This window comes from Dermacentor andersoni, chromosome 4, assembly GCF_023375885.2.
Source record: "Dermacentor andersoni chromosome 4, qqDerAnde1_hic_scaffold, whole genome shotgun sequence".
NCBI lineage: Eukaryota > Metazoa > Arthropoda > Arachnida > Ixodida > Ixodidae > Dermacentor > Dermacentor andersoni.
Window position 1 is genome coordinate 63,207,241 of NC_092817.1, and position 288,358 is coordinate 63,495,598.

General features: G+C 45.0%; 2 protein-coding genes across 3 annotated transcripts; both read left to right on the forward strand.

Moving 5' to 3' along the window:
• Positions 1–31,532: 31,532 nt before the first annotated feature.
• LOC126536210 (probable G-protein coupled receptor No18) lies at positions 31,533–170,354 on the forward strand. 2 transcript variants are annotated; one of them, XM_055073861.1, is made up of 5 exons: positions 31,533–32,023; positions 58,660–58,738; positions 105,346–105,482; positions 162,592–163,409; positions 164,137–170,354. In XM_055073861.1, exons 4-5 carry the CDS (start codon positions 162,771–162,773, stop codon positions 164,755–164,757), a joined length of 1,260 nt encoding a protein of 419 aa, XP_054929836.1. In that variant the 5' UTR covers positions 31,533–32,023; positions 58,660–58,738; positions 105,346–105,482; positions 162,592–162,770; the 3' UTR covers positions 164,758–170,354. The 2 variants fall into 2 exon arrangements, with proteins under 2 accessions (XP_054929836.1, XP_050039052.1); XM_050183095.2 differs by lacking the exon at positions 58,660–58,738.
• Positions 170,355–279,614: 109,260 nt separating this feature from the next.
• Positions 279,615–285,423, forward strand: LOC140217231 (uncharacterized). Its single transcript, XM_072287613.1, has 3 exons — positions 279,615–279,676; positions 284,798–285,034; positions 285,129–285,423. The coding sequence occupies exons 1-3, from the start codon at positions 279,615–279,617 to the stop codon at positions 285,421–285,423; spliced, it is 594 nt and encodes a 197-aa protein (XP_072143714.1).
• Positions 285,424–288,358: the final 2,935 nt, after the last annotated feature.

Below are 288,358 nucleotides of genomic sequence, written 5' to 3' on the forward strand. Positions count from 1 at the left end.
TTGGAACGCAGCCCTCGAAATCTAATAAAGTTCGGCTTGCGGAAAGGAAAGAGATATTGCTTCTGGTTAGCAGCACCATGCGTGTCTTAAGTGTGCCTCCTCGTGCCCTTGCGTTTTCTTGCTAAAATAAAGTTTGCCTTGACTACTACTAATATAGAAAACATCAAAGTTGAAGAAACCTTCCTTCGGATCAAAGGATGGCAATGGGGACCAGTGGTATTCCGGAGTAGTCACTTTACCGCAAGAGCTAGCCAGGAGGCTAGTAGATCGCAGCGCGATGTAGCCAAATTAATATAAAGCTCGAGGGGCAGGGAAAATGAATGTGGCAAATAAGTTCTTTCGAATGTCTGCAGTGTCCTTTGTAGTTTCATGCTACCTTAAGGCACATGGCAGTTAGTTCTTTTCCTAATATAGTACTGTGCATTTGCACATAAATCGCTCGTCTTCTGCTACTGAAACCGGCATTCGCTCTCCTTCGAAGCAAGAGATGGCCAACTTCATGACGGCAATGAAACAAAAAAAAGGATTTCGAAGTTGGTATGGTTAACAATATTGATTTAGAGACTTACGTTCTAGCCAAGTTTGCATTTCAGTGAAGTTTTATTACCTTAAAGGCCCCTCTCTGGGGGGGGGCATTACGCAAGTTTCTTTCAAAAAAACCATAGACCATCACGGATAAAAGCAGCTATGCCTCGCGCAGGCAACATTTGACGTGCGAGCAACAAAGCACGAGAGTATGAAACGCTCAGCCGGGGGCAATAGATGGAAAGCAAAAGAAGAGGTGCTGTTTCTGGGCAGGAGATACGGTGCCTGCAGTATCCCTCAATAATCTAGTTTTCCACTATTCTGGTCGGTGCACAACGCTCTGACGTTGTTTGAATAATTGTGCATCAGAACTGGAATATTCCACATAACATCCCTTCGCAGTATATGTAGGCTTTGTGTATTAACGCACATGCCTTAACCGTATATACTGTTTTGCCAAGTGGCGCGATTCTCTTGGCGTTCTTGATAACCCAGACATGCAGACGACGAGAACGGCAGCTTCGTTTTCTTCTCGAGAGAGTTGGAAATTATTACACACGAACAAAACTCCCTTAAACAGTGTGGCCATCGCAGGCAACGTAGCCCATATGCTTTTGAAGAGGCGTGTACTTTATGCACACTACTGCTGAAACTGGCGCTCATCGCGGCGAAATTTTTTCACGCACAATATGATCTCAAAGAAATACACTCACTATAACTTTCGCCTCCTACATTTTGTTTAGTGCTTCGCACTTTGAATGATAACATTAAGAACATGACAATAAGCCCGTGCACTAATTATACACACCTTGCGTTTCTTTATTAATTTACAAAAGCTCTTTATGAACGCATGCTTTTCTAGCATTCCTCCAAAACATTTTAGCGAATGCTTTTAGCCAACCACTTCAAGCGGGCACAGTAGATGCTCTAAATATGGTTTGCTGAGTAGGTGTGCGTAGCGAATAATTATGACGAACTTACTAACAACGTGACGAATCCTCACCCTGAATCATCACGCTTGCTCAGCACCTAGCACGACGTGTCTCGAGTGTGGGAAGAGGGCCTCCATGTGCAGGCATACATATGCGCGTTTCTTTAATAAAAAATGAATAGTTGCTCAGGAGGCTATAAATACGCCTCGTGGGTGTAGCCACACGTGCTTCCATAGTTAGTCTTTCTTTAATCACTCCTTCTCCTAGGTGAACCAAGTAATGCAATAAAATCCAGCGTTCATGAAAATAGTGCTACGGGAAGGAAGAAGCGTGCGGCTATTCACAGATAGCTTTTAATGGCGGAGCCAACCAACGTAGAGCCACGAAATAAACTCGACTCTTCTTCGTCGTCTCCAAGGCGTCCTCTTCTTCTCACATTACAGATTGTGACAATAGAATGAAGAACCATTTCAAGAAAATGCATCATTGGAAATTTCCTTTGTTATGAAAGGAGCATCCACTGAACGTGCTTGTTTTGGGATGTATCGGTGGTAACGAAGTCGGCTTATTTTCACGTGAAGAAATAAGGGTTGCCCGGAATATGTAGCTAGTTCCAACAGCCATGCATTGAAGATTCACACGAAGCGAAGCCGGGCCGCGTTTACGAAATAATGGAATGATTGCATCAGGTGGTTCAGAATGATCATGTGTCGTGCCGATCACCATGGTATATGGTGATCTCTCTGCAGTAGTGAAGCCTTGTGGATTATTGGGTTTAGATTAAAAGAGGCTGCGTGCGTATCACTCGGTGAGCAGTTGCATGGATTAATCGTGTCAGAATTACAGGGTCATGCTAGGCGTGCGATGGCACGTCGCCTTTTTGGGAGAGTCACGACATTAAAAAAAGCTCTTTGGTGATCTCACATGAGGCCGAGTTTGGCACAGATGACGAATGCTGCCTTGTGACTGCGTGAGACTTCGGCAGCCCAATTGAAATGTTTGCTGCTGGTGGATAATTTATACTCTAAATAGTCTGATCGTCTAATCATTAATATTCTACCGTAATTCTTTGTTTTTGAAGATTTGCGCCAGTGGAAGGCCTTACTGGTGACATATTCATTCAACTGTGCAACCGTTTCTTGATCTGACCATCATTCAGCGGTTGTGATAAAGCCAAGAAGGTGGAAGCAGTGGCTCACGGGTCCAACATCAAATGCTGTGGCGTACTTGGCAACGTCGAAGGCTTATGATGATGCTGAACTGTGTAGGTAGCGGAAGGCAGCGCTTACTGTGCACGGCGCGGCGTGGAGGACTCGCTCGATAATGTGACGGTGATAGGCGCCCGCCAGGTGTTCATCCTGACGATTCATGTGAGGCGAACATGATGGCCCGAACATGGCTTTGCTTCTTCTTTTCCCTCTACTTTCACACACACACACACACACACACACATACACACATATATATATATATATATATATATATATATATATATATATATATTTATATATATATACATGAGATCGGTCCCCCCCCCCCCCCCCACCGCTCGAAAGTGTTGAAATTAAATATTGCTTCTGTTTACTTTGTAGCACCGCTCAAGTTCTTTACTTTTGATAGGTAGCCTAAAGAGCGCCTCTCTACCTAATATATATACATATATATATATATATATATAGTGAGCACTTCATTCACCGAGAAGCATTTCTGTCCTACAGAGTAGACACACACACATTCACACTTTTGTGTGAATGGTTTTGTTTATAACTGGTTTTGTCTATCCACAGTCTATATCATTATTCTTCCGCAGCATGTATCATAACAGACTTCTTATGTTAGAGGCCTAAAGTGTTTCCATCAAATGGAGGTACCAGTATGCTTTACGTCATACGGCAACATCTGTACGAGGTCGAATGCAGTAGGCGGTAGCGGTAGTGATCCTCAAAGTGACAGATTTTTGACAGATCTGTCAAAGTGACAGATCTCGACGGTCGCCATTTTTCGTGTCTGTGCGTGAACAAAAATTATCATCATAAGCAATGGCTCATATCCTCCCCCTCCCCCCTTAGCAAGCAAAAATGCAATGGCTCGTCCCCCTCGTATTGCAGAGGCTACAGCACTCAGAAAAGGGAAGCGAAAGGCGCAAACATTCATTGTAATCACGCATAAAACGTACAGAACAGCGTTAGTTTCAATAAAAGCAAGCTCAAGACAAGCTTAAGACAAGCATCTACCATCATCTGCACTCGGTCATACCACAAGCGCTCTGCAAAGTCAAGGGAACTGTTGCATACATTCATTAATATTACCCATACAACACACAGAACAGCACACGTGTCAGTAAAGAACAAGCTCAAATCAAGCATCCGAACCATCAATAAAGCGTTGCATGCCCCCCTCAGCAGTTGAAGTACTGGTTCTGCAGCAGCTTCGCTGAACATCCACTTTCTGAGGGCCGAGATGGCGAGTCAATATTTCTCTCAGAGTCTTCATTACTGTGCTCTGTAGTAGAAGGCAATAACGGTGGTTCTCGGTAAAACGGCAGGCTGCATGCGCCTTCCCTAAAACGTCCTGCAATAACCTAAGCCACGAAGCATTACCTTCGCTGAGCAATATTTTTTTAACCAGAGCGTCATGAACATTACCTACCATTTCGTGCCACTATTCTTCACTGACACCTAAATATTTTTCCACGTTTTACAGTGAAAGGATTCATTTACAGGCGTGGTAGAGGGGAGCGTGTGACATTACCATTTGCTTTGGAAGGCACTCTAATCTTGTTCGCTCATCACTGTGCAGTCCCTAAGGCACGCTGTTCGCCCGGCTCTAATGAGTGCGGTCGTCTAGTGGAGCAGCGACTGGCCTGAGGTGGTGATCCCTGAGCATGAGATGGCAGTAGGAGAGTGAAGAGCGAAGGGGAAGACACGTCGGGCAAGTGAGCTCCCGAGTGCCCTGATAATGCAAGCACCGCTCCATATTAGTCCGCTGCCGTCAGCGACCCATTGTATGACACTGCTCATTGTCCCGAAAATTCTATAACATTCACGAAAAATGGAGGGATATAGCGTCAGAAAGGTTTTCGGTTTATACGGTTATTTAAAAGTTTAGCTTTCTAACATTAGCATTGTCTTCGTTTGCTTTGCATGCATTTAAAAAATGACAGATAGACGAAAGCTAGATTTCATTTACGCAGGTGGTTTTCTTAAAGGGAGATTTCTGAGCATGAAGGAACTCATGGGACTACTGATGAGGCTCCGTATAGTAGGAACAAATGGTTTAGTCGCTAAAGCTCTGCCATTGTTTCTCTTACATTTCTGCCACTACTACTGCATCAAATAAAGACATGGTCTACTCATGCGCCAGCATGGTTATTTATGGCGGGTCGTACACGTTCTTCGAAGTACACTTCATGCTTCGAGACAATTGACAGCAAACACTTTCGGTGGTCGTTCCCAAGTTATCATGGTACAAGGTAGCTTCGCATTGAGAAAACGTTTTTTCACAGCCTGCCGAATAAAGGTCTTCCACGTGCCTGCCTACAACACCTTTTTATGTAGCCCACAGCAATATAGCCCACTGGTGAGCTCAATGTTTTCTTCTTGCATTCCTTTGAGAGAGTCGTTTGTTGGAACCCACCGTGGTTGCTCAGTGGATGGTGTTCGGCTGCTGAGCACGAGGTCGCGGGATCGAATCCCGGCCACGGCGGCCGCATTTCGATGGGAGCGAAATGCGAAAACACCCGTGTACTTAGATTTAGGTGCACGTTAAAGAACCCCAGTTGGTCAAAATTTCCGGAGTCCTTCACTACGGCATGCCTTATAATCAGAAAGTGGTTTTGGCAAGTAAAACCCCATAATTTGATTTCTTTAGTGGTTTGTCGGATGTGTGGTAAATGCCCCAGTGAATATGCAAGAGGCGCTCTGTCGTGGGAAATGCCGGCCTAGATGGACAGGCTAAATCCGTCTTTAGCTACAACTTGCCACCAGCACAGATTTCTGTGGCAAACAGTTGACTCAGCGCGTGCCATTCAACTATTGCAGCCCTGAATTATGCGTCGCTTCTTCCTTTTCCAGATCTATTATAGAGTAGCCAGAGCAGTCTCCTCTGCTTCCGAAGCCTGATAGTCTGGTTAGCACGCGGGTCGCGTGACACGCAAGACGCTCGCATGCCGGCCGCATACGACACGCTCGCCTACATTTGCGACAGCACATCCACCAGCGACTAGCAACGGCTTGTCGGTGCACATGACTGCAATGATTTCGATAAATTTTACTCCCTCAATGGGTGTGCCATATAGCATATATACCGGATGGCTGAAGGTGACTCCAATGAATAAAAAACAAACAAACTATGGAGCGCTTTACAAGAACCGCGCTCATAATGTTTTTATGGGTGTTGCGCATGCTAGCCATATTTTTTTCTTCTTGCGCAAATACCTAAATTGTGCAGTTTAGCGCCAAGAAACTGCCCAGTGAGTTATTAGGGACTATTACCAACTAGTGCTCAGTATAACTTGCGCCTAAATGTGACGTGCACCTAAGTGTAACAGGCACCTTATTTCGTGTACGCCCCTGACTAACCTGGGTAATCTGGAACTGAAATCCAAAAACACGAGTGCTCTTTCATTCCGTGACCATCGTAATATGGCTGCCACCGCCGATCCTCAAACCCAGATCTTGTACTCAGCAGCTAAGTGCCACAGCATATACCCTGAGGCAGATCCACAATAAAAGCACAGAAAAGAAAAAAAAATGCCGCGGAACTAGCGAAGCCGGAGCACAAGCAGTTATTGAAGGATTTTTACCTAAATTTTAATTTGCTTACCTAATGGACAAGGCGTCGATAAACATGCTGTGGAGGGCGTATAGAAATAACTAATAGCGGTGTTTAAAGAAACCCAAGTTCTTCCTGGCCCTTTTTTCCATGAAATCATAACGCGTAGGGATTACAAATAAAGCCAGGGATTGCAATGCTCTCAAACGAAAGCCTTGTCAAATACAGGCGCGCTTGTCGCCCAAGGATCCAATGACTGCACTTTTCGCCCAACGTGTTAGCTACTTTCAGCCCTCAGCTTCGGTCCTTATCAAACGTGGAGGATTGTATTTCAGCGTAAAATGTACGGTGGACTTCATGACGAGGTTTAGGTTTTAATCCCTTGGCGCGCCGCTCAAGAGCTACGCTAAACATCGCTAACGCTTTCAATTCTTCGACGTTGGGCGAAGCTGTGATATGAAAAGTTTACGGTGTTTGTTCTTTTTGTCGAAAAAAAAGAGCACCACACCACGTGGGCATCCTTATGTTCCAATGGACCAATAACACTGTTATTGGTCCATTTCTCGACATTATCCATAATTTTTGCATTAACGCCTTACGAATAGTTAAATAAATAAAAGTAAGCAAATTAAGCTTTATTAAGTAATTGCTGCTCCAGAATAAAAATATATATATATACGCAATCATTACTATCATAAACGACGCAAATAAACGTACAGTGATCTTCCTCCGTGCTTTACATTATTTTTTCATCTCTTGGCGAAATTTAGTTGAGGCATGTCTACAGATCTGCGTGATAGCCCACAAAACTGTTTGGTGCCGACGCGACAAAGACTGTCTGACTTTTAGGCACACAATCTCGCTCACGAGCCAAGTTGTCCCAGTGGGCAGGCGCCGATACCAAGAGCAAACATAATCTGCAATTGTCATTAGATAGGCTTCTCTGCTCTTTAATTTACATTGGTAAGGTCACTCTGGCAAGCTGAAGACACTTGATGATTTATTCAACTTTACTGCGTTTCTTTTCTTTGATAATTCTTTTTACCCTCTCCTTCCCGCAAAGTACGATGATCCGAAACAAAGCTTTTGCTTCGTACTATTGAGTCATACACCTTTCCTAACAGAACGTACTCATTGCGATGACTTGAGGTTCTAATATGTTAACTATCGTGCCTATGAAATCTAGGTGTTTTCTAGACGGCCGTAATTTCCTTGTGGTATTTTCATCAAGTTACATTCGTTCATATAACTCATATGAGGGCTCATTTCCTTTATTAGAGTTCTTTAACCGATACCACTGTTACTTATGCGCATGGGTAAGCAACAGGGGCGCCTGTAGCTTGTGACACTTCGGCACACAATATTTCACTGGATCAGAAACTACGTATTCATTTGAACGTCCATAAGAATTCAAACATTTAGTAAGCGTAGTCGTTGTAGTGATGGGTGAGGGTTAAGTTTTGTCTTGACAATTAAGCAATCATATATGTAGAAAGATTAAAAAGTCCGCTGATATCAATCACACGTTGGAATCTACGTGAAATGAAGCTGATGTGATTCACAACTAATGGTGATGCGTGCAATTTTGTTTACTTTCATGCTACGCAACGTGTAATCACATGGAATATTTATGTTTACTACCACAAAGCTCACCACTTTACCATTATGCTATATTAAATTTATGCGCTATGGCGAAATACAATGGCAGGCTATGGCGAAATACAAGCTCCAGATCAAGTGGATTCACATTGTAAGAGGTGTACACAATGATGGGGGACCAAAGATGTATGATGCTTGTCGAGAGAATAATGATGGTGTCAAGTGCACGCACAGCGAAGTACGACACTTATCAAGCAGCATTTAGGGATGCTGTAGCTCATGTGTCAAAGCGTAACCTACTCATTTTGGAAGATAAGTCATGAATCGGCACACTCCCAAGCACACCCCCAGTGGCACATACCGAATGGCTCAATCAAAGCAAGTAAAGATAATTAAAATACCTATGATACATAATTCACCACTTTTAACAGATTGGTGTGCTTTAAAGACATGTGTGAGCCGACAATGTATGTTGAGGTTCTATGTAGAAATCATAGTTGAACACGCGAATTTCGGAGGATTGGCCAAGAACGGCAACGCGCACAGTGGCAAAGTGTTGCTAAATAAAATAACATAAAATAATATAAATGAATGAATCCGGTAAATATACACTACTCCATTAAGAGATAGGTGCGATTTAAAGACGCTTGTGAGCCGACATTAAACGTTCAGGTTTTATGTAGAAAGTTATTTTTTGTTACACAGAACAAAGGGGTGCATTCTTGGTGAGCATATAGAGGTTATATAAGCTAGTTCGCTGGGACTTTCATTCGAGGCACTTATAACCTCTACATCCACAAATTTACCCGCCAGGTCAGCGACTGACCTAACAGCACCCAGCATGCTGGCAACCATGCGAGACACTGAAAAATAGGGACAGAAAGCTTTGCTTTAGTACTTTCATCGCAAAACAGCCACAGGGCCCACTCCCACGATCCTAGTCCCGCACAGAGCTATTTATGTGCTTTACTATGAATTAAACTATTTCAACACGAGAAGAGACCACTAATGCTTGTCTCAGGTTATGCATTCACCCTGAATTACACATTAAACGTTTCCAACTTTATGTGAAATCTTTAGAATGTCTGCTCACTGTTAGTGTTCCTTCCATTCTGACTATGATAAAAGCTCCTGATTATCTCCGCTCTCTCTCTCTCTCTCTGTATATATATATGGTCCCTGGTCCTATTGTTTATTTTATCTACCATATTGGGACAGCGGATTCTCCAGTTGCCAAACTTGCATTTAATGAACAACAACAGTAGAAGCTACACATTTGCAAACATACGCGTCCTTACCGCAAGATACTCCAGCGCCACCTGCGACTGTTAGCTGAACACGTTCGGGCCTTTAACACGAGTAGCATTTGAGCCAATTGTGTGCGTCGCTGCAGCAGTTCCGTCATGCGCTAGTCTCCTCGACGCATCAAGACAAGAGACGGAGCGCTTCCTATAGAGCGGTTCATCCAGACGGGAAACGACATACGCCGCCATCCCGAGGGGGAAACAGACTCGCGCGCTTGTTGCGTCTTCTACGAAGGCGTCTTCTTCCCGCATGCACATTTCCGCCGCTTGGGGGAGTTCCTTCCCGAAGCTTCACTGACAAGCCGCAGGCGCTGACGCTCGGCCGCTCAGCAACGCAGGAAATGGCCCGATGACATTCTCTCTACGCGAGCCGACGTGCCGCGTCACCGGATGCTATGCGGGCAGAAGTGCCACGCTTGTCGGTTTGGCATGCTTTTCTTTGTGCGTCCGTGATAGCGACCAGGAACGACGGGTGGACGCTTTTTCCCTCGAGCATTGCTTTCCGACAGTGGGTCTATACAGATGGTCAAGGCAGGCAGGCAAGCGCAAGAACAGTCGTTTCGTTTTTGTTGTCTTTCCATGAAGACGATCAAAATATGCCTCAACGGCACTCAGTTTGGTAATGCCGCCATTTCATGCTAGTGATTCGGCACTTTGTCATTCGGCATGTACATACATCAAACACGCTGGGTTGAACACTCTGGCGTGTCTCGATGGTAGATGAAAGGCATGCTTATGACATGGCTACAAGCTAGACTGGCTTAGGTAAGATACGTCAGTTTTCTTGGAACCTCTTCGTTCAAGCAGCTACAAGAAACCGGATAACATAAACTACAAATCTGTCGCTTTTCCGGACTTGTGATGTAATCTAAAACATTAAGAAATCTGACACATCACTACAATAAAAAGAAATTGACAACCTAAGGCAACGTTAATACTGCGAAACATGAAAGAGGTGCCAAACTTCTTACGATTCTGTTTCCTAGATGAGAACTATGTAAGTGCAACACGCGGTGCATTGAGTAGAAAAGGGAAGGAGAAAGAACTGGTTGATCGATTCTCTAAAAGCGAAGTTCTCGTTTTTACTGGAGCCCCGGGTTCCACATCTTTCTTTGCTGTTTCACCGAGAGAGACACAGCTTACCGTGCTTTTATACCCCAGAACTGACCCACAGTGTAGTGCTAGTGGGTTCGCCCATGTACTGCGTAACACAACATTACATCCAGATATAAAATGTCTACATGGAATGTCGTACCATGAGAATCTCTGAAACACACAAGTCTGTTATTGCAAGCGTACCTGATATGAAACGGCTTCCTTGATTTTCTTAAATTTTCCGGTCTGGCCTACTTCTTACCATATTATCGGGCATCTAGGTGTGTGTCACCGGACACTTCGGCTTCTATAGCACAGAATTTTGACCAATAGGGTAGTGTCAGGGAGCACACATATGATATGCATAATAAAGCAATAAGTCACGAAGAAAGCGTGCTGATATGTTGGAACCTAACTTTAGAGCCCACCACACCTCTTAATAAAACAGCGCATGATACTTTGTAGCTTCATTTATTTTTTTATATATTTTTCTTGGGGGGGGGGAGGCAAGGGGGCATAGCAGGGCTGATTCTGATTCTTGGATTATTGGACACTGGTGTTACATTGTTTGTGCCCCTGTGTATGTGCTCATTCTTGGCCACTCATCAAGGATGTGCCTGTGTCATGAGACAGAAGGCGTAGAGACAGAGGCAAAAGGTAGGGAAGTAAACTAGAATCAAAATCGGGCGGTTACATGTGGCACACAGGATGATACTAAACAGAATTGTACGTTTGCATGAAATCGTTTAAGAACATAGGTTAGTTGAGGAGAACTTTAAAGGGTGCAACTAAAGAATGCAAGCTAACAGCCTCTAAATCACTGGTCAGGCCTCTTCTTCAATATTCGCCAGCTGTCTGGTCACCTCATCTCGTAGATGACAAAGATAAACTTGAGTCTGTCCTGCGGAAAGCTATCAGATTCATTTTAACCGTTACGACCGGAACTTTTACCCTTCAGAGCATTACCGCGTCTTATCACTGGATTTCTTAGAATATCGACGAACGTGCGATCGGCTTATTATTTTACATAATATTGGGCATAAATCCGTTTGTACAGCTGCCCCTATTTCTTTCACTGGTCGTTCCACACCTGTGACCCTCCATCCAATCATTTGAACATTGTGCCAGTCCGGTCTTTTCTTGATTGTCACAAATATTTTTTTTTCGTGCACAGTTGACACTTGGAAGAAACTTGATAGTTCTTTGCGACAACTTCCCCATGCACAGTCTGTAAAGCAAGTGCCAAATTCTGTGTTTTGATGTTTCCTTTTTCTTTATGTATCCACTCCTGCAATGTCTCTAACGCGAGACAGCAGTATCTGTAAATAAAAAAAATAACTTTGATCACCTAAAGTTCTCTAACTTGCACCTAATGCACGGTGCATGGGTGGTTTTTCCTTTCTCTCTCTCGAAATGCACCCGTGAGTTGATCCCGCACCCTCGGGCTGAGCAGCGCAATGTCAAAGCCACTACGCCTCCACGGCGGGTGGCAGCTAAGGTTTACATAGGCTAATCTGTCCGATGTATCAGTGGCAACTTCATGGAAATCAGGGTTCCCTCTCCACGGCCAATGAGGCCCACTTGCCCACTCTGTGTAGGTGGTGCCGGTGCACCCGAATGCGTGCAGATAGGCACGTGATCGGTAGGCGGAAAACTCAATTTAGGAACACATATTTCGCATGTTTTTTCGTGTTATTGAAGAGGGCAACACATGCGTCATTTAAACAGCAACACATTTAAAACAGCGCCAAAAAAAAAAAGAAACACGGACAAGGGACGACACAGAACGAGCGCTCGTCCTGTGTCCTCCCTTGCCCGTGTCTTTTTGGCGCTGTTTTAGACATTTTCCTAATTGTTTCACGTAGGCATGTGTCATGCAGTGGTCAAATTAATAATAATGTCGTCCATTGACTTTTGCCTTGTTTTTTACGGTGCATGTTTTCGCATGTGCCTGGAGTCTTCCTCAATACTATACTTAACAACTTTTGCGTGATGCAATCTGGGTGCGAGCTCCCGCTTCGTCCAGCTGTGTTGTTAATTTTAAACTTCTTTAACGAATTAAGCTTGCACCAACTCGAACCGCTCTATTACGACGCGAATTCAAATGCCTATATAGTCCGATGTGTGGTGTGAAGATGTTTGCCGGAGCAAAGGGCCGGCTCAACCAGCGTAACTACTTTACCTTATATAGTGTTTTAATACTCTAACTTTTTAAGAAATTCCGCCGGAAAGCGCATTTCTCAGTCTACGTAGCGGAATTGCCCATAATCTACAAGTACGCTTACATTGACGCAATCTTTTTCAAGTGCGTTGTGACGAGGCAGTTGGTTAAATATAAGACTTAAAATATTTCTATAGTGCTCAATATTATTTATTTTTTATCCATTACGCATACAGTACGAATAGAGCCTATAATACTTTACAGCCGTTACCCGAAGAGTAAACTGTTATACAGTCGCACAGACGCTCGCTTGAACGAGTACGCTATCCACGACAGAAATTTTGAACACGAATTTGCAACCGACAATTGATATTTTAAGACGATGTTTCTAAAGGAGAAGCTCTGAGCAGAGCCATAAATTTATGACATCGCAATTCCGGCAGATCACATAAAAGTATATTTGGTTCCCTTCAGATGGCTCGGTTGTTCTTAAAACTGCTTCCGCCGTATCAATAACAATACTTGAGCTTATTGTTGCCTTATGCTTCGATGCGGTCAATCACCGCGGTTAGCCAACTGGCTACGACGTTGCGCTGCATAGCTCGAAGTCGTGCATTTGATCCCGGCTACGGCGGCCACATTTCGATGGGGGACAAATGTCAATACTCTCGTTCACTTACGTGTAATTGCGTGCGGCCCAAGCGGCCTAAATTATTCAGGAGTCCCTCGCTGCGGCGTGTCTGAAAACCACATCGCTGTTTAGGCATGTGAATCCCAGAATTCAATTTTTCGGTGCAGTCAACATTGAGAAAGTACAAGCGGCAGTGAGCATCTTCCCATGCCTCAGCGTTCTCGGGAGTCAGAGAAATGATACCGGAAGCGTTCAAGCAATACTTGTCGTGTCCTAAGTGTATTGTATTAACTTGTTGCTAAAAACTACGATGAAGAAGCTCAGTGCAAGCTACTTAAAAAGATATAAACGTGGGAATGCGTTACATGCATATGCTCCTTGTCCGTCAAAATACACGCTATAATAAGGCATCAAAAGAGAGAGCGTGAAGGGTGATGGCACTCTGAAACTAACATGTTTGTGCAGCACTCGTGACATGATAGCTGGCGTATGAGGGCTCCGGCGTCACCACTATCTTACGTCACTTACTTATCAGCCAATCACCGTTTTGAAACCTTCCTCTCTCTCGTCGTGCGGAAATTCCTAATTAGCTGAAGTGTGCCAGTAATCGAGTCATCAGCTCGCGTATTTATTTCGAAACAGTTATATAGACAAGCGTAAAAGCATGTTTCGACGGCGGGCTTGTAATAAGGTGACACGATTTTTTCTGCTTAAAAATAGCCTAATCTCACGCTTCGTTTTACACATTGTTTTCACTTCCCGGCCGACATCCCTGCTTTTCCAATCAATAAACTTCTTCTTCGTACACAATGTTTCCTAATATCACCAGATTTGTGCCACAGCATCGTCTTTACGTACGCACAAAAGAAATCGATTGCTCGAGCGATTTCAGACAAGACTGGGATTTCAGGAAACGCAGAAAAACGAACCTTTTTAAACCTAAAGTAGCTTCCCTTTCGAAGTTCGTTTCGAGCTCTTTCCCTCCCAATCTGCCACTCCATGCCGATCGTGTTGCGATGCTCACCCTGATGCTTCATTTGTTTCGGCGCTCCTGACCCACCATTCGTGTCTTTTGTGTACCGGGTGCATTTTCCCCTTAAAAGTAAATAAAAAACTGCTTCTATGATGCCATCAGGAGTTCAATTTTTTACGTGTCGTTACAATGGCGGACGCTCTATCCAGATTTTCTGTTTTGTTGTTACTTTTGAAGCAATCGAGCTTCAGTCGCAGCTCATAAATCTTTTCTGCGCGTCAATAAAACACGACTCCTCGCATTGCCAGAAAAAAAAAAAATGGAAACCCAGCATAACAAGGAAGTGAGCGTAAAAAGGGGTCACTTGAAGCAAAAATAACCGGGGTAAGGAGCCCTTTCCTATACCTCCGTATTTCTTGTCGACAATTCGCTAGCACGGCGGAAGGAACTGCACTATTTCTTAGGTATAGTTGATGTTCTGAAATTGCATGCTACATAAAAAAGAAGATTCCTTCGGTGCTCCTTGAGGTCGCGTGCAACATGAGCTGGCCGTTTGACAAATGGATAGCGTTCAAAACATTTCGATGTGAGCCGTAGGCGCGTGAAACGAACTTTTCACATATTCCCCGACTTATGGTGTCAGTTTCGCATTCGGAATATAGTAATAACTTTCTTAATTGTTTTCTTTCTCGGTTAGAGCGCAGTACGTAAAACTACACATCAGTGCGAGTTTTCAGGATGCTTGAGGATATTTACTGCCTTAGATGTAAAGGGATCAAATGGTGATTTTGTATTTATTATCTCAGAAAAGTCATCACTTAATTGTATTGTCAGTGTCGGGCGTGTAAAAATGAGTTTTTCACAGAAACAAATTGTGCTTTCGAAGAAACTCGCTGCAGAAATGAGACATTTGTGGGTGTATTTTAGGGGCACCGAAAGGTAGCATTACTTTCCTCTAATTGTTGCGCTCGACACTTGGAGGGTGGCCTAAATGACTTCCGTTTCATAAATACAAGGTGTACCTCAAAAAAAATGAGAAAAGGAGCTTATTAGAAATAAATACTACACTTAGAGAAGAAACTACACATTCTCATGTAACGGATCAATTCGCTCAATGGAAACGAAATCACTTCTATTGTTCCTAATCCGTGGGAATGAATTCTGAGAAGTGCTATCACATTTTCTCACAGTATTCTAAAGCTCGATATTGCTTTATTATATGATGTAATTATGTGGACACTTCGGGCGAATTCGCACCTCCAGCGTCGGCGTCACCTTGATCTTTAGCATAAAGCCCAACTGCGATAACATCGCAGCCGTGCACTGTATGCTTTAGTGCGAGCGAAAGCTTGCGAGGGACGTTGCGCGCCGTCTTCTCACTTGCGCAACGGAGGGCAGCGAGGAGATGTTCGCGTGATATAGGAATGCAAGGGAAGGGGGAGTGAGGGTGCAGGTTAGTGCACATCTCTTGAACTCCAGCAGCGGCGGCTGAGCGTGGCCACTCGAGTCCTATCCTGGAGGCAATTTGCGCTGGGTTCAAAGGCTGACCCATCTGCGATAGCTCATGCCTTCGTGTACGCTGCGTTTTCGCGAGCCTAGAAGCAGCGCGGAGGGGAATTCGTTCACCGCTGCTGATTCTGTGCTTTCATTGGCATGGACATGCTTTTTTTTTGCGAGATTCGGTGGGCTCGTGAAACAAGTGCGTAAAAGAATGGCGTGATCCAAGAATTTATCGCTGTTTTTTGGCGTCTCCGCGGGCACCACTTTGTTTATGAAGGCTTAGACAGGCAGCGCCGAAGCAGAAAATCCTCACCGACACTTTGCCGCGGATTTCAGATTAGAGTGAAACCGTCATTATCGATTGATGGTCGACGCACTAATGTTCTTTTGCGACATGATAAATATGTGAGCTGGGAACGTGTAGTACCAATTGGAGGAAAGTAACACACATTACTAGTTCCAGAAAATGGCATTGCTGTTCCGACACTCCAAATGCCGCTGCACTCATGAGGTATTAGTGTGATTGTACGTAACGTTCTTTCGGACAGGCATTATTTATTCTTTCTTCTTTTTTACACCACAAAAAGTCGCAATGACACCTGCTCAAAACTGCCTGCTACATATACCAAAATGATCACTTCTTCTTGAGGCATACGCTGAAACCCTTTCAGAAGCCCTTGGTAATTTCAATCTGTGCTTCTCAGTAAAGCCGTCACTTAAGAATCAACTCGAAACTTCATGAGAAAAAATCAGAGCGATAACGAACAACCACATTTACCTGTTTAAACAGATAGCCGTACTTTAAACACCAATATTTTTTTAGCTTCGGGATGCTTGTTTCCTTTACGCAAACAACTCGACTGTTTCGCATACATGTCGTACTAGCTTCTCTCATTCAATAACCGCTCCTCGACGCGCCAGTTTAGCGTTTTCTGCGCTAGAACGTTCCGTGCTGTTTTTTATCCTCCCAGTTGCTTCAGAAGTACAAATTCCAGGTCACTGAAGATGAAAGCCACCAGGCGCTGGTTTGTTTGCAATGTTCGGTGCAGAAAATGCTCTGAATACCTACAGTAAAAATTCATTTAAAGCCATGACAAGGAGAATGCTTCGAGTTTATCATGTGTTGAAATGGAATTCGTGAAGTGTCTAGAAAGATTGTTTGATGAAACGATGCCTTGTTGCCGTGGTAAAATGAAGCCCAAGATTGTACGCAAGCAGCAGACGAACAGACACACAGACACGCTGCAACCAAAGTTGCGTTTGCATGTGTCTAAATGCCGGACGCTTGTGTGCAATTACCACGCGCGTTCTCGCATCGCATCGTGAAGAATGTTTGTAATGACGAAACCATAATGACCACCAAAGATCAACAACAGTCTACAGCATCAAGAGGTGTCACTAGGCCGACATTGTACATGTCCCTATTGTTTTCTTTATAACCTTTGAAAAAAATCACTAGCGTAAGGCGTTGCCTCACCTAACGTTTAACTTCAGAGAAGCCATGTGACAGCTACGAAGAAGGGTTCACGGTAGGCTTATGCATGTGACAACAATAAAATAAACACACATCTCTTACATTGTGTTGTCTTGGGTACTATAGTATCTTCTTCCTCAGTTTTCATGAACATATCTCACTGGGCACATGTTTTCTATTGTTTAAATGGTGGGCCGTAACCTACGTCCACTACTAAGGCATGCCACACAGCACATGTCACCAAGTCTGCTTATCTCATTAGAGATATTTTCTCAGTTTATTATGGATTCTACGAATCTTAAGAAAATAATTATGCCACATCTATCTATGCTCGATATCTATGCCAGATATCTATACATTATGAGCGGTTGATAATGCAACTGAAGCAAGAATATTTACAAGTGATCATTTGGCCTTTTGCAGAACTCATTTCGCTTAAAAAAAGCAATTTGCTGCTGGCATCAAAGTTCCGTAGCATGAAAAAAGTCTATAAATGGCTTTTTTTCTTTTAGCATTGTTTAACGCGCCCACTTCTGACGTTTTTACTATCTAGGTGCCGTAATACGATCTTGCTGTTAATTCATCTGCCCTTCGTAGAACTTCAAGAAAATTTTAATGGTCATTTACATAAACTTTACTCTTGAAGATTTCCCAGTATTCTTCCATTTATCTATTTCCTTCTTTATCGCCAAAAACCTGTAAATAATTTCAGTGACAGAAATCACTGGACAACGTGTACGATGCGAAGAGTAGAATGTGCCATCTTCCCCATGGCGATGCCCCAATGTCACTTCCACTATTTATTCGAACACAGACGATGATCCTGATGACCCGCCTTCCTCGGTTTCTGCTCAGTCTCCAACATCCTCCGCGGCCCCATAATGGTGATTATCAGTGAAGCACACTAACTCCTACACAAGAATTCTACGTAGACATTTCGTTCCTCTCTGCGTTCGTGCAAGTTCCAAGCGCTGGGATTGTCAGGGATTTCCTGTACTGCTGTTTTTCCATCGACGCGTAGAACGCTTGTTCCACGACAGTGTATTAAACAGGTCGTTTTTGATGGACCCTTGTAAAGGTGTGTGGTTTGATGCCAGTTTTGCACACCATGAAACGATGTAGGAAACGTCCTTCTGCAGGCTTTATTGGGAACAAATGCAAAAACATGTAAGCCTAGCGAGCAACGCCGTCCGAGCCTACCAGCGGAGCACGCATGCGTACCCTTTCCTTCTTCGTCTGCTTCCGTGCGCTGCACGGAGATTTCCAACAGACCTTATTGCATAAAATCATTGTTATTCAGCGTCGTAGCAGAGGACTGTATACACTTTATTAAATAAATATACGAAGCATTCAAAAATTGCCCTCTTATACCCCTGTCACACGGGAAGATTTAGTGAGATTCGAATCGAATGGCATTCGATGCATCGAACACCATTCGGTCTTTTGCGGTGCTACAGAGTAAATAGCATTCGCAAATGATAGCAATGACGACCTGGAACAAAATTTGTGAAATTCAAAGAAATTTTGTGCCCATTAAACGCGTTTAAGAGCTTTTGCGAGTACCTTTAGAGTGGACGAAAACATTTTGACGCCAATTATTCACAACTAAAAGCACTTCCATCAACACATTCAATATGGCCGACTGCCGCAACAGACCCCTGATGCAAAGAATAATAGCGCTTAAGCACAGCCGGTGGTGAAAATATCATCGCGGCAAAAATAATTATTCCTTTTTATAAGTCTAAAGAAATATCTTTTGACTTTGCAGATGCACGCATTATTTTGTCGCGTTGCATTTCGCTGTTGTCTATCTGAGGTCAAGAGTACACATTCGGTTCGAAATTGAATGCGAATGAGTTCCCCTAACTCATTCGATGGGAAATGTCATTCCATTCGAATGATATTAAATTTTACCGTGTAAATCCCGATTAGTGGGATTATATGCGAATGCCATTCGATCCGAATACATCAAATCTTCCCGTGTGACAGAATATTACTTTACCTATAAACACTGTCACTGCCCACTCCAAGGTCATTAATAGGACATTTTCGAAAGGAATATGAGAATGTAAACCGCTCTAATTTAGTGAATAAACTACTGGAGAAAGCTAGTGTCCCTTCGTCTAAGCTGTATCTTTTCTTCTTTAGTTTGTGCTAATGGAGAGAGAGGAAACATGTATATGTTGTCTCGAATGACGAAAGATGTTGCCGTTTGTTCTATTTCTTTTCTCTGCTTGATTACAGTGGTTTTTATTACTATTACGGCCATTGTTTGCAGTATCCGACAATGAACGCTCGAGGTGAACTTCGGTGACTCACCAAACAACCGATCGCTTCCGTGTAATAAAGCCTGTTGCAGCTGACTTGTCTTATGGAAGTATGTTAGGGAGGATTCAGCTCACTGAGCTATCCATTGCCGAACTTATTATTTGCCGAAGCTCTCTAACGACCAAGAAACAAGCTCAGGCTAGATTCTCTCTAATTGCAGGGCTCCTCAATTAATTAAAATTAATAAAATTCTGGGGTATTAAGTTCCAAAACCACGATCTGATTATAAGGCACGTTGTAGTGAGGGACTCGGGACAAAATTTTACCACCTGGAGTTCGTTAGCGTGCACCTTAGTCTAAGTACAAGGGTATTTTCACATTTCGCCCGCATATAAATGCGGCCGCTGTGGCCGGTATTCGATCCCGCGACCACGTGCTCAGCAACGCAGCACCGTAGCCGCTAAGCAACCGCGGGTGGTGGGGCTCTTCAATGAGTGCGCGAATAATGACACGGTGCAGAACGGCCGGTACGCAACGGAAGCATGAGCGAATCGAGGAGAGGAAATGAGCTTTACCGCCTGTCGGCAAAACGTGCAGACCAGTTAGGTTGAGCTTCGGTGTAAATTCACATTTTTCGTACTCGGCCGCTGATGACAGCCGTTGGCATTGTTCGATGCCCGTGTCTGACACCGCGCGACGGAAAAGGAAAGGGGACTGCAAAATCCTGACATCCTAGTACAATAAGAGGGGGGGAAAAAAGATAGCCTTTGTCTATGGAGCAGTCCTAAAAGAGAGCTATAGTGTAAAAGTGCAACGTAAAACAAAGCAAAGGCGAAGCTGAATCTTTTGCGCCCCCACCTCTGTTCACGGTGAACGTCAATGGGTGAACATAAGACAAAGAGTATCTACTCAAAGCGCCGACCCTTAATGATATCTTCCAGTACTTTTGATCGTTTCTTCGCAGTCACTCTTTTCACAACTAATGGCGGGTAGTAGTGGTTATCCGTGGCCTTTGTGGTCGCCCGTTATACAGACAGAACGCATGTCGCCCTAAGGGATAGTCAGGTTTTGCCACTACTGGTTCAATTTTGTCAATAATGTTTGATGCAGGGTTCTTGGTGTTTGCTTAGCAACGACAAAACCATGTTTTCTTGTTCTTTTTCTTCTGGTCTGGGAGGTAAGTGCTTACTGAATTAAAGAATTCACAAGACATACCTATACGAAGAAGCTTTGAAAGCGAAGAAATAAAAATAATATTCGTATTTAATGTGTTATATGAATTGATGAATTCGATGCTTCAGGTCAACTTTTATTGCACTTTATATACCGACACGGTATTGGTCTCGCGATGAAGGTAAAGTTTAAACTCTATTATATAAGGTAAATGTCTCAATTGATAAGTTCGAAATATAGTGCTTTACCTTTAGCCCGTCTACACTGCGTGCAAATACATGATCAGTTGTGACGTACAATTGAGAAGTTAGCAAATATTTTTAGAGCCGCCGTGTACTATACAAAACACAATTTGTAACGCATAGGTAGGGTCCCCTTTCGTTTGCTGGTTTTATATTACTTCAAATGTGGGGGTGCAAATAGAGCGATCTGTTTGAAGAGGAGGAGCGGAGAGCAATCAAGGATATTGTTGTCTGAAAGAAAAACCGGGGAGGTATAGCGTATTTTATTTTCTGGCAGCCGAAAGCTTGGAAATTTTCTTATAATTTGTAAAAGCGATTAAGGTAAGTAATAGTCAGCCTTCGGACAAAAACGACTTCCTTGAACAAGTGAAATAACTCAGAAGAACATGTAAGGGCAAAGAGAGCTGCTAGCAAATCATGGGACGCACTCATCTGTACAAATGCTCGTTGTCAGGCATTATTATTACAGTTAAAGGAAACCAAATTAACAAAAACAACAAAGACAGATAAGTTCTGCTTTCTTTGTTCTCTGCACTCATTTAACACAGAAAGAAAGGTAATAATTCTGGGGCGGACGGGCATGCTTTGCAGGAGGTGCAATGTTTTTGATATCTTACAGGCCCTCGTTGGTGGATATTATGATATTGTCACGTGGTGGTGACGTTGAATAACACAGCAGCAATACTGTGAACGACAAAACTAACTTTTATTGGGCGAACCTGTGCCCACAAAACAGGCTACACTTATAGCACAACGATAGCGGCGAACACGCTCGGCGATCGTCGAAAATCTGATCAGCGGGTCAAGCGCGTCGGCTTTTATACAGCAGTCGTCGAATGTTCCAGACTAATCGTTCGGACCCGCGTGCCTTCCACAAAGTTCTACACCATTCGCGTCACACGATGAAATCAGATAAAACAACGTTCGGCGACAACAGACAGCCGGGTAGAAGCATCGATAACTTTCCAGAAACTTCGGATACATGCAGGCGCGTCCCGCGCTGTGCGATAACATTTGTTAGGCGGCGAAACGTGGTCGCCCGATAAAGATAAGTACACGTGTCAATACCCCCCTCTTAAAGAGCATCGACCCGATGCTGCATACAAACGAAAGTAATAAAAAAAACACCCGTAGCAAAGAAAACAACAAAATAAGGAAGTTCGTCAGCGTCCGTAAAAGGGTTTCAGACGCACCACGTGGACCACTTCAGATCGTGCGCGGCGCCGCTGTGAATGCGAAATTCCGTCTGGCACGACCTCATAGTCCAGTGCGCCAATACGTCGAATGACCTTGTAGGGTCCGAAATTGCGGCGCAATAGTTTCTCACTCAGTCCCCGTCGGCGTATCGGTGTCCAAACCCAAACACGGTCGCCGGGCTGGTACTCGACGAAGCGTCGTCGGAGGTTGTAGTGTCGGCTGTCGGTCCTCTGTTGGTTCTTGATCCGTAGGCGGGCGAGCTGTCGGGCTTCTTCGGCGCGCCGGAGATAGCTAGCGACGTCAACATTCTCTTCGTCAGTGACGTGGGGCAGCATGGCGTCGAGCGTCGTCGTCGGGTTCCTGCCGTAAACCAGCTTAAACGGCGTGATCTGTGTTGGTTCTTGCACCGCCGTGTTGTAAGTGAAGGTTACATACGGCAGGACCGCGTCCCACGTCTTGTGCTCGACGTCGACGTACATTGCTAGCATGTCGGCGAGGGTCTTGTTCAGGCGCTCCGTGAGACCATTCGTCTGCGGATGGTAGGCAGTTGTCCTCCTGTGGCTTGTCAGGCTGTACTGCAGAATGGCTTGGGTGAGCTCTGCTGTAAAAGCCGTTCCCCTGTCGGTGATGAGGACTTCTGGGGCACCATGTCGCAGCAGGATGTTCTCGACGAAAAATTTCGCCACTTCAGCTGCGCTGCCTTTTGGTAGAGCTTTAGTTTCAGCAAAGCGGGTGAGATAGCCCGTCGCCACGACGATCCACTTATTCCCGGATGTTGACATCGGAAACGGCCCCAACAAATCCATCCCAATCTGCTGGAATGGTCGGCGAGGAGGTTCAATCGGCTGTAGTAATCCTGCTGGCCTTGTCGGTGGTGTCTTGCGTCGTTGACAGTCTCGGCATGTCTTGACGTAACGGGCGACGTCAGCGGTCAGACGCGGCCAGTAATACCTTTCCTGTATTCTCGACAGCGTCCGGGAGAATCCGAGGTGCCCAGCGGTTGGATCGTCGTGTAGGGCGTGCAGTATTTCTGGACGCAGCGCTGACGGTACAACAAGAAGGTAGCTGGCGTGGACTGGTGAGAAGTTCTTCGTCACGAGCAGGTTGTTTTGTAGCGTGAACGAACACAACCCGCGCTTAAATGCCCTAGGGACAACGTCGGTGTTCCCTTCCAAATACTCGACGAGGTCTTTTAGCTCCGGGTCAGCTCGTTGCTGTTTAGTGAAGTCTTCCGCGCTTATTATCCCAAGGATGGCGTCGTCGTCCTCGTCGTCTTGCGGCGGGGGATCGATGGGGGCGCGTGATAAGCAGTTGGCGTCGGAGTGTTTTCTTCCGGATTTGTATATTACCGTGACGTCATATTCTTGTAGTCTGAGGCTCCACCGGGCCAGCCGTCCTGAAGGGTCCTTTAAGTTAGCTAGCCAACACAACGCGCGGTGGTCGCTGACGACTTCGAATGGCCTGCCATAGAGGTAAGGGCGAAATTTAGCTGTAGCCCAAATGATGGCGAGGCATTCCTTTTCAGTCGTAGAATAATTGCTTTCCGCTTTTGACAGCGACCGGCTAGCATACGATATCACCCGTTCAAGTCCTTCTTTCCTCTGGACTAGGACGGCACCGAGGCCTAGGCTACTGGCGTCAGTGTGGATTTCTGTATCGGCGTCGTCGTCGAAGTGTGCAAGCACCGGCGGCGACTGCATGCGTCGTTTGAGTTCTTGAAATGCCTTGGCCTGCGGCGTTTCCCACTTGAACTCGACATCACATTTGGTCAGATGTGTTAGCGGCTCCGCGATGCGTGAAAAGTCCTTGACAAAGCGCCTATAGTAGGCGCACATGCCAAGGAATCTGCGCACTGCCTTCTTGTCGGTTGGCTGCGGGAACTTTGCGATGGCAGCTGTCTTCTGTGGGTCGGGGCGTACTCCTGATTTGCTGATGACGTGGCCTAGGAACAAAAGCTCATCGTAAGCGAAGCGGCACTTTTCCGGCTTCAGAGTGAGCCCTGATGACTTGATGGCTTCTAACACTGTCGTAAGCCGCCTAAGGTGATCGTCGAAATTTCCAGCGAAGACAACGACGTCATCCAAGTAAACAAGGCACGTCTGCCACTTCAGTCCGGCTAACACCGTGTCCTTGACGCGCTGAAACGTTGCAGGCGCCGAGCACAGTCCGAATGGCATGACCTTGAACTCGTAGAGGCCGTCTGGCGTGATGAAGGCAGCCTTTCGCGATCTCTCTCGTCGACTTCTATTTGCCAGTAGCCAGACTTGAGGTCCATCGACGAGAAGTATTTAGCGTTGCAGAGCCGATCCAATGCGTCGTCTATCCGTGGAAGGGGGTACACATCCTTCTTCGGGATCTTGTTCAGTCGATGATAATCGACGCAGAAGCGTAGGGTTCCGTCCTTTCTCTTCACCAGGACTACAGGAGAGGCCCACGGGCTTTTCGACGGCTGGATGATGTCGTCACGCAGCATTTCGTCGACTTGTTGCCTAATAGCTTCACGTTCTCGCGTCGAAACTCGGTAAGGGCTCTGGCGGAGTGGTCGAGCGCACTCTTCGGTTATTATGCGATGCTTTGCAATTGGTGTTTGTCGAATCCTCGATGACGTCGAAAAGCAGTCTTTGTATCGTCGGAGAAGACTTCTGATCTGTTGCTGCTTACTCATAGGAAGACTTGGATTTACGTCGAAGTCTGGTTCGGGGACTATGCTCATCGGGGTAGATGCGGCTGAATCCGAGAGGGCAAAGGCATTGCTGGTTTCCACAATCTCCTCGATGTATGCGATTGTCGTGCCCTTGTTGATGTGCTTGAACTCTTGGCTGAAGTTGGTTAGCATAACTTCCACTTGCCCTCCGTGGAGTCAAGCGATCCCTCTTGCGACGCAAATTTGACGGTCGAGCAGTAGATGTTGGTCGCCCTCGATGACGCCTTCTACGTCAGCGGGTGTTTCATGCCGACGGAAATAATAGTGCTGGAGCGCGGCGGGATGCTCACTTGATCTTCGAGCACACTCAAGGCGTGGTGACTACGACAGCTCTCCGACGGTATCGCTTGATCTTGCGAAAGCGTTATGGATTTAGACTTCAGGTCGATGACTGCGCCATGTTGATTCAGGAAGTCTATGCCGAGAATGACGTCTCGTGAACACTGTTGGAGGATAACGAGGGTGGCAGGATAAGTCCTGTCGTGAATGGTTATTATTGCCGTGCAGATTCCAGTCGGCGTGATGAGGTGTCCTCCAGCGGTTCGAATTTGAGGGCCTTCCCATGCAGTTTTAACTTTCTTCAACTGGGCGGCGAAGTGTCCACTCATTACGGAGTAATCGGCCCCTGTGTCCACTAATGCGGTAACTGCGTGGCCGTCGAGAAGCACGTCAAGGTCGGTGGCTCTTTGTCTGGCGTTGCAGTTAGGTCTCGGCGTCTGATCACGGCTGCGTCGTGTTGAACTGAAGCTGGAACGTCGCGTCGTCAGGTCGTCTTTCGTCGCCGTATTGTTTGCTTCCAGACTTGGTTGGGACGGCGGCGTGTCGTTATGTCGTCGAGTTAGTTTCTTCGGCGTCTTCGTCGGCGGCGAAGGATCTTCGTCAGTTCGACGAACAGCAACCGCACCTCCTTCGGTTGCTGCTTTTAGTTTTCCGGATATGGGCTCGCCGACCGGCCCCGGGCTGGGCCAGTGAATGGTCGGCGCTGCGGCGACAGGTAGCGGCCTGGTGATGGCGAACGCGACGGTCGTCAAGAGCTCCACTGAGTAGCCGCGAGGTAGTCAGCGATATCGCGAGGGCGTTCACCTTGCTGCGGGCGCGGAGCGTTGACGGCGAAACCTCGCAGTCCCATCTCCCGGTATGGACATCGTCGGTAGACGTGACCCGCTTCTCCGCAGTGGTAGCACAACGGGCGGTGGTCAGGAGCGCGCCATACGTCGGTCTTCCTCGGGTAGCTGCGCTGGGCGACGGGTGGCCGTGCTGGTGACGGGGGTGGTCGACGGAATTGCGGCGTTACAGGGCCCTGGCGCGGTCGCGGAGGAGGAGCTTGACGGCGTGCGACGGCAGCGTAGGTCATTGCTTCTGGCTGGGGTTGCGGTAATTGAGGTTGCACCTCCGGAACTCCAGGCGACCGCTGAACCTCATCTTTGACGATGTCAGCGATCGAGGCCACTTGAAGCTGCGACGACGGGAAGATCTTCTGAAGCTCCTCTCGTACGACTGCCCTGATAGCCTCGCGCAGGTCGTCGGAGGCCAGCGATTGAACGCCGGCATAGTTTGTAGAGTTGGTGCGGCGGTCGAATTGCCGGTTTCGCATCTCGAGTGTCTTCTCGATGCTAGTGGCCTCGCGAAGAAACTCGTCGACGGTCTTCGGTGGGCTTCGTACCATACCGGTGAAAAGTTCCTCCTTTACACCACGCATCAGTAGCCGGACTTTCTTTTCCTCGGACATTTCCGGGTTGGCGTGGCGGAATAGGCGGCTCATTTCTTCCGTAAAGATGACAACGTTCTCGTTTGGTAGCTGCACTCGGGCGTCCAGCATAGCTTCAGCCCTTTCCTTGCGCACGACGCTTGTAAAGGTGCGCAGGAAGCCGCTACGGAACAGGTCCCACGTTGTCAAGGTCGATTCCCTGTTCTCAAACCAAGTCCTGGCGGCGTCTTCTAAGGCGAAGTAGACATGCCGCAGCTTGTCGTCGGAGTCCCAGTTGTTGAACGTCGCGATGCGGTCGTAGGTCTCCAGCCATGATTCCGGGTCTTCAGTCGCTGCTCCATGAAAGGTTGGTGGGTCCCGAAGTTGTTGTAAAATAATGGGGGACGCTGGGGCAGCCATTGGGGTTGTCTTGACCACGATCTTCTTTGTCGTCTCAGGTAGAAGTCCATGCTCTGCGGGCAGTCCTTGCAGTCTGCGGCTAGCACGCTGGTCTTGGGCGATGTTGGTTCTGTCCTCGGGCTTCGGGCTTGGATCACGGCTTTGCGGGGGCGTTCGGTACATGAACGCACAAGCACCTCCACCAGATGTCACGTGGTGGTGACGTTGAATAACACAGCAGCAATACTGTGAACGACAAAACTAACTTTTATTGGGCGAACCTGTGCCCACAAAACAGGCTACACTTATAGCACAAAGATAGCGGCGAACACGCTCGGCGATCGTCGAAAATCTGATCAGCGGGTCAAGCGCGTCGGCTTTTATACAGCAGTCGTCGAATGTTCCAGACTAATCGTTCGGACCCGCGTGCCTTCCACAAAGTTCTACACCATTCGCGTCACACGATGAAATCAGATAAAACAAGGTTCGGCGACAACAGACAGCCGGGTAGAAGCATCGATAACTTTCCAGAAACTTCGGATACATGCAGGCGCATCCCGCGCTGTGCGATTACATTTGTTAGGCGGCAAAACGGGGTCGCCCGATAAAGATAAGTACACGTGTCAATATGTATTGGGAGAAGTTGTGCCCGTTCTAGGGGAAAGGGGGTGGAGTGCGGATAACCGGTTGGGCTATTTGTCCTTGGCTGTTGTCATCGTGTCTTACTGGTTGCAAGTACCCGCCCTTACAACAACATTTTTACCAACACGACAAACCAGCCCCCCTTCTTCGAACGTAATGTAGTTGGGTAAACATTCTCGCAGCGTCACAGCTTCCGGTTACAGTACAGAGCAACGACTGCATTGCGCTTCTTGGCGTATTACCGCTGTGTACACGTATGCGACGTGCACAAAAAGTGATACGATGCCTCAGTGTCGTACTCGTGTAAACATGCTACGAAAAAGAGCAATACGACTTCTTTCACTCAAAGATGGCAGGCACTTCATGTAAAGGATCTTTACATATTCCCGTGTTCGCTTATTTGTTAAGCAAAAATGAGGCACATTGTATATTCAAATAATAACGGTGTGATATAGGCTGACATCTTGCTCACATAAAGTGGGCAGCGTTCATTAGTTTTCAGATACCTGCCTTTATTTTTTTCTTTAGGAAAGGGCCGAACTTGGGGGAGAAATTGAGTTTTAACAGACATGCATAAATGCCGCTCGGGCTGCGAAAATCGCGAATTATGGAGTTATATCCGACAATGAAGAACTCTACGCATAAAATAGCGCCGCTACGTAAGTGTTTCTTCTCCACACTAACCTCACAGCTTTTTCTCGGGCTTTCCCATGTCTTGTCTGAGCTGTGTGAGAGACACCCCACCACGTCTACTTGGCGAGATACCGACGCCAAAGCCGGAGAAGGAAGCAAACGTCCTAAGTCCACGTGCATCTCCTGAGCGACTGTAGTGTAATAGCATTATCAGGGTCGGTCCGCTCAAGCCTACGATTGCACTGTTTCCAGGAACGGCCCATGTTAAACCCCATTAAAATTCTCCCGTGGACAAGCGCGTTCACTGGCGTTGGTATTGGCAGAGGAAGTCGGCCCCACTCTATCCGAGATCGACCAAGTTATGATGGGACATCTTCGGGATCTGTCCAGCTTACTATTACACTGCATCTGAGATCGGTCCGGTTGGTTGGTCCAGTGGAAAAATTCACTTTATGAAATGCGCACGCCTACTCGACAAAAGGTCCCCGATGCCACCCAAAACACTGGTAGCCGGTTAGATTACGACATTAGGACATTTTCTGGCAATTATCCGACAGTGAGGTTCACAACAGCATCCGACGACCACGAATTTAATGGCACTGCGGCTCACGTGATGCGCACTCAGGACTGAACCCTTCGTGAGGATAAATACTTTACTGTGTTATCAAACTCTGCAAAGGAAACCGGTCCTTATACTAGACGGTGTCCGCGACTGGTGTCATCTTAGCTTAGAAAATGTATGTACGATCGAAATTGTTGTCACACTGGCTTTTCTTAGAACACAATGTTGTTCGCTGTGAATCTGCTTAGAAAGACAGCCACTAGGAAGGCTACGCAGGTCATTAGTTTCAAAATCTACGAGAGCCCTTGGCATCGCAGTTTGTGAAGCCAACAGTCTTGGGCAACCATTTCAGTAAAGATTGGTGCATACGTAAAACATTTGCCAGCAGGTCGAGTAAAAACCGGGCTGCGCGTAACGATTCGAATGAGTTGACACGAGGAGGGTGACAACAAAGCGAGCTAGGGCTTAGCTGGGTTATATTAAGCGCCCTCCAGCCGACGACAGGAGCTATCCGTTTTAAGGGCTCCTTACCAACAGACAAAAATCCAAACAAGGCGAAGCGTTCGTTCTTAGATGGAGACTTAAAGCGATCAACAATGGTCCAACAAGAGAGGCCTGAGTTTGGAGAAAACATTTCGACATGGGACTTGTCGCCTGACGAAGGTAAATCTCCGTGTCCAAACGATGGCGTGAGGTTGACAGTTCTTCGTTCTGTCACTGTTGATTGCACAGCAGAAAAAGCTGAGTTTGTTTCTTTGTTGTTGTTGTTAGTGAGTGGAATGACTGCAAGTCAGGGCTTTATGATATAGGTAAATAACTGCCAAAGCTAAGTCGCTGCCACATTAGATATTAGACGAATATCTTCTAACGAGAAGCGTCATGTCATATCACATTTTAAGGCTTGCAATAAAAGAACTACGACGAAACAGATCACAGTGCAGGAGAAAATGGCTCAGTATTAACGGGAATCAAACTCATAGCTTCTTCGAAATGAGCGCACGTCGCTCCTTCTTGAGCCTCGGAAACGGCGGTCGCTGACATCCTTATTTTGTATGCTCTTCCAACCTCCAATCTTCATTTTGCCCCACGCCTTTACGAACTTCAAGGATTGTGTGTACATGCAGTATTTCTCTGTACTCTACAACTTACCCGCCGTGGTGGCTCAGTGGCTATGGCGTGGAGCTGCTAGGCGCCAGGTCGCGGAATCAGACCGCGACAGCGGCGGCCGCATTTCGATGAAGGCCGAATGGAAAAACGCCTGCTTACCGCACAGTGGGGGCACGTTACAGATTCCCAGGTGGTTAAAAATAATATGGAGTTGACCACTACAGCATCCCTCATAAACTTGTCGTAGTTTTGGCATGTAAAACAGCAGAATTTAATTAATTTAATGAAAACTAAATTATTTCAAGTCGCTATATTTCAGCCTGCGTGCTTGCGTGCGTGCATGGGTGCGTGCGTGCGTGCGTGTGTGTGTGCGTGCGTGCGTGCGTGCGTGCGTGTGCGTGTGTGCGCGCGAGCCTTGGCGTGTGCGTGTGTGTGTGTGTGTGTGTGTGTGTGTGTGCGTGTGCGTGCGTGCGTGCGTGCGTGTGTGTGTGTGTGTGTGTGTGTGTGTGTGTGTGTGTGTTTGTGTGTTTGTGTGTGTGTGTGTGTTGAGTGCTATTTTACACGCTCAATACTGGACCAACACCTGAGCTTCAAATTATATTGAAATATTCTACAAGAGGCGGAAACCATTTAGTTCTTAATTTTGGGTACAAAACAGGTAACTGACAGTCTCAAAATGTGCTACTGCTGAGACCAATGACCTCATAACAACTGAATAGCACTCTGCTTATCAGAGCTTAAAATGTGTTTCAAATTATCTGATTGTGGAGGTTAAACTGTCTAATACAGACACACTCCCTCCTTTTAAACGTAAAACCGCATCGATGCCAGTATAATAATGCCACTTGGTCTGAAAAAAAAATTTTGCCACATTAATAAAAAAAAAATCGTCCCTCATTCCAGATACTCGATTCTGTGCTCTAACTTTCTGATTGTATATACTGCAGTTGGAAGTCGGTATGCATGGCATGTATATGTATTACGGCAATGCACCGTTGTCTCAAAATCTTGGTTCAGCTCTTCTTCCTTGTAATAAACTTTATAATTTCATAATGCTCACTTTTTAAGCATCCTCCCCTTTAAATTGGTCGGTTAGTAACGTGCACAGACTTCAGACGAGAATAGTTCTGCTTAAGTTCTATTTTTAGCAAATAATGTTCACTGCACCAGACGTAGCCAAGAACCAGCTTTTCTAAGGATTGCTGGGCAATTATTATTACTTTTCAATATGAATGCGTATACGAATGGATCTAGAGGAAATTAGGGAGAAAGCAATTTTGCAAGTGCCTCCCCAGAGGGCACTACAGCTCCCTACTCTTTAGGAAGGAGGAGTTACAAACAGGAATCGAAGAAAGTAAGAAGTGAAATAAAGAAGAAAGAACGCGAACACATCGCGTATGCAAATGAAAGCGCCTCGCAGAGATTCTAACATGTACTCTGGAGGAGTGCAACGAACGCTGAATAGTTTGACAAAGTGTATTTCAAAATAATAATAAAAAGAAAGAAACACTTGCGTTGCTTATTGCACTCAGTCATTTCCCCTCGGAGACCTCCTGAAAAAGTTCCATTAAAGGACATAAAGTAGGTAGTCATATCTTTCAAATGTTTTTTGAAGAAAACCAAAAATTTCATTTAAAAATAAATCAAGCGTGCTGTTGCGAATCCTCGACGCAATGCGGGCGGTTCTTGAGGAGTTAACAGCGGACACTTTTCGAGCCTTCGTTCCGCCGAGTTAGCGAGCCCCTCGCGAATAGGGAGCGAACGTCTGACTGCCGTCGCCGCACCCGTGCGACCGTGCGCGCATGGTCACGTGAACGGAACGATCAGCACGCGTCACATCCGGCGCCCGCGCCGTGCGCGCTAGCCCGCGGATCCTGGCCGGAACAAAAGGAAATGGGGGGGGGGGGGGAAGGTGGCGACAAAAAGGGCGGAACGCTTTCGCGCTCCCCATGCTCCCTACGCGGCCACGGTTCGGGAACACTCGGAGCCGCGCTGGCGCGCCGGCTGGATCGGTCGGAGCGGAGCGCCTCTCCAGCGCTGCCGCGAAGTTTCGCTCCCTCGAAGCACGCCTCAAGAAACCGCGAGGAAATGCCCGCAACTTTCTGTCGAATCGAAAGTGCGCGTGCTGCTGCTCGTCCTGGAGACTGTTGTCGGCGTTTCGCGCTCAGATCATTGCGCGCTAAACGCGGTTTTTCCGGAAGCGTAAAGTGCGTTGTAGGCTGAAACCTTGCGGGTTTGATGAACAGTCGGAAAGGACAGGAGGATACGACTGACGCCGCAACAGGTCTCCAAGACCAACTCTCTGCGCGCAGCTCGCTGCGTTCGCTTTTTCTCGTGAATTTTTTTTTTTGTTGCGCTGCTGCAAGTCGTCCTCTTGAGGACACTCGGGCTGCCGCATTTTTGGAAACTTGGATTTTGCGGGAACCTTCCATCAATCGAAAGGTGAGTGAAGAGTTCCGATGCAAAGTGGAATTATGTATTTAAACAGCAATGGCCATGAAAACAGCTACATTGTTCTATTAATGTAAGACTATCCTTGAAAAACATAAACCATTCCATACTTCAAAGAAACATAGAGCGCATAAAACCAGTACTATGTGGGATTATTTCCTGACACAAACTTACTTGTCGATGCTTAGCTTTTGAAGGTTTGCTCTTGGTCTAAAGGACGGTAACGCTATCATGCTCTCGAAGTTCTGTTCCGCAAGTAGCGCTTTCATGTATTTGTTTATGGGCCCTGCACCGTTCAGCGTTGGTTCCGGGCTTCATAATATTAAAATATGGTATTCTACGTGCCAAAACCACGACCACATTATGAGGCACGCCGTAGTGGGGAGACTCCGGAATAATTTTAATCAGCTGGGATTCTTTAACGTGCCACTAAATCTATGTACACGGGTGTTTTCACATTTCGCCCCCATCGATATGCGGCCACCGCGGCCGGGATTTCATCCCGCGACCTCGTGCATAGCAACCCAACAGGATAGCCATTAAGCAACCACGGCGGGTGCGGGTTTCTTGTGTGAGTGAATAAGGAATAAAGCTAACATAATTATATTGCTTCAAGCTTTCTTAGCGCAGAATCGAACCGCAGAAGTGCGTTAAAATAAACTCTAAAAACATATTGCTAGGTTGGTGCACAGTATAACACAAAATTATGAGAGGTTGCATACAACTTTCAATAATAGAGCAGCAAAGGTTAGGTGGCGACTACATCTATAAACACAGCTTTGTCTAGCAGTAAATTTACTAAATGTAGAAATTTTTCCTGTGTTTTATTACTCTCGTGGTCTCAACTGGTTCTTGATTTAATAAATTGGCAATCGACATGTGCTATAAGCACGAAAAAGCCTCACGCGATGTACTTTTTGGTAATCGCTGCGGCATCCAGCAGAATTTGTATGCCAGGATCAAAAGTTATTGTTACTACCAGAATTTGACCAAATAATGAATTGATTTGATGAGTATATTTTCCAAAAATATTATCCTTAATATTTTGTTCTTTACTCTTTCATGTGAATTCTTTTCTAAGAACATTATACATGTGTACTCAACTGGCAGAGAAACATCCAAGTTGAACATATGTATTGTTTTACTCCAAACGTCCCCCCTGCAACCAAATTAAGAAACGGATCTTAAGCCACTGAGGTAACGCTATTGCGATTGTGCCTACAGTCTCAAATGCCAACTTAAACAATTGAGCAGCTTATGATACGATACTCTTCGGATAATCTGACACCTATAAAGCTACAATGCGCCCGCAGAGCCGTTAGTTGTCGCCACTAGCCACATTTCGGCCCCTGTAATTGGACATAAAAACCTTTCTGTTTTACGATGTGAAGAGAAAGCTGCATATTCGCACCATCTTTCGTTCGCGGACTCGAATACAGGTCAAACCCTCAACAGTTCTGGTTGGGCAAACACTAAATTGATCCGAAATAGTTAAGTTCCAGTGGCTTAAATGAGGCATATTAGGGACGGGTGATAGCGGATTAGATATTTAGCCACTCCATTAAAACGAAACAAATTTATTAAGAAAATGAAACACCACGTACAGAGCTTTGGAGCTGCATCGAAGTAGCTAAGTTATTTAAACTGCCTCTATTACAACGTGTAAACTGCAATAACGTGAAAATATTTTTCGGGCTAAATTTTTATTTTTTGATGTTTTGTGTTGCTAGTACTGTTGGGATACAGCTGGTGCATTTTACAACTATCTCTAATAATACATGTTTCGATCGCCTGCCTGAGCGTTTTAATGCCTGAGCTCTACAAGAATGTCAATGCCCCTTTAGTTGAACATTTAAAAACTTGTTAACCTGGTGATTCAATAATTCTTTATTTCATTTTTTTTGGCAAAGGCTCCTGCCACCGACACAATAACAGTCAAGGTCGAAATGGCCGGCCGAATCAGGCCACAGGCTCTTGATTTGGTCAAAAAGATAGCGAATGTGCATTCATGCCGAACACTGCCTCCCATGACTTCCGTGAACCCCTGCTACTCACTGATACCACGACAAACACTCTGATGTGTCACTCTATGCATTTTATGAGAAACTACAGCACGGTTTCTCAAGGGCATTACACTAGGTCTTTGTTTCAGACCATCATGTGGGAATCGCAGTGGTTGTCTTGTTTTGTCCAGGTAGAGCAGGAAGTATGGTGGAGGTTCGAATGGCCACACATTAAAGCATCCTCGTCGGGTAAGCGGAGGCGAAAATAACGGAGCATGAACACAGTAAATTTGTTTGCACCTTTAAAGGTGCTGGTTTGCTCACGTGGCTGTAATATAATGTACGATATATGTGTCGGGTCTCCTGTTATTGTTTGCGGGATTTTGCCAGAAAAAGTCCCCGCCTCCCACCAGAAAAGAGAACAATAACAAAAACCTCATTCGTTCGCATCACAGATCTTGAAATTAGTCTGTAAGTGTAAGGGAGTTTGTCATGAGATGAACGGAGCACGCTTAAGAGAGGAAAACGTTTACGGTGAAGGCGCACTTTGAGCGCCTGTGATGACAGATTTTCTAAATAAAGGCTCACGCTGTTGGTCTAGCGAAATAAGAGTGGTTGAATGTGCGCTGAGCCAGCGCTGCTTTGCAAGGGAAAGAGTACGCTGGGGTGTTTAAAAGAAATCTTCTTTCTGTCCTAGGATAAAGCCATCCGTTAAGGACTCAGTGAATCTAACTTAGGCATGCAATCGATGAATTCTAAGCGAAGAAAAAACTATTCCAAACTGCTAAGAATTGCTGAGGTGTTCACATCCTAGTACTAAAGTAGGTGAGGTGACGAAACACTTAGTGTGGACAAAGCAGCAAACAAATAGAAAGGAGGAGTGTAACAAAAAGATGCGGCTTGAGAAGCATACATGAGCATTCTACGTGGCACAACAATCCTGCATCAATCTTATAATCGATTTGCGTCCTCTGAAGCAAGGTGTCAGCTCGGCTTTTATTCGGCCTCAAGGACATGAGTGACGAGTAAACAGGACCTCCCCTCACTTGTGATAGTGCATACTAAAGACGCCACCTGCATGGGTGGCGAAACGTCTATACCCTTTTGATGTTAATTTGTTATGTTAAGTCGGAGTAAACCACTTTTCAACCGAAGAAACGATTAATTTCAACCGGAAGAGTATCGGAACATAATCTTACTGTTTTTTTTTCTCCAGAAGTAAAAGCTAAACTCATGTATTCGTACGCTCACGGCTGCACTGACAAACTGCATGATCCCCCCTTCGTGGATGAGAGAATCTTACGGCATTATAGTCAAGGCTGAGTTCCACGTATACTTACACACTTTGCTCCGGTACTTAAAGGCTTGTGAAGTATACAACAGACTTCGGAAGTTTAAGTGTGTTGCATGGTGTTAGTGTGCTTACCCCCTTTTTTAAATCTATTTTCCGAGCCTAGTAACTTTATTCCCTTTACGTCTTTCCCATGCATAGGGTAGACGCTCAGTAAACACACTGACTAAGCTAACGGTATAATTTCTTCTATTTCTTTCTCCTCCTCCTCATGTTCATCATACCTTTCTGCGCTTAATCTGAAGAACGAAAACATCTCTCACTCTCTCTTTCTTCCTTTCTGAACCCAGCCAGTTACTATCTTCTCTTCTGCGACAAAAATAAATGCAGTCGTTATGCTCACACTAAATTGTTCAATGGAAGATTGTTAGCTTTCTTTAGCTAGGAACCGGGAAAGCTTCAACATGTCGTTCCGTAGCGTAGCCACTGAGTATGCCAGATCGCGAAGCGTGTTTACAGCCTCGCGTGATCGGCCGCCGCACTTTCTGCAAGTTTTTTCGCGACGCCATTGTAATGAACACCACCGCGCGTGCTTGCAAGAGAGCGAAACGGAAGCCGTGGTTGGGTGCTATGAAGAGGAAAGTTCACAGACCAAAGTAGCAATGACTATCGAGGGAACCCAAATGGCCAACGAATGTGGACCCTGCCATAAAAGGCAGTCGTTAAGCGCGGTACCTGCGTAGGGGAGCATGCCGAGAGCATTGTAATTGTTCTGCTACTATATTTGTGTCGAACAGGCACAGGCTTGGCACGGGAAATGCTGGTGATGGTGCACTTGACTGCAAATATATATGTATATGTATATATATCACAAGCGCAAAGCTTTTACCGTATGTCGAAGTTCTGTGCAGGCTTTTACTGTTCGCTGCGACTGTTTGTCCAATGGTGTGCGGTGTTACTGTTACTAGGGTGGTAGAGCAAAGCAAACGAAAACCGGCGGAGATGTCCTGAACAAACTATATCTAGCGGCATTTGCACTAGATCCTTAAATTGCACACGTATCCCGATGAAGCTGGAGCATGTGTTTATCCAGAGAGCGGGGAATTAACTTCTTTTTGCTTCTCTTTTGAGGGCGTAGGACGACGAGCAGGTATTCATTTTATTCCGATATTGGACGCGCATTCAACCAGTCGGCCATTGCAAAGCCTCGGAATGCAAGTATGTATTACCAACGGCAAGCTTGCATCATTTCATTCGCGTGTATTTCAACGCAGTACCTCTTTCAGCGAGATTTCTGCCCGTTTTCTCATCGCAGTTTTCATCACATTCTCAGACGTGCACAAAAAGCATAAGAGATGCCGCTATAATGATTTCAGTGCCTACTCATTGTTAATGTATGCTTTATTGCACGCTGCATCTCTGTTTGGGCTTTCAGGTTAGGCCGAACATGACCCGAGAAAGAAATATGTTGTAAACAGCTTACGGCGCTGCTTACGTTTGAACTTATTAACATAGGGAACCTGATCAAAGAGCCCTTAGAGCAGCAGTCACTTCTAAAATTACATTTTCGCAGAGTAAAGGGTACGTTATAAAATGTATATAATACGAGTATATAGGGGAAACGAATAAACCCAGCGACTGAATTTTGCTTTTCCCAAAGGAAAGGTTGACAAAAAGAATTTTCAGGGACAAAACGTTTTGACGAGTCGTGGAGAGAAGTTTATAATCCATCAGCCTAACTGAACTTATTAGCTTTTGGAATACTGGTTCATTTAGTGCGCCGTACCTTTCAGATCGAGGTATGCTATGTTACAGTGAAACTACAATACATATTCGTTACGATTCCCTCTCCGAGTATATAAATGGAGCGTCAGTCGCTAAGTAAGAAGTACCACGTCGAATGCCTATGTCTCATACTGAGTTGACCATCTAGTAACCTGCCTACTGGAAAGAACCATTAACCTCACCTGCTGCTAAGGCCGACGAAGCTGTGGCATTCGAATTACCACGTAACGCTTACGCAATAGTTTATTGTTGTTAGAGAGATATCGCAGCTTAACCATGTCACCTAGTACAGATTACCAATATAGTCGCGGTGGAATGCAGCTACAGACAGGTTTGTAGTGCCGATCGAGGGCGGTAATTGCTTTGTCTCAGACTTTTAGTGTCACCGATGTGCGCTACCACATGTCGATCGATTCGCAGAAGCATCCTGGTAGTTCATGCTAGATGCTAGAAATAACCTTGCTAGATGCAGAACTTGTACTAACAAACCGGAGCTGTTACGTGACTTGGTGGAGGCCTTTGCGTTTTCTGGGCCCACCATTGTGGAGCCATCTATAGCGTGCAATCGGGGAGTAACGGCTGTGGCCATTTACATTTCGTTATACAGTATTGCGTCATTTCGCGCCTCTTTTCTTTCTTTTCTTTCAATGGGAATGCGAATTTCACAATAAACGCTTCAAACAAGGGGACATGAACTAATACACTCACTAAGTATAGGTTGACATTGAAGGAAAATTTTGCCTAAATATACAGTTCTAAGGCATTGCTGTCATTTTAGCGGTGTCGTCGCTACAGTTATTGACTTTTTCGTCTGTTTAGCGACAAAAGTTTCTAATTAGCCACCGGCAACTTTTCTTAGCCATGTTACAGTACAACTGGCGGCATGTTAGCGTCTTCGAAGTCGCGAAAGTTGCTTCGAAAATGGCCTTCTACAACGCAGTTTATTGCTCATAAGCTACAGGTGCGGGCCCAAAATTGGCTATGCGGCGCATGGGCTATAGGATCACCTCGAAAGAATGGGTACCTTCACATCGGTGGATATCACACGATCACACGGTGGCCCTTCACAGTCTCTACTGTGCACCCGCAAAATGTGCCTTTAAAATACATTCTTTACGACACAAAATCAAATGGGTTTTAGTGCTCCCGTTTCTGCACTTTCACTAAATCTTTTCGATTGGTGGACATTTGCAACAACTGCAGTAAAAAATTTACAAATACCTCTTGCACTAAGTTTTGCGGTGAGATTTATAATGCTGCACGCAAATAATAAGACCGATCAAACGTATACGAGCGTAGATAGTGGGGCGCGCCTGGACTTCTTCACACATATTGCTTTTGGGCAAACCAATACTTCGTGGAGCTTTCAGTTAGAACGTAGGCCGGAAGCGTACAATCTGACCCAAATAAATGTCAGGTAATCGTCATCGCCGTGTTACATGCTACCATGCGTGCGTCGCCGTATTCGGGTCACGTTTTACGAGCGCTGGTACCCACAAAACAGACAGGGGTCTTGAAAACTATGTCTGAGCGTTCACTGTCAGTTCCTCTGGGACCGGCGTATGCTAGCAGTCTGCACGCAACTGCTTAGCAGCAACGCCCTAGAGCGCATGCGCACAACGCTCATGACAACAGCAGATCGTCGAAAACTTCGCTCGCTCTGCAATAAAGCCGATTGAGCGGATCCCGTGAGGTATGCGCCCACTTGTCTTCTTGGTCTTTTGCCAACCAAGTCAGCCTTAATATCGTTCCGCTCGCCTCTCGGGAAGACGCCATTATCAAAATATGAAACCTACGTAGTTTCCTGTAGTATACCTCAGGGCATGGTACTTGAGCGGAGTGGAGCGTAAGGGACGCTCTGCTAAAACGGTCTAATGTGGACGATACGATTTTGTGGGCCAAGAGGATCCGATTACTCTTGTTCTAGCTACTTTTGTAACTTCATGTTATCAAAGATAACGCCGAATTTCAGCTGTAATCGCCCATTCTTATGTAAGTACATTAACAGAGTGAAAACCAACTACAAATAGCTGGTAAATTTTCTGATTATTCTTAACCGACACAGACCCTAGGCAAACTTGAGACGTTTCGGTAAATGATTTACGCCAGGTTAGCTGATATTCCAAAATGTATGCGCAAGCACGAAAGTTGAGCGGTTATTTACCCAATTCCGGTCTTACTTTAGCGATAGGCTTAAAAAACTGTATGGCAACACTGACGGAGGCACATGTGACACACGTGACACACAAAAATCCCCAGACGAAAAGACTCCACAACCCCTCGCAAAAGCTACGTAGAACTTGCTGTCGCAAGTAGAATTTCCACAGAAATAATCAAACATTGTTGCCAAATTTCAACGATAATCTTTTACAGTGCCGTTGCGTAATCTAGTGTATTTTTGATGATATTCGCCATTCTTCGATGCGTAGCGGCAACGCGACACGTCTGCTCTGCGGCGTTTGCGCCGTTCGACCTCCTCACGGGTGAGACCACACCTGGTGCCACATCTGAACCGTTTGATAAAGCTAAACCGGTGCGCTTGTCGTCCTAAATAGATTGGATGTCTCACGAAGCAGGACTCGTGGAGCATGGCGCATACAAGACGCTGCTATCGATGGAAGTGTCCATTAACTCCGCGACGCATTGTGCTGCGTGCGCACCACGTTTTAATTGTGAGTATACAGCCTCACCGACCATATGCGACTTTCGAGCAAATTACAAAATAAGAAGTGGTGTTCTCGCATCAGAGTGCCGAAATGTCTTCGGAAGGTAGCGCAAAGCCGTAAAAGAGATTGTTTAGCCAATGCCTATAGTCCAGCTGAAGTTGCGCCAATCACAACAGAAGAACGTGCCGAGGTTCCAAAGGGCGACACGCTATATAAAGGGACACTAAAGGAAAAAACTAAGTCAACCTAAAGTGATAGATTAGTTCTCGAGAACCTCTAAGGCGTCAGTATTATAGCGAACAGAGCGTTAATAATCGAGAGATCGTGGCAAATGTAGGACATGATTAGAGACACCCCCTGGCCATTCAAGCACTTGCCGATGACGAAAGCACTCCTCAGTTAAATTTTGTCATTAGTACTCAACCACTCGTTGCAAAAAAGCATCCTCGTATTGGATTATAAGATGAAATAAAATGGTACTTGTCCAGTTCCATTTCATGTTTAGAAAAAAGAACTCATTGAAATTACCGTTGACAACGACGCGGGTGGTCGAAAGGTTTCGTTTTCAAGCGGCTCTGCGCGGCCCACGCTTTGGCGTTTCAGTACTTTCTTGATCGCGTAGTGCCGCGCTGGTTTTGCTGGCTCGCGAAACTCGCACAAACTGCAAGTAGCAGAGAATTCAGCTTCCATGTGATGTCGCGGGATGCCCGAACGGTCTAGGCCACTTGACCAAAAAGCAGCTGCAGCGGCGACTGCACCGCTTTGTCTTGGTTCGGTGCCACCGTCTGTAGGGCGCCGTCATACTCACCGACGGCAGCAAAGGGCGGTGATGGTGTATGCAACGTCACAACTCCCCTGGTTGAGTGGCGGGAGATTTCAATTTTGAAAAATGCATTCGGACCCTTCAGATACTATTTTTTCGTAAAGTAAGTCTATTCTTTGCACGAAACAATCGTTGCGAGGTTTCTGGAATGGTATTGGAACTGTGCACGTCTACTTACTATTTTGCTTTTAGTGCCCCTTTAATTCATATTATTACGTCACGCTCATGAGAACTATCTCGCAATCTTACGCCCAGTAAGAGTAACTATGACAACTCATGGTGGGAAAGGTTAATCGATGACAACAATAAAATGTATTCGGCTTGTGGAGCCAGCGGACTGCTACTCTTCATAAGCCTTTAATTAGGGAGCGTTTATAACAAGGAATGTTGACTAGTTTTGTCGTAGGTACAAGTTTTGTCAGAGGCAACTAGTGATACGTTTTTTAGTGTCCACTAGAAATGCAGCTTGCTAAGCTGCGCCCTTCTTAGGAGTGCGAATATCTAGCAAACCAGACACTCCTCCCACTTGGTCAAGATTCATGCACATATTTTACTAATTTTGTGAATAAAAGGGTAGCTCAAGAGTTCTAGTTTTACTGAGTAATTAAGCGTGAGCGTTTGGGCTCCTACTAGACCAACTGGCTGGTGTTTCTTTGATGAACAATAGCTACTTTCCACTCGAGTTCGCTAACCTTTTCCTATCTGTATGCTGCTATTCTCTCATACGCCATTTTCTTTATTCTCCTCTTCTTTGTTCAATCTTTATCAGGAATTGACATTACACTTTGAGAAGACAATTAGCGTTGCTTAGATTTCTTAGATCCGACATACTTTAAGCTCCGAACCTTCACATAAGAACGCGCCTATCAAGATTTCTGAAGAATGGTTAACCTTATAGTATCACTAATTTTTTCAAAGGTTCCATTCACTGTGTACTTCAAAGTCAACTAATCCTTATCCCCTGAAGGGCTGAAGACGAGCAGCGGTTGGGATGCTGCTGGTCTAATGTTGAAGTCTAAGACCTAACCTACACACGGAAGCAAGAGAAAAATATTGTAAGCCGGAGAGTTCGCATCAATAGAGGCTAAGAGAAAGAGCCTTGGAGATATCAGAACCGCTATATGAAGGGCTTGATAATACTTCAGATGAGGTATGGTATGGTACGGTATGACATGGTAAACCTTTATTGAAGTGCTTGAGATGAAATAAAGAGGAGAATACAGGAGGATGAGAAGACCCACTCAAGAAACCAATATAAAGCATTGGCATAAATAAGCAAATCAAGCCCACATAGCTAACAAAAAGTTAAAGAACGTCTATAGGACCTCACTGGCCTAGGTATACCGGAAGGACGATCAATGTGTTACCGAGGAGGATTTTCACTGCAAGAACATCGCTTACATTTTATTTATTCATGTGGCGTCAATGCAAAATGCACTACGAGCTTACGGAAAGCTTCTCCCTTAAAAAAACAATATGACAGGTCAAGCAATGTATTTTTTGGCTGAACATTTTTCTTTCGTATACCAAAGCTAATGCTGTTGTTTTTACAATTTCACATACACACGGTGGGTCATTAGTATAGCTAAATCAGTTAAGCTTAGAAAACAAAGACTAAATTGAAGCCAGAAATCTTGACGTGCGCGTTATTCCACACGCTGATTGAATTACTGTTTCTAATAGTGGAGCTTATAAATGAAGCAACTGATCCACGGGAAATAAACAGGTTCTATGATGACTGCAATTAAACACTCAATCTACTAAATGAGACCTAAGCAATGTGAGCACAACTAAAGAAAAAAAAAACGAAGGCAGCGTTCAGCTAAGTTGTTCAATTAGGTTGCAACGTTTTCCGTGGGACACGACTGTTTATCCAAGGCTGATGTTGGCTCTTGCGACAGCGCTAATGAATCTACGACAGGATGAAACAAATAAAAACACAGAATATATGTTACACTCTACGCGCTGCGTAAATTCCAATCCAGCTCGTACTTATCAAGGTGCTAAGAAGACTTTAGGCTGCCAACGTCGAAAACGATTTCTTGTGCTATCGAGTGTACTTTGAATGGGAGAAGAACAAGGGAAGTAAAGGTCTGATTGCCTCCAGCATTGCAAGGAGCGGGCGTTGACGCTGCATTCTTTGCTTGCGTGGAATTGCACCATTAGTGAATTCCGAACCCCTGTTGTCGATTCTGTGCGAGCTAGTCTGCGAGAGCGCCCCACCTTTTCTAGGCTCTTGTATGCCGGCACGAGAAAAGGCCTGCGTAGAACACCGCAGAAAAGGATGGCTTTCGGGAAAAAAACAGTACGAGTGCTAATGGCTGCATCCGGCCGTCCTTTCTCTTATTGTTTGCGTGGCCGCTATGTTTTCCCGCCAGCAGTTTAGCCTCAGGTTGCGAAACCTAGCACTGCGGGGTGTAACGACCTTGCGGCGCGGATGTTGGCTTCGTACTGCCCCGGTGAAATGTGCGACATCACCTCAACTTAGCAGTTCGCGCAGACGGGGACCGTCACATAGAGAAGTGCACGTATAAAACCAGATGAACAAGGACCAGGAGTTGAGAGCGCCTTTATTGTTTATGCACTTTGCACAGCACCGGTAATGCCGATTTATAGAAGCAGTAAGCGCTTCAGTGCTCCAGTACTGATGATAACTGTGGTGGTAAGCATTCATAAATCCTGCGGACGGAAACCGCGTGATGCTTTGTGGTACAAAGATTTGTAGCAAAATGAGCACAGAGCCACTTTTGCACAGGATGTGCAAAAATGAATGAAAATGACTAGACAGTGCAGGGGGCTGTTATTCGCATAAGCTGATGGACAGTTTTCAAGTGTATCAAGTTGAGGCGTATGCGTTAAATTATGTCCTCAGCTTCGTTGAGCATTATGAATTACATTTCGAAAGATCTATGCCAGCAAAATGCTAAGTGCTATTGTGGCCATAATTTTAGCAGTTAAGCATATTTCTCTTTATTTACTTTCCCATTTCATACTGTGTGTTAGAGAGTGCATTACACTCAAAGCATCCACCAACAGGCTCAGCTTTGCGAGGTGTTAAGGTCTAAAGTACGCAACACCAGGATTGCATGCAACCCAGATCACTAAAATTTGTCACTCATGATTCTTCATGCCTGCAGTGAACTCTCATGAAAAAGTCGTACGCCCATGACAGTGAATGTCATCTTGTACCTGGCTGTAATGCTGTCGTTAGAATGCTGATTCTGAGACACTTCTTGAAAGTACTTTCTGAAAACTATTTACCAAAGGTAAACTCCAGGAAAAAATGAGCGTTCTGGAATTTCTAGCAACAATAAAGCCAATTTCTGTAAAAGTGATTGCCGGCGTTTCCCACCCGCATATTTCCTGCAATTAAGAACAATGTTACCTACGTATTTCAAGCAGCGAAGTTCAAGTAATGACAGCCTTGCAGTCATGACTTCCTCCAGCGAATGGCAGCAATAATGAAAAAAAGACGCACATTCAACGAATATGTTGAAACTCACATGAAACCAATATTTCGTCATGTAATTAATTGAATGCTTTAAAAGCGTTCTTATTCTGCTGCGTGTACTTTTATATTCTGTACACGCAGAGATCTCCACCACGTGACCCACGTGACCGACGAGATCGACGATTGCACTTGTCGCTATGATCGGGCCATTCTGTATTACACAATCTGCGCAAATGGCTCTCGTTGTAAATGCGTTGTCTCCAGGATGAGCCTATTTTACTTGGCGAAAACCCGACCATGCATAAACGCCGAATCATGGGGAAGAATGCATAGAATGATTCGTCGTGGGATAGTAATGTAGCACGAGCAAGGCGAGGTCACCGAATATAACATGAACACAAAGTAAAGGCGCTAGCTTTCACAAACAATCTTTGTTTCCAAGTGATTGCGCACTTACACCTATACTGCGCCGCACGTCATGCAACACGCGAAATTTGTAGCGCAGCGTAAAGAAAATATTGAGCACTATACGTATACATGTGCCATGCCTGTGTGTTCGTGTTACCTTCCGTGTCCTCATCTTGCTTGTGCATAATTTGTTGTTCAAAGTACGCGTGATGCGGACGTTGTTGGTTTGGATCCCCACCGGCGGCATGTTTTCTTATCGTCCACTTTCATTTCTATTTTCTTCATTATTTTATAAATTTTAATTTCAGGCACTGTTAAACACATTAGGCGCAAGGACCATGGAGCATGAGCTTTGTTCACTTCAGCTACTTCTGAGTGTTGGCGACTCGGCCATCGAAGAAGACGACGTAGGGTCGCACATCTTTACCTTTTTCGGAAGGAGTCGGCGGTCATACAGATGTATTTTCGGTGGAATGACGCATCTGCCGCTCCTTGTCTGGCAGTGCGTCGAATCGGCGCGTGCACATGGTGACGGAACTATCGCGGCACCAGCGGTGTAGGTTACGACGAGTCACTCTCGGCCGTATGAGCTTCCTCGTCGCCTGGCTAGTTAGGAGGAGTTTCCTCTTCACCCTCTTCTTCAAGACCTTCAGGGGTGTTGGCCAGTGGGACAAGATGGGTCCGGTTGCGTCTTACAGAAGTACCGTCCTTTTCAATACAATATGACCTAGGTTCTGCTGCCGCCGCTGAATGGTGCCTCGGTTGCCTAAGTTGACGATCCCGACTACCGCATGGTCCCGTAAGTCTGCTATGGGGCGTGTGCCGTGGCGACCATCACTGTGCGTATTTTGTTTCTAACGGTACGCTTCTTCAAATACCTGCTATACTTGTCGTAGTTAGGGAGCCGGAGAAGTGTCACAGCAGCTACTGGAAGCGATAGCGACTCGGACGTCGAAGAAGAGGACGTAGGTCGCACAGCCACAGCTGATAACGCCAACAATTTCCTTGGCTTCATTGCTTGTTGGCTTTATATGGTTAGGACTAACAAAAATTGAGCAGCTCAGTATCCCTTCTCCTATTGGTATGCTACACTAGTGTTACAAGATGACACACCAACAAGCCCACATCGCGACACTAGAGAGCTATACAGCAAATAAGTTACGCGCCTGAAGACATGCACGGGCTGGAGTTAGTATATTCAGGTACTGCTTGCGGTTATATTACGAAATTTTGTAGAAAACCAAGCCAGACAGTGCTACATCTGTAGGGGCGCTAGCGCTACATACTTGCTGATTCGTTTTATTGGTAATGTCATTCGTGTAAGCTATTAGGTAAGACAGCAGGAGCATCCAGCATCAGCAACCACGATCAGCGAAGCCTCGAAAGGTTCGAAATAAAAGCTTCACATTTAAAATTGAAGGTTTTGCTGCTTTGTGCACATCTAGCCTTTTTTTTGTTCTGCTAAATTGGCACGTGTCATAATGTCGTAAGAAGAATACATATAAGCAAGAAAACCTTTTTTATGCAGGTACTGCAATAGTCACTTATGAAATGTATTGTCCATAAGTCATCGCTCATGCAGGTCAGGTTGCCCAGTTCTTAACTTCGAATTTCTATGCACTCGCTTTCGGCAAAGAAATACAACATTATTATTGTACTTTTGTTTGCATGTGACGAAACATTATCACGTCTGAAATGCATTACAGGAAACTCAACCATATCAATAGTGAAAAAGTGGGTGTTAACTATTCGTAAGGCAAGAAACCTAAATTTAAGGGATATTCCAATCAATAGCTCGGAAATGCTTGACATTGAAGTGTAATATTATTCTATGCGAATCAACACAACCATGGATAGGTCCCTATTAAAATGTTGATGCCATGACTTAAGAGCTCAGCGCCCCTTCCCCTAGCACTTTACAAAAATTATTCCTTAGTATACAGGGTGTTTCAGCGAACAATTTCAGAAATCTTTAAAAGTTGCCTGTGGCAGATATCACAATTCTAGTTCATGAGCTGGTCTGCTCGAAGCGCCAGACAATACTTGCACCAAAAATGGAGATGCAAAATCAACTAATTAATAAAAAAACGCTAATTAAGTTTATAACTAAATACATTATGGCCCATATAGCAATTTACAAATTCTAGCCCTCGAGTTCGCAAGGTGGATCCACTTGGAACGAATTTTCAATATGACACCAGTTTCGAGATATAAATTCCCGAACTTTGCGGAGAAATGCATTGGCGTTGCAATTAATTTGTTAACAAGACGTCGTTTTATGCACTGAAGCACACAAGTAACTGGAACGCGAATGCATTTCTCCGCAAAGTTCGGGAATTTATATCACGAAACTGGTGTCGCCCTGAGAATTCGTTCCAAGTGGATCCGTCTTGCGAAGTCCACTGCTAGAATTTGTAAATTGCAATATAGGTCCTACGATAATTACTTAAAAAGTTAATGAGTTAATTCTTGTCAATTAGGCAATCTTGCATTAACATTTTTTTGTGCAAGTAGTGTCCGCCGCTTCGAGTAGACCGGCTCGTAAACTAGAATTGAGCTATCTTCCACAGGCAACCTTTAAAAAATGTTGAAAGTGTTCACTGAAACACTCTGTATTTGACATATTGCACCACTGATTTGCAGGCAGTAAAGTTGAATAAACTAGGTGAGCTCTATGCACATTCATATTTCACCCATCTACATTTGAAGATCGCCAGCTCTGAACGTCTTCCAGTGAGAGGCCGATGCAGTTTCCTTTTTCTCACCTTCGTCGAGGAAGACGTTAATGCAATGCAGTGAACTTGTTGCGCGTTCCTCTACTTTACTATTCTGATACTTCCGTTTCTACGCGCCGATGCTTAAAAGCCCTCATGCTCTCAGAATGCACGAAGGTCGGGGTCGTATAGTAGTGCTCTTTGGCCGCGATCGATGCCGGCTCACGAAAAAATTGATTTGCCTTCGACCTCTCTTTGCTCTCGTGTGTGGGGTCACACAAGTGTCCTCAGTGGAAGCTTACCGCGGCCCCTATTATCTGCCCTGTCCCAAAAGGGCGTCCCCACTACAAGTATTTGGTTTCCTCAGGCTTTCGTGGCAGCGCATGTTAGCTCTTTGAGCCTGACCACATGGCTCTTTTGGGGCGCTATCCGCTCGACTGTCAGCATTGTCGTTTTGTTTGAATTTTTTTATACCATCAATGCATCCTGTCTAGCCTCGTAGACTGCAGTATAGGGCAGAGAACTGAGAAACGAATTCGTGAAATACGACTCGATCTTTCGCACTTGAATCACTCGGGAAGAAACTTGATGCAGAGCCTAGCAGAACTTCCTATATTTTTGTCCACCGTGGTGCACAGCCTGCAGTCTCTGTGCAAGGAAAATAAAAAAAAAGAAGAGAAAAGTACTCTGGAATTGAAGCCCGCGGGCGAGATCGCGAAAGACTTACTACGAGAACGAAATTGAAGTTGGGCAAGATTTCACACGTGCACTGAATTGTCACATCAGGCATGTACGCAAGTCCACTACTGCTAAAGAAAAAAAAAAGAAAGAAAATCGTACATTTCATCTGCCTACTAAAAAAGGTTACAGGGTCAGGGCTATACTTGAGTATGCGCGAGAAATGTATGCGGCATTCATGGCGCTCGGTTATGATAGGTTGCAAAACTACAAGTGTGGTATTGCTCACGATCCATCTTCAATGACAGCTCGGTAGGCGTTGCACTGCGCTCCCAAAACGAAACTGCTTGCAAACTGTAGGGTTGAACTTCGCCTAGACGGGCAGAACGAAGGACGTGTGGACACTGAGGATACTTTCGTCTTTTTGCTGCTAACTATGCTGCGTACGCAATTCTCCTGCACCTTGGTGCCCGTCTATGCAACACTAAAACGATTGGGGTGTATGCGCTTCCATTGAAGGGTAGAACATGCTCATGTATGAACAAATTTAAATGGCGAGACGTGAGCACGAAGTGCCCTGAAATTTCTGGTGACTGTTGGATTATGTAATGTTTGGTCTGTAATATATGAATGAATGTTAGGTGAGCTGCAAATGTGCCTGTACGTTTTCTATTAAGAAAATGGCAACATTCCTGACAGAAATATCGCCCTATCAGCAAGAAAAATACCTGCATGGTGTCATTGCAATCATAAACGGAGTGAATCATAACTTCGAGTGTACGTAATAGCCAAGCTTTATGTCATTGAAGCGAATTAGCACAGTACTATCATCTAGGGAAGAAGAGGAGTGGTATAATCACTGACATTATCAATGAGGAGGAAGTGGAGTCCGCGCTTCAAGCGGACAAGCCTTGCATGAGCTGCGAGCGATTGCTCCCCTTGAGCGCCACTCATAAAATGCGCAAGTAACTTAAGCCGTTCGCTACACATCCGGTACATACGGACACCTGGTAACAAAAGAACAGTTTAATGGTCAGGGAGGTTTTGAACACGGGCGTAACAGGCTGCGCGCTATTCATTTCAACATCGCCCTGCTATCCACCCACACGGCTCACCGTTCACGCTCTAGCTATATATTACGAGGAATTTGAGGATGCGCTGAAGCACTTCTCTCCTAAATATACAGTGTCGGGAACAAATTGCCCCATGAGTTCTTGTGCGGAGCCGTTTTTGCACTTCAGCTGATCTATTAAACCTTTACGTTATGTATCAAATCCGGGCACTCGCTTAGCTTTGCACTGATACTTTGGGGATGAGGTAAAGGCGGGCGGCTGCCGTTCTGTGATACCCCTTACTCACACGTTAATGGTCCGGTGAAGACACAGTGAATTGACGTTGCCTTAAGGCGGCTTTCACCCACTATTTCTGTTTCCTGAATGGCCTATGTTGGTCTGATCTGCAACGCTGTGCCGCAAGTCTGTCAGTTACATCAATGTCTGCTACGCCAACATGTGAGGGTAACTATTAAAACGCAATGGGAAAATTGATGCTGAGTAGTTTTTTAACTGCGTGTAACGTGTTTTAAATGCCTTCGTCAAAGGTCAACGACGTTGTAATAATGGCAGCGCAGCGCTGCTACCTTCAAAGGAAAGACACAGGTTGCAGCTGGCAAGACTTCCCTTTCCGGAAAGCTGCTTCAAATAAGACGCTTTCACGCACAGTAGACGACACTATTCTCTTTCCATTAAGTTTCACAATGCCATTTTATTTGTCAATAGATTTGTAAGGGAACAACTGGAGATAACTGTCCTACATTACGCCACGGTGTTCGGATACCACAGATTTTCCTTCCGCCACAGATGTAAGGCTCTTGGTCAGAGTATGAGGAACACTTAGCTCACATTCCACATTTTCATGCCACCAGGGTAGATTTGACAAGTCTGCTAAGGAAAATACGAACCAAGTGCGTGAAATGTATCGAGTACCACAAAAGTGCAACATTCTGTCCTGCTCCGCAGTGTCCGGTTCAATCTAACCCTGCATGAATCTCATTGAGTCGACACAGCTGCAAGCGCAATCTTTGAGAAGCAAGGAGTGAACGGAAAAGGACTGAGGCCTTTGTTGACAGCTGTATGGGATATACCAAGAGCTATCTCAAATCCTTTCCGATGCACCGACTCCAGACGAACGTACTGAATCTTGAACAACTATACTAAAGGCAACTGGAAAAGTTCGCTGTCTCATGGCAGTGCAAAGTACAAAATTAGGGCTAATATCGAAGCAGTGCGATTTCCCCAGCGTTTACTAGGCAGATTTTGCACCGCAATAGGACGCGGTTTGAAGTGAAGAAGCAACTGTGTATACACAGCACGCCGCAAGGACATCCCGGACTAAAGTACGACGCCAAGATATTATACGTAATAGGCTTGATGAATTTTTAGGGTGCATGACGTCACGACATCGCAGAGAGACGACTTTTCTTTCGAAGAACGTGGTCAAGCCACACCCATTGCGACATCATCGAACAGTCAATCGCCAGGAATTCGAAACTGCATGGAGACACATTTTCATATCAGCAACACGAAGCAAGAAAAAGCCACAACACTCAGTTCTGAAGGAACGAAGCCAACATTCTCACTGCCAAGACAAAATCACAATACAGCTACTAGCACCAATGCACGTACGATCCAAGGCAAAGGCGATTCGGAGACACATACATCTGGAGATCAAGCGACTCGCAAGCTTTCTTCTTCGTACTATACTTCATCGAGCCGCAGCTGCTGCAGAAGCGTCGCACGCGCAAAGCAGCATCGCGCACTGTAGAATTACCGTAGCGTCCATTCTTAACATCGCCGCAGTCTCAAAAGGGTATGCTTAAAAGTGTAACATGCTGCTCTCGCCTCCAGACAAGTTTCACAAAGAGGAGCAGTGTACCAGCTACCCATTGATCCGCACGTCAGTTTTTTCAAGCAATCAAAGGTAAATTGCGATCGATACGCTAACTTAACTGTCACAATAACATCACAAAAATCAACATCAGCAACCTCAAGAAAAACTTCAACCACCACGACGACAACTTGGAGACAGACGACGAGAAAGAGCATCGCCGGATGCACAGATGCGAAAACAAGAAAGATGTCAACGTCCAAGCAAGCTGCACCCAAGGCGAACTCAATGAATGCGACGTTTTCCTAGAAAGGAACGTCGCCGAGTACGGCTTTGGCAGCTACTAAGGCTTTACCTACACGGAAGACCTCAACGGCGACGCTACGCCATACGACGCAAATGACATGGACCATTTGCAAGCAAGCTCCTCCAAAGGACTCACCGGCAACATGCAGCGAATATCTGCCACTTTCGACAAGAGGACCGAGGCCAACACCTCATGGCAAATCACAGTCATGGAACAAGTATAGACCACACCATGTACGATTGGGTCCATAAAGATGTCAATAATAAGTCTATCGGTCGGTGGTACATAGTGTCCCAGCCTTATTCATTTGCGACAAGTTAACACTAGCTGCATTCATGTGAGGCGCGCTGATAAGTCGCTCGGAATGCTGCAGCCAGCATCGACCACCAGAGCTGTGCTGTACGTCTTCGGACATTTGCGCTTTTCTATGAAGTTGATGAGGTTACTAAACTATCTTGAGGCAATTAACTAACTACGCATTTCTCCTTTTCATTGATGAACCTCTCCTTGTCCCTTCGTGTGTGTGTGTATATATATGTACATCATCATTGCTAAGAAGCCAACTAACAAAGACACCAAGGACAACACAGTGGACATTACTTTTACTTACTAATCGAATTAAAAAAATGATAAATTAAGAAAAATGAAAGTGGGTGAAAAAAACAACTTACCGCAGGTGGGGAACGATCCCACGTCTTCGCATTACGCGTGCGATGCTCTACCAATTCAGCTACCGCGGAGCCGTTCTCCCATCCCCTCCCTTGGGATTTTTTGTTTTACTACTAAAACTAACAGCTTGGGAGGGTTAGCCAGCGCCACCCCTCACAAACCTTGGCGGCATATGTGGAACATCCTTTCTGCTGCAAACGTCACGAGTACATGATCTTTTTGGGTGAAGGCAACTGGTGAATAAACCCACTCGTGCTACCTGAAGGCATCAATGTTGCCGGATTTGAGACCCTCATTATGTAATGAACGTTACATAATGAACTCCCGATACAGTTTTCGGTTGCTCAATACGCGCTAAATAAGTGTTTTTACGAGCGTGAAAGGATCCCGCGAATACACGCAAAGTACTTCGAGCAGCCAGTCGCGCGGCAATTTTGCGTGCATTTTTCGGGCTTCTTTCAAGCTCGGAAAAAGACTTTAATGCAGCACGTATTGAAGGTGAAGAAGCGCTGTAACGGGAATTTTTCTTGTTGCTCTACAATTTTCTCGTTGACACTTTTCCTCCAGCTATAATATTTGAAATGTTGTTTAGTTAATCATGACTAATTCTCTAATTAGGCACAATAACATGACAAGAACTTTATTTGAGTCCTGAGGGACTGAGATCTTAGGGAGCCGAAGCCGAAGACTGCCAAAGATCAAGTCGGTGGCTCCACCCACGATGGGACCAGGAGATGAAGTCCCGCCGCAATGTCATGGGCCCTCTAGACAGGCCGGAGTTGAATGTGGAGATTGCTGCTCTTCAGAGATTCCTGCCATTGTTCTTTCGTGATGGGTGGAGAGGCGTTAGGGGCTGGCACAGCCAGAGCATGTGTTCATAAGAGCATGAGTCATGGCGACATTTTTGGCACGACTGTGAGTGGTCAGGATCTATCCTGGTAAGGGACCGAGGAGTGTGATACGAACGGGTTTGCAGAAGTCTGAGTGTGTTAGCCTGAGGTTTGTTCAATTTGGGGGGAGGGGGTGGAAATGTGCTCCTGTCTAGTTGATAATAGGAAGCGATTTCGTGGAAAGTACATAATGGATTTTTGTGGATGTTGACTTCGTTCCAAGCCTGGCTACCCACGACAGCGCGGTGCGTGAAATCGTGCGCTCACCAGTGGGCCTGCTCGTTAGGATTACATCCAAGCCGGTTAACTGAGCCATCTATATGGGCTGGGAACCACGAGATGTGGCATCCTCCTTCGCTGCTCTCCCTAGTCCTTTGAAGTGCTTTAATCAAAATACCGTTCGCCTGTTCAGACGCGAGGGCGGACGAGAAGGATCTAGTCGCCATGCGCGAGTCCGAGAAGACGGAACTTTTGAGTTGTGAAAAGCCAGAGCGATCACCGCTTCCTCCGCCACATGGGCAAACTTCGCATAAACAGAGGCTGCATTGACCAGGTTGCCCCCCGCGTCTACCACCGAGACAGCGAACTTATCCCCACTGTCATATCTGGCAGCATCAACAAAGAGGGCATGTAGTTCCTGCTGATTGATCTTTTTAAGGATGGACATTGCTCCCGCGAATCTTCTACCCTCATTATGCACTGGGTGGATGTTTCTTGGGACGGGGTCGACCAAGATGCGAGCTCTGGTTTCCCGGGTCAAGCTAACTTTGATCGCCGGTTTATCTCTGGGTTGGATTCCCGCTTCTTCTAAGATCTTTATCCCTGGCTTAGTGGATGAAAATCTCAGTATTTTAGCCGTTGTGTGAGCTTCTATTAACTCATCGATGGTTTTATGGAGTCCTAGCTCCAGCAGCTTCTCAGTGCTTGTGGACAGCGGAAGGCCGAGTACGCGTTTGAGGCCGGTTCTGATTATGGAGTTGAGCTTGACCTGTTCCGCTTGACCCCAATTAAGGTACGGCGGGATGTAGATAACATGACTTAGGAAGAATGCCTGATAAACTCTGAGCAAATTCTCCTCTTTTAGATCTCCTCTTCGATTTGAGACGCGGGTTAGAAGACTTAGGACATTACTAGCCTGTCCAGTGAGCCTGTGGAGGGCCGTCGACTTACAGCCCTCGGCATCAATGAGGAGACCTAGAGTCTTGACCGAGACCATCATCGGTATGGGATGCCCATTTTAAACTCGAATTTCTATCGTCATAGTTTCCAGAGGCGCAAGGTTTCTGACCCCTTGTCTGGTCTGGCGGTATAACAGTAGCTCTGATTTAGCGCGGGAGAGTTCAAGGCCCGCGCTTGAAAGGAAGTCTTCGGTAGCCTCCAACGCGCTTTGTAACGATTGTTCGAGCATGGCTAGCGATCCGCCCGGTGCACAGATCGTGACCGGGCGGATCCGCATAAATGGCGTGACCCACGTTCGGGATTGCAGCGAGGAGAGTGGAGACTTTGTGCATGACTATATTCAATAAGAGTGGGGAGAGGACCGAGCCCTGTGGGGTGCCGCAGGTGACTAGTTCGTAGGGTCCTCCCGTGACCGTGCCCAGTCGGAATGAAAGAAATAATGTGTGTCCAAGCGACGGCAAACAACATTGCCTTTGTTCTGTCCAGCTACGAGGCAACTGCAGTTAGCGGGGACACCATATATATATATATATATATATATATATATATATATATATGTGTTGCCTCTTTCACAAAGAGAGCCGGAGCACGCAACAACGCACAGTGTATATATATACACACATATATATATATATATGTATATATATATATATATATATATATATATATATATATATATATATATATATATATATATATATACTGTACGTGGTTGCCTGCTCCGGCTCTCTTTGGGGGAGAGGCAAGAAGTACCAGTTTACAGAGGAACTGTATTTGGAAGGAAGGGGAGACGAAGAATACAGTATTGTTCGTCAAATTTGCTGGATTCAAAATAAAGTTGCTTCCATCCATCCATTGTTCGTGCGATCATGTTAGCCTACGCCCGTAACCTCCTTCTCCCGTCGCATACATACCAGTTGGTAGATGAAGGCGCAAAGAAGAGAGTCAAAGGAGTTGTGGTCGGGAGTTGGCACAATTCTAATGCTCTTATAGATCGCGACGAGCAAGTATAGGTGAACACCGCGTGATCTGATAAAATATTTGTCTATCATCCATCACAAGAATATTAAGCTTTCTTTTCTGAAGACACTTTACTAACGCCAGCTATAGCGGTTGCAAAATGAAGGCGCTTAAACTTTACGCATGCATAAGGGTAAGAAAAACTTGAGGTGTACCTGTATAAACATTTCTGAGAACAGCGTCAGCCTATGTGAAATGTGCCGTTAAAATGTTGCAATGGATGCGCACAACTACTGGTAAGCTTGAACCAGGTGCAAAAAAAAAGTACTGTTTTAAACAATTTATGTAGAAGTACCGATATGATTGCTTGCATTTAGGGCGCGTTGCTGCGCAACAGGTAGCGCTTTGGCAATATAGTAAATTAGAACACGAAAGAAAAGCCGCGTCCGAGCTTTAAGATTACCGAAAAAGAAACGGAGAACGCGACTAACTGCGCGGAATTACCACCTATTTCATTTAGTGAAATTAGGCATGTTGCAATGTCTGTAGACGCGTAATTGTAGCAACACTGTGTTAGCGAACGAGGTAAAAGATGAGGTGTGTATAGGTCACTTATTTTATTATTTTAATTGTATTTGCCATCCTAATTCACCCAATATGGATAAAGCTGTTGGAATAGAAATTGGAATCGTAATTACAAAAGTTATCAATTGATTAAAAAAGTTGGCTCTCAAGCGTGAGCTAGTGGTTGTAATGCATTCATTAAGTGGATCTCACAGTATGCATCAGTGTAGAGAGCCACATCTTCTGAAGGAATCATAGGAAAACAAAAAAAGGAAAAGCAGTTCACAGGAAAAAACAAAACATCACGGAGAATAGCACTTCGTGTAAAAATGCATAAATGGACAACACATCTCACACAGTTAAAGTACAACAAAACGAGCAACACCAAAACACAAACCCCATCGCAGAATATTGGAAAGTAACACCGCGATAAATCATCGACAGTTTTCGATTACTCATACATTCATTATATTTATGCCATGTAGCTTCAGGCCACAGAAAGAAAACTTATTTGCTGTTTCGAAGCTTGTACGCCTGCAGGAAGACTGCTATACAAGATGCAGCAGATAGGCAGGGTCGAGGTGTTCGGGTGTGGCCACGGAGAAGCTTTGCAAATTTAATCAGGCGCAGCGAGGTGACAGCTTCGATTAGCGCGTAAGTACCGATGCGGACATGCACGTGCGCGCAACGGAAACTCCCGACGACGAGGCCGCTGGGATGATTAAATGCCAGCGAATGAATAGGCGATAATGACACAGACGCTACAGAAAGTCTATCACCCAAACCATACGCGGTTATATGCGTGCTGTCTCTACTGTACGAAAGAACCAATTAGGGCTTCCATTATGGCTATATATAGATGGAATAGCATTGAAACTGAACTGCGTTACATAGTTTGAAGAGACGGGACTATACGAAAAAACGAACCCTGATTGAATGCGAGCGTTATTTGTTCACGTTTCTTCTCCCACAGCACTGTCTCCAAAAACTGTGCTGCGCTGTTTCGCACCAACGAGTCAAGCCGCACATTGAATTCCAATGCATCGCAAATGGGGTTCGCGTGGCTTCAACATTGGGAGTAAACTGAAAATGCGCGTGTTTACAAATTAGACTAAAAGATGTTGAGTGCAGGGAAACACGAGGACAAAAAAAGGGCACATTGGGCGCACAGGCACTACTAACCACAATGATCTTTTGAGTCCTTCACCATGCCGAACAAAACTACCTTCAGCGAATAACGTCACAGTGCACGTGAATCACTTTACAAGAAAAATAAAATAAAAATACAAAGCACTCAGAAGAACTCAGATAACTGAAACTATCATAGTGTGGGTGGAAAATTCAATTCTTTGTCAGTCAAGGTTAGGGAAGCTTTACTGATGCATACGTCACATAGGGAGCAATCTTTTATCGCGTCTGGACCCCATATCGCATGCGTCCTTGCAAAGCTCATGGCCGCTATCAGTAGAGAATAGAGCTTTAGATTATAGGGGCCAAGCGTTCATGAACACCAACCGCTAGGCGTCAAAAAAAACAAAAAAAAACACACACACACACAACGTGAGCACAGTAGAGCGCAAAGGGCTGACAATGGAGTCTGCGTCCGCCAAAGCTTGAGTGTGGCCTGGCTGTGCAGAAAGATGTCTAACGACAAGTGCCAGGGTTACTACGACGCAAGCCGATCATGATATACCATTTGTAGCATGGCGTCACATTTACTAACGTCGATGTGTTCCTTTTTGGTAAGGCCGACAGTTTCCCCCAGCACATCAGGAGGCGAGTGATTTGTGTGGTGTTTAATAGACAGGAAACTCTTCAACTTGCAGAACAACAAGTTCTAGGCAAGCGCTCCACTCAGGTTGCTATACCAGCGCTGTTCATGTTCCTGAGGTCCACGATCTTCCATCATAAATCTTCACAACGCTGCCTGTTCTTCTAGATTATGCACGCGGTTTGCTTTGTTTCTATCGTCTCTTTGCATTTCGGTTCCTTTACCACCACCTATTGGGCAGGGTAGCCAAACAGATTTACTTTTCATCGCCCTGCCTTTATATACTTCCTATACCTCCCTATGAGTGTGAACGGGACATTGCTTTCTTACTGACACGTAGGCAGACATGCTGACTGTCGTTATGGGGTTGTACTCCGTGATGATATGCCCACCACGTTGTAGCAAGATGCAAATTCAGAAACTTCCGAGTATTTTGAGCTCTCGCCTCAATAGAGTTGACCCTTTGTGAAACCTGAAAATATCATTGGCTAGGGGCGCGTTTTCCGAAAACCTAGTCAATCTTTATTGGAATTGAAGACGTCGTTGTCCTTCTCATGCAAGTCTGAAAAAACAAATAAGCGGCTATTGTGTTCGTTTAATCTTTTTAACTTCAACATGACATTCTTATGGCCGTGTTAAACCGGCCAGACCAGGGACCATTTCCCATGACTGATTCTTGGATGACCCCATGTGTCGGAGGCTTACAAAGTATTATGGGCGTAACTTCAATTCATAATATCGATTGCAGCGACTGTGACCACCGATTACATACATAGGCATGAGGGGTAAACCCATGTGCTTGCATTGCTAATGATTTGCTCCTTCTTCTTTTCCTTTTAATCCCTCAGCCCCTTGCCCCGCGTATGGCAGCAAATCGGACGCCAGTCTGCTTGACTTCCCTCAACGTCCCTTCTTTCTCTTTCTCCCTTATCTCTTTCTTTCTGTGTTTGTTCCTTATTAGCAAATACCAAAATCGGCATAGTCACCACTGGCTCTTGAAGTCACTATTTTTGTTATGTTATCTCATCATAATTGGTTGTGAAATATTAATCAAGCTTTTCGTCCTTCCAGTGCGCACATTGGCTGTAGTTCAATCATCCAGAAATGCTCCGATATGTTAGTTTAATGGGCGCGGGCACGTTTCATAGTTGCGGCAGACAGAAACTTAGTACTGAAACAGTACATGCTGCTACCGAAAAACATTACCACGATCTAATCAGCGCCAAAAGCCACGCTGGATGTTATTGACTAAAATGTTTTGTCAAGGTATCTTCTTGGCAGGACTTGCAAGATTGATCGAAAAGCAAGTCGAGGTGAACAAAAAAGTGATGATGGATTAGTACGTTGAAGCCAGAGTATAGTTTTCGTGAAATTGGAATCAGTAGGAATGCCGTTGGCATATTTCAATACAGATGTCGACTTCTTCAGCGCTGAGATACACAATTAGATTCGGTATGTGATTCTGTTTTGCTATTTTCTTGGTTGTGTGACAGTAGAGATAGCCAGACATAATTTATTTCCTTGCGCATTAAAAAAAGTCATATGACTTATCTACCTGGCACTTTCATTTTAACTTTCACAGGTGGGAAAGAAGACAATAAGAGCCCAGGGCCTTCCACTTTCCTTGAAACATTGACTTGTCAAGGATTCAAGTTTTTGGGGTAAGCACATGTGATTGTCTTGATCATCGTATCATGACCGCGACGAAAGTTCGCATCATTAACATTCACAGTGACTGGTAGCACACAAAAATGTAATCTCTTGGGCACACTGAAACAGCAGAAGTGCAAACACTTACCTAATGTAAAAATTGAGAAATGTAAATTAGTGAAGTTTTTGTTTTCCTCATAAAAATATGGAGCATTAGCAGCTCATTATCAACAATCAAAAACAGCGCGTTCGCAAACAGTGAACTCAATCTGCACTTGGCGTTTTAAGTCGTCTAGGGAATACGCAAGGACGGTGAAAACGTGCTACTAATTTTTTACAGAAGTTTGAAATCTACTCGCTCACTTAAGAAATGCAGTGAGAGTCCGACCATAAAAAATAATTTCGCAAGTAAGAAGTCTGCCGTGATGTCGTTGACACGGCTGGTTTTCTGGAATAAAACTAATTCTTTGCCAAAATGTGGACCTAAAGTAATATTACTCGTTTTTACGAGCACAAGATTGAGCTCCGCCTAAAGCAGCGACAATAATAACATACACATGTATGAAATATTTAACTTTTTTCTATGCTCAATTGGCGCAGTGAGTTGCAGACTAGAATACCGCAGCGGATAGCACGCAATAAAAAAAAAGAAACGATTGATTTGACTTTTGGGAGCTAGGACAGTCCACTGAAACAATCATCATGAGCAGTTCTAATGTTTATAATTGTCTTTATGAACAACTGCAGGTTGTAGCCAAATGCCATGTGTGCTCTTAAAAACGGAGAAAGGATTTATGTCTAATTCACACGTAAGTGTCGGTGTGTTTAGAAACAACCAGGGTGAATTAGGTGGTACTCAAAGCCTAATTAAGTGCGGATATCCTTGGAATTCCTCCTATTCAAACGTAGCAACATTGTCTTTACTTGTCATTAGCACTAAGTTTGTGATTACTAAAGCTAGTTTACGCCATGCAGTTCTTTAACACATGTTTAGGAGTAACGTAAAAGAACGAAAACAACTACCAGATAGTTTCTTAATGACCTTATTGGCTGTAATATGCATGTTTATATTTAGAACCCTGTTTTATTACCAGCTTTTTATCACCCCCCCGCCCGCGTATATAAAAAGATAATTTAGAAGTACTACGGTTCATCTCATTTAGGAAGTGTTCTTATCATCCAAGTCCTCCTGAGACCGATGTTGCGAAAAGCGACGTGTGCACGTTTCCTGCAGTACGAAAGAACCACCAGCCGGGAATTAAATTGTGTCACGTGAACTTGAAAAAGTAATGCATTGCGGGTGTTTCCAAATCTCGAACTGCTGAAACCGCTGAACTGTTGAAAAAAAAAAAGTTCGTTCGTAAACAATCAGTCTCCAGAATGGAAAATGACTTTGGCTGCTCACGAAAACTCCGTAGAGCAAGCCATAAAATAAGAAAGATGAATGGAAGGCCTGTTAGGAGTCGTAAAATATTTAGTAAACTTGGAGGAGCAACAAAATATCCGAGTAAGATCATAGATTTGGTTGTAAAAAGTTAATGCCGCAAAAGACTCCAAGAATGATGACGATAATTGTACGGGGGCAAAAGAAGTACAAAGGGTGAAAACATTAAGTAAAGTCTATTGTGTCACTTTTCTTCTCATTTTCGAACGCGGCTTGCGGGTCTCAGACAGTTCACCCTATCGCTAGTGCGCGGTCGAGGAGCTGCACTCGCTATTTCAGCACCCACTGCTCAGTATTTAAAGAAAACGCTGGGCGTGTTCGCAAGAAACGGGGACGGGGGTGAAAGAGTAAGTGGGTAGGGCAGAGCACCTTCATACTTCTGCCTGAATATGCGTTGCTATGTGATGCACCGGGTAAGGGTCGGTGCATCAGACTTATTTTTACGTATACATGCTTTTCTTGCGTTGACGACATCTACGCGCATTTAGCTCGTAGGCACTTGTCTTCGTGGGGCTTCGAAAATATTTCTCAGCTTTTCCACTCTTCTTGATTCGCTTTTCTCTTATCTGCGTGGCTTTCATGATATCAAAAGCGGTTAGTGCACTTACAACGTTTCTTGGCAATTTGCTTTCCATGATGGGCGCCCTTAGCAACGCCAGTTATTTAACTTGCGGGTATGTACCCCCCGAATGCTTATCAAAACATTTTACGAGTGGTGAACATCCGCGACCTGAAAGGCTCACTGTACTGTAATTACGCTGCTGTTCGTTTGCTCTTGGATATAAATATTCCCAACTCAAGCTTGCCTTCTCCCATTCAGGCAATCGTTAGTTCGGTTATGGTAAATTTTAGTTTGGACACATTTTACTACTTCATTCAGCAACATTGGAAGCATGCACAGCACCACAGCACAGATTCAGGAGTTTTGTAGCTTCCAAAAATGCTCAAGTGTGCAGTTTTACGTGCCGAACGCACAATATTACTGTGAGGCACGTCATACTGGAGGATTCAGGATGAATTTTGATCAGATTGAGTTCTTTACCATACACCCAATGCTCAATGCATAAGCGTTTGCTTCCTTCAGCCCTCATCGGAACGCAGAGCCGCGGCCAGGATCGAGCCTTCTTCCTCAACAGCAGAACCCCATAGTTACTGGGCCACGACAGCAGGTCATGGAAAACGTGAACACTAGCCTGTAGTCTAGAAGAGAGAGAGCAAATGATAAAGCAAAGGTAGGGAGGTTAACCAGGACTGAGCCCGGTTGGCTACCCTACACTGGGGAAAGGGAAAAGGGGACGGAAAGATTAAAAGAAGAGAAAGTCTACCGGGGATATCGTTCGGTCACTCAGTCCGGATCACAGACGCTGACTCAATCCAGTAGCTTTCAAATATCGCAGCAGCGCTTTTGTGGCCTTTTGTAGCTGCGATATGCGAGGCCATGGTCCCAACATCTTGTTCAAGGTGAACAGTGTTCTATCTAGCTGATTGAGACCTGTGCAGAGGTCATGCCTTTCGTTTTCAAAAGATGGGCAGTAGCACAGTAGATGTGCTATAGTTTCCTCGACACCGCAGGCATCGCAGTCGGCGCTATCAGCCATTCCAAGCATATACGTTTTTGAAGTCTAGAAAACGTTTCATATACACTGGAACATGGTCGGCTCTTTCACCAGTAGCACGCAATAGTACGCCTAGTGACGTAATAAAACTGCCATAACTATCAATATACAACTACAAACTAATCGGTCGGTCGGTCGGTCGGTCGGTCGGTCGGTCGGTCGGTCGGCCGCTTTTTGGGCTTGCTGTGTGGCCCAGAGTTGGTGCCGCGAAAAACGGCTTTCTTTCCTATATTCCACATCTGAATTTCTACTGAACGTTGTTCTTGCGTAGGAAGGAACCTTGCAACATATAGCGCTTTACCATTTTGTATGATTGCGACAATTATCACGGCGTACAATAGGCTAACGACAATACATATGTCGCTGCTGTCTTCAAAACCTAGCTGCTTGTTTCTCAAGACTCAAAGGTATTGCGCAATAATTTGATGTTCACTTGGCTTTAAATTGCTCAAAGAAACAAAAGATTTATAGCTGAAAAAAAGGCGAGCCGAATCAAATCAAATACAGGGTTTGATTTGATTTCAGCACAGTAGTGGTCTCATACTCGCTTAACTGTATAAGTTCAGAATAGCTAACCCGACATAAATTTTCTGTATCGACAATATTTGCATTCTAGGTCATTTATCAAGGTGAATCTTCCTAAGGGATTTCCACATTTTTCAAGTTTTAAAGATTGGAAACAAAGAAAACATTGCACTACTGTTATTTCCATTTATAGCATTAAACTTATAAAACAAGAGATGTGACAATAAAGAAAATGCCACATACCGGCAAGTATATTAGTAATCAGGTGCTGAGAGTAACTGAAAGTGCTTCCACACCTCGGTGAAAAAAAGTCTTTCTCAGTTTCCGGATAAGGAAGATGAGGCCTATAGTACATAAATCTCTTGTAACAAACACTGTGGTCGTTCATGCAGATTTGTGTCCCAGGTTTCCTTAAAATGTTCCGAGTGGAATCTGGTGAACCTGAGCCATTTGCAAGGAAAACATTAGACCGTTTTAGTCACTCGTTTACTTGGGAGCTTTCACAGCTATGACTAAGAATCATTAGGCACTCTTTTCCGTAGCATTAGGGCCACCGCAGGAACCTCCCCATCTAAGCAACGCCCATGAACGCCGCCCAGAGGTGCGGAGTAACGGTAACGTCTCGGGTGCCCGAAAATAGGCTGTGAAGTAAACACGCAGCGTAGCAGTAAACATGCGGAAGCACCACGCAAACAAACAAACATGGCTCGCGCGACCACGAAAACACTGTCCCAAAGCTCCGAGGCAAACCGTAGGGGCAACGTAAAGCGTACAAGGCTGAAGAAAAAATAGCATTAGGAAAACAGCTTGGCTGATGGTTTTTCCGGGGAGGCCTATTTGGGATCTGTTAATTATTGAGGCGTGCCTGCTTGATAATAATATGAGATGTACCTCCCCACCTACATATCTTTTCATATCGCTTGCGTTAAACGATAAACACAGCAAGGAAATGTTGGAGTCGGTGTTATGCGACAGAGAAATCGAGAACCTTTTCTAACGTCGTTCTTTTTTTCTAGAGATCCATTTATCAGCCCGAAACATTATTATCAAAGGACAATTTCGATGATGTGACTTGAAAGAAATAGAACAAGGTAATGATACCTGCAGCTTTGACGTTCATAGCCGTCGAGGTGACTTTCGAGCTTCATGGTTTAGTACCACTTGTTTATTCCAATGTCGCTGCTTCAATTTATGAAGACGGCATAAAAGTAAAGGCCCTGATTTCCTCAGAGCAACTGCGTCACCTTTTGTATATTTATACGTGTTCAGCTTGCTTGTGTGGCATGAGAGGTATGGCCAAATGCTAAGAAAAGAGTAGATACAAGCAGAATAAACCATTACAGATTGCGGCGATGAATCATTATTCTTGCCTACTTTGGCTGTTCTGGTTTACACACGCGCATGCAGTGTTGCCCTTGTGGATCTCCAAAGGCGCTTTCTAATTTGGAAATAAATACGACTCATTGTTAACACAAACCCTTTCCTCAGAGGGACATTTCGATCTGATAGCTCTTGTTTGAGCAGCGAGACGCGAAGGGTAACTGCCTGGCTATGTGAGGCACTGCAAGGGAGGTCTCCATATTAACGTCGACTAACTGAACTTTTCCCGACTCGAGTTATTATCAATGGGCGCAGTGTTATCATGAACATTTTCAAGTCTCGCAGAGATGCTAAGAATGTTTGCTGAACGTAGGGCACAACACGAACAACCCGTTAACTAGAATGGGGCTGCTAAAGGAAAATTTTCAAATACCAGAAAAAAAAAGAGCGCGTAGCAGTGATATCGCTTTTTTTTTTTCTCATGAGCAGGACGCGCATTGGGCTAAGTGCAGTGGCCTGTGCAGTATATCTCCAATAATCTTCACATACAGCTGCTGCACTTAGCAGGATTGTGCTGAGCGAGAATCCAGTGCGGCATGTGTTTGAGTGCCTTCGGGCTTCGCAAGTTATGTGTGTCTTCAGCGTTGACACACCGGGGGCTGTATTCATCCTGTGCTGGAGTATGCTCAGCCAAAGACGAGTTCCCATTAAGAGAGTGGCGTGCTCGATCATGGCAGAGCGGAGCAGAAAAGTTGATGGTACATGCCCAAGGCCAGATACTAAATTGACTATATTTATCTACCTAACGTACGGAGAGCCCCAAGCAAACTTATCTGGAGAGTAAGAATGGTGTGCTGCCGCGGCAGTGTGCTACATTTAACGGACATCGTTGGGTATAGGAAATTTCCTCGAGAGCAGGCGCTGCCTGCTTGGCAGACTAACACTACTACTAGTATGCACTGTCTTCGGCACGCATGCACCTCTGTAGCGAGCGATACCTAATGCAGACTTCAGGTGTGCCTTGACATGTGTGTGTATATATATATATATATATATATATATATATATATATATATATATATATATATATATATATAAACGAGAACAAAGGGGGTTAACCGAGGGGCCCGACTTTTTTTAATAGTCATATCATAAGAAGCCAACAACCACTGACACCAAGGAGAACATAGGGGAAATTACTTGTGCTTAATATATGAAATAAGGAAACGATAAATTTTTATGGAAGTTAAAGTGGATGAAAAAACAACTTGCCGCAGGTGGGAACCGAACCCACAACCTTCGCATTTCGCGTGCGATGCTCTACTTTAATTTCTACTTTAATGTTCTACTTTAACTTTAATTTCCATAAAAATTTAGCGTTTCTTTATTTCATTTATTAAGCACAAGTAATTTCCCCTATGTTGTCGTTGGTGTCAGTGTTTGTTGGCTTCTTATAATATGACTATATATATATATATATATATATATATATATATATATATATATATAGGGGGTTAGTCGAGGTGCTCCGATTAACCGTTAGAGCATCGCACGCGTGATGCGAAGACGTGGGATAATTCCCTACTTGGAGCCAGTTGTTTCTTTTTTCATCCATGTTCGTTGCCATTAATTTATCCTTCTTCCATTTAATTAGTGGATCAAGTAATTTCCGCTATGCTGTCCATGGTGTCTTTGTCGGCTTATTATTTATATATATATATATATATATATATATATATATATATATATATATATATATATATATATATATATATGTGTGTGTGTGTGTGTAACTTGTGTCACTCATGTGTAATTACTGGCACTCATTAAGAAAGCCTGGCTGTCTGTGCAAAATAGGCGACGAACCATGGGGCAAACAAGGCTAAATAACAACAGCCGCTTCAACACTGTTCTACAGCAATGTTTTGTGCGTAGGGGCGATTCCGCTCTCAACCCGAGAGCACTGCACCTGAGAGTCACATAAAACAATTAAGTCGACCGCGGTCGAACACGTGATGTCGCTGGAGCTTTCTTGGGGCCAAATGAGCTTTTAGGTTCTTCTGCCGAAACGTTGACTTTGGCGACATTCCTTGTCGGACCATAATTCGTCACTTCAAACCCTAATTTTCAAATATTAACATCCAAATTTACCAGATATTGAAGAAATACGCAAATGAAGTTATGTGTTTACATTTTAGAGCACAGCTCATTGGCACCCCATCCCGCGTTTCGCTTCGCTATCGGCCTCGCCGTAACCAAGGTCATTATCCCCGCGCTGCGTGCGCTCTTGCTGAAATCTCTCGTGCGCTGCGCAAGTCTTGCTCTCCCCTTGTCCTCCAAAGCTCGATAACGTGTTCCCACCTATCCTCTCGCCCCTCCCTCTGCGCATTGCCGTTGCGGTGACTCTCGCCGCTACCGTCCACACCGCCCTCGCCGTCCCTTCTCCCGCTGTCGCGGCACTGCCGCGGTGCCGGCGGCGGGCGCTCCGTGCCGCCTCGCGCATGATCCACGGCTCTCCGCTCCTCCGTCTATGCGTCGCGAGGCTGTACGGCTCTCATGCGTGTCTCTCGCTTCCCCGTTTGCGGGGCGCGTTCCTCAGTTGCATTTGTCGCCACTGGCAGTGCTTGCGCCTGGCTGTCCTTCTCCCGCCTTCGCTCTTGCCACATACTTCCCCTTACCTGGCGTAATGCCGTTGCGGTGACTCGAAAGACAGTCATAGCGTTTCGTCCCCTTACTTCGACTTCCCACCCCAACCTTGTGCGGCTACACTGAGGCATCTCTGTGACTGAATGAGTGTGTGACCTCTAATCAATACCCCTGTTCTCCCCCAGTTTCCCCATTCCACCTTAGAAGAAACATTATATAATTGCTAATCCCCCCCCCCCCCCCTCTGCGCGGCGGTGACCCTCTATAATGGCGCGCTGTTGCGATGGCGCGTCGCCGGAGCACTGGCACGATGGCGGCGGATCGCGGTGTGTGCTGCCCAATCGGAAACGCAGAACCGCCTCCATACGGAACTGCGTGTTCTGTATGCGATTGCCTGTTGTTGAAGGAAGGCAGCAGCTGCGCTCAAAGATCGCATTACCAAGGAGTGTAATCGTCGGCCAGTTTTTTTTGGCATGCAGTTTACCATATCTTGAACAATTCCAAACGCGGTGGAGTGCATTCTCGTGTTGTCGCAGCATACAATCTCAGGCTTGCAGCATGAATATATTTTTCTCAAGAATGAAGTGTTCGACAAATATAAACATTAAACTACCTGTCTGCTGAAGGTAAACGTAAGCTTGTTTACGCATTCTATATAATGTGACTTCTAGCGAGATTCTTCGAAGCATTGTATTGTTATGGCCATGGCGCCAACAATACAGTTGGCCGAAAGTACGTAGGCAAACATAGGACTTCTACGAATTCGTGAAGACTTCATCTGAATAAAGAATAACCGGGCGCAAATGACCAGGTGCCATAACGCCGGCTCAGAAAAGCTTTCGCGCAGGCTAATTTCTTAGAAGGGGGTTCGATCAGTCGGGATAACCCGATACATTTCATCCGTGGTGGTCCATGAATGGACACAAAAAATGCTGTGAGTTTGGCTCCAGATTTTTCTTGAGTTGTTTTTAATTCCATTCGATAACCCGTAGTTGATGCACAACCTAGTAATCTGGCTCAAATTTAGTCACAGTTTCGCAGACAATGTCGTCCTGCTGAGTGGCAGTATAGAATTGAGGAACCTTATGTAAAAGTAAGAAGGGTGCGGCGCAGCTAGTCGCGTGACACTTTTCGGTGCTTTGAGGTACTCCTTTCAGGCTTAGAAAAACAAACCTTTATCTAGCACGTATATAGGAACATAAAGATGGATCGTGAGAGTTTCAGGATGGTCTATAATGTGCTCATTTACACTTTTGCTCTGAGTGTAATATTTATTAATTTGACAAATAATAGTAAGTAATATCGTGATTAGATGAAATACAAGGAAAATTCTGAGTTTCTCCAAGCGACGGCAAACGACATTGTCTCGGTTCAGTCCAACTAATTCGCCCGTGCATGTTTTAAATTTTGGCGCACGTCGTGTGGGACACATGGTACGACCCTTTAATTTTTCTTTCACCGTGGTTGGGAGCGCCATATATAATGTTAATGTTCTATTTATGCAACCCTGCTCCTTAATGAGAGCATTGTTATCTATGTGTAAGCTACTGCGTGTCCTGGGCACGAAAAAGCAGGATTAGGAGAAACAATGATAATTAGTGGCAGAAGGAATGGTCACCAAAACGTTAATGCTTAACCTTAACACAAATAATTTGGGAGGGCAACTTGGTTGGATATATTGTTATCTGCGGAACAATTCTATAAAAAATGATTCCTCCTGCTGTTATGCTTAATCAGGCCCTTTAAATGTCTTCCTCGAACTGCACGTCACCGATAAATCACTCCAAGAGCTTTTCTAATCGACCCTACCTTTAGCGATATCGTATCTCGCTTTCACCTGCGTGGCTCATTTCTGCCTGTGCGCATTAATCAAGCGCCCTCATTAGGGCAGCTCCAAACTGCGGAGCTCGTGAGTTTCCTGGTTAACGCCCGTCTGTAAAATCGGCAAATTATGGCGTGCAGAACGTTCGTACTGTTGCGATGGATCGCCTCCGCATGCCGAACAGCTAAGTCATATCTAGCGCTTGAATTCCTCTGTTAAGAGCAACGCCTTGTGTATAACCTGTGCGCGCAATACCGATGAATCTTAGCTCATTCACTCATGCTGTCTGAATCGTCGCGAGAGCTGGGAAACTAGTGAACGCACTGACTTTGAAACATTAGGCAAGGCTTCTTCACGCTCGCACAACAAGAACTTTTCAGCGCTTAACACTCATTCACATTCGTAGTAGTGTGGAATTAGGTTCACCAGTATACACTGCATATAATGGGTACAACATTCAAATGAATGAAATGAGAGGAGCCACTGCGTGCATCAAAAGTCACGTACATGCCGAATGACAGCATTTGTAAGGCTTCAAGCTTGTTATAAATGTAGTAGCATTATAGCGGCACTTTATCCGCTTTGTAGGTGTCACGTTCCTGTGACGTACAAGAACGGGCTGACGTTTAAGGTGCTTAGACCAAGAGAGCGCCTCAAGGAGCTAGCTGTCACGAGGGAAGAATGCGAGAAACTGGTTTTTGTTGCACGCGCCGGTCGTTTCAGACTTACATGATCTTGGATTGTAGCGCGAAGTGACACGGACACAGCCAGGAGCAGACCAGGACGAGCGCTAACTCTCAACTAAATTTGTATTAAAACGAAGAACATATATGTATAGGTGATTGCAAAAACCGCAGCATAAGAACGTGACAAGGTAAAAAAAAAAAAAAACATGTGTTAGACATATCATGAGGTATGTAAGTCAAAAAAGGAAACAACACAAGAAAACTACTTCAGATTAATACACATATTGTGAAGATACTAAAATTCGCATTCTAACAGAGACAAAGATGCATGGCTAACGCGAGTGTCTCCTGACCTTTTGATGTGGAATGCCCCGATTATTTTCCGTGTGTGTTCAAGAGTTAGCACTCGTCCTGTCTGCTCCTGTCTGTGTCCCTGTCACTTCGCGCTACAATCCAAGATCTTGTTACCATACCAACTCGCCCAACTTTCTATCCTTTTGTTTCAGAGTTACATGAACACGAGATAAGCATGCGTGCTCTCGTGGCTTAGTGCTTATAGCATTCGAGTAGGATGCTTAAAAACGGAGGTTCAATCCCGCCATGATTCATGCATGTCTTCATAGCACTATAGCCGGATTTCACCCAATTTAGAAATATCAAGCAGAAAACAAAAAGTGTGTTGAGCCGACGCTAGCGAGTGACAGTGTGCGCGAAATGGCAAGCTTGTAAGAGATACGAGGTATGGAAACGACACTTTGATAAGTGACAGAGTGCAAGGTCGCCGGAGGCGCACGGGCGCACAGACGTCACGACATCACCATTATCACATTCTAAACATCCTATCGCACATTTAGAAAGTTAGCGGTGTTAGCTTTTGGCCGAGTCTTTAACAGAATCAAAACAACATGAGTGGACTTCGTTACTTCACCAAGGTGACGGATACTAATTACCACTTCGAAACATGAAAGGCATGTTCGCGTTATAAGAATAAAATAAGAAGGGAAGATAAGCAGCGGGATGTGGGGAGGGGCACGGTCCGTTTAGTTTAAAAATTTGAGTGACTTATGGTGGCGGTGAAAAATGATCGAGGCGGCGCGGAATTACAAGCCGTTTGTCGCGGTCAAGATACATGGTGTTGCCGCTGTGGGGGGCAAGCGTGAGCAGATACGAAATATGGAAGCACACCGAGAAGACAGCGCCTAAGTTGTGGTGCCGGTCTTTGTTTAACAGCACTGGCGGATAATTTGCCTCAAAATGGCGTGGCCAGAGAGAAACTAATATAAGATGGGTGATTCTCAGAAGGGGCCTTAATTAAAGTCGTGCATCTTGACCATATTATGGTGGTATATATCCCGTCTGAAAATGCTAGCCAAAGATAAAGAAGGGAAAATTACACTAATTCTTTTCCTTACGCTGTTGCCCTAATAGGAGGGACATTCTGAGCTAATTTCTCATTTACGCTTGAGGCAGTCGACGGCTGCATTTCAACGTGAATACCGCGCCTTTAAAGAAGCTTTATTACCCTGGTCTCCAGATCGTCACTCTTATGAAATTCTAGCACCACAGTTGAAGGTTTGTCAAGCACTGGCAGACAGAGCTATATGAGCGACCTTACAGCCACCCATTGCTACTGAAATAGTTTTAAAGGCGCAGAAAAATACATCTCTGTCATGTATTGCTTTGATTCATAGGAAATGCTTCCTTCCTATAGTTGTGACTCGAGAATGATGCTCCTCTTTCCCGAAATAAAAATAAATCTTTAGCAGTGACTATCTGTGATCTATAAATGTGTTGTTTAATTATAAGGGTGTACAAAAAAAAGCCGCAGTTTCGCTCGAAAGGCAGTGTATTGACAGCGGCAGCAAAGTATCACACATGAACACGAAGTAAGACTCGTAATTTCAGCAGCCACATAAATTGCAGTAAGCGTTTTCTTATTAATTAAATTAACAAGCATTGTGTCCCGCTCGCAGAGGCAGAGATGAAAAGATCTCCCACGATGACCACGAGCACTCGCTATCAGAACACTGGCGTGATAAAGAGTGCAGAGCGGAGCGAAGGCTTCTATGGCCTGTACCTTCAATTCCTTTCGAAAGCTTGACAATGCGCGACCTCTAGTACTTGGCGCGCGCGCCAACTCAATGGCAATTCAGCCACCAGCCATCTCGGCTCGGCCATACTTTGAACATGCCGAACATTACCTACAAGATAGGGCGCGGGCAGCGCACGGCCAGGCTAGAATACTAGACGCGCGCTCATCTGACGTCCCCCCCCCCCCCCCCCCCGTCCCACACTTTGCACTCACTTTTTCAAGTGGCCTACAATACTGGGCGTGGATCAATTCACCGAAGCTCGCCTCCACACCAAACAGAGTGCGGGGAGCAATAAGATGTTATCGAATTTGGACTGTATATGGAACCTCAGGGCGACGACAGCGAAAATGCGCCTGGAGTGTCCATATAACATCTATCACAATAAAATGAAGATAGACAGCACAAAACATTCTATTGCAGTTTCAACTAATTCTGCCAAATATACAAGTAACATCATAATAATCTTTAGCAAGTGAACAGAGGAGGAAGTTCTCTCATGCGGACTTAAACCACAAAAATTCATGCAAGCTCGTGAATAGCGGCGGGAAATTGTACGTCCAGACTTGGATAAATAAAACACGTTAATTCATGGATGCGGGCTCGTGTGCATTTTCGGCACACCACCTTTTTCAAGAATGACCTATGACCCACGGAAATTGATTGTGGCAGTGGGAGCCTATAGAGCCTACAATTGAAGTGTAATTTGACAGCTGTAGTTAAACCTAACCTTCGAGCTCCTCCATTACGTGCCTAAGCAGGGTAGCGTGCAAGGTCGCATTTTATTAACTGATTACAACGTGGCTTCCACCACTACCGCCTGAAGAGGGTCTCTGGTGTGCCCCAGAGTTAGGTTATTAGCATTATTGGGGGTAGGTTACGGTATATGGCATATTTTTAAAATAAATTAATGACTCATATTTTTACTTTCATAACGCCCTCTTATATGCATGGCTGCACTATAGCGGCAATGAAAAAATTTAATGACTCGGATATCTTACTTGCGTAGATCCATTAGCTTCAACAGAATTGCATATCTATCAAAATCACACTGGGGTAACTTCCACTCAAGCATTAAACCCGAACAATAACCTAAAAACGTACATAAATTATCGTTAATGTCGGTTAATGTACATTTACTTTTTTGAACTAAATGCGGAAGTGCTGAAGAAAGGTTTTTCGAGATATTATATTGAATTCACCAAGGCACAAGACGGCCCACGTGCATCAACAACGTTCTGATAATCTTTTCACATCTTCTTAAGAAATCTATGATTCTGGTTTAAAAGACTGAGATAAGTTGCTTTGAATTTTGCGCCATCAGGCCTGCATTTAACATCATCATTTAAATCAAAACATGTGACTAATCACAGAACGGATGGTTAATAAATAGTAAATCCTAACCTCCCCCCCCCCCTCCTCCAATGAAGGACTTTCGATAAAACATCACTGTCAACAATACCTTTGGTAGGCAGAAGCGCAAGCGAGCTGTAACAGGTATATGTCTTGCTGGTATCAGATTGTTTACTGCAAAGTGGGCCTGGGCTTCCCAACAAAGAAGGGCTTCAGTACGCCACGACTGCCAGCGCCTGTGGAACAAATCTCCCTCAGGCGCATGCGCAGGCCGGGTTTACGGCCCTATAGAGGTAACGTGGGGAATCGCATTATAATGTATGCAGGCGCATATGATATTTAGATATTGTGTTGTGTCATACCTGCGTGTAGAGAATAAAAATTGCGCAGGTCCCTGTAAAGCACTGATGCGTCGAAATGATGTGAAGCCGGCAGTGACGCATGCTGTATTTTCAACCTGCGCACTGAAGTTGGTTGAAGAAAAAGTTAACTTTAAATGCTCAGGAGTCATAACTAGGCAGAAACGGACAAACGCGACCACTGAAATTCCATCAAAGGTTTATTGCTGTTTCGTGCAAATGGTGTTTTGCAGAAGTTGCAAAATTTAGACCTCAAGGCCATTGTGGATGGACTTTTCCAAGGCTAATGCGGCAATAATCAAAAGAATGGCTGGGAAATCAAGCCCAAGTGCACTCACGTCAAATGTGCAGAGCATTGGTGTGTTCGATTACGCTTATCTCTACAAAGTATATGTTGGCGAAGCCAGAAAGTTTCGCAGCCGAAGGCTGACGAGCACGTCATTATTGCTTGAAATGATTCGTCACCTGACTTTTCTTCGCAGAGACAGCGGCTGCTTACCCGAACTAGAGAGGGAGGGAGAGAGAGACATAATAAAATGAAAAAGTTCGGGTGCTCAACCGGCAATGAAAATCCGGCTTGCTACCCAAAGCTGAGTAGCGGGGGAGGGGTATGTAAAGATATAAAGTAGTAGAAAGAAAGAGAGGGACACGGAGCACAGACACACGATCACTGCCGGTCACTATCACCACAGTCTGTCACAGCACAGGATCATATGCAGCACAACAAACACCAATTCCACCCGTTGTGTAGGTCTATTGTACTTAAATACTGTAACAGTGCATTCATCGCCCTCCGCTGCAGTGACCTATGAGGTGTGCATTCCAAAATAATTTGCTGTGATAATGGACTTTAAATGAAAGCTCGCTAACGCGATTGCGAGTGATGGTCTCAGTACAGTGCAGTGGGGACAGTCACGCAGGACGTGTTGAAGAGTCTCATCGGAACCACCGTCTTCACACGCGGCAATGTCGCCCATCTGTTGCGAAAAGCAAAATACTTCGTAAAAGCCCCTCCCAATCATATACGACAAAGCAGCGTAGCCTCGGGTTGGCAGAGTCCAGTTGGGATGAAAGCCGAGTGAAGAGCAGAAGTTGTAAGGCCGATTGCTTTGAAAACTTGGGTGTTCCACATGAAGAACGCGATAGATCGCGTTCGATCGCGATAGATCGCGTTTTAGTGACCACGCTTAGCGCCGTGCGCGCTTCCCATTGTTAATTTCGCGATACCAGGCCACTGTGGCCCAATTTTTCCAGCCGTCCTGTTGACTCGACCACTGCGCAGCAGGCGCGTTGCACTGTAAGACCATCGCTGGCTAGACGAAAATCCTCGAGCTGAATTCACGAGCGCGTATGAAAGGTTCCTTTAGTAAGAGGAGGAAGAAAAAAGAACATCGCCTGAAGCTACTGAAAGACGTGAGTGACATCATTTCGCCCAGGACTGATGTTAGTCTGGGGTTGCCAATAAGCATCTCCAGCCAGTCATAAGAGGACTATTGCTGACGTCTGCTGTCGTTTTTTTTTTTTTTCATTGTCATCTCGTCTTCCCATGGTCTGCGGCCTGTCTGCTTGCTGTTCACGCTTGCAAAACAAACAGATAGTGGCCTCTCTAAGGGCGTTTTTAATGCTGCGCAGTTTAATACCGCAAACGAAGCGTCTCCAATGACGCGTGTGTGCGTGCGTGTGCGTGTGTGTGAGTGTGTGGAGGCATGCGATAATCGCTCTGTTCGTGAGGTGCATTTTATCTCCCAACATCACTCCTGTTCGAGCAGACCACATGCTTTTCATATCCATGGGTAGTACGTGGTTTTATTCGCCCGTTCTTTTCTTCGTGATCGTACTGACGTACCATTTCATATCATAGACAGGATTGCTATCTGTCGCACTCATACGTGCGCTCACACCGCAGGTCACAGGATGAGCAAAACCGTGGGCACAGACACTACGCCACGCCGATTTAGTGTTCAACTGAAACTATCATGAACAATATCATAGAAGGCTGAGGTAAACAGCATGGAAGGCGACAGCGAATTGTACAACTACAACAACGCTTGATAATCACAAACGTTTAGGTATTCTTTTTCATCTTGCATGGAGAATCAAAGCCTCAAAAGCGCCGGGAGAAATAATCATCCACAACCCTTTGAGCGAGCGAAAGCTCCAACTAGAAAAAAAATCATGAGCCATTCAAATCTGTGAAGGTGGATGACCAGCAAAGCTGTTGAAAGCAACCACTACAGCTGCTGAGGGTGGTACGCAATATATATGTCTTTAGAGTAATGGTAGTAGTGGTATGTTAACGCAATAACAGGAATGACAGCAATCATTATTTTGACAGCACGCCGCCGCCCATAGCTGTGCTTCGACAACGTTGAAATCAGTTGCTAGGCTTGTTATTTTAAATTCGAAAAACTTGGGACCTCACACGCCACGTCGAAAGCTAGCGTCACCGCAGCAGCTTGCGCAATAGTGATCTTTACCGGGAAACACTTGCGAGGAACGCTACTTGTTTTGCATTGGTATCACGAGGGGATTATCACCAATTATGTGGCTCGGATGCTTTTTTGAGCTTGTTCGTTATTTAAACGTATGTTGTTCTGTATGTTGCATGCTTGGTTCCAAAGATTTATGCACTGTTTCCTGCGCTTTGCTGAGCTCTTGTAGCCTCTGCCTTACGGTGGTATAGACATTGCATTGTTGGCTTGCTTAAGGAGGTAGGGCCATTAATGAGGACAGTTTTCGACATACTGTTCTGGATTTTGTATGCGTGATTCCAAGGAATCTGAGCACTGTTCATTACACTTTGCTGAGTGCTCGTAGCCTCTGCCTTACGGGCGTATGAGCCATTATATTTTTTGCTTGCTTACCAGGGCATCAGCCATTGATGACGATTGTTTTTGTTGATGGCGAACAAGAATACATGGAACCCAAGCCATATACAATTACGCTATAATAGAAAACCATGGAAGTGCCCAAAACACATCAATGACATACTTTATGGTTGTCAGAGACGGACACTACTCTTCTACTTGCTACCACCGATTAGAGTGTCATGATGATTATGAAAAGTCAGGATATTGTGCCCATAAAAAAGCATAGCCTATCAGACAACAAGCAGAAGTTCGCAGCACAGCAATAATGTTACTGCCTTCCACTGCAGTGTACGTACAATACGATTATACACTAAAACTGCTCAATGCACTTTGAGATGACAAATAAGAGGGTACCACAGTACATAAGTACGAAATGTTGGGCGTTGGGTAATCCATGAAGAATGACGCAAACGAACAGGGACAAGATAGACAACATGGACAAGCGCAGACTACGAACAGTGGTTTATTATGCTCAAAATACAATGACAGGAAAGCAAGGGGGATTCATGAAGCATTCTTTATTCATAAGTCCCGTGACATATGCGTGGCGAGGCCATCAGTGAGTCTGCACAAACTAGAAATTGATTATTTAACCACAAATCTTTAAGGTGCCCTACGTGTATATGCCAGGTGTTAAGATGTGGTTCGCTGAGCAGGTTTAAAATTATGTGAGTCAGAGACGCCTCCGAGAGCAGCAAGGAACGAACGGCAACAATCACCACACCCAAACACATATTAAAACATCCAAAGACAAGTACACAGGCACAGGGCACGGCGGCAAGCAAGATCAGCGACCCTACACAGCATTCATCGCGACTATCTCCGCGCACTCACAGTTTGAGGGTGCGTCGCTCGGCGAACGATAAGACTAGAGGTGGCAGGCGGGCTCTCGCAGACAGGTTGGTTAGCTAGTTGACGGGAGCGGAAGACGTGTCGATGAGAGGTCCCCTCGTGCTTTGACGCTCGGCCGGGTCCCTCCGACCGCGGTTGGCGTGCCGAACATTGACGTCTGGTACAAGCCAACGCGTCTTCCTGGCTCCTCTTCTCAGCTCCGTCTCCCTGCCGACGGGGTCTCTTCGCCTTCTCTAGGCTGCCTGAGCCACGCGTTTCTTGTCGATTCGTCGGCGTTTTGCTTCTTTATTTTTCTTCACTGCACGTGCGACACCGGTCATTACGCGCTTCCAAGCTCGAGCGTGTGCACAACCACGTGTAAGGTTGACTCCCGCGGGTACGCCGTGACACTAGGTGCAGTTTATGGCACCGACTCGGCATATGCGTTACCTATTTCATCGCACCAGGGTATATACTTGGCATGTTGTTCATTATAAACCATTGTTGCCAGCCTGCGCTTGTCCCTGTTTTCTATCTTGTCCCTGTTCGTTTGCGCCGTTATTCTTTGAGTAAAGATATACGCACGCGCTTTCCTATGCTGTCAGTTGTGGCCTCTGGTCGATCGGCCACAACAGCACGTCCCATGTTTACCCGCGTAGGCTCGAGTGGCGCAGATAGACATAATTATGTTCGTAAGTCTGCTACCCCATGTGGTAGAAATTTCTTCTAATGTCAGAAGTTCGACAACGGCTGTTTAGGATTTGTAAATCGACTTACGCTTACTAGTGGTGGAGCTACTGAAGTTCGCACCTGTGCTGCCATTACATAAACGCCTTTCTACGACAACAGCGCTCGTCTTTGCACCGGTGGGCATCGCAAGCCCTCAAATCTTACGAACTGGTTTAGCTTTGTGAATATGCTATTTTCGTGAGGTATATTTTACACCAAAATATTTTCGTAGAATCGCTTCGCGATTTCCGCTCCATGTGATGACAGCTCAGATATACTTATTTCTGGTACGGTGAGGTGCGCTGCAGGTCGAACCAAGCACCCTTAAAGAAATAACATATCGATGATTTCTGGGGGCGAAGCATCATGATAGGCTAGCGTAATAATTAGATATTGCATCACAAAATTATGTTTCCGTTGGATCACCCGAACTGCAAAGGACCAAGCAGTTGTGCAGCCAATGAAGCAAACGATGAAGAACATTTTTTAGAACCCATAAATTAGCAGGCTGATGGGTACGTTAATCAGTTGCCCTTCGATGTTTTTTTATGTACATACGTATGAAGAAGCATTCTTATGACTCTGATTATCATAAATTTAAGGGTGGTGTATGGCCTGGTTGCGTAGTTTGACTTTTCGCAGTCTTGTGTTAACTCATGTGGCCTTAAGATGTTATCCTATAGATGACGCATCCGATTCCCACCCTTCCCCCAACCCATACCCCTCATTTCACTCGCGCGGACATTGTATTCAACCATGAACATAAACACTTCTCGTAAAGCAAAAAAAAAAAAATAGGAAACCTTTAGTCACTGCTTGGCGCTCGCATTTGTCTGCTTTTGTGTTTGCTCGTCTCTCCACACCAGAGGTGCACTGCCTTAGCAACAATAATGTTAGCTGTCCTAGAGCTTGGCAAGAGAAACCTACTCCAGTGCTTTACGTTTCAAGTTCGTTGACATTGAGCGGCCAAATTCTCAATGAGTAGTGGCGCTAAAATTATCCTGCAACTGACGCTGCACACTTTATTTCACATTTATTTTTCACAGCCGTCTAATAAGCAGTCTCACATGCCGTTATTTCTTTGCCCTTTTCTCTTTTTCAAAGCTGGATCCACTTTGCTGCAATTCCGGCACTGATGATTACTACCTGCTGCAGTAGTAGCGTATGCACAACTTTGGGGATGTTGCCTGTTTTGATAAAGTTATAACTTGAACTCTTTCTTTGTGGTGCTTCAAGGATGCGTTTCTCTTTCTTCCATAGCTTTGGCTTCCTCGTAATTGCAACTTCTGCCATGAATTGCGGCTGGTGGTCGTAGCATAGACGGTGGAGCAAATAAGCGGGGGAAAAGAAGGGAGCCTACGCGATGCGCACAAGGGCATAAGCATAGTTAGAAACACATTTTCCCCCTTTGTTCTCACTGTCGCTGTGGAAATTGTTTACCCATAGTTTTATCTTTCTTTACTTCTGACTCTATGCGGTCAAGTAGTCCAGATTAAGTACTGCTAGAACTGCCCATGGCGCTACTGATGCTTACAATGTGCAGGTCATGTGTCGAAACATGAAGAAATCTAGGGAGTTCCATAGAAATCGGCAAATTCTTCATAGACCTAGAAATTAAGGCTATATTTGAAGCACTCGTTTGCCGTACGCTAGGCAGAATTCTCACAGGATCTCGTTTAGACCAAGATCACCGACGTGTTGCACATATTGAATAAATAAACACGTAACATCGCCTTGAAGAACCACGCTGACAAATCAGGCCTTTCGGGCAACTGAGACCCAGTGCTTCGTTGACAGCAAAACTTGCTCCTTCATTAGCTATCCGAAGTTGCTCCCTCGTTAGGCGCCCTGCGCAAGCACCAAAGTAAGTGTTTCAAGAAAGCCACATAGACTGGATGGTGTGAAGTCAGATGGAGATCAAGGCGCGGATGCTAAAAGAGAGTACAAGTATGGTATTTTTGTAGGCATTAGAAGAAAGAAGAAAACGTGCCGTAATGAACTCAGTCTACGCCGGGTTTATGTGAATGAGAGGAAATGCAATGCAAATAAAAGCTCTAGGCAGAAGCCCTTCTAACGCCCGTTCTCTGAGCTCTTCACATGGTAATATATAGAAAAAGACACCGTAAGGTAGGCACGCCTTCGTCCATCTCGCGACCCCCATTTTGTATCCCTGCAAGTAATGTTAGAGCTGATTAGTGAATAATACACTGTCTTAAAATATAACCCAATATTTAGTAGCCATGACGGTTACACGAAAGTTATGTAATGAAATGGCGTCCTCTCTAAGAAAAAAGCGTAGTAATTCATTGAAAACACAATTAATTGCGCTGCTATTTACGAAGTGTGTAGCTGTTGGGAGCTCGGTTTAGCGGTGGCAAGTAATGCACGTAATGCCGAGTGGCAGTGGTGGCGTTCCTAACGGGGAGCCACCTCACATCCCAAGAAAGAGCAGGGCAATGACCCCCATGTGGAGGCCAGGTGAGGTGGCTGAATTTCACAGAAGCGGGGGACGAATCGCAGGTACAGACGGTCGCCACAAGCGCTCCCCCCCTAGAATGCCGGAGGCTTAGGTGTGAATGGTGGAAGCAATGACGCGTTAATGTTCGAGAAATGGGGGTTTCAGCGGTCGCACGGCACTGTCTCTTCTTTGCTGCGTACGTCAATCTTCTAGGTTTTCTCTGAACCCAAACCCACACGAAAGGGGCCTTCATAGAAAAGAGTCAATGGTTGCTTGACAGAGTCGCGCCGCAGAAAGACGTGTGTGGTGGTTTCCATTGTCGGAAAACTGAACACAGGCTGCCCGCGCGCGATATCTGGGGGTGCAGGCCGAAGCTGGTCGATCCAGAAATGTAGCTTCTCTAAGTGCTGCGCCGCGTCTATTGCGGTGCCTTGCTGGGAGCCGGAAAACTGGCTTGGAACGCGGATTGCTGATCCATAGAGCACCTCGGCAGCGTTGACTTCGAGGTCATCCTTGAATGTGGTTCGCAGACCCAGTAGTACTAGGGGTAGCCTTTCCACCCAGTGCTGTCTGTCGAGCGTGGCAGTCAATGACGCCTTCAGTTGTCGGTGCAGACGCTCGACAATGCTGTTGCTCTGTAGGTGGAAAGCCGTGGAATTATGCAGGCACGTGGCCGAGCAGTCTCGGCAGGGTAAAGGGAGCTTTGGAATTGTCGGCCTCGGAGAGTAGTTATTCGCAAAGGGTAACCGAACCGCGATACCCGCGTAGCAACAAATGCTTCCGCTACTGTTTCGACCGTGATGTCTTGTAGAGGCGTCACCTCAGACCACCTTGAGTACCGGTCGACACACGTGAGGAGGTACCTGAGACCTTGGCAGGGCGGAAGATGGCCCACCAAATCTAAACGTACGTGATCGAAACGGCTCTCTGGTGGTCGAAGCGGCTGCACCGCTTAACGCGTGTGCTGGGTCACTTTAAGGGCTTGACAGGCTTCGCAGCTCTTGCCCAGCTTCGAACATATTTGTTGACCCCTGGCCAGACGAAGTGGTCTGTGATAAGCGTCGGTGTCGCTCTGATGCCGGGATGGCTTAGCCCGTGCAGTGAATCGAATATTGGCCACCGAAACTGATCACGCACGAACGGGTGATGAGCTGCCTGCGATGTGTTGCACGTGACCAATGTTGTTGTGTAAGAAGTGGCACCTCCACAAGCTGAAGTGATGAGCCTTTTTCCCGCAATTGGCGCAGCTGGGGGTCGTTTTGCTGTGCGGAAGCTAGAGCTTGGCACAGTGCCGATCGGCGACAGTACATCAGCTGCCTGATTTTTGGTCCGAAAGGTTTGGCGGATGTCCATAGAAAATTCGGAGATAAAGGAAAGCTGCCGAAGCTCACGTTCTGAGTACGAGGAGCTGTTCTTCTTGACGACGAATGTTAACTGCTTGTGGTCGGTCAAAATGTAAAAGCTACAGCCTTCAAAAAAAAAAAAAAACAGAAATGCTTAACAGCCCAATGGGTGGCCAACATTTCCCTCCCGAAGGCGCTGTAGCGAGCTTCTGTGGGTTTCAGGAGTTTTGAGAAGAAAGCCAGCGAACCTCCAGTCTATGCCATCGTGCTGCTATAGTAACGCACCTACTGCCGTGGTCCAAGCGTCTGCCATAAGGCGAATTGAGGCGTCGGGCAACGGATGAATCAGCAACACTGCAATAGCCAACCATGTTTTGGCTTCCTGGAAGCAGTGTTCGTGCTCAAAGGACCACGGAGGGTAGGCGGGTTTTTGGGTCACGACGCAGCAGGTCCGTAAGCAGCTGAAGAACTCGCGCACAGGATGATGCGAAGCGCATGCGAAAATTTATGAGCCCCAGAAACTCGGGCAACTTTCTGAATGAGGTTGGAGAAGGGAAGTCCTAGATTGCCCGCACACGTGATTCTAGTGGCTTGATGCATTGGGGTGAAATGCGATGGCCGTGAAAATGCAGGGCTTCAACTTCAAAAATGCATTTCTGGGACTTTAGGACTAGGCCGTGTTCATCCAGTCGCTCAGAAAGAAGGCGAAGGTGCTCTTCGTGCTCTTCGTCTGTGCGACTTGCAACGAGAATGTCGTCAACGTACACGAAAATGAACGCGAACCGCGCGTAACCTCGTCCATGAACTTTTGAAATGTTTGCGCTGCATTCTTCAAACCGTAAGGCATATGGACAAATTCAAACAAGCCAAACGGAGTAGAGATTGATGTCTTCGGAATGTCACTGGGTTCGACAGAAATTTGGGGGAATGCGCTCATCAAATCGATCTTGCGGTATATGTTGGTTCCTGCGAGCCTCCCTGGTCGCGCAGCAACAGGTGGGCCGGTGGTGGTAATATGATACGTGCCCTTGCATTTCATGGGCTCGTTCCGGGCTTTCGTAAGTTGTGGATACTCAGCAAGAATCTTGTCGTTCGTTGAGACTGGCCGAAACGTACGGATGCCAGATGAGGTGAAGTTGAACTGCAGGCCAAGTACAGCGAGAGATGTGACGTTATCTTTTAGGCGCCGATCGCGAACACTCACATCTTGGTTGAAATGGTGAGGAAGTCCGCTCCCAGTATGGCAAAGCTAACCTGATGTCGGCGATCACAAACACCCGTCTGTGCAAGCGCTGGAGTCCGATGTCTATCGTTATTGACAGGAGCCCATACGACGCGGTGGCCGTGTAGTTCCCCGCGTAAAATGTGGCTGTGGACTTCCCACGTTGGCGATCTGCGGCAGTGGCGTGAACGATAGACACCTTGGCTCCGGTGTCGACGAGGAGGCGGGTGCCGGTGATGCGGTCGAATACGAAGAATAGGCGGCTTGCGCTACGGCCGATCTCGCATGCCGGCGTTAGTGGCTCGCCGGTGCACTTGCCGTGCACGAACAGGGCTGGGTGCAGTGGCTTGCTTGTTCGCGAAAGCGACGGTGGTACCAGCACAACTGGCGCGGCGAGTCTCTAGGTACGCTGCGAGACTGTGAAGGCGAATGGTTGCGCCGAAGTTGGTCGCCAATGTTGCCACCCATCGTGAGCTTCTCCAGTGCACTGGTAAGCCGGTAGACTGTTTCCTTCAGGCGCGAGAGTTGGTCTCCTCGCTTTGAGACTCTCGCAGCGGTGATAGATAGCTGTGACACAGGCGAGCAGTAGCATATGCGGTCAGCGACTGCAGCTAGCCTATAGAGACACGTCTCGTCGGAACCCGCGAGCACCATGCGTGCAGAGTGTGGGAGGCGCTGCAAGAACAGCTCGCGCAAAATTAGAAGCTGGATCTCGTTTGCGGAGTGGCAACCCAGCAGCTGATGTAACCGGTGCAGGAGTTGTGACGGTTGGTGGTCGTCGAGTTCCTAGAGAGGAGCTGTTGAAGCCTAATCTGTTGCGATGGCTTGAGGCGCTGCAGGACCATGCGTTTTAGGTCGTCGTATGCTGTGGCCGAAGGCGTACCCGCTAGCAAGTCGTCTATGGCGTCTGCGATGTCGGAGGGTAGCGCGACGACGACGTGCAGGTACCTAGCTGTCTGCGAAGTGATGCGCCAGCGTTGAAAACGGGCTTCTATTTGTATTAACCAAACTCGAGGATTCTTTTCCGAAAATCTGGGAAGCTGAAGCTCTGCGGTGATGACAGGACACGTAATCATGGCGTCTTCTCTGTCAGCACGAGTAGGAGCAGCGTCGCCCATGGCAGTGTTCGAAAAAAAACGTAAATGTTTTGGGGCACCACTTGTTGAGAGGCCGGTTTAGCGGAGACAAGTAATATACGTTTTACCAGGTTGAAAAAGTAAAACAAACAGTTAAACAGTTTGCGGTGTGGCAGTGGTGGCGCCCATGTCAAGCAGCAACCTCAGGCACCATGAAAGAGCAGGAGCAATGACCCCGACGTGAAGGCCAGGCGAGGTAACTGAATTTCACAGAATCGGGGGTCAAATCACAATGACAGACGGTCGCTACACAGCCTTAGAAAACTAAGAAAGAGAAATAGGTCTAATTATAAAACAACTGAAGGGACCCTGAGCTAACACACATTTAGCCGCTCCCTCTGGCACCGTAGCCGCAGTCCTGACAATGAACAGAAAAATGACTGTCTGAGTATTTCTCAACTATCTGATTGTGATCTCGCACATCAAAATAAGTATTGATGTGCCGAGACAGGTGTTGCTCAGACATGTCCTTTGCTTTCTCTCTTTTAAATGCCATATTGTCTGCGCATTTCCGTCGAATCTTGTGCCACACACTACAGTCACTACAGGAGTGCTTGTTAAACTGGCAGACGGGAATGATATTATCCTACATTAATGTAACTTGAAATAAACATATAAAAAAGTTATGGGTTTTACGTGCCAAAACCACTTTCTGATTATGATGCACGCCGTAGTAGAGGACTCCGGAAATTTTGACCACCTGGGGTTCTCTAACGTGCACCTAAATCTAGGTACACGGGCGTTTTCGCATTTCGCCCCCATTGAAATGCGGCCGCCGTGTCCCGGATTCCTCTGGGGTTTGTCCTTAGATTCAATTTGACGCACTTCCTACAAAATGTTGTTGCAATTCTTAAGACAATGTTACTGGCGAAGCTGTATCCGTAAAGATAATGCTGCGTTTAGGATGAGTGTTCGCTGAACTCGCTCCTGGTTAAACTTGCACAATTCTTCGCCGAAATTACTGGGCTTTAAGAGAAAATGTAAAACTACTCCTCTGACAAAGACTATCACACACAGAAAAAGTAGGCGCTTCAGTGGATTTCTTTGAGGAGGCCTAATAAATGAGCTTTGGTGTTTGGGAATGACCGATGTCTGAGTCCTCGAGATCTCTTCACTTAACCTTAACTATATTACGACTCGCCTTTGCCGTAAGTGCCTTACACGAACATTTCCGCACTTTGATCTTCTCAGTGGAAGTTCGGCAAAGAGAGGTCTCTTCCATTTCACGGGTAGCCTTTGCTATTCTTCCTTTTCCTGCGCTAGGTCAAAACATGTGTTTAGTTCTTACTACTTTTCCTCGATGAAGTTGAAAATCTTGATCCCAAAGTGGCGAGCGTACAAATAGTGGCCAACCTGCAGAGAGAGAGAGAGAGAGAGAGAGAGTCAACTTTTCTTATTGCCAACAATCACGAGGGCGGACGCAGCCTCCCTCCGCTTAGCAGACGGCCGAGATCCCCTAGGTCTCAGCGGATGCTTCGGCTAGCTGACGGCCAGACCTGGTCTCGCTGGTCTGAGTTTACCAACAGGGTCTGCCACTGCTGCCGGTTTTGGGTTCTGCGGCCCTTGAAAGGTGCCGCCTTCGATCATGCCCATAGAATATGCGGCAGATCCGCCCTTCCCGTACATAATTTACATCAATCATTATATTGCCCTGGATAGAATCTGCTGCAGGCCACCGAGTTAGAACACATGTTTGTTTGCAGGAGGTGCCAGGCTACCGCTTGTTTCTTGGTTAGCTGTGGATGAGGCGGTGGGTACCGGGCCCGGGCCCTTCCCAGCCGATAGTAATTGGTGATTACCTTGGAGCTGATTATGTGGTTTCCTCTCGTTCTCGGCTGGGTTGGCTCACTTCCTCGGCGAGTAAGTCCTCGAGCTACGTTGTGAGCCACCTCGTTGCCGGGGAGAGAGGAGTGCGCGGGCACCCAAATAATTTGGATCGTCCCGCGATGATGGTCGCTGTTATTATTTAGAATTTTGAGCCCGTCTGGCCAGATGCGTCCTTTTACGAGATAATGAACTGCGAGTTTTGAGTCGCGTATGATAATTCTAGCTTTGGTAGAGGCCACCGCTAATGCTATTGCTGATTCCACCGCTATTTCGGTGTTGCCCGTTGTTGACAGTCGGTGTTGCCTGTTGTTCGGTGTTGACAGTTGGCGTCGACCGCTGCGACGGTCATCCCTTTGTGTTCTCTATATTCCCCGCGGTGTCTACGTAGGCCACGCCCTCTGCATCATGGTATTAGCGCTCAGTGTGGCGCACCCTTGCATCTTGTAGCTCCTTGTGGTGCTTCGGGTGCATGTTCTTTAGCAGTGCAGTCATTTTAAATTCCTCCTCGCCCTTAATGGAAGGCTGAGTTTCATACCGTGTTGCGTTTTGTAGTGAATGTTTAGTTTTCGAAGAATGTGTCGCTCCGTTGGGCTCTGTGTGAGTCTTTTATATCGGGTGGTCGTATGCGCTGCGATTAGTTCATCAAGCGTGTTATGTAGCTCCAATTCTAAGAGTTTCTCGTTGGGTGTTGTGAATGGGATGCCAATTGCCTGGTTGAACGCTCGTCCGATGATGCATTACACCTTGTTTTTTTTTCTGCCACGCCAAAGGTTGTGTACGGTGCCACATAGACGACGCGGCTCATGACGAAGAGAGAGAGAGAGAGAATGAAGAGGAAAGGCGGGGAGGTTAACCAGATATGAGTCTCCGGTTTGCTACCCTACACTGGGGATGGGGGATAGGGGTTGGAAAGATGATAGAGAGGAAAACGAAAAAAAATAACAAAAAAGAAATAAAAAAAGAAGGAACGCGCACGCATGGAGGCACACACACAAAAGGCATTCCAGTTAAAGTCGTTCACACAGGCCGGTAGATCGCAAGAAGCGCAAAAGCGCTTGGACGGCCTTCTTCTGTGAAGGTAGGTCATTTCGATGTTGTAGAATTCTTTTTTCGGATAGCGGTTGGTCGTCCATTTGGTCAAGTTCGTGGCTAAGGCATGCCCTCTGTGGACTGTACTGCGGGCAGGCGCACAAAATATGGCCAATTGATTCTTCATGGCCGCAGTGGTCACAGGTTGGTGTGTTGGTCATCCCTATGCGGAAGGCATAGGCTTTAGTAAAGGCAACGCCCAACCAAAGTCGATATAAAAGCGTGGCGTCTCTACGGCGAAGCTGTGATAGCGCTCGAAGACTTAATGTTGGATCAAGTGAGTACAGTCGCGTATTTCTTAAATGTGGCTCATTCCATTGCGACGCGGTGCACTGCCGAGCAAGTAGGCGGAGCTTCCGTGCCGCGTCGGTTCTAGAAACAGGAATTGGGACGTGACGCTCCTCAGTATGGGCTGAGCGGGCAGCGTGATCCGCCCGTTCATTGCCGATAATCCCACAGTGATTTGGAAGCCACTGGAAGGTTATTTCATGGCCTGCATCGCTTATATGGTGTAACGTCTCGGTAATATGGAATATTAGCTGTTCGTGCGGTCCGCGTCGTAAAGGTGACAGTAGAGACTGCAGTGCCGCCTTCGAATCGCAGAATATTGTCCATTTGTGTGGCGGTTCATCACCAATGTGATGAAGGGCAGAAAAGCGCTGCAAGCTCTGCTGCCGTCGATGTTGTCGCGTGGGTCGTCTTAAATTTCATTGTTGTAGCTTTCGCTGGTATGACGATTGCCGCCGCGGAGCTGGTTGGAAGGACAGATCCATCAGTGTAAATATGCGTAGAGTCACGGTAGTTCTCGTACAAAATAGTAGCGTGAGCTGTCTAAGGGCTGGTGATGACAGATCAGCTTTTTTCGAAATACCAGGTATTGCGAGGTTGATTTTTGGCTGAGCGAGGCACCATGGAGGGATCGAAGGTCTCGCAGCCTGAGTGAAACAAGCTGGCAATGATTCATCATATGCAGTTATCGTTTGGCTGAAAGATGTGTGTGGCCTGTCCGCTGGTAGATAGGCTAAATGGTGACGAGGAGTCCTGGCTAGATGCCTTATATGGGTCCTGAGTACTTCAATTTCAATGTGGGTCTTGACAAGGTGGTCTCTAGCGATTGCTATCGTAGCCACTGTTGAAGCACTCTGAGGCAGGCCTAGACAGATCCGGAGCACTTGACCCTGAAGACTTTGTATTGTGCGTAGATTCCTTTTGCCTGTGTTGTTTATTGCTGGCAAGTTGTATCGCAGAAATCCTAGAAAAAGCACCCTGTACAGTTGTAACATGGCACTAGGCGACATTCCTCAGGTCTTGCCAGCGAAAAACTTGAACAGGTGGCAGATGCCTGTCAACCTTTCACGTATGCCTTTCACGTATGATATGTGTGGGCTCCATGACAAGTCCCTGTCGATGATGACACCTAGAAACTTGTACGATCGGACCCGTCATATTATTTGGCCATTAATCTTTACACTGTAGTTTGCCATGGGTTTGCGCGTAAATGGCACTAGTGCGCATTTCTCGGAGGAAACTTCCAGGCCTCGATTACGGAGGTAGATAGCAGTTTGTGTGGCGGCTCTCTGAATTCTCGCTCGCAACTGTAGGCGTGTTACTGCAGATGTCCATATGCAGATGTCATCCGCGTACATTGATAGCCTGACTGTGGTTGGCACGTGCTCAAGGAGAGCAATTAGTGTTAGATTAAATAACACGGGGCTAAGTACACCGCCCTGGGGGACGCCGCGGTAGCTATAATGTAGAGAAGTATGGCCTTCCTCGGTGCTTACAAAGAAGGATCGCATAGATAGCTCCGTATCCATTGAAACATCCGACCATCCACTCCTACCTCTGCGAGAGCAGAGAGGATGGCTTCATGCGTAACGTTGTCGTACGCCCCTTTAACGTCGAGGAATAACGATGCGCAGAGACGCTTACGGCATTTCTCATGTTGAATGTAGGTCACCAGGTCGACGACGTTATCGATCGATGATCGACCGCGTCGGAAGCCCGCCATGGCATCTGGGTAGGTGTTGTGGTACTCCAAGTACCACTCCAGGCGTCCTAGGACCATCCTCTCCATCACTTTGCCCACACAGCTCGCAAAGCGATCGGGCGATATGATGAGAGCTCCAACGGCGACTTGCCAGGCTTCAGCAGTGGAACAAGGCGACTTGTCTTCCAGGTTGTTGGTAGCGTGCCATTTCTCCAAGATTCATTGTACACCTTAAGAAGAACTCCTCTCGCTCGCTCCCCCAGGTGACACAGAGCTCGGTAGGAAATTCCGTCAGGTCCTGGCGCTGATGTGCGGCTACACAAAGCTAATGCTGCCTTAAGTTCGTGGATCGAGAGTGGTAGATCCAACCGGTGATCACGTGGTGGTGGACAGCTGCTCGAAGGCGATGGAATGTTGGTAGCTGTGAGTTGGCCGGATAATCTGGCGCAGAAATCCTCTGCCACGTCAATCTCCGATCTCTTTTGAGAGAGGGCAAGCCCCTTGAATGGGAATCGCTGTACGGGAAGTGTCCGCAGTCCGCGCACCGTTCTCCATAGTTGCGATAAAGGCTTGCGTGGATCTAGCGACTCACAGAAGGCAGCCCAACGTTGCGATTCGAGCTTGTCTAACCGGCGCTGTATCTTCTTTTGCGTGCGCCTGGCGGTCCGTACTAAACTGCACTAAACGAATTAGGCCAGCCTCCTTCATGCCGTAGTGCCTGTTGGCCAACCATTTGATTAGTTTGAGTGTTTGGTGTGTGATGTTTTCTAGCGCATTGATGCTATCGCTGCTTCTGCTTTCCGCATGAAACCGCAGTCTTAAGATTTTGATTTAATCTACGATAGGTATCGGGCCCCCGTACGCTTTGATGTCCATGTTCGGTGTTTCCCCGTATTGTTTCCTGGTTGTAGGGTACACCAGCAGGAGTTCAGATTTTTGCGAGGAGACACTGAGCTCCCTCTCTGCCGCGAAGCGTGTGACGGCCTCCGTGGCCTATTGGAGGAATTCCACGATTTTGCCTTTACTGCCGCCTGTCACCAACACAGTTATATCATCGGCGTACAGGCTGTGGTTGAGGCCGCGGATCTTCCTAAGGATTTTCAGCGGACCAATCATGGCTACGTTGAAGAGAAAGGGCGACAATATCGAATTCTCCGGCGTTCGCCTACTATCCAGTTCTATGCCGTCCAACTTGATTTCTTCTATCGGGATCTGAGCTGTGTCGTTCGAGAGAAAGTCCCGGACGCAGTTGTAGGCCTTGCGATCTACCCCCAGGTCCCAGAGGTTCCCTAGGACCGCCTTGTGTGTAATATTATCGAAGGCTTTTGTGACGTCCAGTCCTAAGATGTCGTTTAATCTCGCTTCTCTGCCCCGCGCATCGAGGATTTGATGTTTGATTTGGAGTAGGACGTCCTGCGTGGACATCTTAGGCCTCAACTCAATCATTGTGAGTGGATACAGGCCTCTTTCCTCCACGTAGTTGCTTAATCTATTGAGAACGACGTGATCCCCCCACGCACGAGGTCAGAGAGACAGGCTTGAGGTTCTCAATCAATTATTTCTTGCCGGGTTTGGGGATCATCTCCACGTGTACAGTTTTCTACTGCCTCGGTAATGTGCCCCGCTCCCAACACTCGTTCATGTACTTTGTGATGGCGGCGATAGATTCGTCGCTTACGTTTGGAGAATTTTATTCGTAATTCCATCCGGGCCCGACGCCGACTTTGTGCGCAGCCCGACTATTTCGGTCCTCACCTCGGCCTCTGTTATTTCCTCGTCCAACGTGGGGTTTTCCCTGCCCATGTATGCGTAGGGAAACAAACTTGAGCTGAGAAACATGCCTGCAAGTCTCCAACAACATATTGGATGTTTTTTTAGGAACAGAGTTAAAATGTATATTTACTACTGCTACTAATGACATAAATGAAGTAGAGTTGATGTGTTATGCACTTAAGCCACGCAAAGAGCATAGAAGTATTTTTCGCCCGAAAGGCCCATGCAGTTTTAACGTTGGCTATTCCACCCTTGTCGTCTCTTCCGCTTTAATGTATCTAAAGTAGTATTCAGACGAAGACTCCAAAGTAGCATTCAAGCGCGGACTCCCAATCATATGCAAAAATATCAAACCTACAACCGCACTTCTTTAATAAATTTAGATGTGGACGGCTAAGCTCTTCCGTATCTGTTCATTGTTATTGCCTCTATATTCGATTGGTGCGCATATGGCTTCATTTTCCTAATGAATGATTTGACTCAGAACAAACGAATACTACGTACATCGCCTTCCCGCAGATTTACTTATATTTACAGCTGCCTTCCATGCACCACCGATTCAAATGCAAAGCGGCTGTCGGTTTTGTGCACTAGCAAGCACAAAGCTCTCACATGTTATTACGAAAACAAAATGTCTTAAAATTTGTTTGAAAGAAAGCAGCATAATAATGAAGGACATGAGATGAGTTGCAGTCCGTAAGATAGTTCCGTATATTGACTTTTGTCAGCATGGTAGTCTTTTATAGGCACACAATAAAAGCGTCACACAATGACTCTATGACAACAATGTTGAATTGATGACTATGAAACAACTATGACGCCATCGCGGCCACAGTATGACACATGTGAATTGGACTGCATTTGCCTTTCGCAACACTCAAGCGAACCATTTCTTCTGGCTCTGCCACTGGCCTGCTTCTTCACGTGCGTGTTGAAACAACGATTGAGCTTTATTATGGTGTCCACCCGCTTCAAGCTATGATGCTTTTAAGCGGTGTCCATCTTGGTGTTAGTATTAATGGGCCAGTCTCGATTAAGCCCTGGGATTCAAATGCTTTATTTAGCGCATCAATATTCAAATTCTTGTGCCGGCTACCTTATCACGTAAGCATATACAAACATCCCAAAGAGAAAAAATAGCGGGCTAGCAGTTGTCTCCTAAAAGGTACACGAGGCGGAGCAAATCGAAATTTTTAAATCAAAACAATATGAGCCTCTGAAAATTTAGCTATCTTAAATAATGTAGCTTAGCTGTCATTGCAGCAATGTTACGTTTTTCGCACGTGGAAACTGATGCACCTCAAATCAAATGAAGCCTGGACAATTTGGTCGTAATTTTACAAATATTCTGGGATTTCACATGTGAAATATATGATATGACTACCAGTCACGCCGTAGAGGGGGACTCCAGAACAATTTGGCCACCTTAGTTACTTCAACGTGCACCCCCGTCTAAGTACACAAATGTTCTTGCATTACACCCCCAACATAACGTGGCCGCCGCAGCCGGTGTCGAAGCCGCGACCTGGAGCTTCGTAGCGCAACGCCATAATCACTAAGCTACCGCGACGGGACGGTCATAGTTTGTTCTGCATTTCGCTACAATAATGGAATCATCGAGGAAGGCGAGTGACGAAAGATTCACCCAGCAATCAGTTTTTGCGTTTATCCGTGTTACTTGCTTCTTTTGTTGGTTTCCAGTACATATATATGCAAGAACCCTAACAAAAACAATAGCGTGTGGCATATCGTCAGAAACCGAGAGCAGTGATATCGTACCGCTAACAATATCGACGACCGCCGCGATGTAACACGAAACACCATGAATTCATTTTAAAATTGAGACTAAAGCTGCTCGCAGACTGCGCCGACTCTTTGCGCCCAGTTTCGGCGGCGACGCTGTGTCGAATAAGGCTTTCAAAGCCGGTGTCCAACAAAGCGTTACTGAATCCCTTTTGCGCAATTTTTATAACAGAATGAATTGCTAGCACACAATTCCAGTGTCGCTGCGGAAAAAAGAGGAGCCGCGGATTTGCTCTTACTTTTTCGAAGCTGAAAAGCAAGAAATCTTCAAATGCCAGGCTTTATTCAGAGCAGCGGTCATAGTAAAGAAGTATTACTTCGCTGTCTGCGGGAATAATCCCACAACTCTGGATGTAATGCACTGTGATCTACGGATCTTTCTCCGCGCGCGGGGACATAATGAGGTCGGCTTATGTGGCTGTCTTCAAGTTAAAGTGATTGATTGTTTTGTTGATGTTCTTAAGGCGCATCATATCTAAATAAATATAGATAATATTTTGCAAAAGTACAGTCGTTGACGTATATTCGAGTAATGATTGAAGCTCTACTGAAAACTTCAATCTATTGCAATTCTGCACGTTTCCGTGGTGCAGATATGACAAAACATATTTCGCTCACGAGATGTAGAAAAAGGAAAAATCATTCTCTCTGTTGAGCGTTACTTTTATCTAGACATAATTTTGTGGTGAAAGAAGCTTCAGCACTTAAAAGATTGTGTTCTGTCGCAAGCTTTTGATTTCTTTCTGCGCTTCTAATGACTGAAAAAATATTCACTCTGGATGTGTCTATTGCCTGTTTCTCTAGCGCGCTCTCTTTATACCCACCAGTGTTCTTTCTGCGCTCTGTCAATCCGAAAGTTTTTCGCAGGGGAACATACAATCATTAAAGGCAGATCTTGCCTAAGTGCAGCAAAGCGAATTGAATTATCTCAATGCAGCAATGTCAACTGGCAGCTGGCCGCATTAAGAACTGAACTATCGCGCAAATCCTTCGCGTCGCAGTTCTGGCAATGAGCATGCATGCATGATGCATGCTCGCATCATGCATGCTACATGATGCGAGGTGATACGTGATACATGATGCGAGCATGCATCATGCATGCTCGCATCATGTATCACTTATCATGTATCGTCATGTATCACGCATCATGTATCATCATGTATCACGCATCATGTATCATCATGTATCACGCACCATGTATCACCATGTATCGCGCATCATGTATCACGTATAATGTATCATCATGTATCACGCATCATGTATCATCATGTATCACGCATCAGGTGTGCGTGTGTACGTATTGCGGAGGCAACGGCAGGCAGTGCGCACACAATTCATGGCTGATACACGAATCCCCAGCCATTGTTTGCAGCCTGGCTTTCAGGACAGCGTGGTGTTATACAATATTTTACTTGCGAAAAAGTGTAAAGAGTTTGCAGGATGCTTAAGAGGAAGCTTTAGCTCTGGCCCAACTCCGATGCGGCCTATTCGAATACATGTAAAACGCAAGAACGTTTTTCTAAAATAATGCCTGGACCGATTTTAATCAAATTTGTTGCACTTCAGAGAGAAAGTTAGATTCTAGTGACTGTTGGAAGCAGAATTTCGATTTAGGTCCTGGATTTTGTTAAAAGAATTTTCAAAAATTCTGACGTTCGAAAATATAGAAGAACGAAGTTTACAAATTCATAACTCTGCATCAAAAACAGATATCGCAGTTCTGTAAACGGCATCCATTAAATCATTGCAAGCGGACAAATTTGATTTGTCATTTTACATCTTACGTGAATTTTTTACGTTGTTTACAAAGGTTCTGCAAAAGCTGTATTTATATATTACCAAATTTTTTGAGATTCATGTACAGTATATCAATTTTGTCCGCTTTAGATGTACTATAATATGCAATTCACAGAATTGTATTATCGTGTTTAGTTCTTGAGTTACAGAGTTGTAAACTTGATACTTCCTTTTTTTGAATTGTTAATAAAAAATTAGAGACATAACTCAAAAATTGGAAACCAACAGTCACTAGATTTTAAGTTTTTCTTTTAAAAGCAACAAACCTCGTCAAATTTGGTGCAGTGGTTGCCGAGAAAAAGGAATTCTCCTTTTACATGTATTTAGATAGGAGCACCCGAGCTAAAGCTTCCTCTTAAGCTTCGCCTTTAGGAGTGGAACGCGATAGCCTTCAGAGATCCCTGACTGTTTCTTACGCCTCCCGGCAACTGAAGCTTATGTACCCGTACTGTTTACTGGGAAATGCTGGCGGCGAACGCTGTCCACGAATGCAAGCTTTCGGGTAGAAGCGCAGCCTCTTGCGTGGGCCGATCCCAGAGATAGGGCACAGTCACGCCAAAAAAGAAAAATACATAATTTTCAGTCTGGCGTTATTGTTCCGCACTTTTAATAGTTAGGTGTTAGTCTAAAACATAAAATGTATGCATTGTGAGTGTTTTGTTTCATGACATTTGTTTGCGGGCGGTCGTTCTCAAAGTTCCGAGCAGTGACTTGCTTGGAACCGCGTTCACCACATTGCAAAGTGTTGCTCAGGCGCTCACTTCACACACGTTTTCTTTGTTCGAGGAGCGTAATGTGATCACGCACACACACACGCACACGCACATGCATGCTCTTCTTAGCTCACTTATTCCGTTTCAACCTCTGCCAACCGTGACCGGCTTTCCACACTTCACACACTTTCTTTTTTCACGTGACACTCCCATGTTAAAGGTGGATCGCAACAAGCCCATTAGCGCCTGCACGGCCCTCTGATGCGATATTAAGTCCTGTCGATGCTGGATAAATCTTTCTTCCGAAAGCAGCGAGCTGGACAACTTTCTGGGTACTGGCACAAAACATGACGTATTGTTTTCTCGTCACAGCAGTGGCCATAGGCTGCAGGGTCGGCCATTCTTATGCAAAACGCGTAGAGGTTAGTAAACGCAACGACCAATTACAGCATGTACAGAAAGGTCAGGTCTCTTTGGGGGAGTCTTCTTGGAAGTGCTAGCCTTAAGATACATGGAATATAATTGGGCATGCATGAAGTGTGATTCATTTCATTCAGATGTTGTTCCTGCAGTGTGTCCGATAATTGACATGTGGTGGTTTTCTGCACGAGATAAACGGCTAGCTTGATCGGCACATTCATTGCCGATAATAATCCAGTGACTGATTTAGTGTCCCAGCCAAGTCAGGTGGTGCATGGCACCTGTAATTTCACACCCCAGCTGTTCAGGCGGAGCACCTCCCAAGACTGACAGTAAACGCTGCGTTGCAGCATTCGAGTTATACAACATTCACTATGTGTGCGTTGGTTCGTCTATAACAAAGTACAGTGCGACGCAAAGCGCTGCGAGTTCTGCTACCGTGGATGTTGTCAAGTGAGAAGTCCTCAACGTCATGGTGGTGACTTTTCCTGGAATGATGACAGCTGTTTCGGCAGTACGGAGCCACCTGTGTCGACGTGGGAATAGTCTCGGCACTTATCGCATATAAGGTCAGCTGTTTAAGAGCGGGCGATAACAGAGCTTTTTTTCCAGACGCCAGGTATTGTCACGTCTATTTCGGACTGAATAAGGCATCAAGAAGCAGTCGGGGTCTCGCGGATGGTATAAAGCAGGATGATAATGACTCACGATAAGTGCATACCGTTCGGTAGAACAAGGTATCTGGTCTGTCCACAGGAAGAGCAGCTAGATGGTAGCGATGACTCCGGGAAAGGGACCTTATCTGCGCCCTTAGTAATTCAAATGCAATTAACGGAACAGCAAATGTCTATTGTAGCTGTCAGGCACCGAGGACACTGGTGGATTCTGCGCGGTATCAACCGCATAATGCTGTCTATACAATACACTGCGGAGAATTACGGCGACCGACTTGATGTCATGAAGCGTATTGTATACATTTCTAAACCTTTCAATGACCTCCTACTTACAACTCCCATCTCCCCATCATTAAAGCAATTGGAAACAGTTCATAGAACTTAGAACGATTCCTGATGCGCTATAAAATGCAACCTTGCCTACCTCCAGCATATAACATTCACGCTTATCGAGTGTGGAATAGGGCTGTTACTTTATGCAGACACGTATTACCGAACTTCCTGAGCCAGAATTCGTGCCTCACAAACAAAATTTAACGTCGCATGTTTTACGAGTGAGGATATTCTAACTGTGTGCTGTGAGATACTATTTTATTGTCTCAGTTACTTTTTTTATTCTACATGTCTTGATAGGCGTCAGCGACAACGAAAACAAATTCGCGGATGGTTCTAGTTTCTTAGAGGGCAAACGCAACCCTCACAAAAGTAAAGAAACCAATAAAGCATGGAAAACTTTGCCAAGGTAGGCAAATTATGAGCATCAGCACGTCGCAAAAGTTGTTAACTAAAGGTACCAGCGAAAGACAGTATACACCAAATTTTACTATGCACAAATCAGTAGCGTTTTGTGTTTTACCATATAATGTTGTAAACATACTAATTCCATTTCCTTGTGGCGTCTTCTACATCCTTAGCATTATCTATGACATTATGCGCATGGGTCCCCCCAGTACAGCGTCGTTGCTGATATCCATACGAGTGAGGGTGGTGATGTTGCTACAGGCGGGATTAGCCTGGAAGATCTGGCTGGCAAATGCTCCCCCTTAGCGTCTCTTTCCACTCTCTATATGTCCCCATGAGTCAGTCAGTCCTATCTCGCACAGAAATTTTAGAAGAATGCGTGACAATAGTTTACACGCTGTCCGCGTTCCATGCGGGAAGACCAACTGTTCTACAGGATGCGCCATAATCGCTATAACAAAGTTTCTGTCTAATCTTTTGGTTTAGAATAAAAAAATCGTCGGAAATCTTTTGTACAGCATTTACCTGTCTTATAAGAATGCAGCACAAGATATTTTATTCAATTTATCCCCTCTTGGTCTTGATCACAGGCTTTAAATGTTTTGGGCACGCTTCAATCGCGGCCGGCAAGGTGTCCCTAGGGAAATATTGATCGATGCTCGCTCCCGCGGTTCTTTCAGGGCCTACATGCTGGTGTGCTAATGGGCGCAGGCGTCAATTTTATGAATAGCTCACAGCCAGAAGTTGAGCCGGATTGGGGGAGGGGAGTGCGCCGGCCACCCTTCAGCTGGAATGAAGTCGGGCGGGGGAACGAGACATCACTGCTGTGGTGCTAATTTGCTCTTCGATTGTTGTGCTATGGCGCCACTCTGCTGAAAACTCCAAGACCGCTCACCAGAATTGGCCTGGGACCAGGGCCGCAAAAAATGCTTTAAGATTGCCTACTTTAAAATTGTCTGTGTAAGGGTCGATTTTGGCACCTTTATTCACAAGAACAAGAGGAACACACTCACTGGCGGTTACTTCAGCTCACACCAAGGTAGATGTCGCAAGGGAGTTTCAAGAAACTGTCCAACTGACTGCATCAGCAAGCTCTTATTTTGAAAGGACACGATAATTTCATATGTTGGGATCGGCCTCCGCGGTAAAACATTTTTTCACTAGTGAAGACGTTTGCCGAGTGTTCTACCTTCGTGGTCCATGCCAGCATCAGCTGGGATTTCTCCATCTTGTCTTTGTCTGCACCTCCGTCAGTCCATGTATTCTCGCAACTAGTAGAGGAACATCTTGAGGTCCCCCTCCACGGCGCTTCTCACAATCGTCGCCGGCACATTCGTCTCCAACGCTAGCCTTCTGAGGCTTGTATGTGGCTGGTATTGTACGAGGTCTGTTAGAAAAGAATCCGACCTTATTTTTTTTTGCGGACAACTGATGGATATGAAGCAAACGCGCTTGAATCAGCCGACCTTGAACCTTCGTGCGCATGCGCGAATTCTTTCCCGCCTGCCGATAGCGTCAGTCGCTGGGACGCAGCGTTTGAGTGAGGTAGTGCGCAGTGCTATCGCCGGTTTTTATTGCAAGGAAAGTGGCGGAGCGACTGGATCAGTGCTACTGCATCAAATTTTGCCAGAAACTGGGCGACAGCCAAGTGGAAACCATTCGGAAGATTCAGACGGCTTTCGGTGACGATACTATGAGCAGAACACATATTAAGGAGTGGTACAACCGGTTTAAAGACGGCCGCACATCGGTGGAGAGCGAGCCACGCTCCCGTAGGCCATCAACATGCCCAACTGACCAGGTCATTGCCGAAGTGAACTGTGTGGTGACGCGGGACCGTCGTTTGACTAACCGAGAAATTGCGGAATAGGTGGGCATCAGCACTTTTTCTGCACATTCCATTATGACCGAAGATTTGGCCATAATGAGAGTTGCGGCGAAATTCGTGTCGAAGCTGCTCACGGTGGCGCAGAAGCAACTTCGTGTTGAAGTCTGACAGGACATGCTGGATTCCACAAACAGTGACCCCGACTTCATGAACACCATAATTACTGGTGGCGAGTCCTGGGTGTACGGGTACAACCAGTAAACCAAACCTCAGTCGTCACAGTGGAAGCATTCCACGTCACTAAGACCATAGAAGGCCCGCCAAGTGCGCAGGAACGTCAAAGTGATGCTGACTGCTTTCTTTGAATCCCGCGGTGTGGTACACCACGCGTACACACCACAGGGTCAAACAGTCACCAAAGAGTACTACAGGGATGTACTCCGTGGCCTACGTGATGCTGTGCGGCGCAAGAGACCGGAGTTGTGGTCTACAGGAAGTTGGCGCATCCATCACGACAATGCTCCTGCAGATTCCTCGCACTTGATTCAGACTTTCTTGGCGAAAAACCAGACTCGTGTAGTTCAACAGGCTCCTTACTCTCCTGAAATGGCCCCCTGCGACTTCTGGCTGTTTCGCAAAATCAAGAGGCCATTGAAAGGAGCGCGATTTCGGACGAGAGAAGACATCATGGCTGCAACGACAGCTGAGCTAAACTGTATTCCGAATGAGGCCTTCTCGGAATGCTTCCAACAATTGCAGCACCACTGGGAGAAGTGTGTGGAGTCCCAAGGAGACTATTTTGAGGGTTATAAGGTTTCCAATTTTCCAGTTACGCCAGTTCTTTTTTCTTCGACCACAGGTAGGATACTTTTCTAACAGACCTCGTATCCTCTTCCTCGCAATTTTCTCAAGGTGAGAAGTGGCCACAGAAGCAAGATGACCGCTACGCGTTCAGTGCTTATGCGGGGCACATGTGAGAGCCAAGTGAAAAATATTGCACTGTGAATTTTTGGAACTGCGGTGGCATCAGAAGGAGAGTGCCTGCCTTTACTCAGAGACAAGATTGTGGGTCGATGTGATGTAGGGCATGGCATTTTCCGATGCTCGTGGACGTTGTTGGCGATCCTAGTATCCCGGGGTTGCAGTTCAAGTGGTTGACGCCTTCTTCTGAGCCCCACTATTTGGGGTGCGAGCATTGGTAGAAACGTTAACCCTACCACCACCATGTCTACAGAGATGGATCCGTCAAGGTCGATTGATTGATGCATCAGTGTTTATTGGAATCCGTATCTCGGTACTGCATGGTCCGGCTGTTTGGACGACGTAGCCTTTTCGACTACTGTAGAGATTGTCCATATTACTGCTGCTCCAACTGAGGAACGGATCCTCACAGAAAGCCACCATACTGTTACACGCGAAGTCAGCAATTCAGCAGCTTTGCTGTGGCGTGCCTCCAAACAAGTTCTGTCGTCCGTCGCTGGCTTCACTTGCGGAATTCGTCAGACAAGTTACAACTAAGCGATTCCATACAGCATCTCACAATATTTCACGTGCCAATATTTCACGATGTAATTGTGAGGAGCTTCGCAATAATTTTCACCACCCGGGGTTATTTAACGTTCACACAATGCGTGGTATACGAGCGCTTTTGCATTCCGCCCTTATCGGAATGCAGCTGCTGCGGCAGGGATCGAACCCGCGACTCCGAGCTCAGCAGCGCAACGCCATAACCACTGGGCCACCACGGCAGGTCATAATACATCGCGGTTCTGTTGCAATGAAAAAAGAATCGCTGGAAACATTAAGGACGCGTTCTTACTAACTGGCATGTAGCATGGACGGAAAGCATTGTGGCTCTAGCGAAACTCTGTTAGGATAACAGGAGAGTTGTTAAGATACTATCATGCATGGTAGCTGATGATCAGAAAAAGCCGCCGGCTGCTTAACGCCCTACGCACGCTCCTGATTATAGATCTACACACACGGCCCCTATTACAGCGTGCGGAACACTTATATTAATTTTTAGAGCGAATAGAAGATTTGAGAGGTATAAAAGCTAGAAAACGTACTCAGGTTCAGCCTAGTACATGCCGCATAGAATGCAGAATGAAACCCGAGCAATAAAGTCAAGAACTTGTCGCTTCGAAAATCGCGCTCGCAGGCACTCAGAGATTGGTCAGTGCGTCGAGATGAAAAACCAACGGCACCGGTGAGTGAGGGAGTTGGCGTGGTGGCTTCCCGTCTAATTATCATACAGATGAGGCTGGCACTTTATAGACGTGCTGAAACTCCACGCTCCTGTGCCCGTGGTCTGTCCGTGACGGGCATCGAATAGCCCCGCTTGCAAGCCCTCTGCCCACTAAAAAAAGAAAAATATACAGAAAAAAACTTCGCTTTTTCATTTCCCCGCAAACGAGACGCTCGTCCTCCACTCTCACTCACGGTATATTCGTGTGTTTTCTTATTAATGCATCCTCCTTTCGTTTCGCCGTAAAATTTTACACAGAGACAAGAAAAATTACAGACAGAAATGGAAACAAAGCTGCGCAGGATCGAGCACTCCTGTATCCTCTCAGACATATGTTCTTAGAACATAACGCGAGTTCTACAGAAGGGTGTATCCCTGTTAAAATTGGCAGCAGGGCGAGACTAATCTAGACGGAAAAAGGGCGAGCGCTTAGTACTTGTAAAGCGTGATTGCCGGACAGCAAGATTGTGTTTGTCATACACTCGGACTTGACCTTCGACAAATTGAAGGCTCAGCCTGACAGTGAAACCCCAAGCCTAAGCTGGTGTTATCGTAACCAGCGTTATTTATGAAGCGTCAGGAAGGAAGCCCTTAATATTTGCAGAGGTATTGGGGGCGAGCTCCAACATTGGAAAAGCTGGCGCCACTGTCGGCGGGACGTGGCATGAGGGATCACGCGGACACAGCGGCTGCGTCGGCGGCTTCGCAAGCGCCGAAGCGAGCTGAAAACAAAAGTTTAATGTTAGGCCTGTGCTGTGGTTCTGATTAAGTGGTGAGGCCTTCCTGCCTTGGGTGTCTGCTTGACAACATTTGAAAGCACTATAAAAGGTAGCGGCTGCCTTTGGAGGCGTGCAGCATGGTAGGCTACTGCTTGGTGCCTCAGTGCCGGACGTACGCAACGCAGCCCGGTGTCAGCCTTATTCACACGTAGCAGCAGGACAAGAAGCTGCGTGAACCTTGGCTCGTGAAACTTAGAACCGGCAAACATCCATCGGCTACAACACGGGTGTGCAGGAAGCACAGACGCGAGGAAGATTGCTGCTACGGTGCCAGGACGGCGACGTTCGGTGAGTAGCAAAAAAAGTGCACTGAGACGCTCGCCCGCTGCCGCTGCCCGGGTAATGTCATGACGGTTTGGGCTATTGAGCTTGTTAATGCTGGATATTGGTAAGTTCACTGGAATGGAAAGGGAGCGGTAAGAAGCACATTAAATAAAGGCATGACATATGGTCATGTTTATCTTATGAATTAGTGTACTGCATTACGAAAAAGGAGCTGCTCGAAATCGCACACTTAAAAGACCAATAAACATACAGTGCGACGCTACTTGATAAATAATATTGAAACGTCCAAGAATTTAAAGAAGATTGAATCGTCTCGACGGCACATCACAGTCGCCGTAGGCGTCCAAGGGCGCTATAACGCAAAACTATTCTAAACTTTTCTATTCCAATTCTGCAATCAGCCCTCCACGATTGGCCAAAAACTTTTTTCGACCACCCCCACTTCACCTGTCTGTCACGCGACGTCACGAAAACCGCGATACCTCCCCATCTGATATGATGCGTACACACTGATTATGCATGATTTGACAGAAAAAAAGAAAAACAGTTATTTCTGATTCGACCCCTTTTCGCCATAAGCCCTCGGCTATTGGTAAAAAGTTTTCGGGCTGCACCCACTTCACCTGTCTGTCACGCGACCTCACAAAACCGCAAGAACTCACCGCGTCAAAGTGACGTGTACGCGATAAAGATGCATTATTATGCCGAACAAAACTGAATTTTCTTCGGAATAGCCGCAGGCTGCCCCGATCCGAAAGGAATAGAAGATGGCTGCCGCCGATTGCTCAGACGCTGGCTACTCGCACCTGCCGGAGAACATGGGCGTATTTGCGGATAATAAAACTTTTTGCGTGGCCGTGTAACGTTTTTGACCACTTTCGGCACGTTTACCCCCTCATTCTGCCAACTCTTCTTTGATGAGGGTCCGTTTTAGCGCCATTCTTGAGCTTCCGTTGCATGCCGCCGCGATTTTCGACCAGCCACCGCAAGCTAAGTAAGGGAAAGCCGACCAATCGTAGACGCCGGCACCACCCTCTTCGTCCGGTTATCGACTTTCAGTGCAGTGGCTCGGCCCCATCGAATCCCTCTCCACTTGAGCGTTCTCCTCGCCTCTTGTCAGCCAATTAGATACGACATGCCGCTCAGTGTAGGCAATGTTATTCGTTTTTCAAGCAAACAAAAGTTACCTCCTATGAACGAGAAGAGCGTTTGACTGGTCTGTTCAGACAACCCTGCGGGTGACCGCCTGGTGCTTGCGTTGGCGGTTACGCAAATTTGACGTCAGGAGATTGGAATAGAAATATATTGGAATAGTTTTACGTTATAGGGCCCCAAGTCTCCCTAGCGAAATTATTTTTGAACAGTTCTGATAGCGTCCACGGAACAATGGTTGCTTGTGTACTGTCAAATACTCATATCCATCGGTCTAAATTAAGCTCACCGCACGATGCGAAAACGCGCAAAGCAATACATTGTGCGCGGACATACATGCAGTCTCGCAGTCGGTCGCTCAGAACCCGGGCGATCACTGCATTGAGGCTTCATTCTGTTATGCTTCATTTGGTTATGCAGACAGCCCACTAGAATAACATATTTCCCATAGTTTGCACTCAGCATTTGCCTACCTTTCACGAAAGAAGCCGATTCGGGAGACTGCATCGCGGCGACCGCGCGCAGTGGCGTTCACTGTACCTATGCGGTAAAAAGGTAGCGTCTGTAAACTATTCTGTGGTTTCTGTTTGCCGAAGATTATTATCTTGACGGTAGAACACTTGCGTTGTTTCGAGAATACTTACAGAAATGTCGAGGAGGGCACCCTCTTGGTGTTCTTATTGAGCGCCGACGGCCAAACCTATGAGGAGCGCGCCGCGTGATCCCTCATACTACGCAATGGAGGCGCTTCCGACAGATGGCGACTCCATAAGTCCTCGCCCCCAATAGCTATGCAGGCTTTTGTCTTGAAACAAACTTGTTATCATGCAGCAGCATGCAGAATATTTACCCTGTATATGTGCGATATCAGTTTCGACAAATACGAATGAGTATACTGCAGGATGTTTATAATCGTGTTGTATTTGTGTGTGTGTGCGTGTGTGTGTGTGTGATTAAGTTAGAAAATTTCCCGGTGCAACTTGAAATCAGCTAGCGCATGACATTTATTTGGAGATCGCTGGGACAGGCGTTCACTCTGCAGTGGAAATTTGAACTGATGAAGGGGCTATCAGCACAGAACGCTCGTTTTGGGTCAAGCACGCACTCCTCATCCCGCCCGCGTTGTGAATACGAGTGCTTGCGAATACGCAAGTGAATACGCTTTGGGCGTAAGTGGCACCATGTGTTCTTATTTACTAAGTGAACGTGTACTGAATTATTACTGCCTACAAAACAAATTATCCAGTCTCACTTCTTGTCGTATTCTAAAACTTTGATATAGCTTTCAATGCTCAGTTTTTCTGGGACACTTCTACTTTTTTTCCCAGTTATTGCTGATATATATTCCACGATTTCAATATAATTGAAATCTTTTAGCATAATACTGTGCTGTGAGTAGAAAACGCTCCAGAGACTAGCTTGCTGGCGTGGAAGTATTTGAATGGAACAGTGCTTTCTATGAGAGCGAATATTCTCGTGCGCGTTTGAGCCTTAATAGATTCTGCCCTGACTGGCGGCATCAACGTGCAGGTCCTCTAGAAACGAGAGCAGCGGACCGTGATAACCTTGGCACGTTAGTTGGCCATCGTAGACAACACCTGCGGGGTAAAGAAACTGTCAACGAGCTAAGCTGTCATCCGTAGCGAATTTCCGCCTCACTGCGACCTGTCATTAGGTTCGCGGTCAGTACGAGCAAGCCAGAAATGTTCATCAATGGTGGTACAAGAGTGCACAACCTACGCTTTAATATATACTAAAAATATACGTTTTACAATGTTTTTATATATTTTAGGTTACACAGATTATTTCACTTACGCTTCAAGATGCGCGTTAATAATACTCGCTGTGGCGCATTGCCTGTCATTGCAATATTTTTCTATTCATCTATTGGGCGAAGCGCCTCAGATCAACATTTAGTTTTTGTTTACTGTTTGTTTTATGCGTCCTTGTCGGTAGCGTTTATTTGAAGAATTATGGCGTGATGTGGCTCAAAGCCAGAATTTAATGGTATAGAAAATGACCCCTAGCTTCTTTTTAAAGTCAGCCCAGAGCTTGGCATAGTAGTGTGCTAGTTTGTTTTGCTTTGTGGCCTTATCCCGATATACCCGCCTCTTCCACGCTTCGAATCCATCTCAATGAGCCTAGATGCAGAAGGGGACAGCCCAAGGTAGTCGATAGTCCATACTTCAGGAAATGAAAAAGGAAATGTCCTTAAGGTGACTCGATGATGCCTCAGAATGTTTTTCAGTTCAAACAGACAGACCATTATTGACGTAAGTCTGGCATTTAAACTGTGTTCCGATTCGCTTAAGCTTTATTTTCTTTGAAGATGCACTTTGAGGAAATGTGGTATGACCAAAGCTTTGGTTGCGACAGATTACCGCCATGAATGAGCTCTTCCAAGTAACTGCGTGCTGCTGCGAAGCAAATAGTGATAAATTTTGTGGGTTCTGAGAGAAACGTGCAGTTGCTGTCAGTGGTAGCTTAAGCGTAATGAGTGAAAAGGCAATGAATGGCGGCACGCAAACAAGAAACTGCACGTAGAGGAGGTGAAAGTGGTAAAGATCGATAAGAAGGAAGGAGAGTCGTCAATGTTTATTTATGATCACGAATGTTCAGTTAGGTATATTCACAAGCATTCGTATAGTTCAGATGCCTTCCAAAAGCCCGCTAGCGCTTCGGTGGTCTTCTGCATCGGAGTTCTTTCATGCCACTGTCAATTCTTAGACTGTAAGCGATACGCTCTGCGTACCGACATGGTCCCAGTCGTTTAGACGAAGGACCACTCGCTGAACTAAATGTCCTTGGATTAAGGTCAAGAATCTAGAGAAGACAAGCGCAGAATACTAATCCCACCATTTTGCTCACCTGACGAGTGTCTGGTAGGAGTGTATGGCAATGTGGCCTCGTCCAATTTCACGCAGCCGTTTCGTCCGGCGTTTTGTGGATGTTTCGCTTTCCTCTTCAGGCTTATCTCAAAGCACGTTTCTCTTTCATGGCTTCGTTTAAATTTCGTTTTCGTTTGGTTCTTTCTCTCTCTATTTTGCAGCATACGTTATCAGGGAGGCCCCTAAAGCGCTCACAGCAACCACAGCCATCGCCACAAACTACGATGGAAGATTCTGCGCAACGAGACGGGAAGCCTGGCCTGACTACACAGCTTTGGCTCCTGTACCAATCAGAGAAGTGCGTGAAGTCGAAGCGAGGTCACGGTAGGCCTAAGACATACCCATCCCCAGGATTGCCTCCCGCTGAGGAAATATTCCGCGTCATTTGAGGGCACATAGCGCTCACTCGCAAACACTTCTAATGATTCTAGAAAAAGGCCACCACAGGCCCTAAAGGAGATTGCTCACAGTGGCACACAGCATTGAAGGCTGGGACTCTATATATGCGCATCGCCCGAAGGAGTTTTCGAGAAGTTTGGATGGCCTTTTTATTCAGTGAAGTCATTTACACAAGTAAGGCTTCCTGTCTGTATGAATACCGCGTCTTCGGCGGTTGTTTTTGCACCAGTGGTGGTGGAGTGGGGAGGAGGGGGGGGTCCAATGTTCTAGCGAGCAACCGTATTGGTCGCTGATATTAGGGCAGAAGACGAACAGAAATTGGTTTCTCAAATATTCACCAGCAGGTCTTATGGACAAGTAACCTAGTGGCCTGCATTCTACAATTAGAAGGCGCCAGAAAACGAGATGTTTGCGCTAATTCATCACGCAGGTAAATTATCTCAATTTAATTGACGCACTCGACGTCGTTCAGAACTTTGTGCAATGCACAATTATTTCCACTGGCAAAAGCGGTTTGTGGAAGAAATCACACAGGATGGAAACTGACGAGCGTCGTTCCAGTTTTTCAGATGTATTTCTTATAAATATACATTACCGCTAGAAATAATGATTCTGGGGCGTTACTCGGTCAAACCAACTCGCACTGTTTTTCAGCCACCTTAAAAGCAGCCCCTAAATGTTTAAATACCAATGAAAAACATAACAGAGGTATAATGCCGTCTGTGGAAGAGGGGCAAGGTGTATTAACGGAAAATATAGGATAATTTTTTTAATGTCTTGCCCAGTTCTTGTGTATAATCGAGCTTTCTAAACCTGCCCATTTCCTGTTCAAAGCGCTGGCTTTATTTCTGCCAGGTTACCGCGATAACCTCGATGCCTGCAGATTTTTCCAATTACGAGGCGGCGCGCAATCGGCCCTCTTCACTGCGCTCACCACTCGTACCGGTAATGACTGCAACGGACCATCGCATATGGCTTTTATGGCTTCTCATTACCAATACTGAGGAACTCGTATTATAAAAAATCGACATACTTGATTCGTTTTCTTTTTCTAGCTTTTATACTCTAATTACCTCACGTGTAATTGCTTATTGTTTTTCCACGTCTTCTCCCATCAGGAAACCGTACTTCGAACATATTATCTCATCATCGGCACAGGAAAAAGAAGGACAATTAGCGCACACGAGAATAATGTAATTGCTGAGCAATTATGTTTATCCTGCGGGCAGGGCATACTAGAAAGACGGAAAATTAATTAGCATGCTACATGGGAGCCTAAATTTCCTGCCCTGTGCAAGTTATAACGCAGTTCTTTAAACAAAACTTTGTGCTCTGCATGCATTTGTCTTGGCTTTATAAAGGACATACAACAAGAAAGATATCCCTTATATAAATTGAATTGCAAGGTGGTCAAGATGTTAGTAGCATTTCGCGTTAACTATATAAAACTTGACTGGTTAGCCACAGTAGATGCCACGCATGGTATGTAATGCTGCTACTGGATTTGTTATTGTGTGTTTTTTGTCCGCAATTGTCCTCTCTTTTTTGTATTTTCCTCTTTGGGTCATGTCTAAGATATATCTCAATTTAGCAGCGCTTTAAACATCACTGCAGCTGGCTTCACGGGCCTTCAGTTCCTTGAGAAGTAAATGTTTCGTCTTCCCCGTAAATGCATGTTTCGCAACGTGGGACAGTTCTCGGGAGTACTTGAGAGTGTGTCGCAAATCTGCCTGCGAAAAACTTAAAGGCACACCGTCACCTTGTGCCAAAATATGGCGCATAGGAAGCAGGGAGTCTTGCAAGGGCTTAGAAATGTCAACAAGCTTGTGAATTACGAAATCCAAGAAAAAACTGCGCAAAAAAAGGGACAAGCTTGTGAAGTTCTCCTTCTCGCTTTCTAGCGTACATCACTGGCAGTAGCAACCACAAAGAAATTGTCAGAACACTAAAAAAACAAAGAAGTGCAATTGTTTTCAAGTGTTGCAATACCAAATAGACCGCTAAATTAAAAAAAAGAAATCTGAGGTTTTGCATACCAAAAGCGCGATATGTTTATGAGAAACACCGTAGTCGGGGACTTCGGATTCATTTTGACTGCACCTGGGGTTCGTAAGCGCGCACCTAAATCTTAGCACGCGAGGGTCTTTGCTTGGCGACACCATCGAAAGGCGGCCACCGCGGCGGATATCGCGCATGCGCACCTCGAACTCAGTAGAACGGGGGCGCGGTATCTCAGCAGCATAGCCGCTAAGCGACCCCGGCGTGTCAGATGGCTAAATACGTAGCGAAGGCTGATGCATCGGCAAAATACAGCACTCTTCGGACGGTAAAAAGAAAAAGAACAACAACGCTGCTCTTTCTGTGCCTTTGTTAGTTTTGCCTGAATGTCGACGCACATTTGTCGCTTCGGTGCATTGGTCATTTTCTGGCCCGTTGCTCGGACGTGGCGTGATTTATTACTCCGTGAGTGTAGCTGACTCGACCGGCAGGCCGATCTGTTTGTACGCCGTCCGAGGACTAAATACACAACACAGGCATGCCGGTCGTTTTAGTCTGCCTAGTGAACAAATGCCGCGTCCATCTCAAAATAGATTTCCGAGTGAATTCGTTGGTAAAATTCACATGTCAAAACGGTTTTTCCGCTGGGTCTGATGTATTAGTGTACCGTTTAAAAGATTATCAATGCTCGTAATGATGCTTCAATGCACGCTTGTGTCTAAGACGATGTGGGCATATAGAGGCGGGACAATGCTCAAGGGTAGAGAGCAGGGAAAAAAAAGCTTGTACTCCACATTAATAATTGGTAACATTGCAATTGATAAGAGAGTGAAAACTATGATGCTTATTGTGCGCCAGTGCATAGCTCATATTTCCCTAAGCCTGATTTCGTTGCTTATGGAACGTTCCGCGTGTATCGTGTTTTCCTGCGCCGTACAAGGAGTAACCTTCAAGGGGAACATATATTTTGCTGACGATCTGTTGTCTGGAAAAAGAAGGTAAGCAAATAATAATAAAATATTTTTCATACCACATATCCATCGAATATGCTCAGTTTGTTTTCTTTGGAAAAGTAAGAATTAATAAAACGCTATGATGTTAGAAATTTAAAGCACAATTGATTTAAGCAGACGATGAGCAAAACTAGAGCGAGATAAAAGCGGGAGCTAACGTTTCGACAAGTGGACTTGTGCTTTACAAGGCGACATATGCTTTCCTTGGCAGAGTACATATAGGCAGGGTTCTTCTAAAGGGGAGAATGGGGAAGGCGGTTGAGCGAGGCAACGATCGAGGGTGTGTTTGCGGCGAGTGTCTACAATTGAGAAGAAAGCTGTGCTGCGTTAAAGGAATGTGAGGTAGCATCGTATGTCAGGCGGTTGACCTGTCGATGCAGATCCATTTTTCGTGGAAGGGCCCTGGACGACGAGCGGGGTTGAGAGGAGAGGTGTGTGTGGGGGGTGGGGGGGGAATTATCGGCTCTGTTGGAGATCAGTGTACTATCGTCTCTCTGTAAGAGAGAATAAAAGAATCGGCAGGAAATGGTGCTCATAGAAACAATATAATAAAATGGAATAAATATGTAAATAGAACAAAAGAAAGGGAGGAAAAAAAGAACAAAACACTAAGCAACCCAACGAAAAATTACTAAGTGCTTATGCCTGTAGCTTAAAATTTTGCAAAGCGAATAGGCTCTAAAGCTCCCTTTGCTACGTTTATGCCTATTGGTTGGAATGTCGTGAACTTATGAATGAGGTATGATTCTCTGTATTTTCTGTCTCGTGCAGAATGGAAATTTGACTGTAGGATGTAGAGTTTAAGTTCATCAAAGTTATGACCTGGTTGGTTGAAATGCTCGGCGACGGCTTCGGGAAGCTTTTTAGCTGTGTCCACCCGATGTCCGTGTAGCTTGCTATTCATTGATTGCCCAGTTTCACTGATATAGTGGTTCTTACAAAAGGAACACTCAAGCATATAAATCACATCGGAACTAGTGCAAGAAAGGCTAGTTCTCACTTCGTGTGTATAACTATTTTCGGTGCTTTTAATTTTAATGTCATTTTCAAAGTGCCTGCAGTGCCACCTGGGGTGACAGCATGGTTTTATTATGGGAGAACCTGCAAAGCGAAGAAGTGCGTGCCACTTGGTCTGCAACATCAATGATAAACTAACGCACTACACACGACAGCGAGCTGGAATAAACCACGCGAACGCTGTCATGCGCCTAAAATCTAACTTGCAAAATTTAGTTTGCTAACCAACAACAACAATAACAACAACTGTTTCTCAGTGCAATTTTAGTTTCAATCAGCGCACGTTTTACTCCAAGATGGTGGTTAGGCGGGCTTGTTTGTACGACAACATAGTATTGGAAAGAGCGTGGGAAACGCACAAAAAGAAATGTTGCGCACGTGTCGTGTGTGCCTTAACCTTAGCCTCGTTGTCGCCCGGTTTGCAATTGTACGTTTGATATCGCACTGTAGACAACACTACGTTAATCGATGTCGCTCGCTTACTTTCGTAAATATGCATAAAATTATGAAATATCGGGCACCACTCTCAACTTCAGTATGCACATGAGCTACACAAACCGCCACAGTTGTTCACATAGTATAATGGCATCAGCAAAAGCACATTTATTACTTACGGTGCCTACTCAAAAAAAAGTCTCGATGACGAAAACAAAATGTGAGGTGGCCAGTATTTTGTCAGCAAAGACAGCGGCCAGGAGAAGGTTTTGCGGGACGCTAAATTAAGAGAGAAAAGAAACAAACACTCTACCAGTGCTGTGTGACGACAAGAATTGAGGCGAATGGATGTACTTTGTTGACACGAATAGGGACGAAGCTAGTCGCTAGTCCCACGCTTGTCGGCATTTTCCTAGTGTGGGGCGTGATTCGTTGGCACACAGCCACGTCATGCTTGCTCGCAGTTTGAACCGGTCATACATCCATTAGTGTGAATCTAGATTTACAGAGAGCTGCGTTCTGGAGCGATGCCTTTCCTGATTCCATTACTTTTTACATTTCGTCAGTGGTGAGAGTGACTCTTCGCTTGCGTTGTGCATGAGGTTACCCGGTCGTGAACGACTAAGCTGTATTCACACGACGGACCAAATTCCGCGAACGAGCATGACGGAGCTCGGCCGCAGCGCATTGCACTGTCAGCAGCTTATCTGCTTCGTCCTTGAGGGTGGTGCATGTGATTCGGCTGCACTGAGCCAGGTAAACACTCATCCGTGGAATTTAGTTTCGTTGCGTGAATCCAGCTTAAAACCTTCCAGTGTCAGGTTCTTTTTTGAGCTGATGCACCCGCAGCATCAGGTTTTTGTTCTACGATATTACTTATTGCGTGAACACAGTGGTTTATATATGGTTGTGCAGGAATAAAATAGAAATTGACACGGATCATGGCAAATGCTTTCATGGTGTTGTGCCCACATTCCTATCTGACAAATGGAATGTCACAAAAAACATGAGGGGACAGAAACGCGAAAATGTACCGGTACGTCAGTGACGCCGGAAGCATTAAGGCAGGATTGAAACACTTGCCACGACACGCGGCTTCAACTGCTAGACGTTCGTTCTCCGACCATGGCTGCGTCATGCCTCTGATATACATGGGCTACTAAGCCGCTTCTATAAATCCTCCATTATACGCGCGTAAAAACACTGTAAGTAACGTCTGCGCTATACATTACTAACAACTTTTTGTGACAGTGAAACGAAAGTTACAAAAAAGCTACGTCCCGAAAGAACGGAGCTTCTGCACTGGCGTAACTGCGCCAAGTAGTCCGACATTGTATGACAGCGCTGTTTGTTGCTTGCATGGAGGAAAGGAACAAAATAAGAGAGGCCCCCACATCACGTCTATGAAGGTGGAAGTGCAGCCATCTCAGTATGTCGTCTGCCTTTGCGTCTCCAATCAGTTCACCGGAGATAACGGGTGGAAGCTTTGCATTTGCATTGCGACGAGCCGCCGGAAGTGCGCGTTGCCGACACACGTCAGAGCAGAACCTACGAAACTTTTGTAACAGTTTCAGTGGAGCATAAGAACCTCCGGGTTTTTCCGCGGCATGTCTAAGAGGACTTAAAATGCTCCCGCCGTGATGACGTGTTGCTGGTTGACACTGACAGACCCAATATACAACTTTACAGCTCACATACCACAATATAAACACAGTTCGTCTCGCAAACTAAACGTTAATCGACATTGAGCCGCGCTCAAAAATATTATCAAAAAAGCAGCGCGAGCTTCACGGGCGTGGTTGCTATGGTTTCCGCCACACGCTCTCCAACTCATCCGGGTTGGCCGAGGACACTCTTTAAACGTCCTTAGGCGTCTCCTCCCCTATCCTTCCTCCGTGGTTCCTTGGAACAGATACTGAATGAGCGCCGCTTCCACCTTCGATACTCTCGCATTTGCCTGAACGCGGAAACGAAGAGCAGTGGAAATAAGTCAAATTTATTGTCTCTGTTGTATATTCTCGTAATTCGCACTTCTAAATATGACGTTTATGTTTCCTTTTCCGCAGTTTAGGCTAACTAGAATGACAATGAGAGATGGTTTTCATAAGTACTCTTAGTTGTGCGTGCCTTGACTGCATGGCTTTCTCTTAACCTCCAATGAAAGTCGTTCGCGAGTACAGTGTGTTTCGCGTCTCGGTTTGTATTACAATGTCTGCGCTTTCTTCTTTCCCTCTCTTTTTTCATCCTCAACCATTCCACCTACAGTAACATGCTGGGCATGTTGCTGGGGTTTATCAGTCGTTCTTTCTGAACAAGGCGTCATGCAAAAAAGATGGCGATGCAACATGCATCCTTCCGTGCTCACTTTTACTTTTGGACATCGGACGTGCATGTGATGTTCAGGTTATAAAAGTTCTTTTTTTGTCATTAAGTAATAAATTTGACCTAAACTGGTGACTAAGAAACTAAATTCACCCCGATCCAGTAGTCGTCGGCACGCCTAGTATTACGCGAAATATTGGTAAGGCAACCTTATTGCATCAATTTCAGCACTTCATGGTGCAGTTTTATTCATGTAGCTGAACTAGGCACACTTCGCATGACGACGAAATGTGTTACGACACGCCTTTCCTTATGGAAGTTTCTTGTTCGGTTTATAATCGCACAAGGTCTGGATATTTACCGTAAAACATCCTCATATGCAGCTTTGATCAATTAAATATGTCATTCTACAAAAACAACTAGGCAATGTGGCTTTACTTGAGAGGCTAGCCCGTGACGATAATAGCGTCTGTCAGGCGCCGTTCGGCTAACATGATTCTGTTCAGGTGCTATACTTATCAATAAACATACAACGACACGATACAACCTACAAACGTACAATACAATCTTACAAGCAAACACGTAAGGTTGCATCGTTCCGAGACCGTAGGAGTCACCAAAACGCTAGGCATTATCATGTTGTCCGCATGCTTAAGGTATATAGCATAAAAAAAGAAGGCTCTTGGCACTACTTCACTCTGAAAGAGCACTTAAGTATATACCTGCAGAAAGTATATTTCATCCGCCTGCATAGCAACGACCCAGGTTCGCTGCTCGTTACCGCCATGTCAGATTGAAGGAAGTTCCCCGCCGGCCCTATCGCTCTAGGCAGGAACAAAACAAATCATTTGGAGAGCGAAGCAGTGCAAATGGTTTCTTCGATGTGTCACCACGTTCCCCTGAGAGCGGCGGTCGATGCGTTTCTTTTTCTTTGCTCATATTCAAGCGGAAAGAAATCATTTAGGAGAAAAGAGGTTCGGTCCTGATGGGTCGCCATTGCTCCTTTCTTATACGTAGTTTATATATCTTCCTCTTGAACAGAGTGGAATGTTTGCCATGCAGGCAAAATAAGGTAGACGCTTCAGTTGGCATTGTCAGTGAACTCGAGAGTTCTCGATTTGCGCAATTTTAGAGAGCACGGAAAACGACGTACTACGCATGCAAGCGCCCGACAACTGAGAGGCTCACGCATTGCATTCTATGGTATAGACTCTGTTATTCGTATTTTTTTTTCGTACCACATAAATAAAGTTCCTTTTCTGTGATCAGCAAGCATTCACCGGGGTGTACAGCTAGTTGCGTTATAGCACCAGTGTAACTTTTTCTCGCGTAAACAGTCTTAGGCTCGATATCGACTGCACCATAGCAGAATTAGCCGATAGAATAGAATTTCATACAACAATTGCTAGAGGGAACTCTGACGCTAGTGTCTACAGGAGCTGCATGTGCGGTGGTTACCCCTGCATGCAAATGGGGATTAGTAGACGCATTTGCCTAACTTCGTCCTTTTGGCTGCAAGCGGCTTCGCGACTTTGTAAACTTACTATCTTAACCAAATCACTACGTTATAAATATTTAAATAATCAGCATTAGAATTGATCGACGGCAGGATTCGAAAACAGGACGTATAGAAGACAAGTCCTATACTGAAACCATTACACCACGGAGGTATGCATCGACAAGCGGCATAGCACACCCGTATGCATTTCTCGCGGGCAAGCGATCGCGTTGAGATGCTTGATGCAATTCGATTTGGCCACCTCGAGAGGCTGAACCGCTGCAATTAGTAGCGATTATGCGTCTTCATGAAGCCTTCTGCATTTATAAATGTATACCTTGCTTTGAAATTTAGGACAATGAAGGCCTATAAAGCGTAATAAACAAATCCATAAGAACGTCTCAAGCGACGAGCCTGAAGATGAGACAAATTCATGTACTAACCATCATTCACGTTCGCAGTACCAAACGATCGCAGCACCAAAGTTCCCTCTGGTAATTATTGCAGGAAACTCTATGGCCAATAGCGTACAGGAGTATGACTGAACACTACGGAGGAGGCGAAAAGCATTTCTTCGACCAAATCCTTACAAAAAAACACATACTGAATGGCATAGGCTATATGCATGAAAAAGCTTTTGTTACCTTTATCAGAAATTTTATTAGAAATTATGATAACATTTAAAACAATAATGTTTTAGAAGTTCTCGGAGTGCTTGTATATGCTCTGCTAATATAGAAGACAAATGTCTTAGTGGAGGAAATTTTTCCCTAAGGTTTGTCAGACAAGAGCTTCACATTCATGCTTGCATTTAAAAGTTATATTACATAAGTGAATTACGTTTGGGATGGCACAAAACACAGCAACCCGTTATATTTGTCTGACTAAGTTCCGCATGCGGGAACATTGTTGCAACAAAAGCCTATATTATTTACAATTTTAGACAATGGATTTCTTGTGCAACATGTGGTAATCTACTAGCAGTGTTGTGATGCCGGAAATAATTTTGTCACTTAAATGAATCGCTAGCTTTCCTGGTTTACCTATAGTAATTCACCAGAGCATGCGTGATTTGCTGCAAAACATGCGCAGATGTTTGAGTGTATTAATCTTTTTTCACATTGTGGACTACGTGCGGCCGTACATTTTTAGGTTAATTATGTATATTTTATAATTCTAAACATTTCTTTATATTTTTACATTGATATACTTTCTAATATATTTATATTTTCTAAAATGGAAAAGGCACGTCTGTAAAACTTCATTTCCCTGCCTGTGCTATGCATATAAAGCTTTGACCATTATGTGCAGAACTGTCACATTTTGTCTGCGAGCAGAGAATACAATTTTTGTGCAGTGTTACCGCTTGTTCTGCCTGGATTCCATTAAAACCATAATAAGATCCTCTGAATTTCGCTTAATATTTGGTAAGCGGTTGTTTCTGCTAATTATACTAGACCCAAGGATTAAATGAAAAATTATTTATGCAGGCTCTCATTGTTTTCTCTTCAGCCGCCAGTGTTGCAGACTGCCAGGGATGCCGCAACTTACTAGAAAAGGAGGAACCACAATGCCGTACATGCTATACTTGCCTGTAGGTTAGCGTACGTCTCCTCCACTAACCCGGCTGTTGCTGCGCGTCACTGTCCGCGCGGCTAAGAGCGTACATCACCGCCATATCTTGGAGGTAGTCTCCGGCCGGTGCAAATACTGATCGAGCTGAGATCGCTTGGTGGCTGCACGTGCGTTGTCTTCCCACGTGCCATGTGCTAGAAATCGCGTGATCGCAAGTTTAAGAGACGCGTTGAAGCGAGGGGCTGCAGCAGCATTCACTCCCGCCTGTTCACGCTCTTTGTCACGCCAGCGTTGTGACAGCGAGTGTTCACGATCATCGAATGAAATGTGTTCTTGTTTCATTGTGCACTGGCGACATCATGCTTGTTAATGTTAAGGAAGCAAAGGCTTACTAGAATACCGCCTATAAATCTTAGTCTAGTTCTTTTTTATCGCTATCTATGCATCGTCTTTCAGGCGACATTGAGACTCTTTTGAAGATATCTACAAGAGCAACGCTCAGTTCTCTCTCCAGAAAAAGAAAATAGATTCGCTGCTTCTCGTGTCTGGTCACCTGCTTTCGCTTGGACAACAGGCCGAATTTGCCGCCTCTCCGCAGACAAACTGAGTAATGATCAAAGCAAGTTATAGTTGTGGACAGTTGCTACGTTATTCTAAATCACTGTGCGCCCAGAAGAATGCCGAGGCAGCAGCGTGAAGGTCTACACGTGTCAGCTTTGTCATGGCTGACGTGATAAGGGAGCTCTACGCGGTAAGACCATGCCGGGCCAAGGACAGGGTGTCTGGCATAACGGCGCGGCTGGGCAGCGGCATCGAAGGAGCGTCCGTATATTGAGCACCCTGGAATAATGGAATGTGCCGAGGCTGGGAAGTGGTGGTTAGCCGCGGTGTGTGGAAGGCCGAGACAGCTATTGGATTTTTGTTATTTTTGTTTTGACGCTGCGTGCCTTCGAAGATCATTGTTCTCCGCGAAACGCCATATGTCCTGAGAATATCCGGCTTGGTACAGATTACTAGCATTTTCTATCCATTCAGTGCGCACTGTGATGACTGGGACAATATGAACCATGCAACCGATGACGTGTGTGTTAGTTACTGTTTCTTCGCTACTGAGTAAAAGCCAAATATGTGTAAAGCCGACTTCGGAAAGCGTTTCGTTAAGAGATTGTCCATTCGGCTTCGCTAATGACAAGTTCCGCGTCAAAAATGGCTAGAATTTTCTCTTACAAAAAATTTTTGTCGTAAGGGATTTTTTGTATACGGGTACAGATATACCACGACACCTGTACGATTGCGAAATTTGAGAAGTTACTGTGCTTCGACCTGTGCTTTTGAATAAAGCTATGTCAAAAACGTATGCATTCTCTACGTCAAACGTCCGCGCAGAACGTGCGGGCACTCCATCGTTGCTATATTAGATGGCAGAATATTTCTGCTTTCCGTTGCAACTATTTATACATAACCAATATGCTTATTAACATTTGACGGAAATCCGGTACTAACATTTCACAAGCAGTCACACCCTACACAGACACACCTAATATATTCTCATGAAAGGTTTTCGTGTGCACTTTCGGGGCTACAATTGAAGTTGACCCGTCAATGTATATAGATAACAGTGCTGGGCTGCTAAGCAATAGGTCTAAGGACTGAATCTCGGGCACGGCGCCCGCATTTGAATGGCGGCGGAATACGAGAACACAAGCGTGCTTAGATCTAGATACACGTTAAAGAACCACAGGCGATCTAAATTTCTGGAGTCCCCCGCTATGGCGTGCCTCACCATCAGATCGTGGTTCTGGCCCTGAAAACTCAAAAATTTAACTTTTTTACAATAGATGATAAATCGCCCTACAGGATTTAGGGCAACTAGTAGGTATAACCGATCATATACGCTTTAAGCAGGCGCACTCCACTGATAATTTCGCGCTTTAAGTGTACATACTACTAGTCTGCTTATGAGTGTATGACGATGCGCTTTCGGGTGGGCAGTCCTCGCGCTATCCAGTGATTGTTGTGTTCGCTCTCTGTATGCGACAGCGCATATTTAAGTCCCGTGACCGGCCACATTGAGACAAACGACGCGTACATTAGCTGACAACCCGCGGATAAAACACCCGGTGTATCGATGGCATGCAGTGATTGACGTTCTTTTTTCCACAATGCATTCGGTGCTCTTCCTTTACCGAACAAAGTGGCGCTGCACGTGTGCCCCATGACTGAAAGACGTAGAAGAGTTCAAACAGTTCTTTTTTTGAGTGCACGATTCATGGCCGATCCCCCAGAGGGGTTGCGCCATTGCACTAAGGAACAAGAACAAGAGCGAGATGAAGCGCGTATGGCTGACTGACGCGAATGCCCTTGTCCGCGCAATATGTCAAGCTGAGGATGACTAAAAAACAACAAAAGGAAACATATAAAAAGGCTGAACTATTATTTGCTTTCAGTCTTGGCGTTCACAATGGCTGGAGTGTACGATATACTGACAAAAGTGGACTGCGTTGCCTCTTCTCTAGCAATACTTGCGTTGTCGCCAGCATCTATATCAGTAAAGCGAAAGCTCTTTTCAGAGGATGTATATTTCTTGCTGCTCGCAGAAAGCAACAGGGAATAGCAAAATAGCACGCAGATGCCCTTGCTACGCCGTGCCGTCGCCTAGAACGACGGCGGAATCGGGTCTTTCGGAAGTAGGGCCGCAAGCTGTCACACCCTGAAACGACAGCCGCCGGCGAGCATTGGATGCGTGACGCTTGCGCCCGCAATATCAGACTTTCGTCGAGTTTTCGAGCCAAGAGCTCTCTTAGCGGGCTCTCTCGAACGCGCACATTTAGAAGCAACCACCGAGTCCACTGAGGCGTGAGATTTCTCAGACGATGCTTGAAATGTGCACGCTATCCAGCGGCGGAAATATTGAAGTTTATGTCGAGCGAGAAGTTCGCCCTTTTGCGTAGAGACTTCCTATGGTCCAACAAACTTTGCGCGCATAAATTTATGGAACGCGCCTAATTTTAGCGCATTAAAGTGTATACAGCGAGAGACGTCCTTTCAATATGTAGTTTGTCAATACCGTGGGCTACTAGCACGTCAAGTTTCACACATCTTTCTTGACGAGCCAAATACGATGACAACTTAAATAAAATATTAAAATTATATTCAGCGAATTTATGCGAGAGTACTACGTTGTTACTAGGCAGTACACCGTAGTAGTGGACTATTGGCTAATTTTTACGACCAGGGGTTTCTTACTGTGCCCCTAAACCCAAGTGTGTCAAAGGTTTTTTATTCTTTTTTTCACACCCCCCCCCCCCCCCACCCTTCCATTCACAAGGACGCGCGCCGAGACCTTCGTGCCTTGCTTGTGAACACTACAGCAAAGAGCATTAAAAAAAATTCAGATGTAGATACATGGGAAGATTCCGAAATACCCAATTCATTACTCAAGCAACAATAAAAAGGAAAAAGAATGAAAAAACATAAAGCACGATACACACACGAACACAGCGCACGAAGATTGCCCCACTGTCAAATGTCTGAGCACTTGCTGTTAGAATGTCGAACATTCAACAGTGGTCACGATGTGCTTCTGAGCAAGTACCAACACCTTAATCGTGCTCGAACTAAGCCTAATGATATCGTGTTTACAAATGGACGTGTTTCAACACTGTATTAGGTCCACGAAGCTGTGCTGGTATTTCTGTCAGCCACGGAACGGGACTTTCGTCTGTAATGCTCGTACTGTTTCGGTGACTGTGGCATGTTCTTCCTCTTTCTTCGTTTTTCGTTCTTTTTCTTCTTTTGTTTTTCTTCTCTTTCTCTCTTTATTTTCACTCCTCCCCAAATGCGGGGGCGTCGTGTCCCTTTAAGAAGACAATTGCTAATCCACCTTTCTATTAAATATGGTGTTTTTTATATGTTTGTATGAATGTTATTAATAACATTGAAATGCGGCCGCCATCGCCTGGTATTAAACACGCGACGTCGAGCTCAGTAGTGGAACATGATAGCTACTGCGCTACCGATGCAAACACATAAGCATTTTCATTTTTTAAGATATGGCAAGAATTAACGAGCGACAAGGTTGAAAACGATGTATTCAAGCTTCGTAAGCTCTTCGTGCTAAAGCGATGGCACCATACAACAAAAGCAATTATATTATAAATTAGGTTGTGAGGTTTCACGCCCCGAAACTGCCCAGTTGGCTTTTAAGAGTCGCTGTAGCCAGTGGCTTCGTGGTGCCCATTCCATTTGTCTCCTCCTAGATTATGAGCTTTGGCCAGAATTCCCTAATGTCCTCGCCGACGAAGCCGCCTGGCCTCCCCATCTGGATGCCCGACCAGTTCCAATCCCCTTAATAAGAACTGACGCTGCAAGAACGCTTCATATTGTGGCTAAAGCTATGACACACAAACAGTGGTCTTCTGCCAACCTCCCGAAGTGTCATCTTCATAGTTTGGATCCATGCTTAAAGCTACAAGTGCCACCAAAATTTCCTGCTCTGGGGGGACAGTATTGCGCCGCCCCTCGCTCGGGGTGACATTTACGAAGCCCTACTCGTTCTTCATTGGAATGCGGGATACGCCCATGTGTGACTCTTGCGGAACCACAGAAACGATTGAACAAATCCTGTGTATCTGTCCCCAATATGACGTCGAGCGCGAAGTTCTCCGGACAGCACTGAACCAGCTGGACTCCAAACCATTTTCTGTAATGAAGATCCTTGGACCCTGGCCGTACGCGTCTATGGCACAGAAAGCCACGAAAGCGCTCTTGTAATACTTCAAGTCGACAGGTCTTGGGAACCACGTGCAGACTCGGTGCGAGCCTTTAACTCTGCGCGAAACTGTGCTCTCTCTCACTCGTCTCTCTCCCTTCATCCCCATACCCTCTTCTCCCAGTGCAGGGTAGCAAACCAGACGTGCGTCTGGTTAATCTCCCGGCCTTTCCTGTCTACTATTTCTCTCTCTCCCTAAAGTACACGGCGGAGACCAACCTAGGGCTGGGGCCATAATTTAAATAATCACATTTACACAACCACCTCCAGGGTTTCTTTATTGTACGCCCAAGGCACGGCACGCGACAGATCTCGCACTCCGCCACCATCGGAAAGGGGCCACTGCGGCTCAGAATCGAAATCACAACCTCGGGTTCTGCAACGTGGCGCCACAGGCACTGGGTCACCGCAGTTAGCACGCAAAAAATCAAGAGAAAAAAAGAGAGTTGAATATAGGAAAGCGGGGATGCTAACCAGTCAAGGGTCTGGTTGGCTACCCTACTCTGGGGGAAGGGAGAAGGGGAAGAGAGAGAAGGGAGAGAGAAGGTGTAGACACGTGTACGGACAGTACTTGAGTTAAAGCCACTCTCGCAAACCACACGTTCTGAGAAAGCACAAAAGTGCCTTCACTGCCTTCTGAGCCGATGATCGGTGGGGACGGTGTTCTAATACTATCGGTTCACTTAGAGGACGATCATCGAATTTCCTCAATGCGTTGGACAAAGATTGTCTTTGTGCTTGAAGTTGAGGACAATGGCACAATAAGTGGTCAATGTTTTCCTCGCATCCGCAAACATCACATGTAGGACTATCAGCCATTTCAATTAGTGCTGAATAGGCATTCGTGAAGGCAACTCCAAGCCACAACCGACACAGAAGAGACGCTTTGCGTCGGTGCATACCGGCCGGAGGTCTGTGTTGAAGTGACAGGTTTAGTCTGTGCAGTCTTGTGCGCCCTGTATGTGCGGTATTCCACTCTGCTAAGGGGATCTTGCGAGCTAGATTGCGAAGTTGTCTAGCTGCGCCGGTCCTTGAGAGACGAATGAGGACGCAGCGGTCTTCTTGGTTTGATGACCGAGCTGCCTTATCTGCCTCATCATTTCCTATGATACCGCAATGACCTCGTGTGCACTGAAAAGATATATCATGAACTTTTTCTCCTAAGTGATGGAGAAGTTCCACGACTTCGCACGTGAGCTGATCGTGAGTTCCATGTCGGAGAAACGGCTGCACACATTGCAAGGCCGGCTTTGAATTGCAGAAGACTGCCCATTTTCTAGCACTTTCAGCACTTATCACATGAAGCGCGTCGCGGAGAGCCGCGAGCTCTGCAGCTGTAGACGTAGTGATACGGGAAGCCTTGAACCGTTGGGTTATTCTCATTGTTGGTATAACTACAGCGCCATCGGTACTGGTTGATGTATTTGATCCATGAGTATAGATGTGCGTGCAGTCGCTGTATTTCTCGTACAAAAGAAGTAAAGTTAGTTGCTTGAGTGCTGATGACGACAAGTCTGACTTTTTCTGAAGTCCTGGGATTGTAAGGTTTACTTGAGTATGGCGCACGCACCATGGAGGAATGGAAGGTCTTGCCGCAGGTGTGTAACCTGACCTGAGAGAAGCACGGTGCGCGAAGACAGTCGCACTGAATGTCGTGTGGAGCCAGTCTACTGGGAGACTTGCGAGGTGGTGGGTACGGGTCCGGGCGAAATGTCTTATGTGCACACGCATTGTTTCAATGCTAATGTGCGTTCTAAGAGCGGAATCTTGAGCGACTGTAATAACTTCAGTGGTTGACGCACTCCCCGGTAGGCAGCGGCATACATTGAGGGCTTGGCCTTGGATGCTCTGGATTATATTCATGTTAGTTCTGCAGGGGTAGGCTGCAGAACTAACATGACCCAGTAGGCTGTACCGCAGGAATCCAATAAAGAGGACCCTGTGCAGTGGCAGCATATATTGTATTGGCACTCCCCAGGTCTTTCCTGCTAGGAACTTAAACATATGGCAAATTCCTGTCAGGCGTTTTTCTCACATATTTCACATGAGGGGTCCAGGAGAAATTTCTGTCAATCACCACCCCCAAAAATCTATGACTCGTGCTGTACGAGATCAATTGCCCTTCGTCGGATATCACGTATGAAGACATTGATTTCCTGGTAAATGTCCCCACTGCACACTTTTCATATGATATATGAAGTCCTTGTTCTCGAAGGTAGGGTGCTGTTAAAGTGGCTGCCTTCTGAAGCCGCTCGCGAAGCTGCAGTCGCGTCACAACCGACGTCCAAATGCAAATGTCGTCGGCATAGATGGAGAGCCTAACGGCGCATGGCAGGATGTCGACGAGTCCAATGAGTGTTAGACGGAGGCACCCTGAGGCACCCCACGGTTGCTGTAATGCTGAGAGGTCGAGCCATCCTCGGTAAGTATGAAAAAGGATAGTTACTTATCCAGAAATAGACCTTGCCGCCAAGTCCTACTGCCTCTAACGCGTTGAAAATCGCTTCGTGCGTTACGCTATCGTACGCTCCTTTAACATCCAGAAACAGGGCAGCAGATAGTCTTTTGCAGGACTTCTGGTGCTCGACGTACGTCACCAAGTCGATAACGTTGTCAATGGAAGAACGGCCACGCCTGAAACCGGCCACTGCATCTGGATATACCAGGTAATGTTCGAGGTACCATTCTATCCGTGCTAGAATCATCCTTTCCATTAGTTTTCCGATTCAACTGGCAAGCCGAATTGGTCGGTTTGATGCAATGTCTACAGGCGACTTGCCAGGCTTGAGCAGTGGAATTAGGCAACTGTTCTTCCATTCCTGGGGAACCGTACCTGTCTGCCAGGAGTTGTTGAACAAGAGCAGGAGCACTTTCCGAGCCTCTTCGCCAAGATTACATAGGGCACGGTATGGCTATACCGTCGGGTCCTGGTGAAAATGAATGCTTGCACAAGGCCAGTGCAGCTTCGAGTTCGTCCATGGCGAAAGGACTGTCCATGCGGAGGTCGCGTGCAATCGGTGAGTGGTAGAGCGTCGATGTTCCAGCGGAACTAGTTTCGCCAGCAATCCTCCTGCAGAAAGCTTCAGCGACGTCAATCTCGCTGTATTGTTGGTGAAGGGCCAAAGACTTAAAAGGGTGCCACTGCTGGGCGGTTCCACGGAGACAACGAACAGTTCTGCATGCGTGAGACAAAGGTTTTCGTGGATCCAAAGACTCGCAGAATGACTTCCATCTTTGCGATGCAAGTTTGACCATGACACGCTGAATTTTCTTTTAAGTTTTTCTGGCCAACCTCAAGTCATGTACAGACTTCGTGCGCCTGCATGTTCGCTCTACTCGACGACGAATTGCACGGAGCTTCTCTATCTCAATGTCGTATTCGGTGCGTGTATAGATTCTCGGAAGCGAATGTGTGGCAGCCTCTAGGGCACCCTTCATGATGTCCTTTAAGCTAGAGGACAAGTAACCACTACAGCTGTCTGCGACAATTGATTTGAACATTGGCCAGTCGATGCATTGTGTGACGCCGGCTAAGTTGAAGCCCGTCAGCCCTTCAGTCCTAAGGTAAATGGGTCGATGGTCACTTCCCCCCGTTTCAATATCCGAAAACCACCTGACCTTTCCAGTGAAGGAGCGTGAAACAAAGGTGAGGTCCAGGCAGCTACAGCAGGCAGTTCCACGCAGAAAGGTGGGGCTTCCATCGTTTAACAAGCACAGTTTTTATTTGGAGGCAAATAAGACTAATCTTCTGCGTCTCGAGTTTACCTTAGAACTTCCCCAGTTATGGTGGTGGCATTAAAATCTCCAGTCGTCACCAAAGGCTGCGGAGTCGCTGTCGTGATTCACCGTAACCACTCGCAGTCAAGCCGACTTGAGGGTGATATGTAGGCTCCAACTACTGTGAAAGTGAGCTTGCCTTCCTTCACTGTCAGACATACGAACTGGTTTTCTTGGTCAGGTGGCACTGGGTGATGGGCATACGTAAGATCACGTCGTATAAATACGATGATCTTGCTGCAGTCTCCGTGGGTGGCGGACATGAAACACTCATACCTGGACAGTCCCATGTTATCTGATAGCGGCTCGCAGATTACGATGATTGGGAACTTATTAGTGAACACAAACTGTCGAAAGTCCAACATGCGTGACCTAAGTCCTCTGGCGTTCCACTGAAATATCGATGCGTTCCGGGCTTCGTCACGAAACGACGGCTTCTGGAGAGCCATGATTTCAACCAAGAGCTGCAAGTACTGGACTGAAAGTGTCCAGCACCTGTAGCGCGCTTTGTGCAGACGAAGATTTCATGTTGGTAAGCATAACATGAATGGCATTCATGAGCGACCACAGAATGTTGATGACCTGAAGATCATCAGCCAGCGTCGCTTCAACAGTTGCCGAAGCAGTCGAAGTTGTTGTGTTTTAGGCAACTTAGCAGGGAGCTGTGCCCTCGGTAGCGCAGGCCATTCTTCAGGACGGGCGAGCCTCTCCGCTTTGTTTGCTTTCCTTGCATCTGTCTTGGTGGCACTATGCGTTGACTCGGCAATCCTTCTGACGGAAGATGGCGTGTTCCTATCTGCAGTTGCGGAATGTCGTGAATGTTTTCGGTGTCGATGCCGCCGTCGCCCAACAGCGGCAGGAGCCTCTCGATGCATTTGTCCCGCACCATTCGTTTTAGGATCGCGAATTCCTTCCGCACCCAAGGGCAATCCTTTGATGAGGCCTTGTGGGGACCACTGCAGTTAGGGCACTTTAGAACATCTGTGTTGCAGGCGTATCCTGAATGGGACTCAGAGCACCGCGGGCACACGACGTTGTTCACGCAGACACCCTTTACGTGGCCAGTCTTGCAACACTTGAAACACTGGAGGGGGCTTCGGTACGAATGGTCGTACTGGATGGCGGACATGTCCTACTTTGACGTGGGAAAGAAGGCTGTCTGCTTCAAACAAAATCCCTGCCTTTCCTTCTCTACTTTTTCCTTCCTTTACTTCACACAGCGTGTTTCCCAGTCTGAAAATCCTCGTAAGTGCCTTCTGTCGTCGGCTTGATCAGTATTGGCAAGTCGTCATTCGGGATGGCAACGTCGACCTCATAAATGACGCCCGCAAAACCATCGCCGCCTGTATCGATCATTGATTGCACCTTTACGTCGTCGATCTCAGTTATATGACGTAGGTCTTGTAGGGCGTTGAGATGTAAGACTTCAACTGCCAAGACATTTTTCCGCGAGTTTATTCGCACGTCTTTAATTTATTTGGTGCGATTCTCTAGAGTAACGAAGAGAGGAGTTGCCTTTCGAGGAGCCACAAATTGGTCGCCGGGTCCACGGGCATAAAGAGCATAGTGTGCGGCCAGCGCAGCGGTGCACTCTTCACGGTAGAAGCACTTGGCGACCAAGATGCCTGCAATAGTCTCCTTTTCGCTGGTCTACTCATCACGACCTGGAAGTCATTGTCGGACGAGTCGTAGCTGTCCGAACATAACTCAGTGGCCTCGCTGTCTGCGTCGCTTGACGCAATTCAAAAGCTATAAGAGCTTATCAGCGACGTTGACGAAAACATCACGAATGCACAGTAAAGTCTTCATATGTTTAGCGCTGGCCTGTTGCACGTTGATGTAACCTTGAAAGTATGCGTTACAAATATTTCTTCTGAGCGATTAAATTTTTCAATACCGCATGAACACCTTACAGCGCGATTATGGCCATAAGAAATGAAAGTGCCATGTTAAGAGTTAAACGTTTTTACCATCATGCTCATATACACACAACCGCAACGGTAGATGCACTGGTATCATGCATTACTGATCCCGGAGATACTTCAGAAATCACCTCTTTGAGTAGACGTCGTTACTGCGAGTATGTATGCGTTGCCTCTTCAGCTCTTCGGAGTGCATACGTCCAAATCACGATAGAATTTTCCCGTGAAATGTTGACAGAGACACTGCTCAGTGATAACACGCAACACGGTCCTGGTGATATATAAATAAGTAAAGAAAAAAAGTATGCAAACCCTTTGATCTATCACATGTAGACTAACAGAGGGCGATAAGCGCTACTTAAATTAGAGCTCACATGCGCATTCCATTCAGTAGAGAAGTGCTGTTACAGAAATTGGCTTCACCTTTGTACTCTAGGTTGTGTGCGTTCAGTTCGCGAAGTCTTCACGCGTTGCCACCCAAACGCCTTTGGAAAAGGAAGTGCCTTAAATAAGTCAATCTTTCTGTCATATTTGAAACATAAATAAAGAGGACTTTTTTGTTGTTTCAATAAAGCTTAGATTTTCTTCGTATATTCACTTACTCGTTATCTTAGCGACGTGATTTCTTGTAACATAATATAAGGAAATTTGTTACATGCTCTTTGTTCTGGCTTTCAGTTCTTACTTACAAAGGCAAATTAAATTCTGAAATGGCTGCATAAAATACGTGCTAGTGTATATCAATATCGTAACTCGCTTATTTCTCAGGTTTATCCTACTATCCAGAGTTAAATACTAATCACCTGTGCCATAAAGGTTAATAACCTTTCATATATTCTCTGACAAATTTTGCAACGCTTCTTTGGTACATGACTAAATTTCTGCATCAAAAAGGCGGTAGTTGCAATATTGTCATCAGAAATTGTAACTTTATTCTTTTTGCACGGTATGAGGCTAGAGTACATGTATACGAAGCATCTTTCTTTCGTAGGACGCATAAATACCACCCAATTTTTGTAGGCTTGTCTTTCCCCACTTATATACCACCTAAATAAAAAAAAGGTGTAAATAGGTGAAACACACCGTACACTGCTTCTCTAACTTCTGCGGACACGAAAAGGAGACGCACAAAGAAAGAGCGCATAGTGCAGAGGAACTCCCCAGGGCGTCGTGTATTGGGCACCGTATCGGCAGATGACGGTCCCGGCGGTGCCATCAATCATTCTGTGGCAGCGCGTAAACAAACTGTGGCGAACCAGCTGATATATATTTCTGTGCTTCGCGAGGTAAGAACGTGTTTTGTGCTTCCTATTGTCGTCGAAGAGTGAAGCGCTTGCTTCCGCACATAAAACATCACGACGAAGAGGTGTGTCTCCGGAAGTTGGCAGGATGTACAGTTTCCGCATGGGTCTAGCAAAGTAATATACGTGCGGCGCCTACGGCGTCACACTAAACATTCGAGCTTTATTAGTTGTTTTAACGGTTCGCTACTTAGGGGAACCGGTCTGAGTATCCTGGCACTGGCATGCACTGACTGACCTTGCGGGTGAGCTGAGCGCGCAGGTTGATCCAAGCTGTTGTTGCTGGCAATTTCGCAATGGCTCGGCAGCCATAGAAATATTTAAAAAAAGTTAAGCTCTTGGCAAGAGAGGCTTTCAAATGCCGTAGCAAATGCTTCTAGCTATAAAGCATCAGATGTTTACTAAACAGAACAATCAGCAGAAATGTTGCTCGCAATATTCACACATCGGAATATTGCCTAATTGCATGCCTAAGCATGCCTAATATCATATTGACGGGAAGTAAGCTGACCACTATGAGTCCCGATCGCCAGAAATCAGCTGCCCGCTACAGGCACCGATCGCGAGAGAGAATACGACAAAGGGCGCAGTTGCGCCCCAGGGTATTTGGGTGTCGGCCATCATTAAAAGAAGGCTGTTCTGTTTCGGCGAGCTCGTCGTAGTTATCTTCGTGACAGTATACTACAGCCATGAAGCAAGGCAAGCTGCAGAGTTGGCAAGGCAGCTTTGTAAGCGCAAAACAAAAAAAATCTGATTAGGCGCTTGTTCAAGCACGTAATCGGTAGCAGCTTCATGAGGCTCAAATTATGTTGCTGCTGATATCGATCATAACAGCTTACCAAGGTTAGATTGAAGCTACTTAACTAGGCTCAACTCTTGCTGTTAATGGAAAAGCGAGCAGTGCATAATATCACATATTGAATGGCGTGCACTGCCAAGCATTCGGGCTCAGGAAGTTTTCGGCTTGACTTCATCGTTACCACCGGATCACAAAACAGTGCCTACTTTAGGCCTGTAAGAAAGAGCACGGAGCTTTTCGGTGGTGCAGGAGAGAGGGAGAGAGAATAAACATTTTTATTGGGTGAATGCAGCTTTGGAGAGGCGTCCTCATTCCAGAATGCCTTGAGCTCACGCCGCGTCCTGGGCCATCGCAGGTGGTGCAGTAATCATGTTCACAGGAGCGGGCTCAGCACACGCCCTTCAAACCAGCTCCATCAGGCCGACAAGTTTGTTAGACCGGACATTGTTCATAATGTACGCACGATAGGGTTGAATACTTAAGCTGGCAAGCTGTATATATAGCCAAGGGAGAGTTAAGGTGTCGTGAGGGGTTACGACTTGTTGCTTACACTTTCTCTAAGGTTCGAACACTTCCGACCGTGTAAAAGACTGACGAGAACACCTTTAAAATTTCAATAATACTTCAAATGAGAAATGAAAGCGTAAAGCTATAATAAAGCTCTGGTTGTGGATATATAGTGTTACACGGAGAGAAACAAGCTTACTTTGCAACGTTTTTTCTCATTTGGTAAAGTGCAAGAAATAAGAAATAAACAAAACAGGGCGACAGAGTCTTGTACGGTGTATGCATATGTTTTGTTACAGCTTTCTTCAATGCCGCTGCCTATGTATTAGGGAGATGTGGGGTTTCCTCGTAAGAGGCTCTCGAGCCCAGGCACTCAACATGTGAGAGTGAAGCTCTTATGCAAATATGAATACGGTTGAAGCGTGGGAGGTTTGGACCAGCGTACTTTCGTTCAGGTAGTCTTGCCATAACTGATCTGTAAGAGAGGGCTCGTTCCGCCTTTTTTCTGTTCTTACATATTGGATGAGTAAACGTAGCGCACTTTGCAAAGGCGTAGACCTGTGCAGTATACAAGTAGCAAGCTATGAGAGTGTTTGAACGAAAGCGCAGCCGTGGTTTTTACATTCCTTTTTTAAACCCAAGCACAGAGGCGGAGTTGTAAAACAGTCCTTCATTTTAAAACGTTGCGCTTCTCTTATCGCAGGAATAAAATTTTTGCCATCACGCAAGCTCTCGTCGCTGCTACAAAAACCATACTCAGTGTCATGCTCAGGAAGCCTCCGCGATAACTCTTCCGCGAATCTACGTAGTATTTTTCTTCTTTCCCATCATCCATTATGAATCCCTTTCTGCGCGTGCCACTGCTAAAATGGACTGCATAACTATAGGTGGGCCTATTTACGTTCTACTTATGCGGCATAGAGACGTGTTTTTTTTTTTTTGTTGTTGTTGTGATTGTGATTGAAATTTATTCAAAATTGTCTTTACAATGCATATACAAGACCAGCCCGCACAGGCAAATAGTGCTTGTATGCGGGACACAGCAGCCTGAGAAGTTGTGTAACAGGAGACGGAAACTTTGCACCTTGTAGCCCGTATTGTACTAGTACCGCTGTTCATTAGAGAAAAAGAAAATTGCTGTGATGTAGGCTGTGCGACGCGGGAGAGTGGGTGACATGCCCGATTGAGATGTGGCCTATTCCTGAATATTCGTCTTTCGTACCTCAACACCGTTCAGAACAGCGTGGTTGTAGGGAGTACATTACGTTGGCCGCAAAACCCCTTAAGCGCAAAATCCAGTGAGTGTGGAACTACTAGGCAGTTTATGCGACACGATCGGTTCTGCGCTGGTGGACCCTATGCCTTTGTAGAAGCCCAGCCGTTCTACCCCTGCATACTAAATAACGTGCTTTGACTAATGAACATTTGTACCACGCTATCGTTAACCGTAAGCTATATAGTGACTCGGCGCGGTGATAAACTGCCATTGAAGTCAGGTGTCTACGCAAATGTAAGTTACCTTTATTTCTCAAATGTAGTTCCTGAGAAGCCAGTAAGGAAAGTGTTTCAAGCTTCCGTGGGTTGAGGCTGATAAAACAAACCCTATTGTAGATGAGTATGTCCAATTGTTTTCTCAGTCGGCAACGAAGAGGTTTTCAAAGCTACTGTGGTGTGAAAGTCATAGCTATAGATTGCATTGCACCGCAAGGGCAAGAAGCACATCCTGGTGTACTTGATATTTCCTTGATATTTGTAATAGTATAACAAACGGTAAGGCGTGCGGGCCCAAGCTGTATTTTTTTTCGCTCTCTTATACATTATGCACCGCAAAAAGTCGTCAATAACAGGGCAAACACGGCTGTCATCGCGTACAAAGAGCCCTCAAATAAATTTCAGCCTCGCTTTGTCTACACTGCCTGATCTTACCGCGATGAGTGATGTTGCTTACATGGTGTGAAAGCTTCTTCTTACGGTAATCCCTTCACTGTTCGCTTACTAAATTTCGCATTCGCCACGGCTTTTTCTTTAGCTTAAGTCTCTGTATGCAGTCCTTATGCGTTTTCCTTTTTTTTTCAAAATTTGCTGATTTGGTTGCACACATGCAACAAACTCCCACTCTAACAGTATTTTACTGCTCTAGGGCCTCGTAGGATGATTTCCACGAAGAGACTGCAGAAAAAGTTTGACCCAAGCCGATAGTAACTGTTGCAGCTGCCTCTGTGGTAGGGAGCCAAAATGTACGTAATGCAGTCTTTACAGCAGTTTATCAGCTTTAGAAAAAAAGCCTCGGCAATCTACCCATTTAATCTCAGCTTATAGAAAAGCGCTTATAAGCTGACAACGGACACGTTTCGCACTAGCTTTATTCAGTTTTTTGGCTTCAGAAAGGCTGGCTCTATAATTTGGTTTTTAAACATCCAACTCTGTCCGACTGTGCTGTCTCTGTAAAATTTCTTGTGTTTACCTTTCCTTACTTTTGCTAGCCGCCACGCTCTTAAAGTCATTGGAAGATGGTAAAATGTCTTCATTTTTTTCTATGAAACGAAAAAGTTATGTTTTGAACTAATGTTCGGCTTAAAACTCAGTTTGCCTGCGCTTATCGCAATATCTGAATTCAAATGCACTGTTCCATTTCTGTAGTTTCTTAATGGCTTCTATTTCATCCTGAAATAGCTCTTGTGGACTCAAGGATAAAAAATAAGGGTAGAGCCGCACTGCGCATATCGACCCGAGGCAAGTTGTAGAACCAAGCGCTGTCACTTGTCACCTTCTTGAAAAAATCCCACATCTGCATTTCATTCGACCGCCTTTCAGAGCAAACGCGTCTAAACAGACCTCCTCGTTTCTAAGCAGAGCCAACGCTGCTTACATTTCGACCCTTTCTTTAAATAATGAGAGAGATGATTAAACATAGGATAGGATAGGATAGGATAGGAATAACTTTAATAAAGTGCCGGCAAAGACGATTTAACGAGTCGTGACGCTGGCCAAGCGTCGACCCGGGGTTATACCCTACTCTGCACTAGCCCAGTTGGGCCCGTTTGCAGTGGGTCATGAGGCTTGTGCTTTTCGAGCGCACCCCGGGCCTGCCGGACGGCCCATAGTTGTGAGTCCTTGTCTGCAGACTGCAGTGCACTTTGAAGTTTTGGCGGGTAAGTCCTGGAGGTAGCTGCCGTCGGGAACCTGGCACAGTCCCACATGATGTGCCATTGGTCCGCCGGACCCGCTGCACAAACACCGCACAGCCCACTCGGATAGAGCTCTGGGTGAAGCACGTGCAGCATTGCGGGGGCGAGAAGTGACGCGGTCTGTATTTTTCTTAGGATTACGCCCTCCTCCCGACCGAGTGCCGAGTGGGGAGGCGGTGGGGGAGATTAAACATATGTTTCATTCTTTCTTTGGAGAGGACAATGAGATCAAACAGCATCGGCTGTTTGGGACCAAAGGCAAATAAAGAAACGTTTAGGAACAGCAAAATGTGAAATCGGAGCAGTGCGACAGATCAGTAGTTCGGCCAAGAACTGCAAAAACGCTAGTGCATTTAGATTTAGGTGCACGGTAAAGAGCACCAGCTTGTCGAAGTTAATCCAGCGCTCTCCACTACGCCCGTAATCCCAGTACGGTTTCGGAATGTTGTAATTCAGATTTTTTGTTAATATACGGTTCTAATATACGGTTATGGTAGAGTATGTTGCCTAACTGATACTACGTGTCCCGCGGCCATAAATGGGTGTTCTTTCTTTCTTTTTCTTTTTTGAACATCCAGAGCCACATCTCCCACGCCCCAATTCCAGACATCAGCCAGTCCACTGAATGTCTGTCGAAAGCCGTATTTAGGAAGGAATATTTTGCTTCCGAACTATTCATTTCATACTTTCGGTCACACAGCCTCTACATGTCCATGATAACAGTGGTACAGCGGTGGGAGAAGCAGTGACGAAGGCCACAAAGTATTGAAAAGGAATTTGAAATACGCAGATCAAAGGCGATATTGGAACGTAAGTGGCGCGAAGCGTGTTCGAGTCAGTGAGATAGCAGCAGTACCGGACGACGTGCACACAGTCCCGTCCGTGGCAGCTGTTGGCTGTTCAGTACAACAAAGCTGAAGGCGATGTATGATGCTTCTTGAGGGCATAATATTGACGAGAGGTGTGTGCAGACAGAAATACATCGCATTTCTAAATTCAGTTACGGCATTTTTGTACCGCTTTTGCCACCACCAAATAAATCTTTACTATCAAAATGTTTAGAAAGTCTCCCCTTCACGACGCCTCGCCACCTTCTTCACTAATGCTTCCATCTCAAACCCCTCTCTTGTGCATTGTTTCCCGTGGCTCCGCCTGGTGGCACAAATTACACCGAAATTCAACAAAAGGAACGCCAACTAGAAGAGACAGAAAGAGTGAGGCAACGGGAGGACGGCAGAGGGGGAATACGGTGACCTGAATTAGCGCATGGGTCAATACGATTTCCCATTGAATGAAATGGAACAGAGAAATACGGATAGATACGCGCAGGAAGATTTAAATATTTCCACGGTGGGCACAACTTCCTCGCAGACACACTTTATTGCGCCCCGACGTCTGGCGGAGTTTGATTTGCTTACTATGTGTCGCGGCCCTTATTGAATTCGAAGCCGCCAAGTGAAGAACATACACAAAGTGAAGCGTTGGTCAACCACCTAGGAGGCTACGACAGTTTGCGCTGGAATTTCTAATAGAATACCTAGGCCCCTCGCGCTTTGCCGCATTAGAGCGTTAGCTTCTGATTTGCCATGGCGCATCTGGTTTTATTTCTACGGAGACGCTACAGAGACCTACTACGGAAGCTTACACATGCACATGTCGTGAGTGTGGAAGCTGACAGATAAACGCAAGACTTTTAATTTCTAAAGAAGAGGTGCTACACTTTTACCTATAAACTCTGGGTTACCATTCACGTTTTCAGAAACAGAGGTCGATGATAGCGACAACTGGATATGGTTCGGTTACATGCGTTCGCCTTATGGCTAAAAAAAGAAGCATCTTGACAGCAGTGAGAGTGTATCCTTAAACAAAAGTCAGTCAAGTCACTTTATTTCACCACCAAGAAAGAAAACAATTTACAAAGTTTTTGCTGGGTGCACGTGAGGAAAAAGCGACCTGAAGGCTTGACCAAGGCTTGCACCCGTTTACATTGTAATAGCGCCACGAAGAACATATCAAGTGCAGCAGATACATTCTTAATAAAACAATCATACACCATAAAACATAATAAAACAATCATAGCGCACCATTTCAGTGTGCTACGGAATTTAGGGTTTGTGGGAGTAAGTGTCGCATCATTTGATGGCCATGATTAGAGTGGATAGAGGGGTCTTCCAAGTCTCATTGGTATACGTGTGTTTATGTACACGTGTACGCAGCTGATGCCTTTACACTCTAAAAAAAGTTTCCACCCTTTGGGGTGTATATCTGCCACACAACAATAATCGTCATCTGCCTTGATGCGTTTCCTTTCTTGAAAACGCCGTGCCCTCTACTTTCCTGTCGGGAATGCTATGGCATGCTGATAACGCGCATGCCGTTCGTTATTGGAAAGTACCGGGCTAGCAGCGTTAAAGAAAGGAAACGCATCAATTGATGACGATTATCGTTGTGTGGCGTATATACACCCTAAAGGGTGCAAACGTTTTTTAGAGTGTAGTTTCCCAAAAAGGAATGATCATTTTTCAAGCAAATGCAGTAACGTTTCAATTAGAATAAATTATGCATGTCAGAAACTGTCTGCAAATTTAGGACATCAAAATTGTTTTTAGCATGGGAGTCACGTGGTACATCTGCAATTATTCGCACAGCTTTCTTTTGTAACCTGTATATTTTCGATAGGTTAGAAATTGTAGTGGCCCCCCACAAGATCGCACTACCACAAGAAGGCAGTATGTTAGTGTCCAAAAGAAACAGGAATTATACAACATGAGCTTGGCATGTAGCGGCAAGAGAAAGTGCAGGTGCGATAAAATGCCACCGGTGTGAGTTAGCTTCGAGTTAATATGTTCTACCTGTTCATTACGAAGCATGTTAACTCTAAAACGAGCATGCAGGCTTGTTACTGCAGGTATAAAATCAATGAAATATAAACAAAAAGTGAGGCCTACGTCCAACATATGTCCCACAACTAATTTTAGAGCGCACCTCTTAGCGCCTGTTCCTGCGGCGAGCGCCAACGTCGACGTCGGCGGCGTCGGCGGCGTAGCCGAGTGACCGAGCACAGCGAAAAGGGCAAACGCGGAGCGGGAGATGAAAGCGAGCCGCGAACGGTGGAGGCCAATGAGAGCGGCCCCTTCAGTGACGTGCACGCGGGAAAGTGGTTCATGCGGACCCACCCGACGGGTCGATGCGTAAACTCGTATCTGGTCTCAGTCGGATCGCTCGTTTCGTACTATCGTCTGCTTGCGTCAGCTCTCGCTCGAGCTTGTTTGGTTAGCTTCATTTTTTTCTTTTTCGCCCCTGTTTCGATTGTCATGGTTTGCGATTGTTTTATCATCTGATTATGCACGCGACGCGAATTATGTAGCACTTTCTGGAAGCCACGCGGCACCAGCGATTGCATAAACAATAAAATTAGTAGTTTGATCAATATTTGAAAGCTTAAAAAGGAGTGGTCCAAGGATACCACCTCGAAGCCCGCCACCTGTCATTCGTTCGAAGGTAGACCTGCAGTATCAACTCTTTGTTGGTCATTTGAAAGGTATGCGTGTATAACATGAACAAATATTCCGCGGAATCCGTAACGTTCCATTTTCCTTTAGTAGCGTAATGTGGTTAATTGTATCAAACCCCTTGGAGTCTTCGACAAATATTCTGAGAGAATACAGTTCGCTTTCGACAGCACCAAGTATAACTTAGTTTTGAAGGTAAAGAGCGCTTTCTGTTGAACGTTATTACCCAAAACGTAATTTACAAGGTGACATAATATTGTCATTGCTAATAAATGATGTTATTCGTCAATGTATTCATTTTTCAATCACATGAGAGAAAACAGGCACAATTAATATTGACTTACAATCGGGAATGCTATCTTTATCTTTTCCGCCAGTTTTAAAAATAATGGCAACTTTAGCCACTTGTAGACAGTGATGAATTGTGCCTGTTTTTTAAGAGTAAGTTAATGTATTCTAGTCAGGCGCTATTATACCAATGACATATTTAGCTGGACGTACTTGTAAACCGTCCGCGTCACTACAATGACTAGTTTTGAGCGGCATAAACTCTTCAACAATTTCGTATGTCGTTACTGGAAACTAATATGCGGTCTCATCAATTCGTGATCCCATAAAGTTCATTCAAATTGAGCCGTGTGCACTCTTCCCAACAGAGACCATGATAAAGCGGCAGATATATCCCTATAGGTCGTCGTTCACAGTTTAAATTGCCAGGTGATTCCTGGCTGTCTTACCGTTCATTACTGCTACCTTACCAAATTATTCTTGGCGAAATTTGACACTCTCCGGATGACGCGCCTATACTCCTTGCCGCAGTACCGCTTTTGGACAACGGTCATCACACAGCCCAGCGATGTGGGCAGACAAGTCACAACCAAGTAAATAAGAGTTCGTAATCGCGACATTGCATATTGCATCCTATTTGTCCACCCAAGCTAAGAAGATAGTAGGTGCAAGACGCGCCAACCGTAAAGTTGCATTAAATTACTGCCTCTTTTTGGGGTTGAATTGCCCAACCGACCCCTTCAAACACAGATCCACACACCCACACAAGTACACACAAACACAAACACACAACATAAATAAAGGTTACACGAGAACCAACAAACGAACAAACAATCAAACGATAACCGCGTATCTTTTGAACGAACATATTTCGTGCTTTTGCTTTTTTTTTTCGTAACATTCGGAATCCTTTGTGCGAATCATATTTCTTCGCAGAGAGGTTCTCGAATCCGGCTCGTGTATATGTCTTACAAAGAGACGCGCGATCTTTCGCAAAACGCTGTGAGCACGGTAAGGAGATGCGGAACACATGGAGACGGAAGCAAGCGAAGAACCAAGCGAACCTATGGCACAAAATTATTTTGCTCCTTTTTCTAGGGACGCTGCACACTCATTGCTCTTCTGTATGTGGCCTCATGCCTGCGTAAGCTTTCCAGCAAACATGAGATTTTTCCGCATGCTTCCACCAAGTTTTGTTAAGGAAATGTGTGTGCCCTAGACTCGTCTTTCCGGATTTGTAATGCAGAGTCAACAAGGTGAAGGAAAACCCTATCACGATGTCAGTCTTAGAAAAGTAAAAACGAACGAAAGCAATATAAACAGAGACATATCGGATCCAGCGACACATCTTGCGAGAAATACTTATACTAAACAGCGCGTCGAGGATATAGCTCCTATAGCAAACAGGGCTGTCGCTCTTGTCGAGTATTGATTTTTGGCATGTAGAGCTGGTTTATCTTTCTGTATATTGTGACACTTTCAAATTCGTGAATGTGCTTTTATCGTTGTTTTACGCGCTGGATGGTACATTTATTTACGACCACAGTTTCGCACTTGTTTGTGGGCCCGGTACAGCTACTTTATATCTGCAGCAATGATCCCGCTTCACGAGCCTCAAAGATGTTCGTTCTGACGTGAATACGAAGTGAGTGTGCGAACCGCTGCGGTGTGTCGTCTTCGATCGCACTTCTCTAGAGCGCGATAACGGTGCACAGGCCAGTGCGTTTGCATAGCGTGTTGGAGGTCCCTACTTCTGGAAAACTTGCTTGTCAGTGCTCGGAAACTGGCCGTCAAGCTACCAATATTTCAAACGTCTTCCTTTGCAACGAAGACTATAGCGGCAGTGAATAATATGAGGCAGGCAACCTCTTGTCTGCTTGTCGACAGGTGTGGCTTGCTTGGTAAATAGGAGCGTATTTATCTCTGAAATTATCCGTGAAAGCCAATTTTATAGAGCAAAACATGCGTACGAGAAGCTATAGAGCCAATTAGCAGGCATGCTCAGAGTAAGTTGTCTTTAAACGTTGACCAGTAGGCATACCGTATTGAATTCTCAGGGGACAGCTGCCATGCCATATAGGGAAGTGTGGCCGGGTTTCTAGATACAGTAACCAGCGCCACCAGGCACATCTGTAACACAGTGAGCTAGCAGGGATCAAAGGCTAAATTTCATTCTTGCGACGTTTTTCCAGTGAGACCGTTTATGGCTTATTTGTGAAACGGAAGGGTGTTTTAAGTCATCATTTTTTGTTAGTGGTATAGAAAGTGAAACAGTGCCACTTATTTCCCTCCTCACTTAATAGCATAACTTGCATCTTTATCAAATACACGACTTGCAATAACTATATATTTCGTACTGTACGATGGCTTGAAATTATGAAGTCCGCGATAAGCTAGCACTACGCGAGCCTGATTCACTATTTGAGTTGATTTGGCATGAGTTAGTGCTTGTGATGTGCGCATCACAAAGCCTGCTTTATGCTATGACCATCTGACAACTCTCAAGATACACCTCCATTGCTCGTTGGCGACACCGAAAGCAGTCAAACTTGATTTCATCCGCGGGCCTCTTGATAAGAGCTAATTAGGGCTAGCTGCTGAGTTTAGTTACTAAGGCTTGGGAATTCAGTGTAACCCCTGCAGAAAAGGAAGGAGAAATAAATACGGCAGAGTTAACTAAAACTGAAGTTAGGAGTACACTGTAAAAGTGAGTTGTCACTTTAACGGATATAATATTTCTATTTTTGACTAGGCATTGTCGTCATTCTGAGAAGACGTTTTTATAACCATTAGAAAGCAGGGAATTAAGGATAGACCTACATATACCACATAAAAAAAGATGCTCGTGGTTATAACGCAATTCCATTGGCTGCCACATGCAATACGTCGTAGTTTACCCCGGATAAAATGACAGGCTGCCGGTATTTTCACTGTCACATGCTTGGGAATAGAGAGGCCAGGAGATCTTCCATTATTTACGGTAATGTTCTTTACAAGCTAATTTATTTCACATACGGTGGCAGCGAGAAAGATGGCTGAGATGCTGACCAAAAGCATCGTTTTAACTAGCTTCACCTAGAAGTGCAGCGATGCTGTTGAGGCATTTGGTAACTATGAGTTAGACTACGATTACAAGTTTGAAGAGTCGCCTAACTTCAGTCACAAAATAACTGGCAGATTTGATGATTTCCAACAGTAGCAATTACGAAAAAGAAAATAACTCTGCCAAGCGGTAGACGGCGCCGGTTACGACCACTTCACAGCCCACTCGAAGAACTTACTTCAGAATGTACTGAGATCTGCTGAGAAGTTATAAGTGTTGCTATATTGACAATTTTTTTGTGATTCCAGACCGCACTCCTGCCACCGAGAAAAGTCCCAGTCCCAGTAGTTATTCCAACCTATAGCCATTTTGTTCCAGCATGTAAGAGAAGGATATGACACTTTATTATGGATGGCACTCCGGCCTAATTGAGACGCGCGTGAAATTTCTGTGATACGTATCACTAATTCCACTCTGTGCGCGAGCCACGCATTCTTGTCCCTTCATAATAAACAGTTCAACTACATAGATCATCTTTGTTAGACGCATGGTTTGCTTGCTTCTTTTGGTTCTCCAGGTACACTAAAGAACAACGCTAAATTACTTTAGAGTAATAAGTTTTCCTTCATAAACTGCCGTTTTGGCAACTTGGGGAAAATATGTTGATTACTATTGCATAAATGAAGGTGAGCATTACATTTTGTTCGGAATGTCGTGCCAATATCCTGGCGTTAGTACGTAAGTTCCAAGTCGCAGATTTTAAATCACTTTTTGTTTTTTTGGCCCATGCAGTGCACTAAAAGTTATTCGTAATTGCTAAGTTCAGTCTTCGAATCCCTCAGAGTGCAGTGCTGTCAATTTTTGGGGATAAAGAAAAAAGAACCAAGCTAGGCCCGACAAAGCGGTGTCAATATCCAAGAAGTCCCGTCGAAATGATGCGAGAGCTTCCAGACTGGATCTCCATTTGTCTTTCGCTTTCAATAAACATTGTTTTTGGGCGCTAGGTGGGAAGGGACCGACACACACTGAAACACCTTAACTGCAAAGTAACTTCTTCTTTGGCGAGTAGGAGCTTCACTGTTAGACTTTATTTTTCTACAACAACAATTCATAAAAGGAAAAAAAATCCTGTATGATGAGGGAATGAATGAATGTACAGCTTTTATTGGCGCAAGGGCCAGATATGGCCAAAGAGCCAGATATGGCCAATGAGGAAGTGGAGTGAAAGACAGCGCCTGTCTTTCTGTCTGTTTGAAGCAAAGTCGGAGCAAAACAGATAAGCCACGACGGTCACACCATCTGTCTTGTGTTGCGCGCGCGAAGCACAATAGAGATGGTCTGTGTTTTGCTTCATTAAATCAGTTATTAGTTGGCATTTGTGTCTGTGTGTGTGTCCTTCTCTTTGTATGTCGCATCTATAGTGCCAAGAAACAATGTATAGTTAAGCCTACCAAGTTGCGCAAGAAGAGGTTCACTTTCGCTTTAACATTTGTTGTCGCTTAGTAAGCCTTTACGTTATTCTTTTTCCCTTTCCATTTACTCTCTCCGCTTCCTCCTTGCTCCACTGCTGACCGTGGTTCACCTGTAAGCAGGCTGCGCCAGACAGTTACTGCGGTCAGCAGCAATTTTGATTCCATTCTTTTTCCTTTATTTATCTAATAATTTAAAACACAACCAATTACTACTAGTACTACCAAACCTACCCTCACACAAGGAATAGATTTTTTTTTCTTTTTTTACAGAAGGGTAAGAGATTAAACACCTTGAACAAGTTTCTTAATAATTTCGTCACGCACACGTCACATACATACGCGTTGTATCAGTATGCTTTTGTTGCTGTTCTTGCTGTTGTGAGCCGCGAAACCTGTCTATAGTGACCGCCTCATTGTCTCCCCTCTCTTCATGTTTACTCATCGCAGCGCTTTAGTTTCCCAACACCAACTATTCGAATGGAGTGCCAACTACTACTATTATATAAAATGCCGACTACCTGAACTAACAATCATACCGATAACTTGATAAGCTTTGCTAATGCGGTTTCCATAGGCAGACAATTTTAATTTTTCAAAGGTGGGGGGGGGGGCTTGTGGCCAACTACCTTTCCAAACTGCACCCATGTATATATATATATATGTATTTCGAACTCGATTTCACGATGTGGTGACCACGCTCGAATTATTTCGTTACATCGGGAAGTTCGTAAAATCGAGAGAGGCGTTCTATGGTCCTTCGAAATATAAGCTTATAACGTATATAACGACACACAAAAGTTACCACGGCATTGTATTTGCCTCTAACCGACGCCTGCGCGTATGAAAATACTTCAAGCTCTTTTTTTTTTTCGGATATGTTCCCAGACGAAGTGGCACGAATGATCCATGGCGTCCTTTCCTTTCAAGATCGTTCAAAGAGTCCTGGCCAGCACGCCACGTTCGGCGGCCCCGTCGCATTCTTTGCGTCCACTTGTGACAACGTGAATTATGTCCGCCTTTTCTTCGACGTTGAGAACTTCCTTTTTCTTCTTGGGAGGCTCCATGTCCGGGCGTTGCAGGCCAGGTAGACGGTCACGTGAAGCTATGACAGGCTGCCAATATGCAAAAAAGCGGAGAACGACTGTAAATGCGAAGTCAACAATCCATTCCCAGCGGAGGACCTTTCTGGGACCGTCCCGGTCTTATCTGCCGGTAGGCATTCACCAAAAACGCCGCACTGTATGTAAGCCAGTCATCCTGATTACTACATGATAAAGAATTCAATTGTATTAATCGATGTTCACATGTGCCTTAGAGGCATGCTGTTTTTTTTTTGTACCACGTCCTGACATGCGCGAAGCATTCATTTTCGAAAATTTTCCATACGTGTATTAAGCATCAGTTGTGAGTGAGGGCGTGTGGTGTGTGTGTATTCTTCTACGTCATTTGTGTTTTTAGCACTCTAAGTTTTTATTTTAACACTCCAAGTGCTGTCGACCAAAATTTGGAGTGCCAGAGCACATCGCGACGCACTGGCAGGTGTTTTCTATAGCCAGAAATTCAAAGCATAAGGAAACCTGGACGGGCTTCAATGTATATATTACCAAAGGTTAAACATTACGGCGAGCTACCCGCCGAAGTCTAGCTATAAGGCATGGCGAAATCGGCTCGGTGAAAGCTCGTTCAACAACGTCCGCTGTCTGCCGCTTCGGCTTCTCTGGATGGTTAGCTGGCTGTCGCCGCCCTTGCGCGGTTTGCTCGCCAGATACGGAAAGCCGGCGTGAAGGGGAGCCGGAGGAATTTCTCAAGACCTTGTCAGCGTACGGAGCCCTAACCCCGGCTGTAATGTCGCAAGGCTGTAGACAGGGATCAAGCGTAAATTGAAGGGTGAAAAAAAATGCCAGAAAATTTTTTTTTTTTTTTTAGAAGTCCTTGTGAACGTCCTTTCGGCAATCGAGAAAGGAGACGGCAAAGTTGTCGTTGACTCGATTAAAATTGCTGCGGAACGTCTTCGAACCTTTGTTCGTCGCTATATCCGCGAGCTATTTTCGGAGCCTATCTTTATGACATATATTTTTTTACTGTTCAACTTTCGGGCCCCTGATTTAACGTATTCTCTGTGAAATGCTTTTGTCCTTCACTTTTTTTAGCCTTCTACCTATAAAATTTCTACATGTATGTTTGCAGCTTCGATTACTTAACCCAAGTTTGTATTTCTAGGTGCCCTCTTGACAGGTTTACGTTGAAACTGGTCTCTTTCTTAACACTATGCACTTGAAGTTAAAGCTACTGCTTGGAAACTCGCGTTCGTTTTCTGCCGCCGATCGTCCGTATTTAACCGACCTTATCTTTGTGATGTACATATAAAGGCTTACTATACTCCCGTCAGTGTGGCGCAAGCTAGGCCAACTGTCAGCCTATCAGTAGTGAAAGCCGGCTGCGTGTTACAGTGAAGGGCGGAGAAAAACACATCCATTATGCGTCACTGATCCTTGTATAAAGCTTCCATGCACATCGGCGTCGCTTGCAAGGCGATACGAAGCTGGCAGTAAAGGAACCCTTCTCTTGACTGTCTTTTCGGATTGGCTGATGCGGCCCGGATATATTTCGCTACACTGCAGTGAGTTGGGAAAACAAGGTGTAGAGTTGGAAATTCCAGGTCTGCTGAATAACGCACGTGTGAAACTAAGGGGCGCGTAAGCCAGCATTTTGCGACAGAGTCGGAGATAAATGAGAATAAATGGAAGACGGGGTGGCGGAGTTATTGAGCCAAGTGTGCCACTCTGCACTGGTAGGAGAGAGAAAGAGGAGGAAAAGATTAAGAGAAGGAGTGAAAGATCGTGCGCGTGTTCGTGGACGTCACTGCTACCGGCACAATGTGCATCCAGTGTTCTATTTTACGAAGATTGTTCTATGAATGAAGCCAAACATAAAGGGTTACACATTGAACAACAAAAAATAATATAGTTTTTCATTTGTTTCAATTTCTTTCCGTTTTTTTATTCCATGTCCCTTCGGACACTGAGTTTGCTAGTTTGCTGCGAATTTTTTTGAAGAGCAAAACGCAGCGGGCTCGTGGAATTTGCTGTTGTAGTTCTGTTAGCTTTGTCACGCCTCTACTAGTGGAAAAGGTTCTAGCTGAAAAACTAAAATTGCTGTGCTACCTCACGATTACTGCATGAAAACTGGACTGAAGGGAAATCGAGGTACTTCTATATGTGCGTTCGCGCTAACGTTAACCAACCTACTCAAAGGAAAAAAACACATTAAAAAATCCTCGTGCAAGATACGATTATAATGCCAACCGTGTTCTGTCGTCAGATGTCTGATGGCTGAACACAGTAGGCTTAAAATTGTATCTTTCTGCGTTCTTTATAACTTTTTTTTTAAATGCTTGACTAACGTTCGCTGGGACAACTTATATCTTTATGATGAGGTTATGAAGGAAACGTCGACAAAATATTTAAGACACTCGTAATGATAACTGCAGTAAATTGAAGATACGTACCTTTCTGAGAATCTCTGACGTCCTGGGTCACATACAATAATGTTGCAGCCGTGTGAGCTATCATCATCATCTTTAGGTGGTTTAAGCTCCGTGCAAAAGGCTGGCGGCGGGTTCTATCCAGGCTGCGGCGGCCGCATGTCGATTGCGGCGGAATTCAAGAATGCGCGTGTGCGTTAATTTAGGTACACACGCGCGAACCCCAGATTGACATTATTCCGGAGTCCTCCAATATGGCGCCCCTCGAGATCATATCGTGGTTTTGGCACGATAAACCCGAAAATTTATTTGATAATTATAGGCCTTATAGGACTTTTACCGTCGACGCCGGCACCGCCGTGAGGTTCCGTATAAAGTCCTAGGGCGATGAAATCGTTGCCGCTGGACCGTATGATATATGTGCTAGTGAAAGCGTGCGAGGGTGAGCTGACGGTCGCGGCTCAATCTCGCGCACGAAGGAAGGAGGAGAGGAAGCGCACCGTCTGCCGTACTCGTGACTGTATCTCGAAAGTCATCTGCGAAGAGCACACAGTTCAGCATGCGCTGTATTTTCGCAGTTTAGTTCGCGTTGATGCGAGAGGCAGCGCGAAAGTCAATTCGCTCGCTGCTGCTGCCACGCTTCCTCACTCCAGGGCTTTGAGAGCGACTTTCTGCGATCATCGAGTGAGATGTGTTCATGTTTGCTTGTGCGCACGGGACACAATGGTTGCTAATTCAGTTCGTATGCTATGTTTAAAAGTTTATACGACCAATAAACCTACTATCCTTTCTTCGCATAGCTGTCCACTAATTTGCTATCGAAATCGCTGCTTCACCTTTCGGGCGAAACTGCGACTTCTTTGTTTTGCTGCGTCAACCGAAGCGACCATATTGCCGCAGATTTCCTGATACTAGTTATTCATTCTCCGTCTTCATCGAATGTATTTCTGGTTCTATCGATCGGCTGCCATTCTGTAACTTTGTAGACCGCCAGTATTCTGGACTAATTGCTATAGCTGCACAGCTCTAATTTCATTTTCTCACTAAGTTAGACTATGAGCTATTCGCATGTGATCACTGATAAATACTAATGTCTTGCAACATCCTACCGTTGCACCGATCACCTTTAATGAGAAGTTTTTTTTTTTCGCAGGCATATTTCTCGACGGTCGTATAGCTTGTCAAAAGGCGTTTCTGCCCTTCATTCCTGAGCCGAGTTAAGCAAGACGAATTCCCTTATGAGCCACACAGCAATGTTTAGTTGTACGCAAAAACCTAGCGCATGAGCACACGCATGGAGACGTCGCAAGAGAAAGGCTCTCTCCTTTTGCCAAGAACTCCTCAAGCGCAAAACTTCGCTGTACAGTTTCTATAGCAACGCTTTCCTTTTTAGTTTTGTCTTTGGATTTCGGCAGAGTTTCGGAATGCGCATTGCATCATTATAAACATTATACCAGCATAAAGTTGCGAAGCTTGAGGTGCATAAACATCAGCACTGATGTGGTTACAGGTTCCAAAGCACAAAAGAAAGCAAAGTTTCACGCAATGACGCAAGTTATTCTGCATAATTTTTATTCCGTTGCCATGTACGTGGCCCTCAGTGGTATGCAAATTGTCTAGTTAGTCAGCAGAAGTTCATTGCTTCAGTCTGAAAGAAGTCGCCATGTACCAACTAACAGTAAACTCGACTGACTTCTTGAATGAGAAACAAAGCGTTGGCCAGCGACACTGAGATTGCTTATCAAAGTCGTTAGAAACTCCTTAGTGCGGTCGATAAATAACCATTGTATTAAATCTGAGGATTCTTTCTTTGCTTCTGCACCTTCAAACCTTTGTAATGGCCGTTCTTGAATATATAAATACTCACTATCTAGATATTTTCTACGTTCCAGCAGTTCTAAAGCTTTATGAGCGCAATTAGAGCAAAAAAGTGTACGACGATCAAAAGATCATGCAACGAAATGGGGCTGCTGTTCTGCAATTAATGCAGTTACTGTGTATGGCTTCCTTTATACAGCGACTCTAGTAGTAAACTATCATATGTTCTATAAATGATGCAGTTAGGTTTTACATATACCTTTCGTAATTAGGCTTTGAATTCGTCATTGCTTTTTCATCGCTTTTCTTTGTTGCTATTTGCTCATAGGTTTTATGCTTGCTCATCTTCTTGAATTTAAAAGATTGCTCGAGAGCGTCAATATTGTTGCAGGAAGAAAGCAGGCCCACGAGTGTAAAATAATGTATGTTTACAACTGGTCTATATGGCGTTCAGGCAACGGCCAGTCTTCATCTTCCTCTAATTTGCCATACCAATATTTGTGCACTCTCGTCAATTGCACCTCAAGAAATGCGCTCAGTACGCACTTATTTTTCTCAAGCGTAGATTAAAACTTAACGCCTCGTATTACTTCATGTGCGTTTGCGATATTTGTTCGACAAGTTCAATTTATCACACTTATTTCAGTTGTAATCTTGCTCTACAGTCGCTATACTACTGAATGCGTAGCCCCAAATAACTAACAGTCCAAAGTATCTCTAAATCATAAAGAAATGACTTGGTGGCGACAGTTAATGGAAAACACCGCTGACGATATTCAGCAAAGCCCCCCGTAGTCATTCAAGCGCACCGAGTCCGATTTCAATACCGGCGAGCAACGTCATATCAGCGGATTTCCTCAAGACGAGCGCGTCCTTTTATCGGTTTGGCGAATAATTGAAGCACTTGAGCCAGCGTCTTGCGACGCCTATACAGCCTTCCGTGCCTTCAGACTTGCACCATAATTCGTCCCGAAAACACGTGGTTTCTTTTATCTGTGAGCCCTACTAGTCAAATGGAAGTTGGTGTGTTCCCAATGCGGGGTTTTTCATCATCTCAGTGGTGCCTACTAAGGCAAAAAAAAATTAAACTCATTACGTGCAGCAGGATAACGGCTGTAGACGTTAGCGTTATTGATGGTACACCTTTGCTCCTCTACAGCTGTGGGCTAGTGCTGATTGGAGTGTCACATGATTACGCGGATGGGGCTCTTTCCAGCGGAAAATCTAGTCCTAAGAGAGCACAGGCAAGGGTAACTGACAAAGCTCTTAAGGAATCTTTCAGATTCGGAAATATCAATTGTAACGCGAGGTAATCCTAGTTTTGGAGTAGAGGATAAAAAGCGTGTACCAATCATCGGCTGAATTGCAAGATGCTATACGATAAGCCTTGCAACGGGATAAGAAACGATACAGTTTACAGAATTCTGCAACGTGCTAGATTAGTTGTTTTTCAAGCTGTTCTCTCTCTCTCTCACACACACACACACACACACACACACACGCACATTATTCTAGGCAATACAGTCTCACGTGCGCTTTTACTTATTTATATATCTATACCTGTAAAGAGCACTGCTAAATCATTTCACATTCACTTTCCTGTGGACGATATTGCGCATTCTATATAGTTTAGTTCATTTTTGAGCATACCATTTTGCACCTGTGTTACATCTGAACGTCAATCCTGCATAATAACCATTCTACATACGCTAATATACAAGGCTCAATAACTTAATCGTGGTGCGGATTATTCCACCGGTCGCCACCACCACGTCATTGGAATATTTCGCTCAGCTTAAAAGTCTGGCCATATAGTCTCAAGAAGCAGTTAGGCGGCATCGCCAATTTCGTTAAGGGATCTTATTGGCGCGAATACAATGGAAATGTAAAGCGATGTGCGTCGGGCACCTTATTCCGGAAAAGGCAGGCGCTCCAGTCCATTTCAAAGGCCAACATGTAGAAGTTGCGGCACGTTGCCAATAGCGCTCCGAGGCTTGTATATGGCGTAAGGGGTCTTCACGCAATTGGCAAAAGCTTAGTACGCATGAGGAGCGTCTCCCGGAAGGTTTAGTGAGAATTGGGGTCTTTGCTATGCAAGAATGTAAGACTTACAAGGGTCTGATTTCATTACATTGTTACGCGAACATCAAGTAAGTTCTGGTTCATTCGGAGCGTCAATGGAGTATTTCGACACGACGAAGATAGTGCAGTAATATTAAAAAATGAAGCCAAAATGTGAGCGCTCGCCAAAAGTGGGTTGCTTAGGCTTAGAAGCTCGGTCAGAGAAGAAAATCGTTTAACTATATTAAATAAAATAAGAGAACGTTCTGCTTTAAGGCTACGAAATGCATGTCCAGAAGTTATTCGCTGAAGGAAATGTTCTAAGCGCTTGATTATGAAAGAGGCCGCTAAATTCAGCCTGCAACCTTTACTCAGAACTTCTCTGTATATTACCGTTCTGTGCAGAACTCAGACAATGCAGTGAGCAAACAATCATATTGTCGCGTCACAGCGCCAAGTCAACGTATGAACGCAATATCCTATGCTAACTTCTCGTTCCATTCGTATAAGTTACATTAGCTCCTGCATCAGTTCACAGTTTACAGCTTATATACTAATGTGTAGTACAGCAAGACATCAAATGCGGATCGTATTCGCTGGAATGTCGCACACGCGGGACGCTGTTTACTTAAAATTCATTTGTCCACGACGCAATTGTTTCGCACCTGTGCTATTGACGAGGATATAGACAGTGACCTTACTTTGTATTTGGAGATGGTACGCAGACCCCTCCCCCCTACATGAAGACCGTCCCCCAATTAAATTAAACAAGCGACACGACACGCGACATCAGCCGCAGAGCGCTCTTGCACAGTGGCAGACTATTGGCTTCAAATTGCGACCTACTAATACGTCCATAGCATCCATGCTGGATACATGCTCCGACGAGACTCTATTCAATAACTTCTCTGCAACTGCTCCCGTCTCGCGCGTCTATCTGTTTGCATTTGTGCGTGCCCGTTGTTTTTTGTCGCTCCGTTTCACCCTCACCATCTTATTTGGGGTAACATGTCAAGCCTGTCGTGCTAAACTCTTCAAGTATTATGACAAGTATCCCTCGCTTTCGCTCTACCTCTCTGGGTTCGTATAGGCAAATGCTCTTACGCCAGAGCTGTTCGCCTACAGAGTAGCTGATAGCGAATTTTGAAGTTGGACATAATATTAGCGAAGCAGGTCCGTTGCTGCATGCACTCCCGAACGAAAAGAAACTTAACGCCTGTACCATGGCATATTGATATGGTTTGCTCATTCGTCGTTTTAATATTTGGTCTATTTATTACCTGTGCTTACCGGACCACTGCTTTAGCTACTTGCGTCTCTCAACGAGCACTACCATTGAAGCGAAAGCGAGCATCTAAGAGGGCATATGCTAAAGACGACTGTTTCTTTTTTAACTGATTACAACGGCGCTTGCTTTAGGCGGTGAATCTATACAATGAGAAGACTTTTTGCACAACGTAGGTGAAATGTACGCTCATTATTCTGTGAAGAATCTGGATGCCTGAAGTGCACATACATAAACATGAAAAAAAAAATGTGGCAGAACACTGGAAATAATGAATTGAACAGCAGAGCCAAGGAAATGTAAAAAAAAAATCGTGCAACTATCTGCAGCCAAAAGGAAGAATTGTCCATATACTGCAAAGAAAGAGATGGTGGTGTTCAGAAAATTTCGTGTTCGTCTGTCTGCGCTGAAAAGTCACAGACGACACTATATATATATATATATATATATATATATATATATATATATATATATATATATATATATATATATATATATATATATATATATCCACCCTGGCTGACCGAAAGTTACGAAGTTGATTGAATTATTGATTTTAAAGCTCCATAGCAAGGAAGGCGCTAAAGGAGCCTTACTGGAGGGCCCCGCATTGATTTTGACACGCTCGGCTTCTTTAACGCGCATCGCAAACTGGCAGCACGAGTGGTTTTGGCAAAAGCTGGCAAGTTGTAGCCCGCTCATATCGATCAGTACATACTGAAACTTGGACCGAGGACGAAATCGACGGCCCAAGCACCCTTCTTCAACTTGGAGTTTCATACATGTAGAAGAAGATTTATACATGCCAGAGGAAAGCACCCTTCGCACACACACACACACACACACAGACAATGTACACATGTCATGAAAACGCGACACAATGCGCCTGAACAACGAGACAGAAAAAAAGGCGTTTGAAACAAGGTTTAGTAGTACGTATGCGGCCTTTAAAAAGCAGGAAGAAAGGAAAAAATGTCAATTCAAGCGAAATGGTATTTGAAAACATGATCATTTATTTAGGCAGTGTGGTTCGTCGATGGCTGACTGGCACAGGTTTTCGCATTAGAGGAAGGTTTAGCTCGAGTCCGACTCCAATGCCGCCTATTCGAACGCATGTAAAATGCAGAAACACTTCTCTGAGATAACCACTGGGCCGATTTTAATGAAACTTGTTCCATTTGAGAGAAAAAACTTACATTCTGGTTACTGTTAGAATCTTTATTTAGTGCTCTAATTTTTTTAAAGCGGCTTTCAAAACTAGGTATGCTTGAAAAAAACTGGAAGCACGGAGTTTACAAATCCATAGCTCTGCACAAAGAAGAGATATCGCTGTTCTGTGAACTGCATCCGTTAGAGCATCCACAGTGGACAAATTTGATTTATCAATTTACATTTTATGTGAATTTGTTACATTATTTGCAAGCGTTTTGTAAAAGTCCGGCTCATCTATTAGTGGTCCCTTTGAGAGCCCTATGTAATGCACCACTTTTGCCCACTTCAGATGTACTACTAGATGCAGTTTACAGAACTGTGATATCTTTTTGAGCACTGAGTTACAGATTTGTAAACTTTATAGTTTCGTTTCATCAAAATTTGCTACTTTCAACAATGGTCATAAAAATATTGACGGCCAAAATCAAAGATTCGCTACCAACAGTCACTAAATTTTAACTTTTTCTTTTCAATTCAACAACCCTCATCAAATTTGCTGCAGTGGTTGCCGAGAATAACGATTTCTCATTTCCAATGTATTTAGACAAGAGCTCCCGAGCTAAAGCTTCCTCTTAAGCCTCCAGTGAAAGGCAGTCACCCTGGTCGGGAATGCGCCATTAGGAAGACCGAGGCTGGTGCCCATAGAGCTTGGGCTTTTACGCCGTGTAGTGTTAGGAAGCTCCTTTTACTTGTTTTACCAAGCACTGGCAGGCTGCCCACGAATAGGCAAAAATATAGCATTTGTGCCGAGAAATTTAAATGTACAGGAAACCGTGGCGGGTCTATTCTTTTCATGTATGACGCGCTCAGGTTCCCACTTTGATCACGGTGGATTAAAAAGTGTAACCATATAATTGTTGTGCAGCGCCCTAAATATGTTTGCGTTGACATTTTTTGAAATATTTACTCATTAATGTTCATATTTTCTAAGTTTTCTACATCTACTAGCGCAGTGTAGCGAATCGGACAGTTGACTTCATTCAACCCTCTTCCTTTCATTTCTCACTTTCTCGCTATCAGCCGAGAAATCAACCCAAGACCACGTGCTCAGCAGTAGAGCCTTCCCACCCTCCTTTCGACCTGCTGCGTTAGGTCGTAAAGAAGGGGGGAAGGTGAATCCAGGTTACCAGGAAGAGAGATCATAGAATATGACCTTCAAAGTACTCTAATAAATATTAGGCGCTCGTCAGTGAAGCCAGCTACTCATGAACCTGCATGTGCTAACGGCATTGCACAAAAGGCTACGAGATTTAAAAAAATTATGGGATTTTTACGTGCCAAAAGCACGATCCCATTAACGCCGTAGTGTAGGACTCCAGAATAATTTAAACCAGCTAGGGTTCTTTAACGTGCACCTAAATCTAAGTGCACGGGTGTTTTCGCCTCTATCGAAATGCGGCCGCCATGGCCGGGATTCGATCCCGCGACCTCTTGTTCAGGAGCCCAACGCCATAGTCAATAAGCAACCGCGGCGTGTTAAAGGTTACCAGATGAAGAGTGAGCTAGATATCACGCCGCTCCGTTCACTGTGGTTTGCAAATAACGACATGCTGAGAGGAAGCGTGTTGCTGGGCGCCAGCTTTATGGCGAGTTAGAGCCACTTCGGCTACATTTCTCAAACACATTTCACTGAAGCATGCCTCCGCAGAAATTGTTCCAGAGGCAGGGCAGTTGAGAAATACATTTTAGGGTTTGACGGGCCACAATCAAGATTTTACTGTGAGGCACACTGTAATAAGGCACCCTGAACTAATCGTGAGCTGCCAGGGCTTTTCTAAGGTGTACCTAAATGTAGGTACACGAGCCTGTTTGCATTTCACCCCCACTAAAACATGGTCGCGCGGTGTGCATCAAACGCACAACCTGGTGTTCAGCAGCGCGACGTCACCGCCACAAAGCTACCGCGATAGGTGGCTGGTGCGTCAGTACTTCAATAAAACGAGCGTTAACTCTTTGTTTAAAATAACATAAAACGAGCGTTAACTACGAGCATAACATAAACGAGCGTTAACTCTTTGTTTCACTGGACGAACGTTTTCTTGTAGCGTTTGTCTTTCAGCTTTCCTGAGTCTGTCATGTTAACACTACCGCTATTGTTCTTCACTGAAAGCTACCCGCGCAGGAGCAAGCACATAATACGCTTTGTTCAGTTGCGGCACTGTCACTATAATAATGACAATAACCCAAACACAAGAGATGCGATGTGTTTAGCATCAGATAAAGACGTTAAACATACATACCTAATATCAGAGTCATTTGATATTAAGCGACTCTACTAGTACTAAAGATACACTATATACATGCGCAAATATGCTTTCGCTCAACTGTTACCGGTTCACCCAGCAGCAATAAGCATCGAAAGCGCAGAATGCTCGAGCGAAAACGTAATAAATGTTTTTATTTACCACTGCTCCTGCTGGTCCGAAATATTTCTCGATCCGACCTACCCGCTAAACCATAGAGCACGTAACACGGAAAGAATGTTACCGTTCTCGCGCCCTTAAACATTATAATATTCAGATTGAATCTCAAGACAGAAGGCAAGCCAATAAACTATAAAGTATGTATGTCTCCCAAAGGAAACGCGAAAAAAAAAAGCTGACTAGATTATTGTTCGCAGAACAAAAAAGCCACGCGATTGGCACCTTACTTTCTTCTTATCGAATCTCCGGAGCGTTCCTTTCTTTTTTTTTTGATCACCCCTATACTGCGTTCTTGGCGAGTTCCTTCGTTTTCGCTACAACGTGAAGGCATTTTCACGCTACAGTGGGGCTTTCGGAGAAAAAATAAATTTTGCTACCTGGTAGGCGGAAACGAGCGGGTATCGGCGCCATCTTTCCGGTAACGTGACATTGTTCTGTCTCTGTGACAAATGAAATACGGACGCCGGAGTGTCGGGAGGCATGGCTGTCACTGCGAGGGCAACACAAGGAACCGGCAACGGTAGGGCGTCTTCTGTATATTTCCTGTTGCATTTACTTCTAGGTGTTATCTTTACGATGGACAGGACATGCGGGTCACCATTGTCGAGAGATAAAACACCGCGGCAGCGTGTGCAAAGCTGTCAGAATCCCGACACTGAAGAAGCTTTCTGTGTAGCCGCATTTAGTTGCATGGGGTAAGCCGGAAATACTATATATAGTAGAATTGACGCAAAAATTTGGTCAATTATCGGACTGTTGAAAGAGATGGTTTCAGAGGAACCTTATATGTTTTTGCGATGTTTTCTTGTTTCTTTTTTTTTCTTTGGAACTATACATTCTTTTAAAATTAATATGCTAGAAACATGGCTAACGTGACACTTTCGCAGAGGAATTCTTAGGCGAAGCGGACGTACTTTGCCGCTAATAACAAGACTTTCTGAACACCAATTAACAAATTTTTTTAATATTCTTTAATAGAGCCTGGAGGACAGTTGTTTATAGGACAAATTTGGAGGCACTCACATCTGAATGCCATTTAAAAAAGAAAGATAATATATAAATGCGCACCTACAGTAAACCGCTATTACATCAGACGGGAAAGCCCCGTAACGAGATCTAATACTGAACGTCGCGGCCAGTCGGGGCAGATAAATATACGGCTCGTTTTGCCTGTTAAGGGTCTACCGCGATATGCGCTATCAGTATTTGGTGCAAGGTGCTATCTTTCAAACTTCGTCACAAACTGTATGATGGGGCGTTTCCGAATGACATTGCAGTGGAGTGCGCTCGGTTTCGATATTAGTTGGATTGAGCAATGGAATATGATGATGACTATATCGAATTAGATGCTCTTTTCAAGTTTAAAAAATTTGGCCGCATTAGAATGCGACTGCCCCCAAATACCGTATGCCATATAAGCAACTGCCCCAAGGCTGTAATAAAGAAGTTAATTAACAAATTTTTGTTGTGCCGGCTTGTCAAACTCACGTTATAAGCAGGAAGGTGTGTCCGTCTCAACTAGGAAATCCACTGCAAGAAATACTACATTTAGTACACTCATTGTTTTCTTATATAAAATCTCAATGGCTTAAAAAAGATTGAGCTCCAATTCGCGCTGTGAAGGTGGTTGGCCATGGAAGCTGTGGTATCACCTGATCCCATAAACCAATGCGACGTAGCCCTGTACGACTGAGCGACGCACTTTATGAAATGATTGAGGGCTGCGTCCCCCCTAGCCTGAGCACGACGCCGTTGTGCATCTTGGCGTCGCTGTTCCCGTCGCCGCTCATCGTGTTCACGCTGCTGTTCAGCAGCCCTAACAATGTGTGGCTTTCCAATAGCGCTAGCACAACAAAAACGATATCAGTTGTTAGGCGGGTTCTTCATTTACACACGAAAGTGCAGTGACATCACTCCCTACCTTGTATGCTACAGTTGGCGCTTAGCGGCAATTGGAGCTTATGCAAACGTAATCTTTACCGGGAAAGGCATGCGGCGAACGCCCCGCGCTTCGCATTGCTCGAACGCGCCTTATCATCTATCATGTGGTTTTACACGTGTTTTGCACTTTTCTTTATCGAAACGAATACTGTGGCGTGTCTTGTAGGCGAAATTCTAATAGGTATAGGCAGTTTTCGCTTCACTACGTGGAACGGTTTCCTGTGGACTATTCTTTCAACGGAGACGAAGAAATCCCGGAATCCGACTCAAGTACAGCTTTGCTGTAAAAACACCTGTTATATAGCACATCATACTTGCGGAAGGTCGCTGAGAATATAGTGTGCGAATATTGGAGCTTTCTGGTGTATTACTTTCTGCCTGTCCTCGGGTGGGTTTGCGTAGCATTGACCCATAAGACTGGGCGCTTGACAGTGATCCCCGTGATTGGTCTCTTGATTGCACTTTTGAGGAGGAATAGCTTGTTGGTTCTCTTGGCTGTGGTGGTTCGGGTGCCCGCTGAGGTGGGTGACTTTGCACTGGAAGAACACGCTCAAAGTTTGGGGAGGTTTGATTGCTTCGCAGTTATCTTCCATGGATAAGTTCATGTCGACGCATTTGTGCCGCTGCCTTGTTCTGAGGGAAGCCTGAGTAGAAGGTGGCATGGTTCCCCGCACAGTTCCTATGTTTAGGTTGAAGGAGTAACTTGCACTCCTTGTGGTCATGAGCATCAGATTTTGAATCGACGTGTGTTGCGGAATTTTTCGCCATGTGCCCAAATCGCTGACACTTACAGCAGCGAAGTGCTGATCCTAGATATTCCTCGACAGAATGACTGGTCAAATCTAAGTAAATTCTTCCAAGAATAGGGCAATCGTCTCAGAAAGCCAGGCTTACTGTGTAAAGTGGATACGACTTTACTGCTCCATCTTCCTGGCGGTAATACTTTGTCTGCGTGCTGATATAATTCTTGCATCCCTCAAGTAGTCTACGAGTTGCTCGTCTGTATACTGCAGAGGCCCATGTCTTACTTTTGCAACGTTTCGAGTATATGACTCTGGGATAAAGGGCTTGACTTCTTGGCCACCTACACTTTAGAGCACCAGAAGGCGTTTTGCGGATGCTGTGGAGGCAACGCTGACACTGAAACTTCCATCTGTGGTCATCCTGAAAGGCTGTACCTTTTCTTTGGCAGCAGAAACTATTTCGGCAGACACTAGGTTTGGATTGAGTTGCCAAAAAGTAGTACCTTCGCTTGTTGAGCGAAATACAACCGAGATGCGTTCTGCTCGTTTTTTCTTATTCGTGACCAAAATAAATGGTGCATCCTCACCCATCTCTTCTTCATCGCTTAGCTGATAATTCGATGTTCTATTAACGTACTTACTGTCCTCTAGACGAAGTTTCTTGCTCTCAGCTTCACCGTCAGCCAATGTTCCTGAAGTCACCGAAGTTGGACGTGCTGGTTTTATGAAGCTTTGTGACGCCTGCGAGCCCACAGGCTTTTCATTATGGCCTCTAGTATCAGTCATGCCGCTTGCTACACTTAGACGAGCATAAGGCTCGTGGCGATGTTCTCGACTTCCGTCCACCGCAGTGGCAGAGTAATAGCTAGGTCCTCAAAAAAAAAGAAACGTCGTAGCTGTAAGGCACCCGGCCTGCTGAATCTTCACCCGCAGTCTTGTTAGTCAATCGTCTTCAATGCTGAGCGTAAATGTCCAAAAAAGCTGAAAAATCACAGTATTGGACAAAGAAGACGGCCAGACAGATACACTACATCTTCTCTCGAGTCATTATTCACTCTCTACCAACAGCGCTCTTAGGCATTGATCATCTGGCTTTTTCGTCAAAGTTAATGGGCGCCATTAAAAGATTCCACGTCGCTTTCTTCGGTATACGCATTTCTGTAATGCATTTTCACATATACGCGTGCATTCCTTTCGCCTAAACCTTTCTTTTTCTTTTTTCTTTCAATTTATCTCAGGCTACAGTAGCTTCACAATTTCATGTAGTCAAAAAACAAGAAGGAAAGAAAGAAAGAAAGAAAGAAAGAAAGAAAGAAAGAACGAAAGAAAGAAGGAAACAAAGAAAGAAAGAAAGAAAGAAAGACCCCTCAATATGTAGTTTCACGAGACACATTATTACGTCGGGATGACATGGTACTGTTATAAGGTACACAAAACAACAGAGTTTGATGAATATTATGTAATATAATTAAGAAATTTACAGAATATGTTTTCAAAAGTAGCAAGAGCAAGAATACAAACAGAAATGCGAAAACACTTACTTACATTTGGGTGCGCACTAAACAACCCCTGGTGGTCCAAATTTCTGGAGTCCCCCACTACGGCGTGTCTCTTAAACAGACCGGGGTTTTGGCACGCAAAACTCAATAATTATTTTTAAGAATGCAAAAAGTGACCCTGTCTTCCCGCCAGCGATTTCTGAACGTCAAGGCAAGTTCGCAATTCTTTTTAATGGCAGGCAAAAGAAGCTGATTTCTTTACCGTGCCGGAGAACATCTGTGTAGGCGGCACACGTGCACTCGCGCCCTTGTGAGTGCAAATAAACTGAGATTTCTGTGAAGAATAGGTTCGCGTTTACTGCGTTTGGATAAATAGACACTGTAGAGCAAAATTAAGTTATAGAATAATCTCCATGGTGAAGTCTCCTTCAAGATCATAAGGGTAATTTCTTTGGCGAAACAAAGTTGGCTATTAGACAAGAAAATGACGGGCAAAATGTACCTTATCGTAATTTTGATTACGACCCGAAGAGCCGTAGGCTAGTGTGATGTCAAGCATTTCTATGTGCTTACGAATATTTGGACCGCTTCTCTCCAGAAAAAGTTATCAACGTTTTCCAGGTTGTGCCTTCGGTTGCATTACAATGTAGTTTAACCTATGTCTACAGATCAATAGCTACATAGCCTTGAGCACAGGCTATGCAAATCTAGAGACGCTGGGAGGAGCTCACGCGGGAAGTAATGCGCACGACATCCGAATTCTGAAGGTATAAACTGAGCAAAAAGAAAATTGTTGGGTCGAGTGGTCTCACAGGAGTACCGACCACCGCGGGTTCGAGCTTAGCGAGCCACAGGGCCACGTCAACCGTCAGCCTCTAGCGCCGCTGGGCGCGAGCTCAGGCCACAAGGGGCTACCAAGCGACGCACGCAAGAACACAGTATTGCCCTGGGTTAACTGATACCGTTTATTGCATCCGGCGGCACCCGACACTGCACAAACGCCCGGTCCCGGGACGGCGGGGAAACAAAGGGGTACCGCACCAAGGGCGAAAGAATACAGTCAAGGGCGCCTATAGAACGTCGCTGCAAAAGCACAGGCTCAAGCTGGGACACGCCGCAAGGAAATGTCCCGGCGGCTATGCTACTTGCTCTCGCGATAACCAATGGGCCAACTCACGAGAGCTCGAGCAATCTCCTTCAGCTGGGGCCTCCCATAAGTGCGGCTCGGCGTGGTACTTCCTCGCGCGAGCAGTAGGCAACCGTTTTTAGGCTTAGCGTCCGGACAGGAACAACACAAGCTACGCGCTCCCCGCACGGGCAAATACACCGTGCGTGAACTCAGTCCTATAGGCCCTATAACGTAAGCTATTCCCATATATTTTTATTCCAATCTCCTGACGTCAAATTTTTGTAACTGCCGACGCAAGCATCGGGCGGTGACTCACAGGGTTGTCTGAACAGACCAATCAAACGCCCTCCTCGATCATAGGAGGTCACTTTTGCTTGCTTGAAAAACGAATAACATTGCCTACACTGAGTGGCTTGTCTTATTTAATTGGCTGGCAAGAGACGATGAGTACACTCAAGTGGAGAGTGATGCGATGGGGCCGAGCCAGCGCACTGAAGATTGATAATCGGATGAAGAGGGTGGTGCCGGCGTCTGCGATTGGTAGAAATTGGTGGTTTTCCTTACTTAGCTTGCGATGGCTGGTAGAAAATCGCGGTGGCATGCAGCGGAAGCTTATGAATGACGCTAAAAGGAATCCTCAGCAAAGGAGCGTTGGTAGACTGAGGTTGTAAACCTGCCGAAAGTGCTCGAAAACGTTACACGGCCACGCAGAAAACTTTATTATACGTAAATTAACCCATGCTCTCCGGCAGGTGCGAGTAGCCAGAGCCTGAGTGATCGACGGCAGCCATCTTTTATTAATTTCGGAACGGGGCAGCCTGCGGCTATTGAGAAGAAAATTCAGTTTTGTTGGGCATATTAATGCACCTTTGCGTACACGTCACTTTGACGCGGTGAGTTTTCGCGGTTTCGTGACGTCGCGTGAAAGGCAGGTGAAGCAGGTGCAGCCCGAATACTCTTGACCAATTGCCGAGGGCTAATGGGGAAAAGGCGTCGAATCAGAAATAACTATTTTTCGTTTGTTCAGCCAAATAAAGTATACTCAGTGTGCACACGTCATATCAGATGGCGAGCTATCGCGGTTTTCGTGACGTCGCATGACAAACAGGTGAAGTGGAGGTGGTCCAAAAAAACTTTTGGGCCAATTGCGGAGGGCTGATTGCAGAATTGGAATAGAAAAGTTTTGAATAGCTTTACGTTATAGCGCCCCTAGTCACAAAAGTATCGGCGGACGAGAGCAATTTTGTACGTACCCAGCGCAACCCTAAAAGGGAAGAGACGCTACCGCCACGAGAGTAGCCGCCAGGGCCCGCCTCGTGACGTCTTAGCGCTGACCTCATCGCGAACCTTTGCGAGTGAAGCGACACCGCTGAAAACTGGTTCGGCAGGAGCGAGGAGGGAGTGAGGCGTATGGATTGCAGAACAGGTGAATGCGCCTGCGCAATGGCGCGTCGAATAACCCAAATCCCCACAAAATGTGGTCCGTTTTGAAGAGAAATACCGACGGAATAAATGTTCAGAATGAAACTGGAATTGTAAAAGACACAAGAAGAAACAAAACACAAAGGATTCGTTACGATTAATGGCGAACATGATTTAAGTTCTTTAAACCGGAAATCGATAAGAGATAACTTCTCTAAATCATCTCTAAATCAAACGAGCGTTAGCGTCGACTTATTGAAGCATGAGCATATGATCCGACGAGGAATTATACGAGAATCATACGACAGGATACATCTCAGCTTAGAGAAATATGAACGTTTTCAAGTAGCAAGTGCTTATCTCAGGGCACACAGATACAAACGAATTATATAATAGCGGTTATTCTGAGATATTTGGTATGGTTGAATCGTGCGTTGAGCAATTTCTCAATACCTCAAAACACACAATTTGTGATACAAAAAGAAAATACCAGTCACACTGCAAGCACCCATGCTAATTATAGCGCTTTGTGATGAATTTTTTCCACTTCTACATTACACGTAAAGCGAGTCCTCTAATCACAATGACAGAAATTGCAGGGTTGTCAAGCACTATGCTAGTATCAATCGCCTCAAGATATGCGAGTTGGTATGCTGAATGCGACAACATCAATATTAGTCGACGAATCCCAATTTCTCAACCATTTTCTGCTAACAATTGGGCGCATAAATGTATCAGATATTTTCATGTATCCCGTGTCCAAAATGAAGCAGATTATGAACAGCGTGTGCAGCCCCTCCGGTCATATACTATTTACGCGCATCAGAACAAAATAAACTGCTAGCTCATTGTCTAAAGCTTCAATGGCACTTTCGCTAAAGAAACACCAATTTCTTGTGCGGCCGACCTCAGAGTAAACTAGCACTTCTTTTTTCCCTCTGTTGATGTCACCATTTACGGAGAGGGAAACGATAACACCGTGGTCAAGAGATGCAATTTTGCCCACCGAGCTGAACGTCCAAGGAAATTAATGTTTCTTCAGCGCAGCTGCTTAACTGGGGATGTGAACACCTACGAGTTAGGTTAGTTCCCACGCCCCAAACCATTTCATTTTACTTGAGCAAGTAGAAATCAACTACTGACAGTAATTCTTTTTCCCGATGTTTCACGCCACTCAGGCAGGAGTTGAAATAAAGTAGTTTGTGTTGTGTTGTTTTGTTTTGTTATTAAACGAGGCACAGTTAATGGTTTTTACAGTAAACTGCGGTGTCAGCACCGAAACAGATGGTTCTTTCTTTAAATATTTAGTTTGTTTCTGTATCAATATTGACAGCTCAGCTATAGCACTTCACATAATTAAGGTTGCTTAAACGGACATGTGGCAAACTCCAGAAGTATAGTACATTGCAAGCACGCTTAGGCACAATGCTATGACATTTCACTCATTTCGCGGATGACCGCTGTTAAGGAAACATATGAACCTGTCTTTTGTGAAAGAATGAAAAAAAAAAAATGCGCACACAACTCCTAACAGGTACGGCTATAGACTTAACCCACTTATTGGCACAGGCACACGTATCAGCTCAGTCGAACACAAGCGACTGGTTGAACCAGGAGGCAAGCGCTCCGACGAACTAAAGCGACGAATGCGTCGCAGTTCAGAAAAAAAGGGAAGGCGACGCCAGCATCTGCATTTCGCTCTGAGTGTCACGTACGGTGTCTTGTTATTACCGCGTTTCGTAAATGTGACACAGTTTCGGCGGACGCTTGTAAAATTGCTAGAAGCAACAATTTATTCACAAAAGGGCTCACGTCGGCGTAATTGTCGTGGAACTGCTACATCGCTATAACTAAAAAAAAGCTTCATATTATTAGATTACAGTACTGCGTTTGATCTTTGTGACGTTTCTAAATAAATTTTTGTTCTCATTGACGTTTCGTGACGTATATTGAGCCAGTCGAACTGTCATGTATAATTGGTGTTCGAAACACCCAGAATACTTGAACACACATCGATTTCGGCGCCTGCTGTCTCTCATTATTGTAATGGCAGTAATCTGTTAGCAAGGAATATTTGGAGTTGGTTCTTGAGTGTGCTCGCCTTTGATGCTTCAATTTCATCTCACAATAAGGAAATCTGTTTTTGGCTTTATTATAAGCTCGTTTGGTGCGACTTCTGCAAGTCTGACCGCGATCAGCAACAGTGACGGACAGTCGTCAATCAGGGGTGAAGTGCTGCTGCTATAACGGTACCCCGACGCTGAGGATACCATGCGAAACTTGAGAACAGCCACAGGTTTTTTCTCCTGGACATGTTTGCTTAGTACTTCCTGAAGTGTTTCACTGCAGCAGGAAAACTTGTACAGAACACACAGCTATTCTTACATGTATTGTTAGCACATTGCAACGTGAAAACAAAGTGGTTGCCGTTCCCATGAGGAAGCCGTCGACTAAGTAACAAAAGGAAGGGGGGGGGGAGGTTTGATAGAACACCACTTGTATTCCTTTGACGCAATAGAGCAGCAAAACAAACCAAGTGCGATGAAAAGCTGAAAATCTGAGTAGCCTAATTTAACAGCGAAACAACAAAGAAAACAAGTTAAACGAAAATTGATGTATAAAATTTATTGTAGGAGAGATGTAGGGTGAAGAGGGTTTAGAGGTCGCTTAGCTGAAACGAACGTCCGAAAATCTGTGCACCTTGTTGTGAAGGAAGCAGAAAGCGAGTGGCAGTAAATGCAGCTATAAAATATATCTAATTAACGTATCTTACATCAACGTTCAGTACATTTATTGAGAAAGCATTTTTGCCTTCGGCGTCGCCATCGCCATGATGTTCCGTATAAAGCCCAAGGGCGATAACAGTCGCCGCCCGCCGCATGCTGTACGTGCGAGTGAAAGCACGCAAGCGGAGCCGGCGATCGCGGCTCAATCTAGCGCGCGCGACGGAGGAAAGCGGAGAGAGTTGAGGGAGGGGAGGCGGCGTTCTGCTCCGGCAGCGACTGCGTATTACGCGAGCGGGCGCAAGGGCAAATGACGTCAATCTCGCGCGCGATAGGGAGAACAGTGGGGAGACAGCGCGCAAGGAGAGGTAAGTGGATGGGAGAGGTAGCTTCTACTCCACTAGCATTGCGTGCTTTGCGCGCGCCGTATATTGAAAGCGATCTGCAGAACACTCATGCTCATACCTTTGTGCGTGCTGTTTTGCCGCCGCCGTTTGCGTTGAAGCGATACGCAGCCCGAAGGTCACCGCGCTCGCTGCCGCTGCCGCGCTTGCCCACGCCAACGTTTTGACAGCGAGTGTCCGCGGTCATCGAGTGGGATTTGTTCATGTTTGCCTGTGCACACTGGCACCACGCTTGTTCATTCGGTTTGTAAACAAATGTTTCCAAGTTTATACGGCCGACAAATCTACTATCCTTACTTCGTATAGCTGGATGCTAATTGCCTATCGCGATTAATGCTTCGCCTATCGAGCCGAGACTGCGACTTTTTTTTTCTCATCTCGCTGGTAATGCTTTGTAAATGTGTGCCTTTTTTGTTCTCTGTGCAGGTTCGTGCAGCAGTAAATTGGTGCTCTCGGGCCTCAGCCGGACGTTTAATAAGGGTACCTCTATCATGACCGCGAGGTGCGAAGACCTGCGCGACTGACGCATGCGCTCGTTCGCCGCAATGTTGTCATCTATTAAGCCGAGTTTATCGGATATCATTCTTCCTTGATCTCAAAACACCATGGTGAAACCGGACACAAGAGCCATGGACGAGGATGACGGAGTCCTCTGGACTTCGGCGCCCTTGCCCAGCGCCACAACTGTTGCTGATGCGGCTAATACATCATCATTTGAAGTCGCCGATGTGGTGGAAGCCTTTCCTGGAGGGATCGCAATGTCCGTGCAGGAAGCCGTAGCCACCGCCCTCTCATTAAGCTTCATCACCGTCTTCACCGTGGTAGGCAACGTGCTGGTTATTTGCTCCGTCTTCAACCATCGGCCCCTGCGCACTGTACAAAACGTGTTCCTCGTCTCTCTGGCCTTGGCTGACATCGCCGTGGCGCTTCTCGTCATGCCTTTCAACGTGGCGTACTCGATAATGGGCCGCTGGGTGTTCGGGCTGCACTTCTGCGAGTTGTGGCTCACCTGCGACGTCCTCTGTTGCACGGCGTCCATCCTAAACTTGTGCGCCATAGCGTTGGACCGGTACTGGGCCATACACGACCCCATCAACTACGCCCAGAAGCGCACGCTACGACGGGTGCTACTCTCCATCTTTCTGGTGTGGGTCATCAGCGCCCTCATCTCGGTGCCGCCTTTGATTGGCTGGAACGACTGGCCCGAGCAGTTCGACGAGACAACGCCTTGCCGACTCACGCAGGTTTGTGGCGGGTAGCTTGCGCGGCATATATTGTGGCCAGACACCGAAGTCAGGCATGTTCACTGTAACTAGTACCGTTATTTCATTGCCTATTTCCTGAGTGTTGGCTTGCAAGGAACCAAATCGTTACAACGTGGAAGTGGGTTCATGCTACTGGTGCCTGTTTAGAAAAGAAGCTCGCAATGCGTTCACGTTTCAAGTGATGTACATTGGCCTTTTTGCAGGCAATTAAAGATAAATGTGCCAAAGTATAAAATTAAATGAAGTACATCTGTCAGCTGAATAGAATCGTAAGTACTTGAAACCTACACTATAATAATATGAACTATGCTGGGTGAACGAATATGGCGCACGAGTTTAGCTTGGGTAAAGGGCGGGTGTCTAAGCAGGTGGTCTCTTTAATAAAACATAAAAAATTTAATTCTGGGGTTTTATGCGCCACAATCACGACTTGATTATGAAGCATGCCGTAGTGAGTGACTTCTTGATTAATTTTGACCACCAGGAGATCTTGAACGTGTCCGCAATGCACAGGACACGAACGCTTTTGCATTTTCCCTCCACCGAAATGCGGCCGCCACGACCAGGATTCGATCCTGAGAGCTCGTGCTTAGCAGCGCAACACCATAGCCGCTAAGCCACCGGGGCGCATAATGAGGCCTAATAACTTCGTGTACAAAAGCTTCTGGAGTTATGTGCAATTGATAGTTTCTTAACTCCTTTGCAGGAGACCGGCTACGTCCTGTACTCGGCCAGTGGATCATTCTTCATCCCGCTGCTCATCATGAGCATCGTGTACCTCAAGATCTTTCTGGCTACACGCCGTAGGCTGCGAGAGCGGGCCAACGCCGCCGCCAAGGTACCGAGCTCGGCTACCCGCTGTCCGGCAAGTGCCGAGCCGTCGGTCGCGCTTCTTCAAGAGCGCCACCTTTCGTCATCGGAGGACACACCTCCTCCGCAGCCCCGCGGGCCGGCCAGGGAAAGCCGGCCGTCGCTCGCCGACACCAGCGTAACGCTGGAGCAGAACGGCCGGCCGCCCAGCGTGAAGGTGTTCACCTGCTGGGAGGAGCGGCAGCGGATCTCGCTCTCGCGCGAGAGGCGAGCCGCCCGCGTGCTGGGCATCGTGATGGGAGTGTTCGTGCTGTGCTGGCTTCCGTTCTTCATAATGTACGTGACGGGCGCCTTCTGCGACGAATGCGTTCAGTCCGACCGCCTCGTCAACTTCATCACTTGGCTGGGCTACGTGAACTCGGCGCTCAACCCCGTCATCTACACCGTGTTCAACACCGACTTTCGTCGCGCCTTTCGCAGCCTTCTCTGCTCCGGAACGCGCAGGACGCATTTGTGAGGAGGGCGACGCCTTCCCTTCTCGATACGATGTGCGAGCGCGGGAACAAACTTGTGAGAGGCAGCCCGTGTTTTTCTTGTCAGTATATTGTGATGGCGTAGCGCTTCAGGCTGACTTCGAGCCGTAAACTTGTAAAGCGTTCTGAACGGTGGAGCGTGTGATGACCGTGGTGGTGCGGCGTGAAATATTTCATGGAGGGTTCTGGTGCTTGTGAATATACCAAAGAAGGAACACAGTTTGCGAGTCCTGGTGTATTTTAAATTAACACAATCGTGAAAGGCTGGTTTCGATATAGCCTTAATTAGATTAGGCCCAACTACCTGGTTACGCCAGCCCGAAGAAGTGTTATAACATGAAGGGTCATTCTTTGTTTTCGTGTTGTATCGTACTGCAGTGTTGCACAGTGAATTGTGCTGCTTCTTAATGTCCCAGAGAAGAAACATAAAAGGAGTTTTTTGGTGTTTTAGGTTAACACAACTGTAAAAAGCCTATTTAGATGTAGCTGTCATTATACCCATTAACGTCGTGTACGTCTGCCTCCAGAATCCGCATATGCGATGAAATGTCAAGTTCTCTGATGAAGCTGTGCATATCTCCTGCAAAGAAAATTGCGTTTGTAATTCTGGCAGACGTGATATTCGTTATTGTTATTTGATATCATTGTTAAACAAAATTTCGCACTATCGCAATAATGTGTCAACGGTGTTATTATTTAGATGGTTCTAAAGCGCATGAACCTACAGTTTAGTTTAAACAGACGAAAGCGGCAAAAATGTCTCCTATGCTTTCACTAGTGTTTCTCGTACAAAAAGAAACTGAGAGGCATGCCTGTCTAAGAAACGAAAAATTTCTAACATTACGCATATTCGAACCAACAGATAGCGTCAATTTATTGTGAGCCGTAATAATTGCGGCCGTATGCAGAATTCTAGATAATAGGTGGGTGATTACGTTCTTCGCAATCTTACCGGCGTTAAATATTTTAGGGGAGACCGCAGTAGCCGGGGAAAGTGCTAAACATTCTCACAAAATAACAGCATTTTGATTGCCTTAGCTGGTTCACGTAGGACGGGTAAACCTTCGACCAGTCTGAATAAATATCTCCATATAAAGTTTTTATTGAATATATCGTACATCCTCGGCGCCTTTAGCGTCATTCCAGAAGTATCAGCTAATAGTTATAGGTGCAATACTGCTTTACACTACCTATGCTATTTCAGTATGAAATCATGGTTTGCAGAGACACTCCGTGCTTTGTATCCCTGGCTACACCAGCAAAGTACTTTTGTTAGGTTGAACTTATTGGGCACTTAGTAGGGGTTGTCAACTAGGTTCAGTAGATAGGCAGCAAACCAAGTTACTTTGTCGTATCACGGTCACGCGTGAATTTGTATGTGTGCTTCGTGTAGTTGTTGTATTTAGATAGCACCTGTTGGTGGAGCAAAGGTTTCTTCGATTGGGGAGGGGGGATGAGAGTGTAGAGAAGAAAGAAGCTCGAGCCTTGACGGCGAGCAACATCTTCCTTAGCGGAGGATGGGAGAATGGAGCCTTAACGCGGCTTTTTAAACCGCTCTCCTCTGCCGCAAAACATAAGTGCGCGTTCGTACCTTATCGACGGGGGCTCTCGCTCGCAGGAGTATTGTCCTCGCAGTCTCGTCTCCTGTCTGTACGTATGTAACTCTGTGACACCTGTCGCCTTCCTTCTAGTTAACGTGAGCACTTACACCATGCATCGTGATATTAGCTTAGCCCTGAACTTAATCCCGCCCATAACAGGTCCCCCACCATATGTGAAAACAAAGCACTAAGACAGAAAAGCCAATACCAGCGGAATAAATGAGCGAATACGGCGTTTAATATTGCATAGGTTCTTTATCGCCTGAGTATCAGCGGTACAAACACATAGGTAAATAAAGTGGGCGTTTCTATATGTGCTAATCAGGCCGGTCTTCATACATCCTGCAGCTAATTGACAGGTAAGAGTAAATTAATAATTAGGTGCAAAGAAAGAAACCACGACATAATCATCACCATCGCTTTAAGCATTTATTGCTGAATGCTTGAAATACGCATTCTGCATCATAAGTAACAGCACGTTTACGTTATATAAGAGAAGTAAGGGTGCCAGAAGTGAGCAGTTTATCGCCTTGTTTGTAATCGTATTGTTTTTCATTTTTTTCCACTTAACCATGTACATGAAAATTATAAACGACCTCATTAGTAAATTCTTGTTAGAGCTAGATGCAGCAGCTGTAGAAAATGAATAAGAAAATTCGTTCATTCAGCACATACAATCTGTGTCCTTAAAGAAAAAAGTGCTATAGGCCGGAGCGTATGTTCGACCAACAATACTATATAATATAAGAATATAAAGAAACTGAATCTTGCTCATAAAGAAATATTCTATAGCATCGCTTTCTCGGCTATCCACATTGCAATTAAACTTCATTTTAATAATCTTTGTCACAGTACTGTTTTGTTGCGTTAGTACATGGCAGGTGGGTCTCTGGCCTCTAAAAAAATGCCAGGCCCCAGAGCTACACTACAGTAAGCTGACACGTAATTGTACGTGTCAATTTGTTTACGGGTAAGGAGTCTTTTATTGTGTATTAACCTGTTTCCTCACAATTCTATTTCGTACTTGTTTTAGGCTAACTTGACAGTTGTTCTCGTAATGCAATAAAGCACTTAAGGAACATCATTTGACGCTGGCACACATAACTGACTGAGGCGGCACATGTTACTCTCTACAGAACATTTAGGTTGATAGCTACATTTATGCTAACTTGTCACAATTTCAGCGACAATCAAGCAGGTTTAGAAGTTCAAAACCAAAGTAAAAGAAAAGTTTTAAATACAAACCAGCTGTGAAAACAAAAAAGAACGTTCTGCAGCGTGACTATAGCGTTAGAGATGCACATGTAATATTAAAATTCCGAGAGCGCTTCGTGTACGTCTTTAGAAATGTAATTGTGCAACAAAACTCAAACAACCAGGCATCCAAGTAGGTTACTGCATTAGAAGTAACAAGCAGTGTTGGTATTAGTTTTTGTGCACAATGTCACCAGTTCGCGGCCCGTAGCAATCTATGTTTAGCAAATGCGCTAAGGGATGATGGTGACAATATTCTTAGAATTCTGTCTTTTTTGATGTTTCAATTTTTTTAGATGCCTTCTTTACCATTTTTTTAATTAAGGCTTTAAATTACCCGCTGCGGTGGCCAATGAATGGTCGGAATGTGAAAATCGAAAGCAGCACTGATTTTCTGAAACGTTATTAGATCCCAAGATTGCACTTTGCCAAGAAAACAGCTAGACGAACCCAGATGGCTCACTAATCAGCTTTTTGGTTTGCCTTTGAGGTAACGACCAATGAAGTCGTACTTATCACCCATACGCAAAGTGAAATGCAGGTGAGGCATTGAATTGAGATAAATTCCCCTGAGTAATTTTCTCAGAGCAATGTACTCTCCTTTGATGTCACGAAACAGGGCACAAAAAAAATGCTGAGAAACCCCCCAAAAACGTAATGTTGACGTGATGCAGACAAAAACTAGCTAAAATTAGCGACTTAATCAGTAAGTTAAAGAAAATCTTAAGAGGCCGTCTACCTTGTGGATTCTCGAGTAATCCTTTTGTCTAACGAACATTTCAGAACTTCCATTCATCAAATGCACCTTAATCCGGCTGCTGAATGCCAGCTTTCTCGCCGAGTTGTGTGGTACAACAGGTGACCAGAAAATTCGATGGTGTTGGGCTAGCTCTCCGAACCAGAATAAAGTTTTCAACTGCGCGGCAATATTCCAGACGAGTTGCAAGGGATTTTCCTTGTCATCTAGTGATTTCTAAAAGGTGGCACGAACTTTTTTATTCATATTCTACTTTAGCTTCAGGAATTTTGTTCCAAATGCTCCACTAAATTAAACTCCGGAAGAAATAACTGTTATGTGAGAGAAAGTCCTAATATCGTAATGCGCACAATTCGAAAAGGACTTGTATTGTACGAAAATTAGCCGGAGACATGGTTACGTGGTCAGTAAACTAAAATATGCACTAAACAATAAACTAAAACAACAAATTACAACATTAAAATACTTCCTGTGACATGCAGCTTGGGTTTACACTATCTAGCCTTTCCCTTTTGAGATGTATCTCACACAGAAATATCAAGCAGCGGAGTCAGCTTCAGAATATTTGTTCGAAGCTTTCTGGTGCTCAATGACGTCAACATTTTCTGGCGCACGAACAGCTCTCCAAGCGCGACTCAACAACGCCAATGTAAGCGTGATATTATTGCAAACAGCTTGATGTGGCTATTATCTTACCAAACAAATCTGCTTTCTAAAAGTGCACTGGCATTAAATTGATCTGTTTCTTGCTCAGCAAGCTTGTTTGTGTTAGGCAAAATGAAATATCTGCGAAATTAAGCATTTGTTCTACATGTACATTGTGTATTAAAACGCTAGATTACATGCAAAAGAATTACATACAAAAGTATGACACATTATTTAGACAAAAGAGCTCAGTGCAAATCTATTCCTGTACGTCATCAATTTGTGATACAGTCATGTGGCTCTGCATTCTCAGTTATTAAGTAATTGCAACAAACAACAGTCTTTAATCAAATATTTGCAAGCGCGTTTCTCTATAGATAAAAATTCAAATATCCGCACGTAATGTTACGTTTTCCATACTAACACCAAGAATATTTTCCAGGTGACTTTTGTGCATTAAACGCAGTTGGTGCTACATGCTACGTAGCTCATCTTTATTTAGGCCATGTTCCATTATTTACATCACATAAAGCTGCATGCATCTGTTTTTTCGTTATTTTTGAAATAATTTAATACCGTTGCTTTCCAATAAATTTGTTGCAAGAAAGTACAATAAAAATGTCTGGCTTGATTCACGTTGGTGTTCGTAACAAGAAATGCATAAAGTAGAATAGATGTTGTTCCTTGCTTGGTATGGTGCAATTATTATGTGACGAACTGACTCTTGTAGCTCAGATATCGCTCATTGAAAACATTTGCCCAAATTTGATGTTATTTACATTATCCACATAATAGACTACCGCTATAGCTATCTTACTCAGGTAAACATACCATCTATGGAGTGTCTACGGTAGAGCTTTCCGTGTGTGGCTACAAATTTTGTTGGCCTTTACTACTTCATTACTGTATCTATTATATTTCCTTCCTGAAGAGCCTGAAACTTTATTTTCCTACAGAATCATTTTCTGACAGGCAGAGTAGAATAAGTACAGCCACTTTTTTTATTGATGGTATCATGTTGCTCATTGAAGGATATATGAAATGTACATGAACGATATTATAACCCTTGGATGTTTACTGGGTGTGAAACCAAGTGTGTTGTGCCCCGTAATCTTCACTATGGTGCTTTTACCCACCCTGTGCTTCAGACAGCTGAACATTGTATAGTGTACGTGTAAAGTTATGTAAGCTATGTCCTATATATTTATAAAAAACTAGTCAAGCGCAGGAATTGTGTTTCAAGAATTCCGTCTTCCATGTGGAGGACCTCAAACTTTTTTTCGTGCAATGTACATCTACGCATTAAAATGTGATAAGCTCTCTATACTGTGCTTGCTCTTGATTGTGCTCCCCAGATTTATTAGTTAGTTTTGAGGTTCAATTGAGGATATAGTTCAGGATATATAAGCGGACATTTCTTTCCCACCATTCAAACGTCCCGCAGTCCCTAAAACTTGACAATAACGACCTCATAGCAGCCGCGTTCTCCGTACAATAAATGACGTTAGGTTATTGAATTCCCTTACTTTAACCAAAACATTGTACTGAATGGCTCTGACAAAAAGCATATGCCTCGCCCCCCTCCCCCCTCCCTTGAAGTAACGCATAACATTCTTGCATTACGTTCGTAAATGAGCCGATGGTTCAATAAATGTCAAACGTTGAATATAGCATAACGGGATGTGTTTCTTCTCTCTTTCTTTATTTCTGCCTTTAACAGCATAGGCCAAATTTTTCATATGCTTATAAATCCTGTGTCATAGACGGGTATTTTTATTGCTATTAGCAGGCATTCTGTTGCCGTAAGCTCGACATTTCTTTTATAATAGGAAATTAAAGGAGAGGGTGCCATCGTTATTAAAGCCGGCTTCTCCTCTTGGCGAAACAAGCAAAATTAAAAGCACCAAAAATTCTAAGAACTGGAGACAGTCAAATAGCACAAAGATATACAAAGTTTTGCGCAGTGAAGTGGGCAAAAGAACACATAAGAAACGCAAACAGTTCTGTAAGCAAGTAAAAGTGGATAAGAAATTTTGCAAAAAAAAAACACATAACTGGAGTTGCGCCGACGAAACGGCTGACGTATCTAGGCACATCTACACAACAAGACACATAGCAACATATAACAAAGACAGTAGATGTGAGCTTCACACATACGGCATATACATGCTGTGGTATTTAAGCAAAATGTAATAGTTCGGTCAACAAGGAACGTTTAGTAACAGCCGAAAGTTATTCTGCTGTTCTTTTTGCTTCAGAAAGATTTTAAAAGCAACAAGTGCTTTTTCCTGTAGCCCTAGTGTTGGCTATGAGCCAATATTTTTCTACAGATTGAAAGACCTGCAGTCTAACAATATTAAATCGGCTTTTAATCAGTCTTCGCCTCGTGGTATAGTGTCGTGGAGGCCCGAGAAAAAGGTCTTGCGCTTCTTCGTGAGTGAGGCCCCAATAATATTGCGGACTTGGAACGCATTGAACCCAATGTCAGAAGCGGCGCGCAAAGTCGGTGCCAAGCTGGAGACGGTGCAATAAAGGCTTTTAATGAAGAACTTCTATCGTCACTAAACTTTGGGGGAGTGGTCAATTTAGTGTTTGGGTCTCTGAAGAATAACTCTCAACACTTTTATTTCTGATATACCAGCAGTTTGCGCTAAATCCACAAGATATCTGTTTCGTGCCACAGGTGGAGTTCACTATGGGTAAGAGAGAGATTTCTTGCATTTTCATTTTCGCGCGCCTGTTTTCCAGCAGCGTTCACTGTGCAGTCTTTAGAAGAATATTTCAGTGTCCTGGTGTCCACTGATATGCTAAAACGTGATTTTTTCCCTGGCTTTTGTGTGTTCCCTGATGGTTTCGTATACCAAATGTGTAATCATCACATTTATATCTGCAATTTTGATTCATATGAGGGCGTTGAGCATTGCGAAAGATGACCATTTCTGTGCGAACTCCGCTTAGGCTGTGAAACACATGAAGGAAAGGATAGTGATGGCAGAAGATGTAACTGGAAATAATTTAAACTTCTGTTCTAGATTCAGGTCCGGTACGATGAATGCCGATGCAGACAAATTATATTTGGACATAGGCATTACATGAGCATAGCATAGATATAGGAAGTAAATTGGTGTAGTGCAAGTTGCTGTGCAGATATCATGAACATATTTCCCTTGTGTAGGATACTTTCCACGGATATTTCTATGTTGGCCATTGTCAGCATTAAAAAAAGTAACTGAGATTCATTCGTCATATTCCAATACGCGGTAATAACATTTTATAATCCTGAATAACCTTATTCATTTGAATTTCGTTTATTTCATAAAGGGAGTTGCTAAGTAGGTGCTCTTCATGTTGCGTTAGAAGGCGGCAAACGTGTCTAAAGTTTTAACTGTTCACATTGTTGAAAAAGGTCGATGACGACCCTTAGCAATAAGAAGAGCAATTGAAGTTGCTTGGGGGATGTCAAAGACATACTCTGCCCCCTTGCCCATAAGCATTAAAGTTCCTCATGCGAAGTTTCTATTAGAGCATGGAGACTGGTCGCAAAATAAGCTATCTTTTGCTTTATCAGTGAACTGTGATGTTTTAGTGGTAATGGGACTAATCCTCATGTTGTTCCAGATGGTCAGCGAAGCAGGTTTATAACAGAGTCTACTTGCTTTTCAAGTGTACTGATGCGAGGAAACCCGTTAAAATTGGCGATCGAGAGTAATGACAAGGAACTTGTGCTGCTCCACAGCCACCAAACATTTTTATCTTTACAGACTAAGCTGAAAATTCTTAAAGTTAGCTGTTGTCTAGAAATAGGTAATACGGCTGTCTTATCGTAATGATGTCACATGCTCCTTTCTTTTAAAAAGTTGTCAATTACATCCAGGCCATCCTGTCACTTCGAATGTAGTTGACTACATGAACGAGAAGCCTTATGTATACGTCATAAGCTGCCGTTACACAATTGAAGAGAAACGGGCTAGGTACACTGCCCTGCGGAATGTCCTGCGCAACGATCTGATACTTACTCTGCCCTTTATTCGTTCGCTAAACAATTTTCATGTCACTTATCAACTGTGAAATCTATCACACAGACTGTCTACATTGAGCATGCTGTAAGAATCTAACAAGCACATGTGTGTACATGAATTAAACTGTCAAACGCTATATTAACATCAAGAAAGAGCGCGATTGTCCCATTTCTAAACGTACGTTGACGTTAAATGCTTGTGACAGGGTCCAGCCGTGCATCCATACAGCAACGTCGCTTTCTAAGCGCTGTATTATAATAGGATAGCACATCTCTGTTTTCAAAAATCACTGAGGTCGATTCTCCACTACCTTCTCCATTACCTCACAAAGATAGGTTATGAGGATTACAGGAGTCGAGACAAAATGGGGTCTTGCTATAATTTTAAGGATTGGAATTAATGTGCGAATTTTAATGAAACAAGAAGAGCCTCCTTTATCAAGAAATCATTGTGTATTTTTTACGAGTGCCATTATATCTGCCGGCCCAAGTTTTATTTGTCATATACGCGAGTGACAGGTTTTAATGGCGCAAAGGCATTTTGCTCGGGGCTGGGTTCTCTATGAAGCCCAGCGTCTTATTTTTCCTGGTGCTAGGGGAAGGCATTCCCGACAGAGCCATTGGAGAACTGAAAAATCGTATTAGGCAACTCCCTGCCATCAACGTCCAAAGTGGCAATCGGTATCGAGCCATAGAAGTGTCATTTCAATCTGTCGAGCATCATCTCGTGGACCTTCTCAGAGAGCTATTCTCATTTAGATTTAAAGGAATATTTTTCACTGACGCATGCAAATGTTCACACTCCTTCAAAAGAAGGCCAAAGCTTTAAGGTAATCTAATATATTGCTAATATAATATAACGCGAGTCTAGCAGTGTTATTGGAGGAATTAGAGGGGTAGTAAATGGGATATCATAGGGCTCAGTGAGGTTAGGAGGACAAAAGAAGCATATACAGTGCTAAAAAGCGGGCACGTACTGTGCTACCGGGGCTTAGCGGAGAGACGAGAACTAGGAGTTGGATTCCTGATTAATAAGGATAAAGCTGGTAACATACAGGAATTCTATAGCATTAACGAGGGGGTGGCAGGTCTTGTTGTGAAACTTAATAAGAGGTACAAATTGAAGGTAGTACAGGTCTACGCCCCTACATCCAGTCATGATGACCAGCAAGTCGAAAGCTTTTTATGAAGACGTGGAATCAGCGATGGGTAAAGCCAAAACAAAATACAGTATACTGATGGGTGACTTCAACGCCAAGGTAGACAAGAAGCAGGCTGGCGACAAGTCAGCCTGCTTCTACTAATAACTCTCCCCTGCTATTCCTAGAGCCTGCCATAGGCTCTAGGAATAGCAGGAGAGAGTTCTTAGCAGAATTTGCAGAACAGAATAATATGCGGATAATAAATACCTTCTTCCGCAAGCGTGTTAACCGAAAGTGGACGTGGAGGAGCCCAAATGGCGAGACTAGAAATGAAATAGACTTCATACTCTGCGCTAACCCTGGCATCATACAAGATGTGGACGTGCTCGGCAAGGTGCGCTGCAATGACCATAGGATGGTAAGAACTCGAATTAGCCTAGACTTGAGGAGGGAACGGATAAAAATGGTACATAAGAAGCCAATCAATGAGTTAGCGGTAAGAGGGAAACTAGAGGAATTCTGGATCAAGGTACAGAACAGGTATTCGGCTTTAACTCAGGAAGAGGACCTTAGTGTTGAAGCAATGAACGACAATCTTATGGGCATCATTAAGGAGTGCGCAATAGAAATCGGTGGTAACGCCGTTAAACAGGAAACCAGTAAGCTATCGCAGGAGACGAAAGATCTAATCAAGAAACGCCAATGTATGAAAGCCTCTAACCCTACAGCTAAAATAGAACTGGCAGAACTTTTAAGTTAATCAACAAGCGTAAGACAGCTGACATAAGGAACTATAATATGGATAGAATTGAACATGCTCTCAGGAACGGAGGAAGCCTAAAAGCAGTGAAGAAGAAACTAGGAATAGGCAAGAATCAGATGTATGCGTTAAGACACAAAGCCGGCAATATCATTATTAATATGGATGAGATAGTTCAAGTGGCTGAGGAGTTCTATAGAGATTTATACACTACCAGTGGCACCCACGACGATAATGGAAGAGAGAATGGTCTAGAGGAATTCGAAATCCCACAAGTAACTCCGGAAGAAGTAAAGCCATGAAAGCCATGAAAGCCATGAAAGCTATGCAAAGGGGGAAGGCAGCTGGGGAGGATCAGGTAACCGCAGATTTGTTGAAGGATGCTGGGAACATTGTCCTAGAAAGACTGGCCACCCTATATACACAATGCCTCATAACCTCGAGAGTACCGGAATCTTGGAAGAACGCTAACATAATCTTAATCCATAAGAAAGGGGACGCCAACGACTTGAAGAATTATAGACCGATCAGCTTACTGTCCGTTGCCTACAAAGTATTTACTAAGGCAATCGCAAATAGAATCAGGAACACCTTAGACTTCTGTCAACCAAAAGACCAGGCAGGATTCCGTAAAGGCTACTCAACAATAGACCATATTCACACTATCAATCAGGTGATAGAAAAATGTGCAGAATATAACCAACCGTTATATATAGCTTTCATTGATTACGAAAACGCGTTTGATTCAGTCGAAACCTCAGCAGTGATGGAGACATTACGGAATCAGGGTGTAGATGAGCCATAGGTAAAAATACTGAAAGATATCTATAGCGGCTCCACAGCCACCGTAGTCCTCCGTAAAGAAAGCAACAAAATCCCAATAAAGAAAGGCGTCAGACAGGGAGATACGATCTCTCCAATGCTATTCACAGCGTGTCTACAGGAGGTATTGAGACCTGGAGTGGGAAGAATTGGGCATAAAAGTTGATCAAGAACATCTTAGCAACTTGCGATTCGCTGATGATATTGCCTTGCTTTGTAACTCAGGAGACCAATTGCAATGCATGCTCACTGACCTGGAGAGGCAAAGCAGAAGGGTGGGTCTCAAAATTAATCTGCAGAAAACTAAAGTAATGTTTCACAGTCTCGGAAGAGAACAGCAGTTTACGATAGGTAGCGAGGCACTGGAAGTGGTAAGGGAATACAGCTACTTAGGGCAGGTAGTGACCACGGATCCGGATCATGAGACCAAAATAACCAGAAGAATAGGAATGGGCTGGGGTGCGTTTGGCAGGTATTCTCAAATGATGAACAGTAGGTTGCGACTATCCCTCAAGAGAAAAGTGTATAACAGCTGTGTCTTACCAGTACTCACGTATGGGGCAGAAACCTGGAGGCTTACGAAAAGGGTTCTGCTTAAATTGAGGACGACGCAACGAGCTATGGAAGAAAGAATGATGGGTGTAACGTTAAGGGATAAGAAAAGAGCAGATTGGGTGAGGGAACAAATGCGGGTAAATGACCTCTTAGTTGAAATCAAGAAAAAGAAATGGGCATGGGCAGGACATGTAATGAGGAGGGAAGATAACCGATGGTCATTAAGGGTTACGGACTGGATTACAAGGGAAGGAAAGCGTAGCAGGGGGCGGCACAAAGTTAGGTGGGCGGAAGACATTAAGAAGTTTGCAGAGATAACATGGTCACAATTAGTACATGATCGGGGTACTTGAAGAAGTATGAGAGAGGCCTTTGCCCTGCAGTGAGCCTAACCAGGCTGATGATGATGATGATGATGATGATGAATATAATGCCGCATATTATTTAGCGCTAGACATACTGTTCGTGTCCATAAATAGGTGTATATTGAGAAGGTATTATCAAAGAGATAGAATTAAACATGCGAATTTAATGGGTAATACACTTCTGCCTATATCAGAGAAGTCATGGACTGCACTAAGTGAAGAATTGAGGAGCAGCTCTTAGGGCGTATGACGGCCGCTTACAAGCGCTTCCAGCAGAGAGGAAGATAAACGTATTAAAAATAAAAACTCAGAGGTCGTAATTCTAAGAAACGCGTGCAGGGGTGCTATTAGCCCCGAGAACGAACTACAGGGCAAGGACTCGCGCCTGTCATCTGCTACAGTTCGGGCGTTGTGCGGGCGCTTTCTGCGGTGTTTTCGTTTGTTCGCCCTCGTTCTCTCTGCTTGTATACTTATGGTGGTCGTCTCAAATATATTTTTACGACGTCTTCCTTTGCTAATTTCTTAGACAACAATGCAGCTCTCAAAGGCAACACTACAGTGCCAGCCGAAGGAGCACAGGCCAGCCCATCGCGGATTTTTCATGCGCGGATGGACAATCGCACAAACATAGCATAGAGGAATCCAGCAATGATACCACACCTGCCGCGGTGCAACAAGTATGTCAAGTATATATATGACTTCTACAACAGTTACGTTGGTTTTAAGCCGCTAAAACAGGTTTGCTCACGACGAGTAGTTCATGGTATAATATCGACGTTTTGCATTTCTTCACAGAAACGCTCGGCAGTAACACGGGAACCTAACTAATACTGGAATTTAGATTCTACAAGCACCACTTGCTTCTTTAACTGCTTGTTAACATTAGGTGGTTCTTTACGTGTTTATATTAAGCGCCGGAAATTTGAAGTACAGTTAATGAAGGCTTACAGCTATTTACAGAATAGAAATAGGAATGTACCAATATATATTCCCTTTCCCGTGCTACACGTTCAACTCACTTGAGAAATTTACTGGTGCGTGTTGCTTGAGCAATATTTATTTATTTATTTATTCAAATACCCTAAAGGCCCTCTTGGAGAGGGTATTACATAGGGGGGGCACACGAAACACACTAATAAGAATATGCGAAAAAAAAAATAGTAAAAATAAACAATTCAGCAAACATAGTAAGAACACCACAAAATACGCATACACCAATATTGGAAGTGGATTAAAGTTCGAATAAAGATAAGAATGAAGTGTGAAAATCGAAACACCGGGGGTTCAAGGATAACACAAAAAGAGAAAAAACTGCAATACGATGTCAAACAAGATACTATACTATACTATACAAAAAATACTATACTATACTGTACAAAGGTATACTATACGATACAAAGGTATTAAATTAGCCCTGAAAAAAAATAGCTAACACCAAAGGCGCATAGAGACGTCAAGTTCTGATATGATTCCACAGCATTTGATGAAATTGATCGGTGTTAACTTCAGTGGCAATATCAGATGGTAGGTTATTCCAGTCAGCTATGGTTTTGGGGATGAATGATTGTGCGTAATGGGCCGAGTGGCAAGCTGGGCGTTTGACTTTGCAGGGGTGATCACGGCGAGGAAAAATGACAGGGGGTGACTGAAAGAAGTCGTCGCGCAAACGATCATGATGATAAAGTTTGTGAAAGAGAGATAGGCGGGCGTGTTTCCGTCGTAGTGATAGCGGAGGCAGTTCGGCACGAAGTTTTAAAGATGTAACACTGGAGTACGGAGAAAAATCTGAAAAAATGAAGCGAGCAGCACGGCTTTGCAGGGATTCAATGTTACGTATAATGTAGTCTTGGCTCGGGTCCCAGATGGCACATGAATTTGTTTGACGAACTGGCACAGGCTGTTCGGCGCAATTTTTTTGGTGAAGTATGCCTGTTGGACCGCATGGTTGCAGCCAGAAAGGAGTCGAAGCGTCAACCACTAGTAGTATGGGACATTTTGAAAATATTGAAATTCCCCCCCCCCCCCCCCCACCCGGTGGAGGGTCAGAAATCAAGTGAAAGTATATGCAAGGCTTGGGGTGCTTTCTTAATGAATGTTTGCGATTGAATTGGAGCAAACTTTATTTAGCCTGCAGTTGGGCAAGGTTCTCTTTTATGTACCGACGAAGCGAATAGTTATCCGTTTGCATAATTAAAGAACGCTGGATCGAGACATGGTGAGACAGAAGGTGCTTGAATTTTCCTCTTCTAGGCAATCTAAGCTGCGCTGTAGTAGCTCGGGAATACTTTAGCCATTCCAGTTGGCACTGTAAAAAATGCTTTATGGTTTTAATTCCAAGTTGTAGTGAACTGATAGGTTTCGCGAACATAGCGTGCCTCGCCATACGGACAGTCGATTGCTACCGTTACGTGATCAGGGGTGTGCCATATTGTCGATAAAGGCTACTGAGGGCCACTATGAAACATTTCGTCACTTTCAATTGATTGGCTCTCTATCTTAACAACGAAACTTTCCTCTCAGGTGATTTATACTATGGTGTTTATGAATTAACTATGTAAATACTCTACACGACGCGCCATCGTGTTAGCAGCCATGAGCAATTCATTTTTTGGAGGCCTGTTTCAGAGGGGGATGAAAGTAGCAGCAAACTTTTTCATAAGAAATGCGCGCCTAACTATTTTTTTTACGCATTAATGAATGACCATATTTGAATAGAACAACACGCCAGAGTAATAAGAATCATGATGTAAGCTTCGCTGTGCAGTGTCTTTCTAACATCGGATAACATGCTGACGCCAATTACCAAGATTTTTCTTCCGTGTAAAATGCAATGGCTCTCATAGCTAAATACTAAGGGAATGATAAGTGTTTAGCGAGGCATCATACACAACTTCACGTGTTGAATTTGCAGACATTCTTTTTACGCACAATTTACCGATAGACACGGCGCATATATGCATTGCAAAACCAGTAGACCCCTTTAACGCTACATAGCTTGCGATATCCAAACCGCAATGTTTCTCGACTCACGCGCTCTTGAAGAAGAAACTGTGGTTAAGGCATGGCAGCTGAAAGAAGCCGACGTATCCTTCAATACGTGCGGCTCGAGCCACCCATACCTCAAGCAAACACGAAGGGAACGAGCGCGCGCGGCAGCCGAGCGAGCCGGAGCGAGCGGCGTCTTGGCCGTGATGTCACTCGCGAGAGGGCGCCACTCCTAATTCTCGCCGCTAATATAAGGCAAAGCCACACCAACCTTTTCTATTCCAGTTCTGCAATGACCCCACCGCCATTGCTCAAAAACGGTTTTGGACCATCCCCACTTCGCCTGTGTGTCATGCGACGTCATGAAAACCGCGATAGCTCTCCATCTGATATGAGAACACGCGTATTATGAATTATTTGACCAAACAGAAGAAATATAGTTATCTCTCATTCCACGCCTTCTCGCCATTAGCCCTCGGCTATTGGTCAAAAGTTTTCGGGCTGCACCTACTTCACCTGCCTGTCACGCGACTTGAGAAAACCGGGGAAACTCAATGCGTCAAAGTGATGTGTGCACGTTAATATGCACGTGCATTAATATGCCGAACAAGACTGAATTTCTTTCTGACTAGCAGCGGGCTGCCCAATAGCGAAAAAAATAAAAGATGGCTGCCGCCGAAAGCTCAGCCACTGGCTACTCGCACCTGCCGGAGAGCATGGGTTTATTTACGTACAATAAAACTTTTTTTTTGCGTGGCAATGTAACGTTTTCGAGCATTTTCGCCACGTTAACGACCTCGACCTGCCTACAATTTTTGGCTAAGGATCCGTTTCAGCGTCATTCTTTAGCTTCCGTTGCGTGCCGCCGCGATTTTCAGCCAGCCACCGCGAACGAAGTAAGGGCAAGCGGACCAATCGAAGACACCGGCACCACCCTCTTCATTCGGTTATCGATTTTCAGTACACCGGCTCGACCCCATCGAATCCCTCTCCCCTTTAGCATGCTCCTCGACTTCTGTCAGCCAATTATATAAGAAAATCCGCTCAATGTAGGCAATGTTATTCGTTTTTAAAGCAAACAGAAGTGACCTCCCATAAATGAGGAGAGCGTTTGATTGGCCTCTTAAGACAACCCTGCGGGTCACCGCCCAATGATTGGGTTTCAGACGAAGCCTCTGACAACACCAGCCAACACAAGCCTCGTAGACACTGAAAGCATCATTCCCATGATGGCGCAGAGCCCCTTAGGAAACTCCCATAGACGGTGGTCCCAGACTTTCCGCAAGGTTTTATAGTGAGAAACTCTATGGTGGCCGGCTTTGGGGCCGTCACAGTATCACAATTTGTAGTGCGACATACGCGTAATGCGCAGGTTATGCGCTCGGCTCCGACAGGCGACAAGTTATCATTTCGCCCAGTTTTGTTTTACCATTTTCTCCGTACTTCTTTTCCATTTGAATTTCAACTCCAGCCAATTACCCTTTTTATTCCCTAGCGACATTGCCAGTTGGCTTTTTTAATATGATCGGGATTATAAACAAAATACACAACTGTTTCAGCTTTTGCTTGTCCAGAATTGAAATAGCACCAACAATATATTCAAATCGGGCACAAGTTTGAATCTTCCTGCAGAGCAAAAAAGAACATGCCAAAAATATAAAGTTATCTTAGCCATATAGCGTTTTCTCAGCTGAGGTAATACGCATGCTAATTTTTGCTGCAGTTTGATAGCTTATTGCTTATTGGCGCCCTGTCGAAAGTTCCCTCGTTTGCGCCAGTAAAATTTTTCTCTTCTCTTTGAGCCTCCTGAAATTTATTGGGCGTTATTTTCTGAGTTTGCCCTAAAAAAATAAGTACTCGCGCAATTCTTTTGACAAATATATGCTTATGTTGAGACTGGCATCTGCGTTTGCTCTGAAAGATGTTTGAGGAATTACTAAATCAACTACATCTTGCTTTTTGGCGCTCACAGGAGCTCAAATTCTACTGCAGTAATTTTCACATTGCGCGACGAACGCTAAAATTGAACACCGCGAATAACAGAATGAGGTAGCTGACTAGAAATTCAATGTAGGGCGTGACATATGGCCATATGTTTCGCTGTGTCGCCTTATTATTTCATGTGCGGTGTTTTATCTCAGCATTCTTATGTTTTGTTGTTTTGCTATTGGCTCAGTAGGCCTTTTAGAGGCGTTAGTCTATGAATTTTCCGGTGGAAATGGAAATATTTACCCTCATTCCCAAACATGTGCTTTATGATCACACAGAAATGGTTTTTAGATTTGCAGTCACCCTTCTTCAATCACTTTTGACTCTTTCACGTCATGCGCAGGTCTTCAAAAGCCCCAGCGGTTTACTGCCGCAAGTAATGTTTAGCTAACAAGAATTCTTCAACTTCCTAAGACTTGCTGAGTATTAACGCTGCCATGCGAGCAGGAAGCGAGGGGAACTTTGCCCGTTCCTCGCGCCCTGTTCTATCTTCACGCCGTGTTTACCCGGCGCAGGGCGCATACGCGACGAGGCTATTCTCTAACTAATGCGTTAAGCGCCTTTGCAGGAAACTTAAGATGACCCGGGGCGGTCCGGCGGCTCAAACGGGTTGGCTCGCTGCGCGAGATACGGGAAGTGAGGCCACTCAGCGCGCCCCAACTTTGCCTGCTATCACCATCGAAGCACTGGCGCAGGTACGCACAAACTGAAAGGCGTCGGCATGAATCCTTTGAAAACAGCGAGCTTAGTCCTGCCTCTCAGCTGTTACTCTTCGGTTTTTCTTCCAGTCTGCTGCCTCACGGACGTCAGTGCATCTCAGGATACGAGTGGGAAGCACACCTGTCGCTGAGAAAAGAAGAATGTCGTTACGACTGAAAGAGTAAAGAGAACCAAATGCGGCGCTAAACATCGGCACTCTGAGACGTTTTTTTCCTCCACTCATTTTTTTGACTGCGCAATGTTTGCGAAAACGTTGAGCCTGCGGCACTTTCCTTGCGGACCTCTTCGCATGTTCAGCTTTCTGAAAGCGCAAGGCTGCTTTATAAAGGGAAGGCGCACGCCAGTCATTCAGGGGCTTCGAAACAAATTGCGCCTGCGCATGAAAGCTTCCGCCGTAAGGAGCGTCCTGCGTTGTGCTTATGAACAGACGCTCATTCCTTGAACAGCAGAGGGGTCCTTCGCAAACCGAGGCACTAGAAGCAGATATTTTGTTATGGGAGATTGCGAAGTTTGACTTGTATATGGTTTAAAAGCTAAGCAGGTTGCTCTGAATCATTATGTGAAAAAAATGTAAGGTTGATTATATTGCTGGCCGGCTCTGAATTGATTCTGGACAATGGAATTATTCAACATCCAGAGTTACACTAACAATAAAATCTGTCTTGCGTGATCCTTCTTTGTCCCTTGTTTTTGTGCGGTTACATGATGCATTCCAATATCGACCACCAACTAGCCCGCCTATCCGTGTTAAATTGCTTCACTCATTTCATCTCTTTCGAATAAGTTCATTATGAGAGAATATCGCTTGTATCGCTAAAACAGCGGAAGATTTGAAAGCGGAAACGTAATGTTATTAGAACTCGTAGCCATCCCGTCCCCATCAGCAGTAAGCTTCTATGCCTCCTCAGACGAAGCGTTCCGCAGCGACGCATTCTAGCTGTGGCCAATGGTTAGTTTGGTTACACTTCCACAGTGCAATCGACCGAAGACAGATCTGTATAGAGGCAGTGGTGTAAACATCGATACAAATATAATAACTTCAAGGCCGCGGGCTTCGATGCAACCTCCCTCTAATATAGCGTAGAGGTCATATCCCTTGATATAAGAAGTAAGCGACTTATGATGACCCCCGATGCCGATGCTTTCGGCCATCCCGATGGAAATTGTCGCGAACGCAAGAACTAATGGATGAGCTAAAATCACTTCCTAAATGACGTCTGCCATTTCTTGTGAAATGCCATTTGGGTCCCCAAACTTCTTTCGCTATATACATCATGGCCACATACAGTGTACCGTGGTGCAGCGAATACACTGCTCTAACTATCAATACTGGAGATGGTGGCGATCACCCGATGGACTGAGGGCACCGGCCACCACGATAAATTCCTGGGTTTCAGCAAGACTTCAGTCATTCGCCTTCTCGTGGGTCTCGATGGTGGAGTATACAGGGACGAACGAAAGAGCGGACCGATTTTCTGCCAATTTTGGAGTTCCGAAGTGTGGCCCACTGTAACACTGTCCACCAAGTGTGAAATATTTAGTTTTCTTTTTTCTTTCGCAGACATATTCAGCAGTAGCCCAACTAATTAATACCACAAGAAATTCACTTTACTTGGAAAGCATGCAGTAAAATGCTGACAAGGTCTTCAGAGCTCAAAGTGATACTGATTGTTTTACCCCACAGAGATACCCATTTAGTTCGAGTGATGGTGGAACGCATTTACGCTCATAAGTTTTCTCGCGCGGATATGAAAGCTACCAACCAGTGTCCCTTGATTTGCACACACATTTGTGTGTTGCGTATAGGAAAGCTATTGAGCAGCTGTGATCATTTATCGACCGAGCAAGGGCCCCTCTATAACGTAAAACTATTCCAATAAGTTATTATTCCAATCTCATGACATCAAATTTGCGTAACCGCACAAGTAAGCATCAGGCGGTGGCCAGCAGGGTTGCCTGAAGAGACCAATTAAACGCTCTCCTCATTTATTGGAGACCACTTTTGTTTGCTTTAAACACGAATAATATTGCCTACATTGAGTGGCTTGTCTTATCTAATTGGCTGACAAGAGGCGAGGAGCACGCTCAAGTGGAGAGGGATTCGATGTGGCCGAGCCAATGCACTGAAAATTGATAACCGGATGAAGAGGGTCGTGCCGACGTCGGCGATTGGCCCGCTTTCCATTACTTAGCTCGCGGTGGCTGTTCGAAAATCGCGGCGGCATGCAACGGAAGGCAAAGAATGCTTCTAAAAAGGATCCTCAGCAAAGAAGAGTTGGCAGAGCGAGGTCGTAAACGTGAAAAAGTGCTCAAAAATGTTACACGGCCTCGCAAAAAGTTTTATTGTACGGAAATACATCCATGTTCTCCGGCAGGTGCGAGTAGCCAGTGTCTGAGCGATCGGCGGCAGCCACCTTTTATTCCTTTCGAAGCGGGGCAGCCTGCGGGCATTCAGAAAAAAAAAATCAGTTTTGCTCTGCATATTCATGCATTTTTCACGCGTACACGTCACTTTGACGTAGTGAGTTTTCGCGGTTTTGTGACGTCACGTGAGAGGCAGGTGAAGTGGGTGCAGGCCTAAACGTTTTTGCCAATAGCCGAGGTCTAAAGGCGAAACGGCGTCAAATCATAAATAAGTATTTTTCTTTTCTTCGGTACAATCATCCATAATCAGTGTGCACACGTCATATCAGATGGGGAGCTATCGCGGTTTTCGTGACATCGCATGACGGACAGCCGAAGTGAGGGTGGTCGAAAAAAGTTTTTGACCAATCGCGAACGGCTGACTGCAGAATTGGAATAGAAAAGTTTGAAATAGCTCTACGGTATAGCGCCCCAGGATGTCGCTGCCGATGGTATTCCTTCCAACACGATATGTAACTTACTTAGCACGGATCTTACCGTGATCTGTAGAGGCATGACATGTTTTAACACTTGAGCTTTATTATAAATGCTAATCATTGGTACTGCTATTTGTTTTGCATGAAACTGGACTTGTCCAGAATACAACCTTAACGTAGCTTACAAAAATTATGCTCATTGGGGCACATGATTTAATACAAACGGTTCAGCTCACAAGCCTGAGATTTACGCCGAATGCTTCACGGGTCCTAATAGTCATTTCGTCCACAGGCATTTTTTTGTGTGTCCTTAAAGAAAACAGCGCCTGGTGGCGTTGTTCTGCGGGTCCGAGTTCTTACTCAAAATAAGGTTAAGCTTAAGCCTGGCAATGCTCAACCCATAGATTAACATCAGCTCACGTTTTGGGAATACTTCAGAAAACGTAATGGTGGTGGGTATTATGTAAATATGGGCACTTTAAGAGGAGGCTTTTGCTCTAGAGCTCCCATCCAAAGACATAGGAAGTGAGAATTTTTTTCCGTGGTAACCACTCGAAAGATCTTTATGTGGATGAGGTTTGTTACGTATAAATAAAAAAATTCAGATCTACAATCTAGAAACTGAGGTAAGTAGGTTTTATTACATTTTAATTTGAAAATGACATAAAAATTGACATTTTTATTCAGGTGCTTTAGTGGAAAGTCTGCAACTCTGTAACTCAGCAATAAAAAAAAAGAATGTCACATCAGTGTAAAACGCACATAAATATACGTCTAAAGCGGACAAAACCGGTACGTGATGAGTGACAAGCGAGTCGCGTACGCCTCGCGCAAAGATGACGCCGCCGGTCGACAAAACGAAAAAAAGAAAAAAAAAATGAAGCCACCTGAAGAGAAGGCACATGATGCGCGAGAAAAGGAGGGAAAAGAAGCATAGTTCTCCCCGTAAAAACTTCATTGAGGCGATCGCAGCATGGTTTTATCTAGGGAAAAGCTGCGTGCTCTAATGAAAGGCGGTCCCATCTACATCCAATCCACAGGTTCCCTTCGCGTAAACCCAAACAGAACTATTCAAGGTTCATGTAAGCGAGATCATCCTCCCTCCCCCCACAGAGAAATTTCCGTAAATCCTATTAAGGTTGAATTTGGCGACATATCTCGTTGAAGTGCTGCACTCCTGCCCACTCGATATTTAGACAGGGTATTACAACATCATTTAGCGCAATTTAATATTGAAAATGTAATAGCGATGACGCATCAATGTGCGAAGAGAAAGCAGGTGTAGGCATTTTCTTGTGATGCGCTATCTTGGTCGTATTCAATGACACTTCCTGATTTTACACCTATATTTAAGGCATAATTATTAGAAATTACTTTACCTCTTCGAAACTTCCTTTAATTTCTTCGAGAGCTGTTATAGTGACCGATTCATTGCCAGTGTGCACAGCACTCACCTCATCCAAAGACAGTACAGTTTTGAATATGCTAGAACCACCATTCCCTTTAACTTTACCTCTGGTGCGCTTGATATGGGTACCAGGTCCCCATAGTTTGCTTTTAAGTGATGTGGCTGACACAACTTGCGCGTACATCACTAGATGGATCAGTCATGTATGTAATGCCCACTTCTGCTTATATCACCACAAGCAGACTTCGAAAATTATCGCTTTTAAGATACTCTGAAGAACAGACATTCCAAACAACAGGCCTAAACCGTTTCCTTTTCCTTTTGGACAATCAATCGTGCCCCACACTTAAATTGGAAATCACCCTCACAATATTACGATGCCGTATTCTCGTCTGGCGCTGTTCCCTCTATGTCGTATGTTCAAGGAAGCTGAGACCATTTATAATTTTTTTATTAACCTGCCGTCGATTTGCAATCCAGAGAGAAATGCACTTCGAAATTTCCGCCCGAAAATTATGCATTGCTGAAAACACTGGAAACATTCGCTCCTTTGGGGCATCTACATTAGGGTTTAGCCACAGGAATGTATGCATGGCCGTATGCGAGCTCCTTTGCGACACATGCAGAATATCTGGTTTACTGATTTTTTGTTGTTGCAAAATTTCAGTTTACATTTATTCAAATTTATTACCTTCAAGTTGGCTCTCTTTTAAAAAGCACACGTTTCACTCTAAGAAAGAAAAGTTTATAACATCTGTTTCTTTCATTGTAAATTTGAACTGCTCCCTCACACGTTTTCTTCTCTCAAGTTTACGCCTTCCATAGCCCCCCCCCCCCTCCGCCTCCATTTAACCACCGAATTTTTGACCAATCCCCTGTAGTGGGTACGCGTTATATTATAGGAATTTCTTCTACGTCGTATTATAGATGGTCTTTTAAAAGATCATCTGCATAACCTTCAAACAAGAATCGTAATTGCGACATATGCTTCGCAGTATGAAGAAAAGACAACTGTAGGTATGTTTTCCTCTATGCTTGATTGCACATTTTCTCTTTGGCTGCCAGATTTTATATTCATCTTTTTAGCGGAACTTGTGGCAGTGGTGGGGACTCTACGTAAATTAAACCCGTCAATTACGTCAGCCGTGATAACCACTGATTAATTAGCATTGTGCTCATAACTCACTGTTTCTCGTGGCTTTTGTGTAATGAGGATGTTTCATTCATTGGTACCTGGATATTGGAGAAGTGTACTTCCAAAATGGATGCCTGGCCATAAAGGACTAATTAAATTAAATTGCAGATCACCTAGCCAAGGCATCGATAAGCGGCCCAATTCTGCCGTAATGTCCTTTGACTGCTCATGTCTCTGCTGCTAAATTTTGCAGCAGTGTCTTTACGCAGGCAATGTCGGGTTCCGCACTAACTAACTCTATGGATTACCCACATCTTCTATACCCGGGGGAAAAAGATTTTTGCCAAACACGAAAAATTGAAGTGTTCATCACGAGGCTGCGCTGCCGCATAGCTAAACCTCCATCTGCAGAGTTCTGGCCTGCTACCCTCACATTTATGCTCATTCTGTGGTGTCGCGGAATCAATAGACCATTTCTTGTAGTCTTGTAGGTGCTTTTCTGTAATAAAAGAACGCAACTGGAAATTCCGCTTCGCAATATCGGCCTAGATTTATCTGTGCCTGTGATCCTATGTTATCGAGCCTTTAATATCCGGTTCTGCCACAGAAATGTTCGCTTGGCAATCCAAAATAACCTGACGGAATCTAATTGATTATTATGCTACGTAGACTGATCATCCCCCTCCCCAGCATGGTTTTCTTTAATTTATTTATTTATATCTATTAGTCTTTTTTTTACTCGCGGTTTTCTTCTGATAGCTTTGTCCCTCTCAAAAACTTTTACTTTCTGAGATCCAACGCTCAAATTGTTAATCCCCTTGTTTTTACACACCTAATTTAACCAACCGAATCACGGCCAATCCCCCACTGTGGGTATGCGTCACAACCACTCAGGATAGCTACAAGAACAGGATGAGCTAGCATTGATGCCAGGGACTGATGCCAGGCCAGGAACTGGTGCAGACTCATCGCCAGCTGTGTTCTGGTGACGTAGTCGCGATTCATCGGGAACCCAGACCGGATAGGGGATGTCTGGGAGTTGGTCGGCGGCAGCTCCAGATTCTGAGCCTCGGTTACAGTTTCATAGCCGTGCTCCACGGCCGTGGTCCAGCGCCGTGAAGCCGTAACCTGCACCCGTCCAGTACCAAGGAGGTAACCACCTCGCCACATCATCGACCAAGCGCACTACCGACTACGACCAGGTAGATCACGGATGAATTGCCGGCACTACGGGAACCAGTTCCGTCAAGCGAAAGCGACGGAGGCCAACGACTCCGCCACGTTGGAGTTACGAAGACCGCGCCTTGTTACACGTTGGACAGGCTACCAGCACGTCGTGATGGTCAGACTGTTTGTCCTTTGCCTTATTAGGCACTGAGACACTATAACTTGGGTGTTGGTTTGTTTTGCATGAGTTGCGAGGATAGTGATTTAGCGGTTGTTTCTAGAGTTATTTGAAGTATTTCTTCATCTTTTCTTTTTTTTTGCTTGCTCATTATTGTGGTATAAAGGTTCTTCTATCACGCGCATGTTGTATCATGTCTGTTTCTGTAGCGGCTAAATTCGTGGCATATGCACTACTCTTAAATATGTCACTATAGTTTATGTGTACGACTTTTGCGAAACTCTTGCAAGCATTTTAATAATTTGACGTAAGCTACAAATTCATACATCAGAGGTCCACTTGAGACGCTCTAACGTGTGCAGCTCGCAGAACTACAGTATCTTTTGTCGCAGAGTTATAGATTTGTAAACTTCCTGCTCCAATTTGCATGGAACTAATAAAATTTAGACAATCTTTAAAAGCAATTTCATGACAAAACTTGAATTTGCGCTTACTCAAGTTGCTAGGACGAATGTATTTCTCTCAAATGCAACAAATTTCATTTAAAACTGTCTTTAGGTTGTCTCACAAAAGAATTTTTTTTACATATATTTAAACAGGGGAATCGGTGTTGGCCCTGACCTAAATATTTCTTTTGCTTTGTGACATTTGCGGAGATGTGAGCGTAGTATTGGTAGTGCAGTTGCAAATGCCTCGCGTAGGATATCCGCAGCTATATCTTCACTCTGTGTTCGGTCGACGCCCGAAGCCTCATCGCGTTTCCTGGCAATACACGAAGCCGGCGCGATCACGCAAGACCTTGGCCCCACCTTGGCCTCTAGTGTGAAATGAAGCCGAATACGGCGCAGCACGCAAGGTCTCCATACATTGGCCACTATGTGAAAGAACGCGCTCTGGCGTGCATCGCACCAGGTGCAATCGCTGGGTGGGTACTGATATCGACGTTCTTACCAGACTGACTTATAGCCATCGCCGGCAGATGAAACAGAAACTGAATGTCTTCTAAGATTGGGTTCCTTCTTTCGCGCGGATGATCAGAAAGACAGGATTGCTATATAAGTGAAGCGGCGATTGTGTTCCTAATTCCTTCTCGCGCAGCGTCAGTGGTTCGAGCCAGGATCACCAGTATCGGCCGGTGGTTAGTGAGGGTGGATGACAAGAAAACAATGGAATAGAAGAAAAAGGATATTTGCATGAGAATAACAGCGCAAGTGAACGACAAGGACACACACACACACACAGGAGGAACGTTTTCATTGTCCTCGTCCTTCTCTTTCTTTGTCATAGTCTTCATAATGGGCTACTTACCAGCAAGCCTCAATGAACCCTTTGTTAAATATTTATATTATACCGGCCCATGAAACGCATTATAGCAACGAGCAAATCGCAACTGATATGTTAAAAGGAAGGACTCAGGATAAGTTAACGTATGTTATCGGGCTGAATTGCTTGTGGCAGTGTCTGTTTGACGTACCTTTAAGTTTAATCCGAACTTGGGCAGCCGTAGCATTGAATAAAAGAAAGAAGTAGACAGTGAAATGACCAATGCAAGGCCATGCAAGCTCGCCAAAGCACGCCTTGTAGTTTTGTCGCTGTGATAGAAAAACATGGGCACGCCTATATCGCGGTAAGCACGGCCCGTAAAACACCTTATGGCGTGTCAGAATGTATGAAATAAAACCGTGCGGCATGATTTGTCGTCATGCCGTATGGTTCTTTGTGGGCGTCGTCAGGGAGGTTCCGAGTTTTGCCAAAATAGAGCTCCATGGTTCACGCCCTTTGTAAATGTACGCTGTATTAAAAACTGTGCATAAACGTAGTTCTCTTTGCAGAAAGTGCGGATGAATTTAGTTATATTAACCTGTTTTCGACGAATGTTTGAAGAATGGAAATGGTACTAGTTTCGTGTTAAGCACAGAAATGGGGCAGCAGCTGCGATCTGATAAAAAAAAATTATTATATATAGAGGGTATTGCAAAGCAACATTTTCCATGTAGTCTGCACAACAGATGAATGTGTATTCGATTGCCAAATATCCGTTTATTGTCTAGCTGGATTTTTCTTCGTGATCACTTACGCTAGCCTTGAAGCCCCAACGTAATTGGGATACATATGTTCCTGAGGATGTTGTAGCTTCAAGGAGAGAAGACGACGAAGTGTCTTCTTGACAGAACGCTTGTTTCTGTGCTCTCTGCATTTTTGGTGAACTCTTTGCCTTTCGGGGTGCCTTACCTCCCCGTCTTGCGACCATGGACGCGGAGCATGCCACAGGCCCTCCTGGCCAGAAGTCATCACGGCTGTCAACCGCAAGGAAGCGAGTTGGCTCCCCCAGCGACACCGAGGACACCGAGCTGTACTCTATGTCGGAAGACGACTCATCCGACGACGGCTTCATACCCGTCCGGAGTAAGAGGGCGAAGAGAAAGCTCGCCAACACAGCGCCGTCACCTCCTGCGAGCACTACGACTATGAAGTCAAGGCCTGCGCGCTGGCCACACGTCATCATCTTTATGCCGGAAGAACCGTCAAGCAACCTACGGTTGCTGAACAGGCAAGCCCTATCCATTTTTCTGGAACGTGCGGTGCCGGATCAAATTAAAGACATCAGAATAAACCCACGCAAGAATATACTCGCCATAGACGTGTACAACGCGAGTGCGCTTGGAACACTTCAAGAAATCACGGAGCTTGGCGGAATCAAAATGCGCCCCTTCATCCCGATCGACGACACATCGATAGCCGGTGTAATTTACGACATTGACATTGCCATTCCCAATGAAGATTTACCTAGCCTCATCAAGCCGGCAAACGAGGGCACGATCATTACGCAAGTGCGCCGTCTTGGGAATACGCGCTGCGTAAAAGTAATCTTCAAGGGGGATTGCATACCCTCCCACGTTAAAGTCGGACATTTTCGACATCCAGTTCGACCATTCATCCAGAAGCCGCTTCAATGCCATCAGTGCTTCAGGCTAGGACACGTAAAGGGCGTGTGTCCGAACTCGCTTCTGTGTCCCCGTTGCGCTGAACCTCATGCAGAAGTGACCTGCGGTGCCACAGTTCTGAAGTGCGCCAACTGTAGCGGCCCTCACGCAGCCTCGTCGAAAGACTGCCCCCGCATCAAGAGGGAGCGCGCGGTTCTGAAGCAAATGGCCAGAGACAATTCGGCCCACAGGGAGGCAGCCGAAGTAGTCCGGCGTCGGCGTCGACGTCGGCACCGTCGTAAGTCTTCAAAGAAGGCGCATGAGCGAAGCGATAGTACCCGCTCCACTACTTCCACGAGGGCAGGCACCACTTCCACGAGGGCATCAGATAAGACTCTTTCTTTAGAGGAATGGCCTACGCTACCGAGCCGCTCCCTTGCTAAGGAACCTCAGAAGGTAACGGCGCCACCGGAGCCTTCTCCGGCCATTGATGATTCACCTAAAACAGATCAAGTCATCTCGGTGCTACGTACCCTCATGGAGGCCATCCGAACGATTTTAGTTGAGATGGGGACACCGTCTGCTCGAAGCGCACTTAAAGTGCTGGACGCCTTAAGCCCAGTGCTTGAATCCCTCAACTAGAAAGATGGCTACCCATACCCCATCCTTCCGAAAAGAAGTCAAGGCAGCGTCCGTCATGCAGTGGAACGCCAGAGGGCTAAAATCACGAATTTCAGATTTCCGTCAGTATGTGTACACCAATGTGTTTCCACTCATCGTCATTTGTGAGCCCAACTTGTCGAAACCAATCAGACTGTCAGGGTACGAATGTTTCATGTCATCAACAAATAGTGCATGCAGCAAAATCATCATTTTTGTTCGTCGGGAACTCACCTATGTTTTGCAACCGATTGCGCCCCACGACGACAATCAGTATATATGCGTCACAGTTAAAAAGAACAAACTCTTGTTTACTCTCATAGGCGTGTATATATCGCCTTCCAACTATTTCGACACTAAAAGATTAGCGGATATCTTGAGTGTTTGCCCCGCTCCATGGGTCATCATAGGAGATTTCAATGCACACCATCCAGCATGGGGAAGTACAAAGACAAATGCAAGAGGACGAAGATTATCAAGCATCGCCTACAACTATGGCCTTACTCTCTTGAACGATGGTAGCCCCACCTTTCTTCGAGGCGTGACATACGGCAGCTGCCTCGACCTTGCTTTTGTCTCCAACTCTCTCGCCAGATATGTGAAGTGGTTTCCAGATATTGAGACCCATGGGAGTGATCACATTCCCACCTATCTGAACATCAAAGGCTTGATGTCTAGATCTAGCCCACGGAATACCATTCGGACGATTCAATGGGCCAACTTCAAATCTGATATGGAAGATGCCTGCAGCGAGGGCCTGCCCTCTGGGTTAGAACAAACAATTAAAGATACGATGCGGAACGCCACTCGCATACTGACGATCTCTCACACGCGAAACGACTTCGACATAGAATTAGAGCGACTTCGCGCACTTCGTCGCCGGGCGGAACGTCGATATCGGCGTACAAGATCAATCCATGACCTTAGGGCAGCCAGGAGGATACAAAAGAAGATTCAGCGTCGAATGAATAGATTAGCGTCGGAACGTTGGGCAACGTTTTGCCAAACACTCGACCCCCGCAAGCCGCTGTCTCACATTTGGAAAACGGTGCAAGGTCTGCGTTGCCTTCCGGAACAGCGTTTTCCATTCAAGGCACTCGCGCTTTTCCAAGGGCGGCAAGACATCGATGTCGCAGAAGACTTTTGTGTGCGAATGGCAGACCAAGCGACACGCCCAGATCCTCCAGCCCGAGATGATGTCCCCCATTCCCGAGATTGCCGCATGGACCTTCCTTTTACAATGGAGGAGCTCGAGGCGGCACTAGCTCTCTGCAGGCGCTCATCATCTCCGGGTCCAGATGGTATATCATACCGAGCCTTGTGCTATCTCGGAGAATCCGCACGGACAGCACTATTGAGTCTCTACAACACCTCATGGCAGGAGGGAAATGTTCCTGACGAATGGAAAGTGAGCCGCCTGGTGCCAATATTGAAGCAGGGCAAATCCCCACTAGAGCTCAGCTCTTACCGCCCGATAGCGTTGGCCAGCTGTGTAGGAAAGATAATGGAACGGATGATCCTTGGCCGCCTGGAATGGTACCTTGAACACTACAAGATTTATCCGAGTTCCATGGCTGGCTTCCGACGTGACCGCTCTTCCATCGACAATGTAGTTGATCTCGTTTCATATGTCCAGCACGAAAGGTCCCGTAAACGTTTATCTGCAGCTTTATTCTTAGATGTGAAAGGGGCATACGATAACGTATTGCATGAGGCTATTCTCGACGCTCTTGTGACGGTTGGCCTAGGTGGCCGAGTATTTTTATGGATTGCAAGTTACCTATCTGCAAGATCATTCTATGTATTAACTGACGATGGCCCAACTACGCGGCGCTATACCAGCAAGGGCGTTCCTCAAGGCGGTGCTCTCAGCCCGACGCTATTCAACCTCGCTCTTATTGGGCTTGCTGAACACTTGCCAACTACCACCAAAATTTCAGTATACGCAGACGACATCTGTCTCTGGACTTCGGCAGTCACACGTCCTCAGATACGTGCACGGCTTCAGAGAGCGGCTACTTTGACAGCGAGCTACTTGTGTGAACAAGGTCTCAGCATATCGCCAGAAAAATGCGCCCTAGTGGCGTTTACTCGCAAACCAATGACGCCTTATGTCATCTCAATCAACGGGCGGACCATTTCCTATGTCAGAACCTACAGATTTCTAGGCGTAATTATCGACCGAGACCTCTGTTGGAGCCCGCACGTGGCTTACATGAAACGACGCCTAACAGCAACCTCCCAGTTGTTTAAATACCTGACAGGAAAGACGTGGGGGATGTCAGTAGACGCAATGCTGAGACTCTACAGAGCTCTCTTTCTCGGTTTTTTAAGATACAGTCTACCTGTACTGAACAACACCTGCAAGACAAATATTCGTGTTCTGCAAGCAGCGCAAGCTCAAGCACTCAGAGTTTGTCTTGGTTTGCCGAGATGCACGTCAACTGAGGCAACTATTGCGATTGCTCGGGACCATCCAATGCAGACTCACATCACGGTGGAAACCCTGAGAACGCATATCAGACATTTGGCACGGGCCCCCTATCACCACCTTGCAACACTACCTTCAGACAGGCACCAAGCATCATTCTCAAAAACTATTGTCAAGTACAACGACAAACTTCCCTCGGGCTTCACCGCTGCATCTAAACCATCGATGCCCCCTTGGTGCCTTGTCAGCCCCACAGTCCATCTCAACGTGCCAGGAATCGGGAAAAAGTCTGAGCTGTCGTCGCCTGTGCTGAAACAACTGTCTCTGCTTCTTCTGCACGAGAGGTACGCAGACAGTGCACATATTCATACTGACGGTTCCACAAACATCCAGTGTTCGTCCGGTGCTGCAGTCGTCCCAGAAAGAGGTATTACCATCAGCTTTAGGACTGACCACCCAACGACATCTACATCTGCGGAACTAGCTGCTCTTCGAGCTGCACTTTGTTTTGTCAATCGGGAACCACCTCGACAATGGTCAATTTTCAGCGACTCAAAGGCAGCCCTACAATCTGTACTATCAGCTCTGCGTCGCGGGCCATCTGAACAGCTCGTATTCGATATTAGATGCCTACTTCATACATCACATGAGAAAGGACATCACGTGACGTTTCAGTGGCTGCCAAGTCACTGCGGCGTCATCGGAAATGAAGACGCCGATAAAGCCGCTCGGACAGCTCTTGAAGACACACAGGAAGAGGCCATACCACTTTCACGTTCCGACGCAGCCAGCAGACTTCAAGTGCTTGCACAGGAGATCACGCTCTCTCTATGGTGCACACCAAGCAGCCAGACCAACCGCAGCGATCATCAACACGACCTGCCCTCCTTGATGCATCTCTGTATGCCAACCGGACTCCGCCGAAGTGAGGCCATCCTGCTTTATCGCTTATGGCTAGGGGTGGCCTTCACGAAATCTTACTCGTTTCGCATTGGAATGGCCGACAACGCTCTCTGCAATGCCTGTCTTTGCGAGGAGACGCTGGAACACATTCTGTGCGACTGTCCTGAATATAATGTTCAGAGACAGTCCATGGCGTCCGTTCTAGCGCACCTTGACAGTAGACCATTGTCAGTTGCAACCATTTTCACATATCGCCGACTGAAGACATCGCAGCTGAAGGCGACGAAGGGACTACTTCGATTTATGAAGGATACGGGCTTGGACAAGCGACTGTGACAGTGATGTCACGTACCACACAAGAGTGACAGACTGTAACCAACGATGTGTGTGCCGTGTTATGTGCCCTCTATCTCTTCTCCCCATCTTTCATCCCCCCCATCCCCCTCCCATGTGTAGGGTAGCAAACCGGTTAGGCAAAACTGGTTAACCTCCCTGCCTTCCTTCTCCACTTTTTCCTTCCTTGTAGCTTCAAGGAGCAATTGGCACAGCAGAACAGTCATCCGGTGGAACGCACAAAAAACACTATAAAACCAGTTTTTCACTATAAAACTTTGAAAGGCGCCATATTTTGTTTAAGTGCACATGGGTGTTTGCTATATTTAACTTATTTCATAGAGCATGCAATAGCTCTACCATATCCGCTTCGAATTAAATTCCTTGGTTATAGTTGCGGTAACCAGTTTATTTTTGCGGCTGCACACGGCAGTGTAGGCGGCGACCATTATGCAAATATACCTGTATGACCCCATGTTCACTGGCCGCGCTACATTCCTAGGCGCAGCCGTTAATATGTTTTGAAATACCATGCCACCATCACAGATTCCATCGTTTGAGTCACTACAACAAAGAAAGGAGAAATTGAATGCTCCTATCCGCAAATACGTGCGCCCTCAATGAACGTGCTGTATACAAAACACCATGTGAAATACTTACTGTGTGTAGCGATTACTCACGCTGTATACGTGCTATGGATGACGGGCACTTTGTAGAGCACGCAGCAGAAATCTTCAGTTGAGCAACGTAAGCTACAAACTCGAAACTAACGGACAATGTCCGTACCTGAAAAAAAAAATGGATAAAAGGGATCGCCAACTTTCAGAAGGAGGTCCACTTTTGCGTCGGAAATACAACTTGAGAAGGAGTGTCGTTGTTTTGCATAAAAAAAGGGTTGTTGATAGTTTTGTTTTCTCTTATGGCGTCGTTACTGATGTTATTATCGTAAAATCATACCGTCAAGATCGCACAAGTCGGAAGCCATTGAAATTCCAGTGTGGAGATACGTCCACAACAGCGGGAAACAAGCGTGCCGCAGAAACCGCACTACGAGTGCAGGGGAATGACAACATAATTAAGGGTCAACTGCTCGCCGTTGATCAAGGAGACCAGTAGGGGAGTGGCTGACACATTCCCGTGGGCAAACGCCGTGAGGACCTACCACTTTCTATCATAAACGCTGATAACCGCTGCTGAGATTTCAACTGAGAGGGAATCCGTCACGTGTCGACGCCAGCAGGCGTCGCGGTGAGCGTTTCCGCATGCGGTTTTCCGTTAGTGTGGTCGCGCATTAATGTAGTGCTGCAATAGTTTAGCCATCGGTCAAACGAGGCAGTATTGCAGTCGTAAACATTTCCGCTCGTTGTCTCCGATATTGTGGAGAGTCCCACTGCCAACATCTTCCCCTACGTGAGTCAGTGCTGTCACTATTTTTGCCCCATATCCAGCTGTGCATATTGACCCTGAATGATTTTGGTTTTGTCATCCTTGTGAAATCATCGCAGTGTTAAATTTGGCACGTTGGGGTTGAGTGACGTCTGCTGCACCACCAGATGTGACACAGCAACCTCCTAATATACCACTCCACGGCAGATTTTTGCCAGAGTACTTGTGGGTTCAAATATATATATATAAATGAATGGCACTCACAAACCCTATTATTTAAGGTTAGAGCATCCGAAATGCATTTCAAACCATTTTCTGCCTCCGGGTAAAATTTTTTTTTTACTTATTGAAGTGTGCGTCTAGCAGAAAAGAATGGATTTTTTATCCGATTCTCCCCTCGTTGTAGTACAAATTCTGATTTGTCAAACTAACCGAATTGCGCCTTATTGCAACCTATGAAATGGCACGTTCTACAGATTCATTATATCTGCAGGGTAACCTAAAAAGAACGAATAGGAATGAACACACAGAATGCTCACTGTCACTTGAATTTTATTTAGAGGCACAAAGAGACCCATATAATACCCATGTGTAGAATTGCACGCTGCACAAAACCACCCGTGGGCTAACTAATAGAAAAAACGCAAGTAATAGAAAAAATCCGGCAGCCTTCTCCTTCCCCGCTCATTTTATTTCCGCACATGCGCCCCCGTTTGAACACCACGAATAAAAGCGTAAATGTGAAAACCACTGCTCAGGTTACTGCACAATCTCGTCGTCGCTATATTTTGGTTTATGGTTGCTTGCTTCGAAATAATTTTACTTCCTTCTCACTCCAATTGAGAAACGCCCGACTAACGCAGTTTTCCTTGTTGTTAATATTGCGCGATTATTGTATTATTTTTGTCGCTATGACAATCAACGAGAGTAATCTCCTGAAACTTCGGCACGCACCGGCACGCATTGTAGCGTTGCGCTATATGCGCGTACAGATCTCGCGTCCCTGGTTTTCCTTTTCGCTCTGTTATTCTCGCACTTGCACATCCTCCAGTTAATTCAATATACTACTCACTTCCGCAGTACAAGTGCAAACTGTGCCCGACATTCGACGCACACGGAATAAAAGAATTCCGGTGCACTTTTCGGCGCACTTAGTTTTCCAATATGTTTTTCACGTTGTGCGCAAATGCTTCCTGTTTTCCTTGGGGCTTACTTGATGCTTGTACCTTGATGCAACATTCTTCTAATTATGTCCGAGCTTGTGCAAATATGGCATTGCGGCTGACGGTACTTCGGTTCTTCCGAGTACATTCCAGGTATATGACTGCAATTTCGGCACCACGAAGCCGCCATGCACGTCAGTTTCTTGGGGTGTTTGTCCTAGTTAAATACTCCGTGGCCGTAGCGTTGTTTTCCGTGTAAGAGATGGTGACACGCAGACACGTTTTTGTCGGACGACGGCACACAATGTCAAAATGAGGCTTTCTCTCGCATAAGCGCCCTGTTGAGAGTTATGCGGAAATGTTTTCGTATATCTTGAAGTCGCGAAAAGCGGCCTGGAAGCGGCCTGGAAGCGGCCTGGAAGCGGCCTGGAGAGGCCTGCGTGCAACTAATCTGTTAAACGCATACGTTATTTCAGCAATAGCAAAAGAAAAAAAAAACACACAGGGAAAGAGAAAGAGAAAGAGAGAGAGAAAGCAGCACTGCAATTTAACTTGCTAATACAGGTTCGAGTAGTCGCAAACTAAATTTGCATCCGATAAACTACCTAATTAGCCGTATGGATAGATGCTGCATGATGCGAAAATAGAAAATACTGCCAATAAGCACGCCTTTGTCCTGCATAACAAATATAATAATAATAATAATAATAATAATAATAATAATAATAATAATAATAATAATAATTATTATTATTATTATTATTATTATTATTATTATTATTATTATTATTATTATTATTAATTCCTAAGCAATACTTTCACACACAGTTTACGTAGGAAGGCTGTCTTCTAAACTTCTAAACCGCTCCTGCGTGCTACTTCAATAACTCGTTATATCGAATTAAATGATGTACTCATCTTCTGTGATTTAGCCATTAGGTAAAAGCCACTGTGGGTGTTACTGGTCAAACGTTTTTAAGGAGTATGCGCCACTGTAACACAAGAGGCAAAGAATTCCTAAATGTAGATATGTGCCGTACTTCTCTGTGCGTCTGTGCATGCTGCAGCCATGGCCACTCCTGCCTCAACAAGAGAGAAATAAAAAAAAATGAAACGGAAAGGCAGGCAGACTAACAAGAAAAAGTATGGTTTAATTGCTAACCTGCATTTTGGAAGGGCGAAAGAATCATGCATTGTTTTCGACTTTGCGACGTTGCTTCCTCGACGTTTCCCACCATGCATTCACCTGACTTCGCCTTTGTATTTCCGCACAGCTTGTGAGCAGTGTAGCATGTAATGAGAGAAATAGCTTGAGATTAAAATAGCGAGCTTTGCGGCGAGTAAAGCTAAGTATTGAACGAGATTGAGCGTTTGTTCGGAGGAAAGTGAACACAGCTATGCGCATCACGGGTAATACATTTAATTGACTCCTTCACTAAAGGTTAGTTTAACATAGAGTACAGCATGCGCGTTGGATGTGCATAATTTTTTAAATATATGAACAAATATTATACTGAAATTAATTATGGGGTTTCGCGTGCCAGGACCACTATCTGATTATGAGGTACGGCGTAGTGGGGGACTCCGGAATAATTCGGACCACCTGGGATCCTTTAGCGTGCACCTAAATCTAAATACACGGGTGTTTTCGCATTTCGCCGCCATGGCCGGCATTCGATCCCGCGACCTCGTGCTCAGCAGACCAACACCATAGCCACTAATCGACTCCGGTGGGTAATATTTTACTCCGTGTTTCAGAGAAGTTATTCAGGAATTTTCAGAAATCACCTGTGTCAGATGGCACAATTCAGGTCCTTGAGTTAATGTCCCCTCGGAGAGGCGGACATTATTTGCACAAAAAGTCAAAATGCGTAATCGACAAAAATAATAGTTATGAACTAATTAGGTGTTTGACTAATGACCTTACGGCTAAAATTGCAATCTACAGATTGCAGTTGATGAGGCTGCAAGGCAATGGTTGCTACATGAAGATAATTCTGCGGATGATACAATTTTCGAGACATTCGACATTAAACTTCCACTTGGTATTTATAAAACAAAACACCGCTTTATTGATTTAAGCACATGTGTATAACCGAACTGGTAATGTACTTCGCAAAATTTTGGGCACCAAAATCTCGAAACTTGTGTCATTCTGAAATTTAGTTTCAAGTAGATGCGCCTTGCTACCTCATCGGCCACAACTTATAAACTGCATATGCGCCGTAAGGCGAATCGTAAAACATAATTAGTGATTTCTTGTTAATTAGTAATTCATGCATTTGAATTTTCTTTTTCATTTGCAAATAATTGTGCCCCCCCCCCCTAATCTGCTCCTTTGAGCAATTCATCTCAAGGTTAATAATTGGGCCGTCGGCCACCAGTGATATAGTAAAAATCAGCTGAAATCCTGACAGAAACACCTGGTATGTTGCTGCAAATATGTCGGTATGTAGCACTCAAGAGAATTTTGATGGCTGAGCGTGTTAGTCAGCTGTTTGCGCTTTTAGAATCATTCAACCACGTGAACTGAGATTGTAGAGAAACAATGCGCGTACACTTTATAGGCATTTAGTGTTTGAAATAAAAGAAAGCCGTGATTTAAACACTGGTAGGCACTGCGACATTTCGCGACACAAAATGCTTTTTCTTTTTAGGAGTTAGTTATTCTCTACACTAAACTTACATCGTTCTAGGATACTTGTATGGTAATTTGTAACATTCAAGGTCCTAATGGAATATGCCGGCTGAAACAACTGTGATGACGGGCGGCTTAAAAATTTTGCCAAGCTGAGGCACTTCATTATGCAGGCAGAGCTGGGAACAAGAACGTTTGTGCAGTATGAACAAACCAGAGTGCAGCTGACACTGCCAGAAATAAAACACGTAACCTTGTGCTCGGCAGCGAGATGCCATAGCCGCCGAACCTGTGCAGTGTATTGGTACGACAATTTTCCGAAGGCTCCGATTTTTTAAGCTCTTCAAGTAGTTGGACAGAAAAGTACGCTTGCTAAAAACATGTTCGCTGCATTATAAACGCGAAACTCGCCTAGTCGAATTTATTTCTTTTCATGAATAGCAGTTCTTTGACAACGTAATTAATTATTCAAGCGTAAAAGACCACGTGCCAGCTCCTGCTTTCTGCTCATGGCATGTACAAGCGCTGGTTGCTCATGAGCTAAATGTTTTGCTCGTTTCTTTATTTTTTGGCTCGCTGACCCTGCGGTGTACGTCATTTAATGTTCGTTTTGACTTCCTCCATACAGGCTAAAGCCTTCATCGCTTATATACAATGTCAGCTGTGGCACTGAATAAAAAGCCTGAATGTTAAACGTTGAGAGCAGAAAGCTTGTGTAATTATGGACGTCTCTCTCTGTGTGTGTGTTTCTGCTTTGGATGTGCATGTGTGGGTATGCGTGTGTATGTGTGTGTGCATAGAATTAACCTACGGAATTAACGTTCTAGGTTGTGGTATGAGCGCTATTCAGCTCCATGCCTTTGCAATATCGATAGCTGTTGAAAATACTGCTGTCCCAAATGCAAAATGGTAAGTTAACTTGGAAAGCGTTTTAGTGATAATTAGGCAACTGATATAGTAGCGCTGCGGTAGGAGATTTCGGGAAACGAAAACATTATTATGCACTACGCGGGGATTGTTTTATACTCTCGTATATTTAGCATGCTAGATAAGATAGGATACAATTTCCGCTACTAAATTGTAGAAGCTAAGCGCATTTATTATAATCGTGACAGCACGTGGTCCCAAGCATCGCGAATAATTTACGAGCAATAATGGATAAGAGCCGCGCTATTTCTCATGAAGTGCATAGTGAAAATTTCGAACTAATGATGCACATTAATAAAGAGAGAGAACTAAGCCGCCGGCAAAAGCGAGACCAGAAATCGGCTTAATATTGTATGGAAAAACACTGATGCGCGACACTGCTAACGTTTGTGGCGCGTTATGCACAAACGCGCGGTAAAAGAATTGTATTCTAAAGTAAATTTACTAAGATGTGCCGTAATATACATAAGTTGAGTTAATTAGCGTAAATATGTTAGTTAATGATTTAATCGACTTAATTTCCCGCAGAAGAAAGGCCCGCCTGAGATCATATGTTAGAATTGTGCTATCTGCCACAGGCAATTTTTGAAAATGCGGCGCAGCTAAAACAAAGAAAAAAAAGGCCCTGTATAAGCGGAAAAACTGCATTTATACCATTGCGTCTTCATCAAACAAATTACCTTCATTGCAGTATAGTCCGGCCGTACGCAACATCACGTCGCAGGCACATTAGCAGCGCGTTGCGATTCCCTAAATATGCGCAGTAAATTTGTATATAATATTTCGTTATGATTAAGAAATGTGACAGTTTTTTTCCCGCAGAGCGACGCATTCACCAAAACTGGAAGGTTTAGCGCTGTGCTTCAACTCCTCCGACGGTATTCTAAAGTACGTAGGTGTGGCATGTTGTCACGAGACATCATGCAAGGGAACTCTTGGTGGGGAGGAGCAAGGCCGCCCTCGCAGCTACCAACCGCCTCACGGCGCGGGCGTGATGAGCGACGCCTGCGGTTTTACAGGCACCGTCGTACCTCGGTGGTGCACATGAGAGAGAGCGAAAGAATTAAATTTTGTTATGATATTGTTTTCAATTCTCAGGAGAAAGAATTGGAGGACACTTAAGCCTCACCTTTAAGAGTGGAACGCGATAACATTCAAAGCTCCCTGACTGCTTCTCACGCTTCCCGGCAACCGCAGCGTATGTAACTGTAATGTTTACGAGGAAACTCTTGCGGCGAACGCCATGCACGAAGGCGGGCTTTCTGGTCGAAACGCGGCATGGGCCGCGAGGGATGGATGGATGTTATGAGCGTCCCCTTTGGAAAGGGGCGGTGGGTTGCGTCCCCAAGCTCTTGCTATTATACTGCCTAATATCCTACCTAGGTTAAACAAGAAAAAAAGAAGAAAAAAACACGATGAACTCCCACAACCAAATTTTCTGATCCCCTATTGCGAACTGTGCTTTTGTACGTCTCGGTTTTTTGTTGTTTCCCTACTTTTCTTGCACCAATCCTGCAATCGCGACGCGGCGGGGGCGAGTGCCATCTGGAAGTATTTCAAGGAAGCGGGCGCGCTGCTCCGTGGAATCTGAGATATTCATGCGCCGGCGTGTGCGAATGGCGGAGGCTGTCCCCGTCTATGCATTGTAGAAACGCCGGAAAAGGGGTTTGTTGGAGTTTCCGCGTAACAGAATTATGTTTTCTCGTATGTTCAAATTTTGGTCCCGGAGCTATCATGTCTGTAAGTTGTTTGTAAGCCCTAGTTCACGTTTTTCCACGTATTTTAGCTGGTGAAATTCAATTATTTCAGTGAATTCCTTGCGTCACGCGGAAGGTCTGGGTACGCGTGGTTCGAAAGTCTTTCCGACGAAAAAACGTGCAACGCCGGACGCGGGACGCCGGTACCTGATTTTCTGCGACACGGGCTTCTTAACGCTGTCACTTTAAAATATCGAAGGAGGGCGGGATGGCTTAGGTTAGAGCCCCAATAGCTGCGGTCACGTCTCGTGCCCAACGTATGTGCGCCCGATGGCCCCACAAGCTTCCGTCTCGCAGCGCGGCCTCAGAGGAATGAGGAGATTATACCCGGCTTGCGGACGTTCCCATTCCGGCGTTATGCAAATTAATGCCGAAATTGCTTCGCAGCTCGGGCACTTTTCAGGATAGGAAGTTGGGTGTAGGATGTCGGGGCAAGGGTAAAGGGCAAAATATCCGACGTTAGTGAGCGCCTAGTAAACGAAAGAATTGCGCAGGTCGAACGCACACGTATTTTGAAATCTATCTGAAACGAAGCTTTCGCGGAGCGGTAAATAAAATTCTGTAAATTTGCCCGTTTCGACCCTTTCTCTTTCTGCGTAAAATGGCGCGCACCTGTGCTCTCGCTCACTCGTGCTACCCAATGGGGCAAATCTTATAATGACTTATATTTACAAATTCATTGTTATATGTTTTAAATGTACCTGGCAGCTTCTTGGCCGATACTCCGTTGTTGGTATGTGCCACAGTATGCAAATCATAATCATCATCAACACGCAGCGATAATCTTAAAGAGCTAGTTGGTAAGAGATGTTTATCCCCCACTTTTAAGCAAATCCCCCGTTGTGCGTATGTGGCATAGCATAGAAATCATCAACATACTCAACAGGCGGGCACGCTTCTTGGCCTAGCCTTCATTGTGGGCATATGCCACAGTGTGGAAATTATAATCGCCCACATGTGCTTATCATCTCAAAAAAATAGTTGTTGTTTTCACAATATTGTACTGCACAGTTTTTGGCTACTCTACCCATTGTGAGCATGTGGTGTTGTACCACCTGCTTCTTAGGCACCTGTCATTGTATGAATATGATAACTATCATCATTATCTTCATTATCAACCCGTGGACACGCTTTTTCACCCATCCCTCACTGTGGCTATGTGCCCTAGCAGGAAATCAGAATCATGATTGACAAACAGGTGGCCACCATTTAAAAGAGCTACTCGGAATTGCAGCTAGTAAAACCTCGAAGTTTTATCCGGATATTCTCGGCGTCCTTGTTTGTGGGGGTATATGTAGGAATTATATCTCGCTGTGTCATTCGTCTTATTTTCTCCGGTTTTCGGTTGAATACATCTACAGATTGTCGAGAAAGCAAGCTTATACAGATTTAACATCGGCGCTTTTTCCTCCTCCCTCTTCCCGTTCTATATTAGCTAGTCTGACGTATTAAAGCGAGTCCGCGAGAAGCCTTTATCTCCACGCACAAAGACATTTTTCTTTAAATTACACAGTGAAATGCTACCTGTGAAAGCTTGGTTGCAGAAAAAACGCATTTTTGTATTCCCTGTGAAATATCACCTTTGCGACGTACCCGAAACTATTCAGCATTGTTTCATAAGTTGTAAAGATGCAAGATTGCTTGGGATGTACTTCAAATGGCTCCTAATAAAGACTTCATTTTGAGTCAGCACACCATCTGATACTTGATTGCACACCGCGAAGACGTTCCATTTGATATATTTTTCATAATTGGACTACATATCTTATGGCAGACACACATGTTGGTCCGAAGGCCTGACCCCATTGTTTCGTCGAAATGTCACTATGCTCAAATAATTGTTGACTTGAACGTTGCTTAAGAAGGTCGAAAACAGTCAATTATTGTACCTGTAGCAGCGGAGCAACGTCACGAGCAAGTGCTTGCACCTTTTTTAGAGGCTCGCTACGCACAAATACTTCCCCCTTTTTTTATGAAATGCTCTCTGTCGTTAAAAAAGTTTGATGCGGCTCGCGTGGCAGGCGAACAGCGCAACTATTTCGGCGATTTCGTCGCTGAAATCTCTGAGGCCGATCGAAGTAAGATGATCAGCAGCAAAGACCCTTTCGGCTTCATCGAAACATCTAGATTCAACGCCACAGAAGAGGAGCATGACCATGGCACCGAGCGAAACAGCGGCCGTGAACCAGGATGTCGAAGCCATCTTTGTTTATCTAAACCCACCGTAGTTGCTCAGTGGCTATGGTGTTAGGCTGTTGATCACGAGGTCGCGGGATCGAATCCCGGCCACGGCGGTCGCATTTCGATGGGGGCGAAATGCGAAAACACCCGTGTACTTAGATTTAGGTGCACGTTAAAGAACCCCAGGTGGTCGAAATTTCCGGAGTCCTCCACTATGGCGTGCCTCATAATCAGAAAGTGGTTTTGGCACGTAAAACCCCATAATTTTTTTGAACAGTGTTGCAAGCCCAAGTGGAGAATCCTAGAGTTGCCAATTGTATGTCCATCGCCCCGCTTTCTAAGTAGCGGGATTGTTTTGGCAAATTTCTGATCTGGTTGAAACCCTTCATTTTTAGTGCCAAATATATCAAGTTCAATAAATCCTGGGAAGACTATTCGAATGTTACTTTCATGGCTGTAGTTACGTCATCACGACCTGGAGGCCGCCTCAGCTCTCTCTCTCTTCTTCCCATTTTTTTTTTTATGTAACGGCAGTGCTGCTTACTCGGCTCTTCTGTATCTTCTACACTTGACGCCACGTACTTTGTCTTAGTGGCTGGAGCGGTGCGCCAAATAATTTTTTCTTGAACCGTAGTGCGTCTTTTACAGCGTAGTCGTGAAATGAGCAGCAGGTCTGTTTAACCTATCAGTTACTACATGGTAAGGGAGTTCACTTGACAATGTCACCAATACAATTTTTAACTGTATTACATTCGATAGAGTTATTACGTATTGTATAGGGAAGAGAAACATTGATATCTCGAAATTATTGGAACACAGTCAGCGCACTTGAGTTGTAGTGTCTGTTTATTGTGTTAAAGAATGGCTTCGTTTTACGTGCAAGCCTTCAAGACTACTACATTATAATATAGTAGCTGAAATCCTGTACACAAATGCAAAGGACCACCTATGACTAGGCTTGCTTTTCTTGAACAGTAACACTGGAATAATGACCTTTTTCTTCGAACTATAGACGTGCTTCTTCTGTCTTTACGTTAACGAAGCACAAAAGAAATATCAGCATGGATGCATGAATTTTTTAGGCAACTCGCCGTAAGGTTACACAAACCAAACCATCAGAAATATTTCCTGAGTGCTTCGATAGCACTTTCTCGCTCAATAATTCCCTCTCAACATTCCAGTGCACCATACAGGGCTCCCATTCTTGCATTATAAAGCAACGCAAAACCACGGATATTTCACGCAGTCGCTGCTTCCGTGAACGCCTTTACGTCAACACTGCGCGGACATTACCCGAGCTTAAACAATCTTTTTTTCTGCGAAAAAATAAAAACCATTATCGCTGTTGCAATGCCGAGACCGCAGAGTTGTTCATCGAGCTTCATTTTGTTCTTTTCTGGGCATCCTCGTGGCTTTTCTCCTGGTCAAAAGAAGCGGGTGAACTCCAAGAACCCACATTACTAAAACGACATCTATGAACAAAATGTAGCTAACATGCTATGCCTATGCGTATAAACCAGGATACCGTGTGTGGCATTGCGTGAATAGATCATGAAACTGCGGCGCACTTCAACTGCCAGCCGAGCAAGTAATCTCGCAAAAGGTTAGCTGCAGGCGCGGTGAATTTTTTCATTGAAGAGAGCACAGCAATGGACGAGTGCAAAGGGAGTTCATGTGTTTACGTTTTCTTACGCGTGATGTTCTGAACCTAAAAAAAAAAAGCTTCTGTGCATATATTTCGGCGCTTCCCTGTTTGTGCGATAAGCCTCTGACGTACGACATATTGTTACTTCTTTGTCAATGGTGAAGCATGCGTTCTCACATTTTCATTGCATAATTTACGAGCCCTCGGTGACAGCACACATGTGCAAATACACATGAACTAATAACCTCATACGCACGTGAAAAATAAGTTAATAAAATTTTATATAAGCCCACTAAATCGTAAGTAAACAGCGAGAAAATATATGCTACTGCTCGTGCATGAATGCTGCAATCAACATTAAGCTAATGCAACCACAGCAAGCGATAACTAAGTGCTGGACGTAAAGTCGTTAATTTGTACCATGTATTGAACGAACTTTAAGTGAAATAATGGTATAGGATTATTAACACTTTTTGTGGTAAAACTTTTGATGATAAAATTAGTACACTCCCTTGTCAGAAGTACTACTTTGACAATACCAATTTTCCAGATTCTTTTTTTTTTTTGCGAATTACGAGGAAAAATAAATTCTGCTACTAGCATTCGCTGCAGAAGGGCACAACCACAGGCAGACAAAAAAAAAAAAAAGAAGACCTGTGACCCTGCGACGTATTCTTAGGGTCTCGTTATGATAGTGATACCGCTGCTCAACATCATGCCGTTACAAAATTTTAGCGGCCTTTTTTAAACCTTGAAAAGAAGAGAAATGTCCTACGAGGCTACAATGCGATCTCTGATTGTTAAAAACCAAGCATACAAAGCAATGCGGGCGTTACTTCGTGAAATTCATTTTCCTCCGTTAATGTCCTCCTCCTCCTGGTTCTATACAAAAAAACAACAACAACAAGAACAAGAACAACAACAACAACCAGCTACTGTTGTGGCACATGGATTGGACGACCGAGGAATCATCGAATTCTACTGATATCGTCTCGGTGGCTTTCATGGTGTTCACAATTGTTACCTTCTTTTGTACTCATTGCTGCCATCTTTTAGGGACGTATAGCAAATACTCTGGGTGTGTATTGTCAGAACTGAAGTTTCCATGAAGTAGGGTACACCTCAAGTTTTAATGAAGTGCGTGCGTGTGGACAACTTCTTTGTAAGTTCGAAATACTCACATATGTATTAATTATATATTTGCCATCATTATTTAATTTATTTCCGCCTTATGGGCGCGAAAGAATTACATAAGGGCAGGCATTGATATATCTTTAATAGCTCGAAAAATTACGAAAACAATAAAAACAACAAACAGAACAATAAACATAAGAATGAAGTTTTTCAATATTTATGGTATACTAGTGAAATAGTTTTATAAAGTTTTATATAGCTGCAGGAGTTTTATGTGCCTAATAATTATATAGTACTAACACCAGATAAAACTACACGATCCCATTTTTATTAGCAGTATTAACAACCATTCAACTTGGACTTTACAGAGGATTAGAAGCACGTCCAGAAAGCATTTCGAGATGTTATATGCGTCCTTGCGCGAAATGTTGCCTTAATATTTTCCGGAATTTCGGGTGTTCAATACACGTGACAATATTGCAACGGAGGGAGTTCTGTAGAAGTTATGTCCTTGGGGAAAGAAAAAAGAATTGCTCATTGCAGATGTGCGGCCGAAAAGGCGCGCTAAGGGATAACTGTAGGTGCTATATGCGATGACGTAATTAAATGGATGGTAAGCCGAGCGTGAGCTTTATTAGAGGGATGCTATATTGTCGAGTTAATTCGAGATGACATATCTGGTTGCGTGGTTTTGAATTACGCCAATATCAGAGGCGAGATTTGGTTGTTCGGGGTGCTCGACAGATGAAATACATTCAAACATTGCTCGGACTATTGTTAGATAAGCCAGCCTTTCTTTTAATCTCTACTGACGAATTCTTAGGATGTGGTAAAAGTTGACAACTGCGTGTTGTGTCTCGCAGCGCACTGTTTCGATATGTATTATTTATTATATTGACGATGTAAAATGCGATCCAATATATTTTTACACGAAGATTTGGTTTACTGGAAATCTGTTAGAAGGGTGATATGTATAACTTGATGTGGTACATAACCAAGAAAATGTCGTAGTTTTGTGCTTAGTAAAGTTTGATGCAGTGAACCATGCATTGCACCATGCTGCTATGGCACCCAGGTAATGTCTGAAGGGCAGGCGCACAGGTTTTACTGATTATGGCACGAAAAATAACGCAGTCGGTGGCAAAGAAGGCTAAATTTGACGTATTATTAGTGTGTAGATCATTTATATAGATTAAAATTATTAACGACGATACTACGGCACCCTGTCGAACACCTTATGTTACGTTAACCAGGGGGGGTTCTCGTTGATAGCGCGAGTCTATTGAACGCAGTCCTTTAGGAAGTGTTCAGTTCATTTACATTAATTATGTGGGACTACAAGAAAGGATAATTACCAAGGAGGTGATTATGGGAAAGGCGGTCAAATGACTTCGAAAAATATTAGAAGACGGTGGCAATGCGAAGGTGCTCGTTTATCTGCTATATAATAGGTCGTGTGTGAATTCGGTAAGTAAGGTTTCACATGCTAGCGGTTTTCGCAAACCACGTTGCTAAGAATAAAAAAGATAAACATTCGAGATGAGTCATTAGGTTAGAAGTAACGACATGTTTGAGCAGCTCTAAAGGAATGATAGTAAGAGATATATTACTATAATTGGCAGGGTCAAAGCGGTTTAATCGATGACATCGAATAATCGTGCAGTTATGTAAGAAAACCATCCAAACCGTAAGCCATCGTTATGCCAAGCACTATTACAAGCTCACGATTCGATAAAAACAGCCGCTAGCTTCTTGTACATGTCGTTTACAATTTCTCACGTGACACATTTCTTAGAACACACATGCGTGCTTTTCACGCGCGCTTTAACTTAAAAAGCAGTTTAATTTTATTTAACCTACATATCACCAAGCACCGTATTCCGAGCAAATTACTAATATTTTTTATGAACAAAATATTTACGGTGGCACAAATTCTGAATCCCATCCGAAAGTTTCGTACGCAAACAACGTGAAAACGTCGCTGGGTGCCCCGAATGTCTATTCGGATTTCACCCATCTTACACAATCGCTCGTCCTCTCTCGCTTGAAATCTCAAGTTGGTGAAGCAAATTATAGAACAGAGGCAAGTATTGGGAGTTAACGTTTATCCTTTATCTTTACATTGCGCAAAACTTCTTTCAGGACAACTCAGACGCTGCTAGGAATTTTTACGTTGAGCTTGTGTTCATCCTGTTAACGTTGCTTCTCTCTGCTTCGCAGGGCAAGGCACCCATCGCTTTGTTCCGAAGCTCAGTGGATAAAATCACCGTACTCTGCGACGAAAGTTAGTTGCGTGGCTTATGGCTCCTCTTTCTTTCTTTCTTTCTTTCTTTCTTTCTTTCTTTCTTTCTTTCTTTCTTTCTTTCTTTATTTCTTTCTTTATTTCTTTCTTTCTTTCTTTCTTTCTTTCTGTTCTCCCACTCGTATTGGCGTATTGTCTTAGAGCCCACCGTTCATTGTCGGTCGCTGTGCATCCTTTCATGCTTTCGTTCGTTTATCACCACGCCACGCCATGGCATTCTTGGCGTGGTTCATAACCGACAGTATTGGAGTCTTTCGCCCCAACAAAAACCGCGCCCAGTGTTATATGGTCCGTACCTCTTGATGCTGCCATTTTCTCTATCCTTCGCCTCTCTATTGTTCTTTTACTTTTCCTTCATTTGTTTGTATGTGCGTTACATACTCGTTACGCAAGCCATAATGTTCTCTGCTTCATATTTTGTGATGTGAGGCATAAGCTTAGGACGCCGAAACATAACAGAGTTATAAAAAGAAATAATATAGAGGACACGAAGAGCTCTGCTCGACTACTGATATCGATCGAGCAGCATACTATTTACGTGGGCTAAGCCGAACATAGGGACTCTCTTCTGTGTTCTTAGGGACGTATAGTTTATTGCTTAATGCCATATGACGCTCAAATATATTTTTATGTTATAATTGTTTTCTCATATAAAATATTTGCATGCAGTCTTCACATGCAATACACCCGCCGCAGTGGCGTAATGGCTATGACGTTGCGCTGCAAAGCCCGAGGGCGCAGGAACGAATCTCGGGGCCCTATAACGTAAAACTATTTCAATTTAATTTTATTCCAATCTCCTGACGTCAAATTGGCGTAACCACCGACGCAAGCATCGGACGGTGACTCGCAGCGTTGCCTCAACAGCGGAATACACGCTCTCGTCGTTTATAGGAGGACACTTTTTTTTCCCTAAAGAACGAATAACATTGCCTACACTGAGCGGCTTGTCTTATATAACTGGCTGACAAGAGGCGAAGAACATGCTCAAGTGTAGAGGGATTCGAGGGGGCCGAGCCAGCGCATTGAAAATCGATGACCGGATGCAGAGGGAGGTGCCGGTGTCTGTGATTGGTCCGCTTTCCCTTATTTATCTTGCGGTGGCTGCTCGAAAATTGCGACGGCATGCAGCGGAAGGTGAGGAATGCAGTTAAAACGGATCCTCAGCAAAGAATAATTGGCAGAACTAAGTCGTAAACATGCCGAAAGTGCTCGAAAACGTTAGACGGCCTGTTATGACTGGGGGCTCAATCCCATCGCTCGTGATCCGTTGTCAAGATTGGAGTCGGGCATGAATTAGAAGGTAGCTGGGCCATGCCGTCGTCCAACTTATCCACACTGAGGACGTTGATGAAGGGAAGGACTGCTTCTCATCGAGAAGGAGGAATATGGGTTTATTTACAGTATTTGCATGCAGTTCATCAATCTAGCATGACTGCGAGAGAAAGTACGTCAGTGTAACACGACTGCTTGAGAGAGTCTCAGTCTAACAAGACTGCTTGAGAGAGTGTCAGTCTAACATGACTGCTTGAGAAAGTGTGCTGAGCAGCCGCACAACAGCGGTTTATAAACCCTCGGTCCTCCCCCTTGATTCCAAGGGGACGGAAACGTTCGTCCAGTCATTGCAAACACGCCACCTCTCCCCGAGACGGCTTACACACAGACACGCGCACACACACACACACACACACACACACAGGCTCATGGTCCGACACCGACATCACACGAATTTCGTAGAAAACATTCGAATGAACATTTTCTATCTTTCTATCTAAGTATTAGTGTTCTTCAGCTTACTGGGGATATCCATGAAATAAAAAGAAATACCACGTGACATGCTCGCTTGGGCGTCGTGATTGTACTGCTCCCAAGCATTCTGAGCACAAACGAACACAGCATTTAGTGGTGGCATGCTATGTTAAGGCAGACAGACCGACAGAATGTGTCTGAAGTACGCAACGAATGAGAATCATGATAGAGTTCTGGGTTATATGCAATTAGGATTTCTGTGCCTTCTTTTTGTGCAATGTTATCAAAGACCCAGTTCTAGGAAAAGATAGCTGTACATGTCACTGTGTTCGATACACATACATTCTTATGCATGGGTGTGTGGATTAACTCATTAATACAACAATGCATCAATACACTAGTATTTGGAAGACTTCGAGTGCACGGACGAATGGCGTCCATGGACATTCCAGCGCCCATGAACTCTGTCGCTGCCGTTACGCCATCAGCTTAAAATATAGTGGCAACATTCATAGCAATGTTCATTTATAGGCATGCCGTTCTCGTGTTTGTTTTCTGCAAAGAGTAGAAAGCACGTCGCCTACTGCCGATGCTTGATTTTAGCAGGGCATGCACGCATTCTTGCGGTTTACGGAGTAATATGCGATTCCAGAAACCCTCAATATACTGTACAAATTTTAGCTTAAATTATTCGACAACTTAAGTCATATCCATTTCTTGGAGCTATCACACCAGGCATTCTTGTACAGGTATATATAGTGTAGCGTGGTTGATGCCTGAAGGCCAGTTGGACGCCGTAATATGTTGCGGTTGACTATGCAGTAACAAGGACTATTTGCATCGAGAAAGCTGCTAAAAATTGAACTGTTTCGATGTAGCTCTCCCATGTAACGTTTAGAGCAAACGTTGCTTCCGCCAAACATTTTCATGCGCAAAATTGTGTCGATGCAGGACTTTTCTACTGGTTGTCTCGCGTCATGTCTCGCGCCGAAGATGTAATGCAAGATAATATTCAAGTGGGGCCGACTTACAAATGATGCTTGATTACCCAAAAGGGTTGTTCATAATCGATTCAATGCGGTAGCTTATGGTGAACCTGAAGAGGAACCTGTAATAAGCGTATCTGTTCGTATAATCCCAGATGGCGTAACGAAACACCGGCAGTTACTAACGATTCCATTAAACGGGGCTCTTGAAAGCAGAGTACGAAAATGTGGACAAGCTTGCCTGAATACCCCAAGAAAGATATGCATAAGAAATGCATGCATTCGTAGAGAGGGTTACTCAGAAATGTGTAAGTGGGAGGTCAATTACTGATATTAAACATCTCAAGTGGCGGTAAATGGTTTCTTTAAATAATGGCTACAAGCTTTGGCTATACAGAGGACGACCCAGCTGCAGTGAAGAAGACATCCAAGGCCCTAATGCGGAGGTTTTTTTTTACTTTTCTTGATAAATCCTTTCCGCTCTCAGCTACTACAACGGCCTTGAACGATGCACCCGGCGAAGAACAATCGGACAAACTCCTCGCACACCTAATTTCCTGGTTGGTTCGGGCTATCTACCAGATGCACAATACAACTAAATTGTTCATCAGCTGAAATTGACTTTTCATATGCCCAATCCGTTTGCTAGAATTATCTCTTGCAGCTTTGAACTTGCAGGAAAGCTAGCTTTGAAGCTGGTGGCTATACATGCTTCGCTTTTCCTTGTTATATGTACATTTGTCTACCACAGCCTCGAGACAATAAATGGGGGTTGAAAAAAACAACAACAAACAAACAAACAAATGAACCAATGAATGAACCAACAAACGAATAAACTGCCAAACAAAAATGAGCGGTTAGAAGGTAAAGCATTGAGGATGCTAAAAATGAACACGGGGTACGTTCCTTCCAAACGGTCCCCTTTTCTTCATTAAGCCTGGCATTCAGTGGGTACCACGGTTATTTACCCCGGGTCGGCGCGGCGGACGGCACGAAAGCAAGGCATAGAAATTCCGTCATGATGCGGTGAATTTCGCTCTTGCGCCGGGGCCGTGGTTTCTATATTGCTCGCCTGAGCTGAATGCAGACGTCGAGGTTCTGGCCCTTGCATTTTAAAGGAGCGTCAAATCACGCCGAATACCGAAACCGGCCGCGAGGTTGAAAGCGCGGAATTATGTAGTGCCCCTCCCGCGGTAAAAAAATAGAAGGAGCTGGCATCAGAGATTTCATTAAGATGTGGAACGGGTGCTCCGTTCAATCCAAGGAGAAATGCTCCGCCGTTTTTTGCCCTGTGTTCCATGTATTTATTTAGACATCAGCTTTGCCCCCTAGATAGACCAGAGTTCAATTTTTTTTTTGCTTGCCTGTGCGTGTGTGATTTACAAAGATGTTGATGTTTTCAATGGCCTTCCCACACTCTGTGCGCGACAGCATGGCTAAAGATACAAAAGGTGATGAAGGAACCTTTATTGCAAAAGTCATGCGGCCGTTTTTCTATTCCTCTTCCTCCAGTGGGGCCCGCAGCCACGAAGCAGCTGTCGCATGGAACGTGTTTCGAAAGAGGCTTCAAACCAGTATGACTGACACAGAAGAAGAGTGCAATGCGTGTGAATATGTATCTCGCTGTGAAATAAATATCGTGGTTTTTTAACACCTGGCACTTTATAAGCTAAACGTGTGTTCCCTGCAATGTTTTGCTAGCAGCAAACGCTTAGGATTTGTTATAATTCTGTGTATTTTTTGAATAACGATTGCTGACACAACTGCTATGCAGAAAAGTTTACACAAACCATGCATGTACGCACCGAATCGCAAGTAAGCAGGGAGATTACAGCTACTCGCGTACAGGGTGCAGTAGGATTTCATCTGCAGTGAGGAGCTCATTAAGAAGTACACTCTTTTTTCAGGTGTTCTTTACTGCACGGTTAATTAATTCGACGACATGCAATGTGCCGACGAATTATGAACACTATGACAGAGCTGACTGTAAGGATTGACTGAGACAAAGCTGACTGGGATGCTGTGCAGTATGTCTCGTTCTTACAGTGCCTTACACTTTGTAATCTGAAAGAGCGCTTCCTGGAATCTTTCAGCAGCGGCAAATATTTAGGATTTGCTATAGCGATGTGCATCCTTTTAATGACAGTTGCTCACACAAATGCTATGCACATGGCTCCAAACGAACCACGTATGCGCCTAATGGCACATAAGCAGTGAAATGAGAGAGAGAGAGAGAGAGAGAGAGAGCAACGACCATCGAGGTCGTTGCTCATGAGGTCGAGTGATTGGTGTCCTCATTCCAGGACTCCAGAGTGAAATTACAAACGACCTCCTTTGCAAAGGGCGCCGTAGAACTTTATATGCAGTGATCAGCTCAGTAAAAAATACGCTATTGGCGCATGTCTTGTTTACTTCACAGTAAATAAAATAAACGGCATCAAAGTCCCGACGCACCGTAAGTGCTATGGCAGATGCCGCAGAGCGGCGCTCCAAAATAATTTCGAACAGCTGGGTAGCCCGCACATAGAGTGTGGCATACGATGCAATTTTCCATACCGCCCACTTCGGAATAGGGCCAGTGCAGCCGACATTCGAGCCGGCAACCGTTTGCTCTTCAGATCCTGAACAGGATAACGCCATAGTAAGTAACCTACCACGCAAAGTGCTCGGTCTATAGGTTGTGAGAGAACGTGAGAGGCAACATTAATAAATCTGTGATAAGCTTCACGATTTATTTCACTACACGATAAGCTTCACGATTTCAAAGGTGATCCCTTTTAAATGTTTGGAAGAGGAGAGAAAACAGATAGCGGGAGTTGTTGTCTCTTGTCCTCGTCTTTTCCATTGCCGTGAGAATAGAAAATAGAAGCAGATCTATATTGGTATTTCAATCAGCCCAATCTCACGTTCGGAAAACGAGATGCCCCTAGCATTAGTATAGTCTATCGTTTGAAAGGCAATAGCTTTGTGAGGCTGAAAACTGCTATAGGTATAGCTCCTCTGCTATGTGTTATTCACCGTTGCACTCCGCCAATAATAGAAAGCGCAAGTGTTCGGCGGTATGAGCGTGGCTTCGCAACATGCGATATTCCGTGCAAGAAAAGGCGAAATGACGTTTTAAGAATCTGTGGCATAAATATAGGCATCGTTTCATGATTGTTTAGTTATTCACCATATTGGTTCTACACCACGAAGCAATCGAACACGAATTTCAAGTTGTCAGAAAGCTTTCCCAGCAAAGTATACACTTGTCTAAGCACAAAATTGAAAGCAGCTTGAAAGGCATGTTGTAGTCTGAGGATTCTATAATGGTTCATGCTTGTTCATACGGATGCGGCATAATCAATTCGCTGCGCAGCTGTACCGGCCTAAGAGTGAGAGAAAAGGGAGGAGGAAAAAAGAAAGGAAAGGCAGGGAGGTCAAAACGCTCGTCTCATTTTCTAGCCTACGAAGGGCCAAGGGGGTTAGATGATGAAAACTAAACAAGGTAAGAAAGGAAGACGAGTCAAGGAAAGAAAGACGAGTGAGAAAGGAGACATCAGCCTTGCAAACACGTGCGGCCTGCACATCAATCCGCCTGCAGTCGGTGGCCAACGCCAGCCGATTTCATGAAGTCTTGCGATGGCGCCTCACTTTGAGGTGATGGCGCACAGCCCTCTGTCTCATCCGCTTTTCATGTTTTGAGTGCATCGCGACGTCACGCTGTTTATTCTGCCGACGTCCCGTATTCAATAATTGGTCGCCCGCCCCGGTGGCTCACTGGCTATGCTGTTCTCCTGCGGAGCAGGAGGTCACAGGTTCGATCCCGGGTGCAGGTGGTCAAATAGCGTAGGCAGAGACCTTTAGCAAGGAATTTAGCAATAAGCAATTGCAATAAATTTAGCAAGGACATCAGTACACACTAATGCACAGACTAGAAGTGATCTACATTGGGCGAACAAATGGTGTCATTTGGAGTCAGCGTTTTGAAGAGGGAGTTTCTTTTCATCAATCAATCAGTCAATAAATCACTCAATCAATCAGTCTGTCTATGCCGGTTTCTACAAACGTTAAGGCGGAGAGAAAATTGCACGGCCGCAGCACCGCTTCACTGTGCCCCCCCCCCCCCCCCCTTTGGTGTTCAGCAAGAGCAGCTAATAGATGTAATAATCGTGAGCAACATATTCTTATAGATACACACGAATATAGAAAAGAACAATAAAAAACTCACCCATACTAACCATTCCTAGCGATGACAGCATGATTTTACAACACTTGGCAATACTTACATTCATTTCACCGACACAGAAATATTAAGGAATTTGGGTGTCATAAACTTATTACATTGCGAAACCATTTTAGTTAAGCCCTAGGAAACTGGAAAGTGAAGGGGGCACTGGTAGAATGTGGCATTTTCGATGTTCAAGCTTTGCAATTGTTGACTAGAAAGGACCTTTTATAGCCCCTGTCTCTTTATAGAAGCAATCTTATCTTCGATTAAAAGCCCAGGTGAGCGCAATACATTACCCCGTTCGTAAATACTTGTGGTCTGAGTATATATCATAAGGTAAAGTCGCGATGAAAGTTTTCAGGACCACGGTACCACCAAAAAATTAAGATATATTGAAGCGCAGCTCCACAGCCTGGAATTGGTTTAATACCTTATCTTGGCCAAACAAGTCCCCCTACACGTGCGCTCTTAATTTCAACTGGAATGCCAAGGCCGCGAACAAAAATATTGAAAATGTTGGCACCTTTGGTCCCGAACCTTTTGATTGCGACTGTACATTAGCAATATTTCGCAGTACTTTCTTTTCTTGCAAGGTCCAAAGGTTTTGAGTATAAAACGCTCTAACATTGCCCCAAACGAAACAGCATCAATGAAATTAAACAGATTCAATCAATTAGTCAGTCAATAAAAAAACAAAGGCAATAATGCAATCATAAGATTTCCAGAACGAGAAAATAACTACATACACGTATCCTGTCCTGAGTCTAGTCGCTTTGTGTTTTGACTTGTCTATTCCACAGAACTGATAGCTTCTCTCTGCGTTGACGTGCCACTGCTCAGGCTAAAAGAAATAAATAAAAAAGAAATAAAGCATGCAATGTGTGAACCTCGCTGTAGAAATTGATGCCTCGTTGGTAGCGAATGAAGCCATTAAGTGCTGCTTTTGGAGGGCCGGCTATATCTGCGGCAACGAACTCGATCATTAGGGCTAGCGGTAACCGGTAATATCCCTGCGAATCGCTTTAAGCCAGCCTGGTATCAGGCGTTGCCTCGTCATGACTGCCGAACTCGGTGCGTCCTTCCCGTTTCCCGTTCGTCCAGGAAATGTGCCGCGAAACGATCGGAAACGACCGGTGGCGATACGTGCCAATGAACAATATAGAGGCCACGGTCTGACTGCGATAGCTACTTGCCGAAACTCCACACAACGAGTTGGGAGTACGAATGTGGAAGATGCTCGTACGTTTCTTTACCCAGGACGTGCGGAAACATTTCCCGAATCGTTCATATACATAAGACTATTACTTACGTAATGTTCGTAGCCCGATTGCAACGTTCTCTCGGCACGTTATCTCTACATTTTAACGAAAGAATAGTGCGTCTCCACAAGTAGTTTCTGAACAATCTAAAACAAAAAAGAAATAGGCATTATATTAAGCAATAGTTCGATGTCATTTTTGGTGCCTAATGTGCTTTTGTATTTTTTTCATGTTTATTTTTCATCAATCCATTTCGTTTTGCTAGTCAAGGTTTCACAAGGAGCCTTAGTGAGTTCAAAAGAGAGAAGTAAAGAAAGATCTGTAAAAAAAATACCAACTGTATTAGCTGGCTAGTAAGATCGCACAGTCAACGGGCATATACTGTGAAGGAATGGTGGACACATAATGATAGGTAGGTAGAGTAGAACATCTATTTTCTCGATAAGGGGGGGGGGGGCAAGTTCACTAATTTAGTGTTAAATCAACGATATGGAATTAAATTATAATAGCACTTACTATATATTAGTGACTTCGTGGCATTCGATATAGGCAGGTATCACTTAGTATGATTCGGCTAGCCTAACTACACCGACAAGGTCATCGACGGGGTCGAGAACGAACCCGTTGAGCAGTAACACGAAAGAAGATACACACTATGTTACGCTGAAAATTTGGCTTCAGTACGCAGGCTGTTAGAAAGCGATGCATTGCAAAAGTTTTCTCATCGTTGTGTAGTGAAGGAGTATGTGCTTCTGCGCCGATTAAAACAGCAATGTCACGGGAACTTCAGCCATTCATATTATTTTGCCTATGCTTTTACACACCTATGTTTTATCACGAAGCAGGAAAATGTTCGTAAATTCTATAATATTCGGGAAAGGCGATGTTTCCTATAATTGATAGTATTTAGCCTACTAAAACAAATACGTAAAATTTGTCTCGTAATCTCATCGTTATAGAAATATAAAACAAAATAAAGAAGTCTCGTTTGAGAGGAAAATAATATACATGAACAATGACGCTGCTAACGTTGGTATAGTTTGATTTGGTTTATTTGCAGCGGGATTACGGGAACAGAGAAATATTGGTGAGGGACTTACCAATCCGTTCTGTACCTTTTAATTAGTGTGATTACATCGACCTGCACAGGTTTTGCTTCAGTGTGTGAACGGGTAATGGAGGGAGGGAAATAATCAGGGACATAGGAAGCTGTGGTTTACCTGGAAGATGTATTGACGGGGGGCTTCTGAGTGCTTCGAAAGGAAACTTCATTTGTCGCACTTTTACACCGCTGCCCGCAGTGGGTTGTCAGTTACCTTGCCCGCGCCCTACCCCAAGTGACCCCCTTGACTATTTGCTCCACCGTAAGGAGATTGTCACGGCAGCACACGGGGTTCAGTTCCACCATGAGTTCAAAACTCCGAAAGAAAAACAGGCGCATCCCACGCACTGTGGGAACCGATGTAAGCGAAGCTTTGTATTATGTTTGCTTTGACTGACGGTATTTTGCGGTGATGTTGGCACTGAATGCGTAATTCTGTCAGTGTTTAGTCGAATGCGAGATTAGTGAGTTGATGTAACACGTCACCTTGCGTGCGCCGCTGCTGTTTGACAGCGCAGGCTACAGAACACACAAAGTAGACGTGCTTGCTTGAGGCGTTGTACGTCATTATCTATAATGGCTGCTAATGTTAAGCCTTACCATTGACCCGCATGGTACATCGCATAGTAGCAGAAGTGTTCAACTTTAATTGAATTATGGGGCTGCGCGTAATTCCATTAATGTAATTGTATGTATACATTGTATACATACATTAGCGGTCTGCACCACGTTTCGCTATGTAGCAAAGACGCTCCTGTTCCACGCAACGCTTCCTTCGGGCCTGGGTGTCCTCGGCACTGAGTTCACGCTTTGGAGCCTATTTTCTACCGCGTGTTGACATGCTTCTTCTGCATACGTGTAAATCATGCTGTTGAGACGTCAGCTGCAGGCGCTCTCTTCAGGTTATGGCCGATTGTAATGTGTACACTAGCACAGTACAGCATGCGACCTCCGCAGCGCAGCGTTGCATTTACGTCGCATAGGAAAGCAAGCACAGAAAGTGCCATAAGCAGAAACAATGCAACGCTGCCGTGGAGGTGCCGGCTGTGATGCGCGGAGGTGCATGAGCGCCATTTGGTGGCGTTGCAAGAAACCTAGCGGCACGCCCGTCACGAGCATCGCAACAGCAGTGTCTGAAAAGTCAGAAGAGGCAAAAAAAGCTTCGCTTTAAAAAGTGTAGTGGGTACTCCACGCTGGGTTGGCCTTTACCCAATCTGTCATCAACGATTGGCCACAAAATTTGCATAAGGCATTGAAGATACCTGCCAATATTATTCAGCTTCAGCATCGACCGGCAGCAACAATCAGACACCTCCTGTGAACCTGGGGCCCTATAACGTAAAACTATTCCAATATGTTTCTATTCCAATTTCCTGACGTCAAATTTGCGTAACCACCGACGCAAGCACCGGGCGGTCACCCACAGGGTTGTCTGAACAGACCAATCAAACTCTCTCCTCGTTTATAGGAGGTCACTTTTGTTTGCTTGAACAACGAATAACATTGCCTACACTGAGCGGCTTCTCGTGTCTAATTGGCTGACAAGAGGCGAGGAGAACGCTCAAGTGGAGAGGGATGCACTGGAGCAGAGCCAGTGCACTGAAAATCGATAACCGGATGAAGAGGGTGGTGCCGGCGTCTGCGATTGGTCGGCTTTCCCTTACTTAGCTTGTGGTGGCTGGTCGAAAATCGCGGCGGCATGCAACGGAAGCTTAAGAATGACGCTAAAGCTGACCCTCAGCAAAGAAGAGTTGGCAGAATGAGGTAGTAAACGTGCCGAAAGTGCTTGAAAACGTTACACGGCCACGCAAGAAGCTTTATTATACGCAAATACACCCATGCTCTCCGGCAGGCGCGAGTAGCCAGCGTCTCAGCGATCGGCGGCAGCTATCTTTTATTCCTTTCGGAACGGGGCTGCCTGCGGCTATTCCGAAAAAAATTCAGTTTTGTTCGGCATATTAATGCATCTTTATCGCGTACACGTCACTTTGACGCGGTGAGTTCGTGCGGTTTTGTGACGTCGCGTGACAGGCAGGTGAAGTGGGTGCAGCCCGAAAACTTTTTACCAATAGCCGAGGGCTAATGGCGAAGAGGGGTCGAATCAGAAATAACTGTTTTTCTTTTTTCTGTCAAATCATGCATAATCAGTGTGTACACATCATATCAGATGGGGAGGTATTGCGGTTTTCGTGACGTCGCGTGACAGACAGGTGAAGTGGGGGGTGGTCGAAAAAAGTTTTTGACCAATCGCGGAGGGCTGATAGCAGATTTGGAATAGAAAAGTTTGGAATAGTTTTACGTTATAGCGCCCCTGGTGAGGTTTGAACCGATCTAATGAAATTTAAGGGTGCCCGTAAAGCCAGTGCGCCACATGACGTTTGACACCTGATGTTTCTGTTATTTCGATAGCAATTATGCGGACACTACAGGAGGATTTCCGCCATCGCCGTCACGTTCCGTGTAATGTCCACGTGCGAAAACATCGGGGCCAATGTGCCGCATGCCGTAGGTGTGAGAGAAAGCATGAGAGGGTGAGCGAAGACGGATGATGGCTTGATGACCGCGGGCGCGAAGGCGAAAGGCGGGAGGGTGAACGCCGACATTGCGCACGCGCTATGAGGGGGGAGGGGGGGAGGAGGTGGGACAGGGTATAGCGCTTCTCCGCTTCTACTCTAGTCGAGGCCCCGCAGACGCGGCTGAGCGCGGCCACGCGCGTGAGACACCGCGAGAACCGACCCGAGACAACTGATGGCTTCGTGTGCACTGCGTTCTAGCGCACCTAGTTCGCGTTCAAGCGAGAGGCTGTACAAAGTTCAATTCATTCGCCGCTGCTTCGGCTCTTCATTAGGCCGGCGTTCAGACGCCGAGTCTCTGCGGTCAGCGAATGAGATGCATTCACATTTGCCTGTGCGCGAGTGACACTGTGCTTGTTCATTTAGTTAGTAACCAAACGTTTACCGCCGTTTTAGATCTGATAAACTACTAACCCAAGTGCGTATAGCAGTCGAGTAATTTCCTATCGCAATCAATGTGCAGCCTTTCGGGCAGAACTGCGACTTTTTTGTTTACGTAGCATTGCCCAGATTGGAGCATCCTTGCCATACCTTTGCAAAATGTTGTAGTTCATAGGACCATGTCTATGGTTCCATTGATAACTTATTCTCGGGTCTATTCTTTCTCGTGCACCGTGCAAGGATTGCGAGCAATGATACTCCCTGCTTCTACCACGAAAAATCTCAGCTGTAGGGCACTTATGAGGCACGTGCTTTACCCGTTGTTCATTGAGCTCATGTTTTTTATTTCTACATATAAAACTGAAGATAGCGAGCAGGAATTCAAGTGCTGATTCCATCTGCAATATATTTTCTCGAGGTAAAACATTTACAGCAGTGCCCACGGCCATAATTACGAGCGCATATGCACCGAGCCAAACTCTGCGCTGGAACTTCTAGAACAAAAAAAAGAAAACATCATCTGCGCTAATATACGGAACATTTAGGAAATGTAAAATGAATAACAAGAAATTGATAGAAAAGAGCCGAAATCTCATTGAAATATTGTCTCAAGAACCAAGGGGCACTGCAGTGTATATGCTTAAGTCCATTGTGTGCTACAAGGCCGGTAAGGACAGATGCATGTTTGTTCAACAGTACTCATAAATCATGGAGACAGCACTCAAGGGCTACACGGATATCCGTCACTGCTGCTTCCTTGTCTCGCGGACTCTGAAAAGTTGGTCGAGCGTTGACATGAATTTATGCCCGCGATAGGGGTCCGGAAAGATCCGGACGAGGCATACAGCCACAAGCCGCATCTGACAGTGACACCGCCGTTACAACAAGTATCTTTATATTCTCCGTACACGTATCCGGAAGTTTCACAGCGGGGGCGTTTGTTACTTTGAAAGCAGGCATGGCTGCCTCCCTTGTCAAAAGCGGTCGAGGCGTGCGAGAAAACAGATGTTCGGAGATCACTCGGTGCGCGTGGGCCAAATGTGGACACAGAAAACCTTTATTTATGTGAGCAGTGAGTCGTAAACGGACGCGCTATATATATATATATATATATATATATATATATATATATATATATATATATAAATGTATATATACGTATATATATATATATATACACATATATATATATATATATATATATATATATATATACATATATATATATATATATATATATATATATATATATATATATATATATATATATATATATATATATATATATACATATATATGCATATAAAGTCTGGTTTTACTCTGACGAAGGCCGTGCCACAGACACAACGTTAGCAAGTCTGTTTTTTATGTACTTGTGCTTCTTCTTTTTGAAAGGTGCGTACTGGACCCACAGAACACGATGATTCGAATTATATATTTAGTTCGCATTTTGGCGACAGCGGCCTGCCATCACAATTTTTTTTTCAAAAGTGGGTACAGCTCATGAATAGATTTCTCCTTATCTTCATCGCATACCTTATAATATATGTATACGAATGCTTTTAAGCCGCCAAAATGAAGTGCATAAGGGCAGAAAATAGTAAATATTGTGCAGAAGTTTTCTACTAAATTCAATACCATCAGCTTCACTGTAACTTTCACTTTTTACCTAGTGGCTGGGAAATTAAGCTTAATGAGAAACTGGTTTTACTTTGCTTCACATTAGGTAGTCCGAAATACTGAAATGTGTTCAACTTTTCTACGAAATAACCATTGCGGCCAGGAACCCCGCGAGGCCTTTTTGTGGATCCTGACGTTAAGGGATGAAATCCTTCCTACTATAAAAGTAATTTGATAAACAGAAAAAGTGGGGAACAAACCCGGGGCAAACTGAATCTACTATTGAACCTGTGCAAATAAAACACTCTTTTCCGTTCACACAATGTAACTCGGATGCCCCGCTACAGGTCACGAGGAACGAACTCACTCGGTTCATACGGGATGCGACTATGCGTGACCAAAATTTTTAATGCTTCTTTAATGCTGCTGTGGTGCCCACTGTATAACCACAGAATGAAACGCGACAATTTACGGCTAACTAATGTGAGTACATTTGTTACCGCCGTCTGGAGTTTGCGTTACTTTGGCCTAAGTTTGACTCCTACGCTTAGATAATAGTTTCTACCACCTTTAGCGACCACATGTATGGCGATGGGACATCGCACTACTGAGTAATAGCACTTACTTGTTCTTTGAACTTAAAATGTCCTTGGCGCATTCCATACTCTAAGTATAGTGCAATGAAAAAGGTACTGTTTGAGCCTGTATTAGAAGAAGATACCTAACGTTTCGATGAAATTCACGTCAACGAAGAGTGCAGGCTTTGTTCGCCTCTTATTCGACATCAAGAACACAGACAGAGTGAATGCAGCCGACCTAGCTATGATGTGTTTCTAGTGTATCAAAGGTTCCTGCTTAAATATTTTATAAGATTTGCCGAAGGCTATTTTCTTAATGCACGTTCTTTTAAATGCGTTAGCATTTCTATGCTTACCCGACGAGAAAAGCTGTCCGTCCGTCACGTAAGACGATCGCTTTCACCATGCTTTCACGATAGAGCCCGAAGCAGCGAGCGAATTCACCTTCGTGCAGCCTCTCACTTCAACGCGACCGAAGTGGCAAGGGCACAGCGCGCACAAAGCTCTCAGCACACGCCGCGCCCTCCCGTTTCGCACATGGCTTTCAAGATTGGTGCCCGCACATCTTTCTTCAGCGCGAAGCAAGCGGGGGGAACACTGCCCGCGTACGTCAATAGTCGGCACGCTCTGTCCGCATAGCAGATCGATTTGAATATACGGTCCGCGCGGCCGTGATATACGCAGCCGCCGCCGCAGTACGGTTGATCGCGGTTGATAATGGTTCGACGCGTACGAGTAAGGCGCTAAAGAGCGATAACGTACTATAATGAACGGAACCTCATCAGGGCACCTGGCGCCGCCACCTGCAGTAGTTTGCTTGGCTCGTCGATTCACCTTGCGCCGCCATCGGCAGCAGTTCGTGTCGCCGGAGCGCTGTCATTTATACTGGTCGGATCGAGTTTCATAACATTCATAATAACGCAGGATTGCGTGGAGATGAGCAAGTGGCACAATGCTTACACGCATACTTAGACAACTCCCAGAGAAGTTACTGCGTGAATTGTTTTTTTATCACGCGGTACTTAGTTTGTGCATGCCTGACATCTTATAATCCGGTTAAACTTCCCATGTGTACATATGCTCTTATCTGTCAGCTTGTGGGGAATGCAATTAGTCATAAGCTAGCATACTGTTTTAGATACACAGGGATCTACATATATATATATATATATATATATATATATATATATATATATATATATATATATATATATATATATATATATATATTTATATAGGGGCACGACACCGCTGTAACCATGCGCTGCTCACAACTGCTATTGTTCCAGGCCGCACTGTCATGGGGCGTCCTTTCCTGGCTTCCTGGCTCTTTCCCTACGAGCTTCGTTGGTCCACCGCTGCTTATGCCATTCCTGCCGCAATCCCAGCCGTGTTTGGACGCAACTGCTCCCCTTGTCTGGCAACGCGGATTGGGAACGTATACCGGCGACGCAAGCGCATCAAAGTATAAATTGGAGCCAGCCACCTGCATCGTCGGGCACGACACCGCTGTAACCATGCGCTGCTCACAACTGCTATTGTTCCAGGCCGCACTGTCATGGGGCGTCCTTTCCTGGCTTCCTGGCTCTTTCCCTACGAGCTTCGTTGGTCCACCGCTGCTTATGCCATTCCTGCCGCAATCCCAGCCGTGTTTGGACGCAACTGCTCCCCTTGTCTGGCAACGCGGATTGGGAACGTATACCGGCGACGCAAGCGCATCAAAGTATAAATTGGAGCCAGCCACCTGCATCGTCGGGCACGACACCGCTGTAACAATGCGCTGCTCACAACTGCTATTGTTCCAGGCCGCACTGTCATGGGGCGTCCTTTCCTGGCTTCCTGGCTCTTTCCCTACGAGCTTCGTTGGTCCACCGCTGCTTATGCCATTCCTGCCGCAATCCCAGCCGTGTTTGGACGCAACTGCTCCCCTTGTCTGGCAACGCGGATTGGGAACGTATACCGGCGACGCAAGCGCATCAAAGTATAAATTGGAGCCAGCCACCTGCATCGTCGGGCACGACACCGCTGTAACCATGCGCTGCTCACAACTGCTATTGTTCCAGGTCAGTTACTTGAACCGTGCCGCATGTGCCAAAACTAGCAATTGCTGTCTTATTGCGGTGTCGTGCCCATTGGAGTTGTCTAGTGTTAAAAAGCTGATATTGACTTGTTTACAGTGTGTATCTTCTTCCCTCGTTAACTTGCTTCTCATGTTATTGGGCGATGTTGAGTCAAACCCTGGCCCAATGAGCAAGACTGAGTCCGCTGCTTTCGAATCCGCCCTGGAGACAATTGAAAAATTGGAATCTGGGCTGAAGTCAGTTCTGCTTGAATTTAAGGGCATCAAGGACGAACAAGCCGCTACTAACGAAGAAATCAAAAAACTTTTAGCGAGAGTCACTGCACTTGAAGGTAGTGGAACCATAACTGCTACCACTGAAGCGCTTCCCCCTCAGAATAGCCTGCAAGATATTTCAAGCCAGCTACAGCGAATAACAAACAGATGTGACGATGCAGAAAACAGATTAAGACGATCGAACTTATTATTTTTCGGGATCGAGGATGACGAGAAAGAAGATTGGGCCACGTCTGAAGAAAAAATTAAGAAGTTTTGCGAAGAAAAACTCGAACTTCCCACAACCAGTATGCAGTACGAACGGGTTCATCGCCTAGGAAAACATTCTACTGAAAAAAAACGGCCCATAATCGCAAAACTGTGCTCATTCAAGGACAAGCAAAGTATCCTGTCCGCAGCACGTAAACTTAGGGGGACAACGTTTTCAATTGGTGAAGACTTCGCGCCATCAACACGTGTGGCTAGAAGAAAGCTGGTAGCTTTTGCCAGGCCACTTGAAAAGCCTTTTAAGTTGGTGCTCGACAAGCTCTATATAGACAAACAAGTATATGTCTACGACACCGCTAGCGACTCAGTAAAACAATCTAGCAGATAGCTAGACACAAGCCCAAGCTCGCAAAATAATCAGTTGCCTTTCTTGCCACAAGCCGCTCTCTCGCTCTCAGTGGCCTACACTAACATCCGAAGTTTGCTACCTAAACGCGATACACTTTGTGGCTTTTTAGACGATAGTGACTCTGACATAATAGTACTAACTGAGACGTGGTTGAATCCAGATATCGACGACAATGAGATCCTGCCAACAAATAATCTTTACAAAATTTATAGAAACGACCGCATCAATAGGCGCGGTGGGGGTGTACTTATCGCCATTAAAAAAACCCTTCATTCATATTTTATCGATTCAGGGTCATCTCTCGAGATTGTGTGGGCTGCTTTTTCTGTGTCCTCCAGTGCTGTACTAATTGGCGCCTGTTACCGGGCACCAGATTGCAATCATTCCTTTTTGAGTGACTTGCGGGACAGTGTCACTAAAGCGCTCCAGCTGTGTCCATCCAACCACGTTTATCTTCTTGGTGATTTCAATTTTCCGCTTATCGACTGGGAACATATGTCATCTTCATGTAACGCGTCTCTGGAACTAATCAATCTAACGTTAGATTTTAACCTGTTCCAAATAGTGAAGGCCCCTACACGCACTTCCAATATCTTGGACTTGGTTTTCACAAACGCTCCTGACACAATTACTTCCATTTCAAATATGAGTGGCTTTAGTGACCATAACCTCATCCAACTAGCTGTTAGCATCCCGAAACCCGTGTCTGGCACAACAACTAAACAAATTCGCGATTATAACAGAGCAAATTACGATGAGATTAACTCCCAACTAGAAGAATTTTTTTGCCAAGTGCTACTACCTTCATTTCATTGTCGATCCATAAACGACAACTGGGTGCTCTTCCGGGACAAATTAACAGCATTAGTAGACCGTTACGTCCCGATAGTCTCCATAACTAACGACAAATCCAGCCCTTGGTTCAACAAGTCACTTCGCAAACTCGGGAATAGAAAGAAGCGTTCTTATAACAGGGCTAAACGCGTGCGCACTGCTGAGGCTTGGCAGATATACAAAGACAGTTTAAACAATTACTGCTCAGCGATATCTTCCGCCAAAGATAAATATTACTCTCAAGACCTACCATCGCTGCTAACTTCCAATCCCAAAAAATTTTGGCAAACCATATCTCCGACAAGAGATACTAACACCATAACTTTGCACGGAACAGAAAACATACCTATTTCTAGCGCCGATTGCCCCACCGTATTCAACACGTTTTTTTCATCTGTTTTCACTCAGGAGGACTTTTCCAATGTTCCAACTTTTCCGGAACTTGATGCCGCATACATGGAACCAATCGATATCACTGTTGAAGGCGTTAAATTACTCATAAGTAACCTCAACATATCTACTTCCGCCGGCATTGACAACATTAATTCTAAGATTTTAAAAAACACCATCACTGCCTCAAGCAAGATTTTATGCCATATTTTTCAACAATCCCTAGCATCTGGAAAGTTACCCACCGATTGGTTAATAGGAAAAATAATACCAATTCACAAATCTGGAGATGTTCATACACCTGACAACTATCGGCCCATATCTTTAACCTGCATATGTTGCAAAATGCTCGAGCACATAATCACTTCCCACGTGTACAGCCACCTAGAAGCTCACAATTTCTTTTTTTCTAATCAGCATGGTTTTAGGAAGGGATTTTCTTGTAACACGCAATTGTTTGAACTAACGACTGACTTGCAATTTAACATGGACTGCAACCTTCAAACTGACTGTATCTTTCTTGACTTTTCTAAAGCTTTTGACCGCGTGCCCCACTGCCGCCTAATTTCTAAATTATCTGCCCTACGACTTGACTCTTTAACATTATCCTGGATTCGTAATTTTCTTTCTTTTCGAAAACAGTTTACTGTTGTTAACAATTTCTGTTCCCCGTCTTCTTCTGTTAGCTCTGGTGTGCCACAAGGCAGCGTCCTTGGCCCCTTACTCTTCTTAATCTACATTAACGACTTACCCACCCAGATTACTTCCTGCATACGCCTTTTTGCCGATGACTGCATAATCTACCGTCCTATTCACACGACTGACGATCACTTGAAACTTCAAGCAGATCTTATCCTTATCGCTAACTGGTGTAACAAATGGCTCATGACTCTAAACTTTACAAAGTGTGAGGTGATGTGCTTCAGCCGAAAATGTGTAAATTCTAAATATTCGTATCACCTTAATAACACTATGCTTACCCACACTTCATCATATAAGTACCTTGGTGTTGTTCTTACAGATAATCTTTCATGGGCCCCACACATCACTTCTACATGCGCGAAAGCATCACGTTCTCTTGGCTATCTACGACGCAACTTGCGAAATTCGCCGCCAAACATTCGAAAACTCGCTTTCCAAACATTCATTTTGCCACAGTTAGAATTCGCCTCCCCAATTTGGTCTCCTCATCAAAATTATCTAATAAATATGACGGAAATGGTACAAAACAGAGCAGCCCGGCTCATATCCCGTAACTACAGCATAAACTCAAGCATTACACAAATTAAACTAGACCTACTGTTGCCGCCTTTAGATATCCGCCGCCACATCGCTCTTCTCTGCTTATTCCACAAATATATTTACACTAATAAACGAACCCGGTTACAACTACAAACACCCCACTCTTTTTCACGCAGATTACATAATCAGTTCAGTTTCATGCGCATATACGGTAGAACAAATGCATTTAATTCATCTGCACTACCACGTGCCATTCGTCTCTGGAATGACCTCCCCGATAACATAGCCTCCATATCTAATCCCGACACGTTCCGCTCTCAGTTACTCATGCTTTTCCCATTTAATACCGTTCACGAGTAACCAATCTAGTGTATGTTATCGTGCATTTTTGCCATGTTGTATATCATTTTCACAAACGGTTTTCCTTTGCTCTGTTAACAGGAACAAGTGTTCGTGTGCCTTCAGATATTGCTTTGTATTCCTAGTGCCTTCAATATTGTGTAACACAGTAATCTTTTTATAGCACTGATCCTGTTGCAAATTTGTACTTTATACCTTTACTATTTAATATGCCCCCCTTACTTTATGCCCTGCCATAGGGCCTGTAAGGTTGTTTTGAATAAATATATATATATACATATATATATATATATATGTATATATATATATATATATATATATATATATATATATATATATATATATATATATATATATAAGGCAGAGCACCTTCCTTTCATGAACCAAAAATATAAAAGGAAGCAACTGCAGTTCAATCACATATCTGCCCTTCGCATCAGCGCGGCTGTTATTCTGCAAGTCACAACTAAAATGGCAACCTTTTTATTTTTTCATGCAGAGAATGCAGTTGGTTCGCAGTTTACAACAACAGGAGCTATTCAAGCATTATGAACAGCTTTACTTTTAAATCACCATCCCTTTCCAAGATGTTTAAAAAGTATATTGCCTTATTATTTATATCTACATTTTTTTCTTGAGATCGGCGAAGGCATGGCTGAACGCTGTTGTCAACCCGACACGTTACACTTTTAATTTGAAAATCCTCTCCCACACCCGTAATATTTCTGCGAGCAAAAAGCTAAAGCTTCGTTGAATTTATAACCTAGCGAGCAGCAAATCAGCATCGTCATCTCTCGATATCATAACTGCGAGTCGGCCTAGTTGGAACGGATTCATTTTTTAAAAAACTTTTTGTGCGCGAACAAACAGGGACAAAGAAGAGGAGCAACACAAGGACGAGCGCTCGTCCTTGTGTTGCTCCTCTTCTTTGTCCCTGTTTGTTTGCGCACAAGAAGTCTTAAAAAATCTTGATATCCAGGTACATCTCCATGTTTCGCGTTATCAATGGACAGTACAACAGCCCCGCGGTCGTTCAGCTATTTTTATACATATATTGAGCGCATATTTAAGCCGTCCTGATGCAAAGCACGAGGTGGCCCGTTGGATTCCTTGTCCTTACAACCTTCCCATAGAAGCCTAATTCTTTGATGTCCGTGGTTTCATGCGTCGATGCATACCTAGGGACAATCAGGCGCTGAAAATTTATGAGCAATTGTCCGCTACAACGTTTCTACAACCTAGACTCTGCGCCCAACGCATATCGCTCTCAAGATACGGCCGGGCGACCGCGCGCCGCCGCCACATGCGCAGTTGTAGGCGGAGTGAGTAGAACGCCGCCGACCCTTCCCTCCTCCCGGTGCCTCACAACGTCGGGTGCCTCGCGCATGACTGGAGTAGGCGTGCTTCCTGCCCGCTTTCGTCTCTTTCGCGAGGGTAAGATTGAATTGAACCGCGATTGTCGGGTCCACTCACACGCCTTCACTCGAAGCACTCGTCGACGGTGTTATAGCCATTGGGCTTCATACGGAAACTCAAGGCGACGCCGACGGTGACGCCGACGGCGGAAATGCGCTTGGGTTTCCGAATAACTGCTATTGGAATAAAAGGAACCAGGAGCCTGCATCCTGCACCCAATGTACTTCACATCAGTCTCTCACCGCACCTATAGCCATATTGTATTAGTGGTCCAGGAGATGATCTCTTCATAGACATGTGTATCACCCAAACATGACGGACAGAAACCTTTTTCAGAAGCGAGAGGAGTTTCGTGAAATAGGAGCGTCTGAGCAAGACAAAGATGGGAGCGCCGGTATGAAGGATAATGAAGGAGAAACAGATGAAGTTCAGCGATGATTCGCTGGCACATGTACATATGGCGTCCCTGAGTGGAATATGCCGCTGCATTTTTGACCTGTCAGGGAGTATAGTGCTTTCATTCTTCGCACCACGTGTCCCACAACTGTCTCTCCGATTGCTACCAGCGCCTCGTCTGCAGCTACGTCCTTATGTCAACTGGTCACCTGTAGCACTTGGGCGAGGAGAAAAGGGAAGAAAATTTTAGTAAACTCTGTTGTCACAATGAATGAGGGGAGCACATATACACGTTATATGTTGACGCTTGCCAGGAAAGAAAATATACGTATGTTTGCCTAGAATCTATTCTGCTCGCTTCTTTACGCGCATTAATTTCAATATGTTACATCAAGCGCCGAAATCAGCCCCTATCCTACTGGTGACTTTGGCAAGTTCTGCTTCTCTTTCAAGTGAAAGACAACCTGAATAGACATCTATCTGGACGAGAACTTCAGAGGAGAACATTAGAAGTGCCGCTGACAGTGAAGTGAAATATAAAAAAACAAAGTGTAGCAATGTAATAGTGCCTGTATTCATTCATTCAAAAAAACATTCAGGTTCAAAAAGTCTGACATCACCGCTATAGATGGTTTGGCGTTGCACTGGGATTCCTGCACTCAATGAACCCAAAAACACAACAGAAGAAATAATGCACTCTCAAAAGCGAAAAAAAGAATGAACTGACACGACGTCAATGCCCCTCGGTTCAGTGCACTCTGCGCAGCTCCTGTCAGGTTTCGTTTCTCTGAACCGCGTTCGTTAACAGGCATTGCCCTTCTTCGGAGTGAAAGGTCGCCGTAGGCTTAATGTGGTTATAAGCTGAGGTGTTCGATATATGATGAACTCGAATGAAGCTAGAGCGCGTCACTTATTGCAAAGCGCCCCATTTGCAATCTTTTCGTGCAACTTATACAAATGTTTATTTAAAAGCAACAGAATGTCTTGTCTATTCTAAACGTTTTAGTGCCTGAAAAACGTGAAACATTTGAATTTCATCATGTGGAACGCTTTTTTTTTCAGAAAGTTCGCACGTTATTGATTACGAGCAATAGGATAAAACTGGAGCACCGAAATTTTTCAGCCACTTCATGAGGCTCCACAAACTACCCATAAGTAATAAACTGAACGGATCTGGGAAAAAGAAAGTTATTTAAGTTCACTTTCGAAGCGTGAAAAGAACATTGAGCGAAGCAGATAAAATATAGCCACAATGGCTGACGCGAGGCGTACATACATTGGAAGGCAAGGCCACAACTGTATATCCAGGGCCCATATATTGTCAAAAATTTTCCTATTCTAGATTTGTTTTAGGAGCAGATGCACACAATTTATAATATTTTAAATGTTATAAAAGGATACGACGGGCCAGTGACAAAGATCATTTGCGAACGCTCAACAAGAACCGCAATGCTTCACACCTGCACCTAAAGTGCTCGTAGGTTAGTTTGATTACTGATTATGCATTCTACACAAGAACGACATTGACCAACCTCTGAAGACTCTCAACGCCGTTGAGTAAGCCATACGGTTTACTGTAAAACCGGAGAACGACAGCAAACTGGCCTTTCTCAACGCACTGCTATGTCGTTCTAATGGCAGCCTGTCATTTTCCGTTTACTGGATGATACCGGCCATTACCTCGACTTTCCTAGACGACTCGAGACGACAGAAATTCTCGAAACGACTGAAAGAGCACGGGCGTGACATTGATAAGAACAATCATCTCTCAAACGCATGGTGGTGCCTGCACACAGGCACAATTATCTCATCAACTGGTACAACTAATTAGTGATCACCAAAGGAAGTAACGTTACGAAGATGTTAGTGCTCGAATATTTTGTGATATGAATAACACCCGATACCATGAACTGGATGGTTGACACGTCGCCCTAAACATATTCCCTATCAGTACGTCCCCTGAGGTGTTCCTAAACTGATAGCGACCTTATGTTAATAGGCCTGTGAACAAGGTACCCAGTATGAGTTCCAAAACAGGCCCCATAGCACACATATGATACACATACAAACATAAAGAACCATGCCGTAAGGGCAAGTCTTTAGCGCAATAAAAAAAAAGACAGCTGATAGTTCAGAAGAAAGGAAAATATGGTCGTAGCTCCCCCATGATCAAGAATTAAATATCAAAAACTAATAAACGGCGAGAAACTTAAAACAGATAATTCTTTTTGAAACCGCATCTGCTGATTCGGCCAAGATTTCCCAGACTTTTAGTGGAAACCTGAAAGTGGCATTTCGGAACACGGCGTGCTTCACCTGTCGTAAAAGAACTGAAATTTAACTGTAAGAAGGGCAAAAAAACAAAACAAATTCGCTTTACACAAGAAGCAAACAAGATTACAAAAGCAAACCGCGTGCTACCCTGACATTGCAATGTAAAGCTTTTGTTTGTTCAATATCAGAGTTGCCACTCAAACACACACCGTTATGAAAAACGTCTATATTTCACGGAAGCAGTCAAGAAGCCAACATTTCCTAACCACATACGTTCTCCGCTCGGAAATCGCAGACCCGTCGAATTGGTTGAGGAGCCAAGTGCGCACTACAGAACCGTGTTTCGAATTGTGCGTCGATGTGAAAACAAAGAAAATAACAATAAGCTTTTTCTTTCTAGCATTATTCTGATGCAGCCATATCGCGCATATGATTTATTTATTTAGCTTTTATTTATTTATTTATTACTATCTTACAGGGTTGTGTATCTCATAGAGTAAGAATGAATGCAAAGAAAATTAGAAGTTCCAATCATAAAATGATACCTGTTAATGAGATACAATAGACCTAATTGTAGTGGTTTTTCAACCAAAAATGAGTACAATATTTATAAATAAATAAATTAATTAATTAATATATATATATATATATATATATATATATATATATATATATATATATATATATATACCCGTAAGGGGGCTAACAGAGTTCTTTTCGCGTCTGCACTTTCCACTGGACCAATTTTGGACCTTCCACTCTCAAGAAGGACGAGCAGCGAAGCTGTGATGTAATTTACTTCAATCGACGGATTATTGAGATATTATTATTATTATTATTATTATTATTATTATTATTATTATTATTATTATTATTATTATTATTATTATTATTATTGAAGCACACAGACAAAGAATACATTTTTCGACGGTGAAGTAATTTATTCTGATTCTTTTATAAAGTAGTGACGTGTGCAGGTACCACCGCATGACAGACGGGAATTCCACAGTATTTACTTCCCTGTGAACTACGTAACTATGAAAAGTGCATGAAACTCGGCGCAATGTTACAGTTGTCCTAGCGGCCAATTTCAACATGATTTTTTTTTTCTGAGATAGCTACACTGGATTGAGAGTTACAGTCCGTCCGCGCGACGCGTAGACGGACGGACATCGACCACCGCCGGAGGTGTATATACTATATACAGTTTCGCTGTAAAAATGTAATTCGTATAAAGTGTTGAATGGTGGTTTTAAAGACTGAACCGCCATTGTTGCATTATTTGAGCGCCCTACATGCCGCCTGTTTATGTGCCCCCCGCACGAAAGATGTTTTTACACCCACGAGCGCTTTCGTTACAATTTAAAACTGTCCTTCATCTATAAGAAAATTAACGCACCTGCTGTTTGTCTTTGTCTTTTTCTGGTGACCTAAACAAACGTCACAAAGTTGTCGCTCAGTTAAGGACGGGCATACCGGCGGCGAAACTTTCCTGAATGTTGTCGCCGATTCTATATGTTTTTTCATTTTGTCGGACGGATCTTGTGTAATCAGGTTGCGTGCGTAATGCGAATAGTGTTGCGAATTCTCGAATGCGCGCGAGCACCGGCGATGGCACTGAAATCTTCAACGAATCGTGCACAAATGGCCGACGCGCCTGACCCGCAGATCAGATTTCGACGAATGCCGCTTGTGCGCTCGCCACTCTCGTGTATACCGTTGTGTTGGAATGTAACTTGTTTCCGGGAGCACAAGTTCCCCCGATGATGAGTTAGCTCCATGACTCTCAGTTGTGCCGGAGTCAGAGTCTTCACTAACACAACAACGTGACGATATTAAAAAGCTTTTAAGCTTATCGAACAACTCTCTCGCGGCGACAATACCCTCCTCCTCACCCCAAGCTCACTAGGCCTCAGGCACTGACATTCAGACTGTTGCAGACAGAAACCTATCCCAACCTGTTCACGTCACATGCGATATATCCGGAGATTTACACTGATGACGCGTGCCATGCTTGCGGGGATAGATCAACACTTTCGCACATGCTCTGGGGATGTATCTCTATAGCAAGCCCTGACCTCAGCTCAGCTAGGTGGGAGGCGGCCCTCCGCAACCCACTCCTGGCTGAGCAACGTTGGGCTGTCCAGCAGGCCCACGATGCGACTGGCAGGCTAGGCCTGTCGGTCCCGACGTGGGAGCGGCCCGCGACGTGCTAATACGCGTTCTGCAGGACTGTAAAATAAAAGTTACTCAATCAATCAATCAATCAATCAATCGAACACCTCTCTCGTGATTGAAGATGCAATATATGAAGCAAGTTTCATTCTTTATTTTTACGATAAGAAGCAGTTCTAACGGATTTTGTTTACTTCTAGGGTGTTACGTGTCAAAACCATGATATGATTATGAGACACGCCGCGACGGGAGACTTCGGATTAACTTTCACCACCAGGGATTCTTTAACGTGCACCCGGTGCACGGTAAACGGGAGTGTTTGCATTTCATCCCGTAGAAATACGGTAGCCACGGTCGCGATTTCATCCCGCGCCCTCGCTCTTAGCAGGGCAATGTCAAAGGATCGACGCCACCTTGGCGAGTAGCTTTAATTTCTGGACAAAAATATCTAAACATGAAGCGCGGCAACATAGCTAGCTGCCATGTGACGCAGTCAATAAAGGGACTCGATTACGCGCGAAAATCCTCAGTTCGAATGCACCTCCGTGCATATCTTCCGCTAGCTATTTACGGGTGAATTGTTGGTCCTGCAGTTCAGTTGACGTACTAATGCTAATAACCAACCCGTAGAAAGTACAATAGCGCACGTCTACTAGCTTCTGAAGAAAGTGTTTCAAAGGTTGCGAAACGTCTATTTTCACGCACTGCAGCCCAGAAACCACAAACAATGCGACAGGCGGCAGTGTGGATTGAAAATTTATATGCAAGCTTCTTTAGTACAGGGGAAAGAAGTACTGCGTTGGCCCGATCGGAGTAAAAATAAATTCTCCGAGAAAATTTCAGTTTGCCTCCAGAATACCGTACGGAGAGAAAACACAAATGAGTGGCGAGTCCTGGCTCAACCGGCACCCCAACAATGGGGACTCGCAGAAAGGCAATATGAAGAGAAGCAATCACTGAGCAGATGGAGATTGAAACGGCTAACATATACAGTGCACTTCAGAACATATTCAGCTTCCTGTAGGAAACATGCCTCCTGCGATAAAGCGCGTTTTCCTTTTCTGGCGTTTTTTCTTCCTTGCTGGTTTGCCTATCTGAAACTTAAGAATGTGTGCTGTATGATTTGAATCCTGTTCTCCTTCGCCTTTCCACGTGCACGGTAACAAATTGAAAGAAGTGTAGTTCACTCCCTTGCCTTAATCTATCTTTCACGCTTTTTATTAGGAAGAGATGTTTGCTATTGGCCGACCGCTTTCGTTAATAAGATACCTGACACCACGATTAATCAGCATCTGCTCTTACGAACCGCTGTATCGTGAAAATATTTTTTTGTTCATGCGCGCCCAGATTTTTCTGTTGGATACTATACCTTCATGCTCTAAAGGGTGTGCGTTTACATACTAGATATACCATAAATTATTATTATTATTATGCGGTTTGGAAATTTAAAACAATCACGGAGAGGATGAAGAGTCACATGAAGGTGAGGCACTAACTGCTTTGGGGTGAGTCTGAAACTTTATTTTTGTTTGTAACGAACGTGCTTGACTGCCCATCCGCCTTTCTAACAATTTGTTTGCTATTAAAACTAGGGCTTAACATGTTCGTCTATCTCTTTAGCATATGAGTTATTAGAATATAGTGGAGGATGTTTTATTGAGAAGGACACCAAGGCCTAATTTCCTATCTTTTACTAGCCGCAGATAGTATAAGAATGTAGTAACCACTAGTCAGAATGTCCTAGCTCCTGTGAAACCTAAAATTAGAACACGTAGAAGGATTTTATTCCATGCGCCAGCACCGCTCACGAAGCAGTTTTTTCTTTATTATTGGGTTTGTGAATGATGTGGGGCATATATGTCAGGCGATATTTTTCATATTACAATGACAGGACCAGCATGCTCTATCATCTCGGAATTTCACCCGGAAAGCCGAGTGAAATCGCAAGAAAACTCTGTAAGTTTCTGACATCTAAGAAACTGTTTCTTTCTGTTCACTCTGAAAAAAAAAATGAAACAATGAAGCCATCATGTGAAAACCGACCCTTAGCGACATGTCAGTAAGCGGTAAGTTAGCTTTCAGCTAATTAAACTCAAGACTGATTTGACAAAATAAAAGCCAGTGTTCATTAGTTTGTGCTAATGAACACTGGGACACAATAGCACACTAGCATTCAGGGAACAAAATGTCGCAGAGCGCTAATTACGAGCCCACTACACGCGTCAAATTTCCACTGTCAGTAGGAAAGCGCAAGAAAAAATTATTTTTTCGTGTTACTCCGTGAGCAGTTAATCATGGATAATAAAGCGAAGAGACATTAGCGTGCGTTCCTTAGATCTCTAAGCTCTCTCTTTCAAGCAAAAAAGAACAGGCAGAGTTGTACACAGAGTGCTAGGCAGTCTCGAACGTTATGGCCATTATAAAGTAAAGCTAATCATAATTTAAATTTCAAAGATTGTAAAGAATGAACACCTAAAGCAAGCTATTGCGTGCACGTCACTATCAGAGCTCTTCAGGCGCAGTGCCGGCTTTCAGCGTCTATATGGCACTGGTCTCATTTGTATGGTAATTGGAGAATACGCCTTTCGTATAGCTCGTCGCCTAAGGATGTCGGTGCTTTATACGTCATACTCTTGAGACTGCACACCGATTGAAAACTGAGAACCAAGAGAGAAAACTTTGTCGCCTCATGGCGTTTCTTTCTCATGTTCAGTATGCTATTGTTTGACTGGAAGCTTGTATTATTAATGGGTTAGCATTCCTAGCGTACTTCGCGCGTTTTTCGGCAGCTATATATGCGTGTCTGTCTGTCTGTCTGTCTATCGGTCTGTCGGTCTGTCGGTCTGTCGGTCTGTCGGTCTGTCTGTCCGTCTGTCGGTCTCTCGGTCTGTCTGTCCGTCTGTCCGTCCGTCCATCCGTCCGTCTGTCTGTCCGTCCGTCTGTCTGTCCGTCTGTATGTCCGTCTGTCTGTCTGTCCGTCCGTCCGTCTGTGCGTCCGTCTGTCTGTCTGTCTGTCTGTCTGTCTGTCTGTCTGTCTGTCTGTCTGTCTGTCTGTCTGTCTGTCTGTCTGTCTGTCTGTCTGTCGGTCTGTCGGTCTCTCGGTCTCTCGGTCTGTCTGTCCGTCTGTCCGTCCGTCTGTCTGTCTGTCTGTCCGTCCGTCCGTCTGTCTGTCTGTCTGTCTGTCCGTCCGTCCGTCCATCCGTCCGTCCGTCCGTCCGTCCGTCCGTCCGTTAGTCTGTCTGTCTGTCTGTCTGTGTGTCTGTCTGTCTGTCTGTCTGTCTGTCTGTCTGTCTGTCTGTCTGTCTGTCTGTCTGTCTGTCGGTCTGTCTGTCTGTCTGTCTGTCTGTGTCACTCGGGAATCCGTGGTCTCAAATTGGTAGCCCACCGGGCTGCTGTGCTGAGGGAAGAGCGATCGAAACTAACTACCGCACCAACTAGGGTCTCTGAGTATGTGGCGATGTGTGCATATGTGCCGCTCTTAAACGAGCCGCTTTCGCGCCAGCATGGGTCACCACAGATGAGAGACATGGTAGGTACTGCTGTTCGAAGAAGCTCCTTCACGCCGACTTGGAGCCCAGGGTATGTACCACTCGGTCTGTTGCTCGTCTTCAAAAGAACTTGTGTCCCTCAGTATGAGCCAGTAGTTGTGTGCCGCTCTTCAAGAAACTCTTTGTCGCCAACTCGGGTAACTAGGTATGCGCCACTGGGAATGTGCCGCTCTAAAATGACAAAGGAATTCTTTAATTTCGCCGATGCTGAGTGGAACCGAACTCACGTCTCAAGATTTCATTAACGATAGCGAGACGACATATTAGCACGCTGCGCCACAAATGAACTAGGCATGTGCCACTTTACAATGAACGCGTGTCACGTCAGTGCTTTAGCAAGCTGCACCATGAATGCACTGCCGCTTTTCAACGAATCTCTCGTCAATTTGGGTCACTGAGTATGTACCACTCAGTGCGAGACAAGCGAGGGAACAATATCAGCAGCATTCACAGGCACCGGCGCCCCACGCTTGTGTCGGCGGCCACGTGCGAGCTTCTCGGTAGTGCTATTAGATGGAACTGCGAGCCCAGAAAAAAGCACGAGAGGGGAACCCGGTTTCCGAATGACACATTTCTCAGCGTTCGCATGCACCGGTGCACCACGGCTTTCGGAGGCAACGCTCAGGCAATGGAGAAGCGGCGCTAGATGGCGCCGAGGATTCTTAAGTGCGAAAGAGGAATCCTGCTGCAGTACACGCCCCACATAACTCGTTTCGGCGGTGGCAATACGTTGTGTCGCCACAATGATTCAATGCCAACGCATTACCGTCGACAGTCATCGTGACATGGGTTCTGCCGAAACTATTATAGTAGGTGATATCGAAAATGCAATAGCAAGATATTCAAGGAGAGGAAATTTATTGGCTGGTTGCCTGCTTCTTTTCTTGGTAAATGGCTAAATTAAGATTCAACTTTCCAGAAGTGCCAGTTGATTTTCATTCTTCCTTTTACAGCTAAGCTTGTTTTGCCTCTTGCCCGGAGTTTTGCGTTCGTCGCTGCTTCCTCGCCGGATATGTTCGTGGATAACAACTTGGGCCAAGGAGTATTGTTAGGATCGGCCTGCAGGGGTACTGCTCTGCAAAACTATTTCAGCCCGCTGCAGGTGCTTCGATCGATCCGTGGTGATGGCGCCCTTCAGAGAACCAGCGAGGATGACAGCGCTAACCGACCATGAACGTCGTTCAGAGAACTGCGGACTACGGCGGCGTTAATCCACCATGCGCCTCGTTCGGAGAATCAGTGACGGCAACAGGACGGGCCACGTTTGACGGCCAACGTATTGTTGGTAGATTTGCCGGGTCTTCATGGTCTCTCTGCAGCAAGAAGAGGTTCCCTAACAAAAGGGTGCTGTGCGGTACGTCTTCCTCGGGCCCCAGGATTCGTCGCAGTCTGCTGACACTCGTGGCGACTACAGGAGAAAGGCAGCTCTGCAATTTAGAGGCGCCGGCTGGGATCAGGCGTGACCTACTGGCTACGAGGACGTGCTCAACTCGGGTTCTGGGAATCCAAAGTGCGTACGTGTGTGTCTGAGCCCTCCTCCTCCAAGTCGGGTCGACTACGCCCCAACGACTATGGACAGTCCGATTGAACAGCCGTTTTTGCCTCACCTAGGGATCTAGGGAACCCGAAGTGTTTATAAACAGCTGTTTGTCGGTGCTCTGTGCTCGTGCTCGTCATCGTGCTCTGTGATCGTACTCATGAGCTGTGTGCTCGTAAGCTGTGTGCTGTATGCTCGTCTTGCATGCTCCATTTGGGAGTCACGCTAGACTGTCCAATGTATCTTGTTTAAAATGTAAATACTGTAAATAAACCCTGTACGCCTAGTTCCTCCCTAGTTCCACCCTATGACCTACAACCCCTTCAACTGGTGGCAGCGGCGAGATCGTCCGACAACTCTGACAGTATGTACCCAAATAGACAACCTGCCACTGGCTTTTCTCTGGCTTAGCAGACAACTTGAGTCAGTAGGTACGTACCACTGGATATGTGCCCAAAGGTGGTCTATCCCCGAGAATGGTTCTGCCACTTCAGCACATGGAGTACGACATCTTAAAGCGGGGTGAGCGAGATCACCAACAACTGTCTTCTTCTTCGTCTTCTGCTGGCGCCCGTATTTCCCTCCTACAGTATTTAGATATACATCGTATTACTCTGGATGGACATACACCTAGATCTGACCAACATTCTTCCCTTTTGAAGCGTTATACATCGCTTTTGTCTTCCTGGCACCGACAGCTATCCGAACAGACTACGAGACTGAGCTCGTGTCATCCGCAAATTTTGCTCTACCTCGATAATTCAACCAAGCTTCACCCCATTTACATGCCAACATTGAGTTATATTTGCACACCAATTCATTTAGCACGCTTTTACCCGCGATTCTGTGTGACTTTGTAACCGCTTTAATGGGCCTATCGTGAAGCCAGTGAAGCCTAACACAGGTGTAAAAACAGCATGGCGGTACGGTACCACCGTGTGGTGATAGGGGGAGTGTTCTCGCATTCTTCTCTCTGGACAGCTAGGGTTTTGAGACGCTATCGTTAACACGCTGAGTCTCTGGTCGAGGAAGTGGTCGTTTCAGTCGCTACGCCAGCTGCGACCAGATGGGGTCGCAGACGCTGCGCGGGTGTTCCGAGCTGCTCCTTGAGGAAGTGGTGTTCGAAGTAGCGGTTGGCTCCCGCGCGTACGGGTAAAGTGCGTTGTAAGAGACATTAACGCAGTGGTAGGCGTAGCGCGAACTGTAAAATCTTGAGTGCCCCAACATAGCGCCACAAACGACGACATCCTAAAGCGTGCTACATGCATTATCGGATAGCAAACGGGGCTGGTTCTTCGTATTTTTTATCACTGCAAAGATGCTTCTAATCGAACGCCACAGGTCGTTTGGGGTGATGTCGGCCTCACATATCTTGAGAAACTGTTGGAAAATGGAGAGTAGTCTGATGGCACCAACGTTAACTAAACATCATTACGAGCCCTTCTTTTTTTTTCTTTGCGTGGGTTGCCACCGCCCACAATGTGTGAATGAAACCATGTGTAAGCATGGAGGTGCGTTTCATGCAGACACTGCAACAGCCAATTGTCAAATGCATTCTCCATGAGCAATCACTCGTAGTCATTAGGTTGGTGAGTCATTAACATCCCATCTCTGAGTGCATATTCTCGGACCAGCAGTTGCAACAGGGCACGTCCAAAGTAGATGGTAGGCACCCACAACACCACTTCGTACATAAGGCATTTCCTTCGCATATTAGACAACAGGGACATGTGTTATGGCTGACAAACATAATTTATCTTCGAAAGCACTAGCTGGTGGGATAAGTTCTGCCCTATATTGTGCTCTTTCCTCGCAGTAAGAAGAGTCATGAATAGCCCTGAAAATCGTGGCTGTTTATCCATTGACTTCTGACACATATATCAACTATGGGACATTGAAAAAAATTGCATAGTTATTTGGTACAAATTACAATAGAGAACTTGCCATGTTCGGAATTGAAGGTGATATCAGCAGGCAAGTTGTTTATTTTTTCATCATGAACATTTAGTGTACGACAGATAAACCCTCTCAGACATTGACTGGCAGCTCATGCATAATAAATTATTCTACCTGAGAAATTCGTATTGCATTTATTGTACAAGGGAGCAAATGCTATGCACATACGGAGCAAAAATCATCATAACTTGGTTGGTGACTATGGGATTAAAGCGTCGTGTATAGATGCGCAAGTCCAGACCGGGACTTCAGCATTTTGATTCCTGGTCTTAGTAGAGACGCGAAAATAATTTATTCCCCCCCCCCCCCCCTTTGCGGTGCCGATATGACGATCATATGCCTGCACGCTATGAGAAGAGTCGACCTAGTAGGTCTTAAAAATACTGAAATAATAAACGGAGACAGCGGAAAGCGCAATGCCGGGACCCCTCACACTGAAGCAAAACTAGCTTGCTTGTAGCATTGCTCAATTTACGCGGCAAATGAGCAGCGACAGTGTGCGTCTGTATGTTGCAAATTATTCTTATCAGATCAGAGCTAAGTTATTAATTTAGGTGTGGGCTTTACGCGTGCATCAATTTTGCAAGCAACAGAGGCTATCGATTACTTTCTTTCTCAGGAGTACGTAGTCTGGAGGTCACAATGCTTGTTTTTCGATTGTATAAAAAGAAACGGCCACACCACACTTGGATTTCTGTTACTTTAGTGGCCGTTCCTCAGTGAACGTGACTAACAATGACAAAAGACCGTAACGAACTGTGGCATCGTATCTCAGGTCCGGAAAAAAAACAGTGCGTGCCATAGCTTAATGGATTTTGTGCTGTCACTACTGCCACGATGAATTGCTCACCTGTCATGGTATAAGTAGCGCAAAACAACGGGTTACGTTCGATACAGCGTACGTGTTTTCGTGCGTATAGCCGGCAGCGCTATCCGCGGTTCGATCCTTGGTTCCGCTCGGCTGTTACGACAAGGCCACAATCTACCCTACTACGCAGAGTGACGTTGGCCCTGTTCCTTTCGCTTTGTTCGAAATTGCAGCTACCACGTGCGACCAAAAAATTCAAAGCGTGCTTGACAATCAAAGTGGACGAAAGGTAACAGTTCTTTACCCACTTTGCTATTCAATGGGGTGATCCAGTTGACAGCACAGTCGGCAAGTTCGTTCTTCAAGCAATATGCATTGCCCGCGAAGTCCTTAGACGTGGTTTTAGATTTTGAAGTCTTTAGACGTCGTTTTACCCCTAACGATGAGCAATATACGTGTGAACGTTCAACGTAAGTGAGAGCGCCTGTCATTCAACTCAAATTCACGTGTCACTGAACTGTAATTCAAGCGAGCGCGCGGGTCGCGTAATTGTCTCGGAATATAGAAATCGCGCTCGACATCGGAAAAGTGTTCCTGACAGGGAAAAACGTTGTGTTTTTGTACTGTGCCGGGCGCAGTGCACATTATTTGAAAAAAAAAATATGCTCTGGCACATGTTTATTGTATATTGCATATGGGGTTAGCACCCATGCCGGAAAGGTACGAGCAATTGTGTGTTTGCCTTTGTGCCCTGCTTTCGTTCTATAAAAACAAAGTAGTCGTTAATCTTTTGGTGTTCATATAAATACCAATGTGGAATACACAGCGAGAAGAAAAAAAGAATAAAAAATAAGTGTTTGGAAATATTCTAATTATTTTTAAATGCAGTGGGAGGACCTCCAAGTTTTCTCACGGACGAGGTAAGCATATTGTGTGCGAGATTGTTGATGCAAAGAGTACGCTGGATAAGCCTTACCAAGAATCTTTCGTGAAAGCGTGACACAATCGCGGTAAAAGTATTTGTACATTCTCATTGTTTAATTTAAGAAAAGCTCTGAGGATATTTGCTCTTCAGGGTTTGAATGGGACCGGATATTACAGGCGTATATTACTCTTACCTACTGTACGCTTGGAGAAGGGGGCGAAGAAAGATTAAAAAATGCTAAAATAACAAAAATAGTTGAGCGCCAGTCGGTACGAACATACTCGCAGATGAATGTTTGATGACGAAGGCTCGTACTACCCAGATGCCTTCAGAAAGCCCAGCAGTATATTTGTGGCCTTCTTCATGAAATATTTCTTCGATCAACGCTCCAGAATGCAAATATTGTTGGTTCCACGAAATACTTGAGCACGTTTTTACCGTTGCTCATCCTTCGACGCTCAACAATGCGCTCTGCGATCTGGAACCGGGCTACTTAGATCACAGACCACTCTCAGATGAAAAGAGGCGGAAACCCTAAGCAGGTAGAAGTTGAAATTCGCTCAGTATTTGACAAGATCGCACACAGCTAGCCTAGACATATGTAATACTGACTCATTAAGCCTCATTATTTTATAAGTACTTTGTTCTTTGCGGGGGCATAAGAGCGCTCATGGGAATGAATACCCATCTGCCGGATTGTGTACGGCAAAAGAGGGGAGAGGGCTGGAGAGAAGGCCGTCTCAGGTGGAAGAGGCGGAGGCACCTGACGTCATGACAGATGAAGAGCACCGCGGGTAGGTGAGCACTGGTATGGTGCGGCTGGAGGGGAGACAAGAAAGCGCACGTCATACGTTCTCCACCCCAAACCCAGGGAAGCGCCGGGCCACCTGCTGTGGCGCCAATGAAAGAGAAGCGGGTGTAGTGGCACAGCACTTTGATATGCCACAATAGATGCACTTCGCTGCCGCGAAAGTCCGGACACCTGTCGCGCGTTCAGAAAGTCGCGTTAGTGAATGCCTTTGCGTTCTGTGTGCTGCGTTAAGTATAATTAAAGGTAACTATGGATGCCGTGCCTTCTACAAGTGGTACGAGTGATCCTACGAGTGAGCTTCGACGAAAGAATTCCCAGATTTTGTGACGAAGAGTCTAGCATCATTCCGCGCAAAATACGAGCTGCAAAATGGGCACAAAAGGACAAAACTGTCACATGAGTACCATTGATCGTACTCAAGTTTTTTCTGCTCATATCCTAACATGTGTTTCGCCGGGTAGTCAGTCCTGATGACATTGGCGCCACCTGCTGTGGCGCCAATGAAAGAGAAGCGGGTGTAGTGGCACAGCACTTTGATATGCCACAATAGATGCACTTCGCTGCCGCGAAAGTCCGGACACCTGTCGCGCGTTCAGAAAGTCGCGTTAGTGAATGCCTTTGCGTTCTGTGTGCTGCGTTAAGTATAATTAAAGGTAACTATGGATGCCGTGCCTTCTACAAGTGGTACGAGTGATCCTACGAGTGAGCTTCGACGAAAGAATTCCCAGATTTTGTGACGAAGAGTCTAGCATCATTCCGCGCAAAATACGAGCTGCAAAATGGGCACAAAAGGACAAAACTGTCACATGAGTACCATTGATCGTACTCAAGTTTTTTCTGCTCATATCCTAACATGTGTTTCGCCGGGTAGTCAGTCCTGATGACAGAGGGGCATGCCCCCCCCCCCCCCCCCTTCCGAAGGAAAAAGATAAAAGAATGGAATACGAAAAGTACTGTTATAAAATACGGCCAAAGTATGCTCGTATAAAAGAAACTATCGTTAACGCCTGTTTGATGTGTACAGGGTGATTTACCTGTAACCGTAAACATTTCAATACAGAGGATCCGATTCCCGAGAGCTTACATGATGACGATGATGAAATAAAGTGTATAAAGAATTAATCAATAAAAATGAAAGATATATAAAACGAATGTTGCTGCATTAATCTCTTTTACGGTTCTCTCTCTGACTCAAGAGCACAGACTTTTGGGCGAATTGGTTATGCGAAGTAGATCACGGTCAAGCGCGCGCAAACAAGGACAGAATGAGGAGTAGACAACACAAGCGCTTACTTACACAAACGCTTGTGTTGTCTACTCCTCGCTCTGACTTTGCTCGTGCGCGCTTGAGCATGATCTACTGACTGTGACGCTCGCCGCGTGCGCTGCCTTGCTCGGGTATTGGGCGGCGTTGACTTATCTCGTAGCGGCATCTGTCTTGTACGCCTTCTTGGGTACTCTGATTGTTGCCTCTGATCTGCCCCTTTGAAACACCGGGTGCATGTTGCGACGTATACTAGAAACTGTAAAACAGTCTCTGAGATAGAAAGGTACGCGTTTGTGTTCACTGCATCGCTCGAGCCCTTCTCTGTATCCAAGTCGGCGTAGGGTGGTTCTACCAGGTTCTGTTAGTTTGAGTCGCTCGATTTGGTTGATTCTGTGAGCTTCCGCTGACTTCTCCCAAGTGTTGTGATCACCCAGTTGAAGTAGCTTTTCAGTTGATGTTCTTGCTGGCAGCCCCAACACAAGTTTACGCTTCTGGTGGATGAGAATGTTAAACTTCTGTTCCGCGTTCTTCCCACCCAAATACGAAGAGCCGTAGATGATGTGGTTGGTTGTTAGGGCTTGTGTTAGTTTTAGGGCGCCTTTTTCCTTGAGCCCGTGCCGTTTGCTCGCTAATCGTTTCACCAGATGTGTGACTTGAATGATGGTACTTTGTAGCTTCTGTAGGGTGGCCGAGCCCGCTCCGACCTTTTGGAGAACTAGCGCCATTACGCGCAGAGTATCAACCGATGGGATGATGGTCGCTTCAGGGTCGGGCGTTGAAGGTGGTGGTCGACCTCTCCTTATTCTGTGCTGTACAAGCAGTTCAGATTTTTCCGGGCACAGGAGAGGCCGCGCGGTTTGAGATACGTCTCCGTGCAGTCAACGTCTTCCTGTAAGGAGTCTCGTTGTTGCTCCGCGGAGCTTCTTGTGACCCAAAATGTAATATCGTCTGCGCAAATGGCGTGACTGAGGCCCGCAATACCACCCAGTCTCTCCGGTAGTTTTATGTTTGCAACGTTGAAGACTAATGGAGATACAACTGATCCTTGAGAAGTGCGCTTTGCGGAGACGGCAAACTTGTCACTGCGCAATCTTCCAAGGCCTACGGCTACTATTCAGTTAGAGAGGAAGTAAGTCTCTCACGTAGTTGTAGACCGTTTGCCCGCAGTTTCTTATCGTCAAGGGTTAGAATAGCACTCTGTTGGGTAGCACTCAGGTTGTCAATAACGTATTTGATTGGTAGAAGAATCTCTTCTGTAGATAAGGGAGATCGGAATCCATACATAGTGCTTCGAATCTTTTGGTTGTCTTCCAAGTACGGAGAGAAACGATCTTGAACCATGTGCTCGAAAAGCTTTCCGGCCCATGACCTCAGCGAGAAGGATCGAAGACTTCTTATTATGATGGCTTTGTTTGATTTAGGAATCATCGTAATGTCGGCGTGTTTTCTTAGCGCCGGTATTACGCTGCTTTCCCTGCTTTCGCTGATGAAACTTAGGAGGCCTCCTCTGGCTCCGTTGGCGAGATTTCGAGCTGTTTTGTTATATATTCTAGCTCTTCCTGGAGTCGTATTTCTTCTAAGCTTTCCAAGGGCTGTTTCAAGCTCGGGTCTTGTAAATGGGCAGTTGAGGGCCGGGTTCGCCGGGCTCATCAATCTCCACTTCACGTGTGCGTTGACCAGCCTGCGTTTGCAGCATAATGGAAGCAAGGCACAAAGGCCCGTGAAACCTGTGTGTTTGCCGCGGCACGGTAAACTATTATTTAGCACGCATTCGGCCAATGGCAGCTTTGGCTACCAATAGTCTAGCGCACAATTTTGCTTTCTCTAGCGCTACTACTTATTTTTCTGCCGGTAAACGCAAAATACGCAAGAGGGTATGGACGAAAGGCACGAGCCAGTTCAATCATTGAGTGATCTTTCTATAAACAAGTAAAATAATTTTGCAATGGGCCTTTTCTTCAATCCAAACTATTCTTGCAAATGCGTACTGCACCTGCGAGCAAAATTATGCTGAATACAGTCTCACTGAACTAAGCTTAATTTGTTCGCGATACAAATGCACAAAGTGAACTTGACTAATGCACTGCAAGGTTCGTAATAACAAGTCTGCAATGCAGTCCTAAATATCAAGTTTGAACACAGGGCTTTTCTCATACCGCCTTCATGCGTAAGGATAAAGCTTGACGGCCAGCTCCCTATCGCTCGCCTTATACTGCTGTGCTTTAGCGATACCAGGACAGGCTGAAGCACGACAACACACCATTGAATAACAAGTACAGCAACGTTTATTGCTACTCTAGGACTCGCTTGGAAGCCGGCTAGTTACTACGAGGATGTTTGCCGGGCTTATACGGCGAACAAACGCAGGGCGCGACAAATTATAGAAACGAGGTGTTTACCTGGGGTCTTTCCTTCGTTGTGGCTCGCAGGCTTCTCCTCTGCGGCGATCGCCTTTTGCGCCGATTTCGACAACCCTGCTTTGTTCGGTGCTAGGTTCAGTCGGTGCAGGGCTTCACGCTCACGTGATGGTCTACGTTTGCGGCTGGTTTGCAAGAGACTTGCGCCACCGCGGAGAAAGCCGTCTGGCTACCTGCATGGGAAAAGAGCAAGAAGGCATTTGCTCTCCTCGCTTCTCTGGCGTGCGTAGGAGAATAGAAAAATATGAACCTTCCCAATTTTCACAAGTTACATTCATAGGCCAAGAAAAAATCGGCTTGATTGTGGAATCCCTGGTCCATCCCTTTTGTCAGAGGCACACACACATTTCCTTTATGAAACAGAACTCGCGAGCACGTGGCCTGCAATCTGCCGTGGTAGCTTATGGTGAATCCACACGACGCAACAAATCCACGTTTGCTGTAACGAATTGCTTTTCGCAGTGTCTCGCCTACGGCACACACGGACGGAAAATGCCGACCTTTATCTCACATCCTGATTCCTGTGGTCGAAGAACGCAGGTTTAGCCTATAATGCTAGGCAACGGAACGCTGTTTCCTTACTGAAGATCATAAAAAAGAAAGTATTCGTCACTGTTGTTCAACTTGAAAAAAGAACACGATCATCAAAGCAAACCGCGAGATCATTCCACAATGTGTAGATTCTGGCGCCATCTAAACAAAATATTAGGAACAAGCTAACGTTCATAATATGTGGCTTCTGAAATATGGCACCACTAGTGGCTTGCCGGATGCGCTGCCTAGCTCAGTTTCACTGGTTAGTCTTCAAGTGGTGAAAATCGAGTACGGATTTAAGAAACAGTGTTAAATAGTCACGAATATTTAGCTACCTAAGAGTCATGACACAATTCTTAAACAAATTGCGAAACTAACGTGCCAAGTAGTTCATAACGACGACTTAATGGATCTGAAAAGGACGGTACCCACTTGAGTGGCGCCGTCGTGTTTATTCTTCCGCCTGTGTAGTCTGTTGGACCTGCCCACTGTTTGAATGCTCTTTCCTGCCAGACGGACTGGTAAATACGCAGAGCCATCCGTCGTGCTGATAAACCATTAACGTGCCCACACAAGGTGACTGCGATGAGCTTTACAGATGCTGGAGGCAATTAAAGGTGCTACTTTTAACTTCCTTTACTCGACCGCAGCCATGGCTTGGCATTCGTACTTCTTCCGACCGCCAATCATGGTTATGCAGCTAGCCGTGGTCCAAGGTAGTCGTGGCGTAGTTGCCTGATGACGGTGCCATAAGCTGCAATTGTAGAGAGCAGGCAACGCGAGCCCGTTCCATTACGTGAAAGTGGTGTTTGCAGTAAAGAAGAAATTCAAATGCATCAATAAATTATCACCTATGCAAAAATGTCAGCGGGTTTCGAAGCAAGTTTCTCTGTCAGTGAAAAACGAGAATAGAAGTTCCTCGAGATGTTGACTTAAAAAATGATCCTAGCGGTGAAATAAGCCTTGCGGCTGTACTGGTGAGTGATATTCAGGAAGGAACACTGACTTACTCCTCACGCGGCATGATCCATCCGCCTACTCGAAGTGCCTAGCTAGCCACTAATAATGGGATACTAGATTTTTCACCCTCGACAATTCCTCACCCATATAAAAGGCGCTAGGAAAACGTTCTTTCACTGTTATAGCTGTTCCCTTGCCATGTCTTACTCTTTTACCGCGTGAACAACGCAGGCACATCATTTGTATGTTGCCACTGAAGTCTGTTGCCATATAAATTTTCGTGACTTCTTTGGCTTCGCTGGATATGCAATGCCAGCGCTGTCGAAGCGGGGCTCATTGTTAGCTATCATTTGTCAAAGGTGTCTGGTCTCCCGCACGATCATTTTCTTTGGTCTGAGTGCGAAGTCACAGTCATTCTTGCGAAGGGCTGCAGTAAAGCACGTATTTCTATGCTGCCTTCAGCACCGCATTGTCGATACTGGGAATGGAGTATTGCTACCAGAATAGACACAGCCTGAGGAGCCGGAACTTCTGACAACAAAAAAATAAAAGAAAGGAACATTGTTGTCCACCCTGCAATCATCTCTGCTAACTTTATTGATTGCAGTAAATTGCGTTTTTTGTGTGCTCCAGCACCATTTATTTTATTTCTAAGCTCGTCCTTGTATACGCACTGATGAAATTTTACCCCTGCCGTCACGTCAAGATTGCGAAGTGCGTACATTGTTCGGCGTAAATCTGTTTTAGGTGCAAACTGTTGTCTTCTGTGCCAGGTTATGTCTCGGGCTACTATATTGGCACTTCCGCCATGTTACTTTATTTTTGCCTTCGAATGCTACAGCTAGCCACTGTTCGGTGTCACATACAATAGACGACATATCGGCACCTATTTCGTTAGCAATATGAAAACAAAAGCGATGTGCTCTTGCAATCTGAAGATTTCACGAACAGAAAATCATCTTTACATAAGGATTAGTCCAATTACTTGAGTTGAAATACAATAAAATTATCTTGCTCAATGTTTTTTTTTTAGATAGCCGTTCAAAGCAGAGCGAGAACGTTATTTTGTGTGATCTGGTGAAAGGTCGCCTTAGTTCAAACTTGCTAGATAAACGCTCTATGCAATTGACACCAGAGTAATACTTGGTGCAAAGGCATTTCTGGCTCCAATACAAGACAGAAGTTCAAAGGAAGAATATTAACAAAATATTAATATGTATGCTAATCAAACAGTATTTGATACCTTCTCTCTGGTATGCCGCGATATTAATGCTACAACGGTGACCTTATCAAAGACTTGCATTCTTGCGCTTTTCGCGCCTTGTTCAAAAGGTTTTCAGTACAGTTTTTTCGTCGAATGCTGAGTTTGAATCATGCCGTCCACATGACATAAGTCGTTCGCTTCGTGACACGAAAGAAGGCTGAAGTTCAGCGGCGCTTGTACCGCATACAACTGGTAGAACTATGTCGTAGTAGCAGTACTCGTGCAGGCTGTTTATTTTAACGCGAGTAGCATTGTCTGGATAAGTCACGCACTTTCCGGTATCTATGTTTTTTGTTGCCATCTAGCTACATCTCTAGCCATTTTTCTGCCAACTTGGGTTATTGTGTAGTCCATGGTCTACTGGAGAGAGTATCAAGCTGCTTTTCTGAGAAAAACCGTGTTCCACCAACTTGCATCGACTTAGTATGTGAAACTTGGTATGTGCCGTTTTACAGCTAAGCTGTCAGCCTCTCGTTGAGCGGCACTTTTCGTGTTCATATCTGTGGGCCAAAATGTGCGCCACTACTGGAGGTCGTGCAATACGGGGCCGGCAAACGGCGGAGGTGAAGTGAGCTTCAAGCACTCAGCAACGTGATCCCAAAGGTGCACACATTCTTGGAATCATGCATACAACACACAGAACAGCATTCGTTTCAATTAAAAACGAGCACAAAACAAGCATCAGAACCACATAATTGATGAGAAGGAGCTCCTGATAAAAATACGAAGCACCTAGCACTCCTAGCATACATTTCCTGGTAAGGATTACTGTTGCGAAAGCTGCCGCGGCGACGGCAGCTTGCGACATGGGGAGTGATGTCAACGTCAGTAGAATTTCGTATATAAAATAGCCAGACTAACAACTGGTTTCATTGTTGTTGCAAAACCGCTATGTGTAGCCAGCGCATAGTTAGGCCTCTCGAGGATAAGCGGGAATAACAGGAGTGGCAAAGGAAAACAGAAAGGGCAACACGACCAGCGGCGGCGTGATGGGAAAATTACTATTAGTCCCATTGCTACCATTACGAGATACGTTTATGCTAGCAGCAGAACAACTGTTAAGAGACAAAGCCGGAAATATCATTACTAATATGGATGAGATAGTTCAAGTGGCTGAGGAGTTCTATAGAGATTTATACAGTACCAGTGGCACCCACGATGATAATGGAAGACAGAATAGTATAAAGGAATTTGAAATCCCCCAGGTAATGCCGGAAGAAGTAAAGAAAGCCTTGGGAGCTATGCAAAGGGGGAAGGCAGCTGGGGAGGATCAGGTAACAGCAGATTTGTTGAAGGATGGTGGGCACATTGTTCTAGAGAAACTGGCCACCTTGTATGCGGAATGCCTCATGACCTCGAGCGTGCCGGAACCCTGGAAGAAGGCTAACATAATCTTAATCCATAAGAAAGGGGACGCCAAAGACTTGAAAAATTATAGACCGATCACCTTACTTGCCATTGCCTACAAAGTATTTACTAAGGTAATCGCAAATAGAATCGGGAACACCTTAGACTTCTGTCAAGCAATGAACCAGGCAGGATTCCATAAAGGCTACTCAACCATAGACCATATTCACACTATCAATCAGGTGATAGAGAAATGTACGGTATATAACCAACCCTTATATATAGCTTTCATTGATTACGAGATGCGTTTGATTCAGTCGAAACCTCAGCAGTCATGGAGGCATTACGGAATCAGGGTGTAGACGAGCCGTATGTAAAAATACTGAAAGATATATATCACGGCTCCACAGCCACCGTAGTCCTCCATAAACAAAGCAACAAAATCCCAATAAAGAAAGGCGTCAGGCAGGGAGATACGATATCTCCAACGCTATTCACAGCGCCTTTATAGGAGGTATTCAGAGACCCGGATTGGGAACAATTCGGGATAAGAGTTAATGGGGAATACCTCAGTAACTTGCGATTCGCTGATAATATTGCCTTGCTTAGTAACTCAGGGGACCAATTGCAATGCATGCTCGCTGACCTGGAGAGGCTAAGCACAAGGTAGGGCCTAAAATGAATCTGCAGAAAAGTGAAGTAATGTTTAACCGTCTCGGAAGAGAAGAGCAGTTTACGATAGGTAGCGAAGCACTGGAGGTGGTAAGGGAATACATCTACTTAGGGCAGGTAGTGACCGGGGATCCGTATCATGAGACTGAAATAATCAGAAGAATAAAAATGGGCTGGGGTGCGTTTGGCAGGCATTCTCAGATCATGAACAGCAGGTTGCCATTATCCCTCAAGAGAAAAGTGTATAATAGCTGTGTCTTACCAGTACTCACCTACGTGGCAGAAACCTGGAGGCTTACGAAAAGGGTTCTGCTTAAATTGACGACGACGCCAAGAGCTATGGAAAGAAGAATATTGGAGTAACGTTAAGGGATAAGAAAAGAGTAGATTAGGTGAGGGAACAAACGCGAGTTAATGACGTGTTAGTTGAAATCAAGAGAAAGAAATCTGCATGGGCAGGACATGTAATGAGGACGGAAGATAACCGATGGTCATTAAGGGTTACGGACTGGATTCCAAGGGAAGGGAAGCGTAGCACGGGGCGGCAGAAAGTTAGGTGGGCGGATGAGATTAAGAAGTTTGCAGGGATGGCATGGCCACAATTAGTACATAACCGGGGTTGTTGGAGAAGTATGGGAGAGGCCTTTGCCCTGCAGTGGGCGTGACCAGGCCCTGGCGAGACTGCTCGGTACGCGCCTGCATAACACCCACAGAGAAACGGCATTGTCGAGCGTCTCCATCGAAAACTGAAAGCGTCGTTGACCGCAACGCTCGACAAACAGCACTGGGTGGAAAGGCTACCCCTAGTACTACTAGGGCTACAAAGAACAATCAAGGATGACCTTGGAGTCAGCGCAGCCGAGATGCTGTATGGTTCAGCAATCCGCGTCCCAGGCCTGTTTTTCGGTACCGAGCAAGGCACTCTTCCAGCGGCTGCTCTGCACATAGAGAGACTATATTCCTGGTTCGACCAACTTCGCCCGGCACCCCCGCGTATCGCCCGCGGGCTGCCTGTGTTTAGTTTCCCGGCAATGGACAGAACTACGCACGTCTTTCTGCGATGCCACTCTATCAAGGAAACATTGACTCCTACCTATGAAGGCCTCTTTAACGTGATTTCGCGTTCAGAGAAAACCTTGAAGATTCACCTTCGCGGCAGAGAAGAGACAGTGTCGTGCGGCCACGTGAAATCAGCCTATCTTGAACATTAACTGTTCATTCCTTTCACAATTCAAACCTAAGCCACCGACATTCTAAGGGTGGGGAGGGGGATGGAAGGGGGGGGCGGCTTGCAGCGACCGCCCGGCACTTCGTTGTCCCCGCCGTCGGGGGTGATGCCCCTGCTCGAACCGAAGCGGCTGTCAGACAAGGGCACCACCACTGCCGCTTGGAATACCTGTTTTTACTCTTGAATAAAGATAGTTGGTTCTCCGTTCTCAACCTCTCAGAACGTGTATTACTTGCCACCGCTAAACCCAACAGGTTCATGTTACTTAGTCAAGGAATTCTATTTTGTTCACCAGTTTTGTTGCTAGCAGAAAAGGGGAACATAAATGTTGAGAGTCCCATCAAATTTTCTGGGCAGGTTCTGCAGTATCGGTGTCGCTTTAACACTAACTATTTTACCTTGACCGCGAATAAAATGACACATATGCATTTTTTATTCAGCACCTACATGAATCTCGCTTGTGCATAGCTATCTTGCTGAATGTAATGTATATGTGTTAAAATGCTGTTAATTCGTGAGGATATTGGAATACTCCGACATTCAGTATACCGTTTTTTCACACAACAAGGGCTTAGTGAGTAGAACATTGCCATCGCCAATATCCATCCATTTACAAACATGTCTATCCTCAAGCATTTAATTTATATTATCAACTCCTAGAATCAAGGAATCACTTTTGCGCACTGACATATCCTGTCTTGCATGCAAGCATGGAGGATGAATTAAAGATACCTTGCAAATAGCAATTTCTTTTTTAATTTAACGAGAAGCTACCACAAACGACCCTGCATTGTTTCCAATATTTCGTCTTCAGCCCCGCGTAACTTTTGTATTCCGACATTTCTTTATTTTCTCTCTTACAGGTCCTCTACATCTCTATACCTCTTTATCTATATGCTGCAGTTGTGCCGAACACTTTTTATCGGATTCCTACGCTATAGCTCTCCCGTGCTTGCTAAAACATGCAAGTGAAATCTTCGAGAACTTCATAGTGTGCAAGCACAGGCACTGTGCGTTTGCCTTGGCTTTCCGCGGCGCGCCTCAGCAGCAGGCACACTTTAAGGCAGCTCAAGACCATTATTAACAGTTATTGGAACAGTTAATGGCTGGAGACCATTATGTGTGAGATGCTCGCAAGCATAATGCGAAGACGTGGGACCGTTCCCCACCTAAAGCAAGTTGGTTATTTAATCCAATTTTATTTCAATTAATTTATAATTTCTTTACTTCAAATATTAAGCACGAGTAATTTCCCGTATGGCGACCTCGGTACCTTTCTTTGTTCGCTTCTTACGATATGATTAATAAAAATCGGTCCCCTCGGTTAACCACCTTTCTTCACGTTCATTGTTTCCTGTTGTGTTTTATGTCTCTGATGGTCTAAATGTCCTGCTTGAAATTGCACACTGACATAAACAGTGCCGGCATGCCGCCCCTATATGATATTCGTAGGTATTTTGAGGCCCCCACATGCCCTCGGGCTACTTTTTTTAGCCCTTTGACTTACGTGCAGCGAATAAAACTGAAACTGACGGGAACAAAAAAAGACATTCGTTCGTTCATTCTTAAAGACAAATCCATCTCAGCTCTTCTGTAGTATTGTAGTAAAAACCAAGAAACAATGGTGGCGCAACGCACTTTGGTAGTGACGGCGAGTTCTTTGCCTTGACATCTAGGGATGACAGAAGTAAAACAATTTTGGGAGCTAGATGGAAAAAAGTAGCCAAATGGTTAGTTACGGTGGTTAACCTCCACATCTTTCTTTTTTCCCCCTCTAGCTCCCTCTAGGGAGACATAGCCAGATGAGCACTCGCCCAGCCGTTCTAGGAGGTCAAAATCTTCCCTCTTTTGAAATTTAGCAATTGTTAAGAATACAGAACGACACATACTCGGTTAGGAATCAGGTTAACCACAAGCGAATTATGTTGATATTTAAAACTGTTAGCGCATTCTAGTGATAATGTAAGGAACACCAGTGCATCTCAAGTTCCCAAGACTTTGTGCAACTGTGTCAATACATTAAAATGTTTTCATTTCATTCTAACCACTCACAAAGAGATCAGCTATGATGACTGCTTGATCCCAGTAATAAGGTGTGGAAGCTTTGGGCGCTATACCCCTGTTAGGTGACAAGTGATAGCCTATTTCTTTTTCTCTCATTCTGCTGTTTCTGCATGTTTTGAATAATAATAATAATAATAATAATAATAATAATAATAATAATAATAATAATAATAATAATAATATAATAATAATAATAATAATAATAATAATAATAATAATAATAATAATAATAATAATAATTTTAATAATAATAATAATAATAATAACAAAACTGTTGGAGGCAGAGGTGAATGCCTTCTTGCCAATAACACGTGGCAGATTCGTTCGTGTAACAGTTATTTTATGTTTCGCATACCAATGTGGTCAGTACATTCTTTCATAGTGCCCAAAATATCGTCTTTCACCGTAAAAGCTATTTTCTCAACGATTCCCCTGACAGTTAATAAGTTTGACCTTTCCACCACGAGTGCTGCAGCCGGAGGGCGAATTCCTGACGTCCTAGTTAAGCACCCGAGAAGTTAAGGAAAAAATTTGAAGAAAGGAAAGACATATCTACCAGGAGAGCTCGCCCCACGTGCACAGCGTGTCGGTGGAAAACTCTTTTCAGCTATTCACCATCTTTTCACAAAACGAACCGCATTCAAGACTGCTTATGGTCGAGCAATTTTTCGCAGTCCTATTGCATCTATGTTGCTTGTTTTTTACAAAACAGGCCACTCTATCACTCGCGTGTGCGTCTTGTCTTTTATGGGGCCTAACACGTATAAATGCATAGATGTTAGCCCATCGTTATTATTGTTATGGCTGAAGCAATTTCAATCACTGATTTGCAATGCATGTGTAAGGACTGGTTAAGAGAACCTTCGCTATGCTCATTTTCCGCAGCACCGGTTTCACTTCGAAATCCCCCGCCCGAAAAACACTACTCCACGCCGCGATGTTTGCGCAGTATGAACAGGAATGTGTCAAAGCATGCGTGAAATTATCTCGAGAGCACTGCACACGTTGCGACACCATTTCGAATACCAACCTCAGAACCCTCGGTACAAGTGGTTAGCGTCGAGTTTGCAGAAATTCCTCGTCACGGAGCTTAGCAGGCACGCCACTCGGAGGATAAAATATATTTCGCGAGGAGAAAACATGTCTTTACCCATTGAAATGATAACGTAGCGAATGCTATATATTTTCGAAAGCTTCCTTCGACGCTCGTGTAGCTTTTGCGAGGTCGGGAAAGTCGAGAACAGTGGTTCGGATATATGTGCGAGTGACATGAATTCTGACACAGGTCTCAGCGTCAGCCGGTAACGCGTAGCATCGCTATGTTGTACAGTAGATGAGCAAGCTGAAAAGATTCCTAACCAGCCAAGTAATATGCCCTGTTTATTTATGTATAGGCAAAAGTAAAATGCGCCAATGAACTCTAAAACCTACGCTTTCTCCTTTTTTTTCTTTTACCAGCCCTAAATATTGGAGCCCGTGTCCACAAATGCGTTTTAAGATGAAATTGTTCGTAAGTGCAGATTACAGCCATACGTCATGTTGGGCATATCATTCGTGTAGGTGGCTGGCCACTGGCAAATAGTTATCGTGGAAGAAAAGCTTTTGTGAGCTGGGCCCTGTATGTAGTAGGCTTCGCAATTTCACTTTCACAGCAGTGTTTCACAAGCCGGCGACCAGAACTTGAGTGACACAATATTCATCCTAGTCACTAAACTACTGACAGAACTTTTCATTAGGCATTTAAAGCTATTCTCGACTCCAAGTAAATGCTCGCTACGCAGCGGCCGCGCCGAGAAACGGGCGATCAAGGTTCAGGTTTGAAGCAACAGAAGGTGTCCTATCACGGAATGCGCTTAATGCTTAGTAGTCCTGACATCATCGTGATGCCTCCCCCCACAAGCCAGAAAGGGGAAAAAAAAGACGGATGTCGAAAAATTTTTGTTGTGAACTATTATGGATGTAATCGCAGTGAAAGAGAGCAATATGTGATTTCGTTGTTTCCAGAAAGAAGCAGACGACGCGCATCGGATAGCGATAAGAAACGTCCACATAGAAGAAAGGTGACTGATACTTGCCGGTTTGTTCGAAGCAGTTCTCTTGGGTCTACTTCTTTATTCCCGGTGAGTAGACCATTGCTTTATTTTTGTTTACGTTAAATATATTGCTAACGTTTCAAATCGTGGAGTATATTTTGTTCATGCAGGCGCTTAGATGAATTCTAGCCATGCAAGCTTAAGATTCCATCGTTTTTTGTTTTCTTGCCCGGTTTTCTGCCCCAGCATTGTATTACTAATGCTTTCAATGGCTTCAGCAACAAGAAAAAAAATGATACTGTTTTACGTTTCAAAACCATGATTTGATTATAAGGCACGTCGTAGTGGAGGACTCCGGAATAATCTGGGCCACCAGGGCTTCTTTAACGGGCACCTAAACCTAAGCACACGGGTGTTTTCGCATTTAGCCCCCATCGAAATCCGGCCGCCGTGGCCAGGATTTGATCCCACGACTGCGTGCTTAGTAGCGCAGCACCATAACCACAAGCAGCAGCAGGAATATTCTCACTAATGTACTTTTGTCAGCGGGCACGGTAGCAGGAATGATAACTGCCTCGGATAGTCTGAAGTCGATTATAAGTCATGTCATGCGCCGCGAAGCGATATATTGTTTTCATAGCATGATTTTGTTTCGCGGTACAAGCAGGAGGTGCTATGCTGTTTTCTCATTCAACACGATGAGTTGTCTGTTTATTTGCTCGCAATAAATTTAGAAGCAAGTGAAAACCGCGCTCTTTCCAGCTTTGGAGCGTTCGACCTGCGCAACGCGCCTCTAGTGTGCGTTCCGACACTGTGCACATAGTTATAAATTAGATAACAACTGATTCAATTCATTTACAAGTAATGCATTTACACTGATACAGTTGACTTTGCCAAAAGAAAATCCTCCCTGAATTCTGGATGGCAGTTGTCTGCTGGGTTCCCAAGCCCGGGGCCTACGGTCTATAACACTGCATACTGCGAGCACCAACAGGCGCCAGTCATCGGACGCAGACGACCTTATCACCCGTATCAGCTAACTCTTAAAGAGAGAGAGAGAAGTCATAAGGGAAAGGTAGGCAGGTTAACCAGGCTAAGCCCGGTATAGGCTACCCTACACTGGGGAAGCGGGAAGGGGGAATGAAAGAGGAGAATGAAGAAAGAATGTCAGGGTCTCTCCGCTGTTACGTACACAAGCGTGCACCACTGAGTCAGTCACAGGTGGTCATTACAGGTTGGTGAATTCGAAGAAACACACCAGTGCCTTTGTGGCCTTGCACATAGGAGAAGCACGAGGCCATGGGCCCAACATCTTCTCTGTGAAGGGGCGGTCGTCTAAGTGCTGCAAATCTGTACGAAGAGCACTTCTCTTCATATGCAGGGCAATCACACAGGATATGTCTGGGCCTTTCTTCAACACCACATCTGCCCCAGTTAGGACTGTACGCCATTCCAATTATGAATGAGCAGGCGTTTGTGAAAGAAACACCTACTCGCAAGTGGTACAGTAGCGTTTCTTCCCGTCGGTTATAACCAGGTAAATGTTGCAATGTCATACGCGAGTCCATGGCAAATTGGCGCCGGTTGGTTAACTCCGGTGCATTCCATTTTCTTACAGTAATAATGTGGGAAAGATTGCTGAGGTGTTGCGCTTCATCCCTTCTCGACAATGGTATCGAGGTGGTTTCAGATACATCATGTGGCTCACAGGCAGCTTTTTCGGCACTTTCATTGCCGGCAAGGTTACAGAGCCCGGGTAGCCACTGAAATACAATTTACCTATCGCAAATGTGCAACGAGAGAGCCCTTGTTAACTGCATTGTCCAATTATGTGATTGAGATTCTGGCTAGGCGCTGTGACAAAGTAAGATACGAAGGCAGCGCATAATAATTTTAGCAAAGCACTGTGGTTTAACTCTTACCGTTGCCAACACTGCCTGCCGCTCAGTGCTTACGTTCAGTGCGCCTGTGGAAAGACTGGTAACAGTAACGGTAACGGCAGAATGGCATATCTATTATGTTAAAACACCATATTATTTGTTGTCTTCAGATATCTACAACACAGGATTGCAATAAAAAATGAAAGGAACCGATATTATCAGGCTATACACTCCTAAACGACATTACAACCTTTGGGTCGTATATTTACACACAACAATAATCGTCATCTGTCTTGTCGGCATATACTCTTCTTAAGGCTGCGAGCCCGGTACTTCCAATTCACGAACGGCATGCGCGTTATCAGCATGACAGAGCATTCTTGACAGGAAAATAGCGAACGCAGCGTTTTCAAGAAAGGAAACGCAAGCAGGACAGATGAAGATTATTGTTGTGTGGCAATTATACACCCCAAAGAGTGTACATTTGTTTAAGAGTGTAGGATCTAGTAAATCGAGGTAAAGAGTACCCTCTCGGAAAAAAATAGACTTAAGTTCACGTTATTGAATAAACAAATTATATGGTCCCTGATCTGTTTAAATGCACGAAGGTTTCTTCGAAGAAATCATTTTAATCTAAGGGGGATCAAACAATTCTATGTGTACAGCTATGATTGTGACAACTGTGACCGATACGACCGCGACAGGAACAATCCCTTCAATGCGTTTTACAAAACCCGATTATTCAAAGCTTGGAATAAATTGTTTTGGAACGCAGAGTTTTCGCAAACAGATGACGCTCGGCCGCATCATCTGTACCTCACAGCGCGAGCGCTTTGGGCATTTTTTCAACCGGAATAAACGAATACAAGCGGCGATGCATTTCGAGTTGCGCTGGGAAACGGCTCCAGTTTGAGACGTGGTCCCGCAGTTTATCGCCTGCTCCTTAAAAAATTACTCGCATAACAATGAGTTCAGGATGCTTGGATTGAATATATTTAGAGCGTGCCGAACTTACAAGGATACAATACTTGCGAGTGATTGAAAAGTTTGAAGACGAGCTTTTTTTTTCTGCCTCTCTTTTGTAGTGTGCTCTTCTGCTTTTTGTGCATTGAAGAAATTTGTATTGGGTCCGCAGTTCCCAAAAGTATGCTTTCAGTGGAATTTCTCAGGAGAACTTCGGTGGCATTTTTGTGTATCCTAATATCACGCACTTGTTTCATCAAATAAACAAGCAACTGAGGCCGTGATAATTTCTTTCGCGATGAAAAGTGGCAATAACGAGGAACGAAATAATTTTGGCAAAGAACAGAAACTGGTCCGAAACCTTGCCCTTTCTCATAGCAAAGAAAAGCCGAACGAAGGGTTATACAGGGTAACACTGTCTAGCAACACAACTCTTAGTTGCATGCATGAGTGTGTAACCTACGATGATCTCTATATTGTGCGACAAAGTGTCAGTATCGAGGAGTATGCATGCATGCATGTGCGATTCATACCTCCAGGTATAGCTCTTGCAATTTCCTTGTATATGTGCCCCATTGTGCCTTCGGGTACAGATGTAACTAAAAGAAAGTGTGTGTTTCGCGCTTTGACTAGTGCGTCAGTCCAGTTATTTCAATTGGTTGCTCAGAATGCAGTTTCTATGCTTGCTACCCAGTGTTCCTGGCCAAATAAGTAACTATTTCCCTATTGTTCAGGCACAGAAAGTAACAGACATAGTTTGTTCCAGTAAATTAGCTCCGCTGGTGTGCTAAATTATTATTGTAGGAAACGATTACTGTCATGTGCGCCCCGAGATGCGAAATGGGCCATAATTAACTTCTCGGGTATACCCGAGGGGATATATTTATGATTACACATTGAAAATTATATGCAAGCATTTAGTACGACGGCATGAATTTATAGACAAGCGCACTTAACCTAACCTTGCTATCCCTAACAGCCGATCTGAAGATTGCACGCATTCTGTTAACTCAAGTAAATATGCTGGTATGTAGTGCGCCGGGAATGAGAGGCACGGGCACTCTAAAGTCAACCTTATTTCTCCATGGATTCATTATTTCCTTAAAGTCCCTGGATCTGGATCAGTAATTTGTGGTTATAATGTGGGCGGGACACTGTCAGGACACACAAATAATGCGGAAAGAAATAGTGTTTGTTATTCCTACATTAGTGGCCTCAGATGACATTATGATAAGGTTCCATAAGACGATGTTCTTCTACTGATGTGCCGATATTGTCTCGAGGGTTTTTCGCTTCACTATAATGATGCCAACAATCTAAAAGAAAAGGAAATTGTTGACAAACCAAGCAAACTTTATCTCGTAGGTATACTTTGTGGCGCAAAATACATTTCTGGAAAAGGGACAGAAGAAAGGGAGACACTGTCTCCCTTTCTTCTGTCCCTTTTCCACAAATGTATTTTGCGCCACAAAGTATACCTAGGAAATCTAAGCACCAATTTGCCCAAGAAGAAGTCCTTTTGGAACATCTTTCTCGTACAGTGGGCTCCGGGTCTCTCTTCCCCGGCAATTCTTCGTCAAGGCTTCCCGATGTGAACAAGGTGACACGGAACATCGTGGCAGCAACATGCCAAGCGCGCTATCTAGGCTTCTGCATAAGAAAAGGACTGCCACCACGTGAAGTCACCGCTATCTTCGGTTCTGTGTTTCCGTCCTGGGGCCACATCAAAAGAATATGCAGGATTCTACGCTCGGAGCTGGGCCGTCAGATCCGGCTTTTCAACGATCTTCTCAGATGCATGTGCTACACCAACTTGCCTGCGTGGGTTGCTGCAAGAAAATTGAGAGACTACCGGAACGTGGTGAGTACTGCCATAGAAACCACATGGAACAGTATGCTATCTTGCCTACTGAGGAGTGTGAACGCGGCAACCACAAAGAAGAGGCGGACAGAGAGACTGGTGGTTATTGGTGAAACCCATATACCAAACGATATAGTCAACCTTCTTAACAAGGGACCGAAATACGGACTTGAGCCCCAGGTTCCAGCACAAGAGCTCCTGGCATGGAATCGGCAAGTCGCAAGAAAAGCACCCCAGGAACAGCGCGAGCATTGCCTACTAGATGGTGTAGACAGCCTACAGAGAGCTGCCCCCAAGGCCGGAACTGGTCGACAGGTGCGAATGCTAATTGGCGCTTCACTGTCTCCCTTTCTTCTGTCCCTTTTCCAGAAATGTATTTTGCGCCACAAAGTATACCTAGGAAATCTAAGCACCAACTTGCCCAAGAAGAAGTCCTTTTGAAACTTTATCTCATTCGACCGCTGCGTCTTTCGAATGAGATAAAGAAAATATTATCAAATCAGCTGGAAATTTCCATATGCCTGCTCAGAGCTTGAGATGCGAGTAACAGCGCACAGTTGCCCACGCTTTCTTTGAGCTGACGGTGATACCTGCCGACTAGGAAGCTTCGCTCCTCTGTGAGATGCACCGTCCGTGACAGGGTCTCCATCTTCATGGCAATCTTGGCAGGTCACGATCCTTCTCTGTCACCCGCAGTGTGTCTGTGCTTTACCAATGCCAAACTGATAGAGTAGCTTCACTGTTTGCCCTCACGAGCCATGTAAAAGATATCGCCAGCAAAGAGTGCAGAAAGTGTAACTTTCCAGCGGGTCTTAGCACTAGCTTCGCATTGGAACTAGGGAAGCTGACATCGCGGATATTCATCGTACGCTGGCGCCCTCGTAGATGCTCCAGAACTTACGGGAGTAAATGCACTCCTGACGTACATGTTCTCGCGTAGGTAACATTCCAGCTCCGAATGATGTATACACCACGATGCGCAATAAAAAGGCTGTTCTCACTTCTATTTATTCGCATTACCGTACACTTTGTGTTCTGGCTACAAAATCACCTGAAGCAAGCATACGAAATAAAGAAGATTTAGCATAGCATGCTTAGCTTTGCTGTGTCTGTGCATGTGAGTTAGTAAGGCCTTTGAAGAAAGCAGGAAAAGAAAGCCTAGCACAGACTCTTCATTATTCTGCGGGAAGATCACGACGGTTGGAAGCCTTGACGACTAAAGCTATGACTTTCGAACTGTAACATCGTGATTACAGCTCTCCATACGCTCTCTCCTAGATTTCAGCCTTTGGAAATGACGTGGGACAAAGGGTAACTATATCAGGCAACACAACACTACGTTGCTTTTTTCTTTCCTCTTTTTGTAAAAAGGAAGGTTGACCTAACGAGTGACACTCTTTTGGGCGCTGCAAACCTCAACACGTCTGGATGCTAAGAATTACGATGAAGTTGTGAGCGAAAGTATTTCAGCACACCAGAACAATGCGAAAATAGAACAGATATGCGTATACGCACAACGCGAAACGTTTTGCGGAGCGTAGCCGACTTACGACTAGCTTCTTTCCGTGCGTCTTTCCCCTAACTGATGTCTTAGTAGCTGAGGCATTCTGCTGTTGTGCACAAGGTCGCCGGTTGGATTACCGACCCCTGCGGCCGCGTTTTCATAGTGCTGACTTGAAAAAAAAGACCTCTTGTACTTAGGTGCGCATTAGAAAATCCCAGGTGGTCAAATTATTCTGGATCCCTCCACTGTGGCTTTTCTGATGACCCAAGCGTTGTTTAGGAAAGTTGATTCTGACGAAGCATTCAATCAATTTGTCGCGGCTCCTCTGCCCCGACTGTACAGGGACACCTAATGTATTAGAGTTTTATCCATACACAACGACGGCCTTTCAGCGACTTTTCCAGCCTCAGCAAGTCAATCCTGTTCGATATTTACCTAAGCGTTACATGTACATATATATATATATATATATATATATATATATATATATATATATATATATATATATATATGTATATAGTTGAAGAAACGGAGCACACTTACGAAAATTGCATTTTTAATGGTTTAACGTTTTGGCCCGTGGCACGGTCTTCGTCAGAATAATCACCTTATTCTGACGAAGGCCGTGCCACGGCCGAAACGTTAAACCAATAAAAATGCCATTTTCGTAAGTGCGCTCCGTTTCTTCAACTACCTATGCACCGGACCTACAGAACCTTTCCTTGAATTATTTATATATATATATATATATATATATATATATATATATATATATATATATATATATATATATATATATATATATATATATATATATATATAGTTGAAGAAACGGAGAAGGTAACAAGAAGTTATGGTAATAACTTCTTGTATGGCAAGAAGTTTGGTAACAAAGAAGTTATGTATTGCCATTTCATTCACCGAGTTTGGCAAGTTGGAAATAAGGAGAAGCATATTGTTCCAGCGTACAAGCAAAATCAAAACAGGTGAAGAGACAAAATAATGACAAAAACGGGAGAGCGCCTGTGGTATTCATTGGACCGCGGTTTAACAAACTTTAAACATTATTATGAAGGCGGGTTCTGCCAAGACACATGGCGGTTGCCTTCCTATTAATGTTCAAATTACCTTGAACCACGGTCCAATGTTTGCCACCAGCGCTCGACTTTTTCTGTCGTCCTTTTGTCTCTGCACCAATTTTCATTTTTCTTAGGCGCGGGAACATGTCTTTGTCTTTATTGGCGACTGTACAATTCCAAATTTTTCAAGCGATTACTTCGGCGACGATGACAATGTATCACACTCACCCGAAGACTTATTTTCTAATTTGGCTAGTCTAGGTTTACTGAATTAGCCTATCATTTACATATGCTTATGCATCACGCTTACGCTTTCTTTTTCTATTTCTTGATAATCGCCAGAAAAGTGTATGTGCAATCATATCACACACGAGCCTAACACTTTTTATACCAAGAGAAGAGGCCTAACTTGCAAAGCTTTTTGTCGTCGTTGTTAGTACAGCGGTTCATAATGGGCCCATAACCGCAGCTAACATTGTGTACGTTATCACAGATTGGTTATCACTTGCTCTTAAAGCGCTCTAATAAAATAATAATTTTATAAGCCTAAGCTTACGTTGAATGCTTGCCCCTGTAGATCGCTTCGAATTCACTAATAAAAATTTATATTTGTTCATATTTTGCTCGTATATATTTTGCTCCGGTAATCGTTTGTTAGTCTTTCATCAAATGCGTATTGTGCGATTCGCTTCCCAAATAGTTGATATCTATTGGTTGGATATACCATTGTACTGCATGCTTTCAAACTGCAGCCATCAGCCTTTGTCATGCATTGCTTCTTGCGACACCAACTTCACTCCAGGCAACATACGCGAATATGCCATACCTCGTGAGATCTAGCATTCTATTGGTATTGGTGGATACAACGACGTTCTGGTGCACGATCTCTATAGATTTTGCTGTCAGCAGCTACTATCTGTAAATTACACGGTTCTACATCGGGTGATAAAAGCAAGTGTTAGTGACTCACTTAATGTAACGCTCGACCGGTAGTCCTCGAGTTTAGAAAATTATCAGTTAAACAAAAAGGAATCTTGGAATCCCGTTGAAAGTTCATCCCTGTACTGTTATTCAACTCTCAGTATGTTGCAGGACGTCACTATACCAGTTTTGTTTCCATATTACAGCGTAGGGAGTTCATAAAATTTATTGACTCTTCCCGTGATTCCCTAATGATCAAAGTTTCGGGCCGTTCACTAATGTTACTGAAACTTTTCACGAAGCAGTTTGTTTTAGAGAAACGAGATGACGCTTTCGGCGGCGCGCCTCATGTAGCCTCAGCGACAGCGCACGAATACGAAAACACTGCCGCTTCCACCTTGTTTCTGTAGGATGAGCTGTCAGAAATCCAACTGAGTTTTCGCTAACGCACTCTGCTTCAATCATAATGAACTGAGTCATTTTCATTGAAGACGTGTGCAGTAGTTGCTTGCAAGAATGGTGACTGGCATACTAAGGAATGGAATGAATCTGTGAGGACAAGTTCGCGGACAGCTGCTGCAACTGTCCGTACGTGTTACATGCACTTCGAGATGTACGGCTTTCTTCGAGGATACAGAAATTTGCTCATCCGCCAGCGTTGCATCGCTAACCTTCTAAGAAAGTTCTTCAGCCCCGGAACGTCGGCAAGAGTGAATACCACTCTTTAAACAAAGAGAGTAGCGCCGCATCCTGTCACAGTAAGTTTCGCGCACAGTATCAACACACATCTACTCCAACTGGCGCAAAAACTTACGCCCACTCTATCGCCAACGTGTCATCGAGTGAATGGGCACACACTTGAACATATTCCCACCATATACGCACAGTAAATGATGGACTACACCGATAGTGTACGAATGGTCGAAGCTGAATGTTTCGTGATGGTCCACAAGCGTAAGCGAGTTAGCGATAATATATATTTGCTACAAGGTATTATAACGCACAAAACAGCTACGTTTCAAACCTTGCGCGCAGAAATAAGAAATTTATCGGCCCTGAGCACACCCGCGAGAAATTAGGCAAAAAATAATCAGATAGCGACCCCACCAGGGAAATTTACTGAGACAGAAATGTGACACGCCATTGCTTCAAAATATTTACGGAACGAAGAAGAGCAACACACACTAATCTTTATTCAATTCAGAAGCGGTAAGTTCGGATAACTTGGAATAGATATTTAGCCCCGCTTTTAGAATAAGAACTATATACGCTGCTAGCGCCGTTTGGACATAGCTGCCGCTTAATCAGCTTCTGAAGCGCGTTTGCATGTTCATTGAAGCTGTGGCCACAGCTTCGTGTCGTCCACCCAGTCACCATCTACGATATCTCCCAAAACAGAGGCTTGCCAAGCCGCACCGGCGTCATGCACACCCATTGTAAACACGGAGGCAACGGAGGCCGCTGAGGCAAGCAATGGACGAGCAAGGGGGAACGCAGCTGGGGAGGATCAGGTAACAGCAGACTTGTTGAAGGATGGTGGGCAGATTGTTCTAGAGAAACTGGCCACCCTGTATACGCAATGCCTCATGACTTCGAGCGTACCGGAACCTTGGGAAAACGCTAACATAATCCTAATCCATAAGAAAGGGGATGCCAAAGACTTGGAAAATTATAGACCGATCAGCTTACTGTCTGTTGCCTACACAGTATTTACTAAGATAATTGCAAATAGAATCAGGAACACCTTTGACTTCGGTCAACCAAAGGACCAGGCAGGATTCCGTAAAGGCTACTCAACAATAGACCATATTCACACTATCAATCAGGTGATAGAGCAATGTGCGGAATATAACAAACCCTTATATATAGCTTTCATTGATTACGAGAAAGCGTTTGATTCAGCCGAAACCTCAGCAGTCATGGAGGCATTGCGGAATCAGGGTGTAGACGAGCCGTATGTAAAAATACTGAAAGATATATATAGCGGCTCCACAGCCACCGTAGTCCTCCATAAAGAAAGCAACAAAATCCCAATAAAGAAAGGCGTCAGGCAGGGAGATACAATCTCTCCGATGCTATTCACAGCGTGTTTATAGGAGGTATTCAGAGACCTGGATTGGGAAGATTTGGGGATAAGAGTTAATGGAAAATACCTTAGTAACTTGCGATTCACTGATGATATTGCCTTGCTTAGTAACTCAGGGGACCAATTGCAATGCATGCTCGCTGACCTGGAGAGGCTAAGCACAAGGTAGGGCCTAAAATGAATCTGCAGAAATGTGAAGTAATGTTTAACCGTCTCGGAAGAGAAGAGCAGTTTACGATAGGTAGCGAGGCACTGGAAGTGGTAAGGGAATACATTTACTTAGGGCAGGTAGTGACCGCGTATCCGGATCATGAGACTGAAATAATCAGAAGAATGAAAATGGGCTGGGGTGCGTTTGGCAGGCATTCTCAGATCATGAATAGCAGGTTGCCATTATCCCTCAAGAGAAAAGTATATAACAGCTGTGTTTTACCAGGACTCATGTACGGGGCAGAAACCTGGAGGCTTACGAAAAGGGTTCTACTTAAATTGAGGACGACGCAACGAGCTATGGAAAGAAGAATGATAGGTGTAACGCTAAGGGATAAGAAAAGAGCAGATTGGGTGAGGGAACAAACGTGAGTTAATGATATGTTAGTTGAAATCAAGAAAAAGAAATGAGCATGGGCAGGACATGTAATGAGGAGGGAAGGTAACCGATGGTTATTAAGGGTTACGGAGTGGATTCCAAGGGAAGGGAAGCGTAGCAGGGGGCGGCAGAAAGTTAGGTGGGCGGATGAGATTAAGAAGTTTGCAGGAACAACATGGCCACAATTAGTATATGACCGGGGTAGTTGGAGAAGTATGGGAGAGGCCTTTGCCCTGCAGTGGGCGTAATCATGATGATGATGATGATGATGATGATGATGATGGACGCGTCACCACGTGATCAAACCTGGCAGCGTCAGCGGGATAGCCGCGAAAAGGGTCAATTTAAGGCCGTCTATAATCTGCTATCCTCCGCAAGTAGTACCACAGAGCACGTCCGGCATCGTAAATAGATGGTATACCACTTTCTTTCTCTTGACATTCAGGCCTACATCTCGATCAGAGAGAGGACACGCTTCTCCGATAAGCGAACGTGATGAGACTACGGCGGGATATAGAATAGCTCGTAAGGCGTGAAATATAGTCATGACGTTTAACGCACTCGCAGCAAATATAAAGCATGCAAGACCAAAGGCACTAGCGAGAAAGCTACGCCCGTCAGCGGGGGCAGCGCTTCTGGCGCGAACGGCGCAGATCGCACTTTTTCACGGGGGCACATAATCGATTTGGTATAAGCTTTACCGGCCTTGATAACCCACGCTGACGTACATTACGGAGACATTCCTGCATGGATTGGTGATAGCAGTGACTAAAAATTACAAGCAGTAGACGTTCCCGTGTGGAATGGGTAGCTCTGTAAAGTTTTTGGAAGGCGTCGTAAGAAAAACATACTTTTTATATCGTGATTTGTGTGCATTTGAGACCATGAAACTTCGCTTGGTACAAACTATGCTAAGTTTGACTATGAAACATTTCCGTCTTTTTGTGTATGAGATGGCTGGATACTTGGATACTTGGATCCTTGTCCATGAACGGCAACAGCCCGTCAGGCATAATAAAGGCATGTACAGTACAGAACGCAAACTTTCGTGATGTAATCAATTTTCACTTTGTGTTAATATTCCGCCTTAAATAGTATAATTAAGTGAACGTGACCAAAGTGTCAGGACGCGAGTTTCATCTTCGACGCTTTTATCCAAAACATGGCAGTCAACTCTTTCATTGATAGCAGATGCTGTGGTCAAGGCTATCGTCTATACTATTCTTTTTTGTTGTTTTTATTAGACCTGTGATCTCGTTTTATTGTCTCCAGATTGTTTTCAGTGCACACTGTTTTCTCTCTTTCTCTGTAATTTCATTTTTTCCATGATTTCACTGCAATGTTTTTGCTTCACTCTTGTGTTCAGAATAAGTTTGTTCTGATTGTTAAGTGCCGCTCCACAACGTTTCAAATAAGGCATTCCTGAGACTCGGACATGTTTCAAACTTTATGTTATGAGGTGCGGAGATCAAGCGACTTTGATAGTCGCAGAATGAATCTGGAGAAACAGTGTACATGTCCGTCTAAATCCGGCATCATTTGCTTGGCTACAGTGATTTCGTTTCGCAATGGTGTCGTCGTATATTGACACGAAATCTGAATAAATCTATAATCAAGCTCACCCTTCTATGCGATGGCAGATGCGTTACGTTTAACCCTACATTTTCATAATGAGATTGATAGACACACATAACGATACACACAGACACAGAGACGGATATGAACTCCACAGTGCTTTGAACAATACGTGATACAGGGCATTATTTGCTCTCAGGTGAACCTGGACATCCCACGCACCTTGATTAGCAGCTAGAACACTCGGCTGGAATGGCTCAGGGAGGTAGCGGGCGTCAGCCTGTTGCCGGTTTTTGGCAGGACCCTTAGTGTGCTGGTGTGCTTAGCAGCTCCGCTGGAAACTGCCTAGATTCAACTTAAATCTTTGGTCCAAGAGATGCGACGTCAGTGACATGTTGGGGCAAGTCGATAGTTTCTTGGACATGAACCGCTGCTGCTATCGTCGTGTAGTAATAGAGGTTCTCAAGTGCTGCAGGTTTTTCTTCCAGTAATACGGGCATCTTCCATTCATATTATTTGTATTAGGCAATATTTCGCCCATAAATATGGCACGAAGCGTATGACTATGCCTGTCGATGTAACTACCTAATATCTGACTTGTAGAACTCACTATGCGTTAATATTCCGTATAAATATTAATTAACTTTGTATATTTAGTTATAAAACTACTCAGCGGCAGCCATCTGAGGCTTGGCTTCGTCTGAAAATTTTTTTCATGCCTAAAACTGTGCAGCCAACCGAAGAACGTTAATATTGTCACGGGAAGGAAGAAGCGTGCGTCTATTTACAGATGGCTTTTAATGGCGGAGCCAGCAAGCGTAGAGCAGCGATAATGCTACACTCTTCTTCGTCGTCTCCAAGGCCACCATCATCGTCCTCCTTTTCCCACATTACCGACTGTGACATCACCCCCGTCGGAAAAAGCACCTTATTGGAGCGGCTCTTCGTTCTGAGAAAGGGAGGGTTTGAGGCGGCTGACGTGGATGATGTCAGAGAGAGGTGAAGGCACCGTGGCATCCAGCGGAGGCGCTTAATTTGTGACAGGGGTCACCTGGCGAAGGATGCGGTAAGGGCCATAGTACCGCGAGAGGAATTTCTCCGAAAGACCAACACGCCGAGTTGGATACCAAACCAGCACAAGAGCACCTGGTTCGTAGTGCACGTCGTGATGGCGCTGGTCGCAACGGCACTTCTGGGGTGTCTGTGAAGCAGAAAGACGAATGCGGGCAATCTGGCGTGCTTGGGTCGCTGTGGCTATGACATCCCGAGTGTACTCTGTCGGCGAGTCGTGTGTGGTCGAAAGGAGAGTCTCGAAAGGCAAAGTCGGCTCACGGCCGAAGAGGAGATAGAAGGGTGAATAGCCAGCTGTGCCGTGGCGCGAGGAATTGTAGGCGAACGTGACAAATGGTAGAGCAATGTCCCAGTCGCGATGATCGGAAGAAACATACATTGCTAACATGTCAGTTAATGTGCGGTTAAGGCGTTCGGTAAGACCGTTAGTTTGAGGATGGTAAGCGGTAGTAAGTTTGTGTTTAGTAGCACATGATCGAAGTAGGTCGTCTATGACTTTGGCAAAAAAGTATCTGCCACGATCGGTGAGAAGTTGACGAGGTGCACCGTGATGCAAGATAACGTCGTGAAGCAAGAAATCAACGACGTCTGTGGCACAGCTGGTCGGTAGGGCTCTAGTAATGGCATAGCGAGTTGTATAGTCCGTAGCGACGGCAATCCACCTATTTTCGTCATTTGATATAGGGAATGGTCCGAGAAGATCAACGCCAACGCAAAAAAAGGGTCGGCCGGTATATCCAAAGGCTGCAGCAGTCCGGCGGGAGGCACAGCTGGTCTTTTCCGGCGTTGACACGACTCACACGCGGCAACATAGCGCAGGACGGAGCGGTTGAGACGGGGCCAGAAAAACCGTCGCCCAATTCGGTTATAGGTCCGCGTGACGTCAAGGTGTCCAGCGGTGGGAACGTCGTGCAGTTGCTGCAGTACAATTTGTCGCAGATGAGACGGAATGACGGTTAGGAGCTCGGGCCCGTCGGGGTACATGTTGCGGCGATACAGGATGCCATCTTGTAGTACGAACATGTGAAGGGATGGGTCAGACGGATCAGAGAGCAGGCGTTCGATAATGGGGCATAACGACTCATCGCGTCGTTGTTCAGCGCCAATGTCTTGCAAGGCAGAGAGCGAAAGAACGCAGATCGGCGCGACTTCCACTAAACTGTCCGGTACATCGACGGGATGACGAGACAGGCAGTCGGCGTCCTGATGTAGATGACCCGATTTGTAGACTACAGTGTATGTGTATTCCTGTAGCCGTAGGGCCCAGAGACCGAGGCGTCCGGTGGGATCCTTGAGGGAGGAAAGCCAACAAAGGGCGTGGTGGTCGGTTGTAACTGTAAATGGTCGACCATATATGTAGGGTCGGAACTTGCCCACCGCCCAAATGAGGGCGAGACACTCGCGCTCAGGAATCGAGTAATTGCGCTCTGCGGGAGAGAGGAGGTGGCTGGCGTAGGCGATGACGCGGTCGTGCCCACATTGGCGTTGAGCTAAAACTGCGCCGATGCCGTAGCCACTGGCGTCAGTGCGGATTTCTGTCGGAGCGGAGGCGTCAAAATGGGCGAGAACAAGAGGTGTGGTGAGCAGCGTGATGAGCTGCGAGAAAGCAGACGCCTGTTCAGAGCCCCAACAGAAAGGAACGTCTTTCTTCAGGAGGTCAGTCAGGGGACGGGCAACATGGGCGAAATTTTACACAAACCTGCGGAAGTACGAGCAAAGGCCAATAAAGCTGAGAACACCTTTGGCACAAGTTGGTACGGGGAAATTCTGCACAGCATGAACTTTAGCGAGGTCGGGGCGAATGCCTTACGAATCGACGTGGTGTGCGAGCATGGTTATTTGGCGGTGACCGAAGTGGCACTTGGACGAGTTGAGCTGTAAGCCAGCGGTGCGAAAAACAGAAAGAACAGATGAAAGTCTTTGAAGATGCGTCGCAAAAGTTGAAAAGAATTCGATGTCGTCATCCAAGTAGCACAAACAGATGGACCATTTCAAACCACGTAAGAGCATGTCCATCATCCGTTCAAAGGTCGCCGGGGCATTGCACAAGCCAAAAGGCATTACCCGGCATTATGAACTCAAAACCGTGAGTTAACTCTAAACCTTGCATTGATTTGTCATTCGAATATTGAGATTCTTGAACAACCACTTTCGCGAGATTTCGCGTGACTCGGCACATGATGCGTCGTGATCCGTCGACATCTACGGCTGTCAGAACTTGTCGCTGTAAATGCCGGGCACACCTGGCTGCAAAGTTGTCTACAGCTTGCGAAGTACAGGAACAATTCGAAGACCAAAAGGCATTGTGCTACCCATATTGCTCTGTGATTGATTTACCTCTTTAGTCAATGTACCGGGTACTATACCAGTAGTGGGGAAAAAAAAGAAACACATGCACCAAGAAATATAACGGGCATCTGCGGCCGATGGCGATGTGCATATAACAAGGGGAACAGTGGCAAAACAAAAGGTAACCTCCGAAATTCTTACTGCCCTTCCAAATATTTCCTGATCGAGATAGACAAACTGATGTACTTGTGTGCTTTTATGCACTTCCATTTCGTGACGCTCCTGCCGTTGGTTTTAATTATCTCTGTGAGGTTTGTGCCTTGAAGGTTGTTCAAAGTGACATAGAACCTGATTGGCGCAATAACGAATGGCTAAGTCAATATTGCAAGCAAACAGAGGTACAGAGGCGTCCAGATCGATACAACGGGCTTTCTTGTTATGTGAATGCTTCAGGGAGATCGTTCCCGATGTTATACGGCTTATCTTAAAGCTCTGCACACTTCAGGGATTACGTAATGGACATGAGAAATGTGTCATCCCGATTTCCCGAGTCTTCTTGCTTTATCCAAAGCCATTATACTAGTGGGCAACGCGTCCTCCGATGTTTAAGAACATCAACAAGTAACAGAAACCATGGCCTAAGTTAGATTTGGAAGAGACGTGCACTCCCTATATTGCAATGAGAGTGATTGCAAAACTTTCTGAATTACATGTCAGGGTATCCTTGTTACAAAGATACAGCAGAAATGTACGGGAAGCATTATTTATGATGTCGCCATGTTCAGCATTCAATATAGTTAGTCTCTTTTAAGAGCAAACTGCATCGTGAGCAAATGATGTGTCCAGTATTTGCACTTTCTTGCAAAGAAATTCAATTTTTATCAAAAACAATATTTTATCAAAAACAGAGATACCTCTTGAAAGCTGTCATTTATTGAAGTATCAAGTAGATGTTAGACTTACGTAATATGAGACGGAGGTGTTATTTTGCAACGGTTCTATTACCGTTCTTTTTTACTATTTGTCATAGACTCGCACTAAGCACACCATTGCTACCCCTGGGATCTAAGCCTCGGCAGTACAAATGAAAAGAAATAAGTGGATTTCCACGAAATGCTTCTTGCGAAATATGGCCCCTGCAAGCGTTTGAACAAATAGAAGACACGTATCCGCAAAGCCCTTTACTTCTGCGATACCCATCTACATCGTTATTACGTGGTCTTTGGCAACTCCAAGAAAGTGCAATGGCTCACAGATGACAAGAGCGCTATAGGGAACTGAAGCTTAAGACGACAAAGCACTGCAGCGTGACACATCTAGTTCTCTTTGCGCTATAGAGTTTCCGCGTCACAAGAAGTGAACGCAGAAAGAAAATCTGCCTTTTGAAGTTTGAAAATCACTCTTGTTTGGTTGTTCGCACAAGGTTAGTCCCCGTATGTTAGTGTCGCCTCCGCCCACATAATTATTTAAATAATAAGAAGCATTTTTTTTTGTCACGGTACTGAAGGACGAAGTTTTCTACGATTAAAAATAAATGTCAAGACATAACTATAATTATACTACGAAGGAGTGAGCACAACCATGAGGACACCGCTCTACAACGAACATAACATCACATAATTATTACCTGTGAAAATCGGGTGTCAGCTAGAAAATGATCCGAATCCATTCATTTGTTTTTAACGCTCTAGTTAAAGCTGGGTAAGGCACAACGCAAAAAAAAAAAAAACTGTGAGGAAATAAATGTACTGCGCGAAATTCAACACAAGGACGTAGTAAGGGACAGGAACAAGGGATAACTGTCAACTACGTTTATTCTTCGTCGCACGTCATTATATGTCCTTACTCGCACATGCGCGAAGCATGTAATCCCATTGTGACAACCACATATTAGAGCAAGCCATTGAGCTATCCATTAAAGAAATAGATGTGTCACTTACGCATGCCTTCCCTCTTAGAGATATATCGAAAGTTTCTATGAGCTCCCGAGCAGTTGTAACTTAGTTTTTACCGAAGCTCTTTATTTTTCGGAAATCCGGAAAACACATGCAAGCTTTATGTGCCCCTAACTAGGCCCTTGTGTTGAATTTCACGCAGTACATTTATTTCCTCGCAGTATGAACCAACTGGGCCCAACCAGTCTTATTGCAAAACAAACTAATGCGCGAGAAAAACTGCATGCTTCAGTTATTTCTTTTAGGGGGGGGGGGGTATTTGATTTCATTCATTGCGAAAGCAGCATTCTCTCGCATTTGAGTTGGTCCTGTTGTTTGCTTTATTCCTTGTTTCACATGTAATAGCATGGTGGTCATTATAAGGAACTGGCCAAGAATCCAGTGGCTACACAGTGGTTAGGGGGGGGGGATTCTGTTCTACATTAATTTATTACATGAACATAAACGTGCCTGACATGCACCGTAAGCCCACATGCTTTCAGGAGATGGCGCTAGAAAAGTTCGCTTTTTATCCTCGGTGAGTTGTCTTCAACATTTAGGCTGCGGATTATTAACCTCGCAAGCCATAACGTACTTTTTTTTTATAGTGGTTCCTGAGCAAACTGATGCCATGCCGCCTACGATAGTTACACATAGAAGAGTGCACTTTTTCCTCTGAATTTGCAGACCTGTTATATATCGGCCACTTGGCTACTGTGAATCGTCAGCTTCGATGTAAAAGAAATTGTAGCAACGCTTGCAATAGCCCCATGATGCCTTGTACATTATATTTCTGCCAACCATCAGATTTTGAAGCATATTTTATTACTGCTGTATGGCATGTTTCAGGTTCATAATAATAATGATTGTGTACGCCTTATTTGGGTCATTGGCGCTATTTTCGCGACCATGCAAACTAAGAATTGCTAGCATACACGCCGAAGTTGTGTCAAGAACAATTTCTACGCGATGCGCATACTCGTCCCCTAGAGTGTATTGCCTCTTGCGGCCTCCGAAATACATTAGTAGAATCTACCGCCCGCATTCTATGAGGAGACTAAAACCTACCCCGAATTGCCAAGTACTGTTGTTGTGCCATAGAGCAATAGTCAGCGAGTCTGGAGGCCAAATACGCATTGTGGAGTAACGTAGTCACAATCACAGGTGTAGGCAAAGTTGGTTTTTCAATGATAATTTCGCCGATAACTTTTCCCGCCTTCGTAAGCGCCACCTAACGTAAAAACCAGTTAAGGCTTTCGACTTCTGTTGTAAGAAACACTTGTATAAATTACGAATGTGCGAACAGCAACTTTTGAGAATGACTCGAATGATGTCAAAGCCGCGTCAAATATAGAATACCTTTCGTTTCCTTAACTACTATAAACAACGTTCATATCGTAGAATTGAGAACTCGAGGCAATTTCTGTCTTTGCATTGCAAATTCTTAAGCGTTGCCTATTAAAACTACAAATCTAGTATGGGGAACAATTTAGCAGCCTGTTTCGATACATGAAACGCTGAGAAGAGTTAGAATGATCTCTCTATAGACGCTAAAGTATGGGTCTCTGAGCGACGCACTCAGCTCCCCTAAAGTTATCGTGTTGTATGCCTATACTAGGCCCTCTGGAATGAAATTTATCGCGTTTTATCGCTCAAGTCTGTTTGAGAGAGAGAGAGAAGGGAAGACAGAAAGGTAGGGAGGTTAACTAGACTGAGTCCAGTTTGCTACCCTACACGTGGGGAGGGGAATGGGGAGTGAAAGAGGGAGAGAGAGAACTTAGGTATAGGATGTCTACAGTCTGGCACTCAAGTCTGTTTCCCTCAGGTAGCGAAAAAGCGCTCGAACTGCTTTCTGGGCCAATGAACTATGAGGCCAGGCCCCCAAGATCTTCGCTTCCGTAAATGGCCTGTCATCCAGTCTATTTAAGGCACACTGGAGAGTCTCGCGTTGATTATCGAAGCGAGAACAGTTTGTTTGATTGCGCACAGTTGCTGGCGGTACTAGCAATGTAGTCACAAGACACCTCTAATGCACTTTGAGAAAGTAAACTGCACTTTCCACAGTGCAACGAAAATAATAGTAGCCGTGGCGACATGAGCCAAAGTACGCGACCGAGGGATGGCGTTCTCAACTTCAAAACGAACATCGTCATCATTACGTAGTGAGCAATGTGGTCGCTGCGGTAGCGGCTGGTGAGACTGGTCGCGCTGCTCCCTCACTTGGTTTTTCCATATAGCCTAAAATGATAATCGCATTTGTACACACTTCAGCACACTTCAGGCCACATCGCGTAAAACTTTGGAAACTACGAAGAACCCTTCAGTAAATGCCGCCTCCCAACCGCCTACAGTTTAGTCCCGCTGGCGCTGTAGACTAAGAGTTTTGGGCACATCTGACTTCGAATGAACTACGACTACGCCGTAATTACACAGGCGTCTATTTCAGGCGTAAACTTTTTACTCATATTCTGATAGAACAGCGGGCGTTACGACTTTTATCAGCCATGCATGCAGCTGTGCATTACACTTGCAGCAATTTAACAGCATCGTGAAAGATGTGCGACACTAGCAGACCGAAAAGTGACTGAAGTATTCAAGCAATGCTGATCGCATTAGAACTGGCGAAGAAAGTCGCGAACATTTCTGATACCATCAAATGAATTCTTCAACAGCGCGGCACCCATGAACCGCGCGGTGCTCTCCATTCACTACACCGTTGTTCGCATTGTGCCGCACTCGCTGTTTACAAGATCCACTGATTCCTGCAAGTACGCGCCAAAGATGAAAAAGAAATAACCGAATGAAACTGGCTGACTTTGGACGCAGATTACATTACCGAGGGATAAACGCGCTTTTCGGGAGGCGTTCTATCCTTGGTGTTTGTTGTCTGTCAAACAATGAAAAGCTCTTTCCTGATAATAGAGAAACCTATATTTTTGTAGCATAAATTGGTCTTGCATGACGACCGTTTGTGCCAACGAAAGGAATGGAGCATACAAAGAATTACCTTAAAACTCACAAACATGCCCTTTCTTAAAAAGCGCTTTCGCTTATAAAGTTCTGTCTTTGTTTTCTTTTCTGTTATGAAACACTCCTGTTAATAATGAGAAGCTATAAAAAGTTGCTCTCAAGGCTCATCTATAGCTTTGATTAAAAAAAAGAAATAAGAAAGCCCCTCTTCCTTTAGGTTTTGCGGGCCGCAGTGATGGAACATAAAAAAAGGAAAGAGATGATGGCATAATTATATGTAAAACAGTGCAAACTAATTGTAGCCATTTCAAAAATTAATTACTCAGTAACATACTGATAATTTAAAATACGTAATCATGAAAATGTTTTATGTGAGCCATAACTAGCTTTCTGCTTCATAACATCGTATTCATAATACAATGGCGTTTCGTAAAGCGTGTTCTGTGGAAGTCACTCTTCTAAATGCATGTTAAAGGAAAACAAGCTCTGTACGATAAAAAATGCCTTCGAGACATTTGTGAGATCTCACATTTCATTTGCCAAGTGAGACTTGCGTGATTATTTGCTCACAGCAAAGCAACGCTCTCTCATTCAAAAGGTAGACATTACGACGAATTGTGCGAAAAAATTAGTTATTGCAGTCAAACTGACGCTTTCAACAATACGCACACGTTTGCGTATTTCTACATCCCTCACCTTTATGCTTACGCAGTTTGATGGCTTAATGCGGTACTGCTTTCGACAGCCTTTTCTTATAGCATATTTGACAAATCAAGGTAATGAAGATGCTTTGGCTATATGACATTTGCCTTTGACAAAAAAGCGGCAAAACGCTACCTACATAGACCACAAACGTTGTATAACATCCATTCTAAATGTTTGCAGGGATGCCCTGATGCTAACCTAAGGTTCGTACTGCAGCGGTTAGTGAAGATGAGCCGAGGTTTCCCGGAACGCCAAGCAAATGGGATAACTGTGAGAAGTTGCATTAGGGTAACAACAAAGGGCTTGTTTTTTGGAGCGTGGAACGAAAACGCAATAGCCTGTAAGTAGGTCGGAATTATGTGGAGGTCACCGTACTGCCGATGTCAACAGAGAGGCCTTCTAGTGGTTAAGCTTTATGTTTGGTGCCCCCAGTGAAGAACGGGCATGCAGTGTGCACACGAGTCACAGTGCACACACATACTGTAGATTCCTTCAGTAGAAGTAAGTATTGTTCTCGCAAGTTGCACACCTTGCATGCCGCTTGGTGGTCCGTATTCGCCGAAACGTTCTTTACGGTAGAAACGTAGGTAAGAGCGGAGGCCAGATAATCGTGATGTTGGACACAGGTGGGCAACTAGCGTCAAAAATGAGTTTACGAAAGAAAAGCGAGGTGTATGCGGCCTCTGGGCGCGCATTCGCGAAAAAAAAAATAATTCTTACGTTGGAACCGCTTGTATATCAGAGCTCGTGAAAGCTATTCATGATGAGTGAGGGATATAGTAATGGAAGGTGGCCGGCCAGTGGGAAACCGCCCTCATTAAACGGCAAACTTCGTTAATGCAGCCTTGGCATCTTACTTTGGCGGTGAACAATGTGTCTTATAGTTACCTTGCTGGTTTAGTGGCTGTGGCCTTTTGCCTTTGAGCACAAGATCCTATGCTCCCCTCTGTGCCTCAGCGATAACATTCCCGTAACGCCGGAGTATAAGAACATTCGAACACTTGGTACAAGGTAGATAGCGGAGTTTGTCAACATTCACGCAGACCCATTCATTACGCGGTCTCTCTGAGGTAGGGCGTTGTTTGAGATGGTAGGTTTACTATCTAATCAGCAATGTTCTTTGTTTTTCGTAGCCTTGGAACGAACGATTACCACGGTCGTTAAGGTAGAGAGAATGGACAGTCGGCTAGCGAATCTTCTAGAAGCCAAACATTCCATTCTAGCCAGATGGAAGGGTCAATGTTTCAACAGAAGACTACGAAGAAAACTCGCCGAACTCAACAAGACCATTGAAAAATACTGCGTGGTTCTCTCCCGACAACAATGGCACGAAGTCTGTAACTCTCTCAACGGGCAAATACGCAGAGGGAGTGGGTGGCGGCTCATAAAACAGCTCCTCGCGGAAAATGGAACAAAGTCCAAAACTATGCAACGGATCAGGCTAAGCAAATTAGTACACCGCGTGAAGCAAAGCAGTACTACCGAAGCACTCGTAGAAGACCTTGCCAAACGGTACTTACGGTTTAAGTCGGGGCAACCCAGTACCTTACAAAGGAACAACTATGACGGTGCCCCAGACTCAGAGCTAGATACGGACTTCACAAAAAGCGAAGTACGCTTCGCAATTCACGAACTCGGCAGTAACTCTGCAGCAGGCCCCGATGATATCACAAACTGGGCTCTCCGAAATTTAGAGGACAGGTCGGTGACGTTCCTAACGCAACAAATCAACGAAGCCTGGAAAACCGGCCATCTACCTTAAGAGTGGAAGCATGCCAACACGGTCCTCATCCCAAAACCGGGCAAGCCGCTGGGGCTACCAAACCTGAGGCCAATCTCACTAACGTCCTGCCTAGGAAAGCTAGCCGAACACGTCATCCTGAATCAACTATCGGAATATGTAGAAGAAAAAGAGTACTTCCCCTACAATATGATCAGCTATAGGCCTAGTCTCTCGATGCAAGACGCTATGCTACGAATCAAGAAAAGTCTGCTGGATCGCCCCCACACGAGACACCAAGGCGCTACTAGGACTCGACGTGGAGCAAGCTTTTGAGAACATCGAACATCAAGCCATTCTCAAAGCCATATCTGACCACAATCTCGGAACATGCATCTACCGCTACGTCAAGGTGTTCCTGCAAGATCGAACGGCCACTCTCCGGATAGGCGACCACGTCTCGGAGAGCTTTGAACTGGGCGATAAGGGAACACCTCAAGGGTCAGTACTTCCCCGTTCTTATTTAACTTGGCGATGACAAAGCTCTCTCGCGCACTGGGTGAAATTGCCGACCTGGAGCACACCATACACGCAGACGCTGTCACCATCTCGAGCACCGGTGGCAGCGATGCGATGCGGAATTGGAAGCTCGCATGCAAGAAGCCATCTCGGTCACCGAGGCCCATCTCACCCTCATGGGACTTCGCTGCTCTTCCAGAAAATCCGAGCTGCTCATCTACCACCCCACAAGACCAGGGCACCCGTCCAACGACTGGCGCAGGCACCACACTCCATGCATAGAGTTACACGACAGGGACGCAAATCGAATGCCTACGGTTGACAAAATACGAATTCTAGGACTAATCATCCAAAGTAACGCCTCCAACTGAGTGATGCTGGACAGCATCACGATCAAGACTGCGAACGCGATCCGAATGTTTCGGCGCATCATGAATAGGCACAGGGAACTAAGCGAGGACAACGCCAATGGTCCACGCTTTTGTACTCTGTCACATCACATACGTGGCTGCGATGCTCAACTGGAAAAAAGAACATCGGAAAAGGCTCGAAGTACACATACGCCGAGCTTTCAAGACAGGGTTGGGGCTTCCCGATAGTGCCTCCATTGATCTACTCTTAAAGCTAGGAGTGCACAATTCCCTTGTCGAAATCATCGAGGCTGAGCACACGGCACAGATCGCACGCCTGTCAAGCACCAAAGCGGGCAGAGAGATCCTCGTCAAGCTCGGCCTGAATACCATATCGGAAAGGAACAACGTCTTGCAGTTACCTAAAGTCATGCGAGAATCAATTAAAGTGCTCCCCTTCCCAAGAAACGTACACCCGATCCACAATCAAGGAAAATGACTCGTCCACGCCGGAGCCCTTGCGACGGACGCGGCAAGGTTTACCGACCAGACAGCTTTCGTGGATGCAGCGTACATACCGGGAAAACACGCCTACTCGGTAGCAGTAATTGACGGACATGGGCGAACGCGCAACTCACTCACACTTTACACCAAGAAGTCAGAGGTAGCAGAACAAGCAGCGATAGCACTAGCTCTCAAAGACTCGAGCTTCGCAACTGTATGCAGTGGCTCTAGAGCAGCCAAACGAGCTTTCGCCAAGGGCGGGATTGACAACACGACGCGACAAATTTTAGGAGGAAGTAACATTACTGATCACTGTATCGTATGGTTCCCGGCACACGTGGGCAGCTTAGGAGGCGGCCTGCGGAATCTCAACGAGATCGTACACGAGGCGGTGCGAGGACTCATCGACCTCCGGGTTCGCCCGCTACCCCACATATCGAGTACAGGGATCAATTATTCACGTACAACAAGCTCACTAAGCACTTTTATCTAGGCAGGCGAGAGTTTGCCCCTCCCGGATAAGAAAGTAACCCGCAGCCAGTCGGTCACGTTACGCTTGCTCCAAACGAACTCATACCACAACGCCTGGCGCATGAAGCACGTCGCACCAGACTACGACGGACAACATGTGTATGAACAGTGCAGTAAACTTGTAGACTTGAACCACATGCTGTGTGGTTGTGCATCGAGTGACGCTTACGCCAAGAACAAGGAACACTGGGACAAAGTGCTCAAAAGTGCTTCACTGCACGACCAACTTGTCCAGGAGGCCCGCGCAGTGGCGGAGAGCTTCAGGCTCTCTGTGCCTACGTGGGAGCCGCCCTCTACACCTGGCGTCTAGCCGAGTGTCCTTCAGGACCCCTACTTTGGGAAATAAAGTTTTGCTACCACCATCACAAGCGCAGATTGCCTTTCTTTGCCCAAGTTTGCAGACGACTACTACAACATGTCTTCATATTCCCGCAAAACTAGCATAGAGATTTCAGCCACGCTTCAGCACTGTGTTTGGTGTTCTTGATTCACAGTTACCTATCGGAAGCCAATGTTTCTGTCTTTTGCCGTTGTGGAGAATATAGATATTGGTTTGAGAACAAACTTCATTGCAATGCCAAATGAAAAATATTTTTTTGTCACTGCTATACATAAGTTGGTAATTTGAGCAAAGTGTTCCCACCTTTATTGCAAACAATATGCCTGGCAGACTATGCAGCAGCGATTTTTATTAAGGGCGTCTTGCACTACTCTGTGAATGCAGGGCTAGGGAATCTAAAGCAATGCGGCGCTAAAACCAACTTACACTCGTCATTAACGTCCAGCTTCTCCAAAGACGCCTAATGAGGGCTGGGTCTCATTACTTGCATAGCGACCAGCGAGCAGTAAGAATGTAGCTCATGATTAACGTTCTCCGAGGAGACTCCTGGCATGCTAACAGTTGATACGCGAATAGAACTTATGCCTTCCTGTTTTCGCCATTCGTTCATTCTAGATATTATACGTGGGCACAGAGTCCATGATTACATGCATGCATGTTTCTAAAATGTGCTTCGTGTATACTTCTAATATATTATTTCCAAAATGTTATAACAAAGTGAGCACCTCGCGCTTTAACGAATGGGGGCGATGCCTGCGTTATTCGTTTGCCTGTTGAACTGAATTAAACGCTTAAACTTATTTGCATTTCAAGAAATAAATATTATTGTAAGACCTTTTTCATTGTGCGTATTCACTTTTAAAACTGGTTATCAGAAATTATGGAGCATAGAATGGTCCTGCCGCGAATCCGCCACAAGCGAGAGAACGGTCTAAGTGCCTCATATGTGGCTTTCATACATAACGGTCTTCGTTAGACGGGACGTGTACTGGAAAATCACGAGGAATGTTTACAGTGCAAAGACCATTCACAAAACAAACAACACTTCCCGCCAGATAGACCAAGCGGGAGGCCCCTGCGGTGGGATGGATTACATTCTGGGGGCAACTAATTGATAACGTGCTGGTCAGAGGTACTGAATAGCCGAACGTAAAACACTATGGTTAATAATACTCTCTACCGGTGCCAATTCTGAGAATGTTTCCTTCACCAAACAAAAAACATCGCATCAATCTTCAATTCAGAGTTGCATCCAAGCCACTTGCTGTTATGCCATGTGAATTTGTGTATACATTTAATAGAATGTGTGAACAATTACTTCGGTTGGATAAAATATAAAATTGCACGCATCATGTCTTCATTGCATATAGCTTTTCAATGAAACTATTCCAGAAAGCTTCACTTAAAGTAGATTCCAATAAGTACCCTGGATGTGCAGCAGTTTTATCGTCACCTTCTAAAGCGCTCATGTGACATATTACATGGCCGAATCATTTTATTTTCTTTTATTGATTCTTAATGGAGCTCACGAAACCTGCGTCTTTGCAGCGCTCCTCTGCTCAATGTACTATACATACCACG

What these genes read in the sequence shown, in the direction of transcription:
- LOC126536210 (XM_055073861.1), top strand. Translation starts at nt 162,771, where the DNA reads ATGGTGAAACCGGACACAAGAGCCATGGACGAGGATGACGGAGTCCTC. An exon ending in CGCCTTGCCGACTCACGCAG is followed by an intron (nt 163,410 to 164,136) that starts GTTTGTGGCGGG and finishes ACTCCTTTGCAG; the next exon opens with GAGACCGGCTACGTCCTGTA.
- LOC140217231 (XM_072287613.1), top strand. Translation starts at nt 279,615, where the DNA reads ATGCACCGTAAGCCCACATGCTTTCAGGAGATGGCGCTAGAAAAGTTC. An exon ending in AAGTTCGCTTTTTATCCTCG is followed by an intron (nt 279,677 to 284,797) that starts GTGAGTTGTCTT and finishes CTACGAATCAAG; the next exon opens with AAAAGTCTGCTGGATCGCCC. An exon ending in GATAAGGGAACACCTCAAGG is followed by an intron (nt 285,035 to 285,128) that starts GTCAGTACTTCC and finishes CCATACACGCAG; the next exon opens with ACGCTGTCACCATCTCGAGC.